The 233,761-nt window shown below is 39.6% G+C and overlaps 4 protein-coding genes and 1 long non-coding RNA gene across 7 annotated transcripts; 2 read left to right on the plus strand and 3 right to left on the minus strand.

Moving 5' to 3' along the window:
- Nucleotides 1-701: 701 nt before the first annotated feature.
- On the minus strand, nucleotides 702-7,143 carry smyd4 (SET and MYND domain containing 4). Its single transcript, XM_044371738.1, has 10 exons — nucleotides 6,927-7,143; nucleotides 6,440-6,584; nucleotides 5,664-5,753; nucleotides 3,494-4,535; nucleotides 3,051-3,317; nucleotides 2,569-2,774; nucleotides 2,271-2,418; nucleotides 2,061-2,177; nucleotides 1,147-1,270; nucleotides 702-910 (listed from the first exon to the last, which is right to left on the minus strand). The coding sequence occupies exons 1-10, from the start codon at nucleotides 7,058-7,060 to the stop codon at nucleotides 787-789; spliced, it is 2,397 nt and encodes a 798-aa protein (XP_044227673.1). The 5' UTR covers nucleotides 7,061-7,143; the 3' UTR covers nucleotides 702-786.
- A 705-nt stretch (nucleotides 7,144-7,848) lies between these two features.
- LOC122995395 (replication protein A 70 kDa DNA-binding subunit-like) lies at nucleotides 7,849-51,829 on the plus strand. 2 transcript variants are annotated; one of them, XM_044370607.1, is made up of 18 exons: nucleotides 7,894-7,964; nucleotides 8,369-8,416; nucleotides 8,584-8,609; nucleotides 9,603-9,681; nucleotides 9,801-9,909; nucleotides 10,021-10,112; nucleotides 10,205-10,303; nucleotides 17,147-17,492; nucleotides 19,469-19,571; nucleotides 19,700-19,768; nucleotides 23,270-23,462; nucleotides 26,816-26,952; nucleotides 27,675-27,823; nucleotides 29,738-29,867; nucleotides 38,759-38,935; nucleotides 39,106-39,213; nucleotides 39,382-39,468; nucleotides 51,092-51,829. In XM_044370607.1, exons 4-18 carry the CDS (start codon nucleotides 9,651-9,653, stop codon nucleotides 51,191-51,193), a joined length of 1,932 nt encoding a protein of 643 aa, XP_044226542.1. In that variant the 5' UTR covers nucleotides 7,894-7,964; nucleotides 8,369-8,416; nucleotides 8,584-8,609; nucleotides 9,603-9,650; the 3' UTR covers nucleotides 51,194-51,829. The 2 variants fall into 2 exon arrangements, with proteins under 2 accessions (XP_044226541.1, XP_044226542.1); XM_044370606.1 differs by lacking the exon at nucleotides 8,584-8,609 and having other exon boundaries at nucleotides 7,849-7,964.
- A 49,376-nt stretch (nucleotides 51,830-101,205) lies between these two features.
- LOC122996057 (reticulon-4 receptor-like 1) lies at nucleotides 101,206-194,570 on the minus strand. Its single transcript, XM_044371582.1, has 3 exons — nucleotides 194,404-194,570; nucleotides 106,141-106,595; nucleotides 101,206-104,864 (listed from the first exon to the last, which is right to left on the minus strand). Exons 1-3 carry the CDS (start codon nucleotides 194,414-194,416, stop codon nucleotides 103,965-103,967), a joined length of 1,368 nt encoding a protein of 455 aa, XP_044227517.1. The 5' UTR covers nucleotides 194,417-194,570; the 3' UTR covers nucleotides 101,206-103,964.
- An 11,283-nt stretch (nucleotides 194,571-205,853) lies between these two features.
- On the minus strand, nucleotides 205,854-208,485 carry LOC122995920. Of its 2 annotated transcripts, XR_006406886.1 has the most exons (4): nucleotides 207,930-208,485; nucleotides 207,730-207,841; nucleotides 206,238-206,458; nucleotides 205,854-206,065 (listed from the first exon to the last, which is right to left on the minus strand). It is a non-coding gene; the product is annotated as an uncharacterized LOC122995920 (long non-coding RNA). The 2 variants fall into 2 exon arrangements; XR_006406885.1 differs by having other exon boundaries at nucleotides 205,854-206,458.
- A 17,933-nt stretch (nucleotides 208,486-226,418) lies between these two features.
- On the plus strand, nucleotides 226,419-229,747 carry ovca2 (OVCA2 serine hydrolase domain containing). Its single transcript, XM_044371728.1, has 2 exons — nucleotides 226,419-226,854; nucleotides 228,931-229,747. Exons 1-2 carry the CDS (start codon nucleotides 226,701-226,703, stop codon nucleotides 229,449-229,451), a joined length of 675 nt encoding a protein of 224 aa, XP_044227663.1. The 5' UTR covers nucleotides 226,419-226,700; the 3' UTR covers nucleotides 229,452-229,747.
- Nucleotides 229,748-233,761: the final 4,014 nt, after the last annotated feature.

Here is a 233,761-nt window from a genome sequence, read left to right on the forward strand (position 1 = left end):
AGCTGTTTATGTGGCACTATAGCCTTTATTCCTCATCCACATAAAAGATTATCTAGTTGAGAAAGGAAAAAAAAAATCTAATTACAGTATCATAAAGCTTTAATAGGACTGATCCATAAAGACTTTTAAGTTGAGGGTACAGAGGTCTTGGAGGACACAAGAGTGGGTACTGTAGGTTCAAGAGTCAGAGCCACATCTTGCTTTCCAGCCATCCAAGCATGAAATTGAATTTGTCAGAGGATAACTGCTGCCACCTAAAGGTCAGAGGGCTACTTGTATGTGGTAGCTGAGAGTATGAGCAGATTTTATAGATTGATTAACTTGCTACAGTATAAAGCTGCTCCTGACGGGCTATAAATAAAAAGTGGACAAGCCAAATAATGAAAAAACGCACATATTTTCTTTTACAGTTTTGTTTAGAGAGGTACATGTAACCTGGAAGTACCTGGTGGATAAGTTGCCTCACATTGAAAGTCTACCACTGAAGCATGAAATTGAAATTATTGATGGATACAGTCCGATACCAAGAGGTCAGAGAGCTACGATAAACTCCATGTATATCTGTGGATATTTGGTAGCTGTGCAGATCAGTGTTTTGCTTCAAAAACAGTATTTTTATAAACTGTATATCAGTATATACACACACACAGTAAAAAATCAATTCCTTAATGCATACAAAAGCCAACAAAGCCCACAGTGAGAACATTTTATCGATTTTATTCAGTTTCACTGAGTAAAAAACTATATACATATGTTAAAGAATTACATTCTGGTATATGTGTAGGACTACCGTCGTAGACAGTCCTCCATGACTTGCAGCTCCTGTAATTCATGACAGTGAGGGCCACAGTGAAGGCAGAGGAGACGTCTGACCTTGGGGATGACAGAGAGGGCCGGGCCTCTGGCACCACTGGGAGAAGGAGAGGAAAAAGTCACACAACTGTTAAAACTATTCCTATCAGTCAAAATAATAAAATAGTGGGAGTTTTAAGATTGTTACCTTATAGACTCACGTAGAGCTCTTCATCTTATTAAACTTAGTGTCCCATGTTTGGGCATTTATTTGCACTGTGACTACACATTTAACATCAGATGTTGAAAAAAGTCTGAAAAATATTCCCTCCTGTCTGTGCAACTCTTACTCACCCGTTGAAGTGTAGCTGCGCTAATTTGAAGAGCTGTCGACCCATTTCAATACTGTCTTCTCCATACTGAGAGCCAGTAGCTACAGCACTATGCTTCAGATGAACGGCTGCATTATTCCAGTCACCTACAACAGCAGCAGACAGGAAACAAAGCAGTAAGAGGACTGCAAAATCATTTCTACTCAGAGCTCTAAGTAACGTCACAAGTCAAGTCAGATTCTCTTGCATATTCTGTTACTGGTTTCTTGGCTTTGTGAAATTAAATGATACTATTACGCACTTCAGCTGATTATTCTGACACGATGTGGCCAATCAGCACTGTGCTTGTTCAGTAGCTGTTAGGACTACTCTTCTATTCAAGTCTGGAAAAGGTTTTTTGAGGGGTGTCAGCATGCTTATTTCTGACTTAAAAGTAAGCTTTCCATTGCCGTATTGTTGCCAGGGCCAATAATGTTCTCATGTCTGCTGAAAAGCACACAAAGTGACACTGTTCCCAAGAAACCACTACTATCAAGGACACAACGGTATGAAAATTGTGACAATTGTGACATCTTGTTGAAAAATTTGCTGAGTCATCTATAGCACTTTGTTGAACTATGTCTGCCGAAAACAAATTCCCAGGGTGCACTGTGGTTTTAGATCAAGACCTTTTCAGGTGGCTTCCATCCAGGAAGTTATTGTTATAAAACTCAGCTGATAGGTAGAGATGTTCATTAATGGTAAAAGTGCATTTATACCAATTTATGGAAATGTCCATTAAAGGATAGATTCACATTTTTCAAGTGTATCTTAAAACAATACAGATATGCACAGATATGTACCTAAATGGATGGGCAGTCCGAGCACCACATGAGACAGCAGGAATGTATTAACCACAAAGCTCACATTCAAATACACATGCATTATTATTCCCACCCATTGTAGCATACGCTCTGGCCATAGCATCTGCCAGCTCCCCTTGTAGTGGGTGTGTCTCTGCAAGGATCAGTCCAGACTGACGCTGAGTACTTTTCAACAATCTCAGAGCTTCATCTAGGGGAAGGAAGGGCAGAAATGTAACATGAAGATGTTCCAAAGACTTAACAAATGACAATGATACATTTGGATATAGTTTTTCAAAAGCACCTGGTCTCTCTCTCTCCATGAGGTCCACAGCCTTGTCAAGGTCCACCCTGATCTCCTGCAGTCTGTGGCTCACTTCAGAGGAAGTAATATGATGACCACAACATGACTGTTGACATATAAATCCTGTTCCTCTGTCCTTACTGCATTTCTGAAAATCATATGATAGATGATGTGTCAAATGAGTAGGACTGACATGTAAACAATAGTGAGAAAATATTGACAGAGGATTTCCTTAAAAGTAGTCGTGCAATTAATCTTCTATAATTGTTAGACAACAAAAATACTAATGAACGCTTACTTTGAGAGATGCTTTGCACTTGACACACAGGAGTCCAGACTTGTGTTGACTAACACCTGACCGCTGCTGTCTGTCCTCTGACCCGCCCTCCTCTTCCTCCTCCTCCTCCTCCTGCTGGGTACAGGCCTCACACTGACACAGGAAGTAGTACTGTTCCTGCAGGAGACGCTTGCGTTGTTGGGTCACCATCCTACTGCTATGAGGACCTGAAAGAAGGAGGATAGATAGTGATAGATGACAAGATGGTTATAGAACAACACTGCAATATGATGAATCCTTTTAAGATAACATTTAAGCTATGTTAAGTTATTTAAAAAATAAAACAGGACTCTTATATCACAGTATCAATATTATATTTAAACATTGCTCACCTCTATCCTTCAGAATGTATAGCTATACTGTCTTTCTGTTTCCTTTGCACCCTTTGTTCTCAAATCAAAGTGATTCTGATTCATACAATGGGCGCATCATCATTTTCTTACCATAGCAGTGCAGGATCTCTTGTTCAGCAGCGATAGCTTTGGCTGCTCTGACAGTTACAGTGACCCCACAGGCCGAGCCACAGTACTCGGCTACATTTCCACAGAAGTCTGCAGGCAGATCTGAACCAGGGGGATCAGCACTAGCTCCAGTGCTGAACACCAGGCTGGTGTTGGGGCAGCAGGAGTGATTCAGAAGACTAAGAGTTGGGAATATTGCTGTAGCAATGCGTATTTCCTGGCTGGACTGCACTGGTGAGTTTGCTACTCCTGTGAAATGCAAAAGCCGATAAGGAAAGGTCAAGAAGATGCAACTCTTAAATTCTTTCTCTCAGTTAAAGCCTTGCAATTACTACCTAAATTAAAAACACAATCAGAATTTAAAGGGCCTAAGATGTGAACGCTGAACAACTACAACACTTGTGAAAACTGAAACTGAGAGTCACCTGTATCTTGCAGCATGAGGATAGCCTGGGCGTTACACCTCAGCTGCAGGATGTGCCTCAGAACTGCACTTCCCAGCAACCACAGCTCCGGGCTCCAATCACCGCTACCGCCCTCCTCTCCTGCTCCATCAGGTGATTGGCCAGTTGCCCTTGAATATCCACTGGGGTTCCAAGATGCAGGAGGAGGTCCAGCCTTGCTGAGCCTCAGGTACAGGGTTGCTGCGGTAACGGCACACAGGAAACGCATACCAGGGCTATGGCGATTGAGGTGGTGCAGCAAGTGAAACACGCTCAGGTAAGAGTCACCACGGTATAATGTAGGATTGGGTTGATATGTATGATGCTGATTGGAATTACTGGACTCACTGCAGTCACTGTTTAAACAACTTAACCCGGACTTTATGTTCTCCTCCTTAGCCTCATTGGCCATTCGGATGTTTTTTAACCCGGCCTTTAGTGTGACCCTCAGAGCGAGCTGTGACATCACACCCATTGCCATCAGATCTGCTCCGAGTGGACACTCCCAGCAGTGATGTTCCTCCCAGGCATCTCGCTGACAGCCAGTTGAACAGTATTGGCTGTAACTACACCCCTCACACGGCACAGGACACAGTGTTTCAGTCAAACACCTGTGACAGCGCCTTTGCTGTGTTCCAAACAGCACTCCCTTCTCCGTTTCCTGCCTTCCTCCCTTCACTTTCACCTCCTTCCTCCCTGGTATGAGGACATAACTGTACGGCCTGTCATTAAGGATCACCTCTCCAGCTGCTATTCTCTCTGCAGCCACCAGGTGTCGACCTTTCTCCAGGCTGAAGCCGACAGCGACTTGAGGACAAATCCCAAATGTGAGGGGTCCAACAGATGGTCCGTTTGTTGCGTCTGGACTTTGATGGTTCTTTGAGGCAGGACTGTGATGATCCAGTTTTGCCTTTTGACCCACAGAGAGGTGTTTGAGGCACTGTGTGCGGCGGCTCTCTAGTTTGTGTACAAGATGGGAGGGGTAGCTGTTCTCCAGGGCTTTATCAATGTCAGCAAGAGATTCCTGAGGAAAAAAAACAAACACTGGAGTGTATGACAGTACAAAATCTAAGATTGTGAGCAAAGCATCAAGATGCCTGACGTTTTTACTAACTTATTAAAGTCAACATTTTAGCTGTAAAATGTTGAAACAAATCGAGTGTGGCTCTAAATATATACCAGGAGATGCTGACTTGCGACACTTGAGACTTGAGGACACTTAAGTATGCTTCGAAGACTACATATATACAGATAAGTTGGAACAACAGATCTTAAAGTAGTATCTTAGGAATTAGCTCTTGTTCTGGGTTCTAAGCAGACAGACTCTAACCATGATGCAGGTTTCCTTTCTAAGTGGGACAGCTACAACACTGGACTCAGCTGGTGCTTCTAAACCCGGGTGGTCATTGCAGCATATATAAGAATTTAGACTCTGAGCTTTATTAGTAGTAGTATAAAAGTAACAAAAATAGTCTATAATATGTCTGACTTGCTTTTTTAGTGTCAAAATGAATTATTAGGTCAATTAGCAATCATAAGGTTGATAGGCTTCAATTAAATGAGGTATTATAGATGCAGACGCCCCTGGTTTTAAAGGTCCATTAATATCTATAGTTATGTCTATATATTTCCTGGGTTCTTGTAAAAGTTCCTGCAGTATAAACCATCTAAACAAGGGAGAGACGGGTGTCCCCGGGGGTGACGGCTGCTTTCTGACCACATGTCTGCAGTGTGTTACCTCACGAGGCAGCAGGATTCACGAGATCACACAAACCATCTGGCGCGTCAGTTTATGCAGTGTGAGGGGGGGTGACAGATTCGGGTTAGAGCTAAATGGACTGGTCGCATTTCCAGGCTCACCAGGGTGGCGTTATGTGCTCTTGTAAATCATCTGATATTCGTGTGGACTTGACAGCAAGTCAGGCATGAGTGGGTCCTGCTTACATATGAATTTCAAAAAGATTCTCTGCAGGATTCCTGAAATCAAGCTCTATTCAAAATGATCAAACAATGGCAACACAATCTGTTAAACATCTACAGGCAAATTTTCAGCCAGCAAATGAGAAGCAGTGTTGGTTTAAACAAAGTTTTAATGATACCACAAGGACTACACTACCTCATTATTTCATTGTTGTAGACAGTGGCATCTCACCTGGTAGTGCTGCAGATGGTAGAGCGCAGCAGAGCGGTTGGCATAGCACATAGACAGCTGCTCCGAAGTTTGGGGAGCAAAACATATGCCCTGTCATGACAAGAGACAGAGAGGCCGCATATTAATTAGTACTGGGAGGCATGCAGTGATATAATGGATTTTTACACTGCAGTTTGTAATACAGAAGACATAACTTCATATCTATGTTTGATTTTGAACCAGTTAAAACAGATACTATATTTATCTGTATTGTTATTAACAATAGGTGGTGCTCTACCCTGCCTAAAGGATATTTACAGCAGGTGCTGCAAGAATAAAGCTAGAGGAGTCATTAAAGTTCCCAACCATCCGGATAGTGGCCTTTTCTCCCTGCTGCGGTTGGGAAAGAAGGTACTGGATACACCAGGCCAAAACTGAGAGGCTCAGAAATACAATCAGGCCACTAGGATCATAGGAACTTTTTAAAATTATTAATAATCCTTACTTTTTAATTTATTTTTATTGCACAATTTGAAGGAACTGACACGATTGCATTTTACTGATTGTGCCTGAATAACTGCATGTGAACTTGATTGATTGATTGATATCATGACAACTTTCTCTGATTAATACAGTTGGTTACTTTTTTGTACTGTGAACTGATACACTGCCATTACTGCATGACATAATCAAAAGCTAGTTAGGATTTTGAATAGAACGATTGATCCATTGGATCCGTGGATCAAAGTTTCTATTTTCTGAAACATCTGAACTGTGGGAGATTGTTTTCATGTCACCTGTGAGTAGTGCAGAGCAGCTGCGGTGTAGTCTCTGGTCTTGAAGCTAGCATTACCCCTCTCCCTGCTTTTGGTTGCTTGCTCTGGGTCCTTCTGTAAAGAGTATCCTGCAGACAAGCACTGCACAAAGTCCAGATCATCTTGGCTGGAAAACAGAGACACAGACCACAGACACATAACAAATACGTTTTCCTTGATTAACAATTAAACGAGTTCCCTCTATGTTCAAAAACTTCCACAGCAGCATTATCAAGGAAGTTAGAGTTTATTTACAAATTACATTTAGACAAGTCAGTGGAGACTTTGCAACACTGAGTGATGAAAAGGAAAATATTTTCAAATGATCCAGTCAAAAATAAAGCTATGACCTACAATGGTTGATCAAAATACTAAGTTTAATATACTTATATGGCCTCCAAAGACCTCCATTTAGATAATAAAGACTAAGATAGAGGCAGTGTAGTAAGGTAGTTAGCTAGCTACTCACGTTGTCAGAGTTAGGGCGCATTTAAAAACATCATCTATTTGCTGCAGGGATATAAAACGATCCTTTAACTCGGGATCGAGCCTGGTCCATTTTTGTGCGACGTGGTCCTGCCACTGGACGCACGGAAGATCCATCCTGAAGCACAACAAAACCTCATGGGCAGTGAGCACCTTGAGGGTAGTTCTGGGTTTGTTTTGAGTTTCAGATCACCGGTGTCAAGCAAGCGTGCATCAGAATAGTTTCCACCAGGAGCCTTCAGAATAAAACTTTTACGTCTAAGCACATTGCTACTCAATTACAATTTTACAATTTAATTTCATTTAGCAGACGCTTTTATCCAAAGCGACGTATGTCTTAGAGTTGATACAACACAAGCAAGGATCTAGTCAGGAGAAAACAACGCAAGTAAGTGCCATAAAGCTAAGTTGGAGTCCAAAAGGACATATGTGCCAACAGGCAGTGCACAGAGGCAATGCATAGATTGTATGAAGTGCATAGAAGCAGATTTTTTTTCAGTCCATCAAGTGCAGAGGTGTTCACAAAAGAGCTTGGTCTTTAGTCTTTTATTAAAGATTGAGAGAGACTGAGCAGATTGGATGAAGTTGGTTAACTTGTTCCACCACTGGGGAACAACAGAAGAGAAGAGCAACTTAGGGTCCTGTTGTGGTGGTGGTACCAGGCGCCTTTCATTGGGTGTAGTGAGCAGGAGGGAGCTTAGACCTGAATGAGGGAGTTCACGTAGGTGGGAGCTGTTTTAGCTGCTGTTTTGTAAGCGAGTGTCAGGGTTTTGAATTTGATGCTGTGGCGTTCTTTCATCCATGCCGAGATATCGGCAAAATTATTATTTTATTTTGAAACCATAAATGTTCCATATCCGGTGTGGTTCGTATTCAATTGACATAATTACCAAAGTATCGTTTGCCTCGCTCTTCTCGCGATACCATTACCCTAACTACGTATGCAAGAAGCTAGTCCACAGGCTTTGAGAACAACTTTATCAGAGACATGAGTGTACAACTCACACGGGGGGCGGTTGAAGTAAGCATGACTATTTATTCAAGTGAATGAATGTTTTTACTTCTGGCTGACTGTGTTTCTCGAGGCTGACATTTAGCAGTGCATGACTACTAGCTGCAGTTGCTAGCAGTGTGAGCTAAGGAGATTGAAGTTACAGCCTCACAGCAGCATCAACACAAACAGATCGACTTTGAAAACCTTGCTTCTGAGCTTATTATTAGAAGCCTAATAATGAGATCATGTGTTTATGTTGTGATTAAATACATACATGTTTGCTTAATTTATCCAAATACTGACGCAGAACAACGCATTTTTTTGGCATTTCTGTACCTTTGCACCCTTGTAGTAGCAGCATGGTAATGTGATGAGATAGGGGCCAGGAAGTGGTTAATAACATGTCCATGCATGTCCATGTCACTGTCCAGGCCCTATACAAAGGCTCAGAGGTGAAAAACCCCGTGCTGCAGCTTCTGGTAAGTGAATTTAAGGAGTCCTTGACCAACCAATCCATCTATATTGTATTTTAAACACCACCATAAGAGAATGTGATATGGGACATTATCTGTCATATAATGTTAACTTTAGAAGCTGGTTATGGATAATATAAGTACATGGGGATGTCTCTTTTTTTGCCAATCAGGTGAACTGAATTCATGACAAATCAAGGTATTTTTTCACATTGTTTCAAAAATAAAATAGTGCCATAAAACAGTCCTGCTCACTGATTTGCTAAGATGCCTCCATAAACCCTCTGAAGGTAGACAAGCTTGTATTGTCTCATGGTATTCCACTCTATAAAATACCAAGTATTATTGAAGTAATTGGGGCTGCAGCTAATGATTATTATCATTATTGATTTGATTTAATCTGTTGATTATCTTCTTGATTAATCGATTAGTTGTTTGATCCATAAAATGTCATAAAATGGTGAAAATCTCAATCACTGTTTCCCTAAGCTCAATTTGATGTCTTCAGATGTTGTGCTTTGTCCTAATCAACAGTCCACAACTCAAAGACATTAAGTTTACCATCATACAGGACAAAAAAACCCAGAAAAATATCCATATTTGAGAAGCTGGAACCAGAAAATTTCAAAATGTCTTCTTAAAAAATTACTCAAAAAGATGAATTGATTACCAGAGTAGTTGGGAACCAATCAATTAATCATTGCAGCCAGGGCACAAAACTAGCAAATTAGCACCAGCCAAATGTCAGTAAAATATGTAAGTGGCTGGTAGATTTGCTTCACTCATCAGCCAAAAAAAACAATGGTAATCTACTGAGTGGCTGGTAAAATTTGAAAGTTCACTAGTCATTTGGCTGGCAGACGAAAAATTTTGGATCCTGATTGCAGCTCAAAAAGTAATGTCAGTCTCAGAATTTGAAAAATGTTGTGGTCTTCTGGTGAGAGATGTTAATATGAAAATCATTACTAATATCCAGCAATTACTGCTGATGAAAACTAGCCTTTTGGTTAACTTGGGTACATTTACATTTGTTTGAATGTTGATTAATGCACATTATCCCTTTTTCAAATAAATAAATAAAAATTAAAATTGGCCTCATGGAACTGTCCACTATCCAGTATCAAACATGACGATCCTGAGACTTCACTTTTTGTCATTTTGCTTGTATAATCCTTCCTTCCCTCTCTGTTAGAAAATCGCTCAGATCAGTAATGCCTCAGGTCCACCCAGGTTCCGGCTTATGATGAGTGATGGTCTGAACTCTTTCTCTTGTGAGTATCTTCAAGTAGCCAGAAAACTTTCAGTTTCCAAAGGTACACATGGTCTCTTGTCTTTTGACTGAAGGCTGACAGTCAAACAAGTTAATCAGGTAAATGCTTTGTGTATACAGCCTTCCTGTTGGCCACCCAGCTAAACAACCTGCAAGAAGAGAACCTCTTGGTACCGAACTGTGTGTGTATGTTGAAGAAGATCGTCACAAACACATTGTCAGACGGCAGGTATGTGTTTCCTCTTTGTTTCCTGCCTTTCTTTCTTCCCTTTGCCTCTTCTCTATTTGCTGCATGAAAGCCCCCTTTGGCCTTATTTTCTTTCTTCTTCTTGTGTTCCAGGCGCGTGGTGATTGTGATGGACATGGAGATATTGAAGTCGGCCGAGGAAACTGGAGAGAAGATTGGAAATCCCACCCCATATAATACAGATGGTATGGTTCTCTTAAAATGCGCATGCATGAATTGAGAAACAGTAATAAGCAGCCTCCACCAATCCCCTTAATGCTGTTTGTTCAACTCGCAGGTAAGACTTCATCTCCAGAGAAGTCAGCCTCAAGCACCTCTGTCCCAGCATCCCCTCCATCTGCTGCAGTACCTGGACCCTCCTATAAGAGCAATAGCAGTGAGTGTCATGTCAAAGATTTTGTTTATGATTTCATACTTCTGTATATACAATTATCCAGTCTAGACGTAGATTTGCATGTCGTTGACTCCTCACTCTCAGCAGCAGTGACACAAACAAATTTCATATTTTGCTATGAAAAGGTGATGGATTCTTAACAGCATTTGACCTAAATATTCCCCAACTAAAGCACAAAAACGGCATGCGATAGCCAGCAAATTTGATAAATTTGATTGGTATCTCTCAAACAGGCCGTTATTGAATACGGCGCTGATATTTTGCATATAGCAAGAATATATTACAGCGAAACCTGTGCTTGTCAATACACAAGTGAGCAGCATGCGGCTGATACAGCTATCAGAGCCAATATAAAATCTCTGGTCTATGTTTTTGAAACCAGCAGCAATTATGGAATATTGAGAGTAATACAAAAAATATATGTTGATACTGCTGTATGCACTGAAGAGATTTTGAAATAAAATCATTTTTAAACACACTAAAACAATTCAGACAAAGGCCCTCAGGCTTTCTGTTCATGGGTATTACATGTCATATAGATAAATACTGTAGTAAGTTATTTACTTAGCTGATTAAAGTAATTAACAGTAATTAAGTACCTAAGTAATATAAACAAGTTCAAGTTTTTTCATTTAGCGAAGTTGAATGTACTGAGCAGGTCTTTACTCATCCTAAACAGTTCTGTCAATCAGACATCACTGAATTTCTTTGCCAGCAAATGAGTGCAGTCACACAGAAGGAACTCTTAAAATGTGGTGCCCGTAGAGGACCAAACCATATCTATGAGTAAGAATATGATGTCAGGGATACATGTGATCATTTTCAAGTAATTCAACTAATTCAACATCATTTTGCACTTGATAAAATGTTATCTTCTTTGTTAAATGAGGAGTTAGTGTCTTTATTTTAAATTACCTTTTGCTTCTTCTCAATTATTTAATCAGAGAACTCTACATTTGTATTTTGTTGATTATTTACAGTCATTGTCAACTATGCACATTTAATGATAGTTTTAGATTAACAGGAAACTGTGGGAGTTTGTCAGATTGCTGTGAGTTTTGGTCCAGATATTTTAAAGAGAATTTGAGTATTTTGAAAAAGACTCCACGTCACCAGCAGAGGGAGCCATGCACTGATAAATGATTTGCAGTCATCTCACTGATTTTCTTCCTCAAAACCGTTGTTCCGCAGCCATAATATGGCACCAACAGAGTCTTTGTTGTTCTTTTTATCAATCTAATTTAGCACTAGCCTATACCACACTTTAACCAGCACTACGGACTACAAAAATAAAACCCGCTTTCCATCCCTTTGATATTCACAGCACTCAAGTGTTCAAAGGTTGTATTCTGAGAGAGGGTGAAGAATTAGATGAAACAGTATCATGAGGCACAGCTTGGGTTTCAACCAGCTGAAGGTAGCCACAGGAAATGCTAAATTAATGAAAGAGTGCAGTTCCTTCAGCTCAAGTGCCTTTTTTTCAAATCACATTGTGCACTTTTATCATATTTACTGCCCAGCTAACAGAGCAGGAAACTATCTTGTTGCCCACTGGCCACTGCGGCTAGTGGAGTCTATAACTCACCCCTTTCACTGTTTTACCACCAACCAGATTTTTATAACAGAGTAGGACCTCCAAATGACGTTTGGTTTCTTGCCAAAGGAGCTGGTACCATGTATCATGTCTAAAGTAGCCTTTGTTTTATCAGATCTTCTTTTATTAGCTTAGTCTTTGTTTCACTCAGTTGTTTTATACCACCAACTGCTCTCAGCATTGACATTGATTTTGTTATGTGGCAGAAACATACCCAATAGTCCTCAGTGGAGGATGTAGGCATGTGGGTGGATAATGAGTGCTTGGTATATATATTGTGTGTGTGTGTGTGTGTGTGTGTGTGTGTGTGTGTGTCTGTATGTGTGTGTTGTGACTGAGGGAGATTGTGTGGGCTGATGGCTCCTCCAGTTCATGGCTTCATGAATATTGTGTTGTGGACTGAATCCCCTCGTAGCGATATACACGCGGAGGGGAAGAGAGAGAGAGAAAGTCAACTAACTTGACTCAGCAAAGACGAGGCTCTGCTCTAAGTAGTTTGTCAGACTCTTTTCTCGTTAGATCCTTTGATCTGTGTTACCTCAGAGATTCCGCAAGATATAGAAAACCTGCTGCTCTTTAATTGTTCTGTTGATGAAATGGTCCTGCATTCATCTTTAGAGCCCAAAACAAGCCTTCTGAGTAAAGGCTTCAAGTGTTCTATCGTACCGAATGTAGTTAAGTGTTTGATTACTTTCCAATATTTTTGTAAATTGCATTTTCAGTATGTCGATAAATGTGAGCGCGTTCACCAGATAGCTAAATGCTACAAATGGAGTGTTTCCAATGAGCAGTGGGTGGTGTAATGACTAGGGAGGCTGCTGTTTTATAGAGGGTCTGAGTTCAAGCTCCTGTGCAGAAATGCATCTCCTGCTGACGTGCCCTTGAGTAACACACTTCACCCTTGGGTGCTTCCATTTGGCTAATGTGGCTCCTTGCGTCCTTCACTCACAACTCCTCCTCGAGTTTTAGCTCCTCCAAACAGGGATGTGACAGAGAGATGCCACAAGAGAAGCAAAGACGGAGGAATTGTATTTACCAAATGGGACCTTGCTCACTGCGGCCTCATTTTGAGGCCACAGCAATTACTCATGATGCACGGCATCTTGTGCAGCTGTCTCATAATGTCTAGAAATAATAACAGTATAAAACTGTTTCAAAGAAAAACACCTGCCGTCTGATGACTGCTGCTCCAATTCTGATTATCGGTCTATTGCTGCATCAGAGAATAATAGAAATAACACCAATAGACAAATAAAAATACTTTATAACTGAAAGAATAGAACAGACATGAGGGCGCAATAAAATCAGCTATAAATGAAATCTTTCTTAACAAAATCTATAACATGTCTGTGAACGGCTGCACGTATCGCAAGTTGGTCCTTTTCAGGCTCAGACTGGATATTACAGGACTAATAACAGCTATGATTGTACAGCTGTTTAGGACAAACATTCTTACAGATTGAGCCAAGGTACACTTGGAACAGAAATTTAAAAAAAAAAAAAAAGAGGAAGAAAAGATGAAGAAAATAGAAAAGGTTTTTATGATTTATTCATGATTCAGATTAAACCCACATCTCATAATTTTTAATTCATGAATAAACATGAAAAATGTTGTGCTGTTATTTGTTTTATGGGTAATAGTACAGTATTAACAATCATGCAGTAATATTAAATATTATATTCTTTATTTGGATCCCCATTAGCTTCCACAAAGTGGTCGTCATGTTCCTGGCATCCAGACAACATGAGCAACAACAAAACAAACAGAGATTTAAAATCACATTGACCAATAAAACAAGAAAAGCCCAAACAAGCCAAATATAGAGATCAGAAAATAAGTGAAATAACCCTGAAAAGGTAGACAATACAAATTTAAATAATAACAATAAAATCAAAATTGTCAAGATAGAAACAAAAACAGAATAAAAATAATGAAAAATGTTCCAAAACCACAATAACTAAAAGATTTTGTATGTCTGTAAGGAGTAGACTCCAGGCAGCTGAAGCTCTCCAGAGAACAGTTCTCATCATACATTGTTTGTGGACATGGCACTGGATGACCGGTGCTAATTAATATTATATTAATAGTATAATAATATTATTAAATATTATAGTAAAACTGTTTTCCACAGGAGCTTGTGCGGCTGCTTCTTTACCGTCCTATCAGATCAGCAGACCTGTAAAAAAAAAAAAAACCTCCTCCTAGGATAAACCCGTGTCTCTTCGCTCAATTGGAGGCCTCCTCGCTCTTCTTCTCCTCTGAGATGCATTTAAGGAATTGAAACATCCTCGATGATGGCAGACCTTGATCAATTTCCAGGTCACGGGCTGGAGGATGGAGGAGTGAGGCCAGAATGAAGCATAATTAGCAGAATGGAAAGCATCCACTATCAGCTCCAGGCGTTCTCCTCTGTTGTGAGCGCTGACCTCTGGCATCCCTGGAGTGGGAAGATGTGGTCAGAGAGCATTTTTCCTCTGGTGTCAGCAGAGTTTCACAAAACACAGAAAATTTCAAATGTTTGTTTCAAATAGTCAAAAGCATTGACTATTGTTTGAGCATTCCAAACTCTTGTCAATGGAAAAGCATCAAAATGTGAGTCGCAATTTTATTATTAACAGTCTACAATTAAAAGAAAAAAGTAGTCGTTTTTGAGCAGTAGGTGGAGAGTCAGAGGTCATGACACAGACAGATCTGTGTTTCCAGTTAAATATTCATCAGCAGCTATCACTTGAAATAGACTACCTTCAAACTGCTTTGCAGATATTTAAATTCCAAAAAGAGATCTGCACTCGCTGAAGTGCAGTTAAAAAAAAAAAAAAATTCATTATTCATCAGTAACCATTCTCTGCAGGTTTCCTTTGTCCTCACAGCTCTTCCCTTCTTCTCCTCTCTCTCTGTCTCTCTCTTTTTGTTTTGTCTGCCTCACTATGTGTAAAATGTCTTTGGATCCCTTGAAAGGCGCTATATAGATTAAAGTTATTATTATTACTATTATTGTTATTATAAACACACACTCATTTTCTTGTTAAATATCTCTATATATTGTTTTTTTTCCCCTGTCTATATGTTTCTCTCTTTTTCTCTTCCTACGTCCTCATCATCAAGCACTTGTCATAAACAGTGGCTGTTAAATATGTTATTGGCATAAATATAAGGAGGCTGTACTGATCTTAATCACAAAAAATGAGGATCCTTGATAAACCTCTATGCCCCTCTCTTTGCTCTGTTCTTCAGACCCCCTCCCTGCACACACAGACACACACACACACACACACCTATCATCTCCCGTTTTCTTCTTTCGCTACCAGCTTCTTCCTTTTAACACTCCATCCGGATAGCGTGTGTATGAATATTGATGTTAATTACCCCTCGCCTGAAAATAGCTGTTCAATCTGTGATTTCCCTGAGGAATTTTCTCATGACACACACACACACAGGCATATACATATACATACACACGCGCGCAGAAGTACACACCCGCAAAGGAGGGTATCATAGAGGTAAGTATTTGTTGTGCTCCAGAACAGGAGCTTAAATCAGAGGAATGGTCTTTGTGGAATTGCCTCTTTTTATGCTTGACAATTCTTCCCCCAAATGCTGCTGCTCAATATGGCAGATCATCCATGCCAAAATGAAGCATTGCATGAAATTTATTTTGACAGCACACAACTATCTAGCTTGAATCACTGCTGATGGCTCTGATGCTACTTTATTGTGGGAGGTGAGTTAACGCCTAGTGATTCTGTGGGCTGGTCCAAACTGTTCAAGCAGTCATTGTCAGTTGTAAAACAACACATAAAAACTGAACTATGTTGTTTTAAAAACAAAGGGAGGCTTTTCCTAACTTTTTCATTAGTCGTGTTGATTCATTTATATGTGAGATTTCATATTAGGTCTGAGTTAAGTAAGTGCACAGGTAACCATGGCAAATAAGGTCAACACAGTAATCCAATTCAACAAAGCACACTATACTATGTATATAAATTTAACAGCTTAAATACTTACACATTAGCCTTCAGGTGATCATGTAATAAGTTCAGCGTATATGATATATAATAAATATAACAATTAATTCTTAGGAGCAACTGTGAGCGACAACCTGTAATCATAAGCTTCCTTCCTATATATACTGTGCTGCTCATTCAAAAGAATCACATTTCCTTTGAAAACAGCCATTAAACTCTGACTCAAACTAAATGTAATGTGGTTGTGATGCATGAATATGATTATTTACAGACTGGTCTTTTGGGTTTGTGTCGTGGCCAAAGAGACTTAGATTCTGATAACTGATTCTAATTACTTTCTTTAATTAATTTCTTTTCCTTATGGCTGAAAGGCATAAGTACAGTAATTATGAAATTAATAATTGATTGGCAGTCTTACCCAAGAAAAACACAGTTTTATTCATTGGCACAAACTGATGTTTAGGGGAAATGAATAACTCGACAGAGAGGTCCATGGGGACAGTTTAATTTGTGAGGAAAAACAGCTATTCTCAGGCATTTTATTATTTTGGCAGCTGCCTGCATGATCAGATAATAGTACCACTAATGTTTTATAACTGCTTAAATATTTTTGTCAGGGTGTTTAATTAAGTTTGTACTGCCTAATGGCAAACTGGTAGGTGTTCTGCCAGGCATGTATTACTATCAGCTCTTATAAATTTGTCAGCATCAGATAATGGCAACTTTGTACTTTGAGGTAATAATGAAGGAACATTCATGTACTTGTTTAATTAAATGGTATATTGGACAATGGCGTGAATGACTAAGTATTTAGTTCTGACAAAAAATGGTATTGTTATTACATATACACACTAGCTGAAGTGGTTTAATTGTAGGGCTGCGGCTCACAATTCTTTTCACCATTGACTACTGATTCTACTTAAAAAGAAAAGATGTCAGACAACAAATAGTGAGTCTGTAAGATCATTACCAGAGCATAAGAAGACATTGTCACACACTTAATCAATAGTCCAAAATCCAAAGATATTCAGTTTACAGTGAGATATAACAGAGAAAACCAGCAAATCCTGACATTTAAGATGGTGGAACCAGCAAATCTTTGATATTTTTTTCTTGATAAAGGACTTCAGCAATAAATCTATCATCAAAATTGTTGTCAATTTCTGTTGACCAACTAATCAGTTAATTTATTGATCTTTTCAGCTCTACTGAATTGCACTATTAATCTTGTTAATTTGAAAGTATCTAACTTTGTTTCCCAATAGCCTTTTCTCCTTCCCGAGGCCGTGGAAGAGGTTTTGTGGGAAAATCACCCATGAAGACGTCACCCACGAAGACGCCATGGAACTCTTCACCCATGAAGGCTTCACCCGCGAAGACGCCATGGAACCCTTCACCCATGAAGGCTTCACCCATGAAGACGTCACCGTGGAAGGCTTCACCCACGAACGCATCACCCATGAAGATGTCACCGTGGAAGGCTTCACCCACGAAGGGTTCACCCATGAAGACGTCACCGTGGAAGGCTTCACCTACGAAGGGTGCCAGCGCTTCTCCGGGTTCTTCAACTAAAATGATTCCTATTTCTAGCCTCAACCCCTACCAAAGCAAGTGAGTTTAAGTGTGTGTGTCTGTCACCCCATCTGCATTCACATGCATTCATATACACATATCCATAGGAGAATTTAAACATAAGAATCCAAACTTTGCAGTGGACGGTTACAAAGCACTGAACCTGACTTGCATGTATTTCCTCTCAAATTCCAAGCAAAGCCTGTACTATACATATTTATGTTTTTTTTTTTTCTCTTACTGCTTCTGCTCATTCATCAGCTTAACTATTTCCTCTCATGCTGTGATTCCACTTCCCTGTTTTGCTGCCATTCCTGAGTAGCACTTTGGGGCATGTTTGGAAATGTGTGTGTGTGTGTATATGTGTTTGTGGGTGTGTGCATGCGTGTGTGGGCATTCTTTTTTTTTTTCTGTATCAATGAGTGTGTCTGTGTGGATTTGTGCATGTGGATGTTAGTCAGCCCATTTGCATGGAAATGAAATGACCGATCTTGCCTCAGAAACAGACACTGTGGTGGCAGGTACTGCTGGGTCTTTATGATCTGCTGCTACGGTTTTGATTCTGTTATTTGGCCCAGTGGGGATTTGGCCAACCTCGTTTTTTTTCCCCCTCTTCCTTCCCTCTCACAATTTCTTTACCTCCTCCAGGGTGCCATGTTACCGCTGTTTTTTCCCCTCTCGTTTCTTATCATTTCATTAGGCTTAAGTCTCTGTCTCTGACCTTAAAGTTGACCACAAAAAGACGAGAGCACAGAATAGCAAGATGTAGTTGTCCAGATTGGAGTAAAGGTACCCTGTCAGCTCTCACTCCATGTTTGGGCTCTGATAATGTAGCCCTGTTTGAAATTGCAAGCTGTAAAGATAACTGTGCCTCTAGGTGTTGTAATAAACTGATGACTGTTCTAACTTTGAAGTTGGGGAGTACCTACAGTGAGTAAAACCGATGACTTCAGCAGCTGTAGTTCTTCTACGTATGTTTGCACGAAACGAAAAAGTGCGAGCGTGTGCATGTGCGTCCGTGTGGCGCTAAGTGTTACGTACTGCAGATTATATAGGGATCCAGTATATGTGCACATCGTCTTTTTATGGTCGTCTGCATGGCTTTCTCATCCCATTCTGCTGGTGTTAAGTAATAGCATCTAGAGCATACTATAATTGGCTTTTGGCTGCCATAAACCTTTGTGTAGCAGTCTTATCCATACTGAGCAGGAAATGGGGTTCACTCTGGGCCAGCAGCTGCTCTCATGATAGGGGATTTAATTGCAGGCAAAGTTATGGTATGAATATCCTCCACTGCACAATTATCAACTCAGTCAAAAAGCTCACTGCTGCATAAACTGCCGAGCTTGGCTGACTGTTGTTAAAAACAGAACAAGTAGCACTTTTTAAACGCATCCAGGAGTTGGCAGATGTACAACACCTAGTTCAGTCTTAGAAAAGAAAGTTGCTGGATGCCTTTTTTTTTTTTTTCTTTCATGGAACTTTAAAAAGACACTCATCCAGTTTCCTTGGGAATTGTTCTTTTGCACAGTTGTGTTTCACTTTGGTGACTGATGTGAGCTGAGTCGGGATGCTCATTAACAAAAAGAGGAAGCTTTTTGAAGTGTGTCTGCAGCATTCTTCACTGTTTGTGCCGACCTTTAGACTGCAACTCCTTTAGTTAAGTTGCACATAACTGCTGGTCAAAGAAAACTTTTCTGTAATGTTTTTTTTTTTTCTTTATAATTGATACATTAAATCCTCTTAATCCACATGATGGAAAGTTGTTGATGGTAATTGAAGATGAAAACATGATGGAAGGCCTTAATGTAACATTTTCAAGTAAAACATTTGCAACGCTTAGATTTTGGGGATGTTTTCTTTATCAGGAAGTTTGTTCTTTTAATATTTAAGGTGAAATTGTTTCCATGTTCAGTATATTATGTTATCAAATTACTCTAGTTTTGTTGATATATACTGTACTTTTGTCAGTGCTGATTTATTATTACAAGTATATATTCTGTTTTTATCCCTAGGTGGACTATCAGAGCCCGAGTCACCAACAAGTCCAATGTCCGTACATGGAGTAACTCTAAAGGAGAGGGAAAGCTTTTCTCTTTTGATATAGTGGATGAAAGTGTGAGTAAAAAGCCTGAATATCTGTCTGATATGTGCGTGCATGTCAACATACAGTATGTCACACACGGCTGCTTTTCATTTTATCCATGAAATGAAATGTTGTTTAATGGGAATGTGCTGGTCAACAGGGAGAAATCAAGATCACAGCCTTCAACAACGAAGTGGACAAGTTTTTCTCTCTAGTGGAGCAAGGCAAGGTGAGCAGATCCCACTCACCCATATCCAACCACACTTAAAGTGATAAGAGCTTCTTGGAAATTTCAGTCAAAAATGATAACTTTTGTATGTACTCCACATTACCCAGACCTGGAATGCTGCAAGTAAATGTTAGTACTGATGTCCTTTTTAGTCTCTTAATGTGGTTGTAATTTGATTTCTTCATTAAAGTAGACTGATTTTGACAACAGCAAGACAATATCTAAAGGCTATAAGAAGTTCATTGACTGCTTGCAAACCACAGTCTCAGGTATCCATTTTGTATGCGTATAGTAGGTCACACAAATGTATCATTGGTAAAATTTTGTCCAGTAAAACCCCCCTGCAAAATCCTCTCATACCTGCAGGACTTCTGGCCAATGAATGAGCCAGAGGCAAGTATTAGAGGATTTTGTGGAGGATTTTATGAAGTCATATTTTACTGAAATATATATATTTCATACTGAGCATTTGGGTGGATATATGGAAATGGGAATACTGTATCTAGCTGACTACAGCTTGTGAAAACTTTTTTTTTTTATATTGTTTTATTGGTTTCTGGTTTTCTGGTTATCTTAATTGCATCAGAGATGGCTGCCAGTCGTGCAGGCTGCGTTCTCCACAGATGATACGTGAATGAAGTTTCTCTTCTGGCGTTTCAGGCTATGGGGCTTAAGTAATACAGAGATTATATTCAGAATCAGTAACAGGTTTTTTTGCTAAGTAGAGTTTGCCTTGTGGTGTATAATGATTAAAACATACATAAGTAAGTAAATACCACAAAAGTCAAGTAATCTTAAAGACATTTACAATATCAAGTGAAAAGCACATGGAGAGCAGTGTTTCCCCTCAGTTGACTGCTTTGGGGTGGGGGGGTGCAGGGTGCTGCTGACCAAAACTCGGGAGAGAACATTTCTCTGTTTAGGAGTAGCTGAGATTGACACTAAAATGAGAATAGCTGGTCCACCTTAAAGGTCACTCCACCTTAAGTGAGCTTGGTCAGGTTAGGCTAACCCATTGTCGCTAACTTCAGGGCTAATCCCCTTCACTTTTCCAGCAGCTGGGTAAACAACAGGCGAGACTTTTCTTGTTCTCGACAAGCTGCAGCATTTATTAACTGACACACTGCAGCTTGCTAACCTTTTCCTCTGCTCCCCTCGCATTCACTGTCATTTTTCTGCCGCTTGTTCTCTCCACTCGCTATACACACACATTATGCACTGCCCTATTTCTTAAAGCAGATACCCTATTCTTATAACAGTACCTTTCACGTAGATGTCCTTTGAAGAATGAGGAGAGGGAGAACTCTGGGATTTGATACACTAGTCGATGACTCATAAAATTCCACGATAATGTAGGATGTTATCGTGCTTGTACAGTGTGCGAGTGAAAATCATTAGTAGCCCATTGATATTAATGATTGTGTGAAAATTTTAGCAACGGTGCTTATGATTGCGCTGCTTCAGGATGAATACAGGGGAAACACTGGAAAGGGAATGCACAAAAAATTTACCAGGAATGTGCAAATGTTTATAATATAAGTAATTTTTGGGTAAGTATTCCTGTAAGATATTGAAGGATAGGTTCACATCTTTCCAAATCTATCTTAATACAATACTCTGCTACTGTGTGTATGATTAGACAGTTATGAGTCGTTGTAATCATTCTTCCTATCCCTTTGTAGTGAAACTATACTGTAAGAAATGGAGAAACAAAATCCATACAGTCCTTGTTCTGTGCAAAAATGCATTCTGTACTTTGTCTAAAACTAATATGAGGCTTCAACTGAGACTGAGCAAGGAAATGCTGTCCAGAGAACCACAAGAGACTGGCTAAGTCAGACTGCTGAAGCCTCATATTACCTTTGGCTGAAATTCAGAATCCCTTTTTGCACAGAATGAGGACTTTGGATTTTGTCCTTCATCTCTTAGTGGCAGCACAAGGGGATATATGGAGAGGAGGAATGATCCTAGTGACCAGTAACTCTATAATTGTACATATTAGTATGTGAATATTGCATTAAGATGAACTTGAAAAATCCTAAACTATCCTGTAATATATTCTTGCATTTTATTATAGATAGTAATACAAGAATGAAAGTCAGTCAAGCACTAATACATATGAATCTATTTGCCAAACCTGTTGGTCTAAAAGAACCTTGGAGGCAGCATTTGTTAATAAGATCATCTTTTAACCAGTGGACCCTGGTTCAAGACCCTGTGTCAACAAGCTGCTTCACTGTCCTTTAGTAAGAAATATATAGCGGCCACCAGCTCCAGCTTCTGTTACACAACTAATGCTGACCTCTGACCTCACTGGAGGGCTGCAAACAGGATTATTTACAAGGATTTAAGTATATACAGTAGTATCTTTGAAAATAATCATGAATATTAAGGAATAATTCATTTAGAAATTCCTTATCAATACTATTGAGGACACTGAGTTCGTGCTGCCCTCAGTTGGGACTTTTAAGTTCAGTTTTTCCACATGGGAAGTCAAGTATTAAATATGTACAGCATTCATGTGTTAAACTCCATAATTAGAAAAGTTATTAAAAAGTAAAATGTCAGATAAAGTGTACAGATGCATGATGACAGACTGCAAGAGATATCAACATTTTCCTAGGAGAGTGTTGGCACCATTTAGCTCCAGTCTCATGGACCAGCTGGAGGAACAATCAACAAGCCATTGTTTATTTGAGGTAAAACTCTTATTATTGTGCAGAAATGGTTGGTGCCCCCGTCTAAACAGCGAGAACATGCCCTTTGCATGTCCCTGTACACCTATGCAATTACAGACAGGTAGAACACATGTCGAAGCTCTTGCTCAGCTCAGTCTGGCCCGCAGAGCTTAATAACTCAATTAACCCCAGCCATCATTTTGCTAGTCACACTGGCTCAGGTATCAGCCACTGTTAGTGACTCCCAACACAGCCCCAGATCCAATTTGTGCCCTCTGCCCTCTAAAGATAAATAAAGGAATGAATCCGTCTTCCCTTCGTGATCTGAGTATTGACAGAACAGTGAGTGGGTGTGACTGGCTCCGAGCGGCCAGAATGCTTATCACATTAGTTTCATGCTCCTATCTCTGTGTGGGGTAAATCAGAGAGAGATAGGGAGTAAGGAAAGAATAGAGAGTAAGCCACTGAGACAAACTCAGTAGAAGATATTGGAGAGTTGGGGGAGTAAATGAAGAAGTGGGCCTTGCAGATTGGGTTTAAATTGTGCTGTTTAGCAGACTCGCTCTCAGCTGCTTCTTATTTTCTGGTGAATTAGAGAAGTGATGGCGCTGATATGACACCACATCTTAGCTGGACCTGAAGATTTTTACATTGTTATTATGAGGTTTTGGTTTAACATGTTGTATTGTAATAATAATTTCCTTAGCGGGATCAATAACATAGTTATGATCAGTCTTAGTTGCTTCAGATTTACAGGGAATGACCAGTTTGATTAGGTTTAATTTTATAACGCCAGCACACTTTGCTCGCCCATTCTCTGTAGGTGTACTACATCTCTAAGGCTACACTGAAGGTGGCCAACAAACAGTACACCACACTGAAGAATGACTACGAGATGACCCTCCATGCTCATTCCTCCATTGTGCCATGTGATGACACTCAGGACGTCCCCACACTGCACTGTGACTTTGTGCCCATCGCAGAGCTGGAGAACAGAGACCCGGACTCCATCATTGGTAAGAGAAGAAGTTTGCCAATTCGACTATTTGTACATTTCTGCCATTTAACCAATAAAAGAACAACTTAGCAGTGAGTGAGCAGGTAGCGCTTCAGTGCCAAGGACAGTTGGGAAAGGACGGGAAGCAAAAGCAAGAGACGTAGCTGCTCGAGTTTTTTAGCCTTATAGAGGCAGACTACATATCACATGCTCAGTTTTTGCAATGAAGGCTGTAAAACATGACTAATAATCACCTGATCTCGACAGATACATGTCAAACCAATCAGCAAACTGGAGTGTTAAGATGACTCACCGCCTCTCCAAACTTTGAGCAGCTACTGAAACAAGATATTAAAGATAGAAAATTACATGTGACTCAGCAATCATGTGGCATATTTTAGCTACAAATGTGTTCAGATAGTGATTTTTGTGGATAGTTATGGAGAGATTTGACAACATTCATGAAGGGCTGCCGTGTAAAGTATGTCTGAGAGAGAGCGACGTGTTAGTCCAGGATGGTTAGGAAAAGGTTCATGTTGATATTTGTGAAGAAAAGAACTGTCAGTAATGTTTTGCAGTACATGTTACTTCGACCGATGTCTCTGCCATGTCCGCAATGACAGAACCGAAAAGGTGTGGTTTGACGTTGCCATGCTAGCTGTTGTCAGGATTTGAACATGTGGATTATCAACCGGATAATCCCTCCAACTGTTCAGTCAACCCAGGCGATTCAAGGCTATAGATATAGATGGTTAAAAAAACTGACCTAATAGACAAGCACATGTCAGTCAATTGTGTACCAGATGTCCTGGAATAATACATTATGACGGGGTCAGAGGGAAGGTTAATTCAGGCCTACAGTAAAGAGGAGAGATAAAAAGAGAATAGTGTTCATTCCACCGTTTTTAGAAAGGTTACTTGCGGTGGCTGCCCTCTGTTCCTGACATGAATGTCTTATCTCTTTGACAGGTAAATTGGGATGATCCGAGTGTAGATTGGGGTTGAAATTAGCAATTCAAGAGTGTTCTCTCAGCATGTCACTCAATCTTATTAGGAAGATGATGTACAGGTGTGACACAAAAGTTTGTGAAGTTATGACAATGAGGATGGAATTTTAATTGATTGCTTTTGGTCTGCACTGCAAGTGGGAGATTTAGGGAATAACATTGCATGTTACCATTTGCAGGTGACTTTTATCTGTTGTTTGGTCACCATTTAAGAATCACATTTATCAATAACTGTTCTTACTTGTAGCAGGGCTGGGTATCATTTATAAGTTTTCAATACTAGTGCCTGTTTGATACATGAGTTTCGGCACCAACAAAAATAATTTTTTCAATAATTTACTTTTGAGAAATATAAAAATATATTTCTACAAAATTCCTTGTTTTAATTTAATTTATTCAATGTTTTTATATTGACAATGGATCACATGAAGGGTGTCACTTGTAATGATGAACCTGACTCTGCAGTTCCCTTCTACTGAGCTTTACAGTGAATTTCAGCTCATTGTTTTGGCTTTCTGGCCCACAACTTTACTGTTTTGGTACACTCTTGCAGCTCTCATAGCATTGTGAAGCCTGCCATCACTAACTCTTAAATAAGGGGAAGATATAAACTAAAAATCTAATGTTGAAGTTTAAAGTAAGCACTCTACGGATGAGCGTCATTGACGAATATTTATTAGTTGGTGGGAAAATTTCCTCACTGTGGCATCCCTAGTAGCGACAAGCTGGTGAACATAGTCTCCTCACTAAATTCACTCTAAATATTGGATGAAAGGCATCTCTACACTGAAAGGTTCAAGTCTGTTGTATTTCTGACCACACCCAGCACAGGTGGATGAGTTCAGGTGCAGTCAGGTCTGTTGTACTTGTGATGTAGCATTGGGTGCTGAACTGCTTACAGGCAATGCAACAATTGCCGGATATCAGTACAAGCAGGACTATACACTCTTTTTAGTGTTGGACACACCATGTTAGACAAATTAATGGTTATTAAGACAACATACTTGAACAGACATTCACAGTGGCAATATTGCATGATTACATCAGTGTAAACTATGAGCAATGTAAGCTAGCACATAAACACTACACAGTTCAGAGATGCACTGAGTGGTTTACCTGGAGGACTGTGTTTGCGTCGGTCGCAGAGGGGCATCGTTACATGTCCTGTGTGTCATCTGTTGTCTCTCCATTCACTCTCCTTCCACTCCTCTCTCTCTGCTCCTTTGTTAAATAGGGGATTATAACATGGTAATGAGAACTGTCAGCCTGTTCCTGTGGTGATAATGGAGTTCAGAGGTGGATGACATCGTCTCAATCATAATGGAATTAAGGAGGGCTGAGAGAGCACAGACAGAGAGCAAAAGAGGAAGGGAGGAGGAAGGGCGAGTTTAGAAAAAGGTTAGCAGACATAGCAGACAGGAGGATGAAGTCCGCAGAATGACTGGTTCTCAAAATCTATATTGAAATTCTGTTCATTCATTTTGTTTAATGCACGGGCACTAGTCTTGGCACCATTAAATATTTAACAGACAATTAACCAACCATAAATATGAATAATTTTTGAGCCATTTATGTTATAAATCAAGTAAAAAATACCAAACCTAGCTTCTCCAATTTGGTTGCTTTTGTCTTCTTTCATATCAGTGAAATTCTTTTTTTATTTTAAAACAATTCACTAGAACAAGAGGTATTTTAAATCATCAATGCCCATCATGTGATGGACATTTGTTAGTGGTTTTTACGTTTTATAGACTGTGTTTTAAAACCTGCAGCATAACATTGGTGTATTATTTTTGTCTTTTTACACTTTTACTTGATGTAATCTGTTTCTTCATTTGTTTTCTCTAACCTTGTGTGTGAAAATTCCTATTTCTTGTACAATAACTGCTTTATGAATTATTCGACTTGTTCAGATTTAGTTTTTAATTTTGGTCATGGTAGGCCAGGACCTTCACCTTCTTAGAGCTCAGCAGTAACTGCTCTTCAGTGCAGTGATCCCGAATGAAGTGTTTAGGCCTTGAGCATGACAGGAAACATAAATGAGGAATGAGTGTGTTTGTTGTGATTTGGATTGTGGGCCTTGGTGTTAGCTAGCCTGTTATGGCATTTATATGTCAGTCTGCTGTGACTAGGCAGTATCAGAGGGGTGTCAACACTCTGCTGTGTTGGATCTCTACTACTTATGATATGATACGATATGATATGTCGAGTACATCAAGGGGCCATTTTCACACTTTATACCATGCAGAGACATTTCAAAAGTGTCACTTCGCATAACATACTATTGCTTCATTTCTCTATTTGTCTACCTGTATGCATGAGATATCTATAGATGGAGATGTGAAATTGTTCTTTCTCCATGTAGATGTGATTGGAGTGTGCAAGAGTGCAGAGGAAGCAACCCGCATCACCACAAAGACCAGCAGGGAAGTCACCAAGAGGGCCCTCAACTTAATAGACACAACTGGAAAAGTGGTGACAGCCACACTGTGGGGAGAGGAGGTAATAATTATAATCTCTCTCTCTCTCTCTCTCTCTCTCTCTCTCTCTCTCTCTCTCTCTCTCTCTCTCTCTCTCTCTCTCTCTCTCTCTCTCTCTCTCTCTCTCTCTCTCTCTCTCTCTCTCTCTCTCCCTCCCTCTCTCTCCCCCTCGCCTTGCTTTTCCTCTGTACCCAGGGATGGATTTGCAGTTTAACATAAAAACATGTTGAGCAGGCTGTAATTAATCGTGTGTTTATGAAGGTGCCCATGCGTGTATGTGCTTGTGCATCCGTGTCAGCGAACGTGTGCACATCGCATATCTTTGTGTTTGCTCTTCCGTGCTGAGCAGTTTGATTAGGTTTTCTGGGCTGTAAAATTTGGATTGGTCAAATCATTCCTGTGACCTTCAGGAGTGTTTTGGACCAAAGTCCCTGATTTGAGACGGCAGGCTAAATAACTCTCGAATGTGCATGAAATGGCACTATTCTTCTCTAAGCTCATTCAATCTGCAGGAGCTAATCCCTCCTCTTTGCCAAAATCCAAAAACGACTTTCAAATTAACTTGTAGGTTGTCCAATTATAAAAGCAAACTATACCACATATTACTTTCTGGTCTCCCCAAGCTGCAGACACAGACTGAACATATAACAGACAATAACACAACTGCTTTTGCCATCTCTTGTTTGCCATCATTATCTCCTCAATTACTGTCTTGGATCCTTTTTTTTTTTTTTCTCTCTCCAGGCAGAGAAGTTTGACAGCTCTGGGCAGCCTGTGGTCGCCATCAAAGGAGCTCGCTTGTCTGATTTTGGGGGCAGATCTCTCTCTGCTTTGTTTAGCTCAACCGTCATGGTCAACCCAGACATACCAGAGGCCTTCAGACTGAGGGCCTGGTGAGTCACACTGGTTTCCACGCAACAACCAGCACTCATACACACATTCATAAACAAATACAGAATTGTTCACACTATTGTGGTCATGCTGGCATGTTTACAAGCGCACATAGACATCCGATCAGTTCTCACACAAGCACCACACAAGACACGGTATGTATAAAAAGACAGTTAGTTAGTTATCAATATACAGTGAAATGTGCCAAAAGTTGAGCATTCCTATGGAAGCCCAGTGTTCATGTTAAACAATGTTGCACATACACATGCACACGATGAACTAAACTAAGTGCAAAGCCCCAGTGATCACGTGTCAGGAGACTGGTGGCGTGTCCCTCCTCGATCCCAGAGGGACTTTAGACAGGATTGGATGGAGGGAATAACAGAAAAGCAGAACACGGATATATTTCTGGATTCCAGCTCTGACACAGTGAGCTGCATCAAACTGGATTCTTATTAGCAGCTCCTGTGGAGGGATTTTGAATTATGACTCATTCACTCATTAAGGCTGTTCCCAAGTCTGGCCGCGGCTGAAATATAAATGTGTTTTTTTTGATTTCTGAGTGTGTACATAACAATGCTTCAGTGTGCATATGATTGCCTGAGTGTTACACTGACAGCTATTTTTAGGCAGAAAATTGCGTCAAATGGTGTAATCGCAGCTTCAAAGTGAGAATACAATAAATACAGGGGTGTGTTTGTCGGTACCTGTGGGCATTATTCTGCTCACTCTTTCAGTCGTTAACGTCTGGTTTATAAATTTGGCTAATTGCTCCATGAACAGTAGCTTTAGCCATTTTTTGTGTGTGCACTGCATTAGTTATACCAGTTACTTGTGTGTGTTAGAGAGGGACAGAGAGGAGGGGCAGGCTCCATTGCGCCGGCTTTAATCTTGGTCTTATTAGTCTCCGGTCAATACACCATCTCATCCTGACATTCAAAGGGCTAAATAACTAAAAAACGGTGCCCCTCCTTCCTTTCATTCCTCCTTCCATTCTTCTCTTATCCCTGGCTTTCCCCCCCTGATCTCTGCTGCTGTTAGGTCCTGTCTCCAGTTTACATGCTGACGGCAGTGAACGAATGACAATGAATGTTATTCAAGGAGCAGACAGTGTTTTTCATTCCGTTTTAACATTTAGGTCTGTGCTTTACAAAGACAGTGTTTGTCTGACTCCAGTTCCTGTGGCGATGTGGTGCTTTGTGGGATTGTTTTGACCAGGGTTGCTTGCATAATTGAAGGAAACTGATGAATTTGGATGATGCCTTGATTAGATCGCTCTGCTCTGCTAGAATACAGAGCAGGAGTCACACTGATGCATTAAGATTTTAAAAAGAATATTAAAAAGGTACATAAATGAATAATTGGAAGGGCTAGACAAAAAGAGAGCTAGACAAATTTTGTTTTTGACACAGTGTGTATGAATAGATATATGTGGATATAAAAGGCTGATTGATGTATGAAAGCATTCATCCATGATGGGCAGCCATATGTCAGATCAAATAGATTGCGGGATACAGATGCAGTGACTGTAAATCAGTTAAGAGATTAAGGGAGTAATTCAGTGATGGCAGAAGATGGTTTCTTTAGATAATAACAGATACAGTGCCGTATCTCTTTCACAGGAAAAATCAAAGCCTTTTAATAAAACATGTTCATACATGTAAACAAGCTGACACGCTTACATTTACTCCCTCTTCACAAAGAGATAGATACACTCTTGTACATGTTCGCAGATGACTAATATTGATGGTGTAGTTTCATCACCTCAGTATCCAGGGATCATTAGTTGCATCCTCAGGTATGCTCTGTGTGTTTTTCATTTGACTCAACAAACCCTCCTTTTCTTTTTCTCTACTTTCTTTCTATCTCCCTACACTCTAAATAATGTATGTCGTGTGTTAATGTCCACACTATAGGTATGACCAGAAAGGCTATGCGCTCAACAGCCAATCCCTGACAGAGACGCGATCAGCGGGCAGCGGAGCAAAGGCGAACTGGAAAACACTGAGTGATGTTAAGAATGAACACATGGGACACGGAGAGAAGGTGCAGTACACACATACCTACATGCATACATACATACATAAACCATAAAAGAGAAAAAAAAAGAGTTCAATATTAAACACACTGATATTCAAATCACAGAGAAAATTGTATTTGCCTCTTGAAGGGTTGGTTCACCCAAATTAAAATAAATATTGGAGATAGAAATCGGGACAATTAAACCAAACATATTTCCATGACTGAATATCACTAGAGGTGTGTAATTTGGATGAAATGACCCTTGAAGGAAAAATCTGGAAAAAAACAGATTTTCATCTTTTTTTAATTTGGTTTGTTATTTGGTGTTAGGAGCTGTATTCTTGATGATAAGTGGCCTCACAACGAAGTAAGGCTGCAACTAACGATTATTTTCATTATTGACTGATCTGACAATTATTTTCTTGGCCAATAGATTGATCGATTGGTCTGTAAAATGTTTGGAGAATATTCAGTGTACAGTGATATGAAACAGAGAAATGATGCAGATACTCACAACTGGGAAGCTATAAATGGGGAATAGTTGCTGATTAAGTTTCTGTTGATCAACTAATTTATTAATCTACTATAATTTTGTCTTAACAATAAAACTATGGTTCTATCTATCTATAAGTCAGGTGTATTTTTTATTCCTGAGTTAGAAGTCCAAGTTTATTATTAACACATTATGAATACACTATTACTTGGTCTTCAAAAACAGAATAGTTCATGGAAGTGGTGGAAATGCACAAAGTGAGCCTTAGTTTATGTCTCCATTTTATTAAATGTGTTTCATATACAGCAGTTGTGTTTCACTGGCATACATTTTGGCATGTGTATGATTCAGTGTAGTCCACAATAAAGGGCCAGAATGTAAGAACCATTATGAGAACTACAAGCTGCTTTGATGCTAATTATTTTGCTTCATGTTTTTTTGTGTGGATGAATAACTCAGGGCATCTGTACTCAATATTTTTATAATAACAATGAATCAAATAATAATGTGTAATTTGAGAGGGGTTGCTTGTAGTGATGAACCTACAGAGAATTGTCACCCTGAATTGTGACTCTGCAGCTCCCCTCAGCTTTACAGAGCTTTATAACGAGTTGCAACTCATTGTTTAGCTGTCCAGCTGGAACATTACTGTTATGGTTCACTCTCACAGCGTCATTTTCGGCTGTAGCAGGCAGCTGTTTTCTGCGAAAAAAAAAAAAAAAACTCTAACCCTAACCCCACTGTACACTACCTGTACAGCACCAAACGACAAACTGACAAAGTTATAAGACACTGGCTGGTGAACACAGTGGAGCATTTAGCAGGTTAAGAGCCAGATATTTCCCTAAGGAGTTGGTGTAGAGCAAAAACAGAGCTAAGGGAGAGTGAATATTGGACTTAATCAGGTGGCCAGAGACACGACTCCAAATGAATGATAATGCTGCTCCATAACTGCTAGATGTGTAAATAAGCAACTGTTTGCTTATTTACACATCTAGCAGTTGTGCTACAAGTTCGCCATATCAGCCTAAAAAGTGATGATATGACAGTGCCATGCTCACAACTTGTTTCCGCTGCTCCCAACAATAAATTAACGAGACGAATTACTGGTTTAAGTTTTGGTTTTTGAGTTTTATATTGGTTTAATGTCCTGAGTCACAAAAGAGGTGATATACAGTATGTCAGGTTGAAATGAAGCCATGAGTTGTGTTAACAGTAAAAAGTAAATATTATTTGTGTTGCAGTTTTAGTTGGATATTTCTTTGTGAAAACTTTGTCTGGAAGCAGATTGATATGTGAGTCAGAAAATCTTTCTCTCACTCGGGCAGCTGGCCGTTGTTTAAAGGAAAATGAAAGAAACCCCTACAGATGACGTAACAGCAAGGCTACAGAACAATAGAGCAGAAGATCTTTTAGTGATGTACGACAAGCACAGTAAACACCAGGTTTTGGTGTCAGTCCCTGAGAATCAAAGGGTTAGAGCCTCGCTGTTTTTGCAGCAAAGTTTAGCAGTCACACAGGGACGAATCCATCATGTTGACAGACTTTGATGTCGGGAGCACGACTCACATTTTCTAGACTTCGTTCGTTTATTTGCTCTTACTGCACAATTGTTAGTAAGGGTTATGGTTTTTCTAGCTACAAATACAGTAAACTCAGTTGCTTGTTCACAGTGGATTGTCATGAAAGGAAGTTATGAGAAATACCTTTTATTACTAAACAGTACAGACTTATGATACATAACAGTTAAATGTGTTTAGCCATATAGTGATTACACTGGAGGCCTTTTATTTAAAACTATCAATTGTGATTTTCTGTGAAAAGGCATGGATTTAATGATTTTTAAAACTGACTGCTTAGTCTCATTTGAATGTAAGCGTTTCGACAAACACAAATCCACAGTTAGTCTTCCATTCATTGTAAATAGAGCAGCTTTAGGCTATGCCTTGCTACGTATGACTTCATGGATTAGAGTCATGGTTCTCTTGTTTTAGCTGTAGGAGGGAGATAGTGATGATCATATATTAGCAGTACTGATTGAACTGCTGAACTCCACCATTAGAGGAACATGTGAGAAGTCTCAAATTGGGCCGTGAACCATTTTAAGAAGCTCCATCGCACAGAAATATCATGCTTTCGACTAAAAGAGTGCATGGAAGTGGTATGTGCCACTGACAAACTTTCAATCTTATTAATTAGGTTTATCTCCAGCTAGTCTCCCTCATTCCTCACGTTTACGGGTAGCTTCAAGATCAATGTCGTTTCTAATAAAAAATTCTAATTATGTGTTGGAGGTGGAGGAAGCCTATAGGGCATAACATTAGCAGAAGGGAAGTAGCGAGGACGGAGAACGTGGGAGAGTGAGAGACGGGTAGAAAAGCCAGGCAGAGCCACTTAGACTTCATGTCACTTATAAACCTGCATTGAAGGATGGAGGGGAACAAGGCCACAGCAAAAAAGAAAAAAAAAAAAAAAAAAAGGAGTGAAGAGTGTGGTGACTAAGAGTGAAGTGACAAGGTGGTATTGAGAAAAGGATACAGACAGGAACAGTTAACTGGCAGATGTGGGGAAAGGAGTTGAAAGGTGAGAATGTGTAAATAATTCAAGGGTTTTTTATTCTCTTTTTCTGTTTATTCCTCTTTGTCTTCTCTTTCCTTTCTCTGCCATAAGTACCTCCAACTGTCTCTGTAATTGAATGGCTTTAAGGAGATTGTCTATAACATACTCTAAGGCTGCAGCTTTGGTAATAATAATGGAATCCCAATCATAAGCTTATAGTTTGAAGGAATCTAATTTGACATTCTACCTGTTTGCCTCCCTGTACGTATGTTCGTGACCGAGACTCTGGTTGTGTACCTGTGTGTGTAGATGTAAGTGTTCAAACCATTTCTAATTAATGTAGCTTTGTGTGTGTGTGTGAGTGTGTGTGTGTGTGTGTGTGTGTGTGTGTGTGTGTGTGTGTTGGGGTTTTGGGAAAAGCATTAAAGTTGGCATGTGCAGCCACGTCAATTATGTGAAGTAGATTTTCACTTGGTTGCCCTTCCACATACAAATTTTAATTGCATTTAGGTGCCAGAAGGTGACACAAGGATTTGGTGTGATAAGAATGAAAACTATTTTCAGAATGTTGGGTTGGTGTGTGTGTGTGTGTGTGTGTGTGTGTGTGTATGAATCTTTAGGTAAGTCTGCACTCCTATATTTTTGTGTTTGTATGTCTGTGAGTGTTTTTGTGTATCTGTCTTCTTGTGCAGAGTTAGTCATGCTGCTCCTCTAGGTTCTCCTCAGTGTGCTTAAGGTTAAGACTTTGCCCCAAGGCTTCTGTGTACATACTGGAATACTGAAGGAAAGAAAAAAAGACACACAGAAGGAGAAAGGAAGCGATGATGACAAGAGGGGATTCATTTAGAGTGGACTAGTTGTGATGGAATTGCTATGGTCCAGATCCTGCTGACCTCTATGCTCACATTCACTGTAGCATCTGCCAACATCACAAACCCTCAACAGGGCCCCAAAGAAAGCATCCTGTTCTTCTCTTCCCGCCATAACCACCCTCCCACCACCTTCCCCACCCATCGCCTTCCCACCTCTCCAGCCTTCCAGCGCTCCAATCTGCCCAAGTCTGCAAAATGTGATGAGGCAGGCACACGGGCGGAAACATGGGAGTGGAGTGTTGAGGGGGAGAGGGCTGTTGCTAACGGGAGAAACTCTCCTAATTAAAAAAACCTTCTTAGTAAGTGTTTTGGAGGGGTTCTTGCTGTGTGGCATGAGTAGTGAGTAGATGGATGGGTGGACAGATTATGAGGCTGTGACTCAGTGTTAGCTAGGGGGAAGAAAGTGTCAGAGAGCTCTAAGTCTGACTGACAGTATCCGTAGAGGTCGGAGGGGACACAGGACAACATCAAGCATCTCAAAAAAAAAAAGATGAACATAATGGCCTTTTCACATTCAGTGCTTTTACTGAACACTTTACAGAAAGTGTATGACCCCTCAATGCTCTTAGCTGAGTGTCCCCCGGGGTCTGAAGTGTTTACTTTCAAAAAATTAGTGTTCAAAGCAGGCCTGGTCGCCTGAATACCACAACTAGGAATAATGGAACAGGACTCCCGATTCTATTTTGTGGATTTTGTTTGTATGACGAAGGAACAGCATTGCATTGCTCAGTGTGTGTGAATTTGGCTTGCATCCTAGAGAGAGTCTTTGATAGACTCATTTAGGCCAACATTAGTAATGAGTCTGGCCCGGCTCTAGCTTGTAGTTGTTGTTTAGAATGCATTTTAAAGCATTTCATTTTAAATTCTGGCTGTAATTCCAACATCTTGTTTAAGGCCTGCTCTCCTGGTAGAAGATATACCCTCTGGTGGTGCTGGGGAAACAGATTTTTTTTCTGTGGTTTGTTACATGTGAATGTATAACGTATTTATTGCCTTGTGCTTGCACATGTGCGCCCATTTATATCCATGTGTGTCTGTTTGCTTGCAGGCGTGTACACATGTGTGTGTGTGTCTCTTCCCAATGAGACACAGTTCATCTGCTGTGTGCATTCTTTATATTTATATTTATGGAAATCCAATGCTGTGCTTCTCCACAGGATGAGAGAATAGCCTTTTTCCCCCAGAATTAGCATTTCTTTCCTTTTTAGCTGTTGATTTTACCAGTGTGAGTTCTGCCGCCTAAGGTGCTAATATCTGTTTAAATTACTGCAACATCGCTGCATTTTAATTTGATTCTGTTTGACTGTGTACACTTTAATTTAAATTCATAACTGAAAGAAGTTTAGCTCATTGTATCTGTATTGCAAATGTGTAAGTTTGGGTCTTTGCATATAACCTTGCATGTTAGTTGTATGTGTGTGTGTGTGTGTGTGTGTGTGTGTGTGTGTGTGTGTGTGTGTGTGTACATTAACACAATTTATGTATTAGAGAGGGAGAGAGAGGTTGCTCTCATCTTACATCTATTATGCATAGAATTCTCACACTCCCTTTGCTCTCTTTTTAAACTGTTCCAAGATTGTTTGGAAGTCAAATAGAGATGTGTAAACAGCGTGCATCTACCAGCTGGACTGAGTTGTTGGCAACCGTTTCACTGATGATGCCAAGTTTGATCTGAGTTTATTTTTATTTTACTTAATGCCTCTCTTTTCACCCTAAGCAGCTTATTTGCATTCTTAAAACAGTGAAGGATGTCCTGCCTGCACTAAAAGGAGCATTTTTGCCCCACTTTGTTTCTTGCAGGGTTTTTTTCTCACTTCAGACTGATGGGCTTTAGTTTATGACATTTGCTATGTGTGGCACAGTTATTCCAATAATGATAACACAAGAGAATGCCAATAGAGTATTCGTACCATTTGGATGAGAACAGAGCATCCACCCAAGATTATTGATGCTCAGTTTTGATGAGTGAATGTTTCTGTGTTTGGCTTGATCCCAACACTGTTTGATAGGAAGGACAGTTCACCTGAATGACCCTTTAGCCATTCTTGCATACTTTCTGCTAGCTGATGATTGCATTACTTCATGTAGGTGATGCTTCTTAGCCCTCTGGAAACATCTTTGTTAGTTTTGGTGGTCATAAGAGCTACCCTTCAAAGTCATGTGCTGTTGTACCCCAGCAGGAAAGAGCTTGAAGCATTGTGTGCTCTGAAATTGGTCATCGTACCCCGCCACTGTTTTGTGATTTTAACTCTTGTACTGTGGACTAGTGATTACTCATTGTGTTCTTACAGCCAGAGCCATCTGGCGTCTTGTTCATATACCAAGTGCAGCCTCCTACATAACAAACGCTTTGATGAGGTGTTTTGTTCTGGTCTATTCATTGTACACCTTTAAGATTGCTGCTTTTGAAAAGCTAAGCGACAGTCTTTGCAATGCTCAGACTTGTTCTCCTGGCTGGAACACCAAAGCATTTCTTTTTTAAAGTCTGTAAAATCACACTTTTATATCCTGCTATGGTTTTTGTCAATTGGTTAAGCACAATTTTTTGAAACACCGCTGCATTTCCCAGAACACTTAAAACAGCACTGCATCATTTTACACTGTGCAGCACAACAATCCATTTACGGCCGTCAGTTCCATAGCATTTGTTGCTAAGGTTGTTGCTGAAGTTTTTCCATGTGTTGTTTGCATTGTTCACACTCATATTTTGGAATGGATTTCATCTTGAACAGGTCCAGATGTATTTGAGGAGTTGATATTTTAAGTAAAGAATGAGGAAAAAGTAGTGAAATCCTACTACTATAGTTAGTTTTATGGTTTGTTGATGTAGCCTCTCATGCGGCCGGAAGTCAGCTGAGACGCAGCTTCCGGGGGCTAGCCAGTCAGACCAACCATCAGCTCATCAGGAGGAGGATCTTAAGTATCCTCTACAACAAACTGAATAAACTCATGTCATAGAAATACTAGTTTGAACAGTCTATTTTGAGGTTTCTCATGGTCAGTGTTCACTTTACTAGCATGTCCCTCAGCCACTATAAGTACCTTATGTAACAGTAATGGAAAATAGAAAATACACAAATGAAAGGAGAAAAAAAAGCAAATCTCAAATTCATGTAAATTAGGAGCTATTTACTGTAGAAATCCAAAACTAAATAGAAGTATCTTCCAACACCTTATTGGCCTCCTTTCTATCTGGTCACAGCATTTCATCCAAATTTTTTCTTTACAATACACAAAAAATCTTTTCGCATAGTTCAACCCTCACCCACATGTCTCTGCTGTGATGTTCATACAGCAACATGTTGTCTCTCTTCCTCTGGATCCACCTCCTCCTCTGACCAGACACATCATATAGGGTTTGCTTTCACATCTTCCCTCTGTATGAATGGTCTTTTGTTCTTCCCTGACGTCTGTCTGCTCCATGTTCAATGACTGTGATACCCGTCTATGTAAGTATGTGTGAATGTGTCTGAGAAATGATAGGTGAAGAGTTGTACCTGCAAGATAAATTCGACATGGTGCTCTAGATTTTTTGAAATGTACAAAATATTCATGTTTGAAAGGTTGTGACAGTTTGCTTTAATATTTTGCATGAGAGTATTTACACAATAAACATAATGAGGAACATGTCTGATAGTTATACATGGCATTAGAAAAGCAGCTTAATCCATTTTGATCTTAAAGGCAACACTAGGTCATCTGATATCAGGATTTATACATTTGAGGAAAAATGCATTAACTGTAATGAGAAAAGGAACCATAAATTTGAGAATTGCACACAGTGTTTCGAGATTCATGATTTTCAATTAATGGTTGTCCCAAAGCAACTGAGAGAAAGGTGTAATGTAATGACATGAACAGATGGGCGGAGAGGATCCACTTCTGCATTTTCTTGGCACAAAATGAGACAGAGATAGTACCTCAACCATGACCTACTGAATATTTATTGATTTGTAATAGGAAAATAAATAAAATAAAATAAAATGTGTACCAGGTTCTAAGCAGATGTGCCATAATCCATCTTTGTGTCCTGCCAAAGGAAGTGCCAGTGAAGACTCTCTCATTAAAAAATGACAGGTTGTTTTAATGTAAACAGTAAAGGGGCTCATTTTACATAAATTGCAATTTACTAAGAATAATCTTGAAGAGGAGAAGCCCAAAATCATCTGTTGCCAGTACATGAAATGTCTTTGTCTCAGTTTCATTCAAGACTCCAGAAAAAGAATCTGATGGGTATGTTTTGAAATTTTAACGAAACAATGCAACAATAATGCAATCACAAGGACCTCTAAATTTTACTTTCATGTTTTCAACATCTGCCAATACTACAAGCAACCACCAACACATTCACAGGAGAAAGCTCCCAGTTAAACAGGGAAACTAGATGATCTACACATACTCTGACTCTTTCTGTCTCCTCAGTTGTTTTCTCCTGCAGCAGTTTTTCTGTATTCTGTCAAGTCACCATGTTTGTAGGGATGTGAATTTTGCTTTTAGTGGCTAGTGCTGTTTAGCTGGCGAATAATACTTCTACAAAGTCTGCTCTGCCAGCTCCAGCTCCAGTGATTTTGCTGTTGCCGTTACAGTCGTCACAGTGATACATTTCATGCGATGCTCTTAAAATATGTCTGGTCAGGATTTAGTTGGGGTGGCATGACATTTGACCAGACAGCATCATTTACATTTCCTCCGCAGCAACAACCAAGTTTCATAAGGTGTAAGATGAAATATACAAAATGCTGCACAAGTGTTCAGTGTTTAAATGATAGTGCTTAAGGTTCACTTGGTTTTTCCACTATGTTACTTGATTTGCTGGTTGAATTTTTCCACAGCACAACATTGTGTAAAGGGGCAGCACCTGCAAATTAATTGCAGCCTCTCAGACGTTCAAATTGCAGCACTTTGATGTGATTTGGTAGTTTTTATCGATCTTGCAGCTCTGTGCCCACAATTTGATGTCTTCCTCTCCCATTTATGTTATCTCTTCTCAGGCGGACTATTTCAGCTGCGTGGCGACAGTGCTGTACATTCGTAAAGAGAATTGTCTGTACCAGGCCTGTCCATCTGCAGACTGCAACAAGAAGGTCATAGACCAACAGAACGGGCTGTACCGCTGTGAAAAGTGTAACAAGGAGTTCCCCGACTTTAAATACAGATTCCTACTTTCTGTAAGTGTAAAGGATGTACAGTGTACATCATTAATGCTTGTTTGTCACACATAAAGTGCCGCTGACTTTGACGAGTATTGAAATTTCTGTGATCACACATACACACACTCAAACTTACACACACAAGTAATCTCTCACCCCTTCATCATCTCTGACTGTCTGACTCTCAGGCTAACTTAGGAGACTTCGGGGATAACCAGTGGGTGACATGTTTCCAGGAGACAGCTGAGGTCTTGTTGGGTCACAGTGCAGAAACACTGGGACAGCTCAGAGATACAGTAAGACACACACACACGCACACACTTCTCTCTAACTCTCATAGTTCTTTAACAGTCTACCTCCTGTAAACCAGTGGCCCTGACCTTGTAATTACCTTGTTTTGTGTGTGTGTGTGTGTGTGTCTGTGTGTGTGTGTGTGTGTGTGTGTGTGTGTGTGTCTTCCTTAGGACGAGGCTGCATTCGATGAAGTCTTCCAGAAAGTCAGCTTCACAACTCACATCTTTAAAAACAGAGTCAAGCTGGAGACATACAATGTAAGTACCTATAAATGGGAGCACAATAGATTTTGATACAATGCAATGCAATTTAGTTTCCCAGGAATAAAAGGAGCGGTATATAATGACGTGCAATGGTGCTCATCATTGTCCTGCAAGCAGTGAGAATTTTTTCACTGATCTCTGCCTTGCAGGAATGCTCGACACTGATTGGCTGGCACATGTCTGTTATGAATAAATACACCAGCAGGCATTTTATTTCTCCCGTACACTAATAATGGTTCTGGATAAATGGGCTTTCAAAATAACTAGATTGCAAACAAGTGGTATTGTTGTAAAAACAGTAAATGATCTGTGTCTATTTCACAATTAAACCAAAAAGTAGGCTGTGTGTGGGTGTGCGTGAGTAATTTTTTGTTGTTTTTTTGTTTTTAGATCCAAGTAGCGCTTCCTACTTTAATGGTGAAATATTTTTATTTCAACATATACAATAGATTAGTCACATATGTATCTAGGTTACAAAATGATGAGACGGCGATACTTGATTGACAGATTTAGTATTTTCATGGGCTCAAAGTATTTACTGGCTTGCTGAAATCTTTATGATGAGCTTGCTCCAGGCAGAGATGTTAAGGATGCTTTCCAAATAGTGAAAATAAAAGTTGTAAAGGAACTAGCTTGATAAAATCTCCCCCTGACGTTAAAGCATGATACATCGCAATGTGTTATTTTAATTAATTGGCTGCATGTCATCCGTGAATTTGTAATGATCAGACTTGTCGTCGGTTATTATCTTCCACTGAACTGCAGACCCAAGCATGTAAAGCCACAAAACAAGATGCGTAAAATGCAATATAATCACAACACACTGTCAGTCACACAACATGATTCCAACATCATTTCAATTAGTATCACAGTGACGAGGGACTTGTGTAGCCAGTACACTTTGGATAACAGAAAACAAATACAGCTGTGGATTAATTTCTCTTAATTAGGCACTAATTAGCATTTTGCTATTGTCTGTCTAAGCCTAATTAGCTTAATTATTTAGAAGCTAATTTGCTACTGGGGGCACATATCAAGAGTCTGAGTGGAGTGATTGAGATGTAGGATGAGCTCTGAGCGGTCCTATGTCCCAACCTCAAGAAAACCTACATGGAACGCTACACAGAGTTTATAAGCCTTTCTTCATAGACTGGAAAATAATGTAAAACGTTTCTGATAAGGACTTACACAAAGTCAAGGGAAAGTACTGAAATTCAGTCCACATAGTCCTTAGTGCACATCCTCTATAGCTGTAGACTAATTTAACATATGATGATGTTCAAAGCAGTGAAGAGGAATCTTCACTTATGGAACGAAATGAGCTTAACTGTGTTTACAGTAAATGTCAGCATACTGCTGCCATTTATGATGCCACAAGAAAAAAGCCTAATGCTCCACAAGCAGATGCTGGAGGCTGCAATTTTCATTACAGCCCACAATACAGCACTGATGGAAAGAACAAACAACATACTAATGATTTTGCTTTTATTAGAGCTCTGCCAGTAGCAGGGCAAGTTTTTTCCTCGCAGCTGCATTACAGGAAAGATTAAGGTGTCATTTAAAATAAATGTTTAATCACTTTGGGAGCACAAATGTAAAGTTAATCATCAAAATTAGACATGTGCCCATTAGATCTGATAGTCCTTTTGTGTAAATCTGCCCTGATAAAGACAATAGAGGAGAAGAAGTCAGGGAGTCACTAAAAGCGCAACAAAGCATCCTCTGAGGACTATGAATATACACAGCAAGTTTCATGGAAAGCTGAACATAAAGTGCAGACTAACTTTCAACGCAATCTGTAGGCGCCGTCTGGCAAGAAGTGGGAAACGTGTCAGCAATGGTATAGCGTCTGTTTAAAAGTCAACGACTGTGCAATTAAGCAGCCACCTCACGTTCAAACCAATTAACTGAGTGATCACTTTGTTCACTGACTATGAATGTATTTTAGAAATAAGACCAGCTTTAGATTACCTGCACCAAATTAATTTAACCTCTTCCACTCCCGCCACATACCATTGATCATTTTTTGGGGGGGAGGCAGGGGATCTTTAGGGGGAGATGATAGGTCAACAGTATATGCTACATAGAAGTGGTATACATCATCTGAAAGCTGGGAACCTGAAGATTAATTTGAGATGCAGTTCAGCACTGTGTGTCAAGTTGTTCTAGTCATAAATCTGTAATAAACATTGTTTTTTGGTTAGGTGCCTATTCAAATTTTGAAAGTTTAGAGTGTATAAGGGCTTAGATGGAAGTATATGATGGCCATTCCCATGCTCAATTATGTCTCATAAGTTGTTGCAGCAATTTTTGGGTTGATATCATTTGTTACACAGATTTTGTGCACAATGTAACCATTTTTTGACCATTCGAGAATTGATAAAAATGGTCAAAAATCTTACAGATTTCTGCAAGAACTGCGTTTTTGAGCGATTGGATGGTGAGGACTTCTGTACTGGAAATTGCTTAGAAATCCCCTTATTGTCAATGTACTTTGGAAAGCCATACATCCCCTGTATTGCCTAGGTCTCAAGTTTGTGATTGTAAAGTTTCATGAGGCTATGAGTATCCTAGAGGTCACAATAGGTCATTTTATAGAGTAAGGTTGGGCTCATTGAATACACAAGAGTCTCAGCTTTCCAGTCATACCAAATTTATGCAATTCCAAGACTCTTTAGGGACCCCAGTATGCAGAAATATTCAAATACACCCTTTTTAGAATAGGCAAAAATATCACATTTATACTGCATGCAAAAAACGGCATAGTTCTTGCCAAATACTGCATGGGATTAGCATAAAGTGGGCATGTCTGTAAGGGGAGACTTGTGGGTACCCAAAGAACACATTTTCATTCAGATATCTTGAGGTGAGAGGTCAAGGGACCCCTTTGAAAATGGCCTTGTCAGTTTTTCCCTCACCAAAGTTTAGCCTAACTTTGGACCTTTCGTAACCAATGGATACCTTAGATCATCTAATTTTATATGATACCAGTATCTTCACTGTAGCTTTAAAACTGCCCCTGAAAGACAGTAATGGGAGTGGAAGAGGTTAACACAACAACCCATTAATGAATTGCATAATGAGGCACAATTCGCTCTAGTCATTAAAACCTGTGTTTTGCAGCTCATACCTGTATTTGAAGCAGACAGAGTGAGACAGGTGCATAGATTTAATGTTACACCCACCCAAACCTGCAGCTCTAACCATAAAAATGTGTTGTTTTAGTTGTCTAATTAACAAATGTTATTATAAAAAAAAACTCATCTGTATGTATAAGCTGTTAATCACACATCAGAGGTGATGTTGTACCTACATAAGGGAGGGGTAGAAGTGCATGAAACAGCATTGAAGTGAAAAACCTTTTTAATTGATTCATTGTTTGACACATTTTGTAGTGTTGTAGGAAGTGGCAAGGATTGAAAGCCCAAGAACATAATGTAAAATGGATGATTTAAGTATTCCACAAAGTAGGGATAATGAGCTCTGAGCAGATACATATTCTACACAAGACTTATCAATGTATTCAGAATTTATATTCAGTGGTTGTTAGTCAAAGTTTACTGGTTTTATTTCAAAGCTCATGATCTAAAGAGACGAGTGCAGAGAAGAGAGTCTATGAATCATTTGTTCAGTGCGTCTTTCTACCTCAGCCTCAGTTCGTTCCTATGAATTTTGAGTGTTACACAAGATGAAAAGATCAGACATCTACCACCACGTTTTCATAAAAATAGAACAATGTAATGAAATGTCTGAGCTTAAAAAGATTAATGAACTAACAAAATTTGTGCTTTGTCATTTTTCATAACAAGAACACACAGGGAAAAAAACAACCGTGCTTAGGATTGTATTTTAAAGTCGCTTCTCTTGCACATAAACTCAAGTTTGTATTATTTTAGGGCAGAGCAGAAATGATAAACTACCACCTTTTAGACTTAACAAGCACAATGCACTCAAATCCCCAAAAGTTTTCTGTGCTATTAAACCACACGAGCTGTTGCTGATTCTAGCAGCGCAGCAGTTTTAGCCTCCACTCTTTATTTTCAGGTTATGACTTAATTTTGCAATTTTAAAACGTGACAATCTGTAATTGTCGGCCTGTAGTTTATGACATATTTGTTCGACTTGAAAGTAGTCAACATTTTCATGCAAACAGCAGTTTTCCTACTCAATTGCTGATATAGTGAGTCAACAGATACAACTGTATTGATCCTTATAGGGGAAATTCACATATGACAGCAGCACAAACAACAGTTTTAAGAGCTAACACAGAAAACAGAGAAGAAAAGTGTCAGTTTCAGTTTATAACAGTCAATAGTCAACAGTCAGTACTGCTTAGCTAAGGGTGTTGTATTCTGTGTGAGCTTTGGAGGTTGGAGAGGTTTTATGTCTAATGTTAATGTTTGCCAGGTACATCGTTCTTCGATAAAATGTTCTTCCATTCAGGAAGGAGCAGCAGCAAAGGTAACAGCAGCGTTGTTTCATTTAGAAAGAATAGGACAGAGGAAGATTTAGTACAATAACCACAGCAGTGACCATTAATATCCAATAATGTTGCCAGAAAAATAAACATGTTGCATTTCATACTTTTAGCCCTTTTTGACCAAATAGTCCCATAACCGAAGGAACCAGAAGAATCAATTATAGGAACTAAACTAGAAACTCAAAGTCCCTTTTGTTCATTCCCATTTGTGTTTCCACCACATCCAAAGAAAAGTGAAGATTAGGAAAATGACGCCCATGGCACTTTAAAAACGTAGGAACATGTATAAACAACAACATATTCATCCTGTGTTTCTTTGTATTTACTGTTGTCAGATTTGTATTTAATGAATCAATAAAAAGGAGAAGTGCAGAGAAGGAAGATGAGACTGAAAACTCCAGAGCATCTGTCTCCACAGTAGATGATCTGCTGTTTGAAGGTTATTTTTTCCTGGTTTAGAATATAACAGCTGTGAAACCATCAGAAAATAAAGTTTTATTTCTCTCATTCACTCGCTTTGTTCTCTCTACTGTCTGTCTCTCTCTCTGTCTCTCTCTCTCTCTCTCTCTCTCTCTCTCTCTCTCTCTCTCTGTCTCTCTCTCTCTCTCTCTCTCTCTCTCTCTCTCTCTCTCTCTCTCTCTCTCTCTCTCTCTCTCATATTAACTCTAACTCGCTCGTGCTCTCAGTTCGTTCAAGTTCTCATTTTTAAGTGTTTCCAGTAGGTTGGGGCGTGGGCGGGGTTTGTGGCTGATCAAAAACTCGGAAGACACTCAGCAGCCAGATAGAGCGGGGCTGAGATTGACACTAAAATGAGAATCGCTACTCCACCTTAAAGGTCAGTCCACCTTAAGTGAGCCTGGTCAGGTTAAGCTAATGCATTGTTGCTAACTTCAAGGCTAACCCCCTTCCATAGATGAGTCTTTTCTTGGTCTTGAGAGGAGTTGTGCTCATAAGTTTACAGAATCTGGACCTGCTGTCCTGAATCTGCAAGAAGTGTACCATTCATAGTGTCTATAGTTGTGACCATAAAACTCAATTTTGGTCTCATCACTCCAAATAACTTTGTTCCAGAAGTTTTGAGGCCTGTCTAGGTGCTGTTTGGCATATTGTAAGTGGGCTGTTTTGTGGCTTTGGCACAGTAAGGGCTTTTTTCTGGCAAGTTGACCGCGGAGCCCATTTTTGTTCAAGTACCTCCTTATTGTGCATCTTGAAACAACTTTCAGCTGAAGTTGCATGTGGGTTTTTCTTTGCAATCTGAACAATTTTCCCGGCACATGTGGCTGAAATCTTTGTTCTACCTGTCCGTGGCTTGGTATCAACAGAACCCTTAATTTTCCACTTCTTCATCAGAGCTTGATTGGTATTTTCAAATCTTTTTATATCCTTTTCCTGATTTATAAAGTTCAACTCCCTTTTCTCGCAGGTCCTTTGACAGTTCTTTTGCTTTCCCCGTGGCTCAATATCCAGTACAGTCAGTGCAGCCGTGGATGAAATGTGCAGGGTCTCTCAAGAGCTGAGAAACTCATTGACTATTTATATGCAGACACTAATTACAATCAAACAAGTCACAGGTGTGGAAACTTACTCTTCATAGCCATTTAAACCTGTGTGTGTCAACTTGTGTGTTTATTATCAGGCCAAACATTCAAGGGTATGTAAACTTTTGATCAGGGCCATTTTGGTGATTTCAGTCATCATTATGATTTAAAAAGGGCAAACACAATTATGAGCAACTATCAACCCTGCAAATCCCATGTTCCTGAACCTTTGGAAAGTACTAACCCTGGAGCGAGGACATTTTAACAACTGGGACTATCCTACAGCATCTAAATTTACTCGGTTTCCTCTGGTCAAAACTCTTTATTTTATTTTATTTTTTCGTTTTGTTTCCTTGGAAAAGTTTATGTGGTAAAAAATTCCCATTGCGATGCCAGTAGTAATGGTAGCTGAGGTTTTTAGCTAGTGGCGTGGTCCTCTGGATGGCAGTCTGGTTCGGTCTGTCAGTCAGTCACCCACTTTGGTCCAGACTGAAATATCTTATTAAATATTGGATAGATACCCATGAACATTGTTACGGACATTCAGAGGATGACTCTGATGATCCCCTGACTTTTCATCTACCATAAGGTTGACACTGTGGTTCAGAGTGAAATTTTTACTTAGTTTTTAATGAACTATTGTATCAATTACCATACAATTTAATGCAGACATTCATGGTCTTTGTGCACAACAGTAATCTTCATGTAGCTCCATCATATGGTCAAAATATCTGTTTTTCCAACACTTTGGTTTATCCATCCACACTTTGGTTTTTTTTAGCCTGCGCATTGCCACCTCACAGGCTGCTCGTGTTTATACCTTAAACAGGAAAAGGAGCAAATAGTCTTAGGAGGAGGGAGATGAAAGTCTAAACCAGCAGACAAAAACCACTTTATTGTATTTGAGTAAAATTCCATCTTAACTGTGTGCCGTGTCAGATTAAAGTGGAGTCCCACAGAGGCAGGAGAGTGTGCAGTGAATCAGACACTTGTGCTGCAGACTTCAGTATAGTAGAGGCCCTTCTCACTCTGCCACAGGTGAAGTTAATGGAATTCAGATGATACTGAAAATCAGATTTGGCCTGCAGGATTACTGAGCGCAGACGAGTGCATTTTTCATATAAACATCTCATTTGCATTCGTTTAAAAGGAAATACAAGATTACTGATGCACTGAGAATTTGGGAAGTGTATCTGATTTCCACCCAGTAACTAGATGAAGTATATTGAGTCCAAATCTTAGGGAGTCTTCAAGCCTGGATGGTTGTTCGTGTTGAATCTGTGATATTATACTGTATATACTATTAGTAGTTCATAAAGGTATAAAAAGATGAGTGTGTGGTTGTCTGCAGGAGGGCCTCAAACGTGTGTGTGCATATACACTCACCGGTCACTTTATTAGGTACACCTGTGCAATCTAATGCAATCCAATACAACAGCTCTGCCATCAATTCTTTTATGAAGCTTATACATTTTTAAGTTTGGCGGTGTACTGGAGTGTATTATATTCAATGGTGTTCGTAATATTTTGTCCACTCAATTAACGTACATCAGGAGGGCAAAATATTAGGAACACTTTTCAATATAACACACTCCAGTTCAGTACAGAATTATCACCTTTCTGACAATATCAACAAAAACTGAAAATGTATAAGCTTCATAAATGTAGAATTGATGGCAGAACTGTTGTATTGGATTGTATTAGATTGCACAGGTGTTCCTAATAAAGTGACCGATGAGTGTATATGCTTGTGTCTTGGTGCAGTTGCATCTGTGTGTGCCTGCATCTGTCTGTCTGAAGTCAATGAATTGATTTTTTTTCATTGAATACATTAGTGTCAGAGGAGACCTGTTTTTCCTGCCTTATGTTAACAGACAGGCCATTGAGAGCCACACACACACATACTTAACACACTCACTTCATATCATCAAGACACCACAGTCTTGGGATGTCTTGTCAGGTATTTTCACTGTCCCTGAGCATGTGAAAAAGGTTTGAGGAGATTCTTATGTGGCTGAAGGTGTTGATGCTGCACATCAACACAAATGTTCCAGGAAGCTGCCATTCAAAGCCTTAATAATATGATCATTTACATTATCCATTTAAATGTAAAATACTGTATACAGTATGTAGTTTTTAAGTGATGCATACAAAATGAGACCATACTTGTTATAGAACACAAAAAAGGGGTGGGACACAGTGAATATAGAAAAAACATATACAATCAGGAAGTACCTTATAGCACTACCATACATATATAATTCATAAATCCGAGATCTATAAGAAAAAAACATCTCAAAACAAAAATAGAACAAAGAGCTATGGAAGGGTATCAGGCGAGGGTCATCATGAACCATGGACCCCAAATCCTACACTAGAAATTACAGCATAACACTCATATCAACATCCTCATTGAGGCCCATAGGCTGAAGTGTATCTAAAGTTTCAATCCATTAGAGCTCCTTTTAGCATATCTTTCTTTCCATATCTCCCCCTCTTAGCAATTCAATGTGTTCAATACCCTGGAATCGTAGAGGGGTGATAGGGTGTGAGAATTCATTGAAATGACGGGCAACAGGATAGTTCACATCATTGCGTCTGATGGAGATCTTGTGCTCACTAATCCTTTGCTTCATCATGCGTGCAGTTTTACCAATATTAATCTTATCACATGGGCATTTTGATAGATAAATAACATTTTCTGTGCTGCATGTTGCTTATTTTCCTATAGATCTGGGGATCACTGATTGATGGAGTATCTATGTATGGTACTACTATAAGGTGCTTCCTGATTGTATATGTGAGCTGACCTGGAAAAAATCATTCATGCTCTCATTTTCTCCAGACTAGACTACTGTTACTCCTTTCTGGCATAAAACAAAGTCCCTTTCTCACCTCCAACTAGTTCATAAAGCAGCAGCTGGGCTTCTTACTGGTTTTAACAGACAACATTCACACTCACATCACTCCAATCTTGGCCTCTCTCCATTGGCTCCCTGTTCGTTTTAGAATTGATTTTAAGATTTTACTGATCACTTAGAAAGCACATCTGGGTCTGGCTGCAAGCTACATAAATGCAGAAATGCTGACCCCGTACGAGCCAGCCCAGCCTCTAGGACCTCAGGTGGGGCCCTTCTGGCTATTCCAAAGTCGAGGCTTAAATCTAAAGGTGACCATGCTTTTGCCATCAGGGCCCAACGGCTTTGGAATGACCTGCCTGAGGAGATAAGGTTCACAGAATCAGTAACTTCTTTTAAATCACTTCTTAAAACTCCTTTCTACAGACTTTTATGTAGTTTCGTCTTTCTGTCATCTTTTTATCATCTCTTTATTGTTTGTCTAATGTCATCCTCTTAATGTCGGCCTTGTTATTGCCTTCTGTGTCATGTGTCTTTGCTTTTGTATTGTACTGACTTTGCTTTGTCTGTCAAAGCATGTTGTAAACTCTGTTTTTAAAGGTGCTATATAAATAAAGTTATTATGTGTTTTTTCTATATTCACTGTGTTCCACCCCTTTTTGTGCTCTATAACAAGTATGGCTTCCATTTGTATGCCTCGCTTAAAAACTACAATTCCCAAGAGGTGGAGCTTCTACCACCAGGGTGTACACAGGTGTAGTGCATACTGCCAATGATAAGAATGGGATTAGTTATTTTTACCTGCCTGTTCATTATTGAATCATGTCTGCTCCGATTAAAGTCTGATAGACTGTGATACATAGTAATTATTGAATGCATGTTGTGTGGAGAGTGATCAGTACTAAAATGATCATTCATAATGGCACTTTGAGAAACAAAAGGTTTGACAGAAATCACTGACTTATATTATCCTGCAGTGTGTTTACATGCACTTAAGTAACAAGGTTACAGTCGGTTTTCTCCAGAAAGCTGATTTCTTAACTGTCATGTGAACAATAAACCTGCTTTCTGTAATCAGAGTAATCGGAGTATGGGATTAGAGAAACCTGGTTTCCACAGGTGGATTTCACTGCCTGCAGAACACCGATTTCTCTGCCATGTAACCAATCTAATTCTTTTCTAATCAGCTTTTTACAAGTAAGCACGTTCACAATAACAGACTGCAGACAGAGAAAGCACAGTGCCAAGCGGCTGGATGAAAGGAGGGATCATTACACGCACTGAAGCGTCTTCGTATCTAAAATAATAGAAACCAAAGTCTGACTGAAACTAAGACAAAGTAACCTGTAGATGTCTAAATAAGTCAGTTTTCACCGCTGAACAGTTGGCTATTAAATTCAGATACATTTACGCCGTGAGTAAGACTCCGTTCTGTCTCTCACCGCGCTGTCCGGCTGTTCCAACACACGATGCGCTGGATTTATAACATCAAACAAAACGAGAGCATCAACGAGAGCGAAACGGAATGCAGCAAAATAATCATATTATCTTGTTTTCATAATCGTTGGAAGCCAAAGTTGTAATTGAAAATAAAATTCGATTAATCATCCAGCTCTACCGCAGGGATCCTCACTTTATCTGATTTTATTGTCTCAATTATTCTCAGTCATGATGTGGCGTCTGTAAGAGGTGTGTGTCAGTTAGTTGTCTGTTGCATGCAAGGTGCGTCTGTCTACATGTTTTTTCAGTATGCGGTCCTCCAGACATTATGTTGTTTAGTTCTTCTGGGAATAACCCAAATTCCCACCCCATCTGAAATTGAGTTTGAGAATGGGGTGAATGTTAGACCACTAAGTAATTGTTTTCTCCAGATGTGACTGTGATTAGAATATTAGTCTCCCCACATTAAATTAACAAGCCTCCGTTCTCACAGTACCCCGTCCTTTAGAAGGCCATTATTTTAAATAAGCTGTCACCTTATGTCAAGTGGAACCTTTGCCTTGACGGCCCCCTCTATTTAATTTACCTGCTGTCCTCAGGTAAATGCAAATTGAAAGTACTAATAGAGGTGTTGAATCACATATGAGATAATGGGCAAATGGTAAATCACAGATGCTGGTTATGCTGTCTGAATTGTTAATTGATTAATGAATTTTCTCAGGATTAACTCTTCTTATAGTGACAGTGGAAATAATGGAAATACATTTTTGGCTTCAACCTGGGAAATGAGTCGGTTCAGGTCCAAATTATAATCAGACCAACTGAGTCGTGTAGACTTTGGAAGATAATCACTTGACAAGTAGCACGGACTGCTGAAGCCTCATATTAGTTCAGCTGAACTTGAGATTGCATTTTTGCAAACAACAAGGGCTGTGGATCACTGAAAGAAGTGATCTCTTTGAGGCCAGTAAACAAAAGCTCTTTCAATTTACATATTGCTATGTGAGTATTGTTTTAAGAAAGACTTCAAAGAAAAGCATGAACCCCTATCCTTTAACATCAGGTCTGACTAAAGTGACGTCAGCTGGCATCAAAGACCAGCCAAGAGCAGATGAACAGTTCTGTACTCCACCACTAGACGTCAGGTTTCATACAGATTTAGGTTTGGTTGAAATTTAAACCCACTGAGATGTCTGCTTGTTTCAGTCTTATGGTATTTGTTATTTTGTTTTAGAGAGCCAACACTTGAATGATGCTGATGTTTCTGCACTCGACTCAAGACTATTCTTTTTCCTCCTCAGGATGAGTCCAGAGTGAAGGTAACCGTAATGGAAGTCCAGCCAGTCGACCACAGGGAATACAGCAGGAGACTCCTCAGTAACATCCACAAATTGGCCAGCTGAGCTCGATCCCAGTCATCCAAATGGCTGCCTGGTGATTAAACGTGTCTTCAACTGATCTCTTACCGGTGTCCGACTCTTTCCGACTCAGCGAGATAACAGCATATCTGACTGAGGCAGCAGAGGGGTTGCCAGTGATTCATCGGACTAAATGGCAGCCCAACAAAAGACTGATATTTAGTTGTTCACTTCCTTCAACAGGCCAGTTGTGAAACACTGCGAATGTGATGGAAATTGCTTTAACCTTTTAATTTAATTACATTTTAACAAAGCGGTTTGACTGTGATTACATAGAACTGTGGCTTAGACCTGCTTACATCTCATGTATCATATACAAGCTCAAGCATTTTCTCTTTTTAAATAAGTGATTAATTTCTTTGGTGTCAAATCAGTGCAGTGTTTGTTTTAAGAAGACTGAGATGAGTCTGATTGATTTAAATTTTCTTTGTTTTATGTTAAATTGAAAGTGTGGCAGAAGTGCGTGGGATATGCACGTGTTGGCATTTGTTTTAACTGTTTTCACAGGGTTTATTGCTTGTTAAAATTACTCTTTGAGTTAAAGAAAAAAAATGCTGGTTTTGCTTTCTGGGCTTCCAAGAAAAGAAGCAAAGACTGATTAAAAGCATGTAAAGATAAAAACAGTGTTTGTTTTTCTCATCCATCCTTGTTATGTTGTTTTAAGAATCAAGCAGAATCGCATATCACTGATAAATCATGCATTTTACTGCTCTTACTGTAGATGCACCATGCATAGCAGTTTCACTTTCAAATGAAATGTCTGCAGCTCAGCAGTTCAAACTACTTTATGTTCGCTGTGAGTAAACATTCAGACACTGGAAATCAAGGACAGTGATGTGCTCCTCTAGAAAGGTGTGGCTCAAGGGCATGACACTGATTTATGTTGGCAGCGATGCCACCTGCTCCCCTCACTTCGAGCACCATCACGACCATCCTCCTGCCTGCTGCCAGCCGCACGCTGTGTGTGGAGGTTTGGGAGATTAAACGTGCACACACACTGATCTTTTCATCCCAGTGTCACCTTTCCCTCAACTTTTTCCCCCATTATCTCTTTCTTCCTTCTCTTCCTTTTGTTCAGTACGTTCTGAGGCCGCAGTCTCTAATCATCCTTTAATTTAACAACAACAATCAACAATCTGACCTAATACATTAAAAGTAGTGGCACAAAATTTACTAAATCAGCCAGCATTTTAAATCTGAAGTGAAAATTATAAAAAGGAATTAAGTGAATGATTAAAGGATGCTTTAGATTCATGTGTCACTGATGAACAAACCACACAATTCAAACCACTAACAACTGAACTGACGCCCGCTTTTGAGGTTTGCTTTACTCCGAAACGTTGCCAGGTCCAAAATCTAATCGGGACATTTTTTAATTAGCTGGCATGCGCAGATGCAGTGAGCGTGTTCTGTTCAGCAAATCTAAAAGGGAGTCCATGAGATCAGAAAGTCATTTCCAACTTAAAGCCTTGCTGGTGATTGAGACTTAAGACACGTCAGTCTGCAGCCCAAGGCATTGTGGGACAGAGGAGGACATAGTGAAGAGATTAAGAGAAATACATTTTTTTGTATTATCCTTGGAGAACTTTATCTGAATGTGACATGCTAAGCAGTAGTGGACTAAATTGCTGGTAACGTTGTCATATCTTCTCTCTGGGAATGTGGGACCTTCAGTCTGGTGAATGTGCAGTCGGTCTCTATCTGCAGAGTGTTTGTGAGGCTAAAAGGACAGCAAATGGAAATGAGCTGCAGTTATCGCAGAGGTCATAGCCCTGATCACAGTCTATCTGTCCGCAGTCTTATCTTAAAACACACTGTAGTTCACTCAAGCCCTCCTGTGTGTGTTTGTGTGTGTGTGTGTGTGTGTGTGTGTGTGTGTGTGACTGAGACTTTGCAAGAGACAGGCATTTCCAGAGAACCGGTATTTGCAACGCCTACAGAGAGTCACACCTGACCTGACCAACGCTTTACAAACATCTACCGTACACCGGAGACATGTATCGTAGGCGTAACACTGGAATAATGCCTTTCATTGAGGCATTGTGTACATGTGCCCTGAGATAACTTCTGCTGTGATTTGGCGCTATATGAATTAAATTGACTCGACTTGACATGTGGCATTCAAATAGTATTTGCTTAGAATGTAAAAGACGCTTGCAGTTAAAGGCCCTGCACACTCACAAAGGTGTTTTTAATTACTTGCTATTCAAGACCTCAGATCAGGTGGAAGTCGTGCAGGAAACTGTGATCTCACCAAAACTCTATGGACTAGTAATAATAGTGTAAATTGTCCCACACTCGATGCATCAAAACTAACAGGAGAATGAGGGACCTGTCAATCAAGCAGAGTCTGCACACACCCGCGTGATCTTGAGAAGAGATCTGATCAGACAGCTTAAGTGGAGACACCTGGGTGGTTGCACTAAGGCCCCATTTACACTTGTCACCTGCAGCTGTTTGGTAACAACCAGAAACGCCAGTAGGAGAATAACTTATGCACTTGAGCAGTTTAGTTACAACAATACCAGGCTGTGTGCAAAAATCGCTCCCTATTTACTATATAGTGCATTTATAGTACAATTTTGCTATAATTTCACTCTTTTTACCATACAACATTTTGAGTGTCTGAATTCTGAGTTTGTATTTATGCACTAAATAGATCAAAAACTCCACAACGGAACGAAAAAAAGTAACACCCATGACGTGCACCATTCTCTACAAACAATCCCATAATTAATGCATTTTTTAGATGATGATGATTAGTGATTGTCCGAAATCTCAATGTGCTTCTCACTACTGAGTAAACCACTGAGTGTCTGTTATAGGGAGTAGTGAATGAGTGAACAAGGGAGTGATTTCAGAAACAGCATTCACAACATGAATGCACCATATTAATGAACTACAAGCAAAACAATGGGTTTCTTATCTTCACAGGCTCTCATTCACACTGCTCTCTCATCCCCATAGATCATTCAACTGATGAGGGATCAGATAAAAGTTAAATCAGTATGTTTTACCTGTTGGAGTCGTGCAAGACGGTTTTCCTGTGGCTTTCATCAGACAAGGAAAACAACAGCTAATTTCAGTGTAATTTTAGCTGCTGTCATGTCATCATGGGGACAGACCCTGTGCAGGCTATTTCAGCTTACTGATGTGGGTACTGTACCCTTGGGAGAGATAGTAATGATTATGCCTACATCTTGGAGAGACAGATGCATTTACACCTTTTCAACATCTGGCTAGAATGCATCTTGAAAAATTGGATTTCCAGCCATGTCGAGTGCTTCTTGGATCCATTTACACTTTTTACGCTTTTTTGATTCCCGGTAACTATCTGACCACCCAAGATGCATGCAGTGACTGTGTGTAAATGGGGACTATGGGTCTGTAGGGGCTTTTACTGTACACAGTGCACAAAAAGTATGACGCACACTATTCATGTGCAGAATGATAATGCCACAGTGAATGGTTATTCGTTTGAAAAGTCTGCACAGCTTTATGATTGCATTAAAATAGCTGGCTGGAGTGGCTCACCAGGTTCAGTGTCCTAATTTCATTTTTAAGTATGCATATGCAATATGAAATCAGCTGGAAAAAGGAATCTAGTTCATGGATGTTATAGATGCTATAGTGGCCTATTTAGCCATGTGCTCATTATGTTTGTGTAAATCTAATGTTGTGCCGTTTGTTTCCCATGTTAATTAATTTCTCTCGCATTGCTGGAAAAGAGAAAGACTGCTCAGTGGACTTACTCAGTAATAAAGGCTAAAATATATACTAGAAACTGATGATGATGAGTGACTGTGCAGTTCTCTTTAATTTTAAGTGGCAAAGATTGGCACTGCAATGATTCCCCTCATGTGTTTTCATAATGTATTTTGCCTCAGCTACCTTACACATGAATCTAAAGCAATCATCATTAGAGAAATGATTCCTTTCGGTCTTCCCACAGCCACACCACAGATACTCCAAGGCAGAAGTCTGTTGAAACCACATGTGGCTTCTCTTGGATAGTTTTCATTTAAAGATTGGTGTCTGCACCAGAAGTATAGCTTACTGTGGGTTCATGGCTGCAAGGACATTTGTATTATAACACAGTAAACGGCCGGTTTGAGCCACTGAATCAAACACATATTTAAGTTGTTCTTATTCCGTTGATCACTAGCCAAAATCCAAGTAATTATCTGATACATAGAAAAATGTTAACTCAGACAAGGTATAAATTCTTAAAAAGACAAAACATAAACACCACAAAGTGCATTTACAAAGCACAGGCATTGAAATAAAATATTAAAAAAGACAGTAATCAAATATTTGACTATAAAGTCAAAACTTGAATCAGTGGTGTCAGGAGTAAATGAAGTTGATGTGAATGTTTCTTTGTCCGCACTAAAAAGAAAGGATGTGAACTGCAAATATCACAGGCTTGGTTCTTTTAGAAAATATCGCATCTCTTTATATTTTGTTTTCATATCTGAAAAGACTCAAACACATGTGTGAACATAAAAGTGCTCCGGGGGGTCACATTCAAGTTTGTGAAGAACTGAATTCAGCCAGCACACAGCATCCCATCAGCTATCTACATGTTGTGCTTTGATGTGCATAACTTAAAAATTCTTGTTTAATCCAGAACATGCATCTACTGGCAGGAAGGAGAAATTGTGTTTTCCCCAAAGCTCAGCAAGGACTGTGATCGTCTGTTTTCCAACTTCATCTCTGCTGGTCTTACAGAACATTTTAATAGACAGTTTGACTGCCTCTTTCTGCTCAAGGATTTCACAGCGTTATCACAGTGTTATCAAGGACACTTCACTCTCACAAGGGTATTTATAGGCTCTGTATGCGTGTGTGAGTGTGTATGTGTGTGCTGGTGTATGAATGTATGTATGATCTCCCAGTTAAAGAGCGATCTCAAGGCAGCAGCACAAGTACTCTGCAGCATTCTCCGGTGGTCTTTCATGTTACTTGTTCATAGTGGGGACCCGCAGGTACAGATTTTTCTCAGTAACTCTCTTAACTTTCCTCTCTTGTAGGAGGACATTCTTTCTTTTGTTCAGCCCTCCCTTCATGCCTCCTTCCACTCTTTACATAAATTACCCAATCCCCCTTCAACACCCTACTCTTTCCATTATACTCCTCATCTGTCTTTTCCTCTGCCTTCCTGTCCACCTACAGTATCTGATGTTTTTTCATGCTGTTTCCACAGCACCATCATCATTTCTCTCTGAGCTCCTCATCGATTTCTTTCTCCACTCCATGCTGCCTCTCATCTTCTCCTGTCTTTGTTTCTCTCCTACCCACCGCCACCACCACCACCAGTTAAATAAACCTTCCCTCTTGCCCTCTCTCTCTCCATCATAAACAGATTTGGCCGGAGGGCATTTATGTACGTTTTTTTTTTTTTTTTCTGCTCTACTTGGAGAGCCAGAGGCCATGCCAAAACCAAGGCCAGCATGCACAGTGTACTGTACGCTATGCGCCTGCACTAATGCATGATAACTCTTCATAGATGGAAAGATTTGAATTGCCAATATAAACCAGTTTATAAAATGGTGAGGATGGATTGTAACATAAATGGTGAAATTATTGGTTGTGGTAATGACATATTAGGTTTTAGGCACACATTAGTGGTCCATCCCTGTAAGTACAGTATAACTGGCAGATTCAACTGACATTGGCATGTTTCTATGGTGTGCATACCTAATAGGTGGATGATTACATTACAGAGCACTCCCAGGAAGGGCGTGAGTGGCGTCAGAGGGAGTCGGAGCATTAGATTAAATGTCACAGTGGCACAGGCTTCACTGGAAATGAAAAATGACACTGTTAGATACATCAAACATTATTATATATTTATCAGAAAAAATATTCAACCTCTTGTTAAGGCATAATAGGTTGAATATTTATCACATATACAATATTGAAGCATCTTCTTGATTGTGTTTGTAGAAAAAGTCAAGGTGCAGTCCGTGCTGCTTTCATACCGTTCATGTCAGAGTGTGAATTTGGGGTTAGATATTTGTATATTGTTATTCTGTTATGATCAGCAGCTATTATTTCGTACTGAAGGGTGTTATTACCTTGTGTTGTGTTTCTTGTGTCTTATGTTTCCAGTTTTGTACTGGGAAATTGGAAAATACATTATTATTAAGGTGAGCACAGAGAAAATTTCCCCCTTCAGCAGAGGAATGCGAAAACAGCCCTCTAGTGTTACATCATTCTGCACGGTGAAGGTCAAACAAACAAGTAACAATAAGAAAATCACTTTTTTTAGTGGAAAATATGCACTTATAATCTCTTTTTTGAGTTGGTAGTGATTATGACTATTCTCCAGACAGCTCGCTTACCTATACAGTTCCTCGGTGGCACATGTCTTTCATACTCAACTAATTGCCAAAATCATGCACTGTCAAGAATTGTGCAGTGTCTTATAGTTTAGGTTGATAGTACAGAACTGAGACACAGTGTTGGTTAATGATGTCCCATAATGCCTTTCAGCACCTCTCAGAGATAGGATGAGAACTTGTTGCCCTGATGATGCCGGTGAACAGATCAATGGCAACATCAAGAGAGCAAGATAATCAGAAATTTAAGCAACAGAATGAGAAAAATGTGTGAATAATAGCAGACATTACTCAAAATACTGCATTATATTTTGGTCTTTTGTGGCTGCTGTCGACAGACAAATTGGTGTCTCTGGGCTCTGTTCTCAAGAATCAATGGTGCGGAGTGCTGCACACCCGCTGTGGCGGCTGACTTTTGGAAATTTCATTGCTGGAGGCATGTGGCACAATTGAAGTGCAGTTAGAAACAGGGTGCGATTATGAATAATAAATAAAATAATAATACATTTAATTTGTGCTGCACTTTCCATTCATAGTGATAAAGAAAATAGTAATAAGAGTTAAGATGAAAAAGACTTCCTGAATAGAAAGGTTTTAAGGCCTTTTTTTAATAGAGTCTTGGGTCTGTGCTGCCCTCAGATGGTTAGGAAGGCTGTTCCACAAGCGTGGTGCAGCAGAGCAGAAGGCTCTATCCCCCATAGTGCGGAGCTTAGTACCAGGGGCCTGGAGCAAGCTGCTGGCAGATCTGAGGGTGCAGGTGGAGGTTTGTGGTATGATCAGTTCCCGTAGGTAGGGAGGTGCATGTATATTGATGGATTTGTATGTGAGTAGCAGGACTTTGTAGTCAATCCTGAAGAAGACAGGGAGCCAGTGCAGTGAAAACAGAATTGGTGTTGTATGTTTGTGTTTTCGCACTCTCATCAGGATCCTGGCAGTGCTGTTGTGAATGTACTGGCGCTTCTGGATGCTTCTGCCAGAGATCCCTTTGAAGAGCACATTGCAGTAGTCCAGTCTTGAGGAGATAAAGACATGGACAAGTTTCTCTGCATCTAACAGGATTAGTGAGGGGCGGAGTTTAGAGATGTTTTTGAGATGGTAGAAAGAGGTTTTGCATAGATGTCTTACATGGTCATCAAAAGTCAGCTGAGGATCAAACCTAACACCCAGATTAGTGACTGAGGAGAAAAGGGGGATGTCCTGGCCGTCAAAGGTGAGATGAGGTATGGGGGGATAACTGAATCTGGTGTGGAGTGCCAATAAGGAGAGCCTCAGTTTTGCTGCTGTTTAACTGGAGGAAATTTGTGCTCATCCAGGCTTTTATCTCCTCAAGTTAGGTGCTGAGGCGTGACATGGCTGCAGGGTTTGGGGACAGTTTTGATGTACAGCTGGGTATCATCAGCATAGCAATGAAAAGACATCCCATATCTGCTGATGACATATCCATGGGGGAGCATGTAGAAGGTTGGGGCTGAGAACTGATCCTTGCGGAACACCACAAGTGAGAGGGAGTGATCTAGACGTGCATCGTCCCAGTGAGACATACTCAGTCCTACCAGAAAGGTAGGACTGAAACCACAAGTGCAGAGCCTCACGGGTAGTGTGGAAGCACTCTAAGAGGATAATATGATCCACAGCTTCAAATGAGGCACTCAGGTCAAGGAGAATCAGGAGAGAATGGGACCCTGCTTCAGGTGCCATCAGCAGGTCATTCACAACCCTGAGCAGAGCTGTTTTAGTGCTGTGTGCGAAACAAAAACCTGACTGAAATTTTTCAAATAGGTTGTTGTGTTTAATGTGGTCCTAAAGCTCAGAAGTGACCACCTTCTCCAACACCTTGGACAGGAAAGGTAGGTTGGCGATAGGTCTGTAGCTGGCAAGAACTTCTGGGTCCAGGGTGGGCTTCTTGAGGAGGGGGCGGATGACTGCGACCTTGAGGGCAGATGGAACACTACTGGTTTGAAGGGAGAGGTTGGTAGTTTGGGTGATCAGGGGGGTGAGAATGGGGATGTATGATTTGAGTAGAGCTGTGGGAATGGGATCCAGGGCACAAGTACAGGGTTTCATCTTCCCGAGGATTACTTCAATGTGGCTCTGCCTGACGCCAGTAAAATGAAGTAGAGACGGCATACTCCCAGACAGAGTGTCAATGACAGGGGGAGGCAGAGAGGAAGAGCTGGACATCAGAGGAGCGGATGTTGTTGACCTCGGCTCTTAAAAAAAGTCAATGAAGCTGTTACATTGCTCTTCTGTAGCCTCAATTGGGGAAGATAATAGTGGCTTCAGGAGATGATTCATGGTGGAAAAAAGATGCTTAGGGTTGCGAGGATTGTAATTAATTAGGTTGGAGTAGAACTGTGACCAAGTATCTTTAAGGGACATTGAGTAAGTCCTTTGATGTTCACTGAAGGCCAGTTTATGGACAGTGAGCCCAGAGCATCTGAAACATTGTTCCAGGACATGTCCAGCTGTTTTTATTTTTTGCAGGACATCAGTGAACCAGGGAGCAGAGCATGAAAAATTGACCTCACACGTCTTGACAGGGGCATGAGGACCAAAGACACTGCTTAGAGATGTATTGTAGAGTGCCACTAGTTCATCCACTGATGCAGAAGCTCAGCAGGTGATGTGCTGGAGGTCCATGCTCAATGTCAAATCCATTGAGACCACCAACAATGACAATGTTGTTGAGCAGAGTGAGGTGAGGAGGTCGTGTATCTCAGGGAGGAAAGATGAGTTTGGTTTGGGGGGGACATAGATGAGAAGCACCGTCATGGAGTTGGAGGTTTACATTTTGGAGCAAGGCGTTCAATTTTAAAAAGATCAGGCATTGGCAGGGGAGACAGTTTCAGTTCAGCTTGGTGTATGACTGCTGAACCACCACCACAACCAGAGCTGTGGGCTTTTCCATGTAACTATAGCCAGGAAGGCAGGACTCACTAAGCAAGTAGTACCCTGGTTTATGCCAGGTTTCAGTTAGGCACATGAAATCAAGCCCCTTATCCAAGATGTGGTCATGTATGAGGAGGGATTTATCAGTGAGAGACTGTGTATTAAATAGTTCCATGGTGGCAGGAGATGGAGCTGAGAATGGAAGTCTCTGCAAACTTCGTGGTACACTGTGTCCACTCCACTCCATATTTTGCATCTTGCCTGGTATAGGGTAGTCTTGCAATGTTTCCAACGATGACGCCCAAGTTTGTTTTGCCTCCGTATTCCACATTGAAACCACGGCGTGAGTCTCTATGGATGTCATGAGGTCTGTTTCTTAAAATCCCAAACTCTTGGCAGCGGGTTAAAAAATCAGTTAGATAGTACATATTTCAACTCAGGGAGTAATCAAAACACACAGGCAGAAAAACGGAAAAACATGAAAAACGCAAGCAAAATGCAGAAAGGCCACGTTAATCACACGAGCAGTGAAGTTCACAGTCAATTGTCTCTTTAGCTAAGAAGAGCGGCAGCCGGTATGCGCCAGTGTTCTCTCGTAATGCAGAGCAGCTTCTCCAATGCAGATTAGATGATAAATATGTTAGCAGGAGGTGGTAGGGGCTCATGTCAGTCATCATCAATCAATTTACATTTTTTTTTCTTTCTTTTCTGAAGGATTGGTCTCTGCATTATGGAGCTCAGTCATAGAGAGAACAGCTGGGAGTGGATTCACTAAAAAAAGCTCTCTCCAGAGGAAACTGAAGTCTTTGTGTGGGAGGTGAAGAACTGCTGTTAGTGAATATGTGGCACCTTAAATTAAATTAGTTTAGATAATACATTAATGTTCAAGGACAACTGTTATAAAGAACAGTTTGATGATATTTGGGCGAACAGAACTAGTGGCAAAAGTACAGTTTGACTTCCTGTGTTCAGTGTATGTTCATAAACCACAGTCCATGTTTAATGTCACACTCTGACAGATGGATGTCAGAGTATGCAATGCAGCATGTTGGATGACAATTATTCATATCACATCCAGACTAGCGTATAGCTAGTATGACTGTATGATTTTCTCCCTCTTGGGAACTTTATCAAGTCATATTGCAGCATATTATCTGTAGGGCTTTTATCATTCATGATAACAAATCTGTTACAGAAATGACTCCTCTCTCTTATGTTATTGGCAAAGAGAAAAATTTATTTCGGGCACCCTTGGTTCCAGAAGTAAAAATCCCATTCATTTTTCCAATAGATTATGTTACGTTACCCATGGTTGATGCATGTCTACGGCTTGAATTGGCATGAAACCCTCCCAGTTAAGTCATCAGTTCAAAAAATAAAATGACTGCGTTAGAAAACAGCTGGTTCTTTGATAAACAGTTGAAGATACAAGACTGTGTACATAAACACTTGGGGGTAGAAGTTTGCTACTACTCCCTAGGTGCATGTTGGCAAGAATTAGCTAATCACCAAGCTTAAAATTCAATTATGTGTGCCTCTAACAGCGGGCGGAAGCTAAAAATTACGGTGTTGAGAAAACTGATTTTACAATCTACAGAGTAAATCAGTTCACTTATAATGTCTGGGTCACTTTTGAGTAAATTCAGCAACAATGGTGCCAAGTCTTGTTTACAGGTGCAACAATGAAGCATTGAAATCATTATGCTCTGATTTGCACCTCTAAGTGGCTACCTCATAGCAACAGTGGCCAAGGCTCATGGTTACTGTAGTATTTTTAGCCATCAGCCATGCCAACATGACCGATAAAACATGATCTCTCAGAAACAAAGTTCAAATAATTGAAACTGGTGGTCACAACATAACCGTATAGGACTGTCACATTATGCTGGAGAGTCCTGTGTTTCTATGTTCAATAATATTTAAGAAATTTTGAAATGGAAATACAGGATGGAGAAAAACATTTCCAGAACCAGCAGCCCCTACCACTTCACAGCTCTATTGCAGTTGTAACCACACCTATACTAGTGATAATGTCACAGTGTATTGACACACCCTGGAGTACACTAATACGTCACTGCAATAAGGTTAGTTAAACTACTTTTCAACTTGTGGTAAGTTGCTCTTTAAATGTACAGACGGGAGAGAAATTAAAAGGAAAAACTGGAATAAATGACTGGAGAAACATAATAACTGCAAACCAGGCACAAGAGGTCACTGAATGGTTTGAACGGCTATGTGAGATTTTGGTCTGACGTGTCGTAACCACCACAATAACACCAAATGAAGCCATGTGTTTTGACAGAATGATGTTCATTCCTCCTGTTGACTTCAGAGACTTGTAGAACGCTGAGCAGCATTGAAGCTGTTCTGGTGGTTGAGTGTTAGTTTTTCTTCTGTATGTTCATGAATAAATTACTTGGTAAAACTACAAAATTGGCACAGAACAAAACCATATGTTGTGCTATTTACCTTCGGTGTGTGGTGGGTGGGTGGTATAAGCATAAATACCTTTTAATGCAGTAATACATGGTATCCAAATTGCCCTGCTACTGCCACAGAGATTCATCCACCTCTCCCTACTTAATGTACAGTCAGTAACTCAACAAAATATCAGTGGGAGGGAAAACAACCTGTGAACGAAATGTCACTTTACTGGCTCAAAGTACACTGTCTTCTCTTTGATGGATGTTTCCCTCTTTAACTGTTGAAAGTATACATGCAGAATGGCAATTCCTCAAAGCTGCTCCTCACTCTTTTGATTCAGAGGAAGTGAAACCAAAATGTGCTGTTTACATTGTTTCTGGGGACAAATGTTGGTCTTTTTTTAATGTATTTTTTTCAAAGCTATGAGCTCCACAAATAATAATAATAACCTCTATTTAATCAGGTATGTCACATTGAGATTTAGATCTATTTATAAGGGTGACCTGAGTACATGTAAACAAGAATAAACCATTAACAGCTCTGTGATGCTGTATTTAGGCACAGGGTGGTGCTTTGAGCCAATTGCTAACATCAGCATGCTATTTCTCACAATGACAATGCCAACATGCTGCTGTTAATAGCAGATACAATGTTTACCATGTTTACCATCTTAGTTAGTATGCAAACATTAGCCAATAAGCCTGATGATGGCACTAGATGAAAAGTTAAGGGTTCACTAAAGTTTTTACAATTTATCCTCAGGAGGACATTGATGAAAAAATTCATGGCAATCTCTCCAATAGTTGTTGAAACATTTCGCTTAAAACCACAATGGTGTTGCTACAGAGAGAGTCAGGATAATCAAAGTCATTAGGATCGATCTTTGTGGGATGATGAAAGTCTGGACAAAACTTCATGTCAATCCATCAAACAGTTGTTTAGATATTATATACATTATAATACTGAAATAATAAACAAAAAATAAAGAAAAATAGACATCACACAGATTTAAAAATAAACACATTTAAAGACTAAGAATTCAAAGCATGTTCCTAAAATATCCCACCAGGTCAAGTCTTGGCAGTGTGTTTGGTCGCTTCCTCTATTGAATAGAGCTTTAGATGAATTTGTGTCAATGTTGCAGCTGAATTTGTGATAGATTATATCCTCATAGTCTACTACAGAAAGTAAGAAAGTGACAATCCATTCACCTTCACTGTATTCAAGTGGAGGAAAAAATCTAAGAGATCTCAAAACCAAACAGACAACAGCTATCTGCATGGCTAGATACTATTAGAGTAAATGAGAAGATATGGATTGTTTTTCCAATTATTTATGGGAAACATCACTGACTGAAGGTCAGTGTCATTCCTCACCTATCCACCAGGCTCCTTCAGCGTGTTCCCACCTCTGCACACCTGTCGTGGATTCCCTCATCAGCCCTTGTGACCTGCTGCCTGCCTCACCACCTGCAACTCATTTCCCTATTACTGTCTCTGTATATATATATATATATATGTAGCTGAGATTTTGCCTGCTGGCTTTTGTCAGATTGTCTGTCTTTTGGCCACCTATCTGGCCATCTGTCACAACTAATCTACCTACCTGACTCCTGCATATACAGTATGTCTCTACTTTCTGTTTTCCTGTTGTGCTGAAGGCTGCTATGGTACCTCAGTCTCCAACCTGGTTACTGCATTTGGGTCCTACTAGCCTAATCCAAAATGTAAAAAAAACACACACAATCCTCAGAGTGGTGGGATCATGACAACTGTGCAAATGTTGATATGAAGGAATATTTAAAAATGTAATTTGAGGATTTTTATTAATTCTTCATGCTGTACAACTTCAGTTATTCAATGTTTTGTTTTTTTTTTTGTCAGTCCATGTGATGTCATCTCTGTGTGCACCTGTAGTGTCTTCAGTATGAACCAATAGATAACTATCTTAAGCTTCTATCTTCATAACCTCTAATCTGATCACAGAGAGATGGCTGTGATAATTCCCCCTTGTTTGTTTTGCTTATCTGCAGGATTAGATACACCTACTGGGATGATTTCACTTATTCTACTTTCCCATTACCACGTAGAGAGAGGAAGAGAGATCTGCACTATTCAATAAAGTCTGTACAGATGGGAAATTTCATTCTATAGCTCACTCTTTATCTATTCATACATACATTCATGAGTTAACTGGCTTGTTTCCACCTTCATATTGCCTTCCAAGTTGAGATTTAAACTCATCCAGTCCTCATTTGATGTTACAGTCACATGTTGCATGTGCAGCTTGCAAAAACAAAATGAAATATATAGACATAGTTTTTCTGCACTTTTTTTGTTTTTTTAAAAAGCGTAATGTAATTTAATATCTGCTTGACATCTGTATGATTCAAGTCAGGAACAAAGTAACATAAAATATAAATCATACACAACAGCAGCAGTGTGCAATCCAAAGCAACATTCCCTAAAAATCTCCCAAAAATATGGAACAAGGATCAGACAATGGTAACGACAAAGCTAAAACAGGGATTAACAATATTTCCAAAATCATAAATACTTAATTAAAACCATCTTAATGACTCTCAGAGCAGCCCAAGGCCATTTGTTCTTATTAGAAATAATAAATACTGAGACACTGCCTTAAGTGTAACTTACTTATTTTCCATGTATGTTAGGGTTTTAAAATCATTTACAAAATCAATCATAAAGTAAATGGATTCGGTGTTACAGGTCTTTATATATCTTTGGAAAAAGAGCCACTTTCAACCCTTCCTCACAGTCTCAACTCTTGGTCAGAGGACAGAGTTTTCTACCGTGAGATGCAATTGAAAGCTCGATGTGTGATTATGTTTCAGTATTTGTCTGTAATTCTGATCCGATTACCAAATCAGATAAATTAGATGAAAGATTGTCCAAAAAGAACCTAATATGGGAGAATTCAGTGTGCAGACACATAATCACTGTATAGTTCAGTTGTTTTCTCATTGAGGGGGCTTCAGCAGGGAAGGGGTAAACATAAAAGGGAATACTGATGGTGACTGTGTATGCAGCATATGGTTAATTTCTCATTTTGCTAGCATGTGTTTTGTAATGATTTGTGTAGGAATTGTACTAGCCTGCTATGGAATCAAAGTCAGCAGATGTGGTGATGTTTCTGTCTGCTGCCTCACTCGCTCCTCTCCATGTTTCCAGCTGAGAGCTAAGTGGAGACACGGCTAATTACCCAGTTTACACCACAAACGTAATTACACCCCTATGGGAAGTTACACGTTGAGTGTGCAGTACATACTGAATGTGAGGAAGTGAGGGCGGAGGGTGTAGAGGAGCTCCCCTTTGTGTATGCGTGTGCACGTGCAGATTCATCACAGGTACATCGGTAAAATATTAATGGTAGGCTCTTCTTTCTTGAAGCTTACAGGGCAGTTTAATATTTAATCGAGCATTCAAACACCCTTTAAATGTTATGTTCGAGCAGGATTAGTAGAAGAAAATAAAAAAGGCTAACATAATAGAACATGTATGTCTTGCTATTGAGCTTTCAATACCTGGTATCTGACTTAGAATAAAAGGATGCAGCTTGAAGCTCATAAATCTCTCTCCCAGAGGGACGTGGCTAATCACAGACAAACCACATGTCTGAAGCTCAGTTATTTAGCCAGATTATCAGTGCAGGAGGTAGCAAGCAACAATGCTGCAAACCACATTCCTAAACACACAACCTTGGGAGGCGGTGATTGCTGAAAATGTTGCCACTTTGTATTAAATTCAATTTTAAAGAGGAAAAAAAGGAGAGAACTTATATTAAATGGGGGATTGGAGAGTAAAGGCTGTCAGTGTGGAGTTAATGTGTAAAAATGGTCTTTTCTTCCTTGTGCTATTATATCAACTCACTCAGATGTTCTTTGTCATGACTTTTACCCACATTCGCATGGAGCATATGGAGATCACATATTTAATCACACACACAAAACCATCCACCAATCAATCACACTCTCAAAATGCTGCAGTTAGTTTCAGCTCAATTATTCTTTTTTCGCTTTTAACAGTCATAGCCTCAAGTCTCCTTTTTTTCCTGCTGGATTGCTCATGAATTTCACACACAGGAAAAACACAGAAATAGAAACAGGAACAACAATAATAGCCCAAATCAAAAACCTATCACCATTGCACATAACGTGTAAAATCATCCCTTTGTGTTTGAGAGTGCTGAACTGCAGAGGCACCTTTTTTAAATCACGTTAGAGAGGAATGGAGAGTGATATTGAATTGTCCCTATAGGGAAATTTGCCTTGGGCTCCATGTCGCTGCATCCCTTCAAAAACAGTTACAGCACTCATGTGACAGAAGTAACCAACACAACAGTTTACACTAACACTAGCACAGTAGGGAGAGAAAGCAAAAGACAGATGGGGTATGTCATGTCACAGTACAAATGTCTGCACTACCTTCCTCTTTTCTTTGTTACCAAAAAAATTGATGTTTGCCCCTCCATCCTGCTGCCTGTTCTAGTGTTGTCAGAGATGAAAAAGGCAGCTTTTTTTGGAGGACACACTAAATATTCTTTTAGAAAGTAATTTTGCTAAATGGCAACCACATATGGTTCAGTGTAAAGGCACTTTAAAGGTAGGTAGTATCAAGGCTAAGTAACCTGTGTATGTTTTTCACCAATAATGGTGTTCAGCAATGATTTTATGAGCAGTTTCACTGTATTGTTATCTCACATTCAACCTTCACATATGAGGATGCAAAAGCATGTCTTGCCATAATATGCATTTCTGCAGACTGCACAAGGTGGAAATGCATGTTGGTGGCTTTAATACATTTGTTTTTGGAGAGGTATGTACATGTTGAAAACCATGTGACCCCAAAATTCCCAGAACTGTCAAAAAAATTACAAATCTTTCAATTGTACCTTTCTAATCCCCTTCAAAGTACTTACCTTGAGATGTAAGACACTTGTTTCAGCACTTCTTCCACTGCTAGAAACATTTCCTGTAGTAATTTTTTGTCACTGTGCCCAGAGCCTCCTGCGTTTCTTCCTGGATTTCTTCCATGGTGGTGAATCTTCTCCCTTTCAGTCCTAATATCAGTTTCAAGCTATAGGCACATGCTACCTAGCTGCAAATCCAATAACTATACCCTACTGCCGTGCTATCAATGGTCTTTGGGAATTTTTGGGTCCCCCCTTGTACAATGAACTCCACACAGCAATTTACCTGTCTGATTCCAAAAAGGAGATGTTTTAGCGGTAAGTTTCACCTCTGTATGATCGTAGCTATTTTGAAAAATACTGATCAAATAGAAGTTAAGTTTTGTGTCCTACTTTGCATGCTAGACTGATGTCTCAGGCTTTGACACTCAGCCACGGTGGTTGCTGATTCTTTAGCAAACTTTGCCATGCAAACATTGATTTTTCTGGCTTATTAGAAGGCAATGAGCAGTAAAGCCAAACCATAAACTTCAATATGCCCATTTGGAAACCAGATGAGTTCACCAGCCTGCCTGCAGACTTCTCCATCAAACTCCATTTTAAGATGACATCAGCAACAATGAGAGAGATCGGGGTTATATGCTTACATATATGTAATTTGTTATTACTGATTACAGAATACACAATATATCTGATACATTTTAGGGATGTGGCTTTATAAAACAGTACATACTTGTAGGCTTCCTAAACTCCATGACATTTATGTAGCCTGTAGAGTAGATTATACCTAAAAAATCCTTATGTTGAATGCATATTTAGTGATAGCACATTGATTAATTGTAATAACACAATGAAACAATAGGCTCTTTAATCTATCTATGATTCTATTCTGTGGCTAATGAACAGTCCTCCATCCTAGCCACATAAGCTTAATGGCAGTGAGTTGAAGACTACTTGCTGGTTAAATGCACCTGTGATTTTTTTTATTTAAAAGCATCTTTTGTGTGCATCATGGTTGCCAGTGCCTCTAAGTGGCACTGGTTGCCAGGGCCACTTAAAGGTGAAGGAAGAACATGACCGTTGGTGAGTGAGTTGTGTGAGTACGGGAGGACTAACAGTATACTTCCCGTCTGAAGTTGTGTTTTTACTGCAACATTTTCAGTCACCACTTTACCTCCATTAAACTCTGAGCACTCTGCAGCTCTTCTCTTCTTCCATGGATCACAGTGTGCTGAAATAAAAATAAAAAATACAGCATGTCTCATATACTGTATTTATCCCTAAACTGCAGTGTGACAAGCTTGTATCTAACAAGTTTTCAGTCTTTTGGGCTTCTTGTAAAATCTAAATGCACCCTGACTCCCGTGTTTAGCCCAAGAGCAAGACACCTCCACAGTTTGGAGACATATTGAAATCTGTATCAGTTTTCTCACATACAGTGATGGTTGTGAGGCTAAACTCAAGCAAAAAAAAAGGTTTGACAGAGACAGAAATGCAACCTTTGTTGGAAAGTGAATCAATTTAAACACAATTTGGGAGGTTTTTTTTAATGAACAAATTTATGTGAAGCGCTATTTATGGCACATGTTTAAAGAAGAGCTTGAAAATGTGGCTGAACAGACTGGCGCGTATATAAACAAGCTGTGTGACTGTGATATCCCCTCTAAGAAAAAACAGCTTTGCTTTCTGTACTTCTCAGCTGCACCCTTCACTGAAACACACTTGAAGTGCAGTGGTAATGAGCTTTTCCCACAGAATCATCTATGTTAATGATTTCTCAGATATCTTAATGCGTGAAATCTTACAAAGATGTCATATCATAAAGGTCAAATATGTCCAAAATTTGCAAATTCTGAGAAGCATACTGTAAACATGACCAGAGAGAAAGGTATGTCGAAGTAAACGTATGCACCGCTCGCACACTGCAGGGCTCCAATGTTCACTTATGATTTATTGCACCAAGGTGACGTTTTGAGCAATACTGCTCTTCATCAGACTCAAGTGACAAAGCACAACGCCATCTTTAAACCACCAATTTAAATCCAGAATAGTTTGTGTTTCAGAAGAAGAGTGTTGATGTCTCCCCCCTCCGTGGGAGTTGGACATGTTCAATTCCAATGTAACTGAGAGGGGCAACAGTATGGTTCATTACATTGAAGTGATTGGCCACAGGGCTTTTATGGTCATGGTTTCTGACAGCACTTTTATGTTCTGAGGTTCTGTTTTTGAGAGGTCTAGACTTTTTTCCTATGTATGCCACAGGGACATTTTAGCATATATATCAAATTGTTGGTTTTTGCATGAGATGATTCCTTTAATAGCGAACACTTTCCCTGTGTGTGGGTGGTAGAATGTCTTGGTTTTGCGAGTGAAATTACACTGACAGTTCCCACATTTGTAATTGCCAGGTGCCACAGGACTCAAAAAGGTGGGTGGGGTTGGTGGGGGGTCAAGTGGATAATCCGCCCTCACCAACATGTTTCTAAGGTTTGGGGGTCTTTTAAAAAGGATCTGCGGTGGGTTGTCCAGATGTCCTTTGAGGGCAAGGTCAGTAGCTACGATATGCCAATGTTTCCTGGTGACAGTGGACATTTCTTTGGCCAGAGGTAAGTATTGAATAGCCCAGGTTGGTCTGTTGTCTTTGGTTTTAGTCCTGGTAGTGTTCAAACACTGCGATTGTGTTAAGTTGGAGAAACAGTTGGAGGCTTGTGTCACCCATTCACTTTTGTACCTTCTTTGTAGGAATCTGTGTTCTAAGTCTGTCATTTGTTTTTTAAAATCAGTGTCCGAGCTGCATATGCGGCATATGTCATTAAACTGAGGAATAGGGAGGCTTTTCTTTAAAGATGTAGGGTGATATGACTGTGTAAATTAGTTTGTCAGTCTGTATAGGCTTGTGCTAAGGTTGTCTTTGTTATTCATAATCATTATGTCCAGAAAGTTCATTTTAAAAGGGTCATAGGCCAAAGTGAATCTCAGATGTGCATTCTGTATGTTATTGAAGTTGTGGAAGTCTCTGTGGAGGTCCATATGAAAAAGATGTCATCTATGTACCTTCTGTGTACAGAAATGTATTGCAGGAATGGGTTCTTAGAAGGTTTCAGTACGATCTCCTGCTCGAAGAGTCCAACATACAATGAAGTGAAACTGGGGGACATCTTGGAGCCCATGCTGACTCTGGACACCTGCAGAAAGAAATCCTTGTCAAACATGAAGTAGTTTGTAGTTGGCACAGTCTCAATAAGCTCTAAAATAGCTGATGTGCTCGGTGAACATTGCTCAGCAAAGTTTTGTTGTTGCATGTTGAGAAAAAATTCTGCTGCCCTCAGCCCCCCTGAACATTGGTGTATAAAGACTCACTATCCATAGTTACCAGCAGAGTATGGTGGCTGCTGGGTTGGACAGCTTGTATAGTTTTAATGAAATCCATAGAGTCTTTTGAGATGCAACGAAGGGCTCTGGCTAGAATTGAGCCAGGGATATTATGGTGACATGGTATGCACCTTAACCACTAGGCTACCAGGTGCCCAACACACAAATTTCTTATTTTCTGTTTCATAAAATATTTACAGAGACCCAACATTCCCCCATGAGCATGAACTTGGCGACAATGGCAGGGAAAAACTCCCTTTAATGGGAAGAAACCTCTAACAGAACCAGGCTCTGGGTGGGCGGCCATCTGCCTCAATCGGTTGGGTTGTGAGAGAAAGAGAGAGGGGGAGAGGGGACAGAGAAAGAATGTGTGTGTGATAGAGAGAGAGAGAGAGAGAGAGAGGGGTGGGAGAGACAGAGAGCAGGAAGAAATAACAATAATTGTAGCAGTGGGTGTTGAGCAGGATCACGGGGGCAGTGGGTGGCTTGCAATCTCAGATCCAGATTCTACAGCTCCGGAGGCAGAAATACCTGCAGAAAAGTAAGGAGAGAGGAGAGAGATGAGAAAGCACAAAACTATGGGAGGGAGAAGATGCAGGGTTAGTAACATGCATGGATGGGACATGAATACATACAGATGGAGAGGTAGAGGAGGAGAGAGGAACTCAGTGCATCATGGGAAGTCCCCCGGCAGTCTAGGCACAGAACTAGGTGCTGGTCCAAGGCGAGCCTGAGCCGGCCCTAACTGTAAGCTTTATCAAAAAGGAAAGTTTTAAGCCTGCTCTTAAACATAGAGAGGGTGTCTGCCTCCTGAACCCAAACTGGAAGATGGTTCCACAGGAGAGGAGCCTGATAGCTGAAGGCTCTGCCTCCCATTCTACTTTTTGAGACTCTAACGGCCAAAATACATTGGGCATTGATACGGCGCGACACATCTGTTGCAGCATGGCCGCAGTAGAGCACATCCATTATCATCAGCTGAAGCTGCACTGACCACAGAAGCTTTGCACACCCTTGTGGGCTTCGTGCGGCTCATCTTTATTTTTGCGTGACTGGTCTATTTTTTTTCCCCAAGCCCTCCAACAGGTAAAAACTACATAGAACTGTGTACAAACTCTTAAATTATTAAAATAAATACCTCATTGTACCAGAAGCACTGTGAGGCATTAGTGCAACTTTATGGGTTTTTTTTCTTACATTGCACATTAAAATAAATCAATCAAATCAATATGTATACATGATCCTGTAGTTCAAACGATCTACTTAATTAATTCAGTACCAGTTAATATAGCCTATGCTTCCAAACCCTGCATAACCAACTGCATTATCACTTGACAAAACTCAATATGAATGCACTGACAGAGACGGAGTTGGTGTAGCAGGTAGAAAACTCCAATACGCCTCACCTACATGACGTGTCGCATCTGTCCCTGGTGTATTTCAAGGGTAGGAACCACAAGTAAGCCTACATTCTGGGAGCACACTGTTGTAGTGGGGTAATAGGGTACTAAGAGGTATTAAAGTAGGTTTTTAAAAACATCTGAGTTTAGATTTGGATGTGCTTTAATAGGGGCATTTACCCTTTAACTGCAGCAGCCTTCTTACTCTTCTGAAGTGAGCATCTTTTTTTCTTTATTTAAATTCAGTTTTTTTTCGTAATATCATAACAGAGATTCTCTCTGGTCGTTTTGTCTTCAGCCTAATTAGAATCACTCTCTCCTCAGCTCTTTGCCTTCCCATTTATCCTGCACCTTCTGCTAATGAGTTGGGCTTAATCAGGCATTCCATTTCACTTAGAAACTAATGAAATGTTGAGATCATTCATGAGGAGTTTTCATTTAAAAAAAATTTCTTGCTCCATGTCTTCTTTTAAATACAGCCGTTCTCTTTGCGCCCGTTCAAGAGTCACAGTAGATTACTTTAACACAAAGAACTCTCTTCTCGCAGCGTGTTTCTGGAGCAGCGGCATAATTGGAGGAAAGGTTATCACACTGTGGAAAGCAAGTTGAAAGAAGTGTTTCTCAGGGGAATAATAGCATATTTCATTACCAATGGTCTTATAGTGAGGGTGTTCGGGGGAATAGTGATGTATTGTTTTTGTCTTAAGACTTTGGGGGGATATTGTTCATAAATGATATTGTTTTTTCCTCCAGTCCCTTAGACCACGATTCTTAGGACAAGAGGGCTAAAGCAGAGGAAAAACATGCTGTATGTGGTGTGGTGCATTCAGGGGGCAGGCTCATAAGTGTAAGGTAATAATTGATCAGTGTGGCTGCGAACTGATGGGCTAATTTATGGTTCTGCTATATTTTCAAATGCACTGACTCAGGCGATAACATGTTGTGAGTAGGCTGCTCTGATCAGTGACACACCACCTTCTGCTAAGTGTGTATTTGTAAGATATAGAGAGGTAAGGAATTAGAAACACACAGCAGTAGCTTATACTGTGTTAGCAGTCAGAGGCAGAAGTACAATACTGCACGGGTTGGATGATGATTGGTTCATGATTGCAAAGACATATATGTTGTACAGTTACCTTTTTATCTATTTTCAGAATATGTTAAACCTCCACTGGAATGATACTTTAAGTCTAAAATTGGACCGATTTTTGATCTTAACAGCAGTCAGAAATTGAATGTGAATCCTCTGTAGAGTTGGAAGTTGGAAAGCATTTGGGCATTTTTGGAGAGTCCAGTGCTGATACTTCACTTAACATCGTGTGATTATGGTAAGTCCACTGAGCTGCAGGTGAAAAGCAGACAAGATTTTATGTGTCTGAGTTACAATAGATCTTAAGGTTGAGTGTGCCATTAGAGTATGTGTTAAGACTACAATAAAAAGTGAAGTCAGGTTCATAGTTTTATATCTATAAATGTGCTGTGTGTTAATATTTGATTATCTAAATAAAACACTAAGGAGAGAGGACTGACTGAAGGAGCCACAGCTTCCCATGGTATCACTGATGGAGAAGAATGTTCTTAAATAAGACTATATATATTACAATATGCCATAATACTGTATGCTTTCAAGTTACCTTAGCATGTAGTTTAACTGTAGTGGGTATATATATATTTATGTAAGTGTGGTCTGTCTCTGGTTTGTTATTGTAGAACTTATTGTGAACTCCACAGTAAAAACTCATAAGATATAGTTAAGCAATCGTAAGATAATCAAGAAATAAAAAGGGAATAGTTAGTAACCACTCAGTATGTTGCACCACTTTACTTGAGGGTGCACAAAAGAGAGTGCCTAGTGTTTAAGTAATTAGTAATGAATGAGTTGTTACTGTTTTGTGCCACTAAATCAGATCGACTGCTGCAGCAGTTTGATGAGCTCAGAGAAACTTTCCCTCCTCAGCAAATGAATGTAAAAACAGTCCTCTTGTGTCAAACTGCACATACCTACATCATTCTGCACAGTGAAGCTCAAACATCCAACTGAAGTAACAATATATAAAACAAATTTTTGAGTGCATGGAGGTTTTACAGCTTTAATACATTTCATAACTTATTACATAATATTAATTCTTGATATATTCTTAAGGTCATAACAGGCTGTTTTAATTGTCGTAATGTGGAGTCCAACAGAGTGAGTTGCTTTTCATCTGTGAAATGTGATGCTACATTGTGTGTGTGTGTGTGTGTGTGTATCTGTTCACATTCATGAGATAGTAGGGTTAGGCAGATCACCAGTGTGTGTACGAGCATGTGTGTATGTGTATATACAGTGTGTGGGCATGTGTGTGTATATCCTTAAGAGTAATACCTGAGAGGCATGTTTGTATGTGTGTGTGTGTTTGTTTGTGTGTGGGTGGGTGCCTACTACCAAGAAGTCCTGTGAGAGAACACGAGCAAAAGTTCTTTGGCCCGTGGAATAAGTTAGTTGTCATCAGTAAATATCTGCCTGTGTGGTACTGGGCCACTGGGCAGGCAGAAATAATGAGGATGGGGCCAGATGGAGCGTCACTTCACACAGTGTGCCCCTGCTCGACTTTCTAATGGACAACGTTTTGGTATGTGAAAGAAAAAATAAGGGCTTGGGTCAGTTGCCTTTTATGCCAGAAATAGAGGAATCTTTATTAGTGCTGAAAATGCTGATCTGGAAATACTGAAGAGGATGTTATAAAACACAGGTCAGCAGTCAGCATATGGGAACAGTCTGGATACTTATCAGATCAGCACTATTTTAATCTCAGCAGCTGAAATAATATTATAGTTAAAATAGTTCATTAAAATCATAAAAGCAAAAAGGCAAAATGACCAATGATCAATTACAACAGATTACAGCTTTCTGTCCTGTACTATTTTAATAGTTATTTACACAAAAAAATATATTTTTTAAAAAAATATTGTAATTCAATTGAGATATGTTACATAACTGACCATTTTTTGACAGAACACGTTGCTAAGTGAACATCTTCACGCGCATGTGGGCATTTGTGAATGTGCGTGTTTGTTTTTTATGTCTGAGCATTGAAATATGTGTTTACAGAACAAATGGTTTAGTGGAGTGTACAAGCATGGCCAGCTGTATTTGTCTGCTGTAAACCCCAATCTGCATCACCACAACACATTGTCTGAGTCACCCAAGTGTGTGTTTGCATGCGTGTGTATGTGTGTGTGTATATGTGAGTGCTCATTTGTGTGAACTCATTGTGAGTTATAGGAAATTGTATGAAAAGCAAATGCGCTCTGTTTCTCTGAGCTCTCTTTTAAAATTTGAACAGCAGCCACACAGCATCACATAGCATGAAGTAACTGGGGGGAAGCTGGATGTGGCTATTGGATGCTGTAATACGTTGCCTGCAGTGAGGCCCAATATTACATCAGGTTGAAGTGCTTAAACAACAAAGACTGTTAGTGAGAACAACAATGTGACTTGGCTGGGCAGACAAAGCACAGGAAGTTATATTTAAAGCCAGCATTAGTCAGGCATAATGGTTTAAAATTCAGACCGGTTTCTACCTCACAGGGTCTTCATCAGAGTGGAGATAATTATACACACTGATTACACCTGGACAAAACACTACAAGCAAGTATTATTTCATCACATTTTATTTTATTTTATCTTAATATCGTGAAAATAAAATGAAAAAACACCTAAGTCCTAGTCAGCGACTCTTGAAAATAAGGCCACACTGAATATAGGAACACAAATATAGAGCGCAGCAGCATACTCAACATCTGTTCATATGCTCCTGCAGAGGTAATAAATCAAAGGAGTTTTCAAGAGACTCAAGACAAGTTAGAGCACAAACGTGAGCACGAATCATTGAAGACGGCTCCATCCTGGTGTTGACTGTTCTCCCCACTGCAGTTCTGAGACATTTTAAAACACACATTTGTGAAAAGACATAAAAAAGAAGAGAGAATATTAATCTGTGTATACATTGGTCACTTGTACATCAACACACATGATCAATATGATACGCAGTCCCTGTGGGCATGTATATGTTGGGAAAACCATCAGAAAACTTAAACAAATGGTCAGTGAGCAACAAAGCTCAATACATAGAAACGATCAGGATCATCCCATAGCTATGCATTTCAATGACGCTCACCATGACATCTCTTCATTACGTTTCTGTGGTATTGAACAGGTCACCCTACCACCTAGGTATGGTGACCATAACAAACTACTCAAACAGCTTGAGGCCTGCTGGATTTATACTCTTCAAACATTGGCTCCTAAGGGACTGAATGATGAATTACTTCTTAACATCCTCCTGTGATTCCTTATACTGAATATTTTCTGTATAATTTCTGTAGATTGTTTTCTGCAGGCTATACAGTAGTGTCTCCTTTTTTTGTGCTAAGAATTAATTCGAGGGGTTCCTTGTCCAGCTCCAGGCAGTCCTGGATACGTATGAATATGTACATATATTATCAGGTTCATTTACCAATGTGACCTGTTGACTATCTGTCCATTTATATATGTATGCTGAGTGAATTTTTTGTGGCCTTGATGTCTATCGTATGTGTATATATTATTATTATTATTATATATATTATTATTGGTGTTGACTTTTTCTATATGCTATGTTAGGTTCATCCATAAATGTAACCTGCTAAATATGTGTATTTTGACTGCAAATTACCTCTTGGGATCTGTAGGATCTATTTATAGGGACGTACTTAATTTAAGTATGCAGTCTTGAAAGAGTAGAGGTAAATTTGATTGTTACTTAACATATGTATATATTGATGTAGTGTTTGCCCATTGAACCATTGTGAGGCCTTGTTGTGTCTATTATGGTTTAATTAAGGTTTTATTTATTTATTGATACTGTTTAGTCACACTCTATATAAATGTATCCCTACAGGTTCATCTACAACTGTAATCTGCAATATTTGGGAATGTATCTTTTTGAGAATGCAATTTAGCCTTTGATGCTTTAAGCATTTATTTTATGGTAATCAATCCATTTAATGTAAGCATTTTTTAGGTACATTTATGATTGTTACTGCACAGAGTGTTTTACCCTTCTAGCTTCCTGTATGATATTAGAGACTGTCATGTAAAATTGATAGTTAGTATCTATGCCTTCCTATTGCACATGGGTAATGTAATTGGTTGCAGGCTTACAGCCACTCCCTATTTTAGGCTTCTCATTGTCACAAACTATTTGCCTGATGAAGGTCTAGCACTGAAATGCTGCAAATAAACGTGTCATTGCAAGTTAGACAGTGTGTGAGAGTTTGCAATTTTTGATCCGCTCATCCCTCTCCTACGCACCTGTCTCATGAAATAGATGTGTGAAGTGTTCTCCTGCTTTAACATGTTCTGAAAATAGATTAATGGCAACTGTATATGCCTTTGGCATTATGAGCCAATCATCATCCATCGCCCTCAATTGGAACTCTTTGGGGCCAACTGGGAGCATGTCACCCAAATACAATGGTGTGGCCCATTGACGTGGACAACAATGAAGGTCTACGGTTTAAGATACATACACAATACCTGTAAGTGGGATCAGTTCATTGTTGGTTTGGCACTGCATGTGAGATTGTTGACAATAAGAAAAATATAGAAAATGATCATTCTACTTTATGTTTATTATTGAGGTCGTAGTGGGTGGTGGTGGTGTACTGGGGTACATTATGTTGAATGCTGTTTCTAATATTTTGTCCACTCTATTAACATACATGACAGGGGCAAATTATTAGGAACACTTCAACATAATGCACTCCAGTACACCATCACCACCCACAACGATGATCTCAATAATAAACATGAAGTAGAATTAGCACCTTTCTGACAATGTCAACAAAAACTAAAAATGTATAAGCTTCATAAATGTAGAATTTATGGCAGAGCTGTTGTATTGGATTGCACAGGTGTACCTAATGAAGCGGCTGGTGAATGTATATGTATTATGTAGCTCTACAGAAACAATTTGAGTGCCTTCAGTTGAGGCAATCATGAGAAGACGTTGAAGCAACTTTGTCACAGTGCAACATAGAAAAAGTCTCTGAGCAAGAAGGAAGGGAGGAGGTGATTTACTTGACAAGGATGGAGTAAGTGATGGATCTCAGAGAGCCGGAGAAAACATGGGAGGAATCCACAAAGAGGGATGAAGAGGGAGTGACAGAGTGACATGGATGGGTGTTGCACCCTCCTCCGTTCTTATTGGTCTTATAGTGATGAAAGTGGCAGCAGTGAAGACAGTTATCTAAGAGGCACAGAAGGTGGGAGAAAAACAGTAGGAGAAGAAGAAGAAGAAGAAGAAGAAGAAATCAGGAGGGGAATGCAATGAGGGAAAGATGGAAAAGAACAGAACTGAAAGAGAAGGAGAAACTGTGAGGATGAGGTAAGAGTGTGAGGGTGGGAGGAAAGAAGGGGAGCAGCAGGAGGTATAAACACTTCAAATGTGAATCATAGGCATCTGGCAGGAACAGAGAGGGAGGGGACTGAGATGTGAGACATAAGGAGAGGTGACAGAGTTAGAGAGTGGGTGAGTGAGACAAAAGTAGACAGAATGATGGAAAAAATGAGAAGCAGAGAGAGTTTGATAGAGGGAACAAAACAACAGCGAGTAAGTCAGGGACTATGATCAGACAAAAAGTGGCAAATAGAGTGTAATACATGTAAATCATCATGTTTATCTTCATGTCTTTCTTCATGGCTTTCTTATTTATTTGGTTAGAGCTTGTATGGGTGATGGGCCTCTCTTTACTCAGATGTGTCTGAGTGTGTGTGTGTGTGTGTGTGTGTGTGTGTGTGTGTGAGAGAGAGAGAGAGAGAGCAGGAGGGAGGGAGGATGAGAATGAAAACTGACAAATCTTGTCAACTCGCTGTCCTCCTACATAATCTGCTGACAGCTTTTCTGTCCAGTAAAAAAAAAGAAAGAAAGATTTCAATTGCATCGCTTTTCTTCAGATATTATTGGGTTCTTAGATGGGAAGCTGGGAAAGGCTTTACAGAAAAACAATGAGTGACAATGAGTGTAGAATCACTTTTTTGGGGGGAGTTTTTAGCAGAGAGTATAAGCAATTCATCGCTTCCTTGTGTTTGTCATGAACCAGTAAGTTATGGATAGATTCCATCCGTTTCTGGAGAATTCATTCTTTATAATTCAATTAGTCTTTTGCGTGCAATAAAGAAAGCTGAGGCATGTCATAAGAGCTGTGCGTGAGTCACATTCAAACTCATATAAACACTATTGCCTATATGGAGCAATAAGACAAGGAGTTCCTTGCAGGGTCTGCCTGTATGAGCCTGTTTGAATTCAATATGAAATACTGGTAGGAAATGGGATGTTAGCAGTGGCCACATGTCAAAGTTAAGCACTTTGTTGACGAGATTTTGCAGCAGTGTAACACTGCTGCGCTGCTCCAGCCTTTTCTCCTGATAGACGAGTTTCATAATTTGCACATCCATAAGGTGTTCTCAGGCAAAAGTAAACACACATCATTTTAGGCATTTGAACATACAGTTTTTAAGGCTGGACAAATCCTTTTCCACACTGTCTGACAATATCACATAGTCCATACTGTAAGTGTTTTGACAGTTACACACTTTTTGTTAATCAGGCTCTGTGCTTCATCACATTCAATATGAAATAATGTAATGGATACTATATTAAAGTACCAAGTCTCAGATTTAATTTGAGGAGGTTTACATCAATGCTGGACACTTGGTTACTAAATGTTTCTTGGGCAGCTGTGTGTCGTTTAATCATCACTTCATGCACAAAAGAGCTCACACATGGCTCAGAGTTGATTGAGAGTTGCCGTTTTTTTTTAAACAATGTGAGATTTCAATCATAATACCAAAAGAAACACATCAGTATACAAACATGTGCCCCTCCATACACAATCACACATTCATACAGACATTTCACAAGTCAATAATAATGATAATAATAATAATAATAATAACAAATAAAACATAATTAAAAATAAATTATATGATAAAATACATATTAAAATAAAAGGCAGAATCCATACTCCCATACATTACATGCATTTTCTTTTCAGTCCATAATACATGTTTCATTTTCCAAGAAGGACATACATGAGTACCAAATACAAACAAACTCTTTCTGCTTACCTGTAACAATATACATCAACTTCTCCGGCCCAAGACATGTCCCCATTTCCACATTTGAAGTGATGGTTCTATTTTCCAATATAATCCAATCATTAAATATAATATTCAATATATCCAATATAATGCAGTCCAAAGTTGATCATTTTTGCTTGTTTTCTTGTTCTTACAAAGTCTTTGGGGTATATTCCAAGTACAAATAATTTTGCCCTTAATTGGTTATTACTTTTAATTATCTGTGATAAATATTTAACAACATTTTCCCAAACTATTTGTATCTTTGGGCACTCCCATAAGCACTGAAACAACGTTTCTTTCTCATTCAGGCACTTAACACAGATATCTGGAATGTTAGGGGAAATAATTAACAGAGGTTATATACATTCTCATTAGCCACTTATATTAAAGTAATTTTAAGCTTGTAATAATTGTATTAATTAAACTGTTTTTGTGCCTTTTAAACAGGCCATTTCCTCAGCCCTCCCCAGTAATATCTTCTTGTGTGTCTGTTCTCCAAACATTTAATCTATCTGGTGATGACTCTGAATGCATTGCCAACAGGTTATGAAATCTAGATATCTGTGCCTTACCATCCAAATTATTAAGTGTAATTTCCTCAGTAACTGGTAGTGGGGGTATGGCCATCATTTTCTTATATTTTGATGTTATGAAACTTCTTAATTTCTGGGAATTTGATAACTCTGGCACACCTGATCGAATGAAAGAAAGTTCCCCTCCCAGATAGGAGTAAATTGTGACAAAGTTACAGTTTCACCGGCATGTTTATGCACTGTATACCATACTGATATTGTGTTTTTTACAAAACACTGCTTTTTCAGCATCCTAATATCTGAGGAATATAAAAATAGATCTATCAGTAAATCTGAAACCGATTTTTGTTCAATGCTTACCCAGGCCGGTGTTGTGGATAAAGTTAAGCTGGAGTCTGGTAGTGGAAATGGGTGTGACTGAAAAAGATATATGAATTTGGGTAAAATAGACATTTTAATAAATGTATGCGTCCAATCATTGATATGATAACAACAACAACAACAACAACAACAATAATAATAATAATAATAATAATTTTAATAATAAATACATTAATAACTTTATTTAGCACCTTTCAAAAACAAAGTTACAAAGTGTTTTAAAATAAAAACAGATAATGCAAGTAAACAAGACCCAAAACAAAGATATAGACAAGATACAGTGAATCAAACAGTACAATTACCATCCGTTAAGAAAAAGCCATATGATAAAAGTGAGTCTTAAGAAGAGATTTAAAAAATGACACTGACTTTGCCTGCCTGAGATCTCCAGGCAGGTAGTTCCACAGCTGAGGGGCCTGAACAGTAAAGGCCTGGTCCCCTCTAGTGACAAGTCAAGATTTTGGAAATATTAGTAGGGCCCTGCTGGAGGATCTCAAGCAGCGATCAGACTCATAAGGAGTTAGCAGATCACAGATATAGGCAGGAGCCTTCAAGGCTTTAAAAACAAGCAGTAAAATCTTAAAATCAATTCTAAAACTCACAGGTAACAAGTGAAGGGCAGCAAGGATTGGTGCAAAGTGGTCGCTTCTCTTATTACATGTAAAAAGCCTGGCAGCAGCATTTTTTACCAACTGCAGTCTTTGGATGTTATGCCTGCTGATACCAGAATAAAGTGCATTGCAATAATCAAGTCTGGAGGAGATAAAAGCATGGATGACCTTTTCTAAGTCTGCAGACGAAAGTAATGACCTGATTTTGGTTAGCTGTCTCAATGGGGCAAAGCAGGATTACAGCACTTTGGTCACCTGAGCATCAAAAGACAAATCAGAGTCAAAAATAACCCTTATGTTGCAGGCCTCTTTTCAAACATTAGATAAGGCACCCAGACCAGAGGAGGAGAGATTGTTAATGCTGCTAGTGCTGGGGCCAGAGGTTTTAATTATAATGACTTCTGTTTTGGAGTCATTCAACTGCAGGAAGTTTTTGGACATCTAGTTTTTAATTTCAGTGAGGTAGGACATATTACTCGAAACATCAGCAGTGCCAAGCTTTAACGGGACATACAACTGGTTGTCAACTGCGTAGCAATGGAAATCGATGCTATGTCTATGCATGATTTGCCCCAGGAGCATTATGTAAATGGTGAATACGAGGGGACCCAAAATAGAACCCTGGGGGACCCCACAGAAGAGAGGCGCACAGGAGGAGACATCTCCAAGCATTGCAGAGAAGGACCTGTTCAACAGACAGGAGATGAACCAATCCAGTGCCAAATCACTGATGCCAACATAATATATCAGACAATTGATTAAGACATTATGGTCCACTGTGTCAAATGCTGAGCTGAGGTCAAGGAGAATTAAAATGGAATAAAGGCCATTGCTCAAAATTCTCGGTGCATCTGTGGGGCTATTCTTCAAGTTTGGGCTCGGTTGTGTGGAGCTTTTAGGTTAAGCTGCCATCTTGGCCAAGGTCAGTTGTGACCAAGTAAATGGCCACAAGATGGAGAGTTGCCATTTACTGTAGAGTGAGATGTAGTTTTCTGTCAATATGAAGAGTAAAGAGGTGACCATGCAAGTGAAGAAGATAATAATGAGGCTAAGAAAAAAGCAAAAATCTATCAGAGATATCAGAGGTAGTTGGTTTGCCAAAATCAACAATTGGGTGCACACTAAAAAAAAGCAGAATGTCTAGAAAATGGTGAACGACCTGGCAAGTCTTGTGGATGAGTGGAAAATCATTTGCATGATGAAGAAAAACCCCTTTATGACTGTGTAGCAAGTCAAGAATTCTCTCTGGGATGTAGGCGTACATATTTCCTTGTCAACGACCAAGACTTCATGACTACCACCTCAGAGAATAACAGAACTGAAGAGAATCACAAAAAATATATAACTGTCCAAATACTTATGGTCTGAACTGTATATATTCTGTATCAGCTCGTTCCAGCTCTTCATTGAGGCTCTATAATGTTTTTTACCTCAAATGGCTGCACCATCTAGAATATTCCTATCAAATGTAAATGACCTAGATGTGCAGCTTGTCATGCAAATTTCCCCCATATTTATATTTGGATCTCTAGTAGCATTTGAAATAAAACTCTGTGCAGATCAGTGAGGTTTAAGGGGTTAAATACAAACCAGGAACAGAGCATTGAGGGACCTGAAATTGTCAGAGGTGATTACTCCTGATGAATCCAAGTCCGTTTTTCTTTAATTTGCCCAATGGTCTCAGTCAAAGCTTTTAGTTTCTAACTCACTTGGATGGTCACTTGAGAATTCAAATACTGTATGTACACCTGAACTGTTTATTTTGTCTGCATTGTATATGTTGGAACACTCATAGCTTAAATATCAGTTAAACCTTTACCTACTTCAAGAAGACGAAGAAGAGGAGAAACATCACTGATTAATTCTGTTATGCTTGCTTACAGTACATCCACCATCTCTAAACCACTTTTTGCTGGTCTACAAGTAAGCAGTCCATCAAACAAAATTATTATCTGTAAGGATGATAAATACCGTGGCAACCATCCCTTCAAAGGATTTGTCAATAAATACCATGGCAACATGTTGTCAGTAGTATTCTTGCCTTGAGGATTTACATGAATGCTACATCCACCGCAGTCTCTAAGGACAGTCTGGGTAGTCTTGTGACTCTGAATTGACGATAACTAAATAAACACTGAATTCTTTATTGAAACCAGCCCCCCTGCTACACGCACACAGACACACACACCAACAGACATGCACAGTTTAAGGTGTTTGGGATACACACGGCTTAGGCAGGCTCATAAAAACAGATTAAACCATGATGGAGCAGGGAATCTGCAGAAGTCAGATAAACAGGGTGAGGTTATGAAGAGTAGAGGAAGATAAGGACGAGAATGACAAGAAGCTCTTTTGTTTCTCCTTTATTTTCTGAGTCCTGCTCCCACCCTGCTTTCTCCCTCCTCCTGACTGTTTTGCCTGCTATTATGTGAACACTAAAAACGTGCACTCTCACACACAAAAAAGCTCAAGGCGTAAGCCACCTACACTTAAGTCATTGTTCTCTCCCTCTCTCTCTCTCCTGCGCTCTTCTCTCTCTCTATCCCTCTCTGTGGTTTTAATTTTCCAAATGTTAAGGCTTTAATTAATAAGGGAAACAGAGAAGCACTTAATTGAAAGCATTCCTGAGAATATCAACTACTACTCCTGAGGACTGCTCCATTTTCTCCTTCTCAGCAACACAATGCCCAACCAAAGCCTCACACTCCTCGTGCTACAACACCACACTCCATTTTATACCAGAGTTAAATTGCACAGGATAATGTTGGAAATCCTAAAAAACTATTTCTTAATATTTCTAAAATAATGCATCTTTGGGACTTAAATTGTTGAATGATTTCATTTAAAATGAACACTCGCTCAGATGTATGTGCATGCACACAGGTATTGAAGTTGTCACTTGTGTTTGAAAGGACTGTGGTTATTGAGCTCTCCTAATGGCCTCAGACTGTCCTCTGACACTCTATGGACTGACATGTTATTTAATCTATTTTCAATCTGTCATACACTAGATTACAGACTACAAATGATAGGATGAAATCTCTACATTAAAAGCTTTGAAATGTTGGCTCAGAAAAGACACTGAAGAAAAAATGATGCATGAAGATATGATTTTGCCCAGAATTCCCTCTTGACCAGAGGTGATTTGTGTAAGGCACAATAAGTAGTTGATCAAGAGGAGAGAAGCTATGTAAGTAACTCACATCCACTTTCTCAGGCAGCCGATCAAAATGGAGCGGTGCAGTGCTGAAACCTGCACTCCAAGCTAAGAGGATTACAGCTGAACATCATCCAGCGTCCGCGGCCAGACGAAAGTCATTCTTGACTTTAAGAAGGACAGTCTCATTATTGTGTGCTCCGAGGCCTGATTGGCCCTATTGTACATTGGCCTACTGCACTTTGAGATACTCACAATTCTCCAATGTTAACAGCTGTGCCAGAGCTGCGACACTGGAGCATTTCACTTGTATTGTGATTCTGTTTATTCCACTAACATGCAATTTATTTTCTATGCAAATTTCTGTTACCATGTGTAGATTTAATTTATGTATAAAATGTGAAATATTAGTGAGATCTGCCAAGTTCATGACAGAGTTGATCACCGTGGTTTGGTACAGTATTGAACCTTGTGCTAAGGACTAAGAGGATTAAAACTGAGCATCTGCTGACTCAAGATTCACAGTCATTCATAACTTTTGGAGGAGCAGTGCTATGTTCTCTTGTTGGCCATATGATGCATTTGCCTTCTGCTACTAGATGATCACAACCCCCCTGTCCACCATTCTCAATGAAGCTGCTGCACTTGCACACACATTGCTTGAAATAGAGTGAAGTCTGCCTGCTAGTTTATGTAAGACTGAACAGTTTGGGGAAAAAATAAATGTGATTTACCTGACCCACATTGCAATGACGATTTAAACTGCAGCTGTTTTCCATAAAATGAAAGGGGAAACATTGTATTTTACATACATTTGTCCTAAGCATAAAATGAAAATAATCCATATAATGCAGTTGCATGTTGTTAAGTAAAGTCAACTTCTGAGAAATGTTAGCTAGTTTTCTATTGAAAAAAAGATTAGCCAATTTAGCTCATATTTAGTGAGATATAAAATTTAAATGGTTACGTGTAACTAAATACATTTACTCAGGTGCTGTACCTAAGTACAATTTTGTGATACTTGTACTTGAGTATTTCTATTTTCTGCTACTTTATACTTACAGAAATTTTCTATTTTTCTTTTTACTCCATTTTATCTAACAGTTATAGTTGCTATTTACATTGCACATGGAAAACTATGAGGAGTTTATCAAATATAATCTTATTGTTTTTGTAGTTAAATACTGCTTACATGGTAATGTATCAGTAATCATATCCAGTAATACAGGGCCTGCATATATGATAATGCAACACTGAAAGGGGGAATTTTACTGAATGAGTGTGTTTACTTTTGATACTTCACGTACATTTGGTTGCTGATACTTTTACGAAATATTCTTAGATTTTCTAAAAATGGAACTCTAATTCTTATTTCATAATGGAGCATTTTTAACCACAGTAACTTGCAGTAACTGATTTTACCACTTGGGGGCGCAGCGTAAATGAGTTGTGAACACCGCATTGAGATGTCATCACTTTTAAAATTGACATGGCTTGTTGGCATACAGTTGTTTATTTACATATCCAGTCGTTATGCAGCAACATTATTATTCATTTGCAGTCGTGTTTTTGTGCACTTGGTGAATGTAAGTCCAATATTCACTCTCTTTTACCAATTCCCCGGGGGAAATAGCCTAAGTAGTTTAGTTTTAAGTCCTCTTCAATACAGCATGATGTTCATTTGGTAAATTATGGTCCCATTTACTTTAAATTTGACGATCAAACAGGGTATGCTTTAGGGCGCGGCTACGTTGTGATTGACAAGTTGCTACTAAGGCAACAACATTGGTCAGGGGACGTAAACATGGCGTAACCCCAGGTTCACAGAGTACAGGCGTAGCTGTTGCTATTTTACAGTGTGTTTTCAGTTCATGAAAGTTAATTGTAACATTTTGGTCACCTTAAAAAAGTCTTGCTCAGCATTTGGTTGTACTAAAAGACCCTCTAAAGTGTTGGATGTTCATTTTTTCCGATAAACACATTTTCATGGTTTAAGTCCGTTTTTTGCTATTTAAAATTAGTATTAGTATTATCACAGTGAATCATAGTCTGTACATCAGTGGAGGCTGGTCCATAGAGGCAGAGGAGGTTGCTCCTCCTCTATTTTTTAAGAGGCAAGAGGGAGATCAAAATATAAAAAAAGAATATTTGGTCGAAATAAACCATTACCAAATCTCAGTATTATTTATAAAATATTTTTTCTCTCTTCTTTGGAAAAATCCATTATTGAAATTCTGCTTCAACAGCGACAACTGCAGGGCAGGAGGAGGAAGAGCAATATTGACATTGCGTTGGTCCAATGACAGTTTCCAGATTTCATCTTCAGTTCTTTCCACTGTAAGGCAGAGTAGCAGCAGTACTGCTCTTTATACATCTGATTCAGAATCGATTCAGAAAGTCCAAGAATCGATTCACATTTTTCAGTTTTGCCACGGCGCTGTTTTCCATTTTTTCCTGACATGAATTAGCTCGCTAAATCCCATAGATGGCGCAATGACGCCGCCCCGGACCCAAATCCGGGGGCAAGAAGCAGATGAAGTGTGTGTCATGGAGAGGCAGCGAGCAATGGAGTACCTGCCAGAAAAACAAATACAACCTGGTCCATCGGTTATGAAGGCGATCATTTGGATATATTTTGGATTTTCTTATCTCGAAAGGAATAAGGAACGCACTTCCGCAGGTTTGTGCCATTGTGGGCTTATTTATTTGTAACCACTGTGAAACAGTCAGAAAATAAGTCTTATTGATCTCATTCACCAGCTGCTTCACTAGCGATACCAGCGCTCCCTCTCCTCATTCACTCTCTAGCTCGCTCGACCAGTGCTTCTCTCTCTCGTCTTTTTGAAATGAGTCAGGAAGCCGTCAGCAAAGCCTAACTTTACTTTTAACGTTATCAAACGAAGAGAAATGTCCTCCCCTCTTCCTAGTAATGTATTTGTCATATGGCAGGGTTGTACAGCGTTACAGGTTGCGTTTCTCCAAAAGTTGACTCTGGTTCAACTTTCTCGCTGCGGACCCTGCACCCCCATAGCATAAACGCACAACGCACAGCAAGTCTGCTGCCAGCGGGCAAAACGTCTCCTTGAAGCTTACGACAAACCGCCAAAAACGAGCCAACAAGATGCAGCAGCGAAACAAGCGTTTAAACAGCTGTTCTGTATTTTGAAACAGTCAATAAAATTCAGTAAATAGCGAAGCTGCCCGATTCATTACTTTATATTCATGTTGTAAATATACAAATATCAATTGAATGTCAATCTGCATGAGAAATTAAGAAAAAGAAACAAAATTGGTTAGCCTGTAATAATCACTCGCTAATAGTGATTAATTTTCTTGTATGCACTTTGCAGCTAAATGTAGCAGGCGGCTACTGTTTGTTTGATTTTGTGAATTGAAGGAGGAATTTAAGTTATTTGAGGTTTTACACTTAGCAGTTTATCTTAGCAATCATTTTTATTTTTGTATTAAGTCTTCGTTTGACCCTTTGTCTCAGGGTTGCTTTGGTTTCCTATTGACTAAAGGAACATAAATCTTACTCAGGTTGACATTGAGTAGCAAATGTTTACATTTGATTCAGTGTGATCTTTTTTATTTGAGACCTATAAAAGTGTCTACTGCAGTCAAATGGAAAGAGTAACTCAAAACATCAATCTAGAATCAAATCTATGAATGTATTGAATCGAGAACTGATTTCGAATCGCAAATCGAATCGTTTTGAATCACGAATCGATTGTGAATCAAATCGTGACCCCAAGAAATCGAATCGAATCGTGAGATTTCCTGAATCGGACACCCCAAGGAAACACATGTAAATCATGTGATATGTTGTCTGTTTTTTGATGAGAACATAAATCTGTTGTATGGAACAATAGAACAATACAATAAATTTGAATTTCACTTTGTTGGTAAAATGGCACATCCTGAACCAGCCCATGGCTAAAATGAGCACTTCTATGTTTAGAAACAATATGTATATGCTAAATGTATTTAAAGAAGCAGCCTTTTCACCCCTCGGGTTTTTGTTTTTGAAAGCAAATTGTTTTATTGGCATATACAATTGCCCCCCACCCCTCCAATTTCATCAGGTGGGGGACAGTGATATAGTATGATTTGGTTTGTTGTAAGATTCCATGTTGGTTTTCCTCCTGTCCTCCTCAATGTTTTGAGTCACCAGCCGCCACTGCTGTACATGCACCGTGCTAACCAAGCTAGCAGCTAGCGTTAGGGTCAGTATCACTATCTCATCCAAATATGGTCACTTGTCATCACTTCTGGCTCCAAAAATCCAAGATGGCGACAATCAAAATGCCACACTGAAGCTACAAAATGCAAGTTCACAAACCAGTGGGTGGCGTAACGGTGGCCACGTCCATTATTTTATACAGTCTATGCTCTTGGCACTAGTGCTTCAGCCTCAAGATGAAAGTTTCCTGTTCTGCAGTCTGTCTGTCACCAGTTCAGAGATTATTCCCAAAGTGTTTGCTCTCTGCTGAGGTCCTGGGGATCCCTGCTTTAGTTTAAAAAGGTAAATATCTTCTGCTTTATGCTAACATGCAATTCTGTTCAGTACAGTTTGTGTTTGTGTGCTTGACAATATGGTTGCCAACGCTGCTGGCAATTTTATTGTTGTAGCAGAGCTGTGTTTGGGTGATGATATAGAGATACCAAGATTTAATTGAGGTTATTTAGAAACAGTGTTGTCATTACATACTTTGTCCACCAGAGAGTACTGACAAGTTTAATAACAAGTACGCCTTTGTGCTGGTCTTAGTCACAATTCATTAATAAGAAAATTTAAGGGACCCTTTCACAATTGTTCATGACATGTGTTTATGTTAAAAAAATATCAAATATCAATACTGGTGTTGATTTGTTGTAGGTGGTAACTTGGTGTCTCTGCTTGCTGCTAGTTTCTGCTCATTCTGCTACCATTCTTGTATTATTTGCATTGGTATTCATTATGGATTACTTTCTTGTTGTGGCTGTACTTATTTTAATTTCAATATTATTAGTGACTGGTGTGTGCACTATAATGCTTTCATGCAGTTCATTTACTAGTCATGAATTTGACATTTGATTATTATGTGTGTTCTGGACTAAATTGGTTTTGCAACATATTTTGCAAAATAGGTAATTGCCGTTGTTTGGCTTATTACAACCTTGGGTCTTTACTATATATATATATATATATATATATGTGTGTGTGTGTGTGTGTATGTATTGGCTTTGGGGATGTAAAGATGAATGTTGTCTTGGCTTCATGGGAAACTCTAGATGTTTTTTGGTCACACACTTTTATAACATTTTTTCCACACACTTCATAATCAGCTCTACTACTCGTCATGACATAATTACATCTTCATTGCTCCTGTTTTCCGGCACTCATTCTTAACCTCAAGTTTATTTTGATCTGCTGCTTATCAACAGCACATTTCGTAAGAAAAAAATGATCCTGATGCGAGCTATGTAATGTTTAATATTCTCATGGACTATTAGATATAGGGGGGCTCAGCTATAGAAAGTATTCAAATTGCATTTCAGTCTACTTCCCTCAAGAATTTCAAACATCTGATGAACCAAACTTAACTATTTGAACTGATCATATCTGACTATAATTAGCCTCCCTCTCTCTTTTGTAAGGACTTGACATAACACAAGTGTGCTTCAGTGCGCATGCGTGCACACTCGTATGCATGCTCTCACTCTCATGTATACACACACACTCACACATACGCCAAAACACACATTTATTTTATGTCTTTGCTTGATTTATGCTGCCTACTTCACATTTGCTTTTTGATCCTATGGCTACTTGTTTGCTTATTTTTGTGGATTACATGACTTTTGTATTTGCTTATAATGTATATTGAGGTGAGATACCTTCCATAAACCTCTAGGGATGTTTTTAAATCTCACCTGTGCAATTTGCCTCTTCTTTTTTGCTGTTGTGTTGTGCTGCTGCTTTGTTTTACTGTGCAAATAAATAAATAAAAAATAAATAAAATAAGTAAGTGAATAATTACTTACTGTATGTGCTGCATAGCGGACGTGTGTTAGCCTGCTGCTGTATGTTACGTGAATTGCTGGGTTTAGATGGTGGTGACAAGGTCAGAGCGTAGACACTAAATATAAACTCAGTACATATTACATATTCTGTATTTACATAATGCATCTTTTCTGTGTGAGTTGTCTGAAAGTGTATTGTGTGTTGCATGTATGATACCAATGTGTGTCCATGTCTGTCTAATGTGTTAAGCACCAGTTTGAATAAGATATTGCTCTAATTGTTCTACTGTACCTGTCCACAGTCACACAAACTTATGGATGCCTTTCTGTTTCATTTCATACAGCTTTATGGTAAAATAACATTTCTGTCCATGTGATCAATTAGCTCGTCTCAAAAATACACCTTTTAACTTATCTCCAGATGAATAGCTTTTCTGGCAAAATGTATTTGTTTTTTATTATCTTGCTACACAGCTGTTCTTTAAGTAAAAAAAAAAAAAAAAGAAAGAAGTTTGACAGCTATAATTGTCGCCAAAAACTTTAAATGAACAAAATTGCTCTCTCACATGGCAGTTCTAAAACAAATCCAGTTGGAATTTGAATGTGGATTAGTCAAATTTACTGTTTCATATCTGGCTTAAAGGACTGTGCCATGCAATGGGAATTCCTTTTGTGGATAACTTCCCTGTTTTCTGGAGGTGACCTGATCATTTTGCATGGGATGGACTTCATCCCAACAGAGAAGGTAAACAACTATATGGCCTGCAATATTGAACTCACACTGAAGTCCTGTAAACCGTCAAAAGACTGACATCCACATCATGTAGGAATTAGTCGTACTTCAGTCATTTTGCAATATCAATACATAAAAATACCCGCCTGTTCCTGCTGTACCTATAACACAAAGAAATACCACAAAAGCTTAGTCTAGCGCATTAAGGTCCCTCCAATCCCTCATTATGGCAGAAACACATACTACCTAGTGAAAATTGAAAATCAGTCAGTGTCAGTGAGGCCCAGACCTGATCCGATAAAGTTAGCACTTTTGAATATTAGATCGCTCTTTAGTAAGGCATTAATGATTTTATTTCTGAACATGGTCTTAGCTTTTTATTTTGAACTGAAGCCTGGCTTACTTCAACTGCTTCAGTTACTTTGTTAGTCTTCTCCTCCTAATTTCCCATTTTTATGCTCCAGTAGACAAAATAAAAGGGGGTGGGATCGCCACTATTTTCTCTGGTAGTTTTACCTGCACTTGATGTTCTTTTGGCAGTTTTCTAAAATTTGAATACTTAGCAATGATTATCAAAGCACATCAGCCTGTACTTACTGTGACTGTCTATCAGTCCCCAAAACATGACAGCAACTTCTTATCTGAGTTTTATGATTTTATCTTCATTGTTCTTACCAGTCATGATAAAATCATTTTACTTGATGATTTTAATTTTCATGTCAACAACTACACTGATTCGAGGGCTTTGGATTTCTTGGATCTTGTTGCTTGTCTCAGTCTTGTTCAGCATGTAAAGATTGCCACCCACATTCATGGAAATACACTGGACTTGGTTATTACTAGGGCTGATGTTGATGTTGATATTTTATCCATTGCCAAAGTCCCTGTTTCTGATCGTTTTTAACATCACTCTTTCTACATTGAATGACTTCCCAGAGACTGTTGTTGTGAGGCGTAACATTAAATTTATTATTTACAAATTTTCAAATCTGGTGAATACCTTTCCTCCATCCACCACTGGCTTAGTCGATGACCTTGTTGATGATTTTAATGATAAATTAAGATTCTCATTAGATACAGTTGCTCCTGCACAAATAAAAAAAATCAATTAATTTGCAAATCACCATGGAAAACTGCTGCAATTTGTCAGCTGAAAAATTGTCAAAAAGCTCAGAGACAATGTAGAGAAAGCAAACTACATGTTCAAACTGATATTTTTAAAGATCCAGTTATAATCTACAGTACAATAATGCAGCCAGGAAAGAGAGACAAGCCCATTTCTCAAAGATTATTTCAGACAACCAAAATAATCCCAAAGTGCCTTTTTCCACAATTGACAGTCTTACTCTCTCGTGCTCTCAGTTTTCATAAAAACCCAACTCTTAAATGCAACGAATTTGCTTCATTTTGTAAAGAAAAAATAGTTCTATTAGAGCCAGCACTGTAAATACGGACACTTCCTGGGATCTCCGTGCCCATGGGCCTCCATCTATTTTATCGTCCTTTGATATGATGTAAGAAGATGCCATCTGTAAAGTGATTAGCAGGATGAAGTCTTCCACTTGTGTTCTAGACCGCATCCCAACCAAGCTGTTTAAATCCTATTTCCAAAGCCTCTCCCAAGTAACGACAAATATAATAAACTCCGCTTTTAATCTGGGCATCTTCCCCACAGCTTTCAAGACTTCAGTGGTGAAACCTCTCCTCAAGAAATCCAATCTAGATTACTCAGAGCTAAACAATTACAGACCCATTTCTAATCTACCTTTCCTTGGTAAACTTTTAGAGAAAATTGTTTTTAATCAACTACTTGTTCATGGTTCTTACCCAGTCTGGCACTGTATCCCTCCACCAGATGCCCTCAGACTTTTTCCCTGTTTATTGATCTAGACTGAGTGGGGTTAGGCCCTTGAAGTTGAAATTAAAGTTTACTTTCACACTAGTTGTAAAATGTGACTGAGGAGTTTGACACACCTAGTTAGACGTTTAAGATGCAGTAATTTATACACCATGCACTTCATTTCACATATCCTCTGTATTTACATTCAGGGCATTTAGCAGACATTCTTATCTAGAGACTGACAGGTGTTTTTGCAATGGCTGGACTCTCTGTAACTTATCCCCAACACATGAAAAAACAAGTTTGTTAACATTTGTTTTTGTAGATTTGAATAATTTACATTTACAGCCTCTGTGTGCCATATGAGAAAAACAGCATCATTATGAAGTTGTAAAAAAGAATTTGCAGGTTATAGTGTACTTGTGTATTTAAGTTTATTCATGTAGATTCAAGATCCTTTTATTGTCATTCAGCAAAACATCAGTGATGCAAAGCAGATGGGCTTATTGGATATATAAGCGGATCGTGTTTTTGGTTTTCTGTTTTGTTTCTGTTTTCCCTGAGTTTTTCCTCGTGTCCAGCCTGCTTTTCTCTCCACACTTCCTTCCACACCTGAGGGGTGTAATATGAAGCAAGTTTAATATAACCAGGCTTTCTTTGTGTGAGCTGGCTTGACAAACCCTAAACTTGCAATCAGAGATAAGTGTTGTCACGACGGTGGTTATCAACTTTCTTTGTTAACCCAGGCGTTCTGCTTCGGGCTCTGTGCGTGTTCTCATAAAGGGGGCATTTGGTGCATCATTTGACTTTTCTTCCACACTAAATGGACCGATTGCATGCTGCATACTTCAGTCAGGAGGAACAGGTCATTATAACGGAGAGCTATGAAGAATATATGACATTATCACAGCAAAAATCAACACTGTTGCTGCAAATAAGATGAGAGAGGAATGATGGTAGAAAATTGCTGATTGTGTAAATTTGTAAGTATATATATTTATTTTACCACTCAGTGCTCTCTCAATGCCTCCAACATTTGGAGTTCTTAAACTTTAAACTTAATGCAGCAGATTTAAACATTATAGTCAAGAAGTGCATTTAGGTCTGACTCTGTCCCATAATGAAGGATACATGGAAATCACTTTAGTTTTTGGCCAAATCAATGTGAAATTAAATGTATAGATTGAATATGATCTGTGATAAATACCAATAGACTATCAGCAATGTTAAACGGACTTGGCAGCAAATCAGGTAGTTTGTGAAAGGGCTGCACTTTTAGCTGATTTAAGCCGAAACTTGGAACGTAACCTGCTCTGGACCAGATTAAGTTTGCAGCATCAGTTACCATGGTGATCTAGCCAGGTTAAAAGAGAGCTACCTTTGTGTCATTGAAAAAGGTATGTTGCGCCTAAAGCGCAACATACCTCGCTAACCCACTAATCTTGCTTCGTAGTACACCCCTCTGCCCTGCATCAGTCTCGTTAGCTCTGCCCTGCTTCCTGTGTCTTCCCCAGCCTGCCCTTGTGTCTTGCCACCTGTTCCTTGTTGTTTCATCAGTTCAGTTTGTATTTAAGTCATGGTTTTCAGTTCAGTTTTGTTGGATCCTCTGCTCTGTTTGTTCAGTTCAGTTTTACTTTGCTTACACCTGCTCCACTCCACATATCAACAGCAGCATTTTAGGAAAAACTCCAATCTGGTTATCAAGCAAATAACAGTACAGAGACAGCCCTACTGAAAGTAGTAAATGGCCTGAGAATTATTGTGGATGCAAAGAACATGGCTGTCCTTCTTCTCTTAGACCTCAGCGCAGCATTCGATACAATCGACCACAAAATTTTAATTGACAGACCTGAGAATTGGGTGGGTCTCTCTGACCATGTTTTAGTTTGGTTTCAGTCTTATTTAACTGGTAGACAGTTTTTGTCAGCCTGGGTGCTTATGTATTAGAGACTCATGGTATTGAATATGGTATTCCTCAGGGAAGCATTCTTGGCCCAATTTTGATTTTGTTATATATGCTCCCACTTGGAAACATTATTAACCATCACCATGTCAATTACCGTTTTTATGTTGATGATAGACAATTGTACATCTGTGTATCACCAAATGACACCAATGCACTGCATGCTCTCTCTTGACTGTCTCACTGGATGGGTAAAAACTTTTTAAAATTAAATGAGAAAAAAACGAAATTCTTTTAATAGGACCCAAAGCTGCAAGAGAAAAGCAGTCACAAACTTGGGAGTGATTTTGGACTCAGTTTTAAATTTTAATTCTTAATTTTATTTTCATTTTAACATTCTTTTTTCATCTACGAAATATTGCCAGTCAGACCTCTTTTTTAAATTCAGAGAGATGCTGAAATGCACAGTCAGACTTTTATTACTAGCCGTTTAGACTATTGTAATTCCCTTTTTAGTGGATTACCCAAGCAGGTACCACCGCGTCTGAAAGTGAAGCCAATGCATTAAATGCCTTAAACCTCCATTCTCTCTAATGGCCATCAGGGGGCGACTCCACTAGCTCCAAAAAGAAGTCCATTTGTATAGAAGCCTATTAGAAAATGACCCTTCTTCTCACTTGATTGATTACCTCAGTAAACTGTTTCCTAATGGGTTTATGATCTCAATCATTAGTTTCAAATTTTCCTCAGTACAGCATGATGTTCATTTTGTAAATTATGGTCCCATTTAGAGTAAAACAGATGATAAAGAAGGGTATGCTTCAAGGTGTGGCTACCTTGTGATTTACAAGTCAGTACCATGGTGGTGTGTGGGGTGCTGTAGTTGGACCCTGGGAAGCTCCTCCCCACCTCCACACCCTCATCTAAATATGGTCATTTCTCATCACTTCTGGCTCCAAAAAACAAGGTGGTGACAGTCAAAATGCCAAACTTGAGGCTTCAAAATGGGAGTCCACAAACCAATGGGTGACGTCAAGGTGGCTACGTCCATTATTTTTATACAGTCTATGGGATTACCTAAAAAGTCTATAAGAAAACTACAGCTAGTTCAGAATACTGCGGCCAAAGTCTTGACTAAAACAAAGATGGATCACATTAGCCCACTGCTTAAGACACTGCACTGACCTGACCTTCTTTCATTTTATGTTCCCGCCAGATCACTAAGGTCCTCCACTGCTTTTATTTTAAATATTCCTTATGCATCCCATAAAAGTAGAGATGAGGCAGCCTTCTGTTTTTATGCCCCAGTTGAGTTTCATATATTCAATAAATATATAATCTATACAAATATTCACCCCTAAACTTGCCGTTTAACAGTTTTGATGTCGGCATTCATTACCTGTATACTTTGTTATTGTTATGTTTTCCTACCTTTGTCTTTGATTGAGCTGTGCAAAGAGGTCTGTGAAGTTTCTTGAACCTTGAAACTTGGATCTTAAATGCTGTGAACAAAAACTAACAGAGAATGAATCACTGCCATAGACTGTATATAAAAATGGACGTAGCGAGGTGTCACTCATCTTTTCTGTTTGGAAGCAGGATCTTCCAAATAAGGAGTGTGGGATGTTGCCTTTCAAGCTCTGGAAACACGCCCCACTAACTCAGTCCAAAGCTAATGCTACCTTACTGGGAATACTGGGAAAGAATGATTGAGTTAGTAATTTTAGAGAAAAGTTGACACTTTTTAAACTTGGAGCCAGGGATTTTTTTTTTCTTTGGAACCAGCATCTAGCAGCATTGTACTTCAAGGTACTTCCGCACTGGCTTGGGAGCCCCAACTTAATTGGGACAACGTCTAGATGACAGGTAGAGAAGTTAAAGTGAGATGCTGTCTCCTCTAGGAATGTTTTAAATCACCCAGCACAGTGGAGCACTCAGAAATAATAGATAGGACCCCATTAGCAGGGGAGCTGTGGGTGATGTTCCCAACTCTCTTTTTGGATAAAAGTAGGAAGAAAAATGAAAAAGTCGTTTTCATGCTTCCCAGGGAAGTTTTTTTTAGTGGGAGGAGCTTGGAGTATATGGCATCACGCTGAGTAGCAAACTAGCACTGTGGCGAGTAGCTCATGTTGATAGGGTGATACTCATTTCACTTTTCACACACCGATATTGAACTGGGTCGTCTACTCAGGTCACTGAAGTTTTACTGGTGTCAGTCAAGCATTTCTGTAGAGCCCTCATCAGCCAGAACAACTGAAAACACCTTTGCTGTGATATTTAACTGGATGTTCACGTGCAGCAGCCTCCATTATATGAGCCAAAAGAAGTTCACACAATTTACAACCATTTATACTTTTTTAATGGTATCTTTAGTACATTTTTGTCCATTCTCTACATTATTTATTATTTACCATTACAAATACTTTCCAAACTCCACCTCTGTTTAGCCTTGGTTTGTCAGCAGTATTCAGCTCTCAAATGAGAGCCAGCATGGTGACAGTAAGAATGTCTGAGTGCTGTCACTTCCTTTCAGATGTCTGTGTTTGAATAAATTCAGACATCTGTTTCAAGATTGTTTAGTTGAAGGAACATTAATAATGTAGTTAGAAACACAAATATTGTCTCTAAGACAACGCAGATCTCACTTATTTAAAACATTAATCCAGGATGATGAAACATTTAATAAATCTGCAGCAAGACTCTATAACTGATGAAAACACGTGTTTGATTCAGCATGCGCACACAACAGATTATGAAGATGTCAGCCGTGCAGTCAAATGTCATTTCTTGGATTTCCTTGTGTAAGACTCGGCTGCTTAAAGGTTGAAAATGTCTCCAACTGTGGCTGACTGTTCTCCGTTGTATGTACATGCACTTTCGTTGCCCTTTTTAAAACTGTGATATTTGGATTTGACAATTGACAATAATTTGTACTGAATAAAGGAACTACTCAGCATGGCCGGTTTAGACTAAGATGGAGTAAGAGGGGCCATTAACAAATGTAAAATTGGGAAGGAATGCGATGAAAGTTTTGACTTGAAATCGAAGGGCTTTAAATTTTTCCGACAGATCAAGTCAGATCTCACTATACGCTTGTGGTTTCATGGCTGCACGTCCCCTTTGGCTCCATTACAGTTCCACACTTTGACCCTTGTCCTAATTAGAATCAGATATCTGCCTATAATGAGTGTAATGCAGCCTGATGAGGTTACGGCAGCAAAAAGGAAGGCTGATGTTTAATGGTGCTTACAGTAAGGCGTGTGAGCTGGTGCGTGATGGATGCCATGCGCTTGGATGGCGATGGGAACGAAAGTCAAATCATGTGTTGGGAATATTCTACTCAGGAAAGTGGATGCGAGACAAAAGTTGCATGTATCAGTTTGGTGGATTTACATTTCACCGAAGGTGTCTCCCATTTCTTAGTTTTCCGCTTGTTTCACAAAATCTCCCAATGTTCTTTCTGGCGCTGCTTTTATTTCTTTCTTTTCACTCTCCTTTGCTCTTTTCAGCTTTTCTTTTGCTGAGTCTCAACTCTTCGGGGATTCACACGGAGAAATCAATTTTGCCTGGCCTCTTTGCCTTTGGAAGGGAACATAGGCATATATAAATATTCACATGCGGCTATTTCAGATCCTCAGCTTAGGGACTGAACTAGTGGATGAGCTGTTCTTCTGTTTGATCATGAAGCCTGTATACACACGTCTCTATGGATGATTTCTTTCTTTCCCTGCGCGTCACTTTCTCCACAACTCTTTCCTCACTACCTTGTTCTCTTTCTTAATTTCCTCTCTCCAAAACTTTGTTAAAATTGTCCTCAACAGCATCTTTATATCTTTTAATTTCCTTTTCTTTTTGCCTTCCATGCAGGGACTTCATCCCTCTTTCCTTCTGTCATTTATCATACTTGTCTTGTTTCTTAGTTCTCTTCATCCTTCCCTTCTGTCTCTCTATTCCCCTTTCTTGTTCCTTAGCTCCTTGAGTACTCTTTTATTTTATTCCTCATATCTGTCACCATCCTATTGTTTTTCTTCCTTCGTTCTAACCTTTCTCCCTAATCTACTACCTTTCTACCATCTTCCTCCATCTTTTTAACTTTTCCTTTCCTCATTACTTTGCACCTTTTGTTTGTTCCTTTCATTCATTCATCTTTCTCCCTCATCGGTCATTCTTTACTGTTCTTAAATATAAGATAACACTGAGTCCCTGTTTATAATTAATGTGTCTTTACCCATGTGACCTGAGTTTTAGAAGCGGATTCATATTTCATAAACTGCCTTGAACTCATTGAGACAGAGGCTCTGCGCTCTAATTTAAACGCTGCTCTTCATCACGCCTCTACATGGATGAACACTTGTATACAAGCTTCATTTGGGACACATGCAGCGACAAACCAAACACAACTCAGAGCAGTGTATCCATTTGGAGAGATGCTGCAGCCACCCATATTATCCCCACTTCCTCTCCCCTGGCTGCTGGTCTGTTTGGTGCTGATAACTACTTCATGGATTTCTTTCACAGATACCCCTCTGCCTTTAAATCCTTGTGCCTTACTCATCCTCTCTCTATCTCTCTCTCTCTCTCTCTCTGTCTCTCTCTGTCTCTCTCTCTCTTTCTCCCCCCCAATTGTCAGCTTTGTTTTACAAACAGAGCAGTGATACTTTCTCTCAGAGGCTTACCTCTTCCCCTGCCCTTGCCGGCTGTCAGGCTGGATCTGCCGTGACAGTGGGCATACTTGGAAACACCAGTGGACACGCGCGCGCACACACACAATCACACACACACACACACACACACACACACATAGAGCGATTCAGCACTACACGCAAACACACATGCATAAATATGAACACCATGCAAAACAATCAAAGTAGACGTTGCACATGCTTGTGCTCTATTCAACCTCACCTTGACCTGACACAAGACACCTCGCTCGCTCCCCCATGCTGCTAATGCAGCTCGACAGGTGTGTGTATATGTGTGTATTAGTGAGTTTTTGCATGTGTGTGCATGTGCTTACAGTCATTCTGATGCATATTTTATACCAGGCTGCTGAGTGTGTGAGTGAAACTAGGACATGAAGGAGGCTAAAATGTATCCTGTTTAAAAGTGGTTGGGTTTCTCTTCCCAGCAGCAGATGAATGTGCGTACTTATTACCTTTTTCACTTTTTAACCATTTTTCTTTCCTTTCATTGCCTTATCATTCAGCCTCAGGGCTCATTTTGGAAGTCTGTCTATTAGCCACACACACGCACAGACGGATGTGCATACGCACTAACAAAAGGGAGGCATACAAACACAGACCACCTCAGCCGTTTGAGGACACTTTCTGTTTAATGTTATTTATAAACAGCTTTTGAGTCTGGCATTGTTTGATAACCACATACAAAACATTTGGGTTGCACAAAGAAAGAGAGGAGAGGAAAAGAATAAGGAGATAGAGGGGAGGGAGGGAGCAACGAGGGTGTAAGAGGAAGGAGTGGAGAAGGTGGAAAGGGAGGACGAGAGAGAGCAGACGGACAGAGAGGGAGGAAGGGAGGGCAAAGACAGAGGAATGAGTAGAAGGATAGAAAAGAAAAGAGGAGCAGTGCAGTGTACCGTTTATCTTGAATGAGTCAGCAAAACAAAAAAACGACAAATGAAGAAAAAAAAAGAAATAATCATAATAATCATGTTAAATAAAAAATAAAGTTCCAGCCCCTAGCTCCCTTTTAATTTTTTCAGGGAACCTGTGAGACACAACAGAGAGTCAGTTTCTCTTTTTTTCTTTTCTTTTTTTTTTTTTTTTTCATACAAAAGTCATCCTCATGGGAATAAACAGACACAATTTACATCACCTCTGGGTTCACAGCAGCACAAACAAGTTCACCAGTAGGGGTCTACTAATCCTACATGTCAGGAGAATGACACCAGTGACAGGCCTCTGTTCGTCCCCAACATTTAGATAGATAGACACGGAGAAGGCCGGGCTCAGAGGGAAACACACACAAGCAGGATACAAATGTGGCCCCTGCTCATCCAAATCATGTGTTTTTAAGTTGCCAGCAAACCAAACCTAATCATTTTTTTGTGCTTTTGTCAGCATGTCATGATTTTAGCTGTTTAGCTACCTTTGCATACAAGGGCAGCTCCTTTCTAAAATAGTATTTATATCTCTGTAATGCTATAAGAAATGAAGAGTCTTAGTCTAGCATTACTGGCTAGTAAAGGTACCCGGATGGCCCGTGTGTGTCTGTACAGGTTTCACCTATTGTAATCGAGCACTTTAGACTTTGGGTTAATGACTCTGAAAGGTCTAAAGTCAAAGCCTGGACAGCATCTGTGGTGCCCTGCTCTGGCATTTGAAAGCCCTGGACTGACAGCGGTTAGTACTTTGCAGGAGGACAGGAAGGCTGAGAAGGGGATTGATCGGGCTTTGTTAGGGGTTGTGTGTGTGTGTGTGTGTGTGTGTGTGTGTGTGTGTGTGTGTGTGCTTCAACCGCTCCAGTTCATACAGGGCGCCGTGTCCCACAGTTCTCTCTGTCCTTTTATTTCCTGAAGAAGAATCCAGAGCCACAGAAAGGGGTTCCAGGAATTGCTCTCCTCAGACGTAGCAGCATTAGTATCCAACTGTCCAATCAGGGCTTCACAGAAGTCCATCTGTTTGGGAAAGCACTGAACACACCAGAGAGGACGAGAGAGGAATTCTGAAGCAGTTTCTTAGTCCTCACATATTCTGAACTGCTTTTGTTTTCCGTCTTCAGCGATTGATAAGACCATTGCCAGGCATGTATTGCAGTGTTGTGGTTGGTCATCACTGATTGAAGGGCTGATTTTTCCAGCATAAGAAAACATCCTTTGACTATTTGGATTGAATCATCTCTGTGTGAAGGATTAATTAACCTCCTCAGTATTACAGAGGAAAGTGCATAACAGTTCCTGGGAATCAGAAGTTTTGTGAGCCAGGTTCAGGCCTCAGCCTTTCCTTGGCCTGCTCGTGTTGACCTCTCAGGCTCGTTGAGGCCTCTTGTTTTGTAATCAGTGAGGTTGAAGAGCAAATGAAACCATCTCCTCCCTCCGTAGTTTGTCCTCATTGGCTACTGGCTCTCATTAGGCACTCTTGCAATCTAGCTTCTTTCTACTCGCATGGCTTTAGTGATTTCTTTAGTGGACACGCACTCATACAAACAGTAACACAGTAATCGCTCGCTCACTCACTCACTCACTCAATCACTCACTCACTCACTCATTTAAACTTACTGTGACCAGTTGGCTTTCATAATGATTAGGTTAATTTCGGATGGCTTTTAAGTTGTTGGGATGCAAGAGGAAGGGAAATGGACACCTTTTAACATGGCTAGAAATATTGTCAGTTATATTGATGTTTCACAACTCCAGTGGTGTTGAGTTTAGACTGAAAGCCAAGGATACAGATGTGCATTAAAGTGGCTTCACCCTGCTGTGAGACATGCGAGTAAAACCACTTTAGTCGTCAATATATAGTGATTACAGTTATTACTGCTAAAACTCTTCACAGTGACTCATTTTACTGCCACAGTATTTTGTTTTTGGACCTTACGGTGCTGTAGAGTGAGCAGTATGACAGTAATGAATGACTGTCTTTGTCTCAGCGTGAGTGACAGATGGAGGGTGCGCTGTTGTGTCAAGAGGGCTAAACATAGAGACTGAGCCTTGAACTGTTTTGAACCTTATTGTTCTTCTCGCCATTATTTGAAAGAATCATTGGCTTGTTATTTTATGTGGCTGTACAGTTTTTAAGAGAACATAAATTCCATAAAGCAATTGATGCCACAGAGAAAAAAAAATTCCTGTTGTTCCCCTTGGTGACATCATCAAAGCAATGGGCTAAATTGTTTTCCCTGACTTCCGTGTTTTCAGTATGACTCATAAACATCCCTGCCTTAATACCGAAGGGATAATTGGACAGTAGATATTTGATAATTTTCTTTATACAGTCATGTACACAAACAGTTATGCACACACGCCTCATTTAAAGAGCCAGGGCAGGGTGGTTCAGAAGAATGAATCATAAGGTTGCATCACCAGCACAAAAGTGTCCATTTCCTGGATCAGCGTAGGATCACAGAGATGAGTGACAGCAGCAGAGCTGATGCGAAGCAGAAAATAGAATCTGCAAAGCGTGACCCTGCTTTATTATTAGCTCTCTGGACCCCACTCGGTGGGCCGACCGAAGTTCTAGGGATGCACTTGTTCTTCCGTCTTGAAGTCACAGACAGGTCATATTTACCTCCATCTGGAGAATAGTCTTTCTCACCCCCCTCCCGTAGTACCTGCACCTCATTGAGCCCCCCTTTTGCCTTGCGGCCCCGGCGGGTACAGTTTCTGCGGCCTCCTTTGGGTGGCCGCGGCAGGGGTGAGGGGGAGGGCAAGTTGTACTGATCCCCGTGGGGCAAGTACGGCCGCTGATGGTGGTTGTGATGGCTTCGGTGGCGATTCAGGTGGTTTAAAGACTCCCCGTGATCCGTCTCCTCACCTGGGGCACCTCGTGCATGACCCTCACCTGATAAGCAACTGGGAAGCTCCTCTTTCTTCACTGCTTTGAGGTCCTTCCCCGCCAGCTCTGGTGGTGAAACACATATTAGTGAAGAGGTGGAGCCTCTGAACCTCCGCAGCCAATCCCAAAGTGACAGGGCCTTGCAGTCACACTCCCAGGGGTTGTCATTAAGTCGAAGGTACTCCAGAGCCGACAGCAGGGTGAGGCTGGCGCCAGATAGCTCAGTCAGGGAGTTATTGAACAGGTACAGGGTGGTGAGGCGCCGCAGGTCATGGAAAGCCTGGCGGTCAATCCACTGGATTCGGTTCTGGTGGAGAAGCAGGCGGTCTAAGACCCCCAGACCACGAAAAGTGTTCTGGCGAAGGCTCCACAGTCGGTTGCCATGCAGGAAGAGATGACTGAGGTTCAGCAGGTCAATGAACAGGTCGTCCTCCAGGAACTCTAACTGGTTGTCCTGCCAGAGTGTAGGGGAAGGAGAAAAGGTAAAATAAGAAGTTTAAAATGTGGTCAATATCTATCATTACTTTATGTGTAATTTAGTACACATATACTATCTTGTCATTGATTAATATCAGGAAAACATTCTTCTTGATTTTGTGACATTGATTTCAACAGTGGCATACCATAGTGTAGCTTTTAGCTAGGTTTCAGCATCACACAGGTAGAGCTGAAGCGATTAGTCGATCAACAATAATTGTTTTGATCATCGAATAATTGTTGCTTTTATAAATATCTTTGGGTTTATACTGTTATTCAGATACAATAAGACATCTAAAGATGTAAAATTTGACTCTGGGAAATTATAATGGCCATTTTCACTATTTAGTGACATTCTATAAACAAAACGATTAATTGAGAAAATAATCAGCAGATTAATCGATACTGAAAATCATTAGTTGCAGCCCTACACACAATAAACCAATAACATCATAACAGAAAAAGCACACATATTTTACAACATCAACACAAATCATAGTTTTTTTTTTTTTTTCACAGAAGACATAATCAAAGGACAGTGCAAGTGCAGGATATCGCTGGACTCTGCAGGGAGTTCAAAGTCTGCTTTATTTTTTGATGCAAGACGGTCGGATGGTCAGAGATCTGTACAGCTTCCAGAGTGCAGTGGCTAGAAAAAGTGGTGAGCAGTGTAAGAGGGGAGAGAGAAAATGATTTTTTTTTTTTACCCTTTTGAGTGATACATTTGAGAAGTCGTGACTCTGTTAAAGGAAAAGGAAAGGCTAGTGATTGAGGGTGATCTTCTCACAACTACTGTGGGTGTAGTTTTCTGTATGCTTGACAAGCTGCTGTAACAAACTGTTATAGATGACGTAAGAATGCTGTCAAACATTCAAGCTGTAACCTTTACCCCTCTCACTCACAGTGTCAATATCAATTGATTTCCCATCAATAATATGCATATGAGAACCTTTTCAGAAGCTTAGAAGCTTTTCTTGTCATGAACCACCATGTAATTAATGAAACTGCATCCTCAATCCTGGATCCCTATACTGTTTACCTACAGTGGCTGACCACAGAAGCCATACTGTAGGTTACCTTAGTGCACTATATGTGAGGGAAGCTGCACTCAGGATAACAGCTAGCATTTGATCAGCATCCAATTCATAAACAGTAAGTGCTGAGCCAGGATGATAGACAGATTACACTGTAATGCGATTGTGGCTGCAGATGCAATACACAGAAGAGATAAAAGAAGGCTGTTATCCATTTACCTGTAGGTAGAGATACTGGAGATTATGGAGACCTGCAAAGATCCCTGGAGGCAGGCTGATCAGGCCACAGTGATATAGGTGCAGGGCATGTAGCCGGCCCAGGCCCTGGAAGGTATCTGAAGCGATGGCCTTCAGGTGCTTGTTGTCCCCGAGGTCAAGCTCCTCCAGGCGGTCAAAGCCGTGGAAGGTGGATGGCTGTATGTAGGAGATGTTGTTGGAGTAAAGCCACAACATAGTGGTGGTGGGCGAGAAGTGGCCGCGAAGCAGCCGCTGGATCTTGTTGTTCTGCAGGAAGACGCGCTCGCTCTGGGCGGGGATGCCCTCGGGCACGGCATGGAAGTTGTGGGCTTGGCAGGAGACGGTGCTAGGTGAAGTGTAGCAGATGCAGTGGCGAGGGCAAGGCAGAGAGAGATCCAGGCCACACAGCACCAACAGTAACTCCACCCCACCATAACCTGAGAGACGAGAGGATAGAGGGATGGAAATGAAAGGAAGAGATGGAGGGAAAGAGGGATAGACAGAGACAAGCAGAATTAATTGAATTCATACAGCAGAGCTTCTGTTATCAGACTCATCTTGAATGAAACACTCATTGCTCCCAGTTTACAAGGGCAACAATAGGCTTGGTTCAGTGCAGACAAATTACAAGCGCTGTCACAAATCTCTTACACACACGTACGCACACAAACATCCATGTATTGTTTTGTGAGCCCATCCTTTTTCATATTTTTCAATCAATTCCAAACTGGTTAGCCTTAACCTTAACTTTGCTTATACTCTTCACTGCTGTCTTCATCTAAAACTGTGTCAAACCCCCCCCCCCCCCGAATCTAAACTCAGGGGACCATTTTTTCACGTTTTGCAAAAATCTTGAAAATTCTAAATACCAAGAGGCCCCCTCACCACCACACACACACAAAGACATAAAAAGACTGCTCAGGTATACAACAATTTTTGGATGCAGAGCGTGTGTGGTCTTGTGTTTTTCTTATTGTGCGGTGAGATGATTGTCACAGAGGAATGCACATTTTTATTTATGTGTTCCTTTAGACCAATCTCGATGATACGGCACACACACAGACACACACACACACACACAGACACACACAGCATCCTATCACAAACCGCACAGTGTTATATCCTTTGGTTATCCTCTAAAGGCGACAGAAAATCGATGTTTCTCCTGCTTACAAGTGAACACGCACCACACCTGTAATACATTCCCACAATAAGGGAAACAGAGAAAGAGGAATAGAAGGAGAGAGAGAGAGAGAGAGAGAGACGGTGCAGGATGAAGCAGGAATCATCTGCGGCATGCCTGTGAAGTGGATATTACTTTTTGTTTTCAGATTCCCCTCGTCTCATTTATTTATTTGATTTTTTTTTTTTTTTTCTTGGATCATTGTTTGATGTATTCTGGGGCCGGAGAGAAAAAAAGGGAGTAAAAAGAAAAAGAGATGAGGGTAGAAACATGCTGATCCGGTGAGGATTTTCCAAACGGTGAGAGATAGATACAATACAATATGAACAATATGTGCTTACATGTGTCCAACCTCTGTGTGTGTCAGTGACATGGACAGATGTGACGGACAGATGTCAGGGTTGATCAGGACACTGCTGCTCTGTAAAGAACAGCGTGTTCTGAAATGTCAGCAGAGGACAGAGCAGTATTATCCCATGTGGTACATGTGGTGTCTGTATAGCTGTTGTGTAACCATGTACACACAGGTAATGCAATATGTGTGTGTGTGTGTGTGTGTCAGGATGTCTCTCTCTATATACGTAACGTTTTATCTGAAACATATTGTGAAAGTGGTGTCTGTAATATTTGACAAGGCTGACCTTTTCATAAAAATAAAAAACAAACAAAAAACAACAACAAAAAAACAAGACATGAAACAACCGGTGTTGTCATGGCAGCCCATCTTCTGTCCTGGTAAACCAAATCAATACTCTTCAATCCTCTTAAATATTGTGTGAATGAATGAATATTTAACAAATATGAATATAAATGGTTAAGCAACAACTACTCAATAGTTTGTTAATTTTATGCATCTTTTTACTATATAATGGTAAATAATAATAAATATAATTTATCATTAATTCATGAAATATTCAAATTTTATTATGTAATTTAAACATTAAAACACTAAACTAGAGCTGAAACAATTACAGATTAGTCAATCATCAGAAAAATAATCAACAATTATTTAGATAACTGAATAATTGTTTCAATCATTTTTCCAGCAAAAATGCCAAAATTTCACCATCAAATGTGAATATTTGATGCTCTTGTTTGTCATATGTAAATATATGTTTGTAAATAAACTGAAAACTTTTGAGTTTGGGACTTTTGGTTGAATGAAACAACACTTTTGAATCCAGGTTTTGGGAAATATTGACAACTTTTTTCACTTTTATCTGACATTTTATAGACTTTTTATCAATTAATCGAGAAAATAATTGGTAGATTAATCAGTGACAAAAATAAGTGTTCATTGCAGCCTTACACTAAACCTGATTATAAACATCAGTGATTATAATGATCGTTCATTATTTTTAAATACTTACTTATCTGGATAATGATGAATTAGTAACAAAAGAAAATCAAAGTAATTTTTAAAAATTATTAGATCATTTATTAATTATTGCAGGTGTATCATACTTATACTGCGTGAAATATATTATTTTTATACATTTTAACACATATTTCCTCTTAATTCACCCTCCCCCCAATCCTCCTCCTGTCATCTCTTTCACACTTTCTCTTTTTTTTTCTCACAGTCTGCCTATCAGTTTTTATTTGGTCAAATGTTGTTGTTATAAGCTGTAACATACAGTGTGTATTCATTCCCTCTGGGAATTTTAAATGATCTTATCTCTCTGTTCTTTCCTCCTCTTCACGACTGCTCTGCATTATCTGTCCATCTGTGTTGCCCTTTGCTTCATGCTTCTCTGCCTCCTTTCTCCACATCGTTTACACTTCCCCCTCATCCACAGCTTTATCTTCATGCACTGCTCTGCCCCGCCTGCTGTGTCTGTTAATTAGGTATAATGCTGCTCTTTTCTACTTTGTGTAGTATGTAGTAGTGACTGTGTGAAAATGTGTACAGTGTACGCATGTCTATATGTAACTTTGGATAATGTGTAAACTGTTAACAATGACATCATTTTGAAAATGTGTTGTTCTCAGCACCAGTGAGGGGGAAGCCTCCAATCCTGCATCAACAACAAATTCTTGTTAGCTTGTTTTCAAATGTTAAGAACATGCTTTCAAACATCTTCTCTCCGAGTCAGCACATGCTTGGACTCTACATCTGTGGATTTTCAATCACATTAAGCACTAGTGCAGCCTGGAATACATAAATAGACAAATAATTGCAAATCAGCAATTAGCCAAAGTATCAAGCTGGCATTGAGCCAACCTTCAAACCTCTAACAACTCAAGGTACATAAAAATCTGTTTCACCTGTAATTATTTGTGACGCATTTCCCCATGTACTGTAGTGCAGCTCAATATGAAAATTAATCAGGATGAGTTTCCATGGAAGTGATTTGTAGGTGTGGATCTCTGGTGCAGAGGAGTAATGCTTTGAGGCTCATTTGATACCCAACACCTTTTTATGACTGAAATATTATTAGTGATTTTTAGGAATGTTCCAAGCTGATTATTTCTTCCCTTTCTGTGTTTTGTCTCTTTTTTCCCTGCTAGTGTTGCAACAGTGCTCTACTTTACAACAGCCTACAGTGCATTTTGCTCTTATGAAAATTAGTGAATGTGTGTGAATGTAAAAAAGTATGTGTCCACACTGGTAACAAACTCTGACTCTAACTTTCTTTTCTTATTAGCAAAGAGCAATATACAAAACATTCAAGTAGCAGCTTTTTAGGCAACATTGACCATCATTTTTGATGATTAAAATGACAAACATTGCCAACAGCAGATTATATCAACTATCACTAATTAATGCAATTAGCAACAGCATTATTCCAAGATTAACTTGATGACAGGCCCACATTAGACTTGAATGCAGTCTGGTTAAAGAGCTCTCCGCAGCCGGTGTCTGCAACTGGCCGAAGATTGTTAGTGAGGGAAAAAACTCCACTCTGTAACGCCACTGTACAATCACAAGTGGACTGAGCAGCACATCACGTCAAGTTCAGGAGTCGCATTCTCCAGTTAAACTTTTATTCATATTTCATATCAAATCAATGCTCGATTTGAGAGTTTCAAACTCCCTCAAAAGAAAATTTTGTACATTCTGAAGTTAAATGCATCAGTCTGGTGAACTTTGAGAGCAAAATTAAGAGGTTAGATCTATGAAGAATATTGTGCTCTTGTAAACAATTTAATCATAAACACATTGGTCATATAGATATGAATGGTGATAACACAGTAAATATAACCAGCTATTATAAGCATTTTCTTAATTGTTTTGTGTTCACTACTTATTTCTGCAAAAAAATTAGAGCTGCAATGATTAATTTATTAGTCAGTTGACAGAAAATCAATCAGCAACTATTTTGATTTTGTTAGCTTGGAGCCATGATGGTTAGCTAAACATGCCTATAGGTTGTAGCGACTCCTTGTAGCTAAAGCTACCCGTATTTAACCTGCATGCAACTTCAGCGGGGCTCTGGTGTTGGCATTTGAGTAAAAACACACCTGAATCATTTCACATAAACAACTCACCTTCAGATAAACCCAACAACAAAATCGCGAGCACCACAAGCTTTAACTTCGCTGAAGCAACGGCGCAAAACATGTCAGATCTTTTATGCTATTATGAGAAGTGTAAAAATATTTTTGGTTCATTATGAAACTGTGGCGAACTGCCACAGTCTAGGTAATTAATGGGAAACACTGACTTGGATAATGATGAACTTGAAACTTCCCTATTGATTTTGTCAACAAGGTGCTCTGTTGAAAATAGATGGAGAGCATTATGTGGGTGTATTTGACTCATATTTGTTTTGTTTGTTTGCAAATTTGATTACATGGCTATGAGAAAAGGGGAAGAACAAACAACAGAAAAATTTGTTTCTCTACTGCTCATCTAATATAAATAAAATACCTAGACAATAATTAACATTTACAGTAAAGTTCACAGTCTCTACATACATATATACATAAATAATTAAAACCCACACAGTATGTAATATTTGAACAACTCATTCGAAAACCATTGGCAGTAAACTGTTATGGGGCGCCCTTGTAGCTTTGGGGTTAAGACACTGACTATGAACTACGGCAACGTCCCTGCTTCTAGTCTGGCCGAGGACCTTTGGTGCAGCTCTCTCTCCCTCATTTTTTAATGTCTCTCCGCTGTCTGTAGTAAAGCCTTTCACTGTCCCCAAAAATACAGCGTCCAATTCTCTGGGAAGGTTTTTAACAAGATTTTTGAACCAGGCTGCAGGGATTTGCATTAGTGAGGTTGAACACTGATGTTGGGCAAGAAGGCATGGCTCACAGTCGGCATTCCAGTTCATTGGAGTTGTTGGCTCTTTGGAGGCCAGTCAAGTTCTTCCACCCCAATCTGGGAAAACCATTTCTCTGTGGCCCTTGTTTTGTGCACGGGGGCGTTATAATGTTGAAACGGCAATGAGCCATCTCAAATCTGTCACAAATTTGGTGGCACACTTCTTCTACTGTAGGAACCTAGCTTACTGGTTTTCATTTTTCAAGTGATATAGCAGTATATTGCATAAATGAGTACACCCTCTCTTAAACCTAACAAATTTAGAGACTTCCCTTTACATATAAGACATTTTTGGGGTTCCTATATGATGTAATGTTCTTGCAACTCTCCATTATTAGTTACCAGTGACATATGTCAATACTAATCAGGAAAATATGATATGATGGTCAAAATGGTAAAAGGCTATGTTGCAAAAATGAGTACGTCCTCCTGAAAGTTTAAAATATCACTTGATAAAATGTTTTTTTAGTGCCCTTTAGGGGCAACTGATCACCAGATGAGTTGGTTGAACCAGCCCACTCAAACCGGTGTAATTAGTTGACAATTAAAGTGGTACTTAACTCATTGAATCACACTCAGACTTAATGCTGACAACAATGGCACCACATGGGAGAGAATTGTCTGGAGACTTGAGAAAGAGAATTATTTCATTGCACAGAAAAGGACAAGGGTACAAGAGGATTAGCAAATCATTGTTATTAATTCAGAACACAGTAGCAAAAGTGGTACAGAATTCAAAAAGGATGGAAACATGCAGGTTGTCGCTGTAAGCTTTCCCCTCACGATGAGCAAGTTTTGCTGAGAAAAGTGCAGGAGAATCGGCAAGCAAGTGCCTCAGAGCTGGCAAAAGCTGTGAATGTATGGTTATCGTCCACACAGGAAGCCACTGCTGAAGCCGCACAAGAAAGCCTGATTATCCTTTGCTAAGTTCCATATTGACAAAGGTGAAGACTTTGGGATGGGTATGGGAATCCATACTCTGGTCTGATGAGACCAAAGTCAATCTTTTTGGATCTGACGGCATCCAAAATGTATGGCGTCGCAAGGGGGAGGAGCACAATGAGAAGTGCATGGTCCCCACAGTGAAGTATGGTGGTGGTAAAGTTCTTATATGGGGATGTATGAGTGCTGAAGATGTGGGGGAATCATGCTTCATTGATGGCATCGTGAATTTGCAGATTTACTGCAAAATCCTGAAAGAGAGGATGCTACCCTCGCTCCACACTCTGGGTCATCGGGCACTTTTCAACATGGCAATGACCCTAAACATTCTTCCAAGGCCACTGCTGCATTCTCAAGGAAGAACAAGGTGGAAGTGCTGCAGTGGCCAAGTATGTCACCTGACCTCAACCATATTGAGCACCTGTGGGGAATTTTGAAGAAACAAATAGGGCAGCACTCTCCATCAAACATCAAGAGGGGGTGTACTCATTTATGCTGTGTACTGTAGCATAACCAGTGCTATGTGGGCTTGTTGGAAAAAGGGAGAAAAACATCTTTCAGTTCGACTTTAAATATCACTGTATCCTGTTGCATCATGATTTCCCTTATTGGACTGTACCTGCTGCACCAAAACCATGAAAAACCTCAAACCATGTGTATATCTTTTGGCCATATTGTGTAATTTCACCCTCAGAAAGAGTACTGTCTGCAACACTGCACAGTCAAAGATGTTCAACTTGATTGGACCGTAATCACATGGATGATGATGTCCTTTTGTCCTCTGGGTTGGCACACAAGCGTGGCTTCCACTTTATACCCGTAATTGTCCATTTTAGCAAGTGCAGCCTTTTTAATCAAAACTCTCTCTCTCTCTCTTTTTCTCTCTTGCTCTCTCTCTCTCTCTGGGTCTGTTCCCTGCTGGTTGTTTGTCTAAATTCTCATCTTAGCTTCCCTGGTTAGATATTTGCTGAAAGCTTCATCAAGCACAGCCAGAGTTCAATTACAAGAGCTGTCTCCCTCCTCTGTCTTCCTTTCCCATTCCTCCACACCAGTCGTAATGTGCACACACCACAACACACACACAGAAAAGTTAAAAAAAAAAAAAAAAGCACAAGCGCATACACATGCTGCTTGTCAGGCCATCGTCACAACTGCCTCCCAACTAAAGTTTGGCATCTGGAGGAGACACCTGCCACTCATTCTGGCAAACACAAGGAAATAGTAACAGAGTGTGGAATGTAGGAGAGGGAGGGAAAAGGAGAGGAGGGGGGGGGAATGGGCAATATCATTCTCAAAGGGAATGAGGAGCTCCTAAAACATGAAAGCGGAGGGAAGGGGAGAGGCACAGCATGGTGGTGTGGGACGGAAAGAGAGCAGAGCGAGTGAGACTGTAGCTAAAAAAAGGATGATGGGGATGACAGGGATCTACTGCGAAGTGTAGACCGTTATATAGGTAGGTGTGTAAATGTCTGTCTGCTCTGCAGAGAACACAACTGCGACTTCCAATGAATTGCCAACTAATTTTATGTCCTTCTGTGAGATGAGTCAGATAAACACTTGTAAATTGATTACACACACACACAAACACGACACACATGCAGACAGTAAAAAGACGTGTTCTCTTCTGCATTCAGGTACACACACACACACACATATGTGTGCATGCAAGCCGCAGGCACATACACCCACATAAAGACACAGACAATCAACCCTAATTAGGTAGCAGCAGTAGCAGGATTTACCCCCCCCCCCCCCCCCCCCCCCCCCCTCTCCCCAACAAGACCAAGAGCAAAATAGAGAGTAAAAAAGGAGAGAAAAAAGATTTGTGTGAGTCAAATTTACAAAAACTAGTGCAGTGCCTGTTCAAAACGTGTCTGTTCAGAACAGGCCGATTGCTTTGGCCTCTGGCTCCAGCTCCTGTTGTTGCGAGGTGTGAATGAGTTTATACACCAACAACATGAAAGAAACTAACATTCTATTATATACAGATGTTAAGTACTGTAATAGTGAATCTTTTCACATTTCAAGTATAAAAAAAGTATAAAATAAAATACATAACAGAGCACTTTTGAAAAAATGTGCATCCTAAAATAAAGTGGATTGATAGTATTGGGCTCTCTTAGACCTTTTATTTTCTGTGGCTTCAGTTCAGATCATTTGAGTGGGTATATTTGTTCAAAAGATTTGTGCTTATATGAGACATACTGGTTACTGGAACTGTCCGTTTGAAGTAACCTAAGAGTCTTGATTCTTGATTAAAAACTGTGTTTTCATTGTCTACTGTTCTCTTTTTAGAGCACGCCATGTGAAAAACTTTTCTTGAGCTGAGCTGATACTGAAAGGTGACACAAAAACACTGCAGACCACTGATTGGTCAGTCATTTATCTCATTCACGGCCTTTCTGTTTCAGAGAAAGCTTTCCATCGCTACCTCTCCTCACTCCGCCAAGCTCTCTCTCTCTCTCTCTCTCTCTCTCTTTTTTAAAATGAGTCAAGAATCCGACAACAAAGCCTTTAATGTTACCAAACGAAGAGAGATGTCCTCCCCTCGTCTCTCTCATGGCAGGGTTGTACAGTTCTGATCTCCACCTGTGTTCATGACATGCAGTCGCAGAGTCCAGAATCCCTGACCCGCTGCTGCAGAGCGGAGCAGCTCGCTGATCGCTTATTTGTGCATGTCCAAATTGCACCAAATTCAACATTGCACTCGCTCGGGTCCTCAGCAATACACCTGGCAAGTGTGAAGTTGATCAGATGAACAGTTGTCGAGATACGCGAAGGACACACATACAGACAGACAGACAGACAAAGATTCTTTCCTTTGTAGTTAGATGGTGAGGAGGCAGAGAGTGAGAAAGGGTGCAGGAGGAACAGCAGTTAGCTAAGACACTCAGTATAGATGCTGCTCCTCTCTTGTTGGTGGTTGATTTAGTTTAGCATAATCCCAAAGATCATTTAGCGTTGCTCATTCAAATGGTGATAAATCTCTGGCAGAGTTAATGAGAGATTTAAATGGCGTCATTGCCTCAAAGACACAGCTGAAATATCTCTGCACTATATAATCCTCCCCTCTCTTGTAATGTGGCACATAACCATTACATCCATCTTCATATCAGAGACAAATCAGGTCAATACTGCCGGCTCTGCACCAGTGATTCTCTGTGGCCCAGGAATTGCTATTTTGTAATCTTGAAACTTTCTTTTATTTGAAATTCCACTTTTGTGACCCCAAACAAAAAAAAAATCAAACAAAGCTTGCAAGCAAATCACTGGCTGATTGGTCAGAGTAGGAGTAACAGTTAATTTCAAGAGACAGACACGGCAGTAGCTACATTCCTGTCTTGATGCTTGATCCTGTCTCATTTTTTGGTGGACTGTTTACATTGCATCTTTGCAAGTTTGGAAGAACTGAAGTCATTGGGACATGGCCTACAGAAAACTAAAAACCTGCATACCCACAACGAGTTTGCATACCAAAATATATCAGAATAAAAAGTATTTTTTCAGTTTTGTGGGAGTAGAACGCACAGATGTTTTGGCTATGTCGTAGGAGTGCAACATGGGACAAGGCTCAGAATTATTATCTTATTCAAATATGAAGTAAAGCAGTTAAAAGAAATAAGATGCTGCTGAAAAGAAATGTTTTATCTCATTTACTACAAATCATATGCAAGAATAATAAGAATAAGAAATATTTTATTAATCCTGAGGGAAATATAAGTGTCACAACAGCACCATCCAGCACCCATCACACACAATAGAATAAAATAAAATAGTTACATGGTAAAATTGAAAAGGTTGTTATTATACACTGTGCAGTAATTATATATGTAGCATATAATAAAATGAGAGTAGTGAAATAGACAGTTGACAAATGACAGTTCTCAAAATCATTGCTTGCCAATGTGCAGTGTCAAAAAAGTGGCCATGAAATGTTCACTGTGATGGACAACATCTCAAGCAAGTTGATGTGCTCAGCATGTACGTTAGTGGCTGCCTGGAAAGAATGAATAGCCCTTTTTAATGCACTAAAACATGCAAAACCACCACTTTTCAACCTTTTGTGCGATAACGGCTGCCTGTATAATAACTTTCTATAAGGTTTAAATTCAGTCTTTTTATATGTTTTAAAAAATATATATTTTATATATATTTTTTATTGATTTTTATATTTTATATTTTGTCTTTTTATATAGATCTTTTTACTGTACAGTATTTACTGAGCCTCCTAGCCAAAGTACTTCACACGATTACACTTGTATAACCAGAGTGACGATGTAACATCTTGAATCTTGAACTTACAGTTCTTTTAATTCTTTTGTAATGTATGTTCGAATTGTATATTATAAAAGGAAACTGCAGAGTCTTTAACCTCTGGATCTCCAGCACAGCGGTGCTGTCTGCCTCAGTCCAGCAGGGAAGCAAAGTGCTTAAAGTTGAAAGAAAAATCGATGTTCATTATCATGAAGCACCTTGAGTGGTACCTTGCCTGTTTAACAAATCCAAGAAGGCTGCTAGAAAGCTATTTTTTAAGGTATCTAGGTATCTTATAATTAGTGCCGGTCTTGTGTGGTCTATTTTCCACTGCCTGACCCGCTCAGTGGTCTGAATCTCTGCTGCGCCCCCCTCAGCCCCTGGCCCAGTGCTGTGACATCTGTTCAGCACACAACATACTGGCCCATTAAAAAATACACACACTCTACTCTGATCAGGTCGAGTGCATACGTGTCTGTGTGTGTACAGGATGGAGAAAGAGACAGATAGAGAGAGAGAGATATAAAAAACGCAAAAATAACCTCTACCCTCTTTGCATGCAGTAATTGGGTCATTTGAAAGGCTAAGCTTATCTCAACACTAATCAAGCTCTAATTATACTCAGAAAAACTTTGCCCACCCCTCCCTCTCTTACACACACACACTCTCCACATGCATAATCAGATGATGCAGGTCACAGCTTTCTCGATTTAACTCCTGCCTATTAGTGAAGGAAAGATGTGAGACAGAGTGCAGTGCTGCTTCTGCAGCTGCTGCTCTCTGACTCGACCGGCATCACTAAGAACGCAATGATAACAGCAGCTAACAGGGTGACATGTGTCAATGGGAAACAGGGGCCATGCTCAGACTTCTATAAGGAGGTGTGGTACCTCCTCCTTAGGCATTAAAGACTAATGCAGTTGGGCACACAAGGACACACAAAGCAAAGACTTTTGCACTCCTTATGCAACACACAGGTGATAATTTTAAATTGAAAAGATATTGCTCACAATTTTCTGTATTTTTCTTGTCAACAAATCTCATGTGCAGAGCCAAACCAACAATGAACTCATACTTTTTACAAGTGTGTGTGTGTATCCAAAGCCTGATATACTATATTCCTCTGTGCTGTAGACCTCTGCTGTTGTCCAAAATCGATTGAAAACACGTCAATGAGCCACACCGCTGCACTGGGTGACATGTTCCTTTGCCCTGAAGGCAATTGCCACTGTAGTTTGGTTTGGCTCTGCACGTGAGGTTTGTAGACAAAATGAAAAAAAGAAATAAATAGAAATAAAGAAAAATTCCAGCCGAATACCATCCACAGTGCAAAGAACTGCAATTTAACTGCTTATTTTTGATTTACTCATGCGTACTGTGGTGCCAGTTGCTTGCATTATCTCACCATTTTCTCCTCACCCTCTCCTAAAGTATTATTTGAGCTGCCAGTATTGAAAGAAGTCCTTGTTTACTGTAAACTGTCTCATAAAGAGGAAAACAGAATGTTTGTGTGTGTGGGGAACATAAAATCTGTCTATATAATAACTTTCTGTAGGGTTTAAATTCAGTCTTTATATATATATATATTTAAAAACATATATATTTGTATTGCTTTTTATATTTTTTTTATTATGTTTTATATGTCTTTATATATATATATCTATTTACTGTACAGTATTTACTGAGCCTCCCAGCCAAAGTATTTGACACAATTGTACTTGTATAACTGGAGTGACAATAAACATCTTGAATCATGAACTTATAGTCCTTTTAATTCTTTTGTAATGTACAGACAGATGACAAATTAAAGGAAAAACCTGAAAAGATGAGTAGAGAAATATAACAAATGCAGATGCTTCCACACAGGTGCAGCTGCATGGTACAATTAAGCAATTAACATCCACTCATGCTCTGTGGCATGTATAAAAATGCTGAGCAGGCCCGGTAGATTCTGATTTTCTATCAAGATGGCAAGAGGGAAAGATCTAAGTGACTTTGAAAGAGGGTTCATTGTTGGGGCACGGATGGCAGGAGCTTCAGTCACAAAGACTGCTTAACTGGCTGGCGTTTCAATAGGAACAGTTACTAAAGTGACATCTACATTTAGATCTATGGGAAAGACATCAGTTATAGGGTCAGAAATTGTGGTTGACAGCTCACATTTGATGACCGTGGTGCTCGTACATTAGTGCAATATGTAAGGATAAACAAGCAAGGAATGAAGCAAAGGCCTACGCACTCTTTATGCAACACACTGGTGATAATTTTGAGGATATGGATTTGGAGGATTATATATATATATATATATATATATATATATATATATATATATATATATATATATATATATATATTTTTTTTTTTTTTTTTTTTGTCAACAAATCTCATGTGCAGAGCCAAACCACCAATGAACTTATCCTACTTACAAGTGTTGTGTGTGTGTGTGTGTGTGTGTGTGTATCCAAAGCCTGATATACTGTATTCCTCTGTGCTGTAGACATCTGCTGTTGTCCAAAGTCTATTGAAAACATGTCCATGAGCCACACTGCTGCACTGGGAGACATGTTCCTTCGCCCCCGAAGACAATGTTGGTTTGGCTCTGCATATGAGATTTGTTGACAAAAAGAAAAAAAAAAAGTAAATCGCCAGCCAAATCCTTTAAGAATACCATTTGCAGTGCAAAGATATGCAATTTAACTGCTTATTTTTGATTTATTCAGGCGTACTCTTGTGTCTGTTGCTCATTTGCTTTATCTCGCCATTTTCTCCTCCCTCTCTACTAAAGTATTATTTGAGCTGTCAGTATCGAAAAAGGACCTTGTTTACTGTAAACTGTCTCATAGAGAAAACAGAATGTCTGTGTGTGTGGAGAACATAAAATCGGGGTTAAATCGTTTTTTAAGTGGTCTGCTCCTTTTACAAAAATTTGCAAATGTTTTATTGAAAAGCGGCAAAGAAAAGCTACAACAATGAATCTACTGAAAACAATGCAACATACATCACTCCGTGCAGTAGTGCACAAGCTTGCAGGCATGAATGCAGATGCGATGTGACAGACATCCGCACACTAACACAGAGATGTATACACCCAATGGATCAAATACACACCAATCACAGGAATTTCACAGCTGACTGACCCTTATCTGGCAGAAGGCATCTGTGTCTGCTGAGATAGTATGTATGAATGTGTGTGTGTGTGTGTGTGTGTGTGTGTGTGCAGTTTTAACATCTGTGTGTGTGCGCAGTGTATGTACACACACACACTCCACAGCAGTTGTGGTTGAGATGCTGGTTGCCCTCTGTGTCTTGCCATCACTGGATCTGGAACGCTCTTTGGCAGATATCCTCACTGGAGAGCAGAAAGAAATGAGCCTGTCCAACAAGCCAATGAAAAGAGGAGGAAAAAGTGCAGTATGGGGGCAAGCTGGTTCTTCTCTTAATAGCTGTTTGTCCAATTCCCCCAGCAAGAGGAAAATCTCTCTTCCTCTTGTGACTAAATCATTCCCTGCTCTCTACATTGCAGGTATGAATCACCCTTTGTCACCCTCCTCCGCTCTCCTCCCTGTTGTTCGCTTAGTTCCCATCTGTCTCTATTACAAAGACTGTTAAAAGTACATCAGGACTTATTATTGCATAAATCTTTCATAGCAACGACTGTCTGCGCTCTTGCACCTTGTTTCCACAGTATTTGTTTTTGAGGCTCTCGGAGCGAGAAATTTCCGTCATGCTTGGGGATTACACTTGTAAATCAGACACGCACAGATTCAAGAAAAAAAAAAAAAGAAAGAAGAAAAGAAATAGGAGGCAGAATGCGAACGAGATGAAGGCTTACGAATCCAAATATCCAGAATGACAAGTGAAGTGAGTGATTTCAGTGCAATGACATGTCCGAGGGATGATCTGTCACTGGGCTGTTTTATCGGATAACACGCTGTTACTGCACACTCGCCTTTGACTGAGCCAATCACAGGCAGGCGTTGGCCATTTTTCAGCCTGATTGGCCAAAACAAGAAGCGGAGATCGGCATCAGTCCTCTCATTAAACAGGCTCCCCATGGAGAATGATTTTAAGCACTATAGAACTGTCATCGCTTGATGCGATCAGTTTCCTTCTAAAATGAGTTATCCAGCAGCTGATAAATGTGAGACCTACAGCAACAAAATGATTAATGACTTGAGAGCACAACTACATATACTGCACCAGAATGAAATGGCTGGATCAGCCCCCTCTATCTAAATCCAGAGTGTCAAACTGAACTGTTTCTATTAGCTTTCAACTGACAGCAATTCAGCCATTCACACAACACCATTAGCATGATATTAGCGTAGCAAAGTGCTACACTCCCCCTTCGGCCTGCTTTTTCTTGTTGACATTTTTCACACCGTGCCGCTGGAGGAAAATACATTCAGATGGAATGATAGAGAAATAGCAGAGAGGAGACATCAGTCAGGAAATATGAGAAGGGCCGTGGAAGGCAGGGGAAGGATGTATGAGGGGGGAAACAGGAGGTGGTGTCACAGCTTTTCTCCATCAGCTAAAGAGAGATGGATGAAGCGAGAAGAGCATGTCGGTTAAACTCCCTCAATCAGTCATTGGATCTGGCTAATCTGAAGGTTGCTGGTTAAACTCCGCCATCAGTCATGGTGCTTGGCTTTTGTGAAGGTTAGAATCATCTGGAGACGTCTTGTCCTGTTCTTCTGCTGTCATTTTTTAAGCGGATCCTTCGGCTTCACCTGAGAGGTTCCTGCGTGGTTGTGTTATTCTGTATCTTTCCAGTCTTATAGGCTAAACCTGTTTGCCCTCCTGCTTTATATTTAAAGGGATACTCCAGGGAAAATCTATCTTGAGTATCAAATACTTACCTCCTGAAGGCTTGAAAGGTAGCTGAAATGTTTGTAGCATGCTCCTTCGTGGAGAATGGCAGCAGTTTTACAATGGACTCCAGTGATGACTCAGTCACAGCGTGAGATTGTCTCGAAACATACCAAAACATTCACAGAAACCTTTCAAAAAACTCCTGCAGCACAGTCTTCTTCTCTGCTGTTGATCCAACTGCTGACTATGCTCCAGATAGTTCTCCCATTGCCACTGAATCACTAAATATACTTCTTCATTTGGAGCTATGAGGAGGGAACGCAGAGGTAGCATTTTAGTCTTAACGAAACTATGAGTTCTACTTTAAGAATGTGATAATGAAAGATTCAAATATATTGCAAATATATCACAATAACTGAAAATCAATACATCTTGTGTAGCCTATTTGTGCAGTAAAGGATTATTTTTGACTGATGTAACCAATCAGTGGTGGTTTATGTATGTGCAGTAAAGGTGTCAGTCTGCTTCAACCAAAGTCCCTGCTGCATCATATGCACTCTATTTAGGAAGGTTTCCTCACCGCTAAGTGACTTGAATTTTGCACCCTAATAGAAGACAGATAAAAATAGCCAAAGGTACATTGACATAGATATGTTTGGAAAGCTAATATTTCTAAAAATAAACAAACTCAAGTCTGGATCAACAGTATGAGAGGGATTTTTTAAAAAAAACACTGCAGTAGTGCTTTATATACAGTACATCAGGTACTTGTTTGTGGTATGAAGATGGATTTACATAATACATAAATTGCATGGAGAGGTTTGAAAGTGGACATTATTGTTGAGGTTGCAATGATCAATTTTCTCAATGTAATTTATTGTTAAATGTCTAAAATGTCAAGTATAATGTCTATGAAGGCAATAGGATAAGAGCTGATGAAGTGGTGAAATGTGTTCAAGTCTAAAACAGTAAATCCAGTTTTTGATGTCTAGATATCAAATACACAGTAATGATGCAGTTTAGTGACTTAAACTTGGGCTTTTACTCTCTCTATACTTCTGTCATACTAGTACACATACATCACATATATACAGTACCAGTCAAAAGTTTGGACACACCTTCCCATCCACTTGAATGAGAAAGCGTGTCCAAAGCTTTGACAGGTACTGTATATAAGTTTGATTTCAGAGAAATACCAGAAGTTGTTTGAAAGGTTTGAACGTGATAAGTTTTTGATTTGTTTAACTCATTTGAATTGGACAAGAAGCAGTTGAGTTGAAAGTTTTTGGCTGCATTGATGAAGTGTCTAAATGGGTGCACACCAGACTTGATGAAGCGTGGTATCAGTTTGCATAATTCTGGCTATGCTTGAGATTTCTTGACAGTAAATATTCCCACACACCCAGCCACCATAATTTGATCATTCACATCAGTTCTGTCATCCTCTTCTCATTTACGTTGCTCTAAAAAGCCCCATTTCGACCAACGGTTCCAGGTACTTTGGAACCAGAGGACCTAATCTCAGGAACTAAACTTGGAACGAAAAGTCCCTGTTGTGCAATCCTGTTTGTTTCTCCCACATCTGAGGAACCAGGTAGATCGTGAAAACTAGACCCATGATGAATTAAAAAAAGTGCCTGAAGCGCAGTATTAAGACATGAGGAAAAAACAACACAGATTTGTCCTATTGTTCTTTGTATTTACTGTTGCAGGGGTTGTATTTAATGAATGGATGAAAAAGGAGAAATTAAACTGAAAGTAAGAACAGTAAATCATCTGCTGAGTGTTTGATGGTTATTTATTTCTGCTTTAGAACGTAACCGCCATGAAACAATTAGAAAACGTTTTATTTCTCTCATTCACTTACATTGTTCTTGATACTGCCACTCTCTCTCTTAATTCACTCTCTAGCTCGCTCGACCACTGCAGCTCTCTCTCTCTCTCGTTTGCTCTTGCTCTCTCTTTTTCTCTCCATCCATCCATCCATCCATCCATCCATCCATTTTCTTTACTGCCTATCCTCTAGAGGGTCGCTGGAGGGGGAACTGGAGCCAATCTCAGCTGACATTGGACGAGAAGCGGGGTACACCCTGGACAGGTTGCCAGTCAATCACAGGGCTCTTTTTCTCTCGCCCTTTTTTAAAATGAGGCTCAAGCCGACAGCAAAGCCTAACTTTACTTTTAACATTAACAAACAAAGAAAAATGTCCTCCCCTCGTCCTAAATCGATACTAGAGTACTTCCCTGTTTTATGAACGAAGTGGCATACAAGTTGAAGCAGCTGTGTTGTCTGTGTTTGACAGCGATGGTTATCCCTGCAACCCGCCCCTAAGGTTCCTGTACTAGGGACTTTTTGGGGGGTTAAACAATCTCCCCTGGAACATCAGTTAGACCCTGGTCCCTCCAATGGAAATGCAGGTAGAGGAACTCAAAGGCTTTTTAGTCCCTGGGGAAAGTTCCTGCAGTGGAAATGTGGCTCTAAACTCTAAACTAGTTTTTCTCTTTTCAGGTTTTATTTTATTCTCAAAGTCTTACCTTTTCTGTCCTTGTGTTCACATGTTTATGCTCCTTACTTTATCTTGAATACTGTAGCTCTCAGTTCAATACCATTATTTCTATGGCAGGAAGTAGTTTCAGGGAAAAGAATTCACAGAAAGGTGTTGAAAGAATGAAAGAATTGTTTAAGAGAAAGGTCATGACTGTGTTTGGGTCTACCAGGTTGAATTTGTCAACATCTTGAGAGGAAATGCTGCCCAAGATGCTAAACTCCAGGCGAGAAATTTTCCTTGAGCCTCTTTATTTTTTTTTGCTTCTCTTTATTCTACAAGTAATTCCATCTCTTTTAACAGTCACACATGCACACACACAAAGGGACAAGGTTGTCCTTCGTGATTCAGAACTTTGAATTAAACACTTTATTCGAGGCAATGTGACTCCACTCTCTCCCTCACCTGAGGCGAGTTACAAAGAGAGGCATACCCATAGTGCCGTGAGTCCCTGATCTTTTTTCCCACACAGGGTCAACGGCACTCATCAAAACTCCATAAATGTTCTGATTTTCCTCCTCAAGGTCACACACATCGTCGACAAATACACTCCCATTCACAAACACACGAGTGAGCACCCACTGAAAAACACAAAAACATGCATTCACAGGCACACGTGAAAACACAGAAGTGCCCAAGTCATGACACACACTGGGGCATGACATCTGCAAACACACACATCACCTTCTGCCCACATTTATATGTTAAAAAGCTTCCATGAGCTAGCATAGTTTCACAAATACATGCCACCCCACGCACACACACACACCGCACATCACACCAAAACCTCACACACACATACACATACACACACACACACACACACACACACATACCAGCTGGAAATGAATTATGAATGCATATCTCCAACTCCATCCTCCTCTCCAACTCACTATGTCCGTCCACTCAATCCAGCTTCACCCTGGCTGCATAATCCTTTCAGTTTCTCACCCGTTTTGTACCACCTTCCTCTGACCCCTCTTTTCCTCTATTCCTCCTTCTCCTCCTCCTCCTCCTTCACTCTTCCACCTCCCGAATGTGTCTTTGTGTTTGAAACAGGGTTGACCTCTGCAGTGTGGCTCTGAATTCTGCATTTAAGGATTTATTTTCCTATAACTGGGCGGTGTGATGTGTGTGTGAGAGAGAGAGTGTTAGTTAAAATTGATAGAGTGTGTGTGAGAGGAAGAGACGGGGAGGTTTTTCTGTGTTTCTAAGACTACGTTAACACCAAGCCAGCTAAATTTGAACAGGCTATTTATGTGTGTCACACTAGAGTATTCAGATCTTCTGTCTCTGCTCACCCTACACACCTGAACAACAGGAAAACTGCTCAATATCCTCGTTAGTCATGCTTTTTCAGTCAACAAATGACAAAATTGCTCATCCTCCTGCTCTCCATGATCACTACAATCAATACAGCTGAACTCACAATTTATAAATACTATGTGTTAAACAGGCAGCCAGTACAGTATTTACTGCACTGCGGCACTAACACGTCGATCAAATCACTATTTTATGATTGCAAATGAGTGACAACAGCTGCTCTGTGTAATCAGCTAGGCCTATATTGACATTTGAAATGAGCGATCACAGAGAAAGTTAGAGACGACAGAAAGTTTTCTTTTTTTCTTTACTGTCACACAGTCACCAACCGGGCGTCATCGTCCTCCTTTTCCAAACTGAAACGAGAGACTGGAGTTTTTAGATTTTTACACTCCGGAGACCATTTTCTCTTTCAAAATCTCTGATTTTGAATGAGAAAATGGTCAGTTTAGTGTGGATTAGGGTTGCAACTTATGATTATTTTAATTATCAATTAATCTGCCCGTTGTTTTCTCGATCAATTGATTAGTTGTTCGGTCAAAAAATGTCATAAAATTGTCAAAAATGATGATCAATGTTTCCCAAAGCCCAAGGAGTCATCCTCAAATGTCTCCTTTTTTCCGAACCAACAGTTTACAACCTAAAGATATTCAGTTTACTATCATAATGGACCAATTAAACCAGAAAATATTCACATTTTCTTAAAAAACGACTCAAAATTATTAATTGCTTATCAAAATAGTTGCTGATTAATATTCTGTCAATCGACTAATGATTGCAGCTCTAGTGTGGAGAAGGAGAAAAATGGCAACAAAAAAAGCACTTTTAAATTTAGTCAGTGTATTTAAAATGTTTATTTAGGCAAAGTTATTGTACGGCTGCTGCTTTGTGTTAAATAAAAAAAACATGTTCATACTTCTCAAAGTAAAAAATCGGAAAAAAGTTTACTTTTGACATTTCAGTACACCGAAACTCGTGTATTGTAGTGGCACAGATACAGAGCATCTTCAAACCATGCCCAGTCGTACTGTGGGGAAAAAGATCAAATGTGTGTGTGTGTGTCTGTGTGTGTTTGTGTGTGTGTGTGAGAGAGCGAGAGAGAAAGAGCTGGTTGACATTTTCCCTCCAACTAGAAGAGGACTGATGGGCAATGCCAGTAAACATAAGTCTGTGTGTGTTTATGTGTGTGCTTATGCATTTTACAAATGCCACTTTCTAGTGCCAGCTTATGGCAGCCCTCAAGACAAACACACGCACACACGAACGTGCGCACGCACACACAGATACAGGATTGTTGCAATTGTTCTCTGCTCCAGGGTTTTGCATGATGCTGAAGTGTCTCACTGCACTGAGGTAAACTGTATGCCAGCACCTCCCCCACCCCTTATGCACACACAAACAAACAAACACACACACTCAATCAACCCCAAATTTCTTTCTCTCTCTTTATCTCCCCGTTTGTCTGTCTCTCCTTCAATTACAGTCCATATGGTAGAAGGCCCCCAGCTCTTCATGTGCTCCTTTGAAGTGAAGTAGATTAAAAAAACAAACGTTTGGAAAACCATAAATGAGCACTTGCAGAGCTGAGAATAGGGCGAAAACACACACACACACACAAATTCACAGAAATACATTCATTAACATCCATACACTTATAGTATCACATGTGTATGCACAGAAGCAGACATGTATAAATTCATCAGAGTGCATCTGAATACATAAATACATACACAAACACACAGTCAACATATTAATATTTGATTCAATATTCAATCTGACCTCTGCCTGTTTCATAAATGTAGCCTACAGCATGACACATGTGCTGAGAGAAAAAATACTAAAAGTCAGTGGCCTCCCAAATGTCCTCTAAAGAAAATCTAACTCATGAAGCATTCAGGAAAAAGCATTCCTGACTGAATGTAAAGCAGGTTTGAGAAATTGGATTTTGAAGCCATTTTGTCCACTTCTTTAACTCCATAGATTTCTCTCCTCCATATATTCACTGCACAGGGATTTGTTACCTGTAGTGCAGTACATTATCTGTCCCTCTCTGGCTTGCCCCCAACAAAACATACACAGCGATTACACCCTAACTTTCCGAAATGCTCATAACACTGAGGACACACTTGCACACACGCACACACAGTGCAGCACAAGCAAACACACATACACACACACACACACACACAAGCTTCCTGCTGTGTTCAGCTGGTATTTACATCCCATCCCATAAGGCCTTGGGATTGCCCTCACAACATTCAGCAACTAAGTAATTAACAACAATGCCTCTCAACTGGGAGGGTGAGACGAACCATACACACAAGTACACACATGAACCGACAAAAATATGTTTTAGCAGATAGGCCCAGACAAAAAGCACTGAGAAAATGAAACGTTACAAAAACATACAGTCAATGTGACCTCATGTTAAAGGATAATTCTGGTTTATTGTAACTTTTTGTAGTCTTAGTTAAATGCTGAGATCTGAGAATACAGCGCCATCGCTGTCTGTCAGAAAATCTTGCAGGTTTTAAAGGGACAAATACACATTTCCACGTTCATTCCATTTTTTTATTCTGGGGCTCTACTAGAATATCTTTGCATGATCTACAGTTCAAAAAAAACTCCTTACTTATCTTATAGTTTACTTATCTTACTTATCTCTAGCTGTTAACTGGCTTTTTATGCAGCCCCTCAGTTCAGCCTCTGTTTGAAACAGGGCGTTTTAGCTCCTCCTCCTGACCCACTCTGTTCTGATTGGCTGTCCCCAGAGGCTATGATACAAACAGTAGTAGGATTTTTACTTCTTTTTCTTTCTTTACTCAAAATGTCAACTTCTTAAATACATATGTAAATGTTTGAGCCAAAATCTGATTCTAAAGTGGACATCACAAACAACTCGTGGAACAACCTTCGCAACAGAAATTACGGAACATTTATGCCGTTTATGGCCATGCGTTATGAGAACGAAGCATGCAGAGCAGGCTGAAGCCCTGGTTATTGTCTGGCAGGGAGCACTTTTACATATGTTCACCTCAAGTTTTGGAACTTTTTTCCCATGTTTAAGGTAGACATATGACATCATAACAGTATATAAAAAACCAAACATCCCAAAAAGCATGGTATGTCCCCTTTAAACAAAGTCAGATTAGTCAAACTAACAACAATGAATGATAAAATTATAACCACACTATATCTGTTGCAGACATCTATAATTACCGGTATTTTGGGTTCAGTTCAGTTTAACCTGAAACTAAAGTGGTTTATATAATCTGTTGGATTTCGTTGTAGTGAAGTTGCCATTATATTGTATTGTGTTATGTATAACATCATCATACCTGATAGAATTGAGGGCCGAGAACAAAACTAAAAAGAAGAAGAAGATATGTAATAAACTGGAATTGTCCTTTAAACTCCTGCAGGAAACAGAAACGAAGATGACGATGAGCAGACCTGAAAATGTTAGACTAAACTGCCATAAAGCAAACCTTTGCTTCTGTAAAGAGCAACCAGTCGACACCCCTGCAACTCTACATTCGAAACCAACTTTCCTGCAACATCTACAGTGATAAGACCAAGTCTGACAAGAATTCAGGAGCAGAGAGTGTTTTCTGTTGTTTCTCCTGAGGTTAAACTATTTGTTTGTTGGGTTGGGTAGCTGCATTCAGTCATACAGCCATTATGTAACAACTTCAACAGTGACAATGAGGTGATAAGGGAGCAGAGAGAAATCCTCAGAGTATGTGTGGGCAAAGTGTGTCTGCATGCATGTGTCATGTGTCTAAGTATATGCAGGCATGTCAGTGATCCTCAAATCCAGTTCTGTTTTCTGTCCTTCCATGTAATTAACTGCACTCACCTGTCGGCTCAGGTGTAAATCAGACCCCAATTAGACTCCTAGAATGAAAACTACCTGACAGTGTTGAAATCCAGAATGAGAGGATTTGGGAAACTGTTGCATCCTGTATATTCAAACTGACACTGTAGAGCTCTGAATCAATTTTGACAGGACAGACTTCTCGTCACTCACTACATTTACATGCACACAAGACACCAGATTACTGAGAGAAGTCAGTCTAACGCAAGAAATCAGACAATCAGACAAAATGTTTACATGCATTGAAGTAGTGTCTTTACTGCAAAAAACAAAATTGAGCTAAATTTAGTAATTTAATCAGTAATCAGATTTCTTCCCTACCAACTGTTCCTGTGCAGAGTCTTTCCCATGTAAATGGACAAAAAAAAACTTCCTTTCCTGTTTTCATCACCATGGAATCAGTTTTCTGGAAAATAAATCAGGTTTAATCCAGTTTCTAAAGATCATTTAACCTTATAAAGAAAACTTTACATGACTTTTCATATTTTAATTATAAAACAACTCATCTTCATTTGATATTTTAGCTGTTTCTGCTTTGGTTGTACTGGAAAGTGTTTCCTTACTTACTTCAAGATGCCGTTTTGATGCTGTTTAAATGTCATGTATTTAAACGGCCTTGACTCAATCAAGCTTGCATGTTTTCTTTAGGGGATTTTGGCTGGGCATGTAAATGTATTTTAATTATGAAAAAGAAGCTTTCAATGCCGTATTGTCCTCTAATGCATTAACACGGAAACACTGAAAAAAAAGGTAGCGTAGGTGAGATGCAGACATCCTTTACATCCTTTGCCAACGCAGTGTTATTTTATATTTAAATGTCTTCCATTCAACCCACACTGCATATGTCTGTGCTTGTGTTTAAGGTTATAAATCTGTAAAATATAAACTCCAGCCATAATTTGAGAGATTCGGTCAGATCTTACGGGTCCACAGCTGACATTATGTTGGTATTGCACATTCTTGCTCTCTAAGGAAATGGTGGAAAACTCAGTTGCTGTTCATTTAAAACCACGTATCACCGAATGTAGTGACTTTTCTGTGCAGAAATCTCTGTGTGTATACATGTATATATTTGTGTTTAAAATAAATAAATGCATAAAAAAAGATCAAATAGTTACTTCAAAAGGATGGCTTTTGTGCGCCTGGAGACATAAATGTGCATTTGGTCATATGCAGAGGACAACAATCCAGTCTCTGTTCCAGTGCTTCATTTTCTCATCAAAATCAACAGAAGAAAAGAGAAAGAAAAGGTAAAAAGATCAGATGTGATTCTTTGCAGTAATTAGTGATTTATTAGTTATCGTTGCTCTCCAGAATGTGCATCACATTTGACTTACCAGCAGTTTTGTGTCATATATATTTAGCCTATAATATCATGCAAGTTCAGAGTCACACATTACCAACTTATTCTACTAATGAGTGGATTTAAATGAAACATATTGACTGTGGCTATTTACAGTTTGGAACATTAATATGATCAGCTCATGAATGCAGCATGTGTTATTCATTCCTTGGGCAATCTGAACAAAAACACTTTGTCCATTTTTCAACAGTTAACCAACTTGTCATGGAAACAATTACAGCTTTATCAGCAACTATTTTCATAATCAGTTAATTGAAAAAAAAAGCCAAAAATTCACCCTGTCAAATGTGAATATTAAGTGGTTTTCTTATTCTTCTATAACATTAAACTGTATATGTTTGTATTTTTAATGGTTAATTGGACAAAACAGGACATTCGAGGACGTCACCTTGGACTCTGGGAAACTGTGATGGACATATTTTACATATCATCTAACATATCATCTAACTAAATCTGTAAAATATTCGGTGCATTAATCAATAATGAAAGTATAAATAGTTGCAGCCTGACAGCTGTGATCGACAAAGTGGTGAGCCACAGTGTGACTGATAGCTGTCACATTTCGGAGTGCTTTAATTAACCTCTTAAACATCACTGAGTCAATGATGGCTCAGTCATTACTCAGTCATTATAGTTTCAAGCTCTTTTGAAACTCACAGAACTTAAGTCAAGTCAAGATCTCAGAGTTTCCAAAGATACTGCAAATTATGTCAGGCTAAAGTTTGTTGAAATTGCTTATGAAATGATACTCAGAAGATGAATATTTCCATTTGGTGTAATGTCTGCAGCCATAAAAACACAACTCTGTGTAGCATATAGCTGCAGTGAAGCAAAAGAAGAGAAACAGTGCACTGATGTGGTTAATCAGGGTCCATGGGGATAAAATAATGATGAGAATAAAAACGCAGTTAGTACTTTGAATAAGACAAATTCGAAGTCACTAAAAAGCTATTTTTAAAAAGACTGCTGTCGAGTCATTTCAAAGTCTAGGTGTCCTGACAGCAAAGTCTCTCACTGTTAACTTTCAATGATTTCTCAATTTCTTTTGTTTTTAGTCAGAATGGCTAAACATCTCAGTCCTTGTCATCAGCATCATCTCATATGCAGTATGATGATCTTATTGTTCAGACAAATCTACTGTGGGAACAGTACAGCTTTTTTCTACAGTTCATTGCATGTTCAGTTGGTATGTTTGTTCTTTTGTTGTGTGCTGTGTCTCCTTTGAGATTGTAGTCTAATGTATTCATGATGTGTGTATGTGTGTGTGTGTGTGTGTTGTAGTAAGTGCACCGTGCTACACTTTACTGTATGAGGCAGAGCTGCCCTTATGGAGCTCCTAAAATACTGCTTGGTGGGTTTTCTGCCTAGAGACAGATACAGACACACAGAAAGCTTGAGTAAGAGAGTAAAGATGAAAGAGAGAGAACAGCATGGCACAAGGCGGGATGGGCCTGAATGAATAATAGGCAATCTATAATGGATGACAAGTTGACCAAGTTCTTTCTCTCTCTGTCTTTCTCTATCTCTTTCCCTTTCTCTTTATCCCTCCTTTGCTTTTTTTCACTTTCTCCTCTTTTGCTCTGTACTCCTCTCTCACTGTGACACCATGTCACTGCTTTGAGGCACATGTTCTGGAAGAAGACGGCGACAGCCATCCTCCCCTGAGCCTCTTAGCTGCCTTTGGAAGAGAGCCGCTTTACTTTATGGGCTTCTCAAATCTCCTGGAGACGTTCTCTCTTCTCTCCACTTTTCAAAAAAAGTCCGATTAGAGGACAAGGGATATAAAACTGCGAGAGAGGAAAGAGGAAGGAGTGGGGATTGAGAAAGGGGGGAAAAAATGTCTGGAATAATCAAGTAAACAGTCATAGATTTTCACAAGAATGTAAAACGGGAAACTGTGTAAATGGAGAGAGACACTCTGGGGTGCAATATCTGGCACCTATTTATGCTCTCTTGCACTTTGTGCTCTGCAGTTTGGAGAGCAATGTCATTATCCTCGCCAAAATTGGATAAATCGAAGTATCTATAACACACAGTGAATGAGAGCTTTAAAGGATATGTTCTTCATGGCAGATGCTATTAAAACCCAGGTGTCAGTATAACCAACAATTCTACTTGCACCTGGGCACACATTAGATACTGTATGTGTATATGAACTGTATGTATATTTTAGAAACAGCATCAGAGTCCTGATCTGCTGCACCGTGTAAAGGATAAAGTTGTTTCCATGAGGCTGAACAAGACAGTCTCTGCCAGACAGTAGCGGGCATCAGGGACCGCCACATGGACTCACATTAACATTAACTAATTTATCTTATTTAATTTTATTTATTTTTTAAAACAATGAGATAACTAAAATTAAACAACAGACAGACTAACAAATCAATTCTGTTATTGTGCCCCAATCAGCTGATTTAGGATGTACCCCCTGAGGCTCTCCATGTGCTCATGCTGGATCATGACAGGAAAGTGTCATCACAATGAGGTCTCTTGGCTCGAATAATCAGATTGATAATATTTACTTAAAAAACTGGGTGTTTTTTATGCAGGAATGCAGGGACAGATATTTAGTTTTCTGGGTCTAAACTGTTGTTACGCAATGTGATGTAAGTTACATTGTGCATTCATAATAGATTATTTCTGTTCTGAAAAGTGAAGTTTCTTTGTCTCTTTGGTCTTCCTCGTCTGTTTTTCACCAGTGTGATTTCGAGAGTCATCTCCATGTCATCAGCATCATTCAAAAAAAGAAAGGACCTCCTGCATCCTTGGCTCACTTTCTATCCTGGTGCATTCATTCGCCACCATCATGACATCATCATCAACTATATGTGCAGCATCTCTGTCGGACTCCAACCTCTCCAGGCTGGTTTTTTCAGACATTTGGTCAATTTCAAGTAATACCACCTTCCTGTGCAGCAGTTCTTTCAGAATGTGGGACATTTCCTCATATTCTTAACCCCCTGAGTTTGCTATCAGAGTTGCTACCTCCATAGCCACAGGACTGATTGCAATAAATCGGTCATTCCCACTGAGCTTCCCACCATGTTCAGGTGGCTTCAGTGTGGTTTGATGGGATTCTGAAAGGTGATTTCCAAACTCCACTTCAGGTTGGCTGCCAACTCTTTGCCATCTCGGGTGAAAAAATGGGTCATTAAGGGACACATTTTCATATTTCCAGCAAGAGATAATGTGGCCACATGGAAGACCAAATGACACTGACAGTTTACAAGAGCGTCCTTCAATGTCTTTGTCCACAGTGTATGTCTTATGTCTACCCTGACCTCTTTGTCATTCTTTCCAATGCTGATTTAACCACTGTCTGATTTTTTTTACATCTTTAGCCTCTATTTTTAAACTTTTGTCAGGAAGGATAGTGGATAAATCCATTGCCATCTGGCTGTCACAGCGACTGTCCAAAAACTGATACATGGATATTGTTGAATCCTGGAAACTCTTCTCACATGTCTACGAATCTGATCAGTTAATAAGGCCTTTGGACACTGAAAGATTTGGTTCAAGAGACATTTTTCAGCTTTTGGAAATGGCTTTCGATCCTGTTATTTGTGTTATTTCCTATAGTGGGCAAGTCCTTTCTAAAGACTTGAGCTCACATTTCTCTTTGGGCATCCCAGTTGGTGAGAAAATATTCCACACATTTCCTGTCTGGGCATTGCTCTTCCAGCATCTGCATGCCTGAGTCATATCTTGGTAGTGTTTCAATGGTGATCAGAGGAAACTCTGCAACTTTCTTTTTCCAATGTTTAATGACATGAAATGAGCATAAAAGTAAACTCAATACTAACAAATGGGATATGAATTAAAGAAGTTCCTTAGACACTCGATGTAATAAAAATTAAAGTTACATACTTATCACTGATTGTTTTTGAAGTATTGTTTTTTTTATCAGAAACACAAGATTGCACCATACTTTATTTTTTGGCTATTTTACAAAAGCTATATGGCAATACAGAAGAGTATTTCAACGAACTGTAAGAGATGTAAAAGTTTCACATTCACAAGAATGTTCAACTGTAGCCAGTTAGCTAGCTAGTGCTAACACTAGTTAGCAAGATTACTGTGTGCCTTCGGCTAGCTAACTATTGCTAAATTAAGTAGCATATTCAGCTTGGCTAACTGATATCTAGCTAGCGTTATCTAAACTATCTGCATTAGCTAACCATAGAACAAGTCTGCGCATTGTACCATTTTAATTTGAATTACACAAAAAAGATATATTGTATTCCTCTGTGCCCTAGAGCCCCGTTGTTGTCCAAAAACTATTAAAAATTAATGTTTGCTGCACTGGGTGACATTTTTATTTGTCCCTGAAGAGAATGGTTATCATAGTTTGTTTAGAAACAGCTCCAAAGAGTAATAACAGTGATATTACTCAGGAGAGAAGTTCCTTGTATGGCAGATGCCATTGCGGGAACGTGTGCAGGAACGTTCTGTTTACAGAGCTTCGCTAGCTTATTGTGCTACATATCAGAACCTCTTGACTTTGTTCTAAATTTCTCAAAGAACTTCAGTAAAACAACAATGAGGAGCCCAAATGAACATTGAAACAGGTTTTATTACTCTTCATACTGGCCATTAGAAATTCCCTCCAAATGTGCTTACAATGTAAGTGATGGGGGACAAAGTCCGTAGTCCTCGTTTTCAACAAAAAATCTATTTAAAAGTTTATCTGAAGATAATATGAGGCTTCAGCCATCTGAATTAGTCAAATAAAGTGGATATCTTCCACAGTTAGTCTTTTTTGTAGTAATTTCCCTCCTTCCCTCAACAGTGTTTTCCTGTTCAGCTGCAGTGAAAGGATCATCACAAAAAGCAGAAATTTGGCACTAAAAAGACAGTAGCTTAAGCCTCATATTAGCTTCAAATAAACATTTAAATACATTTTTTGCACAGGAGGAGGGCTGTGGATATTTGTCCCCCATTAATTAAATTGAAAGTGCATTATGAAAGGGATCCCTTTATGGCCAGTATGAACAAGAGGACCGTGTCAGTGTTCATTTGGGCACCAGACTATTGTTTTAGGACAGACTTGAAAAATTGTGAACCTATCCTTTAACACAGTTGTAAAAAATATTTAATATTGCCTTTACTCTTTGCAGTGGTAAAAGAACTCCAGTATCACTGCAGGAACAGACACTGAGATCTGTGAAGTTTTAACTCTGTCACATATTGTGTGTTTATTCATTGTCAGTCATGACAATTTGCACCTGTTATGAGAGGTAGCGCTGCATGATTTGCCATGCTTGGCAGCAAGCAGGATGTAGAATGGTGCAGCTCCATGTTGTTTTGTCTATAGCAGCTGTGCTGGCTGTCCATAAGCTCCTAAGCTGCCTTCCCTACTGAGCCACTCCCAGTGTTGCACAGACCTCCTGCAGTTTTCCTTTGGTAAGTTTATTGTACACATCAAAACAGAGCGCTGAGCGTATTATGACATGGAGAGAGCTGGAAATAATAGCCGGGCAAACATCTCCAGCCTCTCTGCTGTGTGTGCTGGTATTTGAGACCGAATCCACCTTGTTGTCGAGGCAGAGACAGGAAAGAGGCAGGCAGAGGTGGAAAAGACGCTTTCTTCACAGATCAGATTTGTGCTTGTTATTGGATTTAAATCCCGGAGTTGAACAAACATACATATTCTGGTAGGGGCCAGTTCAGTGACAGAGACGGTGAGAATAAACAGTATAGAAAAAGAAAGATTAGATTAAGGAAATAATAAGAAAAACATGCCAGAGAGGAGGTTTTAAAAAGAAAAAAAAGGCGGAGGTGATTTCTTTTTCCACACGGACTCTTCCTTGTTGGTGCAACTGTTGTGCAGCAGTCAGCTGGGATCCAAATCACACAGCACTCTGGGAGCCGCTCAGTTTTTCCATCACTCCATCTCAGCCCAAAACATTTTTAGGTTTTGCAGCTCACAATTTCACTTTCAATGAAACAACACTCAGTAAATTTACAGAGAAGACTAGAAACTGTTATGGCCTTATTGTTATTGCTATTTTGCTTTAGTTTAATCTTTCCTCATCCATCTTTTAGCTGTTAACCACATCAGTAGTCTCTTTCTCTTAGTACAGCAAACGCCTGTGAGGACATCAGCTGAAATATTTAACAGCTCTTCCTGAATCCACAGTACAGCGAACAAGCTGTACTATGTTCGCAGCATTAGCCGCACTCCACACAACGTTGATGTTGCCTCCACTGTGTTGCTCTCACTACCCATCACTACCCATCACTAATTGGCATCATTCAAGGTTTATGAGGTCAAAACTGGATTTAAAATGAATTTGGCTTTGTTTTCCATTTACTGTGTAGTGACTGGATAAGCTGAGACTGGGACACCGCAACAAACACCTAATAATATCCATTTGACACATGAAGCACATTCAAGCTAAATATATTCCAGTGAATGCATTTTTTTGTGAAATCTAAATGAAGAAAAATTGAAACACTTGTCACAGCTGGGGACTGTTGCAGGATGAAAATATAATTGGTTATCGTTTGACATTGTGTTTTTCATGCCAAACAACACGGGAATTGTATTTAACAATAACACCTTGCACGATAGATGTTTCTGATGACTGACAGGGTATTTTCCCAGTCTGTTTAGTGTTTTTATTGTATATTTCTCCATTTACTGTTGCCATACCCCAAAGATGTCTCTGTGTAAAATTTTGCACACCATTAAGTTAATACCAAATCCCTGGCCTACAGATATTTTGTTTCGTACTGTGGTACGCCCACCGCTATTCCTGCACAGCCTTATAGTAAAATCCTTTAAAAAATATCAGCTATACCCCCTCATTAGCTCAGTATTTTTATGATGTCTGAAGGTTTCCTCAAGGGATGCCCTCATGTGCAGAATGAGAGTCTAAAAAGATGACCTCCGGTAACCCAAAAGAATCAGTACAGACAAAACTGCCCCAGAGTAATGTTAGCATTGTCATAAAAACAAAAAAAGCAGATACATGCACGTACACAAACAGGAACAAAAATATTATGTTTATGTGTGTGTGGGTGCATGCACATGTGTGGTCGCACTGCTGTTTGACTGACAGGTGAGGTAATTATACTTCCACAGTGGCAGTAACCCCCGCGCAACCTCACAGGCTGAGTCCTCACACCCTGGCACTGATGAACCCCAGCACAGAGGCTAATGCCAAAATGTACGCCTCCTCTGCTGAAAATACACCTACTAAGTGTCCTGGGGAAGGGAGATGGACGGAGCGAGGAGGAAGGCGAAAGAAAGAGAAGATTAAGGTGCACAAATTGGCCGAGACTGAAATGACTAACCAGGGGGGAATCAGTGATCAAAAAAGAAAGGAGGAGATGAAGATTACCAGGAGGAAAATAATTTAGGCCAGAGAAAACAGGAGGGAGGGGAAGAGCGAGGGGGTGGGCAGCAAGGTGGTGGCGGATAAGGGTGACAACCACCGTGCGCTGCTGTGCTAACAGGCACACGACCAAAATAAACCTGCAAGACCGAGGAGAGGTGAGAAGAGGCAAACATTTTTAATAGAGAGTGACGAGAAAAAAAGAAGTGAGGAGGTAAAGAGAGGGCAAGGCTGAGGGGAAGAAGAAAATAGTAAATGATTGTGTAAGCAGAGGGAAAGCCAGTGTTGTAGAAAACAAGGAATGGAGAAGAGAGTGAAAGCAGAAAGTGCACATGACAGGGTTACGCCAGCTATTTGTTAATTCATTACTAAGTTCATTCATTTCCTAAGTTCTTTGTAGCTACAAGCTAGTTTCAAACTAATGATTTACTACATCAGGTTGCACTATTAAACCTTAAAGCTGCTCTAATGCATATTTTCTGTTTACAACAGATGAAATGACTATGTATAATATGAAAGGGGTGTTTGTAGTGATGAACCCACAGAGAATTATCATCTGACTCAGCAGTTCCTCTCAAATATTAAAACAGTTCTTTGTTTTGGTTTTTCTGACCTGTAACTTCACTGTTTGGTTCACTCTAAGCAACTACTACAGCTTGAGGTTAAAGCCAATGCGGAAGTCCTTTAAAGCGCAATGCCACCAACGGCTGCTAGATGTTGATAGATGCTGATGGCTGCTAGATGCTGGCTCCAAAAGGTCTCTGGCTCCCATTGACTCCCATTCAAAAAGTGTCAACTCCTCTCTAGAAATACTACGTCAATCATTTTTTTCAACAAGTCATTATAGTCTCAATCGCTAAATTGGTGGTCATTTTGGAAATTATTCCTCTGTTAGTAAGATTTAAAGACTTATAGTAGGCTTTGATGTCTGGTGTGGAGGCACTGATTGACAGTTCTCCACTTGCACCGTGCCGGAGTATTGTCACAATTTCTGCTCTTTAAGTTTAATGTTACTTGATTACAAAAGCTGCCCTGTTAGCAAAATTTAGCCAATGGTTCACTCTCACCACTCTCATCAGTCATGTTTCCAGCAGCACCAAGCAGGTGTTAAAAAGCTCTGATAAACCAACCTGCCAAGCTCTAGGGCTGGATAAAAAAAAGCACATTTTCTGATTAATTGTGATTTCTTTTTGAATGATCTGATATCGATTCTTAAAATTCTGAGACAGATCTTTTTTCAGCATTTTTACCTTTTCTCAGTAAACATGTGCACACCTGTGCTAAATGTTGTGTGTAAGAATTGGTTACTCGCTATCAGTTGATCAGTTAGGGCTGCATGATTTGTAAAATGTCAACTTTGTGCAAATCGAGTTATAACAACGTGCACAAAAAGTTTATTTTAAGTTAAAAAGTAACAGATGACAGCTTGCTATATTAGCTGCCTTGAGTCATGGAAAGTCCTGTAAACTGTGACCTGAATCGTTACAGTCTATGTAGATCTGTTGCACTTTACGGTACTATCGTGACTAAACGTTGGCAACAGCAGATCAGAAAACAGTTTTGGAAGGAACCAAAGAAAGATATCAAGATCTCTTTGGGTTGCAGACTGTTGGTTGGGACAACACAAGGCATCTTAAGCCGGGCTCACACTACAGGAGTTTTGGGACGATTTATCCCCCATTCACCCCTCCCAACAATCAGAGGAGAAATCTGATCTGGGACCTTAGTCGGTACCGATGTTTGGCCCAGGTTATCTGGTAACGTGAGGGCTTTACAGATCCAAATTTAAACCTCCAGAACTGCTCACAGACTCATCGGGACCGTTCCGGTAATTTCAAACATGTTTGATATTTAGGATTTAAAATCTGGATGATTCACACATCAATACTTTCTGAGCGGGACCACAATAGCCAATGAGAGAGACAAGTCTATAAGGAGATGGAAGTGAATGAGAGGACTTTTGGAATGGCAACTGAGAATAAACAACAACAAGCTGTTGTACGGGTGTGTTGGAAAGCTGAGATGGAGGCAAGAACACGACTGACTATATAATGTGTCTTCCGAGACATATTATAACCATACGGACAAAGAGAAGATATTTATTTAAGCAAGTTGTTGCACAATGTCAGTCTTTGTTTACATCTGCTTCCCCATGAGATCACATGAGGTGGTGCATTGCTCCCTCTGTAACGATAATCTTAATAACATCCCGTAGTGTGATGTGTGTGATGTGCCATTATTTTCAAATCTTATAGTATGTGCATATTTGAGATTAGAGAGAAGAACATCTGTGAAGTTTCTCCTTATGTGCGTGACGCAACCACATAAGAAGAAATCAGTTAGGATTTTAAAACTCCTGTAGTCTGAGCCCGGCTTTAGGTTGCATCTTGGGCTTGAAAAACTTGGTTTTTGTGGTGAAATAACTCTCCACTGAGTATAGGCACTATCACTAGGCTTAATTTTTAAGCTGGTGATGTCCCTCTGCTTTTCTCTTTCTCCCTTTTTCCCACTCACTCTCCCCACCTCGCCTCTCTCTCTTTTCCAGGTCCTCACGAGTTTGATGAAATATTCATCCTCTCCTGACGTAGCCTTGCTCTCTTTCCCTCCCCTCTCTCCTCCTCTTTCTCTCTGACTCGTCTGTCATGAAAATCCAAATCACAGTCATCTTCTCCTTCCTCATCCATCTGTGCACTCCTCCTCTTCTATCATTCTTTCAATCATCTCTTTCCACTTCTCTCTGATCTCTCTTGTCCTTCTGCTGTCATCTTTTTTTCAAACTATGCTAAAATAATCGGTAATCTCTGGGTTTATTCCGTAGTCCGCTGCACTGGAAGTGTTTAATGTAAAGGATCACAGAGCAGGGGATTATATAAGTTAATGTGATGTACAGCAACAGAGCAGCTCTGAGGAGCTCTGTTAGTTGGCTATCTGATATACAGCAGAGTGAAACATGCTCTGCTGAGCCTGATAGGACTCTAGTGATAGATGGTGAGTAGGAAACAATTCAATAGAGCAACTTATCTGGGGGGGTAGAAATAATTTATCATTTTTCACATTTCATATATTTCTCTTTCCCCGTCGCTGATCTACAGTATATACACTTTAAAATGAATAAGTCACGATTCAGCTGAAATGAGGCACATGCATCTCATCATAACGTTTGACATATCAAGGTCAAATTTTGATTATGTTTTGGGTTTTGTGAGCAGCTGAATTCTGTGTGCTTTGGTTCCTGCTCAGTTTTTCAGCTATTTTATGCTGCGTCTGTAACTTTTGCGAAGCAGGGTGGCCTTATTACAGTTATAAACTAGTGCCAAATGTTTTTTAATCCACAGTGGAAAGCACTCAGAGAATGCATAACTCTGCCAAGGCTGTACAATCCTCTAAAAGTGTTGTTTTAAAATCGGTCAATATCTATAATTTTTAATATGCAGACATGTACAGTAGTTCTAGAAAGATAGGGGATATATGTGTTTGAGTAGTTTCATTCAAATGAATGTGGTAGAGAAAAAATGTCCTAGACACTCCAAAGCAGCTGGTTCCAGATCTGAACCAAAATCTCTTGCTCTGGGCTGAGCAGTGATCACTATTGTTTGTTAATTGACTTTCAGTGGTGGTGATGATTGTGATGTTTTAGAGCTGCAACGGTTAGTCATGACAGAAAATTAATTAGTTAAACTATTTTGATCATCAATTAATCATTTTTTTCCTTCTTTTTAAGAAAAAACTCCCCAATTTTCTGGTTCCAGCTTCTGACATGTGAATATTTTCTGGTTTCTTTAGTCTTCTATGATAGTAAACTGAATAGTTTTGGGTTGTAGACTGTTGTTCAGGTCTAAACAACATCTTAGGTAGCATCTTTGGGAAAATGGTGATTGATATATATTTTCTGACACTGTAATGACTAATCAATATTGTGATCATATTGTGTTATCGTTTGACAAATGTTTTGTTCACATTAATGTTTCCAAGCAAATTGTTTTTAAAGCAAAATTAATTATCGAAGGTTTTGTTTAAACACATTTTAGGACTTTTGTCTGATGTAACACATTACAGTGGAACATAATTCATTGCACTGAATATCAATATGATTATTTTACCTACATTTGCCATATCGGCACATACATCAGAAACATATTCTTAACAAAAAGTAATATCAAGAAATATTCTCTACTAAGGCATCACCTTAGAGTGGTGTGGCATCTCCAGTAGTAACATCTACCACACTGTGCTCAACACGACTGCAGACACTGTTTCAAAATGAACAATAATACCGCAAGAGGAGCAGAGATTGACTGTGCTCCGACAGGGATTTTTAGGGATCACTGATCATTTCTTTAAAAAGAAATGTCACGCCTCTGTGTGCTTTTAGTCGACTTTGCTTTCTTCCTCACCAATGTAATTCCACCAAAAGAATCACAACATTATTGTGAAATGATCTGAGTGACTAAATAATGTCTTGACTCGGATATTTGCTGTGCTGAGGGATAGCATCGAATGTGAAATATTATGAGTTGTAGGAAACGAAATGAAAAAACAAGACGGCTGACATGATGGCATGATGGACCTGACGTGCAAAGTCTTCATCGCTGCTTCACATAATTAGTTTGGGGAATAGAGTGCAGGTATGACTCAATTTCAATTATTTAGATTGAATATCACAACATTGGAGTGTTTGGGCGAAATGAGGAGGAAAATTAGCCTCTGTGTGTGTGTATGTGTGTGTGTATGTGTGTGTGTGTGTGTAGGTGTCTCATTTGTATTCCTAAATGCAAAAAAAAAAAAAGTGCGCCTTTGCGTATCTCCACAAGTGTCTGTGAAATATAGACAACACAACCTTGTCTCCGCATGACACAGAAACTGCATCGACAATGCACTATGAGCCTCTGAGCCAATCAAAATCTTCAGCGAGGGAGCTCGTCCAATCAAGGAGGAGGTGGGATATGAGGCGGAGGGAAAAAAAAGAACTTGAGGGATGCAATGAGAGGAGACAAGAAAGACAGGAGACAGAAGGCTTTAAGCTAAAATATTCTGTTTCAAAGTAATAAATACAAAAAATACAAAAACAGTATTCACAATATCTCCAATAACTGGTTGATACTGGTAATAATCTTAACTCTGTCTTGTAATTGACTATTTCCATGTGGATTGCATTGTCCATGCTGCAGGAGTTTTTGGTGTGTGTGAATGTGCAATATTATGTGTAAATAAAACATTAACACCACAGAAAACTGTAAACTTTTCTCATTCACATTCGCAGCAGAGAACGTAAAACATTCCACGTACTCCCTGATAAATAAATGCATTGATTTGTTGATAGGAAGTCAGCTTTTCATCCGCACAGCAGAGCACAGAGTGTTCAGGTGTCACAAGAGAGGGGATGTTTGTCTCCCCAGCTGACAGTCCACAAAAGAAACACCATACATGTATGACTTTAAATAACACCACATGCAGGTCTCTCTCTCTCTCTCGCTGTCACACACACACCCACACACACACACACACACACACACACACACACACACACACACACACACACACGCACACACACACACACACACAGTGAGGCAGAACTGCTGACAACAGTCTCTGGATTATCTCTGAGCTTCTTCAGCCTTCTTTACGATTCACACTACCATCTCTCGGTCCATTTTCTCCATTCTCTTTGTCTCCCTCTTGTATTTTGCATTTGGCCTTCCACATTCATGTTTTTATTTATTTTTTTAATGTTGTGTGTGTGTGTGTTGGGGGGAGGGGGGAGGGTACAGTATGTGTGATATAAGATGGTTTTTGGTTTTCACTCAGCTAGTATCTGCCTTTAAAATACACATCACTCCTTCTGATTGATTTTAACCTCCTCACCTGTACATACACATGAAGAAATGCATATATGTGCTTTCATTTAAGTATTTTTGAGCATGAAAAAACAAACAAAGAAGCAAAGAAAAGACGTTTATCTGTTTTTGATGACTTGAGCTGAGCGAGTCCAAGTGTAATGAGAATATTGTCACCCATGCAGTGGCAGCAGGGCTGAAATATGTGTGTCATTGCCATGACTGTCAGGTGCGTTAGTCATACTCTTGACTATGGGCTGGGGGTGCACTAGAAAAGTCAAACCACTGCAACCAGTGGTTAATGAGGTGTGTTCAGCACACTGGCAACTCTAACCATTATCTAGCATGCAGGGGAACAAAGCCACGGGAGGCTATTGATTATCTATTTGACATGCTGCTGAAGCCAGGAGGGCAGGGGAAAAGGGGGGACAAGGACAAAAAAAAAAAAAAGGCAGTCAGGCTGAGAAACAGATGGAGGAGGTCTGAAGAAAGACTGAGAGACAAACAAGGAGTCAAAGACCTCAGGGATGAGCTTTGATCAAATTATACATCAGTGTTTGTGTTCGTGTAAGAAAATCAGACACAGGAGAGTCATGAAAAATGGACACTCTTGCAAGATTACTGTAATTTCCGTCTGTCATAATGATTAGTTTGAAGCAGGGTTTACTTTTATTGTGGCAAGATTATCACAGTTCCCAGATGGTTACAACGTCAAGGTAATATTGAAAGGGATTGTGTCGGATGAGGAGCAGTTCAGAATGAATAGGCAGCCAATTTGTCCAGCCATGTTCATACACTGTTAACACTGTCAACATGCTGTACTGTATGTACTGAATAATATCCAGATTGATTCCAACAGTGTTAAAGTATAATGTTGCAAAGAAAACATTTTTTTTTATAAGAGGTGTGTAACGTTTTCCTCAGCTGTGTTTTTCTCTTTTGCCATCGGTGGTGAATTGCCGCCACACATGGAGCCTTGTGGTGGAACAGAAATCATTTGATGGTAACGTATTCTATATAACAACTAAACCTTTATGACAGTCATCTATTTCTAACAGTGGGCAGCCTCTACAAACATGTGGCACAAAGGCTGAGCACTCCGTCCTTGTTGCCACACTGGCTTGGGGACAGTCTGTGTCAAGCTTGTCCAGATTCTTTCCAGAGCAGCACATGAGCAGAGCATCAGAATCTGGTTTATTGCCAAGTAGGTTTGCACATACAAGGAGTTTATATTGATGTTGTGGTGCACAACAATCAGAATATAGTTAAGTTAAGAGAGGGGACAAGTACCAAAAGTCAAGCTACACCTCCAAATTAAAATACACATTGTCTTGCCTTTTTCACAGCAGACATTTTGTCTTGTCATAATGTCAAGTGTCACAGTGAGTCATGACAGTGTGACAGTGAGTCAGCATGTACAATAGGATGCTGAAATTGAAGCAGCAAAGTGCAATTCAGCCATCATTCATGTTATTATTTACAACTGTGCTTTTCCTTCTACAATGTCAAAATGTACTTTTTATGTACTACCTGTTCTGTAATTACATCACATTTACCACGCTCTGTTACTTTTTCAGGGTCAGCTTGTTTAGACCAGAAGATGGATGTGACGGTTGTTATCAATTTAGTCTACATGCGTTCACAGATTGGTCCAGGACGTGTTAGCTTGGTGCAGAGGCTAGATGAGGGAAAAGAGGAAGAATATGGTTTCTGGTAACTCCAAAGTTGTCTTATTTACATGTTGTGTCTTCTTTGCTGCTAGCTGGTGACTGATAAGCCTAACTTCAGGATTTCTTTTTCTTTTTCTGAACAGTGTTTGATCCCGGCAGCTTCACTGTGAGAGCAGGTCTTCTGCAGAGCTTTGTGCAGTAACTGCAGCTAAGTTAGCTGTTGAAGGCCAGTAAATACTGACAAACTGTAGTCTGGCTGATTGTTATACTATGTGTTTAAAACGGTGGGTAACATGTGGGTGTGGTGACTTTAGAGTTTTTTAAAGAGTAACTAATGTTGCATGGAGGGGAAGGATCGCAAAGATTCTTATGTTGCACACCTGCAAGCGTTCACGTCAGCTGACAACTCTGGAAGGTTGTATAATAACTGAGTTGGTCGTATGAGGGTTTAAACTACTGTGTGTTAACAAAATTACATTATATTCATTCAATTTGGGTTTAATTACATTGAACGACGGATTTTGGCTGATGTGAGGCGTCTATGTTTGCTTGGTTTTCAGGCACTTCCATATTATTAAGTGCCAAATCAGATGCATCGGAGCTTTCAGAAAAATCTCAGTTTCCTTGTCGTAATTAAGACTTGGAGGTTGACGTGAACGCTATTTACATGGCAGGAACTCATAATTGCAGTAACTCTTTTATGAAACAAACGTGACATTAACCCCCCCTGAAAATCTTGTCTTTGCTGAATTCCACTGGTTTAACTTCTCATCTTGCCGCAGTGATGTACAGGTGTACTCCAGCACTCCACACATTAAGTTACTCTTTAAAGATACTGCCGATGGTACTGGGCTGAGTAACAGAAAATAATGTAACTAATTACTGCTGCTGTTAACTAATTAGTTATGTAAGTACTTTTTCAATTATTTTTATGTATCTAGTAATGTGAAACACAACGGTTTATCCTAAATTTAAGTCATGTACTGTATACTCACAAAGCTGCTCAAAAGGTCCAAAATTGAATGGTGCTCCTTGATGTGAATATGTGGGGGCTGAATATATTTGTATCCTCTCACTGCTGACTGATGACGCTAAATACAGATGCAAAATGAATATTTGAGGCTGCAGTAAAAATGTTATTTCTAAGCATTTTTATCCTCAAATTCCTGTCAATATTGTTACCTTCACAGTCCTCCCTCAAAGATGATTATAATACAGCAGTGTTCAGTTTGCTTTCTATTGGCAGAAATCAAGGCAGTTCATAAAATGGTAATGATCAAAGCAGACCTCAGTATGGGTGTGAGAATACACTCCAAAGTCTACATAAGTATAATGATCACACAGATGTGTCATTTCAAGGCTAACGGTAACTAGGACACCACCATTAGCTCTTGTGAGTGTGCGTATCTCTCTCCCACAGCTGGAAACCAGAAAATCAAGACTTACGACTGTGATGTTATGCTGATTTACATCCCAGTGCTGCTCAGTTCACAGTTTATCAAGGACTAAATTTGAGGATTCGTGATTGTTTGAATATCAAATAATCTAAAATGCATCATTAAAAACTGGTTCTGAACCATTAACCATTAGCTCTGAAAATTGACACTTCTCACACAGATGCCATTCAAGACAGTCTGAACATGTGACTGAGGGGTGAGAAAATTATGTTTTCCTGGCACAACACTGAATATATGAATGAGAGACATAAGTACAAACAGGTGGCTAGTTGACTTTTAAATGACTTTTAAGTTTTAAAAACTTTTAAATTTTAGTGGTTGTTATTCAAAGGTACCCTGTGGAGTTTTTGACCGGCGGCACCATGGAGCAACCTTTCGGTGAGCAGATCCCAGTTTTGTTTGGATCACTTGCTCTACTAGCACATGCAGGACACTGTGATGTGATACATATTTCTGCCAACTGCACAGGATATAAATGACTCAAGTAGTGCATGCAAGCTATTTGGCGTTTAATAATATTTTACCGCTCAAGATTGGTATGAGAAACTTTTTCAGCACTGGCACGTTGGCAATAGTCAAACTCCTATTTAATCATGATCAAACATGTTTAATATTTTTGGTGGTGAGCAGTTGCATGACTAGTTGATTTGTCACTCCGTACAAAAATCATTGGGGTGAGGAGGGGGGAAGAATATATTTCTTGTTGTAAAAAAGCATAAAAACACTCCTCAGTGTAATTAAGTCCTCCCAATATCTCAAAATAATATATTTATGGCAAACATAATAAAATGGAAAAAAATGCAGAATATAGTTAAGGTGGGAGCTGCAAAAATGATGCACTCTGAAAAAGGGGGGAAGGAAAATGTTTAATTACCAATAACTATAAAGATCTGTGTCTATTCTGTTTCTCAAAACTGACACATTGTTCCTGCAATCTGATTTCAATGAGGGATAATAAAGCGCCCGTGCAGAAACAGGAATGCTGTCCTCTGCAAACATGTAAACATATTTAAAGGTCCAGCGCGTAAGATTTAGTGGCATCTAACAGCGAGGTTGCAGATCGCAGCCAAATGAATACACCTCCCCCTCACCCTCCCCTTTCAAGCCAGTAGCAGTCTGGCTAGATGCCACTAAATCTTACACACTGGTCCTTTAAATCTCACAGGGTAAGAATGAAATAAAACACAATTCTGGCATGAGAAAAAAGTTGAAAAAAACTCCCTTGCTCGCCCCAGAAATGTTAGAGTACCCTCCCTTAAGGAAAAGAAAAGATAGATAACACACCCCTAATAACTTCTGTACAGTCCCTTGCTTATATGTGACCTTTAGCACTTGTAAACTCTCAGTACCTGTGCTGTGAACACACTCTTAGTTATTTTGTTTCACAAGGTTGCACTTACAAAAAATAAAAAAAACTAAATGTATCACTTAAATGGAAGGGATAGACATTTGCATCTCAGCGTTCTTTAATTTCTGCATTTCTTTAAATTCTGGCAGACTGTGCTGTTTCGGAGGTGCTGGATGCAGCGATTCTGTGAAGGGAGGGGTGCCGAGGCATGAGTGGAAAGGTCAGCGGGGTGCCATTACTAAAACTGGTGTGTTTCTGCCCAACACAGCACAATGTGACACACCATCCATACCTTCTCAGAGTAACTGCTCCCTCAGGGATCAAGTTCCCCCCAAAGTGTTCTCCAAACAGGCCTTCCATTACCGAAGTCATCAGCTAAAGACCGACATCAATACATACGATTGACCGGTGATCAAAGAGTAAAGGTGTTACAGTACTTCAGGGTCACAGATTCATCTTCGTGTTAAATGGTCAGTCTTACAGTTACTCAGGTGTAGAGGTTGCTGCCTATATCCGTGTGTGTATGCGTGGCTCTGTGTGTGTGTGTGTGTGTGTGTGTGTGTGTGTGTGTGTGTGTGTGTCTCTAGGCCCCTATGAATGTTTGTGTGCAGGGAGCTGTAAAAAGGCATCAAATAACTGGCTTCATGTTTCCTTTCCCAGAAGGCTTTTCTCTGGCTTAGTCAAAGTCAGAGGTTATCGAGGATAGAGAAAATAGATTTAGTATGGGATGTTTTTTCTACCTTTAGCGAGGTAGAGACAGAAATTAGGGCAGGATTAAGATGTAGAAAGTGGTGAGAGCATTCCTCAGAAATGTAGATTTCAGCACACACCGCAAAAATTATAAAACCAAATGTAGCCTCATGAAAGAAGAGACATTAAAAGAGAATTATTGTAATAAAAGGAAAAATAGTCAATATTTTGTTCAGATTCATTTCATTTGCTGTGTCACTCATTTTCACACACATGCACACACCTGTAAACATCTTGCTGTTGTTACAGCAACCTCCGATAGGCCTTTCATTTAACCGTGTGGAAGACATTTTCTCGCAATGGAATCAAAAGCTCGTCACATCATGAGAGTGCAGCACGTTACCTGAGCTCTGATCTGGACTAGCTGCAGGCCCAGCACAAAGTAACATGTAAATACTGTAGCTGCTATTTGGAATCAAAGACAAGCTCAACGCTGTGCATGTTGCTGTTTGGTTTCTGTTCAGCTGAGAGAATAAAAGTGAAAAAAGAATGAAAAAAAAAAAAAAGCTTTGATAAAGCCATAAGCCTTAAATACACTGGGATATAATAGTTGACGCATGCGGGTATTAGTGGAGTAAGATTAACTGGTATGATAAAATATTAGATAATGCTTAATAAATAAGCCCGCCAGCCTGCCAACATGGAAAGCCACCCATCACGATGAAGAAGAGCGATGCAGTTGACGCACAACATGCACTGTTAAATGTGCAGCTTGTTCTGTCTGCAGAGACTACTGATTAAGAGAAAATGTCATAAAAATCGCAGATTTGTTCCTGGAAAGAACGCAGGGCAAATCTCTTCTGTATTCAGTTTTCCTTACATGGTCTATTTGTGACTTTAAAAAATCATTACTTTACCCCCACAGGGACACTGAGAGCATTAGAGAGTATTTGGAAATACTGAGCTTTAGCTGCAGCATTTCATATGTAAAAAATCATATTGTTATAAAATCTGTTTCTCACTGTGAGCTCATGGGATTAAAACTGTGGTGAATGTTAGAGACAGTAGAGGTCAAAACTAACGACGCCTGGAAGAACAGGAGATGTTTCTCCACACACTCACATGATCACTTAATGAGGCGTGGCATTGGTTATTGGATGGTCATGCAGCAAGGGGGTGAGAGGTGAAGGGAGACAAGAGGAGGTTGAGAACGAAAAAGCGGGAGAGGTAAAAGCAAAGGAAGGAGGAGCTCAAGTATGAATAATGACCCAGTGGTGGGAAAAGGAGAAGAGAAAGGACAGAGAGAATATGGGAAAGGGAGTTACTGAATGATGTCAAATAGGTCAGTTCAAGAGTGTCCAACCAAATAAACACAGCCTGTTAAGATATGACTCCCTATGTAGATGTTGGTGGCATTTTGCCTTGAGATAACGTACCAGAATAAGCATTCAAGTCATTGCATATGATGCACTGAGCTGTAAAATGAACATACAGTACAGTACCAGCATAATCAACGTTTCAACCGACATCCAGTGACATGGAAAGAGAATATGATAATTGTGCATCGCTGTGGGGATTTAAGAAACATGTGTTCTATAATGTTACTGCTCAACTCTCAGCTCAGCCCCACAGTAAAGACCCAAATGTTCAGGTCACACGGTACAAACTGTATCCACATACCAGATGTTGGTGCATGAAATCACAGACGTTATACTGAAGATATGTGTGTAACAAACAAATAACAGGAAGGAATAGTAATAATAAGCATTCTCACATGCTCACGATGACAGTGTTGATAGAAAGCCAATCACATCCAGATTAGCCTCTGTTCCACTTGCTTCTGTTAAATCAGTGTAATCTTTTATTGAGCATTTCTTTCATTGGTCTTTTTGGAAAAATAAATTGTGTTCCTGTGGTTTACTCTTCATATTCTAAGGCAAATTGTTATCCACTACAGCACTTGCACAAATTGAAACCTCCATGATAACAAAGTTTAACAATTATTCATTTGCTGGCATACAAGGCCGCTATTTCGTAGTAACTTTTTGTTTTTACTATATCTATAATATCCACCAACACTCCATTAAGTATTCAACTTTTTAGCTATAAATGCAGCTGTCTAAAAACAAATACATTGTTTGCATGCCTGTCTAAACTGGACTTACCTCTATTGTTGAGCAGGTGACGTTTTATTAGATTGTTTTTGTTTTTTTTTTATCTACCAATTGTCTGTTGACTAAAGTTATGTTCCAAGGAGAAGTAGTTATTTGCATTATTACAAAAATCAACATGATTTTGAATGAGGTTCATATTTTTTGTCATTATTTTTTTATTTTTTTACTTTTTGCAGGAAAAAACAGCGGAGCAATATAAAACTGTGGGCCTGACTCGGTTTAGGAACTGTTTTCCAGCAGGTTTCCTGCTGTCCCACACTGACGACAAAAGGAATAAAAACATATAACAAGACAGAAGCATATAATAAGAGTTAACAAGTTAGACAAAGAATATTCTTCATATTTAGATTAGATAGATTATCATATAAGATAGGTCTGAGGGTTTGTGATGGGAAAGCAAAAAAAATAAAGATTATTGAGGGAACCTGCATTAGTACACAAGTTAAGGGCACAAGTGTGCAGCGGCTCAGATGAAGAGGCTAACAATGACAGACAGGAACCAGCAGTGATATGACTCATCCATACCGACCATCAAACCCCACTGCTGAACTATGACTGGTCCTGACTGTGCATCATAAAAATGTACAACAGGAACAAACACAGATATATGCATACTGACTGTTGTGGGTCATCATGTGTGATGCATATGGACCAAAGCAGTGGAGCATAAATATAGCACATATATAAACCATCACGCCTATATACACAAATATGTACATATTATTAAGTCATCATTTTCACACAACTGTCCTCTACTATACTTAAAGTACTTAGTGTAGTACTGCAGTGCTGCAGGCAGATGCCAGTGGCATGAATATTGACAAGGAAAAATGCTGCTGCACAAGTCATAATTATGGAAACATGAGAATAAGAGTGGATATGAATATGTAAATAATCAAGAGAAACAATGCAAATATGTCATTGTATAAGAGTAAAGTTAAAGCATTGCTGCACTCAGGCTTGACACAGGTTTCAGGGAAAATTAATTCAAGTACAAGTGCAGAATGAAGGCAGGCTTGAACCAGAATAAGCATGTTTTTATGCAGGAAAAAAAGCACCTAATTCCCAGAAGAACATTTGCATACTGGTTTAAGCTGAAAGACAGCATCTGTACAGCTGGAAGTTAAGGCATACTGGCAGTTGGAAGAATCAAAGCGTGGACTCTTGCATTATGCAACAGTGCATGTTCTGAACAATAATAATTCTATAATATCCCTTTCTTACCAATTCCCTGCTCTGTCTCACACTTCAGCTGCACATACTCCAGCTTAAGTCTGCTCATGTCACTTTATTGTCAAATCAGGGGCACATTCTTTATAAAAATGTTTTGATTTTTTTGTGGAGTGCATGATCACTACAAAAATCTGCCAGAAACAGGTTTTGTCTGTTTTTTTGACATGGCCTTTTGGTTTGAATCCCCTCACAGAGAATATCTGGGCTGGGAAAGTGAGTGGGTAATTTGAATGAATGAGTAATGCTTTATCCTCCCTTTTTATGCATTCATCTGTTTTTTGTCCTGCAGAAATCTCGCCTTTTGCTGCACATTGGCACCATATAAGTGAACTATATCAACCTATAGCTGCCAGACCATTGTTTGTTTTTTCCAATGTGAGTTTTTCCAACCCACACTTTCAGGAATGGAACAAAGTGCAGCAGCAGCTCAGCAGGCAACCATTTAAAAGAAAGAACTTTTAACATTTGGAGAAAAATAAAGTCAAAGAAATTGGTTGAATTTTCAGTTCAGTAGTAAACAGTATGAATTGCAGTTTTGATTTGGGTTGTTTGGAAGCACCTAAATGTGTGTGTGAGAATCTCAAATGAGGCCTCTGGATCTTTTGAGGGTTTTTCTCTCTACATTGAAGAGTATATTGTATGTAGTACCACTATTCCCAAACTGGGGTAAGTGTACCTCCAGGAGTTTTGGAGCTCTCCAGAGGGGTACACGAGGAGATTCTAAATTCGGCATCAAATTATTAACGATGAACCTCATTAACTTTGAGAGCCTTCTGCTTATCATCGCCTCCCTTAAATGTGAGCACTTGTTACTAGAATCCTTAAAATATGTTTCGTTAATAAAAAATAAGTTGAGTGCAATTTTGTGTTGAAACAGATTTTCTCTTTCTTGGTGGTCGAAGAATCTTTAGGACTTTTAAATTATATATTTTAACAGGTTTATTTTTACTTTTGTGTGGTATGTCTGCTCTATTTTTATCCTGCACCTAATAGCTGTCTTTCAGTATATGAGCCTGCTCAGACTTCTTGTGCAGACATTGTACTTTGAGGATAAATGCATCTCTGGCTGTGGCTCTGTCATAAGATGATGGTATTTTATCAAGGAGTCCAAATGAGAAGTCGAGAACAATCTTGTTGAAAATCTTGTTGCAACATTAAACATTAGCTTACTCTTTGATCTGCACTGTTTCTGCGTATGCCCAAGGCAACAGGAGGATGCAATGCAGCAGGCAAACAGTAGATCAGTCAGGCACAGCCAAGACATTTGAATTTCATCTGCGACTAGTCCAGCAAGTGACAGTGTAGAGTTATTCTCTTATCGTCACGCAGCTTGTCCGTTCCATCTCCTCTCACATGGACATACTGGACGTTGTCTGGTTCCAGGCCAGACTCTGAAACTTAAGGTTCATCACATTAGTTCCTACAACTGCCAAACTTGTTTCCAAACCACAGTGTGTCCTGTCAAAGCAAGACTAAACCCCCTAGATGAAAGTGTGACTATTCAATAAGGGTCAGCTGATTATAATTGTAAATCACTTGGACACAAGACATGTCATTTAATCTGGAAACAGCTGAGAAGAACTCTTTGATGAACTGTAAATATATTGATCAGCAATCACATTACTGGAACTCATCCAGTTTCAGTCAAATCAATCATGGTCAATCCTCAGCTTCCTGTCACACCTATTAGTGTCATTCCTGTCAATCACATTTTAGGTGACATTGATTTTTTGACTGTTAGGATTTCAAATCAAGTCTCTCCATCTGATGGTGTCATATGTAGTTATGGCTGAAAAGCTGTAATTGCTTAATAAAAATGTGTTCATTGGTTTCCATTTCTCCAACGTCACCCTCTAGTTCATCCTGTAATCACTGTCATCTTTTGAATGCTGGGATAGTTTGATAGTCCAAACATAAATGTAATACTTAAAAAGAAAGAAAAGAGAGATCTCCAAATTTGAAGCACCAAATTAACAGAATATAGCCGACCTTAATTAAAAACACAACAACCATGAGCTTGATACATGAAACATACTATGAACATACTGGATTCCATAGCTCAACCATCAAAAAGGCCAAATAAAATAAAACTTGTATCTTTCTAAAACCATATAGAAAATTCAGTTAACTGCTTTCATTTAAATTGTTGTACTTAGAATGAGTCTCCTCAGCAGTACATTGTTTCCAGATCACAAAATTTAATCAACTGGTTTTTCCTCTCAAGGTTTATCAGTCTACCGGGTTTGATAGGAATCCAATTAAAAGTCTTTGAGAAAACCATGTAAAATGTGCATGTAAACTGACAAAATAAAAAACACAGTGCTACTACTACTACTAGTACGACTACTGCTACTCTTCCTCATATTTATATGAATACAGTTTCTTTATGAAGCCCTTTTTTACAACAACTGGAAGTTGAAACTTAATAAATTGTGAGGTTAGATGTAGTTACAGTTGAAATCAATAAATTCAAAAAATGACAACTCTGAAGCCCTATAAATGCAAATGTCTGTGACTGACTGACTGACAGAGTGATGGTAGCCAACCAATGGTGTAACTTCATCACTCTCCTAGGTTTATATACTAAGTTTTGACCTGGTCTTGTTTTTAACTCCCTGTAGTTCTTCAGACTCTCCAGGACTCTGAGTGCAAAAACCTGGTCACCTTTTGTCTTTGACGTTAGAAGTCCCAGACCTGTCCTCCCTGTGGATTCGAAGCTGCATACTGGCTCACGAGGGATTTAAATGTCTGATATGCAGCGAAGGTTAAACCACGCAGCTACATGTTATCAGTACGAAAGTACCAGTACAGAAAAACAGTTTTTAAACTTACTGGAAATACGTTTGTAGAGGCTGATACATCTTATTCATAAGTTAATCAACTCTATACACTATTTCAAATGGCCTTCACTCATTAAATATTTGGTCACATTGTACAAGTTAATTATATATTGTGTATCTCCTACAAATTGTGTCCATACGCAACTGTTCTGACTAAGCAAATTACATTTTGGGGAAACATTTTATGTTTTTCTTTGCACAGAATTTTTACACAGAATAATCAAAGTGAACAAATTACACTGTAGATAGTGGATTGTAGTGTGGTGGAAAATAACAAATGCGGATGCTCCAATTCAGGGTGTGGGGGCTTGCTGAATGGTTTGATGAGAATGAAAATGAAGTGAATCATATGTAACGGCCTTTACACTCACCAGATCTCAACCCACTTGAACGCCAACGTGTTAGACTGAATCTATGCCAAGGACCATTGAGGCTGTTCTGACAGCTCATGGTGACCCAAAATCTTCGTATGACACTTTAATTTGTCAACCGTACAGTATGTACCTGAAAAAAGATTCACAGCCGCTTTTTTATTCAAAGAAAATTCACAACATTGACAACCATCAGACAGCACAGGACACCAGGGGCCAGATGTATAAAACTCTGAGTAGATTCATGACTTTAACTGTGTTTATACACAAAGACAGATAGATTAGATTTACAAAGCTTTGCGATTCTGTTATAAATCTCAATCATTTTCCAGATTTCCCCTTCGATAATTATGTATAAATGGATATAAACATGGTCTTAATCGACTTTTTGCATATTGATACTCGTTAGAAATCTTATCAAAGAAAAGAACAGCAATGAAGAAGTGCAGAGCAGCTGTCATTATGTGCAACCATTACACACGTTATAGCACCCGCATCATTAATTCATCACATGTACCTGTGAACTATCGTCCCAATCATCATTATTAACCATCGGAAAGATAGTCAATGATTAATTTATAGCACTCATATTGACATAGACGTCATAAAGTGCTTCACGACAGAGGATAACATGAAACATTATCATTAACACGGGGAACGATGCCTCCAAAGTCACACAAGCGTAAGTAATTTATTAAAATGAAGTCTATAAATGTCCTCTGATTGGAATTTCACAAATTGCTAAATCAGTGACATTGGCCCACAACCTAAACAAACATTGTTTTACGCTCACATTACGTCTCTGTCTTATCATATCACCTGTAAATAACCCTAATTTATGTTTTAGTTCTAAAGAAGAGATAGTCATTTCTGTTGCTTTTATTTTGTATTTTTATCTGTTTAAGCTTATAGTGTCTTATTTCCTGTTTTTGATTAGAGGGGCTTTTATCTACTCTCTAGTAATTATCTGGTTCCTACTGTGTGCAACAGAAAAGAGGCAAAATAGTAAAATGAAAGCACATACAGTGAAACGTTTAATGTATTAACACCCCCCGAAGAGGCACAAGGTTAGTATTTGTTGTAACACTGTAATATTAACATGTGGTTTGAGTCTTAAACTAGTTTTTAACTATATTAACTCTTTCTTACAGTTTGTCTGATTGAGTTAGCATTAGCCTTATTTGAGCTAGTGTTAGGCTAAGGTAGCTAATATATTTGTTGTTTTGTGTTTTGTAACCAGCTCTTACGTTGGTTTACAATAAATCTAAAATCATCAATTCAAATGTCAGACTCATCTTTCGGTGGGATATGCGACATCACCCATTTATAAATACCAGTTTATGTGCGGGAAATGGTGTATGCATGTTTTTTGTGCGTACACATGGTTTACACATCTGGCACCACGTTTGTTGAAGGCAAACACACAACTAATCCCTCTCCACCAGCCTCCATACTGTCTTGACGTATACACTATATCGACGTCACACTATTTCCTGCACTGGAACCAAATGCTCTTGCTGTATTGTGTTTGAGCATAATTCACAGGAATTACTGAAAAAAAAACAAAAAAAACAACAACAATACATCACAGTCAGTCTACATGATTAAGGGATTAGGCCACAGCAGAAAGTTCAAATAAAGCCAGGGAGGAGTATTAAACATCTATACCTTTTCAAGAATCTATCGCAAAGACCTCAATACCAAATACATTTACGTTTGATTTTCCATCCAGCTGTACATTTCAAAGGTATTGAGGCTATTTTATTTGCCTAAGGTACGGATCTGCAGCTTTTGTGAGCTGCTTCATGCACTATTATTAAATAAAATGGAGTCTGGGGTTAGAATATCAAAGGTTCAGTTTTCTTTTGATTTTCTTTGTGAGAAATCTGTCTGCGTGATGGAAATCGATCAAATACACCCTCCATTAATCTTACTTTCACTAGTGTGAGAATTTTTTTTTTTTTTTTTTTAATAAAAACCGTGTTTCTCCCCGCTCGCTACCTCTCTGGGCTCCCAGGAGTGGTGCTCAGCGGGCAGCCTGTGCTAACACACGCATACGCACTGACCGTATACGCCTGCAAACACACATACACACCCTGATGCGCACTCGCACTTAAACACAGAGAGTCACACATACACACAGAGCGGGTAATCTGTCTGATTGAAAGAGCTTTCAGACGGGTAATTAAATTTCCCAATGATCCGCTGCGGTGGCTACACACGAATCCGGCTTTCAAAGGTGAGCAGACGACCGAGACCCACAGCAATAACACACATCTATTGCCAGAGAGAGAGAGAGAGAGAGAGAAACAGAGAGAGAGAGAGAGAGGTTATATTTCATGTTGACAAGGACAAGATAAACACTGGGGCCTTTAACGACCATTAGCTCAACCCTAACCTTCATCTTCAGCACTTCTGCCATCCCAATATAATCCAAAAACAAGCACACGTATCCAAAAACACACACACACACATGCACACATACTCTTATCAATACGACCTGCCACCAGTAATGACAGTAATGCCAAATACAGCCTTAACCATAAATAAAACATTTTATAATACCATTTTTGAAGATAAAACATACACACGAGGACACACCTCCTTCTTTAACACACACGGTAATCCAGGTACAGCTTCAAATATATAAGGATCATCAATTTTTTAGATTTTCATAGAAAAATATACAGGTTATTATAAAATTAGCATAATGCTTTAAAGGAATAGTTCAACATTTTGAAAAGTAAGCTTATTTAAGATGAGAAGATTAAGTATTAAGTACGGGCCTGGAGTCAAGATGTGGTTAGCCTAGCTTAGCATAAAGACTGGAGGCAGGGCGAAAAGCTTTGAAATGAGTCCATACATGAACAGAAACATGTTTGTGGTTTCATATGGAGTTATATGCTGTAACTATCTCTTAGTTAAACAACATGGAATCATCATAGTGAGGTTGCCATGTTTTTGTAGCACTGTAGTCTTCACAGAGACCAAAATGAAAACCTGTCCTCACCGACTGTATCTGGCAGCCCACACCGAAGCTGTATAAATGTTCCCCATTGTTCAAAAATTTGTTGAGTTTTCTGCTGTAAGAGGACACTGATCACCACTATTTACAGTAAATTGGATCCTCTTCACAGCTCACAACATGCTTAAAAATAAAAATGCACAAAAACAGAGCAAAAAAAAGCTGCTAATTGTGTGCTAGAATGCTTCAAGGTAACTAAAAAATAATAATAATAATTAAACAGTTAAAATCCTATCTGATTCCCCAACTGTTTTTTTTTTTTTGAAAAATAAAAAGCAAAAATAATGAACCCAGGAATAGTTCATCAATGATCACAACTCTCAGGAAAAAAAAACATTTGTTTTCATCTTGCTTGTTCCTTCATAGCAGGTGGCTGGTTTCGCTCACAGCGCTCATCCTTCCAGGTGAAAACAAATGAGCGGCGTTATTAGGAGAACATGTTGTCTGTTCTTAGCAAATAGAGGCCAAGAAACACAATAACAGCCGCCCGTCGGGCTAAATGTAGCGTATCGGCAGCAATGAGAAGAACAGAGGTTACAAAAGCACCGGCGTGATTTGATCACCAATTGGCATGGCAACCAGCCCTGGCCAAGCAGCCTAAATTAATTGAGGTCTCCCATGTGAGACAAAGGCCAAGCTAATCGAGCTACTCAGGCTTAGTCTGTTAAGCTCAAAAGGCAATAACAGCAGGTTTGACACACACACACACACACACGCCCTAACACACATCTGGATCTGTCATCAAACATGTAACAGCCGAATACTACACTGGCTCTTCAGTAACTCGTGCTGTTTTAACTGAGTTTGTTCATTCCTGTAGTGAAATTCTTTTCACTTTTCAGTGTCTCCTCCAACAGGAAGGTCAGAGTGGAGAGTCTGGAAGAGAACAGCTTCCCCGCAGCTGGTAGAGATACAGTGTGTTGCTCAAGGACACTTCAGTAGGTGTATATATGTGTGTGCGTGGGAGAAGAAAAGAGCTTGTATCTTTTCGATTTTGCTGTATTTTCTAAGTTGTCAGTGTACCTGAATTTTACAAAATGTAAGTGACTTAAGACCACACACACACACACACACACACACACACACACATACACATAGACAAACGACTCACTGCCTCTTTTTTCTTTTTTACACACAGTTACTCAAATCTGCTGATGACAACAGCTCACGTCCTCAGCTTCCTCGCCCATCTGGACAATATGTGCACAGTGTACAACTCAAAATGTGTTTGCATTTGTCTATATACGTGTGTGTGTGTGTGTATGTGTTTGTGAGGAAGAAAGATATAGAGGGAAAAACAGAAAATAAAATGAAAGAAAGCACAACAAGAAAAAGGAGGCTTAGAGGAGTGGAGAGAAGGATGCGTCTTGTTCTTTCTTGTTCCGTCTTCTTTTTTCTTTTTTTTTCTTCCTTTTTTTCCCCCGCTGTAATTAGACAGGTCTGTGTGAGCAGCATAGCAAGCAGAATGATAGAGGAGCCACAGGGAGGTAGGGGGGAAGGAATTAGTCAAGGGAGACAAGATGAAGCCAAATACTAGAACAGTGCGGGGCGATTAGATTAGATCAGATCGAAAAGAAAGGTGGCAGGACAGCAAATAAACAGTGTCGAGTGGCTCAGACAAATGAGAACGTGATGTGATACGATACAGTGGATGTGATGAAAATTCCCTCCCCTCTTTTTAATTGTGGACGCACAAAGGTAGTGTGATAATCGAACAATCAAAAGAGGTGGTGAGGTGCTGAGGCTCATCCACTACAGCTCCTGCTTCTGCAGTGTTTATCTGATATCTGATTTCAGCCGTAATGTGAAATTGGGACACGAGAGAGAGAGAGAGAAAGAGAGAGGGAGACTGGGACAAGAGAAAGACGGTAGCTGAAGGGGGGGGGGGGGGGCGGGGGGGAGGAGAGGTGAAGAGGGGTGGGACTGGGAGCAATTCACAAGCTTGTTAAAATACCGCTAATTACCAGCTGGCCTTGCAATATAATGAGTCTACCTGAGTGCTAAGAGCTGAGGGGCAACAGTGAGGGAGATATAATAGCAGGAGAGGAGGAGAGCCAACGGAGAAAAGGAATGATAGGAGAGAAAGATAAAAAAAAAAAAAGGAAAGACGTGACAAATGGGGGTCAATGAGGTGTAGTGTTCATGTAAACAGAGACACTGTCACATAAACAAGAAGGAGAGTCTGTAATTGTGAGTATGTGATAGACACGCTCACTGCGAGGGAGAAAAAAAGACAGACTAGAGACTACAACAGCGAGGAAAACTGATCAAGTTGTTCATCACCTAAATTTGGACCACACATTCTTTTTTTTTTGATTCACCAATTATTCATTCTATCATTTAGTCTATAAAATACAAAAATACAAATACAAAATACTGGAAAATGCCCATCACAACTTCCCAGAGCCCAAGATAGCAACAGTCCAAAATTGAAAGCTAAGTTAAGTTTCCAAACATCGAAAAGAAAATTCTCACATTTAAGAATCTGAAATTAGCAAAGAAAGGACTTAAACTATTACTATTACAACACATTATCAAAAACGTTGTGTATTAACTTTCTGTCTATCAGCTAACTGAATAATTGACTAACCGTTTTCAGCACTATCCCTAAAGATTTGACCAGGTGCTTAGATAAATCTATAGAGCACCAAAATGAATATAAATCATCTGAAATGTTCAAGTAGTCCTGACCAGAGATTGGAAAGTGCACACAGTAAACACGGGCATGAGTTGACTGCTGTGTCATTTTTTCTACTTTATTGGGGAATAGAGTTTCTGCTTCACGAGGCGTGTGCACTACCCACCGAAGATACAGATCCACGGGATGGAAATAGACTTAAAAAGGTCAGCGCTTACAGCAGTACTGACAGTACTAAATGCAGTGTCCTTGTGGAGCATGACAGCAGTAGAGTGGAGCACAGAAAAGTCTGCCGCACCTTGTTGAACACACAATGGTTCAAATTGCGAGTTAAGCAAGTCCTGCATGATAACTGTGGCATTGGAGGAACGTTTTGGTTTGGATTATCTTTAAAGCAAAATGTCATTTTTTTCCATTTCGTGGCCAGTTTACAGTAGAGGGAGACAGGAAAATTTGGAAAGTGGGGCTTGGGGGTTAACGTGATGACAGACCAGAAATTAAACCAGAACATCATTGGTAATGCTGACCCAACTGAACCACTGGGGTGCCCTGGTGGCTCAGTTGTGCCCTGACCTGATGCATTTTATTGAAGGGGACACATCATGCATATTTCCAGTTCTACATTTATATTCTGGGGCTCATCATTGCGTAATATACAGTTAAAAACACCAGTCCTTTATGCAGGCCCTCAGTTCAGCCTCTGTCTGAAACAGGCTGATTTAACTCCTGTCTCTTTAAGGCCCCCCTCCCAACGAGCCCACTCTGTTCTGATTGGCCAGCTTCAGGAAGCTGCCCCCCGGGAAACCTCTGGCACCTATGTAAACAGACAGTAGTAGTAGGATTTCACTTTTTTTTTCATTCTGTACTCCAAAATGAAAACTTCTCAAATACATCTGTACATGTTCGAACCCAAAGTCAATCCGACATATGAGAGTAGACAACGCGAACAACACATGAAACAACCTTAGCAATGGCTGTTTGTATGCATGTGAACGATCTGACGTCAGTTCGATGGGAAAGTAGAGGTAACTTTGCAAAGAAAATGTGTGACTTTCAGGCAGCATTTTTACATTAAGTTTTGAAACTCTGACCATGTTTAACATAGACATCTGACATTATAATACTATATAAATAACAGAAAGTCACAAAAACCATGATATATCCCCTTTAAAACACAGAAACCCTTGGAGATTTTGTGTCTAGCTCAAGGATATGTTCACTTGATGCTTCCATGATGGAGTTACAATTTGTTGAAAGATACATTGAGCCAAAATCCATTAATCCAGTATCACATTAGCAAAGCTGCAGAGCAGTTCTGAGCCCTGTCTTATGATTCTCATTTTGCAGCAGTTAATTTTAGCATTTCTACATGTGTGTATGTTACATTGCTCAAATGAGGTAATGACTCCATGTACTGTAGAGAACACCACACACACACATACTTAAAAATAGATTAAACAATAAATTACACAATGTACCATTTACAAATGCATGTTGACAAAGTATGTAGGTGTGTGAGAGGAAGGACGGGCTTTGAAAATCCTCCCTTAGAAAGTAACATCAAGGCGAACAACAGCAGAAGGCTGCGGTTGCATCGCACACGTCGCTGAACTGAATGTATATGAAGCAGGATTGTTTGTTGTCTCATCAAAACCCCAAGAATCTAATCAGGGGTTTTGGAGCTACAAAAAAAGGGGTCACGATATATTTTAATGACTGGCTTGACAAAAAGAAACTGTTACAAAACACACATGATTCATAAACAACATTCTGCTGCCACGCTGATGAGTAATTATGGTTCTGCTTTCATAAGTGGAGTATGCGTAATGAGGTCTGGATTATGTCGGTGCATGCAGTCAGTGTTGTGCCAAAACACAATGTTGGGTAAGCTATTTACACCTGTAGCAAAGTACTGTTGACAACGGACAAGCCACACATTTAAGGGAGCAGAAAAAATGTGTAACTCTTACACAGATAAATCATTATTGCATCAGATTCACTGAAAAGACTGATTCAGACTGAACAAATTAGTGATGAATCATCATTTCTTAGGAGAGGCATCCAAATGCAAATGTTATCATGTGAATGTTTTAAAATTATATCACAAGCCTTTACTGTGTGCATGTTGGTGGCTGGTAACCTCTACTTTAAATATTAAGCAGCATGCCTGATTTCAAAAGCCCATCAGGATGTGCAGACCACTCCTGCATCTCTTTTCAATCATTCGACTCTGCAGGAGACGCCGTAAACAGAATGGAACAGCGTTTTTGTACTTTGCAATCATCTCCGTCACAAAGGGTTTGTATTCAATGAGGATTTTGCCACACTGGGAAGCAGATCAACACTTTAGGGTTAAGTAGAATCCATAGGATGCTCTGCACCTGTTTGACATGCTGCGCCATGAACACAGGATCAAGGGAGCTCATGCGTCTGACAGCAGCGCACATCAGAGCAGCTCTCTCAATCAACTTTTCACTGATGGTGGCAGTAGGGGAGAAGCACTCTGTCTTCGTATACTTTAAGTTCTGCTGTGTTTCCTGGTGATTTTATGATGCTGTATCTATAGCTCCCTTTTATGCAAAGATACTGTTTTATCATTACACTTTAGTCAAGGTGATCCAACATCAACATTTTGAGGAGTGTTTTTTTTTTTTTTTTTTTGTCTAGAGGATTTGTGGGATGCCCCCTCCACATGTGCCAGTTTCTTTAACTAAAAGGCGACCACTGGGGAATCTATCTGAAATTTTAGAAATGTTTCAGCTGCTCTTGCAACAAAGGAAAAACACTGTGGCTCTGCCTCAAAGGGGTGTGCACTTGGGGAGGGGGGCCTGCTGTCATGCCATTCATGTGCATAAGCAGCAGAGGCCTTTTCCAGAGTACTGTAGGATACTGATGAGGTGCCTGGATGAGGGCACTTTGACATTTCCTGCTTTGGAAGTTTGGCTGTGAATGTATTCCTGCATGCTCCCCAACTGTTAAATTTTTCAGCCATCCACTGACACAAAACTTTGAAGGAAATTTGAAAGGAAATAGTGATGTGTAAAAACATCTAGTGGCATATTAGGGAGAAGTTGCCAAGTGGCTCTCCGGGCTCTCAGTGTCTCTGGTTGTGTGAACGGTCTTAAAATGTTGCTCTCACCCGTCTGAGCTGATTTACATCTCGAGTCCTAATGCAACCCCTCTGTGCAGTGGCATGCACAGACTGCATTTCAAAAACAGTGATACCATCTGGTAGGGCAACCTAATAACGCATTTTGTCTGTTTATTTGGAATCTGGTCTGTGCAGGGTGCAGTCTGGTTGTACACGGGCCTTTTTGAAATTCATGATGTTGTGACCGGTATGCGGTTTCCTCCCGTTTGTTGGATGAGTCGAGTTCCAAGTAAATACAGATAAATGGCAGCAACAGCTTGAGCACATTTGGGCATTGTGTCTTTCAGATTCCAATTTTGGTCTCTTTCCACTGTTGATGAAAACTGTCATACGCTGTGGACCAGAGCTGCCAGGATTGATCAACTCTGACATGTTTGGCTCTTCAGGACTTTTAAAGTATCTTTAAAAACTTCCAGGTACAGATTAGAACATTTGAAAAAAGACATTTTAGAAATTTTTCAAAACTAGCAAAATTTTATGACAAATCTAAAGTTTTTAAAATCCAGGAAAAGCACAACAACCTTTCCCTCTTTAACACCCCAGCATTGCAAAACCGTCTTTTGAGCCTGCGTCACTTTTGTTTTATAACCTTCTTCAAAAAGATATGACGTCGCTGTTTGACATCCTTGTATAGCTGAGTGGCTATCCTCTGAAGTATTATGACAGACCAAAACATGAAAGGGAAGCTGTTTTTGTTGCACAACATGAATAAAACTTTGCAAGCTCCAATGTCTGGAAACATTTTCTCATCAATGTCAGTTAAGTCTGCGCATGAGTTGAATAGAGTTGAATAAGAAGTTTGATATAACAATGTTGATGACCCAGAGAATCTCTGCTTCATGCACCACTTGGTCTGGGAATAAAACCCTTAAACCTGCATTACTGTGCAGCAGCTTCAGAGTAGATACTTCCTCCATTTGCTTGGCAGATATATTATGATAGTTGTCCTTCTTTTGTCTACAATGGCTGCATTAAATAATGAGCTTTCCTTAGCTAGCAGTTACTTCACTGACATCCATTTTTTACAGCAGCTTAAACTCTTTGTGTGATGTAAAGGTCATTTTGAAATTGTCTGAGACCATGAGGGTTTGGCCTTGTGTATAACCCTCAAGTACTGAAAGATCTATCATCTTCATTATCAACATCAAAGCATTTTCTCCACAATGTTGGCAATATGCTCTTTTTGTACCTTGAAACCATCATCTGTCCACATTCCACACTGAAAATCTTTGTTCCACTATTTGAATGCAGAATAATGTTAATGCATCTTCACAAAGCTATAAGAATCTGGTTCTCCTCTTAACCAGGAGCAACAAGCCGCCATATAATAAAGCTGTAGGTTGATAGTATCAACAGCAGTATTTTAGAGGACAAACTTTTGTCGACACTGCACAGTGAGCTTACATCTTTTTCATCTAATATCATCTGGTTGAGAGTGTGGAAGTGGAGTAAAATTGCCTGTCGCCTCAGTTAAAGGTTTGAAGAACCAGTGTAGGGAATTTAACTAAACTATTTATGAGATCTGAATGTTTTAGTGTTTTGCAGTCTTAACTGTGAGAAAGTTTAGCCAGAGATTTAACACCTCCCACACTTTGACCAACCACTGCCAGCTCTATTGTTTGTGTCTGGAACTTATTTTTCTTTCTTAGCAGACAAAGAATCATACATTTGTGTTTTTTTTTTACCATGACAATCCTCCAGTTTGAAAGAAATTTGACTCATTGATTATGTAATTTCCTATCACTGAACTATCAGTGAACATGTAAAAAACAGCAGTCATTTGTGACAAGATTAATTGCTACTCAGAAAGTAGACTAGCTGAATCTGTAAAAATGTGTAGAGGTGGATGTAGTCAAGGTGAGTTTTCTACTGATATGGAGCAACATGTTCAGTAGCTTTTGGAAATGGGTCTGTGTTTACCCTGGATGCAGATTGCTCGAGGCTATGCGTGACAGCAAAAGTTTGGGATGGACTTGGCCAGTCATATCATGGCTGAATTTGCAATTTCTTGCAATTTCTTTGCTGTTTCCTCTGAAGGGGTGCTGGGCGGCTGTGGCTCAGGTGGCTGAGGTCACGACTGTATTGGGCGTCTTCTCACGTTCGCTGTGACCACTCTGCCGTGGTCAGTGGCTGAGATCTCACAGATTTGAGAACAGGAGCGGGTTGTCACAGAGGTGAAATCTGACAGGGGTGGAGAAGATGAAGGGAAGGAGAAAAGCTGTTTGGCTGCAGGAACTGTGTCTGTTTTGGTGTGGAGGAAATCTTGACAGGAGTTACATTTGTCAGTGGTAATAGAGAGGATTTCCAGAGTGTGATTCGGTGATGTACAAAAATGGACAGAGCTGCCACAGCTGACGGGACCCTGGTATATTTCTCCAGTCACAGTGGGTATGCAGCTGTGCAACTGAACGTGCAAGACATTAAGGATGGCAGCAGTTTTCATCAAGTACACTGATGAGGTGGATCCAGGCAAGAGCCATTATCTCTTATGGAGTTCCCTTATTAAACATCAATCACAAAGTTAAACAGAACATGCAAACATACAGATAAACAGAAGCAAGATGAGTTAAAAAAAAAAAAAAAGTTTAAGATAATTAAATTGTGACTGCAACTCAAAATCAGCAAGATGTCCCCAATGTTTTGGACGTTCATCAGTGTTGCTGTCACTCGGTGGGAAAAACTGTAATTGTGAGAATCATTTAAAATTGAAATTTCTGACACTGAAATTAACTCTGATTGTACTCGACAGCATACTGTCACCTCTGCTTCTAATTGCATTGTTTCCACCCTGGAAAGGATCATATTGCTGCAGACCTTCTCAGCCTTTTGTAATAAATTTTAATCTACGAATGTTTGTCTCCTTTCATGTCACACAACACACCTGTGTACATGCATAGTCTATGCCCGTGCAGACTTCACACATCTTCTCTTGTCTCTGCAGGCTACTTACAAATGAACGTTCCGCGCGGTGCTTCTGATGCACTGCCACAGCTGTCTTATCATTTCCAGTTTGGACAGATTTTATTGCCGCTACCTCTCATAGTTTGTCATTGTTGAGGCGCTGGTGTGCTTGAGTGTGTCTGATTGTGGTGAGGGCATAAGTATGTGACAAAAATAGGAAGAGGTAGAGGTTTCTTTTTTTTTTTTTTTTTTTTTGGGAAAGTGTTTCATTTCAAACAACTTTGAAATTTGAATCTGGTGATACCAATTAAATCTCCTGTAAAACTGCTGTAATAATTGGCACCTTTTCATCTGGGACACAAGTGGGGGAAAGAGCTTATGCACATGTATGCCTGTGCCTGTGTGTGTGCGTGTGTGTGTGTGTGCGTGTGTGTACTAGTTGTTAATATATGTGTGAATGTGTCTCCATATTAGTGCACTGGGCCTGTTTTGCATAAATGCCGTTCTCCTGCGGCCCTGTGAAAGAAGATGTGGATTGGGACAATAAAGGATTAGATTGTGTCTGAGCGTGTGTGTGTGTGTGTGTGTGTGTGTGTGTGTGTGTGTGTGTGTGTGTGTGTGTGTGTGTGTGTGTGTGTTTTGGCTGTTGTCCGAGGCATATGGAAAAGCGATTTAATGTGAACCTCCAGGCAATGGAGACTAAAAGATGAGGAGAAAGCAACTAGCACAAAAGTATTAAATAGTCACAATTACAGTATTGGAAAAATGTTGTTTTTCATTATGGCTGGGACATTAACGTGAAATAAAATGTGAGTCCATTGTATTCTATTACAAGAATACATACAATTTAAACACTTGTGTTCGTAAACAGAGAGAGATTATTGTGAGATTATGTTCCTGGGGTGTTGATCCCCGCGAATGCGATCAGACTCTGATGAATATGACAGCTGAACAATATTCACTGAGGGTTTGAATGTTACGCCTCTTCGTGCTAGTGTCTTTATAGGATTATAGACATGATGTCACATCACTGACTGAACTTTTTCACTTAAAACGCCTAAAGCCCTGGCACAAATCACTTTTGCAAATAAATATTTGCATTTGGTTTAACCTCACCAGATGTGCCGGGTTTAAACTGCCAGGTCAAATCAGGTAAGGTGTCAGTCATGGAAAAGTATGCTGAAGTGGCTTTCAGATACTTCCTCTCAGTCATGAAATCTCTAAATTTGGCATCCCAAAAAGTCATGGCAAACTATGAAAACTTTTGTAAATGCTGTTTTGACCCGGGTCTGTGTGTGCACCTGAGTATTTCACTTCAGCCCACTCCCATGTCTGCTGTCTGTCTCTGCTCCTTTCACCCTCTTTCTCTCTTTCCTCCTCTCCTTTCTTTTCTCAACATGTCGGATTTTTCTTCTTCTTCTGTCTACGAAGCTTCTAAAGTCAGGCAGAGAGGCTGAAATAGAAGACTATAAAATATGAAACAGAGTTACATAAGGAGTATTCAGTCAGCTGCGCGAAAGTTGAGCTGAGTTAAACATCTGTGTACAAGAAAACACACTCACAAACACACAAATGCACAAACATTACAGCCTACACCAACCTGCAACTATCTTCCACTGGTGCTGCAATGACTACCTATCCTCTCTAGAAACGGATTTTGCAAAAAAGACTGATTGTTCATTTATTTCTCACAACAGTAGTTTTCTAGAATTGTCCTCTTGAAATTGGAGCAATTCAGCAGAAGCCGTGCAGAAAGCAAAACGTTAATGCGAACGTATGATTTCATCAACCATATTCAACAATTGGGGAGAGTTTTTGGAGTCAGTGTGTCTTTTATGGAGATCATACTGATATTGTTGTTACAGTTAATCTACTGAATTAAAAAAATCTTCATTATCCAAGCAAGGCATTGTCAATATGGATAAAATATCATATTATATGTCGATTTATATTGTGATATCAACATACAGCATATTTTGATACAGCGTATTTTCAGGAAATTCAGTTGAGAAACAATTTATGGATAAAATAACCACATAAACAATTTTTGTTTTTGGTTAATCCGCTGAATTAAATGCCTGACAAATTAAAGGTGCCCTGTGGAGTTTTCATGTAAACAAAGTTTCTGTTTACATTCAGCGCGTCTCACTAAAACGCATTTTATCATATCCTTGAGGTCTATCAAATGTGTTTAATGCATTTCCTTCCTCATAAAACATTTGCAAAGCCAATTTCTGGCATCTTCCCTGTAGCTTAGTGGAATAATGTGAAAGCATTGGCAGGAATGGGTATCATGTCACCTTCATGCACAAGACATATAAACCAGGGACCCTTTTAAATATACACAAAAATGTTGTGGCCAAAAACTCCACAGGTTTCATAGACAACCATGCAAACCCAACCTTTGACCCTTAGATATTTATAGTAGAATACAGTCACATTTGTATCAAAATACTTGTTTTCTATACACAGAACGAAACCGGAGAATTTTGTTCTCTATTTATCCTGCTCGTCACTCTTTTTTTAAAGAACATAAGCCCCAGAGATTCTGTGTCTCATTCTGTAGACTCTGGCACTGGACAGTGTTATGAAACCTCCTCCTGTAATCAGCAGCATTTACATACTCATTGACCTCCGTAGGTCTGTTTCACACCTCTGTCTACCTGTTCTCTGCAACACATGCACAGATCCATGTGTGTGTTTGAGCTGCAAGTGAGAGATTGTCCGATTAAAGGGGGGGGGCTGTGTGGCTGTTAACAATTTCTTCCTCTTTTACCTCGTGTTTCCCAAATCTACACATAATCATGTGATTTGCTGTACTTGAAAGTAACAAAAGCCATTTACCGGGTATTTAAATTTTGATATACGTAAGCTTTGCTGTAGTTGAAACTATCCACCTGTGGCGGTATATGAAGTAGACAAATCTCTCTTGTGACCACTTATAATTCAACTCTCTGAAAAGGAAGGTGAATATTGTTGCTTTTAATACTTGAGTACTGCCAATACATATTTCCTTACTTAAAGTTTTGAAATAAATATAAGTATTTTTGCTGTTACTTAACACCTAAATTAAGAATAAGAATATTTTCCTTCCTTTTCTGCAAGAAATCAGCAGTAGGTAAAAAAGGAAGGGTGCATGGTGACAGGGTTAAGGAAGTAGAGTAAAATAAAATGTCAATAGAATAAAATGCAGTACCGTAGGTAGGCGAAGAATGTTGTTTCTTAGTTACAGTATGTGTTGGGAGCCAACTGCCTGTTGAAATTATGTAGACAGCTATTGAAACGTTGATTCTATAGCCACTCCAATCACATTCTCACAATAGAAAGCCCTAGACACAACAAAAGCTCTTTTACATGGACAAGTTATTTTCCTCTGTGTTAACTAGCTAGACTCTCCACATTCATACACATTCATAGCTTAAATAATGGGAAAATTTCTTAGTCCCATTGCAGCATGGCTGTCAGGGATGCTGTGCGAAAACATCAAAGCCACCGCAGCCCCATTTTCTTTTTACACCTCATCAATTCTGCTCCAAATTCCTCTTTTCTCTCTTCTCTCGCTCTGGTTTTTAATTCGCCTTCTACTTAGCCTCTGTGACAAAGATTACTAGACTTGAATTTGATCACTGCACTCACAGTATAAGTATTATGATGTGCACAATGGTCAAATAGCTAACTTATAGCAAACACAATACAATCAGTAATGTAGTGTAGTACAATAATGTAGTAATGTAGTACAATCAATATACTACATTACTCTTACTGTATTTTAAACAAAATAAACATAACAAATATTAGTCAAAACTGCTTTAAAGGTGCAGTGTGTAGAATTTAGTGGCGTCTAGCAGAATGGACTTGGCAGAAATGGAATATAATAATCATAAGTATATTTTAATTAGTGTGTAATAACCTGAAAATAAGAATCGTTGTGTTTTCGTTAACTTAGAGTGAGCCCTTTATATCTACATAGGGAGTGGGTCCTCTTCCAAGGAGCCAACCATGTTGCACCATGTTTCTACAGTAGCCCAGAAGGGACAAAGCAAACAGTAGCTCTAGAGAGGGCCTTTCGCGTTTTCTGCGAGTTATCACAGCCACCTTAGGTTCTCCTACACACCTGGAAGAGGGGGTGGTGTATTCGTTTCAACCTCACTGCTAGATTGCTAGATGCCACTAAATCTTACACACAGGTCCTTTAAATTACAAAAACAGTCTTTCTGAAACGCATTCTCACAATTTTCCTTATTCATTTGGTGCAAATAGCAAATCAATCAGAGTTCAGTTGTCTTCAATCCCAGAAATACGAAGGTGCCAAATTTCCATTGGAACTGCAGAACATTTGTAACAGTGAGCTCACTTTACCATTGACCCCTCAAAATAAAATAAAAAAATGCAAATCTCATTCAGCCAATCACACAAACTTTTAGTGAGTGAGTTGTCTGATTGACCCGAGCATCTATGGTTTGATACAAGTGAAATAGAGATGCACTGATTGATCAGCCACCAATCGAAAACCAGTTTTCTGCTGAACGGCCATGACCGGTGACCGGTCCCAATCAGTGGCATATATCTGATTTTTTTTACTGGTCAAATTTACACACATGTGCTGCACATAGCTGATGGTTTATGTTGTGCATACAGTGGCACAGACACTAACATCACAGCGACACACGCTAAAACTAAATGATATGAACTGAGGCAGAAAAGCAGCAGCTCTGTCAACTGGTAACGTTACAGCAAGTCTGCTGTAGTTTTTAACTTGTTTAAACATTAATTTAATCATTTTATTGACCGGCAACATAAATGAAGAAGGGTCACGAACTGCCTCCCAGCTCAAACATCACAATCAGTGGTAAAAAGAACTGCTGCAGAACCAAATATTTTCTGCCTGCGTTGCTGGACCGACAGACTGTCCAGTGTGTATCTTTGCCTCCTGCAAAGTGCATGCCAGGATGGCTTCCCCTGACATCCATCACTATGTATCTCAAAAATTACAGATTTTTTTTAAACTTGCTCTTTATATTCTTGGTCCCTAGAAGATCGATCTTGATGTTATTGGTGGCCCATCCTCCTCTAATGCCAGCATCAGGCAAACTTGTACAAAAGAGACACAAAAACCTAGTCGACAGAGGGGAAGAGCAAGGGGACATTCATGGTTCTCAGAGGATGAATTCTTACATCAGGCCATATATCAATAGAGGTTCTCGATAAATTTTGGCTCACCTAGTTGTAGCCGTGGTCTGCACAGCAATGGGCACCCAGTGCACACACCAAACAAAACAGACAGGCACACCTCCACTGCACCTGCAAGCTAGCAAACTAGCTAACACAGAATGGAACAACAAAGGGAAGTTGATGCAGAAGACAGACGATTTCAAGAGAGGTGGGAGATTGAGTACTTCCTTACCTAGTGTAAAGAGGAGCCAGTATGTCTTATTTGCCATGAGACTATCTCCCTTTTCAAAATATATAATTACGTCGTCAGTTTGAAACCACACACCAGCAGAGATATGGTGCCATGGACGGGGAACAGAGGCTTCAGAAAGTTGCCGAACTGAAAAGAGGCAACTACAGCAAAATATGTTTCTTCAAGCCAAATCTCAAAGTGATGGATCTGTAAAGGCAAGTTTCATCATAGCAGAGGAAACAGCATGCCAGAAGGCTAGGCTGTGTGGGACATGTAAACTACATGATCAAAGATCTTTTACTTTTATTTTTTTATTAAACGTCCCACACAAGCATTGAGTTGTCATATTCACGCCTGCGAAACAGGCTATTTGAGACTTGCAGAAATATGGGCAAGAACAAAATTAAAGATTCATTATTTTTGCTTTTACATCAGGGTGTGTTTTGTTTTATTAAATGCTCCACTGAGTTGTCATATTCAGGCCTGTAAAATAGGTTGTTGTGAGTTGGCTGTATGGTAGCATACTTGTAAAAATGTAATCAGAATGCATTATTTTGCTTGACTAAATGTTGTGATGGCTAAGCAGCTTCTTTTGTTGATTTCTTTAGGGCTTTATGTGGAAATAAAAGCATGTCAATAAAGTATATATGTCTGGCCCTTGATGTGATTCTCATTTCCCAATGTGGCCCTTTGTGAAATTGAGTTTGACACCCCTGCTCTAGTGTGACCCTCAGGCCAGAATATCCATAGTCTGATTGACAGATTACTGGAATCCATTTTAGATTTTAATCACCCCTTAGCCTCCTTTTCAAGCCCCATTCTCTGGAAGAAAATGAACAAATTTAGCCTCCCTGCTGTTAAGGCTCTAAAACAGGGGTTGGCAGTCTTTTGAATGTCCCCTGCCACTTTGCAGTGTTTAAAAAAAAGAATCACAAACCCAAGTGCCAGTTCATTTTCATCATGAGCATTTATCTATTTATTTATTTATTTATTTACTGCTGCTGCTTGGCTCCCCGTCTATTTATGTGTGCAAATGTATGAAAATTACTCTGGCACAAAAGAAAATTAATTCAATTACCGATTTAGTGCAACCCTTGTCCCTGCTTTTCTTTGCTGAGCTTGCATGATCTCTAGTCCATATTTGGAGACGTTATGTTGGACACATGCCTCTGAATGGTCCACAGTCATTCAGCTGTGCGTGGGACTCAAAATTGACTTCATATGTCAGAATATCTGTTTGCAGATATATGTGGATCCAAATGCTGAAATCAATGCGAACGCCACTTTCTTCAGACAGTCAAACTTCTCTGGCAAGTTTTCCTGTTGGGAAAACTTGCCAGAGAAGTCCATGGAGGCCCCTTGATCGATGTCGGCAGTTTCCAGTGTTTTGCGCAGCTGTGTGAATTTAGATGCCCGTGGTGAGGATGTGTTGAGTTCTATCTGCTGCATTTCAAACTCCTCAATCCCCATCCACTGAAACAGGGACATGCTGTTCTGCCTCAAGTGTTCTGGGTTTATCAAAAAAGAAAACAACGGGCCGTGTTACTGGAAGTCCTGAAGTCTGGCACAGAACTCCCGACTCCAGCTCTCGCATGTACATGCTGACATCATCTTGGTTGACGGTTTGATACCCTGACAGCTCCTACAGGTGCTTGAAGTAACGAAAGGTTCCACTTTGAATGTCCCGTGAGTAGACTCCAACCTTCGCAACGAATGCCATCCATGCATCAAAGAGAAGCAGCACTTTCTGGCCCGCGCCTTGCAGCCGTAGGTTGAACTTGTTGAGGTGGCCTGTGATATCCGTTAAGAACATGACTTTCACAAGCCATTTCTCATCCTCCAGCTCAGGGTAGTCTTGCTGCTTCTCGATCAGAAAGGCCTTGATCGTATCAAAGCACTCTGCAAACCGTTCCAAAACCTTAATGCCACTCAGCCACTAACACCGCAGTGGAGTAGCAAATCCTTGTGAATACTGTTCATCTCCTCCACCAGAGATTTGAACTGATGATGTGTCAAAGAGGAGGTGCCTTACGTTTTCAGCCATGTTGGTAATGCGCCTCTCTAAAGTTCTCGCAGAAACGGGCATTTCTTTGATCCTGTTGATGATTGCATCTTTGTTTAGTAACCCAACAAATATGACCTTCGAACTGCTGAGGAAAGCCTCCTTTATATACTCTCCTTCAGAGAATGACTTCCTGTGTTTAGCAACGCACTGCGCGACTTTATAGCTGCCGTCTGTAGCTTGGTTTGTGGTGGCACATAAGGTTGTAAACACACTGCTTTGCTTCCCGCACTAGGCCACTGCCCTCTTGATTGGTTCAGCTTTATCAGCCTTAACTTTGAGGTTTTTCTCATGCCTTGTTTCAAAATGATACACTTGAAGTTTGACACACAACATTTTTGCAGCAGAGAGTGAACACAGCTCGATCCTTTTGTGAAATAAACCATATTTGTTTATCCAAGATGGCTGAAAGAGGCGAATATTAGACTACCTACTTTTTTTTGTTTCTGCCATCGTCAGTTGTTAAAATAAAGCAAAAAGAAAGCTAGTTAGCTATCCTGCATTTATGCTACCGCTGTAATGCTCCACTTGTCTTATCATATCAGAAGGAGGGAGGAGGTAGGGTATGATAGACCATGTCAATTGTGTGCTCTCTCTTGCTATCAAAAACAATGGTGTATTTTGAGACTAATTAATTATTTCAGTATTATTTTAAATCAAAATGTTTTATTTAGTTAACCATTAGGCTATATTTTATATACTGTATACTGTGTATTTAAAAAAATGTTTTTATCGAATTGCTTGCATGCCCATGTTAATGGCCTCTGTGGGCACGGGTCCATAGGTTGCCGACCCCTGCTCTAAAACATCTAAAATCATCAGTAGTAGTTCAAACACTTTGGTATCCTGGAGTGTCATGACTGTTTTTAGACTTTCTATTTTCACTGTGGCATTCAAAGAGGCCATTATATATGATAACTTTTTAAAATTATTCATGTAAAATAAATTTATTATTCGAAACATAACCATGATTAATACATGAAATTATTTTCTCTGGATCCCTTGTGCTTTTCCACACACTTAAAAGGTTTTGTTCAGCCAGGGCTACATGAATGGCTCCGCACATATGTGAGCCCATTAACTTTGTATTCCTTGCATTTCTTTGATGTCATCCTCTCACAGTCTTTGCAGAAACTAGCCTTCACTCTGACTTCAATCCCTGCTGTACTTCAAGCTTCCTCTTTGCTCCCTCTTGATCCCCCTTCTCACGGTAACGTTGCCCTGTCCTACCCAAACAAGCTCCTAATGAGGCCAAACCTCCGTTTTCACACGCAGACGCACGTGCACACATCCGTGTGCAGTGCTCATGCATGCACGCTCAAACCCGATCAGTTCTCAGGGTGGTGTTACGGACCCTCGTGGCTTTAGTGCAAAAATCTCTTCTCCATCTGTCAAATTTTTTACACATCTCCGTCGCACCCCTTTCTTGTGTCTCCTGCTCTCTTAATTTCCAGCCCCTCTGTCTCTGGGGAGACGGGCCTCGATGTGCCTGTGGAGTTTAAAGCCTCTAGAAAGTGGGACAACGACACAGATCACAAGTAAAGGTGACACAGATAGGATGGACATTGTGACATAGTGTAAAGGACCCCTGCCCTGCACCTGCCTTTGTTTTTAATTCCTTTCTCTCTCTACGGTATTTTCCAGCAGTCTGCTCTCCACGGCCTAGAAGCAGCAGATGTTACGGAGTTAAGCTGTAATCGTTCTGCTTTAGCTGTAGGCGACAGCTGTGCTGATATATTCTAAAACAGCGGCATCTCCTCCACTGTACCACCTCTCTCCCTGTTGGAAGAGTGATAGTTATTGGACCGAGCTTCACTGCAAAAATCCACTCCCTGCTCCAATACACCCTCGACTTTAATGCTGTTCATTTGCATCGATCTCTTTCTGTTCGCCTGATGAGTCACTTTCTTTTTCATCTGTTCACATCATTCTTTTTCTATCTCTTCTTTGTTCAACACCATCAGACTGACTTTATGCATCATCTCTCTGCATAGTCCTCCCACATTTCAGTTTCTCATCCCCATGCAGAGTTCTGTCTCCGTTTCCTAATTGGTCTGTCCATAACACATAATGCCACTCTGTAGACAGGCTTAGTGCCTCTCCAGCTTCCTAGTAGATGGGGGAGAATGTATTGGTTTATCCAGGATAACCATGGTGACCAGAGTGGCACAGTCAATGAACATACTCAGTAGAATGAACTCCATTAAATATGGTCAATACGCTGTCTTGTGTCTGTGTGAGTGTGTGAGAAAGACCGTGACACCCGGCAGACAGAGTATCTGCAGAGGAGTTTGAAAGACTAAAAATAATGCAGTACGTTTTTTGGTTCCAGCCTGCTCCATAATAGAAAGCAGCACAGTGAAGTGCTCTTTCCTAAGAATGCCTCAGTGCATTTAATATTTACTATGATGATGCTCGTACACCGAGTACTTAGCAATTAGCACTACGGTAGACTAAGCTTCTATTTATATATCACCAGCCACACAAAAAGCCGAAGATGCCATAGTTTCAATTTGTTTATTGTAATACATATATGGGTCATCAAAAATATCAACTCAATGGTTTCTGTAGAGGAACAGTGACATGTGAGCTGTTATTGCTCCACCCAGTCTAGTCATCAAATGACTTCCTACTCCAGTCAGGACAACAGTGACCTTTTCTAACTTTTGTGATAACCAACAAACTCCTCAGGAAACACATTCAAGTCTTCATCTCAATTAAAACTAAATAGAGCATTCTCACAACTATAGTTGTATAATGTTGCTGACGATGTAGGAATTTAGGCTTATTGAATATTTGTAGGGCTGCAACTAATAATTAGTTTCATTATCAATTAATCTGTCGATTATATTCATTTTATTAGTTGTTTGGTCTATAAAATATCAGAAAATGGTGAAACATATTGATCACTGTTTACCAAAATCTAAGATGACTTCCTAAAATGTCTAATTTTGTCTCAATCAACAGTCTACAACCACAAGATATTCAGTTTACTATCATAGAGGTCTAAAATATTCACATTTGAGAAGGTGGAATCAGAATTTGGACAATGTTTTCTTAAAAAAAAATACTCTAAACGATTAATCGGTTATCAAAATAGTTTAATTAATTTAATAGTTGACAACGAATCGATTAATCAACTAATCATTGCAGCTCTAAACATTTGCATCATTGTACTTTTAATTGCTGAGAAACAGGTCAAAACATTGGTATAAAATGAAATCAAATAGCTATTTGGTATTCATAAATAAATGGACTATATTACTCAGTATCTTGTTGAAACTTCTATTATCCACACCATTATTGTGGCATTTTGTGAAAACGAGCAGAATTTCATACAGTTCTGACCCTGTAGGCTGGTGTCAGACATCCACTGAGCACTGATGGCTGACCACATATAAGCAAGCTGTGGCTGCATTATGTTACAGCATGGTCTGTTGATGCTACTATTATTGGAAAAATTAGCTTCTCTGCCTCTTCTACAACACATTTTTTCCCCTGTGTAATTGCTGAATGCTGGTCAAAAACAGCTCTTGGTTAAAGCCAAAAACATTTAATTGAAGTTTTTTTGGGGAGTTTAAACTTTTTTTCTGGTATTTAGCTGTACTGGAAGCATTACTTCATCTATATTTTTCCATTTATCTGTGAAAGTTATTGCCATTGGTGATGCAAAAGCACATCATCAATACCTGTGCTCATCTATTTATAGTAAGAAATATTCAAATACATGCCCATACTGTAACTTGTGATTTTATGACAGCTGAAGTGGAAAAACCCAGAAGTTCACTATGAGGATACACAGGCGCTACAGTATGCTTGTATGATGACAATGATTACAGTCAGCGTATTGTGAATGTATGTGATTAAATGTGTAAGTATGAGACAATCCTTTTTTCCCAAGAACTCATCTCCTTGTCTCTTTGCAGATTGTTTATGTCGACATTTCTGCAAAATTGTCGGCACTGGCAGTAAACATTTTGCAGATAGTTGCAAAAAGAATGCTTTGTTGATATGTTAATACAATAAAAGCAATCAGCATCAAGCTAGTGCTAAGTATTTGCATATAATCGTATGAGAAATGGTTGCATTATAGTGCTGGTTATGACTGCGTGTGTCCGTGTACGCTTATGTGAGCATGCACACATCTTTGTTGGCACGGACATGTGCGTTTGCAGTTTGGATATCAGTGGCTCATTTAGAAATAAACTGATGCTCACATTCAGATAAGAGGCTTATCGTATAGTGAGACCATCTCATAATTAAAACTGAATATGAATAATCTCTAGAGGATATGTTTCATTAATGGAATGTAACTGCTGTGTTTACTCCGAAATTTATGTACGACATGTAACAAAGCCTATGTCACCCTGCAATAATGTCTCTGTCAGGCTATAAAAACAACAGCAATGAGCACGCGATCTGATAATCCGCCCATACAACATCACGAGTGAATCTAAAAGTCACTGTGCTGATGTGTTTGCCAAACACGCCAGTACAATACAATGACACAGCTAATATCCCAGAAAAGAGAAACAAGCTGCAACACAACTTTGTACCCCAAAATGAATTGATTAATTGATTTTTTTTTCCCTCTGCCCCCCCCTTGAGAAGCATCCAATTAAAAATGCAGGTCTGAGTGGAAGGCAACGGCAGCACATGAATCAGCTCGTACGAGGCAGGATTGATAAACAATAAGCTGTCAGGATGATAAAATATACCTTTAAAGTAAAGAAAGGTAAAGCTGGCACAAATGGGCGAAGCCTCGCAAACACGACTGCACATACACACACACACCTTGGGAAGTGATGAGACAGCCTTTACTTTTGAATTGAAGCTGCCAATCTTTGGTCAGCCCATAAAATTCCCCTCAGAATCACAGGTCTGAACCGTAAAATTCCCCACGATAAAGGGAATATATGGCAGCCCCCGCCCTCTCTGTCCCCCCCCCCCCCCCCTCCCCAAACTCCATCCCCTCCCTCTCTCTCTCTCCCTCTCTCTCACAGGGAGATTGCTGTGGATGGCCCGTCCCCTTTGATGTGAGTAGAGCGAGGGCTTAACTCTGCTCTGGCCTGGCTGTCTGGCTCCGATTGCAGGAGGTATTACCATGCTAACTCTTTAAGGTAAGCCAGTGCTCCGTCACCTCTGGACCACAGGGGGCTCCTGGGTTAACACGGAGAGATTGTGGCAGGAAGGAGAAATTGGGGTGTAGGAGTAAAGGGGAGTTTGTGTGTGTTTACACAGTATCGAATCTAATTTATCTACCGTCGCTGAAGTGTCCTTGTCATTATTAAAACAACAAACGAGCGTCCAAACAAACTGCCAGCAGTGGGAGGGGATTGAAGAAGTGGATTACATGTTATTACCCTCTTTTCCGGTGACATCTCAGGATGATTAAGGAGGAATTAAGTTGCTTCATCTCTGACTTCACCATTTTTATAGCACAATACTTTATTTACCCCGCATCCTACTTCTCTCCTGAAAACATCTGTATGCGCACAAGACATGATTGGTTATTACTCCAGTTGATCCAGAAAAAAAAAATATATAGAGTCTGCTTCTAAATATCTTTAGAAGCAGACTCAACTCCCATACGGCCAGCAGCACACGCACGCACATGTGATGACATGAAAAACCTCTTCTATGAATGTGTCTGGGGAAATGCTTGTGAAATGACATTTGGAGACGATGTAGCTGTCTTGATCTGTTGCCGAACAGAGCGTGTAAGGTCTCTCAGACTGGCGGAAGAGACGGAGGAGGTAGTAGCAGGCGGAGGGAAATGCAGACCAAAACACATCCTGAGAGGTATGCAGGAACCCTGGCACTCGGTGATAACGGTTTAACATTTTTTTTTTACATGTGTGGTTGGATACAAAAATCTATAATTCAGTTTTATTTACTGTTTCATGTTTAATGTTATTCCATTGCTCTCGTTCCTTCACATAAACCAACTTTCCTTCCTCATAATAGTGAATAAAAACGGATTAGTCTTCTGTTTTCCCGCACAAAAAAATAAGTTTGGGTTTATTTTGTTCCCTATTATTTACCACAGAAATCAATATTTCTTTTCTTGCAGCCCACATAGCCCCAGGTAACTTTCCATATACGTAAATTATACTGGACTTTCCAGCACTACAGCAGTTCCTGGGAGTTGTCCATATCAATTAGTTTGTGCAAGTTCCTAGTCAATGAATGTGAGTGTTGCTGATTCTGTTCAATACAAACCTGAAGCTTTCCAGGATTGCATGAGCTCAGATCAATGGTGGCTGACTGATTAGGTTAGGCAAAAGACTCATTTTACTCACTCTAACTTATGCGACATATTCATCTTGGCAATAAGCAAGGTTTATGTTAATAGCCATCTTTAATATTTATGTATCAGCGATCCTCCCTTCAGCCAAGATTCATCATCAGTCAGTGTGAGGATGAAACATAACCTGTCTTTACAATATAGACAAATATACTCATCTCGGTTGCCCTAAATCTTGAGCGGTGCAGCACAAATCTGCCCCGGGGACGGATGATTTGCTCTGAGAATCGTTGCCTGACATGGTGTTAGTCACACACATTCAGAGAGAGAGAGAGAGAGAGAGAGAGAGAGGGGAGAGACAGAAAGACATTAGAGTGTGATAGATAGTTAGACAGGTGGGTCGTTAAGTAGCAGAAAGACAGAAATCATGTTTGTCTTATTTAAAAGGCCAACTGATTCATCCTTACTTTAATGTTTACTGTGGCATTTGGTCTAGTTCATTAAGAGATGTTTACCTCAGCCAGACCTCTAGGCTGAGTGTTCGAACCTAAGCAGGTGCTGAAAGTCTGTCAGAGGTCACCATCTGCTGCTTCTTGTGTGGTTGCATACGGCTCTTGCTATAACAAGACTGATTGCAGCGGTATTGATCTGGCCGGCTGAGAAATCGACCTAAAACATGTTTGACAATATCTTCTCCTCCTTCCCGCTCCGTCTCTTTCACACTATGCCCTCCGTCCTTTTCATCATTCTACAGTGTGGGCCGTTTTCCTTCACCTCAGCTCCCTGCCTCCTTTTACAAATCACTCTCTCACCTCTCCCCTCCTCATGCTATCGCTTTCGCCGCCATCACTCTTTTTCCCAGCACTCACCTTCGACCCCACCCTTGTCTGTCTGGATTTTTCCTCGGTTCACTTCTTGCCCCACTTTTTCTTGCGTTTCAGACCTCTGTGTTTTTCTCCTTCCTCGTTCTTGGCATGCCTTGCTTCTCCTATCCATCACATTTTCCTTCCTGCTCAAGCATCTGCATCTCCCACCACCCCCCGCCCCCCAACACACCCCCTCCTTCACCCAACATTTCTGCCTCCTCCATTGTTCCCCTCACCTTTTCTGCTTTTCTGCATTTTTCCTTCAACTCTCTTCTTTCGACTCCAACTTCCTCGCCCTCACCACTTGCTCTTTCTTTTTTTAACCTTGTACCTCATCCTTTCTCCCCCTCCCTCCCTCCTTCCCTCCCAGGGTGATTAAGTGATGGTTGGGCTGGCACAGCTGGTGTAGTTGGGCAGGCAGCCCATCTTCATGACAGCTGTGCTGCAGTGTGGCTGCCAGATCCTTATTGGGGCAGTAGCACTGTAGTAATCATAACAACAACACAGGTCATACAGGCTTTTTGGGGGACTCACTGTATTATTAGGTAGGCATCTGTTTTGATGTGATTATCTCTTAGGCCATTATATCACTAAATAACAGGTGCAAGCAAAGGCGTGAAAATTCTGTCCTGCAAAACTCGTGAGCATGAAGATTTCTTTTCTCTCATTTTCCTTTTCTCGCTCTTTCACACATCCTCACGTTGTTACAGCATTTACTTCACACTGCCTCTGCATGCACCTTTCATTAACTCACACCTGCATAACCAAATGAATGTCTTGTGCCGTATGGGGTGAGCTAACATTAGCTTATGAGCCAGTGGTGCCATCTGTTAAAATTGGACATCGGGGGGGGGACGGTCTCAAAAGTCAGGGTTCTCTCACCCTCCCTGGTTTACGGGGAGGTCACACACACCAGGTGGAGAGTTGGACTGACTCATGAGTGAGCAGAAAGATCCGAGGTAAGCACCTTTTCTCGAAGCAGTAATTGAATTGTGCCAAGATGGAGCAGCAACTCGGTTATGAGCTTGGTGAGCTGTGCTAAACTTACTATTAGTCACAAGCCGTTGTCTACTTGGCGGGAGTTTTTCCTCTTCTCTGCACACTTGTGCATCGTCAGTTTTAGGTCATGTTGACAGCTTAGGAAGATTAATGCAGTCTTGGTTAAAGGGGGAGAGGGAGTTCAGAGGGTGCACTGTGGATGTCTTCACCCTTCCTCCCGCTCACTGCTGTTTGTTCAACTGCATGCCAAGCAACACTGGTCTCCATGTTTTAGTAGTCATCCTCTAATAGACCCTAACCCTCAACATTAACCGTGCTGACGCCTCCCAGCACAGATGCTGCAGGGACCAGTCTCCCATAAACACCACTTACATGGGACAGCAGCACACCCATAAACCAGCTCTATCAACAATGGCTATACCATCTCGACACTTTTATTTAAAGCTCACTATATTTAACGTTGTGTCTCTCAGCACATACTGCAGCTCTGAGTAGCCATTCTGGTCCATTCATATGATATCAACCTGCAATAATCTTTCCATAATTCAAAGGCAAATGTACCGTACAACATGCCATAAATGATTCATTCTCAGCCACGATTCACTATTTGAATGATTACCGACATAAATCCAAGCTCGCTACAGAAAAGGAAAACTCACAATGGATTATTATAGAGCTACCTTGAGCCCATCATGTACAAATCATTTCTAATTTCCTGAACAAGAGGCAGTCACTATCAGGATTGGTTTAGGGTATGAAGAATGTATTCCCTTGGTATGTTAAAGATAACCAACATATTTGTTCCATTTTAATGAGTTTATGGTTTCATTTAAAGTCTTTGTAATTGTAAATAATGAGTATAATATAGCAATTCCAGGCTTGAATTCAATATGGCAAGGAAAAAAAATAGCTAAAACAAAATATGTAAAAGCCCATCCGAAGTATTGTGACTCACTCACTGTAAAAGAGGATCAGTGATGCCTAAAATATAAATGTAATGTCATGAAAATGACTGCTGGTTTGTGCAACGATGTAAAATATGATGCTGATTTACTTTAATATTAGAGCAAGTACACATTTCCAGCTCTGTAAAAGTTTGTCTCTAATAACTTTTTCAGTTGTGCTCCAGAAAACCTCCAAACTAGATCCAATAAAAAGGCGTCCTCTGGGATTCATCTGTACAGTGTCCCCAGCTGAGCAACTGATTGTTATGTAAGACTAAGTGTGACACACACACACACACACACACACACACGTGAATACACAAATGCCAACGTGTTATAATGAGACTCAAAGTGGAGACACAAACGAGCTGTGGCAGCAGACAAACAACACTTTCTCACATGTCCCTCATCTCCTGTTCTCTTACATCACTCCATCTTTACTTCCTCTCATCACTCTGAAGCGTGCATCAAACACAAACACCGGCTCCTACCAAATACAGGCTTCTTCTAATTTCAGCCATTTCATGCGTCAGTGTCTTTGTGGTGCACCTATGCGTGGGCTTTTGGGAAGCCAAGTCATTTTTGGCTTTTCCGTTTTTATTCAAGGGCTAATTTAGGAATTTAGTCAGGACTTGGATTTAGCATCAGTGAAAATTTTTCAGGATGCGCTTCATTAAACCCACTGGTGGGTCCTGTCTGATGTCCAGGCAGTCCATTTTTAATTTCCTCTCAATCGACTAATTGATTAATCAACTGACTGTGAACTAGACAGAGGCGCAGAAAAGAAGCAATGCAAAGATAAGACAGGATAAAAGATATATGCGAATATTCTATATGTGAATAGCTTTTTGCCTTTATTGCAACTTTAAAGTACAAATTTGCACTACTACTAAGCAGATGCATTAATGTTTAATTCATATGAAATAAATCTCCTTTTAAATAGAAAAATGCCCAAACAATAGCGAAGTCGCACAGCTTCAGTCCATTTTCACCTGGTCGTTCTGCTTATAAGGACAGTTCAGGTGGTCTTACATTGTGTGTGCTTGTATTAAAAGTGTATCATTTCAAATGGAGCACTAACTTTAAGTGTAAGAACCAGTCAGAGGCAGATGGTCTCGTTAATGCAGTGATGTAGTTATGTAAGACCTGCTACTGCTGCCGCTCCTGTCTGTCTATACTGCGGTACAGAGAGAGAGAGGCGGAAAATGTAAAAGAGAGCTTGTGAGTAAGTCGGCGTGTGTCTGAATGTGTTTCTGTTTGAGCGATTATGTATGTGCGGACACACACGTTTTGGCATGTGTATAGGAATACTGTGGGACAGATGGGGATTGATGTGGTAAATCAGGAGGAATTGACTTGTTGTCCTGGGTTTGATGAACTCTTCTCCCTCTTTAACCCATCTCCTTCAATTCCCCACATGCTGGGTAACAGCTAATACAGACTCTAAACACTTTACTGCGCAGAGGTAGCGGAAAAGGAGAGACAGAAAAGAGCCTTAGAAGTCAAGTGATCAAAAAAAAGAGAGATTGTAAGGCAGTTTCGGTACATGCATTAATACACCAATACATTTTGGGATAGTCAAGAGCTCCATTTGAAATTTGTAGTGCGGGGTAGACAAAACAACATAAATAATAAATGAAAAATGACTTAACTATGAGGTAACTGAATAACAAGTACAAACACTAGATTGTATGAGGTTGAATGTCAATGTGCAGCTTTTGTTAACTACAAAAGAGGTTCAGGGATCAGAATTTTGATATGAGTCCATTGAGGAAAAATGATCTGTGGTCCAAATTGCAGCTTCATTGGTCAAAAAATAACACTGATAAATTATTTGATATATCAATGTAAAGCCAATACAGACGTCGTAACAACATTAGGCCAACACAGACACTAACAAGTCCTCCGAACTTATCAGATGCCAAAACACTGCACAGCAGTTCATACTCTGGAGAGTTATCATGTGTCGATTCTTTTATTTTTCATCGCAATGAATACTACTGAATAAACAGTAGAAATAGTGTTATAGTGATCTACCAGCAAGTGTGAGCTTTCATTTATTTGATTGGCCAGTGTTGGACAACTCTGTGGTTTCTTGTCAGAGGCCTCTGCATTGGCACCAACCGGCAACTACCACGGCTTGAGGGTGAAGCCAATGTGGAAGTACTTTAAAATGCAATGCCACCGACGGATGCTAGGTACTGGCTCCAAAAAAATCCCTGGCTCCAAGTGTCAACTTTTTTATAGAAATACAAAATCAATAATTCTTTTCAACAAGTCATTATGGTCTCAATCACTAAATTTGGGCCCTCTAACAAGTGTGCTGGTGGTAATTTTGGAAATTATTGCGGCATTAATAAGATTTGAAGACTTGTAGTAGCTTTGATGTCTGCCGTGAGGACGCTGATTGACAGCTGTGATTGACAGTTCGCTCGCCTGCGAGTCAGACTATTGTTGTAATATTTCAGTTTCAAGTTTAATGTTAATTGATTATGATACATGCCATGTTTGCACAATTTAACTAAAGTAGCTAATGTTAGCCCAAGTGTGCACCAGTAAGCTAGCATTTGCTTTGGTCTGAGGTAGCAGGTTGTGCTTCCTGATTGTGAAAGGCAACACCCTGCGCTCCTTCTTTGGAAGGTCCTGGCTCCAAACGGAAAAGATAGCGCCGACCATAAGCAGCAACTCTGGACTTCAAACCGGCTCTAAAGCAAACCAATGGGGAACATCACACCTCACTACGTCCATCTTTATTCTTTATGCACAGTCTATGGTTGGCACCCCTGCTGTGTTGAAGGAGTGATCCTATTCAAAGGCTATGGACAGGGCGTTGGGGAACATGGCCTAAGGCATATGAACAAACAGCTAAGATTTCTGAAGGATTCTAATCATTATATTTCATGGTGAAGTGAAGTGTTAGAGAGTGGAGAAGGGCTAAAATCCTGTTTTTTTCAGTGTTCTAGGCAGTTTTATTGAGGTTTTACATGATGTATCTTCAAATTGCAATTAGGACAAAGTGCGTGACACTTGCTGCTTGACAATATAGTGTATTATACAGATACTTATACTTAGATATTTATGCATCTAATGTCCTGGGGACAGAAAAGGCACAGATTCGGCAGAATGGTCCTGTTGTCTGTCTTATGAGGACAGTCTCAGGACAGTCTCAGCGCACTGCACGGGGCATTCACACATTGAAACTAACCAACACGGATATGATAGACAGCTCACAGGGAGTTTGTAAATGCTGCTAATTGGCATGCTGCCCATTTGACCCTTCCTAGAAGTGTTTGCAGTGGTTACTCAGCCACTTCAAAGGTGAAATCCTCTCGCATGAAGTGTTTACATTATTTGTCGACTCCTTGTAGAAACCGGTGGGGGGGGTGGGAGTGCGGGGGGCATTATCAGCCAGTATGGAGACATGTGTAAAATCCTATTTACTTATTTTTCTGTCTCTGCAAGTTCTGTTTCCATGGTAATATCCAGCATATTCCATTTATTTATGTTTGCAGGGTTGTTTATAATCAGGAGAAGAAGATGGATATCGAGAGCTTATCTAGAATAAAACCTGGAATGGGAGCTGTTGGCTACAGTATTGTACATGCATGCAAACACGCTTACAGAGAATGTGAGTGGCGCATATCAGGATAACTAGCATGTGATAGTAGAGGACGAGATTAAAAAAAAAAAAGGAGGGAGGCAGGGTGAAGAAGGGGAAGAAAAAGAGAGTGAAAGGATGGACTGAGCCGTGTGATCTGCCGCGAGGAAAGCAGCAAGCCCATACTGCTGAGAGCTGCGGACCCCAAACGCCTTATCAGAAACCAAAACAGCTATCAATTATTCAACAGGTACAGAGCGAACCAGCTACAGAGGAGAAGACATGGGAGGAGAGGAGATTTGAGGGAAGAGGGGTGATAAAGGAGATATATCCTGCATGGGAGTTAGACACAAAGGATTTGAATTTTATTTTGTGTGTGTGTTTGGAAACGTGGTATGTGGTGCTTGTTCATCGACAGTGCAGCCATCACTTCAACAACTAATGCATCAGCAAGAGTGAACAAATATGGGACTTTTAGAGTATTAGATGAAAATATCAGTATCAATCTGATGTTTGATGCATTAAGTGCACATCTAGCCTGAAAAAAAAAGGAAAAAGTAGCCTACCCACAATTTAAAAGCTCACTAATTAATGTGTTGTAGCTCCTTTCTTAAACCCATTCATGACCAGAAATGCTAAACTGAAAACTTGTGCTTTTAGGGGGAGTTAAATGTTGGATTTATTTCTTGGCAAACAACATCTGGGTGCAGTAACTTCCCAAAGTCTTGTCAGTGTGCATGTACTGGAACTAAAACCAGCGCTCACCGACCTGTGACCACAGTCGCAAATTGTCATTTTTACATTTTTGCTTATGTACAAGTTAAACAAACAAGACACACTAGGTAAATAGGACAACTTTCAAGGTGTTGCTAGGTGTATTTTTTTTTAACTTTGGACAGAGCCAGGCTAGCTCTTTCCCCTGCCTCCAGTCTTTATGCTAAGCTAAGCTAAACATGAGAACATGAATATTCATCTCCTCATCTTACTCCCAGAATGAAAGCAAATAAGCCTATTTATAAATTGTTAAACTAAATCTCTAAGTTTATGGCTTATAAGATAAGACATGCCAACATTAACATGAATAATAGCGGCTCATTCAATTGAGTCAGCAAAAGAGGAAGCTGCTGCATGTGACTGGTTCGTCCAACTGTCTCTCCATCTGGAGATAGAAAAATACTGAAGTTCCTGGGCCAGAGAGGGAGAAACTGACAAATCAGTCTAAGACACACACACACACACACACACACACACACACACACACACACACACATACACACATACAAACACTCAATCAGCTCCTGTCAGCTCAGTTTTCACTCGCCACTGGCTTTGTCTCTCTGTGCATTCCTTTATCCTCCAGGTGAAGTATGTTTCCAAATAATCGCTCTTTTCTTCCTGTGTCCATCTCTTCTTCTCTGTCTCTACCTTGGTATACAGTATGTCTCCGACCTCCAGCTCTGACATTTACACTAACGATTCCTGAGGCTCACGCACACACTCACACACAGACACATACACACAAAATCCTTATGATCACCGCGCTATGTGCTCTTGCTATGTGATCACACACATTTGTGTCCCTTTCACTCAAAACCTTTCTCACACTCATACATACAGACGCACCTATGTCTCATACATACACACACACACACGCACAAACGCATACGGTACATGCATAACTAGCCCTAGCTGTTGCTACATGAACCTGCAATCAGAGGTCTCCACAGGGCTCCTGATAGGGAGTAATGTCTCATTTGATTGAGCACTTTATTCACACAGGACCTTCCTGCTGTGTGTGCAGCCGGCTCTCAAGGTGAACTGCGGAGATTCATAAGCAAATTAGTGCACCATATTTACCAACAATTCAGCAACAACTTTACTGCCACAGCAACTAAACAAACATAGTATGAGTCTAATTAGAGGGAATTGAGGCATAAACCTTTTCTGTTATGGCTTTTAACACTTTTTTTTTTTGGCTTGAACAATGTAAAAATAGCACAGAGGAATGTTTCTTTTGCTTTAACTGATTCCATTGGCTTGCATATAACCTAGAAGCAATGATTGAAAATGCAGTGTGTTGGTACACAAAGATAAATGTGTGATAGAGCTTTTTTTTAAAGCAGGAAAGTTGGGATAAAACATACCACAGGGCCATTGCGAAATGCCATTTCATGCTCTGTGCAGCATAATTTGTAGCACTTGGTGTTTGTTTATTTAGCATCAAACCAATTGCTGCTCATTAAGTGTTTCATATTATCATTATTATTTTTTTTTTTTGCATAGTGTTTGTTCACCGGTTTATAAGCTCGGAGCTGTAAAACATCATTCCCTGTAATTATTTTGACACATTTATACACAGTGTATTGCGTTGTAAATGCTGCACACGTTCAGGAAAACTGTTGTACAACTTGATGATAAAATAGAATTCAGCGAGCAGACCACACTGAGCTCAGGATACAGCGGAAGAAAGAAGGAGTCTGTGAGTGACCTTGAGATCGGGCGGGAGGAGCGGTTACAAAGGTCATTGATATGCACAGCCATTGCACGGACGCTCACTGTGTGTGGCGATGCGTTTCATCCGATTCTCCACTGTGACTTGCATTACAGATGTTATTGATTATCATATGAATTCCATTCCAGTCATTAAATCCCAAGGTGATTTAGTTCTCTAACATAATATAACCACAGAATTCACAAAGTACCACATTCCCTGTATTGTCTTCCGAGTCTGTAAAATCTGCCCACTGCCTCAGGATGTCAGTACTGCAAGAACAAATTTGGATCAATCTCAGCACTCAATTACCCCACCATTTGGTGCTTCACGACCCGAATAAACATTTTGTCACTAATCCATATGTTATTATCATCCACCGAGGCTATCATAGATGCTAGTAGACACACACACACACACACACATACACGGAGCAACACAAAAGAGCAACAGCAGCTTCTAATTGTTTGTAGACTTGACAATGACCTGCAGGCAAAATGTATGTGTGCCAACGCAACTGTCAGCTCAGAGAGAGAAAGTAAGGATGTGACATTACTCTTTGTCACAAAGTGTATATATTTATGACAGCAACTCTAAAAATAGATCAAATGAAATTCAAGATGTGAGAAAGCTCGTTTAAAGATCTCTCATTATTACTTGAAATACAGGTCAACATATAGTGTGCACTGCAATATTTCACTTGAATACTGCTGGAAGGTTTTATAATCCAGCCAGACTTTTATTCACTTTTGGGCTCAGAGAAAGCTATTGGCCCTCAGGCGAGGTTGAGGCTATAGTCTGAATGAACAGTGACTTGCAATTTTTACCATCATATATTGATATTGATCAGCGAATTTCAGCACAGAGCTAAAGTTAGTTATAGATTATCATGGCTGAAGGTAATATCACAGAACATTTCACTACCTAAGATATTGCAATTTTTTTTTTTTGCGGATTACAGTACAGTCATCGGAGAAACCAGGAGCGAAAGCGAGAGGATAAAATCATATTAAGAAGTAATGATAGGAAGAGAAGAAGAAGAGACCTAAGTCAGGCTTTTTACAAGTTCACAACTCAAAAACTGTTTTCACACATTTCCTGACATCTTTCCCCAAAAAATGTCAAGCAATGTGTCAAACTCACACATACAAAACTCTATCTTCTTCCATATAAACTGACTTCATATGACACACAAACACCATCAAATCCACATACCTTACATACTGTTATGCAGGTATTGCAGTCTTCATAAACGATGTGTGTGCAGTAGAACAACACTTTATATGATTATGTTTAAATTTATTACAAACTGCATCAGCAAACAAGTTTAATTTAAGTACAAATAATAGTTGTGAACACTTTCTAACAACTGTTTTGCAAGTCTAAGTTCCCTTTTAAAAAAAATCTTGACAAGTGGTTCAAACCGTAGATTATATTGTCATCACTTTAACTCAAAATGCATTCAGCCAACAGTGTTTTCCAAATCGCTGTATTTGTTTCTCGCTCCATTTCTGCAGGCCATTTTGCAAATGCACTCATATCTCCAGAGTTTTCAGAAATATCTGCAAATTGAAAAACCTAAAGTTAAATTCCATAGCAGTGTGCTGCTTAACAGTCTCTTTCAGAAGTCTGCCCAGAATTCCTCAAAATGAGACAATTTGACTGCATATTTTCGACAATTTTAAAATTGTATGCCATAATGGTTTGAGATTATGCAGCAGCCCAGTTTGGAAGTAGAATGACAGAGCTGTTGCAGAGCCATTTTCCAATTCATTTCAAAAACCTTAAGAAAGTTATTTGCGTTCATCTGTTTATCTGATCTACCACTGTCAGGACTCTAAAGCTTTGCCCATCAATATGTTTATTCTTAAATTTATCCTCTGCTGAGCTCAGCTGATCAGTGTAGGATTGTGTATCTGAATGAAATAATGGGCTTTCCTGTGCTTTATGAGTGTAATTGTGTATTTGATGCGGCAAAAAGCTTAACCACATCTGCAACTTTGTAAAAGGAAAAAGAAACTTTAGATGAATAGTGCTTCAATTTAGCAAAAATCAGTATGAGCTTGTGCTTTGTTGCCCAAGGACATCACCATATTCCTAGCACTTAGTCACATTGAAAAACATAAATTTATAATTAATACATCCGAACAAATTAACAGGTGTTAACTATAACACGATAGAATGTGCTGGAGAAATAACAGATTTAGCTAATCTAATTTTAAGGCTTGAGACGTTTTGTTCACACAGTGCCAGTGTGTACGTGACTGAGGAACTGTAGATAAAATAAGGAGACAACTGAGAAGTTGGAGACAGAGGCAAAGTCAAGTAAGGGAAAAAATCCAGCTTCAAACTGGCAGGGAAACAAAGCTTCGGCAGCCACCCAAACCAGCCAGCTAGTAGCCAATCAGCCTGCCAGGCCTCTCTCCTCTCTCAGACTGTGGCTGGCAGCAGGAACTGGCCAAGCAGAGAGGAAGAGAAAGAACGAGAGACAGACAAAGAGAGAAAGAGAGAGAGAGGGAGTTTCCATTACACAAAAACACTTATCCTCCTTCTCCTCACTCCCCCTCTTGTTTTATCCAAACGCTGAGAGATACTGTGGGTAAAGGTGACAGACATAGATAACTGTATCTCAGGCAGACTGCACAATTACTCTGAATTTTATTATTGTTACTGACAGCCACATATTTGTAGGAGGAGATACAAAGCAACGTGTCAGCCATCACCACCATATATGTGTGTGTATGTGTGGATGTGTGTGTGTGTGGGTGCTATCCATCTGAAATTACAGGAAGATTAAAATTAAAGCTTGTCTCCCTCTAGCCAGCAAGCTCCCTCTGTCTTTTGCACTGTCACACACACACGCACATGCACACGCACACGCACACACACACAATGACAGTACTAATCAGCCCTCTGTCAAGCCCATTAGGTCCCACCCTTAATGAGGAGATCGCCCAGCTTGTGCCCTGAATCGAGCCAACCAAGTGAGCTAATAGATAATGATGTGCATGGATGTATGCGTGTTGCTTCCCTCTTCGGTGTTGGGCAGCATTGAAATGACAAATGACAGACATCCAGCGTCTCTATTAAAGAGTGTTTTTCTATTATGTTTTCAGGGTTCAGCCAGCCGTGCACTACACTCATCACAAAACAGCATCCTGACAATCTGCCTTTCACTACAGCCCCACTGTATTTTTTTTTTTTTTTTTTTTTTTGAGGGGGGGGATTGGCAGATTGGCAGATGAGTCACCACTTCACAAATGCTTCTCTTTAAAATGTGTGTTTATGTGTGTGTGTGTGTGTGTGTGTGTGTGTGTGTGTGTGTGTGTGTGTGTGTGTGTGTGTGTGTGTGTGTGTGTGTATGTGTGCAAGCGCTTTCAAATTTTGCTTCATATTTTCAGTTATGATTCAATGAGTTGAATATTTAACATGGAGCATCAATTTGTAAAATGGCTTTTTGAATTTTTGACAAAGAGTGATGTTAATTGAAGCTCCTCTTTGTCACACACGCGCACACTCGTGTATGCAGGCACAGAAGGATGCTGTTAAAGGGATTGGAGATTTCCTGTCAACACACACACACACACACACACACACACACACACACACACACACACACACACAGGCAAGGTCATTGTGGTAAAACTTAATACCTTTTCTGACCACAAAAGAGCCACATGTCACTGTGACACAGCAAGGTGTTGGGCACGTGCTGTTTTTCTGTTGTTTACTCCTCCACTGGGTTTTATCCTCTGTGGGCCCTCGGACCTGGTGGGAGAGCCACTCTCTCCCCTGGTGCAGACACAAGTCAAAATATCCTGCTATTGGTAGGCTGTGCGCCTCAATCTGTCAGGCCAAATTTAACCACACACGCGCACACAAGCGCCCGCGCACACACAAAAAAAGCCATGGGTGCGCGCACGTACAAAGTGTCAAATGTGTAAAACTTACTTAAGTAGTAACAAAAAGCACAAATGTGAACTTTTTCCTCATGATTTCTTTCTCTCGCGCGCTGCCTTTTCTATACTCCCCCCCCCCCCCCCCCCCCCCCCCAGCAACAGCGCCAGCCATCCTCGTGCAAGTCCTACAAACTGCAGTGCGGCAGCGGTTCGCTATTTTAAGAATAATTTTTACATGAAGTGGATAAATATTTAATTCCCTCTCCAGTCCCGGCCGCCAGCGGATAAAGGACGGCTGGCAAGTTGTTCAGGCAGCACCGAGAAGCTCCCCCGCGACTGCCTTCAGCCAAAAAAATTGAAAAAACACTCCAAGAATTTGTACCAACTCACAGGAACACACACATCAACACTAATGAACCACACAGCCACACACGCTGCGCATCGCCAGTCATAAAAACAAGTGCATCCCAGTTTCTCTTACCTCGCCTGAACATATTGGCAGCGGCTGTTTGGACCGTCTAGTAGTGTCTGTGCTGAAGTAGCATCCTTGTGAGCGTCCAGTCCTGTGCTGCTGTTGCTGACTAAATTGCTATTTTGATTCCCTTTGACCGCTTGCAGGCAGGCAGGCAGGCAGGCAGGCAGGCTGTAGTCTGGTCTCCTCGGTGGCTGTTGTGTGAAGTGAAGACGGTTGGAGGAAGAGGAGGAGGTGGTGGTGGAGGAGGAAGAGGAGAAGGAGGGGGGGGGAGAGTCGGACGATGTTTTAAAAATTAAGGATGAAAATAGAAGCTCCTCCACCGGTAGAAACGAAGTTGTCCGCAGTTGCAATAAAAGAGGTGAGAAAAAAACACTTTGTCCCGTCCTGAGATGTGATTAAGTGATATTTCAACTCACCGCCATCTGGTGTTTATGAATAAATAACATGCATTCTTTGCTTTATTTGATGCCCCAAATGTAAACGAAATATGCTGTCAAAGTCAAGAGCAGCTTAAAAAAAAACAGGGGAAACTTATGTCCTCATCATCATCTTCCTCCTGTCGGCTTGTCAGATTGCAGGTCAGGTAGAGTCTAAAATGTGTGTGTGAGTGTGGATAGTCGGTGTGAGTCAGTGCCGTCTACTGTCTCTGTTACCAGAGAGCTCCGAGGCATGCAGCCGCTTCAATCCCCCTCCCACAGCGAGATGTGACTGATGAAAGCCAGCACAGCTCACTCTCTCTCTCTCTGTCTCTCTGTTTCTCCCACTCTCCCTTTCTCTCTCTCTCTCTCTCTCTCTCTCTCTCTGTCTCCCACTCTCCCTCTCTTCAAATTTAAAATGCTTTATTGGCATGACAGGGAAGAAGCCTATATGTTGATGAGGCAGTTAGAAGTTGTTCACTGACTCTTCCACGTCTGACCGTGTCTCTACAGCTCCTCTATCTCCCTCAGTTCAATTCAATTTCATTTCAACAATTCAGCATGCTTTATGGCCGTGAATGTTGCACAAACAATACTACCAAAGCTTCAATTACAATTCAATTATTCCCTTTCTCTTGATCCCTGAACCCTCTTCCTCCGCTTCTTGCGTTTACCCACTCACTCTCCCGCTGTCTCTCAAAATTCAAATTCACAACTGCCTTAATGGCATGGCCATAATTAAATTAAGTACTGTATTGCTAAAGCATGTTGTACAAGGTTTACAATGTTAGAATAATGATCCAGAATGTTAGAAAAAAAACTTAACAAATGGTTTGTATGTTGCACACCACAATGAAAATAAATTGTTGCAAAGAAATCATTACCAAAATTGAGTATGTAATGGTGATGGTTTGAGCTGGAAGGAAAGAGATGTAAAAATCAAAAAGAAGAGGCAGATTTAGAAAGAGATCAGTATATTGATGTGCTTTATTCAGCTCATTGGAGGACAGTAAGGTCTGTACTGAATGGCAATTTTGAGGTACTTGTACTTTATCTACCATTTTATGCTACTTTATACTTCTACTACACCAAATTTCACAGAGAAATGTTGTATTTTTCACTCCTCTAAATTTTATTGTGTCGATATAAGGGCTGCAACTACTGATTCTTCTTGATTAATCAATTAATCGTCCAGTCTATGAAATGTTAAAAAATGGTTTCTTCAGTTTGCTTGTTTGTCTGACTAACAATCCAAAACCTTCAGATATTCAATTCATTGTCATATATGACAAACAAAAACAGCGAATTGTTGCAGAAAATATTTGGCATTTTTGCTTGAAAAGTGATTAAAATGATTATTTGATTGTCAAAAGTTCATCATCATTCATCTTGAAACATCATCATACTGCAATATAATATACATTATAATACATCTCTTTTAAAGGGGCCATTCTTTACAATGTGTACTTTTACTTTTGATACCTAAAAGTATATTCTACTGATAATCATTTTGTACTTTTATTTGAACAACAACATACAACTGTGTATGCAGGATTTTTACTTGTATTTTTACATTGCTGTATTACTAACTTGTACTTATGTAATGGATCTGAGTTCTTCAACCACTGGTGTTCCCTCAGGCTGTGACATGCTCCGACATATGTTCCTGCTTGTTGGCCTGTGGCAGTTTTTACCCAATTAAATGCTGAATTTTGTTTTGGTCTTAAGAGTGTGTCAAATATGTTTAAGTTGTATTTTGGTTTTAAAAAACTTGGTTCTTACATCTTTATACAGGCTGCAGTGTCACAGGAAGAGTCTCTCTGTCTTTCATTCTTATTTTTATGTAATCCAATATCACAAATCACAAATTTGCTTCAGGGGGCGTTTCAACCTTTATAGCATTTCCTCTATCCCTTGATTCAAATAAGGAACCCTCCCCCACCCCCCCAAAAATAGAAGAAACCTCAGGAAGAGCAACAGTTAGATGTTGTCTGTAAAGAATAAACCAAAATAGCAAAATTACAGTATGGAAAAACAGGGTGACAACATCATAGATAAACTGATAACATATATGATAAATATGATTGGGAGGGCGTCAAGGAACTTCCAGGTGCTGCCAAACAACAGTATTGTCTATTCACTTCTAACCAGCACTGAAGTTTACTTTGAGGTTTTTGTATTAGATGTCTAAAGGCTGATATACTTTTCATTTTCTTCGGCTATAATTTAATGACTGTCTCATTCAATAACTCAGTATCGCAGAAACCTTGGTGTCATTTTGGATCACCCTAGATTAATATGTTAATTCAATGGTTCAATCCTGGTTTTATCATCTCAGAAACATTTCAAGGATTAGACCATTTCTTTCTGCCAAAACATCTGGAAACTGTCATTCATGCTTTCATAACCAGTCGATTGGACTATTGTAATTCCCTGCTCTCTGACATCAGCAAAAAAATCCTTCTCCCTGCCTCCAGCTTATCCAAAACTCTGCTGCCAGGATTTTAACTCGGTCTAGGAAACATGATTACGTTTCACCGATCCTGGCTTCCCTTCACTGGCTACCTGTCGCTTTTAGAATAGATTTTAAGATTTTATTGATTACTTACAAAGACCTGAGAGGCCTTGCCTTAAGCGATCTATCAGATCCCTTATGGCCCTATGTCCCTTCCTGCTCCTTGAGATCATCGGAGGTATCGCTTCTTGTTGTTCCAAGGTCCAGATTGACACATAAAGGGGACAGAGCCTTTGCAATCAGGGCTCCTAGACTTTGGAATGACCTGCCTGAGGAGATCAGGGCCGCCAACTCTGTCTCGTCACTGTTAAAAACCCACTTGTTTAAAATAGCTTTTTGATGATATTATATTTTATGTCATTTTAGTTTACTTTACTGCGTTTGTTGTGTGTGTTTCTATAATGTGCTTGGTTTTTATGGCTATGACTTTGTAACTGTGTTTTGAGAAGTCCTCGATAAATAAAGTTATTGTTATTATTATAATTTGTTTGGTCCAGATTGCTTAAGACTTGTGCTATCTCTCACATCCAGTATCTTTCTCATTTTTTCATCTCCAGTTTTTTTTTAGTGAACTTAACTTTGATACTGCCAAAGTAATTACCAACAGCTGACTCTAATCTGAGTGACATTGACACCTTTTGTCAGTGAAAGTTTCTGATTGTGTATTTGAATGTGTATCAGAACAGTATAATACAATCATTACAATCATGTGGGGAGTCATGAAAATGGAAACAAATGGGCAGGCAAGTGTTGATGAGAATAATTACTGTTTTCATGAGTTTCTCAAATAGTTTATATTTATACGCTGTTATATTTAGCTGTCTCTGGGTAGTTTTTTTCTCCTAGGAGGCACTTTGATTTGACCAGAGGAGGTTTCAGTCTCTTAAAAATTATATTTTATTTTCATAAGGAGTTTGGTACCTTTTTTTATCATATTTGCCACAGTGGAGCAGAAAATGTTTGTCTGTCACCTCATTTAGGGCAGAATTGACATCTCCTACCTTCTTTGCTGCCAGGTTTGTCTGTGTTTCATCCAGTCTTTATGCCCCTCCACCTGCTCTCTCTCACTTTGTGTTTGTATCTGCTGTTGCTGAGTGCTTTTATTGAGTCTAAATTGTGACAGTAAAGATTTTACAATCCAAAGTCTATTCTCTCTCCCTCTGTTTACCCTGTTTTTCCTCACACACACAATTTTCCTTTTCTCTGTGTCTTAAGAATCCTAAAACTGTTTTCCTATTAGCATTAATATTTTAACTGCTGCTACAAATCATTCAACATAGCCTGAACAACGAGAAAGTGGATTGTAACTGTGGAACACAAAACAGGGAATGCAAATAGGCTTGTAAATGAAATATATGTGTGTGTGTGTGTGTGATGAGATGATGAGTTGGGTGTGTTGGTGCTGGAGTCCATCTTGCAGTTTCTGTCCATCTTCTCAATAATTGACACTCTATCATGGTGTTGATTCTGCCAGGCAAAGTGAATTACCTAATAAAAAAGCACAAAAAAAACAAGAAAAATTATGAAAAACAGTCAGAGATAATTCATATTGTTGTAGGACAGTGCACCTTCTTGTTTGTCCATACAAGGGCTGAGAGAAAATCTCACTGGTGGCGATCAAGTACAATGAAACTCTCCTCTCAACTGACAGCATCCGTCTTTCAGACGCCAAAAAGCCATCCCCCGAAAGACAAATCTCTCCTTTTTTGTCATACACACACGAAACAAGCTTTTAGACAATGTATAATTCAACTGAAATCAAATGCAAGATTCATCATAGCTTAGTGTTAGTGTCAGTGTTACAAACAAGGAAGGCATTGTGTAAAAAGCTCTGCCTCAGCATCGAGTCTAGAGAAAGAGACAACTGCTTGTAACTGCCTGTATCTGAATCATTTAGACAAGTAAAACATGGAGAATAAATGTTGTATTTTAATTTGATTATGGACCCTGGGTGTATTTCGAGAGATTTATATCAACAAAAATCTGCTTAATTTTTATTTTTTTATTTTTGGCCACATGAGAGTAGTGCAACCAGCTGAAAACATTCACCTTTATAAAGTTGTTATGGTGAACATGTTAGTCATGTTAACATGTCAAATATTTGCATTTTTACATATCTAAAAGATGTTAGCATTCATTTGGAGTTGTTTCCAGTCACCTGACAAATGTATATCCCATATTTAGTCTCCTTTTAGCTCCATTTTGGTCACTACCGAATAATTCTTGAGAAAAATATCTGGAGCTTTAGCTGCTAAATGCTACACTTTGTTCCCCAGCTAGCTGCTAATTCTGTCTGTCAGCTGGTCAGTCAAGTCACCAATTTGGTCCAGTCTGAAATAGCTCAACAATTATTGGATGGACTGCTGTGAAATTTGGTGCAGACATTCATGGTCCCCAGATGAGGAATCCTAATGATTTTGGTGATCCCCTTATTTTTCCTCTGGCACCACCATGCGGTTCACATTTATGGCTTTGGTTAAATATCTCAACAACTATTTGACTGCCTTGAAATTTGGTTCACACATTTATGTCCTACTTGGAATGAATTGTATCACTTTTGTGATCCCTTACCTTTTCACCTACCTCAAGTCAAAGTTCCACTTTGTCCAATCATTAGGTATTATGACTAAATACCTGAAGAACTAAAGACATCCCCATCAGCCTCAGCTGTAGTCTGTGTTAAGTGGTAATTAGGGAATGTTAGCATGTTAAATTAAGATAGTGAACATGCTAAACAATATACCTGATAAACATCAACATGTTAGCATGATGATATTAGCACACAAGGCCTCACAGGGCCACTAGCAGCTGTAGGCTGTAGCATCTTGTTACTGGATATCTGTTGAAATATCTAACTGTAAATCAATTTTAAAAGGACTGTTTTCACTGTTATGTTAAAATATTAATGGCGACAATATAACCCACAAGTTCTTTCCCACAAGTTGAGGTTATGCCACACACTCTCATTTCTTCTTCTCTCTTGATCCATTTCCTCTCTTTCCCAATGTTTCTTGCTATCTTTAACCATTTCTTTCCATATCTCTTTAGCTTGCCTGTTTCCCTTCATCTTTCCAAGCAATTTCTCTTTCCATTTCACACTGATTCAGAAATCACTTTTGTATGCGTGGAAAGAATTGAGCAACCTTGGTAACAACAGCTGGGTTCCTTATTCAGTCGTTAAAACAGAGTTGTAACATTTGTTGGATAGAATTGGATCACTGGAGTTATATGGCCACGATGATCATGAAATTTCCCTATTCTGATATAGGACTAATACAGTATGGAGATGCTATAGCAGATTTCAAAAATACCTTTAAGTATGAGGATGTCTTCTATAATTCAATAGCACAGGAACACTATCAGTTCCTAAATGCAAATCATCAGTGTTCATTTCACTCTAAGATGTGAAAATGAACACTTCAGCAGTGCTCATATTAGTCCGTGCCATTAGTGTTAATTTAACTTGTACATAGTTTTGAAAAGCTGCCCCAGAGCTAAATCAGCTCGGTGTGGACAAACAACTCTCCAATCAACAAAAAATAATTGTTACAGAAAAAATAATAATGCTGAGAAATTTGCTGTTTTGGAGCAGAATAATGTTTTTGTTTTGTTATTGCTTGGGCATGCTGCAGAAAGAATTGATTGAGTTTAATGAAACAACCATAACATGTTGGGGGGGAATTAATCTGAAGTCTAGGTCAAGAGACCCTCTGCTTTTCATATTTTGAGCTTGAAACATCACATAAGCAAGTATTTATTAGTGCACACGAAGAGGAATATATATAATTTCTGTCTAATGTTGCAGTCAATTCTCCAGTGCTCCAGTCAATTCTCAAATCTCATTAAGCCTAGGGCTCTGTTTATTTTATAGCTCTCATGATTTGTTGCTTCTTTGAACATTTAAAATTTAAATCTATTGTAAATGCAAGGTCAAGGCATCTGATTAATGTATTACCAGTATTATAACCACTCTTGTATAAAACAGACCTATGTTAAGCAAAGATCTGCATAATACATTTATTTTGATTATGCTACAGTAAGACAAATAGGTATGTCGATTGTATAAGTGGCCTAATAAAATATATTCTGTATGCCTCTATAATTATAATACATCTCTGGAATGATTTTTTAGCATCATAAGGCCATAAAAAAGACAGACTGTGTGTAAAATCCAACTCTCATGTGTCTAGGTTATAATGTTATACAAGTTCAGCAGCTCATCATGAGCAAACGGGGAAGGAAAAGTGATTTGTATGGGTACCGGATACTTGGCTTAATACCTCAATTTTATACTTGAAAGTAATGTGCTTTTGGGCCCTATTAGAATAAATCTGCATATTTTCATGAAATTAAGATGATGACAGATTTGAAGATTGACTTGAGTAATGCAATATCTAATGTCTAATATTCAGTCTTGGGGAGTCACACTTTATTTAGTCCAGTATTGATACTAAGTATTAAATGTCTGTAATATGTTATTTAAAAGTTAGTTATCCTGCAAGGTGTCCATACTGTAAATATTTTAGATCTGGGTAAGCTGAGGGTTGGACTTGTACGTCAGTGTTAGAGTTGTACATTTGGGATGATTAAATATTGAAAAGAAAAAAACAGGTATATGTATACACTCTATACCTGATGAAGGTCGGACAGAGTCTAATAAATGTTTCAGCAGTGAGCAAGACAGTTTTTCTTACTGTTTTCAAGTTGCATTTTTCTCCGATGCACCTGTCACACACTCAGGTGTGCAGAGATATTTTCAAGATGATTAAATATTAAAATTAAATATGATCTAAGAACTGTAGTATTTTACCCTTAATGTTGAACCTGGAAAGACCTACAATGATTTAGAAATATCTATTGCATATATTGTTTAGCATGGACAATGTACTGTATATAGACTGGGTTGGCTATTCAAATATAACACAATGAAGATGTTCCTTTACTTTGAGAAAGTCTGGCAGGTGGTAAAAGGCCCTTTATCAGTGTAAAACACATCATATAGTGTAGAAATGTTATTAGTGATGTCTATCTTTTGGTTTTGTATATGTGTTACCAGAAGCTGTCTTTGACATATAGATGTGTCTTCTAATTCCATGTTGGATGGGCCAAAAGATTGGCATGACACAAAAATAAAACATAACTGACTAACTTACAGACTGACTGACGGATATGCACCAAATAGGCATGTTACGTGACTTGGATGTTTGACTTCAGAAGGCTGTTTCCACATTCATCAGCTGTGCTCGCCTTACAGGTATACTATACAAGATTTGTCGGTTGCTGTTTGTAAACACAGCATTCAAAGTTGGTCCCCCCTCCCCGGCTTGACCAGAGTGAGCTGAGAGCAGAGTGAGAGAGAGAGACAGAGAAAGAGAGAGAGGGAGCGAAACAGAGCAGTATATAAATAGCAAATAAACATGCCCACACCTCTGCACAACCCTGCAGGAAGGTGTCACATTGCCGGATTTTGTGTGAATGCAGAGCTTCATCTTGTCTGCTGTGGCCTCTCTGCTCTGTGTGTGTGTGTGTCGGTAAAACAGACACACGGACAGCAGAGGAGCAGCACACAGCAGTAGTCTGAACACAGCAGAGAAGACAGAGAAGCAGGAGAAACACTGATGCATATAAAAACACAGCGATGTAACCTGGTCACTACAGTATGAGTCCACCCTCACACTTGCATGCTGTTATTGACTGGGGGCTACACACCCACTACCCAAAGGTTGATGCCCAGAACATCCCTAATATAGCAAAACAAACAACATAAGTGATGATTGAGAGGGATTGTATTTTTTTTTTAGGAAAATAGTATACCGTCATAGATCCCTTCCAGACATGTTTCAAAACATGTAAAATATGCTCTGCTTGAAATAATAATTTGTATTTGACATGAGTTTTCCATAGAAAAAAAACTTCAATTACTTCATTAAAAGCCTTAAAATGACATCTACTCCTTCTTCCTCACTGAAAAACCCATAATCTCTGAATATGCAAATGTTTGTCATTTCAAAAGTTAAACTGCTGGACACAAGATGTCTCCTTCTTCGCTATGAAGTCCATTCTCAGTATATGTGCACTGTAGGCCTCAAGTTTCCACATCACAATTGTGTGTTACATTCTGGACCATGATTGGCTCCAAACTAGTTGTGATGTCACAAATCCTGCTCGTAAGCCCACCCCTTAAACTCAGGTTTAAATGGGCTGTAAGAGATATCGACATTTTGGCTAACTTTCTGTCTGTTCTTGCACTTAGCGCTCCCCTCTCTATTTTCATTTGTGTATTTCTAGTTTATAAGTCATCGTCTGTCAGTGTATGCTTATAAACATATACAGCATACTTTATAAAATATACTGTCATTTGACCATAACAAAGCTTTATATGACTACTAATATTTCAGAACTATCCTTTCAGGAAGCACTAAGCACACTGAGTCGAGAGGAGCTGTTGGAAATGTTCATGTTCTGCCGGGACCCTAGCCTGATCTTCTTTGCACTACATTGCAACACCAGGCAGGCCTCAGGTCCAGACCATCCTTTCCCTGGACAGCCACATTGGTGCATTTGTCAGAAGTGTCTGGAGATGCCATCAGATGCCGAGAATTTATGCTGTGGTCAGCAGCCACCCTGGTGCATATCCATGCTGCCTCAAATAGATGTGTACATCCTTCAAGAAAGGGTCTTGAAGCTGGCTGTGGGAATCTGGAATGACATCCATGCACAGTCTGATGCCCAACACCCGAGTGACCGCAACCATCAGTTCCACCATGCTGTCTACACACAACATGTTATGTAGCAGCATGGAGTGTTGGGACTAGGAAACAGGGTTGTGATCCCCAGTTGCTGCGTTCTGAAGATTCAGGAGCGTTTTTTAGATCCTCACGGCCGATATGTAAGACTTTCGCTTAAGTAGAGTGTAGACCTGACACTTTATACCTGCATCCACACTTTGTTTTATTTATTGTATTTCTTAAACTTTGTTTTATTGTAATTGTGTATATTGCAATATTTCAACGTGTATATAATATATAAAAGATTTTTTTACATTCACCCCATTCTCAGTTTGGTTGGCTTTATGATACAGGAATAACAAGGTTGACAGTATTATAATGCTTTATTTTAGTCCAGTATAAAATATGTTTTTTTAAAAATCGCAATATTTACATAAAATACAGAATATAAACATATTTTGCTGGGGCCTGAAAGACAAAGCAGGAGCTCAGCATTGCTGCTGTTGCAGGGATTGTCCTTTTAAAACACAATAGGGAGCAGTCATTTGAAGTGCATCACAGGTCAGGATCAGTTCTTTCATCACTAATGATAAAAAAAAAACGTACTGAGTAATTATTTCAGGTGATAGGGCTTTTGTCAGTAAATCATGGAGCTCTTTTGGACAATATTGGACAACTCACTAAATACAAGTTTTAGAGACTGTTTTTGTATATTTGGGCACATCAAGATAGTGCCTTATCAAGTTCCCCATTTGCTTAAATAAAAGAAATTCTCTCCATTTTATTTAGGAACATCTACAATATTAATATTATAATATTATATCCGAACCATTTTCTCTTATGTTTGAGGGTAAAAACATGTTCCACTACACATTTCACATATTGAGTTTCACCCAAGGCAGATTGTATGATTCACCTATTCCTCTGCTGGCTTGTGTCTGCAACAACTTTTCTGTGGGTGGTGCTGGAATATTGCACAGAACTCCTAGAGGCCTCCTTGACCTCACTGATGGCATACCAACACCGGACGACAGCCTTTTCTGCAGGACAGCTCTTTGAAGTGCTGGCATGTAGCTGTAGTTCTTCACTTCCTTCACTGTCTGCAGTGTCCACCTCCTTGATTTCTTTTTGTAAAGCTTATGCCACCTTATCGGATGGTAAGAGTAGTTACGTTTAACTCAATCATTTGTACTTTGATCAATCATTTGTAATTTTCTAGCTTTGGTAAACACTATTAGAATAATTCATTTTGGAATATTATTGACAGACTTACCAAATTCCTACCTAAATGTTGAAAACATGTCTAAAGCATAAGATGGCTTCATGATGAACTTACTCAAATGATCCATTTCCCTTTCGCTTGGGTAATCTGCTCAGGCAGTCAAATATTTTTACCCATTCTTTTCATGCTACAACAGTGTCCATATGATCAGTAGCCAAAGTTACTGTATACCATTAAATACCAAATTAATAGCACCCACCCAGACAGACTGACTTGAAAGTGAAGTACTTGTGGACAGACTTGAGCCAGTGCTCATTCAGGATTACTTCTACAAGTTTCAGATGAGCTTCGGAGTCCTTCTGCATCCAGAGCTTGTCTTTGTTATCTGTCAGTGGGTTGATGTTTTAATGTCAAGGAGCCCTACTCAACATACTCAACATTGCAGTGGAGGCGACACTTGTAGATAATAACAGCAGCTTACATCTTTGAGTTGGTGAATAAATGTACATATTCCTTGACAGATTGATGTACTTTATTTACATTACATGTATAAAATCAAACAGTATGACTGCACATCATAATGTAACTGAACATCAGTGTGTGTTATGACTTCTTGTCATGCCATACTTTTGAGTGTCCACTATTGAAATTACACATATACAGTTTCAGATTATACTCCATTGGGCACTTATTACACTTACTGAATGTATTTTTTTGCCAAAGTTTTTGGATCCATGCCACATGTCGAGTGAGTGATGAACTCCACTGTCTTTTTATTTCCCCTTGGCTGAAATTGTCAACAAAACAAACATAAACAATGTTGGTATCAATAAACATTTCCTGGTCATAATCCAAAACAGTTACATTTATGTCTGATGAATGTTTGGGAACTAATGCTCTTTATTAGCAAGAGCAACAGCAGCAAATGAAACATATACTGTAAGTGCAATATGTCCTACCAAAAAGAGCTGCAATTTGGGCCTGTGCAGAACTCTGAGAGCTTCAGTTCAAAAGTGCTTGTCAAAAATGTGGATGAGCGCCTCCCTCTCCATAATGAAGGAATTTCTCCCAGTTTCTCTCTTGTCCATGTTGACCACGCTGATCATTTCTTTGGTGCCGTGATCCACGCTGGTGTATGTACAATGTGCACAGAAACCAGGACTGTCCATTCGAGCATCACCTCTTAACAGAAAACACAAACAAAAATAAGTTGAGTTAGCCTACTCATTTCTAATTACTATAAATTTGTATTTACAGCCATTGTATTGAAGTGCATTGCATTCACTATACAATAAAGTTCATCAAACAAAACAAAAACACAATAACTCTACAACTGACAAATCTAATGGAAAACACAGCTTATGTAATATTTGGTAGAGAGAGAGACAGAGACAAGACAGAGAGATAAATTTTGAATCAGACACCCTGGGTCTATTAGCATTTTAACTTCATACCACAGTCCAACACCAAAACAATGACAACTGCACACAAAGTGCCAAAGCCAAAATGCTTTGACCTTAAATTGAAAAGATTGGAGAGAACTGAAATTAAAAACCAGAATAAGCTTCAATGTTATCAAACACTAAACAGAGAAATTGAACTGGCCAATCCTGAAAATTTGTAACAAAATACAGACCTGGGGACCATAGTCTTGAGATAGAAAAAGAAAGACATTCAAAAACCTGGCTACCCAGAGACTGTGTCATCATTGTGACCTCTTAGAAACAGAGACTGAAATGCATTTCCTTCTCTCATATCCAAAATATGACAAGATAAGGGAAACATATCATCCTAAGTTTGCAGAAATATTCTCACATTTTAATACCCTTTCATAAACACAGAAAATACCAATAATTCTGGGAGAGGCTGAGCAAAACTTGATAGACTCAGCAAACAGTTCTCTGTTTAGGGGCGGCTGAGATTGTCACTACAATGAGAATAGCTGTTCCATGTTAAAGGTCAGTCCACCTTAAGGGAGCCAGGTCAGGTTAGGCTAACCCATTGTCGCTAACTTCGGGGCTAACCCCCTTCATTTTAATCAGCAGGTGGCAAGCAAGACATGGGAACTTGGCTCGGGTCTTGTGGTGTTGTAGCATTTATTCACTGACAAATAGCCTCTGTACACACATTGCACTGCTACGTTCACCTGCTATGTTGCCAGCTTCATCGTCACTCTCTCTTTCTCTCTCTCTCTCTCTCGACTGCACACTCACTATACACACAACCTACGCACGGAGCTATCCCTTAAGGGAACTGCACTACTTTTATAACACTATAGAAAGTTAGTTAAAATCGCCTTAATATTGGTGTAGGAAAAAAAGACTCGTCAATCATCGATATACGATCCATTCGCAAATCAGCACAAGCCTCTCAGAAGGCATGGTTGTCACCTTTTGCTGAAAGGTGACAATTTTGCTTCCCTGATACTGGTGAGTTAGCTAGCCAATTCACCTGGTAGCAAGAATAACTGGACACAAACTTCCCTTCCAATCAACAAAGAGCTCTTTCCTCAGGAGGGCTTTCTTCCACCAGCCACTGTACACCAGCGAAATTAGCATCATCCCTGGCAAAAAGAAACCATTCAGCTGAATATTCTAATATCTAATATGCAACCGTAACTACCATCTATTCAAAAGAAACTAGCCAGCTACCTCTCAGAGGAACTCCTGGAAATGCTTGACAGTAATGGTTGGTGCGGGGGTTGCTTTCCTCTGAGCTTGAAGGGTGTTGATGTGAAGCAGTCTCTCTCATAATGAGGAAAAGACAGATGAACATTATTATCTAATGTTTCATTTCTCAGTCATCCACTTGGCTGTAAAGTTAGCTAGCATTACTGAGTTCATTTTCTGCTATAATGAAGCACATATAACTACAGCTAATATTAGCTACCGAGCTAACAATAAGCTTCGCTCAGATTAAAAACCTTTTAGGTTTTCCCACCAATTGAAGACCACACTGATATAAATGCGGGTCTTACATGACTCCTCTCTCTTTTTTCCCTGACAGCTTTCTTTTCTTCTTTCTTTTCTTCAGCCATCTTAATTCACTTGGTGTATTTGGTTGTGTAAGCCCTTCCTGGGAGTGCTGGAATCGGTTTTCATCACTTACAACACCTTTAAAGGTGCTGTAAGTGATATAAGGCTAGCACAGAGAAACCTTCCCTCTTCAGTTGCTGGATGTGAAAACAGCCTTTTAGTGTCAAACATACATCAGTCTGCGCAGTGAATCCCGAACATCCAACTGATGCACCAAGAAGAAAAACACATTTTTGAGTGGAGGGGGACTTTAAATCAGAGTTTAGGTTGTGTACGTACAGTATATCAGCAGGATTTTTTGATATCACAACCTGTTTGGAAACTAATTGTAGTCCAGTACACTACTTACTTATTCAAAGAGAGAGAGGGAGAAGCAGAAGAAGAGAAACAAGCAGAGTATTTTTTAAATGACTTAAAACATGCCTGAAAGGAAACAGTTTAGCATCAGCCTATCAAAAGTGTGCTTCTCATATAATAACAAACAGATTATTGCATCCATTTATTCATAACATCCACACCTCTTGTCAACTGCTACTTTGTATCAAAACAAGATCTGCATTAATGCAACATTATAAAATGAATAAATCTCCACACCAGGTTTAACTCCAGTGTGTGTGAATTCTTCTGGCCAAATACGGTCTGTTTCCTAGTTCTGAAGTCAACACCGGTCACCCACCATCTGTCATTCCAGTCACTCATCTGCCAAATGTTGTTCAGTATTATCTACTTACTGATAACTCTGGCAGGTAACCAACCATTGTTTGGGGATTCTGCTCCATGATTGGTTGGTGGGTAAAACAATCAAAGTCTTTAGTAAATACCAGAAAATATCAGACTGTGACACGTCCTGATGATACAAGGCTTCTTATATATTCACCATCTGTGAGGGAAATGTGGCCTTTTTCTCATGAACTGTAGCAGTTTGTGTAGATTAAGTTTTGCATTTTAGAGGTGAAAGGGGTCATCAGGGATCCTGTTTCATAAATGTCAACAATTCTCTCAATTTGTCTGTCACATTTTTTCCTTTGCCCTCCCATCCATCTTTCTAGCGGCCTTGCATCTCTGCTCTGAATTACTCGTTTCCATTCCTGTTATCTGCTCTTGTGAGGCTAATTTCTGCCTTGACCAGATGAGCTGCACCTATTTTCTGTAAATGCTGTGTTAGTCTCACCTAAGCAAAATGTATGCAACACAGAGACATTAATAACTCTTCTCTGTCTAGCTCCCCTGCTCACCTTGCAAGGATAGGTCATTCGAAGAAATGATGGACAGGTGATCTGTGCCGGGCTGCAGTGACCTCTATAACCTTTTAATGACCTTTCACAGCCTTCGGACCAGCCGATTAGTGTCTACGCCGTCCCTCTCTGATTAGCCTGGAAATTGTAGCTATTTGGACGACCTTTTCAGCTAAAAGGTCCACTCCCGACTCCGCTTTCCCTTTTCAAACACTTGTACTTCTTTTCGACTGCCTTCATTTACAGCAGTGCTCAACTCCGCACACATATACTACACACAAAATCCAACACTCCACCTCAAGCAGCACATCTCCCATCTCCCCTTTTTGCTTCTGAAGGGTAACATGATGAGGCTTATCGACCCCTGTGTTGTTAACCACAGCAAATTTGTAGTTGTGTTCTCCTACGTTTCACTGTGTCCTCGGTGTGGACTCCAGCCTAAGTATATTCTAATTACTCTTCAGTTTCTGTGGCTGCTCTCACGTCATATAAACTCCTTCACTTGCCTTATTTCTTTGCATTTTTTTATTACAGTATGTATCATATTGCTGACCCTGAAAGCCACAATTCCAGCACCATTATATGACATGTAATTCCAGAAACCACAAAGAGGCTGTGAGTCACTTTGTGAGACAACTAGGGGAAGCAGGAATGCAGCATTTTTATCAAACAGACAAAAAGAGAGGGTGGTCAGACAATACTGAAAGACCACCGACAGAGCTCACAGTGGAACTTTGTCCTCTGTGGTCAATCGACAGCTCAGTCAGACTTAATTTCAGGCAGTAACAATGCCACAGCTGCAGATGGAAATGTTCAATAGATTAAATAAAGCATTTACCATAGGCTAGATTATAAACCGTCAGCAGTGCCTGCCCACACACTGCATTTATTCCTCCGAGACTCCACCCAAATGAAGGAGTTATTTTATCTCCCCAATCCATATCTTTCACTTGTCCTATCGTTTATCTTTCTCTCCCTGTTGTATTTTATCGCTGTCTATCTTGTTTTACAGGGTTTGGGGAAATGAGATACAGAGAGAGAGAGTGAGTGAGTGAGGAAGACAAAGCAGTGTGTTTACTATGGAGCAATCTGCATCTGTTGGTCCCTGTGGGAGAGCCTGTTGGCCTTCACCTTGAGGTGTGCACATACAGGCAAACGTGCTCCTGCTCACACATTCAAACATGCACAAGTGATTTGAGTGGTTGCAGAGGACAAAAGGGGGCATAAAAGACTGCAAGCCTAAATCTTAAATGCCTGTAAATGTCAATTATTATTTCCTTGAGTAATTTCTTAACTGTATGGATTTGGTTTTACAAAAGCACATGACATTTATGACTTAATATGTTAAAAGGATAGATAATGCTGTCATCTAACATCAATAATATTTTGTATATTATTGTTTGTTTTCTAATGCTTTCTCTCTGGGATCAGTAGAGTTAATCTTATCTTATTCCAAGTGAGTGTTACCATTATCTAAGTATTTTATTAAGTATTTTAATTATTTATATCTCTTTTTCTTTGAGACTCATTTTGAGTTTATGCTTGTAATATCACCCTTCATCTTTTATGTGCACATGTTGGCTACATTTGCTCCAACCTTTCTGTAGCACTTGGTAAAAACAGTGCTTGCGGGGTGGGGCAACTGTGTCACCATTAAAGAGGAAGCAGAAAAAAACACTACTGGACGATGCTATTATCTTACTGCAAGAAAACATTTGTAAGCTGAGTACATCACCCACCACAGGGCACGGTGCTTTCTTTGCCAAGAGACTATTCAGCCCCTCACTGCACCATGCATTTATTTTACTCATAAATAGCAAAATATCACAGACCAGAGCAAACAACCATAATTCATAAAATTCCCATCTCCCTCCAGTAATTAGCCTCCCCCAACATTTCCTCCTCGGCAAGTACTTACAGAATGCAGTGCTGTCTCGCAAATTGTTTTAAACTGTGCATCTCATCCTTAACATTCAATGTTTTCAAATGTAAAACTTCCTACATAATAAGATAATTGTCTTCACTCAAACATTTTAGCAATAATAAGCTTCATGAATAATTCAAAAGCAGAGAGATACATAAATAACGTTTAATTGAATACCACAGGGAAATTACGAGCCAACAACACCAACAAAACATATACTAACCTCCCAGTGATAACCTTTCTGTTTTCATTACACATTGTTTTGTTATTTTCTTGAGATATTATAAAATTTAAGTTGTAGATAAGGAACCTAATGAACTTCTGAACTGATGCTCTTGCTGAACAGTATTTTACTATTATAATTAATTATTTATTTTAAATAGACTTATGGAACAAAAATGTATTCCCAAAGGGGCAGAAACTGTTTTGGCTGTGCAACAAATTTGTTTGGTGCAAGAACTTGCAAATCAGATTTACATATTACCTTGTGAATTTTAAATTGCCACAAGCTGTTAAAATCTCCCTTGTGTTTTTTTTTTCTTTTTTTTTTGGTGTATTAAGCAGTTTTGTTTCTTGTTTTTTGTTTAGGTGGCAGGTATTAGAGATGATAGTTGGAAGCATTGTCATTCGAGATCCACAAGCTAACATTAAGCTATTTATGTAAAAGCTCTGAAATGTAAACATAAACATAATCATCAGTTGTTAAAGGAATAGTTGGACATTTTAGGAAATACATGTATTTGCTTTCATGGCAAGAGTTCATTAAATATGAAGCCACAAGTAGATTAGCTTAGCGGGTGGAAACAGGTAGAAACAGCTAGCCTGGATCTGTCCAAATGTAAACAAATGTGCCCATTGTGCCCAATGTCAAACTATTTCTTTCAGGAACATACTCAGCCATGTAATTTACCTTGATCAGTGTAATGTATGGGGCAAAAAAAACCCATCACTGATCACAACAAGCTGATGCTGCAAAGTGAAATAAATGTATGGCAATGAATCAATAAGGGAAATAATATTAAATAGGGTTGACATGAAAAAGAGTGACAGACAGAAGCACAGTGTTGAGAGAAGTCTAGGGACTACATATCAGGTGTTATTAGGTGCATAGAGACTCTGAGGAAGAGAGAGGAGTGCTGAGTGAGCTAAACTGTGCTGTCTTTAGGCTTCTCTTTTGTCAGTTGTATTGACCCGGTGGCACTGGCACCTGATCTGCATCACATTTAATGTAATCAACGCTGTGTTTTCTGTCTAGAGTACACTGTGAATACAGATAGTTGAGAGAATGCAACAACCAAAAGCAGTCCGGGTGGAGTCTAGAGATGGTGGAGCGTAGCAGTTAAAACCTTCAGCAGTGAAACTACACAAGCCCCCCCGGGCCAAAGACTGAGTCCTTACTGTTCCCTTTCCTCGTTGTTGTCCCATATTTTTCATTTTTCTGTCATAAAGTCAACTGTCTCTCAATTAAGAATAAGACCAGGCAACCTTAGTTCAGTCAGAGCAGGGAAAGAGCCTGTGGGGAACATTGACTCATGATTTTCTTCCCAAAAACAGCACTGGACTCTCTTTTAAAATAGGTCTCTTTTAAAATAAAAGTCCAAATCAAGTCACATATCTTCATGAGCAAAGAATAAGAATAAAAGCAAAGAACTACCAGCAAAATATACATTAAGTATCAAAAGTAAAAAGTAGCCTACTCATAATGCAGAATAGCGCCTTTCAGAGTGAATATTAATGTGTTTGCAGAATTTAATGTAGCCAATCAATGTGAGGTGAGGTGTTAGCAAATAAGGTGATAATATGTCAATTTTGCCTGTTAACACACCCAGTATTTAAGCCAGCAGACAACAAGCAACATTAGCATTCAATTAGAGGTATAGTTCTGGCTAATGGCAAATGTAAGTCTAATATTCACTCTCCTTTTTGCTCTGTTTTTGGTCTCCACCAACTCCTGAGGAAATTATTTGATTCTTACCTGCTAAATATTCAGCTATGTTCACCAGCTAGTCTCTAATAATAACTCAGCGCCAAATCTGCGGTTTGGCGCTGAGTAGGTAGCATACAGACGGTTTATCACAGCCATCTTCAATGAAAACAGCCACCTTACACAGCTGGAAAAGAGGTTAAAAAGAGCAGTGAAAGTGAAACAAAACAATAAGCTGAAAGACACTAAAAAGCACAAGAGGTGGTTGGAAACAGGAAATGAGCCCCAGCCCCCTTCCTACATGGACTTTGTCACTGTATAATTACGTCACCTGTTTTGCTCCTTTGCTACTGTCATAATTACCACGGCTGCTAGAAAACTTTGTCACTTGAAAGTACATACATGTTGTTTTGGGACACTTGCTTCCCTAACCTTAAGCATGTGGTTATTATTGAAGCCATGACAATAACGGTCCCTTGACTTTAACAAAGCAGTCATTTTAACCCAAGCCATGACCATTCCCTAAACCTGAGTTGTTTTTGTCCCTAAACCTAACCAAACTTAGCCTTAGTATTGTCATATCATAAAGCATAATTATTTTTCAGTGATGATTTGTGACAGTTTTGGAAGGCACAGACAAATGAAAATGCTTCTATGTGTCAAAAGCCAAGTCAGCAACATCTCTATGCAGTCATATAATGCATGACCACCCAAAACTTTCCCACAATACAGAAAATACTTGTGAACTTTCGGGTTTTCGTGAGCCAAGACGCTTTAAAAATCACTTAAAAGAACATTACTCTCAACACAGGAACCAGAGACGATATTAATAATATCAATGGCAATCTACCTCCTCAAATAAATAAAATATCTCAAGGCTTTTTACTCATTCCCAAAGGGAATCAGCACAACATCTGATGGAATATTGGAAGCTACATGCTTCATCTTGCACATGCATGTTTCAACATTTGGAAGTCAGTCAGTCAGCAGAGTCATTTAGTCTTCATGGCCAGTCTTTTTGGCAGTCAGTTAATAAATTTGGTAGTGTAATGGTTCAACAGGGGCACACAGGTACTTACTACTTAAAGGATTTTTCTCTCAACAACTTGGATACTATTTGTGTTGTGTCCATGATACGTATGAGCAATAATAACTCATCAAGTTATTGATTAGTTATTGCCCCCCATCCCAACCCCCACCCCCCCAGAAAAAAAAGAAACAACTGTTGACAGGTTTACAGCCTTTTCTTTGTTGATTCTTTGTTGTAGAGATGTTCTAGCATTCTCAGATCTCAGCAATTACTTTGATTTCCAGTGCATTATTGATGTTGAAATACAAACATAAGGTACAGTTTATAATAACTCCCACCACTCTCATCAGAGTTGTTTCCAGATGCAGCAGGCAACTGTTGTGCTACCTGCTCAGCACCAAATGGCAGACAAAATGATCAACTAGCTGTTCAACGTAGTGGAGCATTCAGCGACCAAAGAGCCAGATATTACCCTCAGGAATTGTTAGAGACTGAAAATCAGAGCTGAAATAGAGTGAATATTGGACTTAGATTTGCCAGGTGGCCAGGAACACAACTCAAAATGAATGCTAATGTTGCTCCATATCAACAGGGTGTGTAAAAGGTTTGTAACTTGTTTTCGCTGCCCCTAATTGGCCAAAAGGTTTAAGCAGATTGGCTGTGGTACTACATGTGTACTATGACTGTTTTTACAATGTGGTATCTCTACTTTTACTCTGTAAAGCCTCTGAAAACTTCAAATACTGGGTTTGATAGACACAATTGTCACTATGTACTTAGTATCACTGGTATTACTGGAGAAAGAAAAAGGAGGTAAGAATATGCGCTCTCTCTCTCACTGTCTCTCTGTCTTTCTTTCTCTGTCTCTCTCTCTTTCACTCTTTTGTTTTATAACCATCTAACCCAATCTGATTGCAAATAATGAGTGTGATTACTTTAGAAGCTGCTAATAACTGTAGCTAATCCCCCCTCTGCCCCCTTTCATTTCATCTCCCGCCGCTCCTCCTGCATCACTCCACGCATCTCTCAGCTTTCTGACTTTGCATGCCATTATTACTGGATGTGCGGCCCCTGAATCCACAACCCCCCACCACCACCCCCTCGCCATCACCTATTATCCATCACTAATGACAGGAGGCAATGTTGTAAATGTTCTACTTGAAGTGGAATTAGTTGTGGTGTGTGTGTGTGTGTGTGTTGTAACAGGAGGTGTGTTAATGTTATGCTGCTCTCTAAATGGGAGTGCTGCACATCAACCACACCTGAGTGGGAGTCCTGTTGCTGACCTGTAAATGACAATTTGTCCCGCCACCACAGCGATGAAAATGACGTTTCACTCGGGAACATTTTAACCTTTCATCAAAGTTAAGGAGAAGTCTGTCTTTCTTTTCACAATCGGCATTCACTTCCTTTTTCTTACGATAACTATAAACAAAGCAAAAAGGACACAGAGCTGCAACCACATTACCTAGAGTACATTTTATTGGTAGTTTTAGATGAGGTTTTCAAAATGAAGGTTAAAAGGTGGTGCTGACTAGAGGTCCCCAGAGCAGCCAGTGTAGTAAATGAATTGCTATAGAGTTATGTACACTACAAATGTAAATGTTTTGCCAAGGTGAAAGATAGCTGATCTCAGGCTTCTTGGTATTCTCATTAATTGAGATCAGTTGGGGAGTCCCATCTGTGTACACCGATACCAATATTTCTTTTTGAAATATAATCCATATTATTGTTGTTAATTAAAATCTCGGATATGCCACAAGCTCTCGTGCTAGAACATATTTGATTCTCATGAGTAATGTGAGTAAAGTAATAAACAAAGCTATGTCGAACCAGCAGGTATACAATACATAAATACATGTTGAGCCTGTATGTATGTGCGTGTTTGTTGGCAGGTTATTGGGTGAGATATGTGTTGGTGTTGGTGAATGAATGTGATAAGAGTGTGAAAAAGGGGATGCAAAGCAATACTTCAAAGAGGAAAAGTGTGCAGAGTCACATCGATAAACCTTCTCTCAAGGTTATCACTGTTTCCACACTGTCTTCCCTTTCTCTCTGCGCATGCTGCACTCTGATAACGTAAATTAAAGCTACATAACGAGCAATGGATACACAAGTGTACTGACACATGTAAAAGCCCAAACTGAACCTGCTCCTATTCTACTGGGTGAACTTGCTCATACAAGAATTGCATAAGACCTAAGTTAAAAGGTTACAAAGGCAGCCTTCACTCACAAATGAAAAAAACACCTCAAGCTGCAATATTTAAAAACAGTTTCCATTTTTATTCTACGACTGGCCTATAAAGTGATTTGTGCTCAAATGCAAAAGGACACTGAGTTGAATCATCACTGCAAACATCCATTATGAAGACTCCCACTTTTACAGTATAGGAGCAATCAAAGCAAAGAAATCACATTAATTTAAACATCTTGGTGTGTTACTCCTTTATTTGTGGGAGAAAGCACGAGTGTGTATATGCACAATAATCTACACAAAGTGCAGATACATATAGATGTGGTGCGTGGGTGCCATGTCCACTTATTGTTTTGCTTAAGTTTCCCTTTTGATTTTGGATTGAATATATGTTGCCCCTTTGCCTGACTTGTTTGTCTTAGACACACATACATACACACTTTAAACCTCCTCACTCCCTTACCCTCTTGCTCCCCTTTGTCTGATTTACAGCAAGAATATTATAATATTTCTGTTCCTCATAAATCACTGTGACAGCGAAGGGCCACATTACACCTGAGTATAGGAACTCCCCACTTTGTTTCGTCTTTCCTATCTTTTTATCGCACCCCATCTTATTTGCAATCTCTTTCTCTCTCTCTCTCTATTCCTCCCTCAGGGACTGACACATGGCTCCTCATCAGTGCTGAAGAACATCAACAGCAGCCTTGTCCCCTGGGTGTGTTTTTTAACTCTCCCTAATTGGCATGTGCACCATGATACAACAGTAAGCCTGTGTGCGCTCTCCTCTCACAGCAACAAAAGACCTTTTGTAAACCTAACTAGCACAGCCTATATGTGACACCTATCTAAAACTAGTGTCATATCCTTAAGGATAAAATATAGTGAAAGAAAATCACAGGGATCCTGAGAGGAGACAGTCATTGAAAACAGTCTCTCATTTGGGAGCTGCCTTGCCTTGAAGTAAACCTGGAGACCACATCTATTAAACAGTTGGGTCATCCCTGCCTAACTACCAGGTCCCTGCTGGATGATCACTAACCCAGTGCCTTTGGATAACATGTACACTCACCACAGGAACACCTGTGCAATCCAATGCCATCCAATAAAACAGGTCTGCCATAAATTCTACTTTGTTGACATTCTCAGAAAGGTGAAAATTTTAGTTTATGTTTATTATTGAGGTTGTAGTGGGCGGTGGAGGTGTACTGGAGTGAATTATATTGAAAAGTGTTCCTAATTTTTTGTCCACCCAATTAACATACATGAGGGGGGACGCAGATATGGTTAAGGTTTGGTTAGGTTTAGGTACAAAAACAACTTAGGGAAAGATTGTTTAAGGTTAGGGATGATTGTGGTCATGTTTAAAAGAAACCAGTATTGACTGTCGATAGGAATCAGGAAGCAAACACTCAAAGTCTGATGTTTTGTTGACCCATCCAACCGCCTCCGCCACCTCCTACTGAGGACTTTATCACTCTATAACAATGTCACACTGTTTACTCTTTTATTATTCATTGTTCTTACAATGGTTGTATCACTTGAACCTAAATATATGTCGTTTTGGGGTATTTCCTAGGAGGACAGACTTGTGTGGTCCTTCATTATAATATAAGAAATTTGGGGAATCTAATAGTAGAACTCAACTTTGTCACAGGCCTGTTTCAGCCTCTCTTTTTTTAACTCAGAAATGTTGTAGGTAAAACCCAGCGGGTTATTAAGGAGCTCTGATAAGGTTTCAAGAAAATCTGTGAAAAACTTTTTCTGCGCCTCTCCTGCAAGCCTCTATTAAGTTTCCCATTTTCTCAAGACAACTGAAATATCAGAAGACCTTTCACCAGAAGAGAGACAGACGTGTCTTTCTTCATTGGCTCTGTGAAAGCACTGACAAAGTACTTCTGTTCATCTCTTCAATCTTCATCTTCAATGTCTTTCTTTCTCCCTCCCTCTGGACACTTATCCTGCTGCAGCCTCCTCTTATGAGCTGGAGAAAATACACTACACAACCCAAATGCCCTAATATACAGTCCTCCACAAGTTCAGAGTCATTTGTCTCTCTGAGTGTTGGGCCTTTTTCCAAAGACAACAGATGCACCTTTTTTGAGAAGATCAGCAACCCTGTGCTCCAGTCATTGCTGACAGATGAGTTTGGGACTGGGTTAATGTTTTATAACATATGCAGCAGTTGGGCTTCAATTACTTGATCTTGAAATATCTGTAACATAAAATGAAATAATTGAGCAGCATGTGAAGCAGATGATGGTTGAGGGTAAAAAGTGGGATTTCCCACGTTCAGTGTTTGATTCCCCGTGCGTCTGATCATAAAATTTAATTTCTGGTGGCGACACGGTTTATCCCCCCCTTCTAGACTTTTATCAATTTGATCTCTTTGATCTATTTTTTAATGAAAGCCTGCAGCCAAAAGCATCAGGACCACTTGCAATCCATTGAAGTTCAGCTAGATCTGCAGCAGCCAATGGACTGTGAATTTGAACAGCAATGCATCAGTGCATCATTTCAAAACATACACCAGAGAGTAGTGTGCAACTTTCTACACATCAATACAGAGATTTTCTCCTTCCCAGAATAATTTAAGATAGAGCATGATTTCATTTTTTTTAGCCTGATCCTCTTTACTAGCACCATCTCTTATCCTTGTTACTTACAGTATATGACTGAGTGAAGTGTGCCGTTCCTACTGGTTGAGTCACATAGTACAATTCGTTCCTAAAAATTAACTGCTGAGATCACAGGGAGTTTCTCCTGCATGACTCAATCAGAATCACAATGCTGCTTTAAATAAATACTAGTAGCTCTTCAATTTTCAAGGCCGATAAGAAGGAGTAGTCAGTGAGTCAATGGGTAAGCTCCAGCATCATTTATATCTGTAACCACTTTGGGAGCAGCGAGGTGTGAGTCTGCTCATTCAAAGCATTGAAAGCATCATCTAAAGGAAAGGATAAGAGGCTTTGGAACACACTGTACTGTACGGCGCTGAGAGCAGCGTCATATAGTTAAAGGACTACTCCAAAAACGACTTCATTGGAGGGGACTACAGATCAGCTCCAGTCTGTCCATCTTTCACACATAATATCTTTGTATTTTAATGAAACTTAAGGGAATGATGGATCCACCCTGCTTAATTCTTAAGTTGGGCTCTACAATAACCGCAGTTTGCCAAAACAATGATCTCACATAGATAAGCCCAGTGGGGAGCACATTGGGGATATTAATTACGTTGCTCATGTGTCACATCCCAAACACCACACATTGGACAAAACGTGATTTCATGAATGAAAACATGTGAATCAAAACACGTGGATTACACCGTGTTTGATTTTGACAAAACATGGGGTTGTTTTGTCAAAACACAAGTCAATGTTGCTGCAAAGAGGATTCTGCAGTCACCACTTCAGATCAAAAAACATAATAACAGATTAAACTTATTAAGCACTTCAGGAGATGTTTGGAAAGAGTGACATACATGGAAGCCTGAGTGGTTGCTGAATCAGGAAGTTGTCTGAGACTATGTCTTATTATTTAATAAAAGAATGATAATGGCGTCACATATTGAGTGAAACTGACATTTTCAGTTGCAGGAAGTGACATCTCCAACTTCTGCGGCTTCACCTGTCAGCTGTCAAGGCTGCATTACAACTAAACAGCCTTCTATCACGCTGTTTTTGCAATATGCTTACCATATTAAGAACCACAGCGGTGTCTTCCTGAATAGAACTTAACACATGAAGATAAACACTTTGAATAAGCGTGAAGATGCATTTTTTTTGGATCGTCTATCTGCTTTTTCTCCGAGGGCATTCACGTTGTGTATGGCCTACATTGCCAGCTCCGGTGAGGATCCGGAGCAGACAGGGCATTCGTCATACTCTTCGCTGTCCTCCTTTATGTGCTCACAGACTTCACAGATAGCACGGCAGAATGACAGGGGTTTCTAATAATGTCACTGCAGAGGACAGCGGCACAGATCTTCCGCTGGAGGACGCAACCTGCAGGACGCTCTCTGAACATGACTGCTCTCCCTATTTTGGTTCTTGGCTCTGGCTGTGAAGCTTAACCTGCGTGTGCTCATGTCTGCTTCAGATCACGCTGCACCATCGCTGTTCAGCTGCCGGCTTTAAAGTGAGAATAATCACAGGATTCACTTGTCATAGATATTGTAATTCTCAATCTGTGGGGTGGATCTGCTGTTTTTAATTTGAATAGTTTCATTTCTAATTAGAGTGTAATTACAGTATTATGCATGACTCCAATCTTGTTCATTATTCTATGAAATTACTTGATGTGGACTTTCTCATATACTCGTACACACAGGTAGGTTCAGCTTGTTGGTAGTATTTTGCTACCATGCAAGCGTGAGGGCCGCTAAATCCTGAACCTATGGTGCACCACTGCCCCCTTGTGCACTGCAGTACAACATGAAGGGAGACCCCATTTCACCTCACAGCCATAGTGCCACACTGCCACAAACCATTTTACATATACAAATACACATCACAAAGACAATGCATGATAATCTCAAGGTGTTACACAATCTCACTTCTTCTTTGTTTCTGTGGGAAATTATTTTCACATTTTGGTAGATGGAATTGCTCCTGGAATTTGAATCAGTCATACTGTATTCAAACCCTTTATCATTTGTTTGAGTTTGAGCTGATCCATTATGAAGCCTTTCATCACTAATATATATATATATGTATGTTTTATATTTATATATATATTGTGTGAGTGTCAAGATTGAACAGATATGTATAACAGATATGATTTTACAAATCTTGTTGAGTTTTTCTTATTCAAAATTTAGCAAAACAGTTGTCACAAAAATTGTATAAAAAATGAATAAATCAAACTTCAAAAAGTCAGTACAATCAGTAATTTAGACTTAATTAAACTGCTATGTCATGTCACAAGTTGACTTCTGGTTTCAGCTGTCACAGTTAATGTTTTGCATCTGGGTAAACATTACAGCCTCATGTTATATTTGCAGACTAATTATGGACAATTTGGCAATGTTGCTAACATTTGTTATTTGTTTGGTATTTTTTACTCAAAACTAGGTAAAATATTTGTCACAAAACTTGCATCAGAATGAATAAATCAAACTTTAAAAAGTCATGAAAATCAGTAATTTAGACTTAATTAAACAGCTATAAAAAGTATCCAAGATTCAACATTCATACCACAGGTTCTGGTTCCTGTTGTCACAGTTAATGTTCTGCAGTCTTTCAGTATATATTATGGCCTCATGTTATATTTATAGAGTAATTATGCTCATTATGTTCATTGTGACAAAGGTTGTGTATTATATGCTACAATTAAGATGATAAACATTAAGTTATTGATTTGCCTGTTGTGTTAAAGGCTCCTTTTGACATGTTCTTAGTTATTTGTTATATATTATGATATAATGCCACATGTCATGATAATGTTTTTTTTGTGTGGTATGATCCACATTAATACTTGGGATGCTGAGTTTTGAATAACAGGAAATGTCTTAAGTGTGGAGATGGGACAGCCAGGGAGTAATGTGTTGCAGCAGCCCATTCTGGAAGGAATTAAAAATAAATAAAAAAATGAGAAAGGAGATCAGTTTGTCTACACCGTTAACGGTCTCTCACTCTCTCTCACTCCCTCTCTCTCTCTCTGCCTCCCCGGTGGATCGCCACATGGCTCCTCACCAGTGCTGGAGAACATCAACAGCAGCTTTGTCCCTTGGGTGTGTGTTTTTTTTTTTTTTCCTCAGTCTCCCTAATTAGCATGTGCGTCATGGGGCAAATCAACACGTGCGCTTTCTCAGCAACAAAAGACCTTTACTAAACCTAATTGACGAGAGCCTGTATGTGAGGCCACTCCAAAAACTGGAACAAAATCATCAAAGAAAACAACCTTGTTGACAGAGACCCTGAGAGGAGACAGAAGCGGTGAAAACAGTCTCTCTGAATCAGAAGCTTGCCATGCCTTGAGGCCACACCTACAAAACAGCCGGTGTCCTCCCTGCTGTACCACGTCCCAGCTGGGTAAACCCTGACCCAGAGCACTTCCATAATACACAAATACTCACAGGATATCTCAATAAACATCTTTGTAGGTGCACCCTGCAGCCACATGAACTATTTTTTTTTTTCATTTTTATCAGTGAAAAGTTACATACTGTATGTTAAAGATGAGTTAACAGAAAAGGATGCAACAATACCACATTAATAAAACAACATTGTGTGTACATTTTACGTCCAGGGATTGTAGGAAAAGAAGCTCCAGGAAGGTCAAACCTGATTTAACTTTTTGTTTTTCTTTTAACTTTTTTTTTTTTTCTTTCTTCCATTTTCCCCTGAAAACACTAAGCTTTTATGCCTGTCACTGCTTTGGGCCATCCTCAAAAACCCTCAGGAGGACTGGCTAAATGCCAACCCCTGCATATCACTCCTGAGTGAGAATACAGTGTTTTGGATATTGCCTTCATACTGTATGTTTGTCAAAGAGAATCTGGATCAAAGATAATGCCTTTATTTCTGACAGGGTCCTTTGGGAGATCTGTGCCGCCACTGAAGTTGAAAGAGAGTCTGATAAGTGAGTTTCCTGTGGCCTAGAATTAGTATTTCACTTTTATCAGTGTTGAAAATAAAGTTCTTTCTTTTTGTGCGTGTGTGTATGTGTGTTTTTGCAGAGAGCTCAAAGATTTAAGCACTCAAAGGCTTTCATGATTTTTACAGTAGCTGCTTTCTATCACCTAGCTTTTCTGAGATGTCACAGCAATAGATATTCTCATCAGTGTTTTTAGGGGTCAGCCTCACGCCAGCAAGCAATGAGTCCATCTTTGTTTGATAAGCGTGAGCTACCCCAGAAACTCAGCCACACGCGGTGTCCATAAGTAGAACATCAGTCAGCCAGTACCGTGCATCTGCTATAAATGTGAGGGCTCCCTGCAAATGTGAGGAAGGAAGAATTTTGTTGTACAGTATCCCTGTTTTCCAGAAACACATGCTTAGGTTCATTAGAGTGGAAAACAGTTTGGCTCATATAAGCCACTTTGAACCCTTAACTTGGAGCTCCCTGTAAGTCCTGGGTTAATAAGTAATAAAAACAAGGTTGCACCAGACAAAGTCCTCTGCTTTGCACTGTAGAAATAAGTCAGTTTTTCCTGCCATGCTCCTACAGCTGTACAACCTTTTCTTTGTAAAACCACATACTCTGATCAAAATCATCATACCATCCAGTCAGAACTATTTTAAGTTTCAGTGAGAACACTGCAGCTCAGATAGGCAGCATTCTTGTTTGTAGACTCTGGCTGAGGCCAAGAATAATTTTGATGAGCGATAACTCTGTTAATCATTTTTTCAATTTAGGTTTTTTTCGCCTCAAAAATAATTTCCATCAGAAGTTTTATCCCGGCGCCCAATCTACCATTTGTGAAAGTGTAACACTGCAATGTTTGACATTCTTTTTGTGATAATGGACAAAAATTAATGTATTATCAAAATTCTACTGGATTAATTTTCCCTCGGTTAATTAATCAATTAATCATTTGAGAAGTAGTAGACACTGTAAAAAACACGAATATCTGAATAATTCAGACCAGAACAGAAATAGATGAAAGAACAAAGAGTTTCTTCTCTTATCAATGTCATAGATTTGACTGTCAACACGTTAGAAATGATTAAATTTAAACCTGCCCAAACAAGGTAATTTTACTGTATCTTAACTTTCAGTCACACTATGCAGTATTTATTGACAAATCTGAGTCTCTTAATGCAGGATGACCACCACTCCACCCAGCTAAGTCTTTGTAAGGTGCTGGAAGCATCAATGAGTTCAAACTTAATAAAAGAGATTTCCGTACACTTAGATCTATGCAGTATTTCACTTTATTTTGAGCTTTCCAAAGCTCAGACTAAAGTGAAATACTGCATAGATCTAAGTATACGGAAATCTCTTTTATCAAATCCGGGACTCATAAAGTAGGATGCAAGTGACTTTTCATGGATGCAAGATTATATTTTTTCCCTGTGAGAACACCAATCATCTCCAATCATCTTGTGCTTATAAAATTATTCAACTTCAAGCCTCATGAAGTCAACACAAGATTGCAGCATGTCATGTAGCTGCTTTTTCAGCATCATCAGTTTGAGCCATATGTTTGGCAGGCTGCTGAAAGAAAGCAAGTTTGATGTGAGGGGTTGTCAAAATGACTGATGATGTTCTCCTTTAAAATATCACTGTACTAAATGTATAATTTTCTAATACTTACATTTTGATAGAATTAGACATATAATATGTGTGTCAGTGTGTAATCATCATCATTACAAACACAAAATGTGGAATGGATAAATCATGAATTTGGTGTTTCAGATAAGTCTGGATGCTGAATTTGAACTACAAGTGTAAATTATGAAGCAATAGACTCTCCCAGCTTCTACACTAAGATAAACAAGTCCAACACAGACTAAATAAAAAGCTTATTTCCTCGGGCCTTCAGGACAGTGAACTCTGTATCCTCTGCCTTGTCTAGCACATTTTCGTCTCTTCGCACCACCCTGCACATTTGCATATTTGCACTCAGAGTGTACGTTGTATAGTTTGCCTTACATTTTTAACACATGTATATTTTAACATTTTATGTGCTGAAAAGTTGCACAGCCCACCTACACACCTGGTGGACCAATATTTACATAGTTTAATATGTATATCACATACATATGTACCCCCCCCCCCCCTTAGTCAGCCCTATGGGGTGAACAGCACTCCACCTTTGACCCAAAGTAAAACTCTAACGCCTTTTAAAATAGCCAAACCAAGGGATTTATCAACATAAAGACATACAAAACAACCAAGATACTAAATAAACACTACAAACGACAGCAAAACTAAATAAAATCCCAGGCTGAGGGCTCTCCCTGCAACAGGATCATGAGCATTTAACTACTGCCTTTCCTGGGCCAGGTGAGGATCTGGGTGGAGCAAGATACAGGAGAGGAAGGAGGACAAACAACACAGGGAACACATACAGCCGTAACATTTTCTAATGACTATTTTAAACCTTATTCTAATAACATTATTAGGATATATATTTATTGCACACCAGAGTCTTTGTACAGCAAGAGTATGCCAGCCTGCATTTGTTTGTGTAGGCCTATGTCACAAATAAAATATTTGAATCCTTGAAATAAAGCAGACCCTCAACAGACTGAACAAAACAAACTGCAAATGACTATTTGATATTTTATCATATAGAAATCAAACGATACACCAGCTCTTTATGTCAGCAAAAATGTACATTTTATACATTAAAAATGAAATGACATTGAAAATGAAAATGAAAATATAAAAATAACATTTTCCAGTTATGTAATATTGTCATAGCCATAGATGGTATATAAATATGAATCTCTGGTCAAGCTCCTGGAAGCTATGTCAGGCGAGTCAGATGTCCTTCAAAATACAGGGCATCAAATAAAAACTTTTACAAATTCACAAAACATTTTTATTTACTATATAATCTCCCTTAAATGTATTCTTTATTTTCAACATTTTTTAATTCATTATATAATCTCCCTTAAATGTGTTATTTATTTTCACATTGGTATATTTAAAGTCATGTTCATCAACAATGGTTTTACTTTGAAAGGAATAAACGAACGTACTTTTCATTCATGCCGGATATTCTGCTAAGACCCGCCCTACTCTACTCTGATTGGCTCTGATACTGATATTCTTATCCTATCCCTAACCAATGTCATTCCTCATGCCTAAATCTAACCAATCTAACCAACGAAGGCAACGAGTACTAGCCAATGAGAGGCAGAGTAGGGCGGGTCTTCGCGGAATGCGGGTAGGAAAAAAACTAAGGCAGGATAACCTCATGAGTTATGTTGCTGCTTCCTCATTTTACTGAATTTTCTGTATTTAAATAGCTCAGCAACCCTTTCTCGTTGTTCAAATACGCTGTGATATATTTTAACAGACCGGTGGTCATTCTTAAACATAACTTTTCTCCGACTTCATATTGAATCTAAAGTTTTCGGCTAGCTTTTCGGCTAGCTAACGTTGGGCTAACCTCCTCTCCATGGCACCTCTTCGGGTCCTGTGCATCCATGGTTACCGTCAGAACAGCAGCTCGTTCCGGGAAAAGACGGGAGCTCTGCGAAAGCTATTAAAGAAACAAGTGGAGCTCGTCTACCTGAGCGCACCACACAGTGTACAACAAGTTAACAGTGAAGGTGGGTCATCCTCTACACCTGCATGCAACCAAAACACACGGAGATGACAGTAACTGGTAGTTCGTTGACGTTTCAGATATTTAAAGTGTTGTGGTGGTCACAAACTTGCTTTCACGCGTGTGACTTAGACTTGAATTTTATTCTACAACGACCCCAAACAGTTGTATGGACATAGTTATACATAATGTAAAAGTGTAAAATGAAGAAATGAAAGTAAATAGTTAAATAAATAAACGAGCAAACTCTGGCAACGCTGATGTCAACTTTCGATTCGAGGGGTTGAGGGGAAAGTTAAGGGAAACAGAAATAATGGTATTTAGAGGCTGAGTTCCCGTTTTTTCAGCATTTACACTGGTGAAAAAGTGCTAGACATCAATGCAAAAGCCTTCACCCTGTTTAAACCCACTTTCAGACTTGTGAAACCTTTATTTTGCCAATGAAAACACACACAAAAAGGGCGATTTCACTTCTCCATCCAGACCACATCAGACCAGATCTAGATCAAAAACCACTAATGAGTCTCCTTGGTAATCTAGTCCAGATTATACAGGTCTAAATATAGCGGTTTTTGATACAGACCTGGTCTAATGTGGTCTGGATGGGGGGGAAAATCACTGACATTGCCCTTTTTTCAGCTTTCTGAAATAGAGTAAAGGTTTCACAAATCTGAAACCGTGTTTTAATGAGTCTCTGGAGTCTCCTTGGTAATCTAGTCCAGATTTGACAAGTCTAAGTATAGTGGTTTTTGATATAGACCTTGTTTAATGTGGTCTGGATTGGAAAAAAGACGTGAAATCCCCCTGTTTTCAGTTTTCCAAATAGAGTAAAGGTTTCACAAATCTCAACTGTGTTTTAATGAGTCTCTGGAGTCTCCTTAGTAATCTAGTCCAGATTTGACAGGTCTAAGTATAGTGGTTTTTGATCAAGACCTGGTCTGATGTGGTGTGGAAGGGAAAAAAGCCATAAAATCACCCTTCTTTATGTTTTCAAAATAAAGATTTCACAAATCTGAAAGTGGGTTTAAACAGTGTTAAGGTTTCTGCTACGATGTCTAACACTTTTTCACAAGTGTAAGTGCAGAAAAAAATGGAAAATCAGCCGCTAAATATCATTATTTATGTTTCCCTTAACTTTCCCCTCAACCCCAAATTGGATGCGAACTTCAGCATTGTGCAAATAATCAATCATGAGCCATGATTGCTTAAACAAATTTTGCAAATTGGTATTTAACATTTTTTAAAATATGACAGCACTTTTGTAACTCTATAGAACCTTTTAATTATCCTTTCATAAAAAACTAGGACAAATCAATATGATATTCATCACCTGTTACACACTATGACATGATTTGGAAAAAAAAACCCCCATGCAATTCAGTTTTTTTGAAATTGGCTAATTATGACTACCACGACTATCATCATGTGTCCCGTCATGAAGCACATTAAAGGGGAGGCACAACAGAGGAAAGTGGCTATTTTGCTTGATTCGCTCTGTTTCAAGATATAATGTAATATAGAGCTGCAACGATTATTCAATTAATTAGTTGGTTGCCAAAACTTCCACCATTTTTTTGACTTTTTACAGACCAAACAACTAATTGATTAATTAAGAAAATAACTGACAGATAAATTGATGAAAATAATCGTTAGTTGCAGCCCTAATGTAATATAATCTAGTATAATATAATTTTGTGTATATTTTAATACCTGAAAGAGATCAAGAGTTAGTAAGAGCTACAGGCTGTAATTTATGGTAACAGCTATAAAAAGATACATTTCCATCTTACCTGAAATTGTCTATGATCTGAAAATAACTTTCTGCTTGTATGCAAACAGGAAACTTCACTCATGCAGATTTAAATGAAAACAAAAATACAAAACATTAAGGAAATCTGTTGTCACTTTGAAATAACAAAAGCAAAGTTGTAATACAATAAATGTTCATGTAAAGATTAATTTTCAGAAGATTCAGATTTCAGAAGAAACCTCCGGTCCACTCATCTGCTGTGCCTCCTTTTGAAATCTTAATAGTTTAAGACATCAAGATAACAGCGTTCTTCTTCTGTCCTTTCACAAGCTCCAGACAAGGAGAATGGTTCAGGCCCTGGACCCGTAGGCGACGAGGACCCCAGGGGTTGGTGGTTTTCTGACACCCAGGCTCGGAGTTTCAGTGCTCAGCAGCAGTGTGAAGAAAGCCTGGGGCTCGACGAGAGTGTGACAGTTGTGAGAGAAGCTGTGAAAACTCAAGGTCCGTTCGACGGCATCCTTGGCTTTAGTCAGGGAGCTGCTTTTGTGGCCATGCTGTGCTCTCTACAAGAACAAAAACTGGAGCCAGAGTTCTGCTTCCGCTTTGCCATCCTTGTCGCTGGTTTCCGTAGCGCATGTAGGGAACACCAAAAATTTTACAGCGCTCCCATCCAGTTCCCTTCCCTGCATGTGTTTGGACTGGAGGATCGTGTCATCCCTGACAACATGAGCCGGGAACTCCTCCCCTCCTTCCAAGACCCTCAGGTCCTGACGCATCCTGGTGGCCATTTTGTTCCTGCCGCATCTGCCCACAGACAAACTTACCAGGACTTTCTCAAGAGGTTCCAGTGAGAAAAGAAAGTCACAGAAATTCTGAATAAGTGAAGAGCTACAGTCCGTGAAAAAGACTCCAGCACTTAAATGAGGACGAGGAATGTTAGTTATATAATGTTCACAAGAAGAACATAATTTATTCCAGAGGCACGTGAGGTAAAAATGTCAAGTTCAGGGTCATGACCTTTGTGCTCTGTGTTTTTTTTTTTTCCCTGTCATCTGATCCATTCAAAACAATACGATGCTTGCTGTTCTTCTCAGGGAGGATCTTGTCTTGTAACAGATAATAAATAAGATAAGAACTGTTTACTTGACATATTCTGGCTCGGTTTCTTTTTTGTAAGCTTTCTCTTATCTTTTATTGAGCCCTTATTGACTTACTACTAAACATGAAGATGAGATCATGACTTTTCTTTGCACGTCACAAACAACCCTTTCAAATATTTTGGAATATATGAGACATATTTTAATTTGTCACAGCAGCAAAAACACCGGTGTAACTAATGACATTCACGGTGGTTTGTTATTAATTACACTGATGCTTTCCTTACTGTCAACATGTCTGCTGTGAAAAGGAGCAATTAAAACCAAATGTTTTAGCACTTGCATCTTGTCCCACAGGGACATATTAAAAAAATAACTGATTGTATCATAAAGCTCTCATCTCTCAACTGGTCCATAAATTTTTCTAAATGTGTTGAAATGAGAATAAGGTTGAGATAATGAGATAAAGGCCTCAGTATGCTTCACATGCTTGTACACAAGAAAAATGATGTAAATAGTGAAGAGTGAAAAAAAAAAGAAGAGCTTTGAAGTTCAAACCCTGCTTTAATTTCACACTTCTGCACACCTGGCCAGTTGCCACGGAAAGATCGTCTGTGACGGAAAGATTGAAATTCGTTGGCGCAGCGCCCCCAGTTCTACCATCACAAAGTGACGCTGTTACACCATCTGACAGGCACTTTGCTTGAAGTGCACTGAGGCCTTTAGACAGATGGAAACAGTCAGGATTTTTTTCCCTTTTCTTGGGAGCTAGATAAATATCAGGAAATAATATAATTTAAAAATAAATGACTCATTTTACAGGAATAAATGTAAATGTGTTTTCCATTTTTTTTCCCTGCAATAATCTCAATAGCGAAAGCTAGACAGTGTGTTTTCCATTAAAAAAATCCCTAAACCAAGGACTGACATTTTTATTTTCTGGGAACACTCCACCATGATTGTGGAAAGTTATGACAAGAATTTTACATCACAATGGAAACCGTGATACAATACGTTTTCGTAATATTTTGAATATTTTGCATTAGTTTTGTAGCATTTTGACAGCTGTGTAAGAGTAGGGCCCCCCTCGCCCCCCCATCGTAGCGAATCATTTCTAAGAAAAAAAGTGTTTATACAAATGCTGATACATGAGGAGGAACAAATTAGATGTAAACATAATAAAAGTTCTAACAATTGTTGGAGTCATCTTGATGTGGTTACTGAGTCATTTTCACCCACATTGGATTGACATTACAGTGGATGTGAGTATGAGCAGTAAATGAAGAGTTGGTTGTCCATCCAGAGGTGATATATCTCAACAATGGGATTGGGGATTTTAGGGTTTAGGGATGCATGAAGGTGTTTCCTCATATGCAGGTTATATAGACAGGTTTATGTGCACATTCAAATGCACGGGGTTCAAGGACATGTTGTTCTTTCATAGCTGAAGCATGTGCATGTTAGGCTGCACTCATTTGATTGTTTCCAGATGTGTGCTCTCTCCTCTCTACTTCTCTCTTTCCTTCCCTTTTGCTTTCATCTCCCACCGGCCTCTCAAACTCTCTTCGACATCCTCCTCCCTTCCACATCATGTGTGTCATCAGCTTTGGCCACTAACATACCCTCTCACGTATCTGCTACGTTTGAAACATTGACAAAAATAGTTGTGCGCAGACGAGAATGATACAAATTGATGTGAATATCTCAAAATCCACCCTTGATCCAAAAACTACAGGCAACTGCGCGCTGTTGTTGGAGGTTATTTGCTTTGCTGAAATATAATATTGCACCAAGAAAACTGCTTATATTAAGTATCAACTTCCTCTCTTTGTAAATACACACTCCTAATCAGTCTGTTGTTTGTTACATATCACCTGTTTCTACATCCAATGAGCTGCCACTGGTGCTCACACACAGACATCACCAGTGGTGGAAAGAAACTAAGTACATTTACTCAAATTCTTTACTTAAGTGCAATTTTGAGGTACTTGTACTTTACTTTATTTCCATTTGATGCTACTTTATACTTCCACTCTACTACATCTCAGAGGGAAATATTGTACTTTCTACTCCACTGCATTTATTTGACAGCTTTAGTAACTTTTCAGATGAAGATTTGACACAATGGATAATATGACAAGCTTTTAAACATTGTTAAAGATGAAACCAGTGGTTTCCAACCTTTTTGGCTTTTGACATCTTACAAAAAGCAGTGTGTAGTCGGGGTCAAATTTCAGATGTCTATGAGTTGTTAACAGCTCCACCAAATAATGATTTTTCCCTCTAAACTTCTCACATGTTTTCATTTCAATAAATGTTCAAATGATCCAGTATTTCACCAAAAATCAAAGATTAGAGAAAAGTCCAAAAACTGAAAACAGATTTGTGTATCAGAACTTTGTTTTTTCTTCTTTCCTCTCCCATTAATCATCTCACGACCCCTCAGATTTATCTGATGACCTTTGGAGGGGCTCGACCCCTAGGATGGGAACCACTGGACTGAACCAGTTAACTGTATATAAAGTAGTTCAAACTAGCTCCACCTCCAGCAGCTACAACAGTAACATGCTGCTTACACACACCGATGTTTCAGTGTTAATAATCTAATGATGTCATATATAATAATATATCAGTCAGAGGAACCAAACCACTACTTTTACTGCAATACTTGAAGTACATTTTGCTGCTAATACTTAAGTACTTTTACTTGAGTAGGATTTTTCGTGCAGGACTTTTACTTGTAATGGAGTACTTTTACTTTGCTCTATTGGTACTTTTACTTAAGTAAAGCATCTGAATACTTCTTCCACTGCTGGACATCATAGCTATGTGGTCTCGTTTCACCAGCATAGCCTTCTCTCCTGTGCTCCCCTGTGGCCCTTGTGTCCCTCCAAGACCTCACTGCAGACTCTCACACACTCATACACATGGTTTTGATAACAAGTGGAGACGAACGGAGAGAGTGAGCGAGCGAGCGAGGGAAACAGTAAAAGAAAAACACACAGGGTCACTCTTGCCAGTAAGTTTTACAACAGAGCCGTGACTCTCTTCTCAGGAATCCGTTCCCCCTGTTGCACAACAACCGGGAAATAATGGAATGAGAGACAGAGACAGATGAGGGTGGAGTTTCCCTCCCTCTCCCTCTCTCTCTCTCCCTCTCTTTCTCTCTCTCTCTCTCTTTTTTTCTCCCCTTCTCCCTCTCCCACTCTGCCTCTCTCTCTCTGGCTGTTGCGGTTAAAAAGGGAGAGTGAGGGCATATTCAAGTTTTCGAAGGATCACTTTTTCCCTCTTCCCCCAGTGGAGTACAGGGGATGGAGCAGGGGGCAGAGGGGTGTGTCAGAGCACAGATGGACTCTATTTTGATTATGGAGCGTTTGTTGTTATGGGAGACGGAAGGAGGGGAGGGGCCACGTGGTGCGTGTGTGTATAAAAGACTTGCACTTAAACTCCAAAGAGCCTGGTCATCCCATGGCCCAGGCTCGTCCACACATGGACAAAGTTGACCAACTCTGCCTTGTTGCAACAGTTTTCATTACTGACAGCTCTCACTGGAGTAATCTGTGATTACAAGATATTCAGCAGAGGATTTGAGATTTTATCACCTGACCTACAACTTTTGGAATTCAAGTTTTTCTTGCAACTATTAACCTTTTTTTTAAAAAATTTTTTGTCATCATGCAAATCTGTGATGATTTGATCATCACAAAGAGAAGATGTTGAAGACTGGAGCTGGAGCTTTTCACACCTCTGTGGAAAGATGGACATCGCTGCATTATGAATCAAAAAGTCTGACGCAGCTCCACAAAGATTTTTTTTTAAATAGCTGTGTGGGTTTAAGTCTGTCTGCATGTGTTTATTTGTCTGATTGCACTGTTAAATTGTTTAGATGGGTGTGATGTAACGTCATGATGGATGTCTTCCAGAGGTATGGCCTGCGTCCAGCATCACATGGGATTTAGCCATGCCTCTCCGCTTCCTGTGTGTGTTTTTGTGTGTATGCGTGGGTTGGTGCGTTCGTCTGTGGCTAGGTGTGCATGTGCGCCTGCATGGTTTGCATAGGTAAA

The sequence above is a fragment of the Thunnus albacares genome, chromosome 13 (assembly GCF_914725855.1).
Source record: "Thunnus albacares chromosome 13, fThuAlb1.1, whole genome shotgun sequence".
Taxonomy (NCBI): domain Eukaryota; kingdom Metazoa; phylum Chordata; class Actinopteri; order Scombriformes; family Scombridae; genus Thunnus; species Thunnus albacares.

Bases quoted from the DNA above. Each gene is read 5' to 3' on its own strand.
- smyd4 (XM_044371738.1), bottom strand. From the start codon at position 7,060: ATGGATCTTCCGTGCGTCCAGTGGCAGGACCACGTCGCACAAAAATGG. The intron at 5,754-6,439 runs GTGACATGAAAA...TTGTCATGACAG, and splicing joins CTGCTCTGCACTACTCACAG to GGCATATGTTTTGCTCCCCA. The intron at 3,318-3,493 runs GTGACTCTCAGT...TGCATTTCACAG, and splicing joins CCTCATGCTGCAAGATACAG to GAGTAGCAAACTCACCAGTG.
- LOC122995395 (XM_044370606.1), top strand. From the start codon at position 7,932: ATGAGTGTACAACTCACACGGGGGGCGGTTGAA. The intron at 9,682-9,800 runs GTGAGTATCTTC...TTGTGTATACAG, and splicing joins TGGTCTGAACTCTTTCTCTT to CCTTCCTGTTGGCCACCCAG. The intron at 10,304-17,146 runs GTGAGTGTCATG...GTTTCCCAATAG, and splicing joins CTCCTATAAGAGCAATAGCA to CCTTTTCTCCTTCCCGAGGC.
- LOC122996057 (XM_044371582.1), bottom strand. The intron at 104,865-106,140 runs GTAAATGGATAA...ACACTCTGGCAG, and splicing joins TCCAGTATCTCTACCTACAG to GACAACCAGTTAGAGTTCCT.
- ovca2 (XM_044371728.1), top strand. From the start codon at position 226,701: ATGGCACCTCTTCGGGTCCTGTGCATCCATGGTTACCGTCAGAACAGC. The intron at 226,855-228,930 runs GTGGGTCATCCT...TCCTTTCACAAG, and splicing joins ACAACAAGTTAACAGTGAAG to CTCCAGACAAGGAGAATGGT.